This window comes from Thamnophis elegans, chromosome 13 (genome assembly GCF_009769535.1).
Source record: "Thamnophis elegans isolate rThaEle1 chromosome 13, rThaEle1.pri, whole genome shotgun sequence".
Taxonomy (NCBI): Eukaryota; Metazoa; Chordata; class Lepidosauria; order Squamata; family Colubridae; genus Thamnophis; species Thamnophis elegans.
Genome location: NC_045553.1, coordinates 48,554,143 through 48,814,142, shown reverse-complemented (window position 1 = coordinate 48,814,142; position 260,000 = coordinate 48,554,143). Strand labels below are relative to the sequence as shown.

Sequence of the window (260,000 nt, the reverse complement as noted above, 5' to 3'; positions counted from 1 at the left end):
AATGAGGACCCAGATTGTTGGGGGCGATATGCTGACTCTCTGTAAACGCTTAGAGAGGCCTGAAAGCCCTATGAAGCGGTATATAAGTCTAACTGCTATTGCTATTGCTATTGCTATTGCTATTGCTATTGCTATCTATCTATCTATCTATCTATCTATCTATCTATCTATCTATCTATCATCTATCTATCTATCTATCTATCTATCTATCAGATTGTTGGGGGCAATATGCTGACTCTCTGTAAACCGCTTAGAGAGGGCTGAAAGCCCTATGAAGCGGTATATAAGTCTACTGCTATTGCTATTTCTATTAATGGCTTCAAGGACAGAGCTGTGTACCTTGGTAGCCTCATGGAAGTAGGTTGTGTTGTGGCCCGCCAGCGGCGAGCAGAGCTGGCAGCAGATTCAGAGAGTGAGGAGGGTTGGGAAGGAACCTGGGCCAGTCCTGGAGTCTGGGGAAGGCTCTGATGAGGGCTCTGTGTCGGAGGCAGAGAGGGGGCCAGGGCCATATGCCAGTTATCAGCTGCCTTTTGAGTGGAACTGTCTCACCATGTTCTCCTGAAGGAATCATAAATGATTCCTTAAGAAATTCTTCCTTAAGGCTCAAGAGCCAAGGTGGCGCAGTGGTTAAATGCAGCACTGCAGGCTACTTCAGCTGACTGCAGTTCAGCTGTTCAAATCTCACCGGCTCAGGGTTGACTCAGCCTTCCATCCTTCCGAGGTGGGTAAAATGAGGACCCAGATTGTTGGGGGCGATATGCTGACTCTGTAAACCGCTTAGAGAGGGCTGAAAGCCCTATGAAGCGGTATATAAGTCTAACTGCTATTGCTATTGCTATTGCTATTGCTATTGCTATCTATCTATCTATCTATCTATCTATCTATCTATCTATCTATCTATCTATCTATCTATCTATCTATCAGATTGTTGGGGGCAATATGCTGACTCTCTGTAAACCGCTTAGAGAGGGCTGAAAGCCCTATGAAGCGGTATATAAGTCTACTGCTATTGCTATTTCTATTAATGGCTTCAAGGACAGAGCTGTGTACCTTGGTAGCCTCATGGAAGTAGGTTGTGTTGTGGCCCGCCAGCGGCGAGCAGAGCTGGCAGCAGATTCAGAGAGTGAGGAGGGTTGGGAAGGAACCTGGGCCAGTCCTGGAGTCTGGGGAAGGCTTAGATGAGGGCTCTGTGTCGGAGGCAGAGAGGGGGCCAGGGCCATATGCCAGTTATCAGCTGCCTTTTGAGTGGAACTGTCTCACCATGTTCTCCTGAAGGAATCATAAATGATTCCTTAAGAAATTCTTCCTTAAGGCTCAAGAGCCAAGGTGGCGCAGTGGTTAAATGCAGCACTGCAGGCTACTTCAGCTGACTGCAGTTCAGCTGTTCAAATCTCACCGGCTCAGGGTTGACTCAGCCTTCCATCCTTCCGAGGTGGGTAAAATGAGGACCCAGATTGTTGTTGGGGGCGATATGCTGACTCTGTAAACCGCTTAGAGAGGGCTGAAAGCCCTATGAAGCGGTATATAAGTCTAACTATTGCTATTGCTATTGCTATTCTGTAAATACTTAGTCTGGTGGCCAACTCCTTTAATTGATGGGGGAATAGCTTAAGGGTTGAATTGTGTAGTCCAAACAAGATTTGAGAAAGCATTGAAGAGTCATTAAAGTTGTTTTGACCGAACAGCGGCCAGCAGAGCTGGCAGCAGATTCGGACAGTGAGGAGGTTGGGGAGGAACATGGGCCAGTCCTGGAGTCTGGGGAAGGCTCTGAGGATGGCTCTATGTCGGAGACAGAGAGGGGGCCAGGGCCGTCTGGCAGTTATCAGCTGCCTTCAGAGTCAGACATCAGTGGGGCAGAAGAACAGCTGGAGCCTGTTTCCGACATGCTCATGTGCAGAGCTGCCAGGAGAAGGGAATAGTTAAGGAACAAGGGCTGACTCGGGAATAAAGGCACAGGTGGACGATGAATGGCTCCTCCCAGAGGAAACAAAAGAGGAGCGAAGGGGGAGTGGAGTTTGCAGGAGACTATGAGTTTGTTTAATTAGTGTGAAGATTTGTTTGTGACTCCTTGCCAAGTATTTTCTGGTACAGGGTTGCGTTTCAAAGATATTGGGAGCAATATTGGACTGGGGCAACAACTGGTGTGCCTGCAGAGAGGGTTCGCATGCATGCCATACATTCGTCTTCACAAGTTTCTTGAATGAGTGAGGAAGGGGGTTGGACTAGAAGACCTCCAAGCTCCCCCTCCATTTTACTATTGCTATTCCTACAAACCTCACCATATTCTCCACCCATCAAGCCTGACCTGAGAAATCATTGCAATAATTAGAAATAAATAAGTATCACTAGATTGGGGAAGGTACCCTTGTTTGAAGATGGTCGTTTTAAGGAACACCACTTCCAAGGAACACGAGTTGAGTGAAGACAACAGGATCAACACATCTTTGGCCCTCTCTCTGCCTCACAGTTGATTGCCACTTGCAATCTCAAGTTGAAACTGTGATTATTATTATTATTTTTTCTCTCAAAAGAAAGCTGCCGAGAAGTTATTTCTCCTGCCTTTTCTCCTTCTCCGCTCTTATCTCTTTCACCAAAACACCAGGGAATGTGTGCTCATAAGATACAGCCTGTGCTCCCCTTCTCAATGGTTGTTACATCTTTCAGATGTCATAAAAGCCTGGAAACAGGCTTGCTGTGTGCATGAAGATAATAACACATTCACACACACACACACACAAATCAAAGGCTTCTATGAATGCAAACGCAACTGGATGGCAGGAGGGGAATTGCTACAATAAAAACCCAAAGCTTCACCTACTCAGCAGATGTCCCAATTTCCTTTGGTAGAATCATTTTTGTTCGTCGGTGCATGAAATAAGTTGTCTTTAATAGTTTCTAAAACTGTAGGTTTGGGTGGTATTGTTGGCTGCCTTCTCACAAAGGACAGAGAGATTGCGAAGAAATTGAGAAATTTGCGAAGCTTCTTCTCCGGCAACATTGTACTACAAAATAGGGCATACAAAACCTTTGCCAGACCAATTCTCGAATACAGCTCGTCTGCCTGGAATCCACACTGTACATCGGACAATAACACAATCGAGCGGTATTTCACAAGAAGAGTACTAACGAACATATCCCTTTGGCCTCTGCCTCCCAGCAATTTACCTCCTTGCAGCAAACAGGAAAATGGAGCTTGCGGAAGCTGCAATGGGCTATAGCAATCCTTGCAGCCTGAAACAGCTGATCATCGGGCGGCCTTAAATTGAAATTGAAAGTGAAACAGGCTGTTTGCTTTTCGCTGCAAGGAGGCAAATTGCTGGGAGCAGAGGCAGATTTTTTTTGTGCTAATCAGGCTAAACTGAAGCAGGCTGCTTGCTGTTTGCTGCAAGGAGGTAAGTCAATAACAATAAATGCCTATAGAATGTTCAAATTATTAGACTTGTTTTTAAAGATTGCTTTATTATTGTTCTAGACAACTTAACAAAACGAAGTAGCTTTTTAACATAAATGCTTGATCTGAAGAGGCCCAGTGCTATTGTATCTTCTTTTGAATAGCAGAGAATAACATAACTTCCAGAAAGCCACATCAATTTTAACAGCAAGTGTACAAGCATAGCCTGAAATGTAACACCACAAACATTGTATATTGTCTGTGCTATTTGCTGTTTGCTGCAAGGAGGCAAATTTCTGGGAGGCAGAAGCAGAATCCCCCCCCCTTGTTTTTCTCCCCAAAAGCTAGATGCGTCTTATACTTCAGAGCGTCTTATACTCTGAAAAATATGGTATCTTCTTTGCTCTTATTGGGCTCCAGAAAGGCAAACAGATTTTGGGGAAGGGGGGGTGGAATCACCAATGATGGTTTATGGCAGTGGTTCCCAAACTTGGCAACTTTAAGACTTGTGGACTTCAACTCCCAGAATTCTCCAGCCAGAAGAGCTAGCTGGAGAATTCTGGGAGTTGAAGTCCACAAGTCTTAAAGTTGCCAAGTTTGGGAACCACTGGTTTATGGGAAGGAACTGAGGTTTGTCATAGGTACGGCACAAAGTCCTCATCCAAGTGGAAGGCTTGTTACAGTTTTGCATACAAGCGGATATGCCGCCTGCTCCTATTGGTGTGGTTGGTGCTTCGAGACTCATTCAAAGCCAAAGGTGCCTAACATGCAGCTTCTGTATAGATTTGGGGTCCTTGGTGTGGAGACTCACCACTTTGCCCTTGTGGACAGGGAAGCTCCCATTGCTCTTCATAAGGAGCGTGCAGAGCCTGATATCTCCCGGACGAGTGCATTTCTCCTGAAGAAGAAGAAGAAGAGGAAGGAGAAAGAGAGAAGAAGAAGAAGAAAGGAGAAGAAGGATGGTTGGCATAAGACAGCAACTATCCAGAGTAGAACCAAGGACAAAGATCTGGAGATCAGGAGAAGGCCATGAACAAGTCTGTAGAGAAGGATACTGCAAAATCCCCATTCCCTCCCCACTCCAGGGGAAGGATACTGTAAAATCCCCTCCCTCCCCACTCCAGAGGAAGGATACTGCAAAATCCCCATTCCCTCCCCACTCCAGGGAAAATATACTGTAAAATCCCCTTTCCCTCCCCTCTCCAGGGGAAGGATACTGCAAAATCTCCATTCCCACCCCACTCTTGGGTCAGCCAGAGATGGTATTTGCCGGTTCTCCAGACTACTCAAAATTTCTGCTACCGGTTCTCCAGAATCTGTCAGAACCTGCTGAATTTCACCCCTGGTCCAGAGGTATTTCACAAGAAGAGTCCTCCACTCCTCTGCTCACAATAGATTCCTTTATGCCATCAGGCCTGAAATTTTGGGCTTGGATAACCTAGAATTATGACGCCTACAATCTGACCTAAGCACAGTACATGAAATTGTCTACTACAATATCCTACCTGTCAACAATTACTTCAGCTTCAACCTCAATAATACACAGGCAAACAACAGATACAAACTCAAGGTAAACCGTTCCAAATTCAATTGCAGAAAATACGACTTCAGCAACAGAGAGGTCAACGCCTGGAATGCTCTACCTGACTCCTTTGCTACATCCTCAAATCCCCCACAGCTTCAACCTCAAACTGTCTAGTGTGGACCTCACCCCACTCCTAAGAGGTCCGTAAAGGGGGCGTGCATAAGCGCACCAGCGTTCCTACCATCCCTGTCCTACTGTCCCCATCTATCTATGCTCATTTCCTTTGTCCATGTCCATGTTTATACTTATACCTGTGATCTTGTACATGCTTGACAAACAAAATTAAAAAAAAATTGCATGAAAAATCAATGCACGTCCGATAATTCCCATTTGCCCATTGTCATGGCATAAACAAATCGTGTCAGCACACTTCCCACCCATAAAATTGCCTTCGTGTCACCCACAGCCTGTAATTGAGACTCCTACAGTTGCCTTGGTGTTAAATTAGCACAGATAGCCCTTCACATACAACAGTTTGTTGAGTGCCCATTCAAAGTCACAACGGCCCTGAAAAATGGAGGGGTTTTTCACCCTTGTGACTGCTGCAGCATCCCCACGGTCACGTGATTAAAATCTGGAGGACTCACACTTATGACTGCTGCAACCAATGCGACAGAAGTTGCCTTCAGAAGTTGTGGGAGCTCCATCACTGGAAGCTTTCAAGAAGAGACTGGACCCCCATTGGTCAGAAATGGTGTAGGGTCTCCTGCTTGGATGAGGGGTTGGACTAGATCAGTGTTTCTCAACCTTGGCAACTTGAAGATGTCCGGACTTCAACTCCCAGAATTCCCCAGCCAGCGAATGCTGGCTGGGGAATTCTGGGAGTTGAAGTCAGGACATCTTCAAGTTGCCAAGGTTGAGAAACACTGGACTAGATGACCTACAAGGTCCCTTCCAACTCTGTTAAACTATTTAACAAAACCTTCACTTGTCTGCAGGCAGGTTTTTTGAGTTTCCTGCATAACTCCAGAAAGGAAATGGAAGGATTATTCAATGCAGAGGTGGAGATTTATTTGTTGGCATTACTTATTCATAGAAAGCACAGCACTAAAACATCCCTGTGCAGTAAATTTGGGGGTGGGGGGGGACCTAAGCTATTGCAAACTTGGAAAGTAACGTTCTCTCTTTTCTTTTTATGGATAGTGTGAGTAAGGTAATGCTAGCCACGGCATCATTTCTGAACGTCTGCTTCCATTTTTGGAAGGAAAAAGACGTTCTTGACATGCTCACCTGTATTGTACAGGTTCCCATCTAGCAAAGTTTGGCTAAGACCTTGTTGTAAAATGACCACCGGAGTGAAGTTTCAATCTTTACACTATAAAAATTCCACCACTGCCTCTTTCATGTCAATCAAGGATGAAAAGCCAGAGGGGCCAAGAGGAAAACGAGCAACATACCATGGCTCACAGCATGGCCAAGTGACTCTGTCATAATAGAGATGCCAGTCTTGAACCAGGAAAGCAATCAACATAAATTAATTTGACTGACAATCAAAGCTAGGCTGACAGTAATGCTCTTTTTCCCCCCCTGTAGGACCAGTTGGAGAAAGTGTTTGATGGCGTTCCTTAGTCTGGTTTCTCTCCAAGCATCGCATGCTAGTAGGAAAACTGACCACTACATTGTCTGCTTAAGGTGTGGTGGTGTGGGACTGGCTAGCGTAGGTGGATGTTTTGAGTGGTTGACCTACCCTCAAGTCTACCCAACTAACCATTCTTTGGCCATGGTTAGCCAAACATCTTGGAGAAGATATTCTTGGCTGGAGCGACATGTTTTTGTTGTTGAGGGAAAAGGCAACTGGTGCAGATGAAGGGAGTTCATGTCAGGCCTGCCTCCGTTCAAATCCCAAGAAGGAAAACCCACCGACTCCATTGAAGTAGAGAAGAGGTACTTTGACTGAGTTTGAAATGGTAGCAGCGAAAGCAAGGCAAGATCTGAATCAAAAAGCATGAAAGTTACAAATGGAAAGTTTCCCCAAATCCACACCCTCCAGGGTCCCATGCTGAGTGTACAATCAACGTCCAGTGTGATGTTGTGTGAGGCTCATCTTCAGGGATTCAGAGAGTCCTAGGATGGTTGGCCTTGACAGGGTGTAAACAACTCTACTCAATGCGTGCAATACTTCTTGAGAGCATACCTAGCTTTTCAGTTCACATGGGATTTCACCTCACCAGCTCACTTCCTCAACCCAAAGGCCATGCCCCCCCCTCCCCGTTACTATGGCAGCCAATAGCAAGCATGCATCCCAAAAGAATCCCATCCGGGAGATCCAGCTGACAGTTCACCAGAGGCTATGGATTCAATGTGCCCCTTTCCGTTCTTGAGTGACAAAAACAAAACCTTGACACCAGTTTGTGTACATGTTGAACTTTTGAAAGAGTTATTCCAAGCAACCTGGTGTTTATGGAGTCATAGGATGTGGGATCTGAAGGTGTGAGATGTTGATCCACCTCTAATGGCCGTTTCATGTTCCCAGCTGAAGTAGCACTCAAGGCCTCTTCAAACTTCTCACCAGGCAGAATAATGGGGGGTCAGTGAGCAGGAAGGTGATCTTCAGGGTGAGTCATTAGCATCAAGCTCAGTTGAGGTGAGTCCTTGAGATTGAGATCTCAAGAAGCTTCTCAGCAATGGAGAAGCCAAGGGATCTATCCAGCATTGCAAAGAACCTTGGGAAAAACAGTTTACTTGGAGGGAATAAATAACATCTCCACCTTGGTTGAATAGGCACCTGGATAGATACAGTATCTGAGAAAGTTGTAGAAGACAAGCAAAGTAGAACTGTCTCTCCATGTTCTCCTGAAGGAATCATAAATGATTCCTTAAGAAATTCTTCCTTAAGGCTCCTATTCTGTAAATACTTAGTCTGGTGGCCAACTCCTTTAATTGATGGGGGAATAGCTTAAGGGTTGAATTGTGTAGTCCAAACAAGATTTGAGAAAGCATTGAAGAGTCATTAAAGTTGTTGTGACCCAACAGCGGCCAGCGGAGGTGGCAGCAGATTCGGACAGTGAGGCGGTTGGGGAGGAACATGGGCCAGTCCTGGAGTCTGGGGAAGGCTCAGATGAGGGCTCTGTGTCGGAGGCAGAGAGAGATGGCCAAGGCCACCTGGTAGTTATTTGCTGTCTCCGGAGTGTGACATCAGCGAGGCAGAAGAACAGCTGGAGCCTGTTCCCAGTGCATGTGCAGAGCTGCCAGAAGGCAAGAACTATAGAGTCGAGGTGGCGCAGTGGTTAGGGTGCAGTACTGCAGGCCACTTCAGCTGACTGTTATCTGCAGTTCAGTGGTTCTAATCTCACTGGCTCAAGGTTGACTTAGCCTTCCAACCTTCCGAGGTGGGTGAAATGAGGACCCAGACTGTGGGGGTGATATGCTGACTCTGTAAACCGCTTAGAGAGGGCTGAAAGCCCTATGAAGCGGTATATAAGTCTAACTGCTATTGCTATTGCTATAAGAACGATTAAGAAAACAGGGTCAACTTGGGAGGAAGGCTTGGAGATGGTTGGCCCCTCCCATAAGACATAAAAGAGGAGTGAACGGGACATGAGCTTTTGCAGGAAGCAATTAGTTCATCTGGTCGGTTCAAACTTTGAAAAGTCCTGTTTGACTCTGTGCTAAGTTTGGCCTTGCAAAACTAATTTGGCAATTAAGTCTCTGGCAGCATTCCCAGGGAGATAAAGATGGGTGTTTATCAACATTCCCCTGAAAGACTGTGGCAACTCGAGCAGGCATCTGTCGGAACCTTCACGGACTGTCTGTGAAGCTTTGCGGACTGTGGATGACCTTAATTCTCGGCCGTACAAATAAAAGAGGGTTTCTGGGACTAAGATTGTGGTTTATGCTTTCTCAGGTCAGAACAAAAGCAATGCAATCCTTATCTGCTAATGGAAGATTAGTCTTTAGTCTGTCAGATGATAAAAAGTCAAACATGCACTAAACCAGAATTATAGCAGATGAGTGATAAAGCCCGTATCATTCAAGGATGAAAGTCAAACTAGAAGATAACCTCATCCACATCTTCTCCCTTTGAAGCCAAGAGGTCCTTGGTGGTTGGTAGAACTTCTTCAGGAAAGCTTTTATCTGCTAACCAGCGGGACAAAAAACGAATCTTCCATTAACTCACAAGGCCTGAAATACTTTTAAGTAGCAGGAACAGGAAACGCATCCTATTTCTCTCACCATTTGACACTGAGCGAGAGCGTTCTTTCCATTAAAGGTTATTTTTTCAGCTGGGCCCATTTCTCTTTCATCACTCTTCATCACGCTTCAACCTTGCAGGAGGCAGTCTGTTTAGACCAGTGGTTCCCAAACTTGGGAACTTTAAGACTTGTGGACTTCAACTCCCAGAATTCTCCAGCCAGCTGGAGAATTCTGGGAGTTGAAGTCCACAAGTCTTAAAGTTGCCAAGTTTGGGAACCACTGGTTTAGACCCATGTTTCTCAGCTTTAAGATCTGTAGGCAGGGAGTAAAAGAATTCCCTGAATTCTCGAGAAACACCGGTTTTAGACCATTGTGGATTTTCCATTCTCTGGTGGTCATCCTGTCCAAATGTCATCGACCAAAATACGACAGGTCTGTGTGTGGTTTTTTTTTAAAAAAACTTGTGTTGATTTGGAATGAACAGACACCCAACTCAACCAGCGAGTGAATCTTTATGGAATGCAGTTATCTTCAAAAGTAGCTTATTTTTAAAAATGGTCCCTAGAACTTTGTGAAAACACCACCTTTGATGAAATGTGCAAATAATGGGCTTGAAAAGATGACATTGTGGGTAATGCACTGTCTAAATAATAGTGTAGATTGCATTTTTTTCAATGCAACGACTTTGACCCTTTCCTCTGAGGCTGGTGTTGGCTCAGGAATGGCCAGAATGCAAAATGACTGTGGGAATCGGTCCCTGTGTTGGCTACTGAGGATGTAATATGCTGGATTATTATCCCAAAGGTGCTTTTTCAAGAACCAACTGGACTTTCTGGGGTTTTTTTTCCCCCCCATCTTCTTTGAAGATGTTTCGCTTCTCGTCCAAGAAGCTTCTTCAGAATCCACTCTTTCATCCATGTAACACTGCAGCCTGCAATTCCCAGTTTGGTAGCCGAAAACCTCCTCTGCTTCTTATATCTCGCATCATTTTCAGGCCAATTCTTGCTTTTTTCCCTTGCCAAATATATTTGTATATTATTTTATTAAGTTCCTCAAAGAATCCCCCCCCCCCAATTTTATCAAAATTGTTTGGAATAAGTACAATAATCTTGGCAACATGTTCATTTTAATTGTTGCTACTCTTCCTATCAGTGATAATTGTAGGTTCTTCCACTTTTCCAGGTCTATTCGAATTTGTTTCAACCACTTATAATAATCTTCTTTGATTGTTACACATCTTGCCGTCAACTGGATCCCTAGGTACTTAACTTTCTTTACAATTTGAATGTCTATTCTTTTTGTTAACTCTATCTTTTGATTATCTGTAATGTTTTAAATTACAATCTTAGTTTTCTCTTTATTTATTTTCAAACTTGCCACCTCTCCATATTCTTCTATTTTTCTCATTAATTTAGTATTTCTCAGAGTACAAGACGCTCTGGAGCATGACGCACCAAGATTTTGAAGAGGCAAATTAAAAAAAAAATGTTTTTGCACTCTACAGAACTCGCAAAATGAAAATGGACCCATTTTTTGTAAAAAAAGGGGGGGGGCATGTACAGCCTTTAGGACACTTATAGAGTGCTCCTGGGGGTTGGGTGGTGCAAAAATGAGCAAAAAAACCAGCCCATTTTCCACGCATTTTTGCCCTCCCCAGCCACTAGGAGCACTCTGGAAGCCCCCTAAAAGCTATGCACATCCATTTTTGCAAAGAGGATGGGGTTTTGGGAGGCCAAAAATGCTGTATTCGGTGTATAAAATGCACCCAGATTTTCACCCTCTTTTTTGAGGGAAAAAGGTGTGTTTTATACTCCAAAAAATACAGTAGCCCTATTACTAGTGGATCTTCCACAATAAAAGCTAGATCATCTGCAAAGGCCTATAACTTGTACTGTTCCATTTTAAGCTCCATACCTTTTTATCTCTATATCTTGTAATGAAACTCATGGAGATGACCTTAGGCCAGACACTTTCTCTGCCTGTCCTGCTGTATTATGCCTGAGCTGACAAAATGGGAAGAATCCCAGACATTTGCGTTGGTGAAATGTCGAAGGATCCATGGACCTCTGCCCGGAATCTCACCAAACTCCGAAGAACAAAAAGTTGGACCACAACTATTAGATTCAAATTGTCAAAATTGAGATGGCCACTAGATAGCAGCCATGAGCTGGGTGTGTGGGTTTGAGTCTGTGTCCATATATCTCTGCTGCCGTCTGGTGGTTGCCCCCGGTTTTGCAGCCCAGGGTAGTTTTTCTAATGAAGAGCTGCTCCATCCATACCGCAGGGTCTATTTCCAGGCAGGTGGCCTGAAGACCTGTTTTCCAAACGTCGGTGTGGATAAAAATAAAAATCAAGAGAAAAGGAGGACAGATGATGCCTCCCCCAGATTCTCTGCTTAAAAATATTCCGAAGCTCTTTCGTCACCCAATTTCTTCTCCTCTTGCTTTATCGGCAGCCAACACTTTCACCGTGGCCTCGTGGGAATTGGAACGATCGCTCGGAGAAAAGATGGGGAAGCAGGGAGGAAGGGAAAGAAAACACACACTCGCTTTCCATGTCTATTTGCTTCTACCTTATAAGGTTCAAGCCCCTTATATAGAGACCCTCAAAATATTTACCCAGAGAATAGTTGCAAGGGGGGGGGGCTGGGAGCCTCTCATCAGTGCGAATGCCACCTGCGTGGTATTTCAAAGGTGTTTGAAGAGGAGGAGAAAGGGCTTCGGGCTAAGGCAGACGTTCGCTGCGTCTCCTCTTCCCCAATTCAGTTAATTACCTCGTTCTCTGGTTGATGGGATTTGCATTTTTATGGATTTGCATTTTTTTCATTAAAAAACCCCCCATCCTGCCTGTTTAGTGGAAGGAGGCATTTATTTGACCCATGGAAAAGAGGCTCCCTCAATCCTGCTCCGAAGAGAGAAGGGTCTCCCACCATGGTCCCAAGCAAAATTCCCCCTGGGTGCCTGTCCTAATGTACAGAAGCAGCTTCTGATAAGACACATCTCCCTCCCTCCCTCTCTTTCTCCCTCCATCCCCTCTCTCCCTCCATCTCCCTCCATTTCTTTCTCTTTCACTCTTCCTCCCTTTCTCTTTCCCTTCCTCCCTGTTTCCTTCCCTCTCTTTCTCACTCCCTTTCTCTCCCTCCTTTTCCCTCCCACTCCCCTCCCTCCCTTTCTCCTTCTCTCCCTCCCTCGCACTTTCTCTCCCTATTTCTCTCTCCCTCCATTTCTCTCCTTTACCTCCTTCTCTCCACCCTTCTCTTTCTTTCCTGCTCCCTCTTTTACTCCCTCTCCCTTTTTCTCTCCCTCTCCGTCTTTCTTCCTCCCTCCCTCCCTCTCCTGTCCCTCCCTCTCTCTTTCTCTCCCTCCATCCCTCCTTCTCTTTCCTCTCTCTCTCTCCCCCTTTCTCTTGCTCTGGTATTCAGCACCAGGCTGCACACAAGCTGTTTGAGAGTCAATTAGAAGCATTACGCTTTAACCTGGTGAATCCCATCACTTGGAGCCGTTTCCAAAATGAGCCAGGTTTCTGCTGCGTGAAGTGGGCCCTGTCGAATGAATCAATCACCCCCTCCTTGGTCAGGCTCCTTGGGGCAGATTGGGGAGAGGGGAAACCCACAAGTAGGAACAAAAATGCTCCCGTGGGAGAGTGTATTCCCCCCACCCCACCCCCAATGCTGTTTTAAGAGAAGCCACTTTGAATGCTTTATTTGGATTTTTCTTTTCTTTTTACAAAATGAGGTGCTATTCCATATTCCCAGCCTGGGGTCTCTTCCTACTGAAAAAAAGTTTGGGGTTGTGTGTGCTTTTGTGTGTGTGTGTGTGTGTATGTGTAAATGGCCTCTTAATATTCATTCCCTCCTTGCATTCTTCCAGCAGCTGATTTGCCATCTAGTGGTGGCACTTCCAACCTTTTGGGTAAGAGATGCATTTCAGTCAGGGGGGCAGTGGTGGGATTCAAATTTGTTTACGACTGGTTCTGTGGGCATGGCTTAGTGACGGGCAGAGAATTTGGGGATCTCGGAGCTCCTTTAACTCCTCCCCTGAATTATAATCCTCATTAGCTATTCTTCCATCCATCAATCAGAAAAGAACTGGAAGGGACCTTGGAGGTCTTCTAGTCCAACACCCTGCTCAAGCAGGAGAGCCTATAGCCGAGGTGGCGCAGTGGTTAGAGTGCAGTACTGCAGGCTACTTCCCCTGACTGATAGCTGCGGTTCGGCAGTTCAAATCTCACCAGGCTTAGAGTTGACTCAGCCTTCCGTCCTTCCGAGGTGGGTAAAATGAGGACCCCGATTGTTGGGGGGACAAGAGGCTGACTCAGTAAACCCCTTAGAGAGGGCTGTAAAAGCACCGTGAAGCGGTAGATAAAGTGTAATTTCTATACCATTTGAGACTCTTCTTAAAACCCTCCAGTGATGGAGCATCCACAACTTCTGGAGGCAATCTGTTCCACTGACCAATTGTCTTCACTGTTAGGAAGTTTCTCCTTAATCTCAGGTTGCTTCTCTCCTTGATTAGTTTCCATCCATTATTTATCGCCTTCTGATGCTTTGGAAAACAAGTTGCCCCCCCCTTCTTTGTGACAGCCCTTCAATTACGGGAATACTACCATCATGTCCCCCGAGTCCTTCTCTTCTCTAGACCAGCCATGCCCAGTTCCTGCAACCGTTCTTCATATGTTTTAGTCTCCAGGCCTTTAATCACCCTAGTTGTTCTTCTCCGCACTCTTTCTAAAGTCTCAGCAATCCTCATTAGCCATTCTTGTCAAATGACACACAGGATTGCGGTAGAGCCTCGCCCGTAGAGGTCAAATCAGTAGCCCTCCACGCAAGAATGCTCTGTTCCCATCGTGCACGTCCCTAATTTTTTAAGACCAGTGCAGTAGCGAAAGACGGCAACTCTGGAACAAACAGGAGGGCAGGAATGGTGATTTTGCTCCTTGCAAACCTCCGTGCACTTCAAGCCCTACTTCCCGTGAAGTGGAGTAGATTAGCCCACTCATCTGCTGCTCCCGGGAAGAGATAATGACATACAATTTCACATCTGCTCATCTTGGCATAACGGCCGTCTCCGAGAGTCAAGGAGGGAGGCAGGGAGAATCTATCCGAAATCAAGTTAAGATTCTCTTTCTCTGGCTCTCCTGCCAAGATGGGTGGGTGGGTGACTGCCTGATTAGGAAGGCAAGGAAGCTCAGCTCATATAACAGAATAAGGGAGTCGAAAGAGACCTTGGGGGGGGTCTTCTTGTCCAACCCCCTGCTCAGGCAGGAAACCCTGCACCATTGCAGGCAGATAATTGTCCAATCTCTTCTTTAAAACATCCAATGTTGGGGCATTCACAATTTCTGGAGGCAAGTCGTTCCACTGATTAATTGTTCTCACTGACAGGAAATTTCTCTTTAGTTCCAGGTTGTTTCACTCCTTGATTAGTTTCCACCCATTGCTTCTTGTTCTGCCCTCGGGTGCCTTGGAAAATAGCTTGACTCCCTCTTCTTTGGGGCAGCCCCTGAGATATTGGAGCACTGCTATCCTGTCTCCCCTAGTCCTTCTTTTCATTAAACTAGACATACCCAGTTCCTGCAACCGTTCTTCCTATGTTTTAGCCTCCAGTCCCCTAATCATCTTTCTTGCTCTTCTCTGCACTCTTTCTAGAGTCTCCACATCTTTTCTACATCGTGGGGACCAAAACTGAATGCAAATATTCCAAGTGTGGCCTTACCAAGGCCTTATAAAGTGGTATTAACCCTTCACCTGATCTTGATTCTATCCCTCTGTTGATGCAGCCTAGGATTGCATTGGCCTTTTTGGCTGCTGCAGCACACGGCTGGCTCCTATTTAAACAATTGTCCCCCAGGACAATTTGAAAGCCTGAAGCCTGCAATCTATCTGTACCCAGGATTCACAGCACGAAACACTCAGAAACAAGGAAAGGGTGAAAACCCAATTACTCAGATCCCAAGGGATCCAGCCAGATTTGGTCTGTGTCCAAACCTCAAGTAATGCCTTCTTCCTATTTTTATTTTTGAAGAAGCTCCTTTTGAAAGTGGCAATTTCCTACCCGGATAAGGAATTGGCTCCTAGAATTGCCTCTGCATTTTTATAAACAGAGGGAAACCACTTTAATCCAGGCAGTGTTCCAAGCGGTTTATTAACCTTGATAACATATTTTTATGACCTTCTCCCTCTCCCGCTGCCCCCACCCTGCTTTTAATCCTCTTTATTGTCAAAAGGAAGCAGAGTTCCAACCCTGGGATGGGGTGCTGGGCACAGAATCCCTCTCTCTGGGCCGTCTCCTGGCATCCTAAGGGTCTGGCATCTTCCTGATGGAAGCAGTCAGGGCCGCCATTCCGTTCAGCTCTCGCAGCCGGCTGGTGTGCCTGGAAAGACCGGAGAGAGACAGCAAAACTGGATCAGAGATGCCGGTGGGACAGAGCTGAAGGAGGCTCTCGGCAGATTTACCAGCAAGCAGAAGAGGGCAGCAGGCATTTTCTACACCTTCTACCCCAGAAGTACCAGGGGGATAACATGGGACACACTTAAGCCTACTTTAAAAAAATGTAAAAAGAAAAGCTTCATCAGCTGTGACAATCAGCTGTGCAACGCGATCGTGGTAATCTCTCTTTTTTTTTTTTTACTTTTTAAAAGCATTTTTTTTAGTACCAGGTCCAGCGAACTTGTCAGAACCGGTAGCATCATTTCACCCCTGCCAGGAGCCCAAAGGGATGGGGGACGATTCCCGGCCTGCCCACTACGAAGAAGACTTGCCTGGCGTCAGAGGCACAGAGTTTCCCTAAGGCTATGGTGGCGTTCTCTTGCCCGTGGGGGTTTTGGGCATCGCGGGTGGTGGCTCTCAGCAGGATCCTGACCACGTCCGTGTCGAGCAAGTTGGTGGCTGTCCCGGGCACCTCCAGGCATTTCCCCAGGCAGAAAGCAGCGTTCCCTGCCACCGCCTCGTTCGGGCAGGACAGAAGCTTCGTCAACAGCCTGCATTCTGGGGGGAAGAGAGCAAAAGAGACCCCCGAATAGGATCTGGGGAAGAGCAAAGGCTACACTGGAAGGTTAATTCCCTCCGTGCCAAAGGGATTTGTGGAAAGGCGAGATGGAAGGAGGAACAGCTCAATTCTCTAGATGGGGAATGGGGGGGGAGGCCATGCCAATTAAACTCTCCATCCCAGAAAAGACCTTTGAACCAGCCATCAACAGCCTCCAAAAGCAGCCAGAGGAATGAGGTTGCAAGGTGATTAGAGGCCCAGGAAGCCAGCCGGCACCGGGGCTACATAGCAATGGAGGTTTTTGGCTGGAGAACAGAGCCACTGCAGCTTTCCAGAAAGAGTCCTCTCGTGGGTTTATTCGTGTCAGAGGCATCACAGTTAAAACAAGGCAGGTGCTACAACATAATGTTTAAAATACAAAAAGACAAGATCGTAATAGGTGCAACTTAAACAATCTTGTCTGGAAACTAGCAACAATAATTGCGTTCTGTTGTGCTCCTATGAGGTCCACTGATCAGGACACAAAGGGTTAGGGCAGAAGATGTGTTGTTGTCTGCAAGTCACCACAATCGCAAAGGGCAGAAGCCGCCGGAGAGCCCTGTTTGTTCAGGGAGTCTCTGGAGGGCCTATGACAACTCACCACGGCCAACTCAACGTGGGGCAACTTGCTGCGGGACAAGAGTTACACTAATATGAAAGAAAGGGTGGGATAGAATCATTAAAGAAAGGATGCAAAAGGAGGGACGGAATGAAATGGGAATGGCAAAAATTAAAATAATTTTTACTTAATGTAAATAATTCAATAGAATTGTTGAATTGTCCTGCAGCAAGTTGGCCACGGAGAGTTGGCCATGGTGAGTTGGCCATGGTGAGTTGGCCATGGAGAGTTGGCCATGGAGAGTGGGCCATGGAGAGTTGGCCATGGAGAGTGGGCCATGGAGAGTTGGACACTGAGTTGGCCATGGAGAGTTGGCCATGGAGAGTTGGCCATGGTGAGTTGGCCATGGAGAGTTGGCCATGGAGAGTTGGCCATGGAGAGTTGGCCATGGTGAGTTGGCCATGGAGAGTTGGCCATGGAGTGTTGGCCATGGAGAGTTGGCTATGGAGTGTTGGCCATGGAGAGTTGGCTATGGAGAGTTGGCCATTGAGTTGGCCATGGAGAGTTGGCCATGGAGAGTTGGCCATGGAGTGCTGGCCATGGAGAGTTGGCTGTGGTGAGTTGTCCCATTCCCATCTCTGGCTCTTGTTGCACCCCTGAGTCCTCTTGCCAGGAGGAGGGGTGGGTGGCTTTCCTTCAAAAGGAGAAGCAAGCAAAATCCTAGAGTTTTCTTCCTTTTCCTCCCTCCATAATCTGAACCTCCAATGAAGAGGAAGCAATCCTGCTCATTTTCCAAGGACACCTGAGAGGGACAGATGCTCTAAAGTAAAACTTACAATAAGTGGGTTTTTTTTCCTCAGGCAGCCACAGAATTTTGCAACGATTTGATCCCAGAGGGAACCCTTGAAACGATTTCCAGCTCTCATGGAACAAGACAGATAAAAACTTAACGACACCATTCATCTCTAACCTACACAGTCCGTGTTTTACAACAGGAGGCGAGTCGGTAGCTGAATTGTGGAGAGTAACAATTCCCAGGACTGAGAGCGCTAGAACTGCGGGGTGTGCAGAGTTCAAAATAAAATGTTGGCGATCATGGCTTCGTGTGGAAGCCCAGCTGAGAAAAACTTCCCTAAAGGAAGGGGATCCTTTTTGGGCAGTCAGTCCTATTTCTCTAAGCAGGCTGGAACTGGGAAGATGCCTCAAAGGGATACAGGGTGGCCCTCAAGCTGGGCAGCTTCTGCCCCACAAAGCTGTGTTGTTGTTTTTTAAGAAAGAGAGGGACATAATCCAGAGGCCGTATCTCATATCTCTTGGCTTCTCTGGCAGCCTGGGGCAGTTGCTCAATCGTACCAACATTCAGAGGGGTTGGACTTCACCTCCCAGAATTCCCCAGCCAGCCATGCTGGCTGGGGAATTCTGGGAGTGGAAGTCCAACCCCTCTGAGAGTCGTACAAGTTTAAAATCAAAAACACTGCCCTAGATTGAGCCAAAGGCAGCCACACTTACTTTTATCCAGTTTCACCATCTGCATCGAAGCCAACCGGCTACCCTTGGCACAAGTGGCAAGGACCTTCATGGCATAATCCGTTGTGGTTTGCCCGCCAGCCTAGATCGAAGACAGAAAAAGACCCTCTCCAGTGGTGGGATTCAAATTTTTTTTTACTACCGGTTCTGTGGTCATGGTTTGGTGGGTGTGAAAAGGATACTGCAAAATCCCCATTCCCTCCCGATCAGCTGGGACTTGAGAGGCAGAGGATAGATGTGGGCGGGGCCAGCCAGAGGTGGTATTTACCAGTTCTCCAAACTACTCAAAATTTCCGCTACCGGTTCTCCAGAACTGGCCAGAACCTGCTGAATGCCACCCCTGGACCCCTCCCATCAAAAGCAGAAACCTGTCTCCAGAAACCCTATATACTGTAAAAACAAGAAACGAGAATTCCCCAGCCATCTTTGGGAGTTGAAGTCAACACATTTTCAAGAAGCCAAGTGTGCAAAAAAACGGTGCTTAATGAGACAGTTATGGAATCCTTCAGGAAAGAGATATCTGTATCTAGCAGCATTTGGACTAGGGGTGAAATCCTCCCGGTTTGGCCCAGTTCAACCTAACCGGTAGAGACAATTCTTGCTGAGCTGCAATCGTCTGAAGCTTTCCCCCCCACTTTTTAAAGCATTATTTTTCCTGCAGGTTTGGCCGAATAGGCAGGAAAGAATGCTTTAAAAAGTGAAAAAAAGTTGGCCACACCCACCCAGTCACATGACCCCCCCATCAGCAAGCCACACCCACAGAAGCGGTAGCAAAAAAAAATAGATTTCATCACTGATTTGGACTCAAACCTCTTCCTTCCTCTCACTGCAAAACCAGCTGTATCACCTCTCTTCTTTCCCCAAAGACCCCAGAAGCATCTATCGTATTTTTCAGAGTATAAGATGCACCAAGATTTTGAAGAGGCAAATTAAAAAAACGTTTTTGCACTCTGAAGATCTCCTCAAAGCAGCCCATTTTTTGTGTGTGGGGGGGAAGGGCATGCATAGGCTTTAGGGGGTTTATAAAGTGCTTCAAGGGGCTGGGGAGGCAAAAATGAGCAAAAACTGGCCCATTTTTTGTCAAAAAAAAAGGGCATGCATAGCCTTTAGGAGACTTATAGAGTGCTCCTGGGGGCTGGGGGAGGAGGTCCATTTTTCACTCATTTTTGCCCACCCCAGCCCCCCAGGAGCACTCTGGAAGCCTCCTAAAAGCTATTCACGGCCATTTTTGCAAAGTGGGCGTTGTTTCATAAGGCCAAAAATGCTGTATTAAGTGTATTCAATGTTGTATTCCTTTTTTGAGGAAAAAGGGTGCGTCTTATACTCCGAAAAATATGGTATTTCACATTTTTCTCTTCCTTTCCACCCCATGTTCTTCCTCCAGCATTCCGCCTCAGGCAGTGTGTGAACCTGGAACCGAGATGGTCTTCTTTCTGCTGCTCCGATACCACCAGGACCCCATTCGCATCTATCGCCTGGGAATTTGCTCGGCCAGCCCCCTCCCCTCCTCACTCTGACAGCCCATCAATCTCGGTTTCTTTGGAGGGAGGGAAAGGGCTGAGGAAGGAAACCCTCCCTCTGTTCAGCAGCTAAGAGTGCATTAAAGAGGCAGGGAACGGAATAGGCCACTCCGTTCTGCACCGCCGGCTCGAGGGAGTTCGTCACCGTCAGCTCAAGGGCTCAAGGGGACAGCTGGGTCTTTGAGGAGAAGGTCACTCCTGCCCCGAGGCAGAGAGGGAAGCGGGGCTCACGGCACTGGCAGAACACCCTCCCCCTGGCTCCTCCAGCTGAAAGACTGCTGGGAGGAGAAGAGGGTAAGGAAACGTGTGGGAAGCTGCTCCTGATCGCAAGGTCCATTACGGGAAACAGTCGTGTCCTTCTGTTTTGACCAGGACGACGAGAAAAACTGTAACAGCTACTGTGTAGGACGTTGGTGGTGAACCTATGGCACGATGCCAGAGGTGCCCTGCAGAGCCCTCACAGCGGGCACACACACCGTTGCCACTGGTCTTTGCAGGTGCCAGAGGGCACCCCGCAGAACAGCCCCAAAACAGTCTGTTTGGGGCCATTTTCTGGGCTCTCTTCAGGCCGTTTTGGGGCTGGTTTTTTCGGTCAAAATGACCCCCCAAATGGCCTCAAAACGGCCCCAAAACACCCTGAAACTGCCCCCAAAAGGCCAAACCTGGCCAAAAACAGCCACGCGAATGCCAGTCAGCTGGTCTTTGGGTTTCCGGCACTCCGGAGCACGTTCATGGACGCATGTTCCGGTTGGGGAACTCGGTGCCCAAATGGTTCGCCCTCACTGGTGTAGGACAGTGGTTCCCAAACTTGGCAACTTTAAGACTTGTGGACTTCAACTCCCAGAATTCTCCAGCCAGCATAATTTACTCTCTTGTAATCCCTTCCTCTGCAATCTCTCCAGTTAGATCAGAGGTCTTCAAAGTTGACAACTTTAAGACTTGTGGACTTCAACTCCCAGAATTCTCCAGCCAGCATAGCTTGCTCTCTTCTGATCCCTTCCTCTGCAATCTCTCCACTTAGATCAGAGGTCTTCAAACTTGGCAACTTGAAGACTTGTGGACTTCAACTCCCAGAATTCCCCAGCCAGCATAACTTTCTCTCTTGTGATCCCTTCCTCTGCAATCTCTCCAGTTAGATCAGAGGTCTTCAAAGTTGACAACTTTAAGACTTGTGGACTTCAACTCCCAGAATTCTCCAGCCAGCATAGCTTGCTCTCTTCTGATCCCTTCCTCTGCAATCTCTCCACTTAGATCAGAGGTCTTCAAAGTTGGCAACTTGAAGACTTGTGGACTTCAACTCCCAGAATTCTCCAGCCAGCTCTGCTGGCTGGAGAATTCTGGGAGTTGAAGTCCACAAGTCTTAAAGTTGCCAAGTTTGGGAACCACTGGTGTAGGAGAAGCAGAAAGGCTCAACCAGATGCTCTCTGCTCTTTGATTCTGCAGAGTTTGGCTGAAAGGATGAACGCTGCAGGGGAGGAGAAGAGCTAAAATCCTCAATGTGCAACCGACCCCAGAGAAGATGGAAAACAAGCCGATTGGGCCTTCACGCTCCATCCTTCTGTCTGCTCACGCATTGGGCAGGAAGCACTTCAAGGCCACCGGGGTGGAAACAATGGCTCCGAAACAGGCAAAAGCCACGGGGAAACGGCAAATCACCTTCAGGAACCGGATCATTCTCCTCACCACGTCTTGCCTCACGGCTTCTTCCAGAGCCACCGGGCTGGCCTTCAGGACGTGGCTCAAAAGCCCCACGGCTCTCTGGAAGGGAAACAAGGGGGAAATGGGGCACCACAGCAGGGAAAGGGGGTCGCGGTGAAACGCTTCTCCAAAATGAGCTGTCCAGTTGGCCCCTCTGGGTTCCTGGGCTAGCTGGTCACGTCAATGGCAAAGAAAGAGCCGAGGTGGCGCAGTGGTTAGGGTGCAGTACTGCAGGCCACTTCAGCTGACTGCTATCTGCAGTTCAGCGGTTCAAATCTCACTGGCTCAAAGGTTGACTCAGCCTTCCATCCTTCCGAGGTGGGTAAAATGAGGACCCAGACTGTGGGGGCGATATGCTGACTCTGTAAACCGCTTAGAGAGGGCTGAAAGCCCTATGAAGCGGTATATAAGTCTAACTGCTATTGCTATTGCTATTGCTATTGCTATCTGTCTGTCTGTCTGTCTGTCTGTCTATCTATCTATCTATCTATCATCTATCTATCTATCATCTATCTATCATCTATCTATCTATCTATCTATCTATCTATCTATCTATCTATCTATCTATCTATCATCTATCTATCATCTATCTATCTATCTGGGTGAAATGAGGACCCAGACTGTGGGGGCGATATGCTGACTCTGTAAACCGCTTAGAGAGGGCTGAAAGCCCTATGAAGTGGTATATAAGTCTAACTGCTATTGCTAACTGCTATAAAGAAGGCCAGCCAGCTCTCCGCCATCTTGCTTGTTCCAGGGAGCAGAGAGCAGAACCGTGGGAGCCTAAGACGGACCCTGTTCCAGTATTTGATGGGCTGCCACGGACAGGGGCGATTTAAGCTATTCCCCAAAGCACCAGAAGGCAGGACAAGAAACGATGGGTGGGAACTAATCAAGGAGTGAAACAACCTGAAATTAAGGAGAAACTTCCTAATAGTGAGGACAATTAATCAGTGGAACTGCTTGCCACCAGAAATCGTGGTCGCTCCATCACTGGAGGTTTTCAAGAAGAGACTGGACAGTCACTTGTCTGAAACAGTATAGGGTCTCCTGCTTGATACTAGAAGACCTCCAAGGTCCCTTCCAATTCCAGGTTATTCTATGGTCTATGGTCTAACACTCACTGTGACGATCCTCCCGTCCGGGCTGTTGAAGAGAGACATGCACGTGTCAGTGATTTCCGTGGCCAGTTCCTGAAACAACCGCCAAGATTAGAGTGCAAAGAGCCGAAGGGCAGTTTCATTAGGACGCTGGAGGGCAAACCCCAAAGCTTCCTCGGACAGAAGGACAGAGGGACGCAGGAAGACCATGTTGGGCTGAGACTTGCTCAGACCCAAAGCTTGTGGGGGCAGAAGCTTCACCCAGCCCCTTGCTATCTCACAGGGATATAGATAAAGGGACAATTGGTAAGCCCACCAAACCCCCAGACCCATCCAGGCCAAGGAGGAACTCTTCCCAGGTCAGAGTTCACCTTCAACCTAACCTTAAAGGATCCTCCCGAAAGATTGGCCGGCATGGAAAGAATTTTCTCCAGAGGAGAATTTCAGATGTTCGGAGACCGCCCCCCCCCCAAGTGATGCAAGTTTATAAATCACCTCAATGACTGAGTTGGGCTCCAGGGAGAGGTTCATCATAAGGCCTAGGATTGCGTGCAAACACTCGGGATATCTGGCGAAGCTGTTTTCATTGAAGCATTGATTCTACGGAAGCAGAAAACAAAACCTTGTTACGAAATCAGCCCTGGATTTGGGCTTCTTTTTCTTAGTGTCAGGCCAGCCCCAGCGCGGCCTCACAGGAAGGAAAGACCCTCGACTCCATTCGGTTGATGTAATAAGTTGGTTGTATTAAAAGTTGTTGCTTGCAGTAGAGTCAGGCGGGAATTAAATCCCCTGTGCTCAAAAGATACAGGAGGTTTCCCTCTATCCCAGCCCTCCCCTCATGACCAGTCCATCTTCAGCCAGTAAGAGTCGTTGTTTTGAGAACACTGAGTTGTTTCAGGTAATTCACATTCTTCCTCAGAGTGCACGGCAGGGGTGGGTTCCAGCTTCGTCTACTGCTGGTCTGACGGGCTTTGCACGCGTGTGCACTTGATATGCGCTACATGTGTATGCACAGAAGCAAAAAAACAAGATGGCGGCGCCTATGTCGCTGCTGATAGAACTGGTTCAGGGGCGTGGACGGCCGAGTTACTACCTACTCAGCCGAACCAGTCCGAACCGGTAGGAGCCCACCTCTGGTGCGCGGCCTCGGGTGCTGGCACAAACCGGTTCTGAGCTCTCCTGCTCTTCATCAAGCTATCACTTCTCCCTCCCATCAGGTTTCCATGCATGTTGACTGCCCGTTTCTCCCCACCCCACGCCCCCTCCTCTCTCTTAGCCTTTAATGGCAGTACGCCAAGCGAGGCGCCAAGGCGAAGTTGGCAGACCTGACTGTCAGAAACGCTGGAGACCGACGGCCAGGGGATTGCTGAGGAACAGACTAACTTGTTGGCCCAGCAGCCTGACTGAGATCAAAGGGGGGCCCTTCAATTCGTAACAGCAAAGCAAAAACACCACCGAGAGCATTGACGTGGTTAGAGAAGGGCCAGGTGGCCACAAACAGCCTCTTCTGCTTCGTGGCAGAAAGGAAGGAGTTATGACTCAGGAGGCCTGATCTGTCAGCTGAGCTTCCCATTTCCAACGGGGCTAATGGAGCAGAAAGGAGACGGGGGGAGGGGGGGCGTGAAAGGAAGGAGCAGCCGAACGGACAATAAACTGGCAGGAGCAAACAGCCAAACTTACCACGAAGCTCAAGCAAGCTTGCCAGCATTCCGGGTTCTCAGTCATCTGCATCCGGATGACCACGTCTGAGCAGAGATCCCCCATGAGGGCGATGCAGCGGCTAAGGACCGTCTCGTTCAAGGGCTTGGAAGAGCTCTGGAGATAAAAGAGAGAACAGCTCCGTTAGGTTCACCCCGGTAAGAACTCCAGTCGAGGTTGAAAGCCACAGGCAGCCTGGAATATTCCAAAAAGAAATAAAATTCCACCTCATGGATCTCTACTTTTCTAGAGTGTTCAGAAATTGTTCACGCTTAGAGAGAAGAGTCGGTGTTGAGATATCAACAGGAAAAACAAAACCAGTAAAAAGGCATTAAGAGTTGTCAAAGCTAATCTTGCGAAGATCCTTCTCCGGTAACATTGTACTACAAAATAGGGCATACAAAACCTTTGCCAGACCAATCCTCGAATACAGCTCATCTGTCTGGAATCCCCACTGTACATCGGACAATAACACAACCGAGCGGTATTTCACAAAAAGAGTACTCCATTCCCCTGCTCCAGGGGTGGGTTTCTCGCCCCGTTCCAACCGAACCGGTTGGAACGGGGCCGGCGGCGTCCTCGTGCACGCGCGCAGTGCACGCATGTGTACTAGCACCTGTGCGATGCTCCAACTGCTCCTGGAGGATTGCGCAGGCGCTGTATGCGTTCTGCGCAGGCACTGTATGCGTTCTGCGCATGCGTGGAAGCGCAGAACTCGTCAAAACCGGGTAAGAAACGCGGGCAGGCGGGTGGATCCTTCGGCGTTCCCGGAAGTTACTTACTTCCGGGTTCGCCGACCAACCAGTTCGCGGGGACCACCGCGAACCACCTGAAACCCACCCCTGCCCTGCTCACAATAGAATCCCTTACATAACCAGGCTGAAAATTTTGGGCTTGGACAACCTAGAACTATGCCACCTATGGTATGATCTAAGCGTAGTACACAAAATTATCTGCTACAACGTCCTAACTGTCAATGACTCCTTCAGCTTCAACCTCAATAATACTCGGGCAAACAATAGATACAAACTCAAGGTAAACCGCTCCAAACTCGATTGCAGGAAATACGACTTCAGCCACAGAGGGGTCAACGCCTGGAATGCTCTACCTGACTCCGTTGCTACATCCTCAATCAGCTTCAATCTTAAACTGTCGAGCGTGGACCTCACCCCATTCCTAAGAGGTCCATAAAGGGGGCGTGCAAAAGTGCACCAGCGTGCCTTCTGTCCGTGTCCTACTGTCCTCATTTACTTGTACTCATTTCCTGTGTTCTTATTCATGTTTACTCTTATTCCTGTTATTTTGTACAGGAGTGACAAACTAACTAACTCACTAAATAAAAATAAATTAATAAAACAAAATGAAAGATAAATAGAGGGAAAGAAAGAAGGATGGGGAAACCCTTCAGGAGCTCAAAGCAAACTTTGAAGTGGATTCTGAGACATTTCTCAGAGAAAGAAACCCGAAGGCATGAAAACAATCTCGAGCAGTGCATCCAGGCCCGTAAAATTAGACCCAGGGCTAAAATCATGCTTCTGAAAGACTCCAACAGAGTGAAAGAGTCCTATTTACAACCTCAACTCCTGCAGAAGGAGGTGGAATGAGAAGACGGCAGCTGCAGACGATTTGAGATGGGGAGAGGGATGGATGACCACCATTGCTAATGTCCTCTCAACCCATCACCGCAATTCTGGGATGGAAGAATGGTCCAGCAAACACCTAAACTCCCCGTTATCCTTTCTCATAAAACCTCCATCTTGTCAGGGTTCCAAAGAGCACCCAAAAGAAAATAAGAATCCGAGGCAAGAGGTTCCTCAAAGTTCCAATTCAATGAAGAGAGCCGTGTTGGCACATCTGGGAAAACCCGAATCTGAAAGCTTCCCGGTTTTCCCCACCCAGTTGAAAGTTCAAGATCTTGCCCCCACACCCAGAAATCCATCCCATGGTCCAATCTTCCACGGCCACAAATACAGATTCCTCCCATCCAGTTCCGGTCAGGTGCCAAGGCAAAGGATGACCTTGACTTTCTAAGAAGAATGTTATTATGGCTACATATCACTCAACTCTGTATAATCCCATTTTCCCACAAGAGAAAGCAGACGGTAGAAAGTGTGGCAGGCCTGAAGTCCAAAAGCAAAGATGGCTTGCAGTGTGAATCAATGCCATGAAACAGTAGCCGGGTGAACAAATTTCAGGAATTTAAAAATAAATAAATACTTTGCTTACCAGCAACTGAATAAAAATTGGCAAGGCCTCCGTGGACAGTTTGATACGGCACTGGATTTTGAAGCTGTAAGCAAAGGAAGACGGAGAGTTAAGACTTTTGAGCTCCGGACTTCACGACACAGATGTGGCCATCCAAGATTTAAATCTTGCCTTGTAGACATTTTTATACCCAAATCAGAATGCCATTCAGCCTCGAACCTGGACCCAGAGGAGCTGGAGAATGCCACTCACTTTTCTTCCTGGATTAAATGGGTCAGCAAATTCATCGCGCTGTCAGCTCTGCCATCAGCAACTTTAACTAAGGATATCAATGTCTGTAGCCACCTGGAAAAGAGAAAGCATGTTCTCTGGAGGTCTTACAAGAGAGCTGCAATTCCAATAAACCAGTCAGAGTAAAGTTTAAGGAGAGTTATCAGTTGGTTTCTGCCAACCTAGCAGTTCAAAAGCAGGTAAAAAAAATGCAAGTAGAAAAATAGGGACCGCTTTTGGTGGGAAGGTAACAGCGTTCCGTGCGCCTTCGGCATTGAGTCATGCCAGCTACATGACCACGGAGAGGTCTTTGGAGAGAGCTGGCTCTTTGGCTTTGAAACAGAGATGAGCACTCCCCCAAGAGCAGTGTTTCCCAACCTTGGCAACTTGAAGATGTCCGGACTTCAACTCCCAAAATTCCCCAGCCAGCGAATGCTGGCTGGGGAATTTTGGGAGTTGAAGTCCGGACATCTTCAAGTTGCCAAGGTTGAGAAACACTGCCCTAGAGTCAGGAACAACTAGCACATATGTTTGAGGGGAACCTTTACCTTTATCAATTGGCACCTAGAAAATCTTGCACCAGGGAGCGAAAGCTCTACAGCCTCCCATGAATTCTGTGGAATACAATTTGGGTGGCTTGACAGAAAGAGGGAGACCCTTCTTCAGTGAGCCCTAACTCTGGGCAGAAACTGTAGAAAACAACTCATGCGTTTTTGGGGCCCCCCAGGAGAAAAAAGCAGAATAGCTCTGATGCCTGCCGAGTGATGCCAACCGGCCTTTAAGGATGCCGCTTGGGGAATTGGGGAGGGGTGTATTAAGAGACTTAGCAATTGACTGGGCTCCACAGATAAATGATATCAGCTGCAGGTTTTTCCACAGAAGTGGGCAAAAGGAGACTGACTCATGGAAATACTTGCTGGCAGCATTAGAAATAACTCCCCCCCCCTCTCTTTTTTTTAAAAAAAAACCAACCTTGATGATATAACCTAACCATTGCGTAACATCCTCTTCATCAGAAAATATGTGTTCAACGGTTTTTCAAAGGAGAACATTTCACTGGGTAGAAGAGGAGGAGGAGGAGGAGGAGGAGGCTAACCCCAGGGCCCTCAAGAATTATCCTCATGTCCATGATGTGGATAGATTCTTGCTAACTCAGAAAGGTATTGAAAAAAAAAACATGATAGAAGCTGTAAATCAGGATTGTCCAACCTTGGAAAGTTTAAGACCTGTGGACTTCAACTCCCAGAATTCCCCAGAGAGCCATGCTCGGACCTTTCCATTGAGGTCTCCTAAGTCTCTGTCAGCACTATTAATTCTCTACAGCAGGGATGTCCAACTTTGGCAAGTTTAAGACCAATGGACTTCAACCCCCAGAATTCCCCCCAGCCAGGTATGTGGCATCTAACAACTTCCCATTTAGAGCAGGGGTGGCCCAACCGTGGCAATCTAGAACTAAGGAGAGAAATTTCCTAACAGTGTGAACAATTAATCAGTGGAACAACTTGCCTACAGCAATAGCAATAGCAGTTAGACTTATATACCGCTTCATAGGGCTTCCAGCCCTCTCTAAGCGGTTTACAGAGTCAGCATATCGCCCCCACAGTCTGGGTCCTCATTTCACCCACCTCGGAAGGATGGAAGGCTGAGTCAACCTTGAGCCTGGTGAGATTTGAACCCCCGAACTGCAGTCAGCTGAAGTAGCCTGCAGTGCTGCACTCTACCCACTGCGCCACCTCGGCTCTTGAAGCCGTGAAGGCCCCAACACTGGAAGTCTTTAAGAAGATGTTGGGTAACCATTTGTCTGAAGTGGTGGAGGGTTTCCTGCCTAAGCAGGGGGGTTGGACTAGAAGACCTCTAAGGTCCCTTCTGATTCTATCCTATCCTATCCTATCCTATCCTATCCTACTCTACTCTACTCTACTCTACTCTACTCTACTCTACTCTACTCTACTCTACTCTACTCTACTCTACTCTACTCTACTCTACTCTACTCTATGTTATTTCTATTGCTTCCTTCCCTTCCCTTTCCTTTCCTTTCCTTTTCTTCCTTTCCTTTTCTTAACATTAAGACTTGCTGGGGCTCTGCTCACTAGGCCAGCCAGCCAGTCAGCAGCAGCCTCAGTAAGTTTGTGAGGTGTCCAAGGGCTTCTTAACAGTTCGCAACCTCACAGCAACAGAGTTGGAATCTCTGCTTCAGCAGGAAGTCCCAGCCGGGGTGCAGGGTGTGGGGTGGGGGGTGGGGGGCTCGGCCGCGTGGTAGCCCCGTGCCATTTACTTGGTGGTGTTGAGATGCCTGATTAAGAGGGTCCTCCCGTGCTCCGTCTGGGCGTAGAGGGAGAGCAGAGCCATGCACTGTTCCTGGACGTCGGGCGCCTCCGAGCACAGCAAAGCGGGAAGCTGAGCGTTGACACTGGGGTGAGTCAGAAGCAGCCGCTGGTTCTCCTCTGGAGGGAGAAGGAAGCCAAGCCAGAAGGAAGGTTCAGGCAACAGCTCCGCCAGTCCTCCTCCTAGCCCCCCTCTGCTTTCCCCAAATCGTGCGACCACCGGAAGGTTCTTTCGTGCCCCAGTGATGAGATCCGTCTGTCTCCTGGAGCGACGGTGGAAGGAGGAACATTCCGTCTCCAAAACCTCTGACTTTCTCACCCCTCCGAAGGGCAAATTATGTCTCACGTGCCGACGGGAAAAGCAATCCATGTCCCACCTTGTAATTATAAACACACACACACACACACACACACACAAACACACAGACCAGGGGTGGCTTCTGGCTTCTGTTACTGCCAGTTTGCTCAGGGGTGCGCTGTGGGTGTGTGTGCTTAATGCATGCATGCTTAATGTGTGCTAGGCGTGCATGCGAAGTAGCAAAAAATTTGCTTCTGCGCATGTGCAGAAGCAAAAAAGAAGATAGCAATAGGAATAGTAGTTAGACTTATATTTATTTATTTATTTATTTATTATTTATTAATTAGACTTATATACCGCTTCATAGGGCTTTCAGCCCTCTCTAAATGATTTACAGAGTCAGCATATCGCCCCCACAGTCTGGGTCCTCATTTCACCCACCTCGGAAGGATGGAAGGCTGAGTCAACCCTGAGCCGGTGAGATTTGAACCGCTGAACTGCAGATAGCAGTCAGCTGAAGTGGCTGCAGTACAGCACTCTAACCACTGTGCCACCTCGGCTCTCATGGGCCTGCCTATGGTGCCACCGATAGTACCAGTGTGGAGATGTGTCCGGCTAAGTGACTACCTACTCGGCCGAACCAGTCCAAACCACCTCCCTCTCTCTCTCACACACACAGAGGCCGAGTTGCGAAGCCTCCAGGAGCTATCGGAGCTAATGGGAGGCTAAGGAGAGCGGCTTGCCGTCCATATAAGAAGGCGGTGTGTGGAGCAATCCACAGGTTTGCTACCAGTGCTGCCTGAGCCCCCAGGATCTTTGACCTGTCACTCTTTCGATCAGATGTCTCAGTATGACTTGTGCCCCGAAGGGCTGCCCTCCTCCCTCGAAAGAAATTAGCCCACAGACCCCCACCCTCCCACCCCTGGGGGAGGAGGGACGGGTGCAGATTACCGTTCCCTTTGCAGGCGGCTTGCCAGAGGAGAAGCAGGGCGCACACCAGCTCCAGTTCGGCAGGCGAGGTGATCTTGGCGCTGAGAACCCTGCAGAAGGAAGGTGGAGGGTTAAGGGAGAATAGGATGGGCCGGCTCCTTGCTGTCGAACTGCTCGTCTTCCCAGGGTAACCAAATACAGGCTGTGTGGATCTGGCCTCTATTTGGGGGGCTTTGAAAGAACCTTTCAGCTCCTCAGGAGTCGGAGTGTTCGGCAGAGAAAAATAAAAAGCTGCCAAGCCTGGTGCCCGAGATTCACCCTTCATGGCAAAACCTTCCCTCTGTTGTGGCCCGCCAATGGCCAGCAGAGCTGGCAGCAGACTCGGACAATGAGGAGGTTGGGGAGGATCAGGAACCAGTCCTGGAGGCTGGGGAAGGCTTTGATGAGGGCTCTGCGTCGGAGGCAGAGACGGGGCCCAGACCGTCTGGCAGTTCCCAGCTGCCTCCAGAGCTAGACAGCAGTGAAGCAGAGGAACAGCTGGAGCCTGTTCCCAGTGTGCGCATTTGCAGAGCTGCCAGACGAAGGGAACGGCTAAAGAACAGGGGTCGACTTGGGAGTAAGGCCACAGGTGGACGATGAATGGCCCCTCCCAGAGGAAATAAAAGAGGAGCGAAAGGGAAGGGGGCTTTTGCAGGAAACAATTCATTTGGTCATTGGATTCGTTTCAGGAGTGTGAAGATCTGTCTGTGAATCCCAGGGACTCATCCCTAGCAGTTAGACTTATATACCGCTTCATAGGGCTTTCTGCCCTCTCTAAGCGGTTTACAGAGCATATCGCCCCCACAGTCTGGGTCCTCATTTCACCCACCTCGGAAGGATGGAAGGCTGAGTCAACCTTGAGCCGGTGAGATTTGAACCGCTGAACTGCAGATAACAGTCAGCTGAAGTGGCCTGCAGCACTGCACCCTAACCACTGCGCCACCTCGGCTCTGGAAGGAAAAGGTTTCTCCGGCAGAGCCCTTCTCCCGCTATCTACCTCTTCACAGTGCTTTTACAGCCCTCTCTAAGCGGTTTACAGAGTCAGCATTTACCGACCTCGGAAGGACGGAAGGCTGAGTCAATCTTGAGCCTGGTGAGATTTAAACTGCCAAACTGCAGCTAGCAGTCAGCTGAAGGAGCCTGCAGCGCTGCGCTCCAACCACTGCGCCTCTCAACTCGGCTCATTAATCTGTAATCTTAATCTGTAATCTGAAAACAATATACAAGCCCCCGGCCGGACATTGGCAGGTAACCAGGGGAGAGGAGAGGGAATTTTCCTTTCCTTTGTTTGCACGGGAAAATTTCAGATCCGGCTTAGGCTACTCCTGTAGCCATTGTTGCTGCTCCGGCCCTATGGAACGAGCTACCCCCCAAGATCCGGGCCCTACCCACTCTCAGGGCCTTCCGTAAAGCTATTAAAACCTGGCTTTTCCGGCAGGCCTGGGGTTGTTGACCTCTGGATTGAGGTCCAGCCCCCCTTTGATTGGGTGTATGTCGTGCTTCTTCTTAATTTTGTTGTGTCTTATTGTTTTAATTCTTTTTAATATTTTCCATTTCTGTAAGCCGCCCGGAGTCCTTCGGGATTGGGAGGCCTAGAAATTCAATAAATGAAATGAAATTTAAGCTTCAGCAAAGTATACTCTTGGGCAAAACTAATGGTCAAGGGCCTTTCTTTGCCGGAGGGCTGATTGGAGGCTGATCAGTCCTGCTGGTCACAGAACTGACTCTGCTTCCTGTCCATCGCCTGCGGCTGTGCCACGAGAATCCTTTTCCTATCTTCTCCTAGCGAGAACACCTACCGTTCTATGACCTTGTTGTCGCTGATGATGCCAAAACCACCGTTCGTCCTAAACAAAGTTTGCTCGGTGCCTGCAAGCGATTCAGACAGAGGGAAGACATTCAAAGGGAAGCACACGGGATGAAGAGTTGAGGGTGGAGCATTTCCTGGCTGTATGGGCATGGCTTTGTGGGCCTGGCAGGGGAAGGATACTGCAAACTCCCCCTTCCCTCCCCACCCCACTAACCTGCTTCCCAGCTCCCTTCTCCTGTGCAGGGCAACAGAAGAAGACCCAGCTGATCAGATGGGACTCAGGAGGCAGTGAATAGATGGGGGCGGGGCCAGCCAGAGGTGGTATTTGCTGGTTCTCCGAACTACTCAAAATTTCTGCTACCGGTTTGCAGAACCGGTCAGAACTGGCTGAATCCCACCTCTGGGTGAAATGAACTGAGGTAAGATCCTTGGTTTTGGGCCCTTAGTAAAAGGGCCCTCTGGTAACCCCTCGGAAAATGGAGGGGTTCAGTCTGAGGCTGCCTCTTCTACACGGCTGTTGTGGCTCGCCAGCAGCCAGGATTCGGACAGTGAGGAGGTTGGGGAGGAGCGTAGGCCAGTCCTGGAGGCTGGGGAAGGCTCAGACGAGGGGGCAGAGATGGGGCCAAGGCCGCCTGGCAGTTCTCAGCTGCCTTCGGAGCAAGACAGCAGTGAGGCAGAGGAACAGGTGGAGCCTGTTCCCAGTGTGCGCATGCGCAGAGAAAAGAACAGCTAAGAAATCAGGGTAGACTTGGGAGTCAAGCCACAGGTGGACGGTGAATGGCCCCTCCCATAGGGAATAAAAGAGGAGCGAAAGGGGCTTTTGCAGGAAACAATTCGTTTGTTTGTTCATTTATTCATTTCAGGAGTGTGAAGATCTGTCCGTGAATCTCAAAGACTCTGTGCCAAGTTTTTCCTTGCACAGCGCCTCCTTTGGAAAATATTTACATGGCAGCTTTCCAAGATAGATAAGGTCTGTGGTTATAAATACTCCTTTGAAAGACTGTTGGCCAGGCCTTTGATGAAGGTGAAGGAGAGGAATTCACATTGGTTTAACAAAAGGGGTTTTATCGGGACCAGGACTCTGCCTCCTGCTTTTGGGGGGGAAGCCGAGGTCAGAACACTCACAGGCTTGAACCAGGTCCGTCAGAAGCCGAATGCCTCCTGTGTAATAGAGAGGGTCCTGGTCCGGCTTGCTGAGTTTCTGAAGCATCTCATTCACGGCAACGGCGGTGAGTTTCCCAGACTTGAGATCCTCCGATGCTCTCTCCTCCTGGTGGAGTTTTTTCTCCTCCAGGTCTATTTCATTGATGCAATCTGGCAGCGGGAGAAGGTAGAATCGGCAGGTAGGAAGAGGAAAAACGTGGGACGAAATCAGTGGTGGGATTCAATTTTTTTTACTACTGGTCCTGTGGGCGTGGCATGGCTGGATGGGCGTGGCTTTGTGGGCTTGGCAGGGGAAGGATACTGCAAAATCCCCCTTCGCTCCCCACCCCACTAACCTGCTTCCCAGCTCCGTTCTCCTGTGCAGGGCAACAGAAGAAGACCCAGCCAATCAGATGGGACTCGGGAGGCAGTGGATAGATGGGGGCGTGGCCAGCCAGAGGTGGCATTTGCCGGTTCTCCAAACTACTCAAAATTTCTGCTACCGGTTTGCCAGAACCGGTCAGAACCGGCTGAATCCCACCTCTGGGTGAAATGAACTGAGGTTAATGACATGATCCTGACTCGAAGCAACTCAGGGGGGACAATTGCCACTCCCGTTATTCAGGAAGTGCGTTTGGTCTTTCGGTGATTAGCCGGACAAGGGCCAGCGGGGAGAGGTGGGAAGTCTTACCTTTGCACAGCTTCTCCTTCTGGGGGTCAATTTCTAAAATCTTCAGGTAGCATTCTCTGGCCTGGAAGCAGGAGGAAGAAACAGATGCAGGAAGAGAGAATGAAGAAAAGGCTGACATGGCAAAACTGACTACTCCGATTACCGTAAGTAAGAGAAGAGAAGTACTTTCAGTCTCCACACGGAGTTTCGTGCTTGATGTGGAAAAAGAGTGTAACTCTGGCTTTCGGTTTTACAGATTAGATGGCTAGAGCTTTATAGAAATGACTTGTTTATATTATTTATCATTATTTATATAATGAGCCGAGGTGGCGCAGAGGTTAGGGTGCAGTACTGCAGGCCACTTCAGCTGACTGTTATCTGCAGTTCAGCGGTTTTAATCTCACCAGGCTCAGGGTTGACTCAGCCTTCCATCCTTCCGAGGTGGGTGAAATGAGGACCCGGATTGTTGTTGGGGGCGATATGCTGACTCTGTAAACCGCTTAGAGAGGGCTGAAAGCCCTATGAAGCGGTATATAAGTCTAACTGCTATTGCTATCTATCTATCTATCTATCTATCTATCTATCTATCTATCTATCTATCATCTATCTATCTATCTATCTATCTATCTATCTATCTATCGGATTGTTGGGGGCGATATGCTGACTTTGTAAACCACAGAGAGGGCTGAAAGCCCTATGAAGCGGTATATAAGTCTAACTGCTATTGCTATTGCTATGTTATCATGGAAAAAGTTGTGACAAAGTTTTATTTTACTGCCACAGAGCGAGTCGGGGGTCAATGCTTCTTTTCCTTCTTCTTTCTCCTACCCTTCCCCACTTCCCTTTCCCCTCCTTCCTTCGCCTTTATACTTTGTATTTTATAATGCTTAATAATTTAATTTTAAAAAAGTCTTTGAAAAATGCAAGAAAAGGCTTGGCCCCATGAAAGACAGGCGCATCTCTCCTCTTGCTGAAATCCAAACTCCGGGTCTCACAATTTACCTCTGAGGACAATCCTACAAACGCGGATTTTTCTTAAGGAAAAAGGGACAGAGAGACAAAAGGAAGGAGAGAGACAGAGAGAGAGACAGAGAGAAAGAAGGAAAGAAAGAAAGAAAGAAGGAAAGAAAGAAAGAAAGAAAGAAAGAAAGAAAGAAAGAAAGAAAGAAAGAAAGAAAGAAAGACTAGCCACCACTGCACTAGGGGCGAACACGTCTGACCCACCAATTCTGAGCCTGGTTTCTTGAGGACTACCTCCTCGGCGCACCTATTTAATCTTCTTGTCGTTCTTTCTCAACAACAACGCAGACTTGCGAGCAGAATTCTGCGGCTCTAAGACCGACGGAGCCCCACCTGCCCACAGTTAATAAACTCATATTCACACAGTAGAGGCAGTCCTTGACTTACGACCGTTTCTGTAGCCACTGTTCAAAGCGACGACGGCGCTGAAAAGGGTTACTTATTTACCGGTCCTCACACTTACGGCCATCGCAGCATGGCCATGTGATCAAAGGCCCTGGGGTCATGGGATTGCCGCCTGTGACCAGAGGAGAGGCCAGGTTCCCTTTAATGACCAGGTTCCACTTAATAACTCCAGAGATTCCTTTAACACTGGGCCAGAAAAAAAAAGATCAGATGGTTCACTTAACAATCTCCTTGCTTAGCAATGGAAATTCTGGTCGTAAGTCGAGGACTACCTGCCACAGCTCGGTGCAGCGCAGACTCTGAGCCCGGCGAGGTCTCACCTGCTGGAAGTGCTTCTTGGCCAGGTACGCCTTCCCCATGTGGAAGAGAGCCTTGGTGCATTTCTCGTCGCACTGCGTTAAAAGAGAATCGCTTAGCAAAATCCACAGAGTCCCATTTACCTGATTAAGGGCTACGGAAAGGGCTCCAGGCTGTTGTGGGCTGGTGCGTGGGGGGGGGGGGGCGTTGAACATATCAAGGCAGGGGCTGCAGTTGCGTGGCTGAAGCGGGCAACGCAGGTGTGTAAACAGGGGGTCCTGGCTGAGCGCTTCTGACTGCCATTTTCCCCTTTCTGACCGCCTCTGCGGCCAACCCGCGGCAGGACATCTCGCCACGGGACAAGAGTTAAACGAATAGCAAAGAAAGAGTGGGGAAGAATAGTTAAGGAAAGGATGCGAAAAGAGGGACAGAATAAAAAAGGGAATGGCAACAATTAAAATGATTTTTAATTTTTTTAAAAAATAAATAAATAGAATTATTAAATTGTCCCGTCGTGAGTTCTCACGTGGTGAGTTGGCTGTGGTGACAGCTAGTTGGCCATGACAAGTTGGCTCTGGCAAGTTGACCATGGGGAGTTGGCCATGACAAGTTGGCCATGGCAAGTTGACCATGGGGAGTTGGCCATAGCTAGTTGGCCATGACAAGTTGGCTCTGGCAAGTTGACCATGGGGAGTTGGCCATAGCTAGTTGGCGATGACAAGTTGGCCATGGCAAGTTGAGCATGGGGAGTTGGCCATAGCTACTTGGCGATGACAAGTTGGCCATGGTGAGTTGGCTGCAGCAAGTTCTCCCATTCTGGCCTCTGACACCTCCTGCAGATAACCTTCAATGGTAGCAACTTGTTACTGAAAACCGAAAATGTTTCAGTCCTTTTAGAAAATCCCCATTTACTTTATATTGTCTAGCAGGGAACCATACAGGCTGAAGCCAATTTAGGTCGTTGCCAAATGCCGTTTTGTCTGGAGGCCCCCTTGCCCCTCAGAGCCCAGACCCTTCCCTGGGCCAGTTCTGCCCCTCTCACGGAGGCCAGGGGACGAAGGCAGGTGAGACTTACCCTCAAAGCCCAGCTGCAGTCGTGAATGGCTTTCCCGTACTTCTGCAACTTGATGTAGGCCTAATGCAGAAATAAAAGAAGCAGGTTAAGTGGACGTGGGGATGCTGGGCCCTTCAAAATGCCGGCCGTTCCGCCTGGGCTTTCCTGGCAGAGGAACTGAGTCATTCGCCAGCCAAACTGGCCTGAGGAAACCTGAATGGGCTTGTTTCAGTTAGCAGCCACGGCGGTCGCACTGCTGGCTCAAAATGTCATATTTTCTGCTGTATTCTCAGCAAAAAAAACAACAACAACAAACACCCTATATTTAGGAGAAAATAAGAGGGAAGGTTGTGGCTAGACTTCTGCAAGTCCAGGGTGTCAGAAAAACTCATTCTGCTCCACTGAGCTTCCACAGAGAAGGCCAAGCCATGAAATTAGCCTTTTTCCCAGTGGTGAGATTCAGCCAGTTCGCACCGGTTCAGGCCAACTGGTAGTAGGGAGGACCCATTGGTCCACCCACCCTGCCCCAGGAGTCCATTTTCGGATGCCAGGTAAGTGCAGGGGCCTCGCGGAGGGCCTGGGAGGGAAAAAATTGGGCCTTCCACAAGTCCAAAAACGTTCCCAGCTTCCAGAGAATCGTTAGCCGAAATTTTGAGTAGTTTGGAAAACTGGCAAATACCACCTCTGGCTGGCCTCGCCCCATCTATTCTCTGCCTCCCGAGTCCCAGCTGGTCTGGAGGGAATGGAGATTTTGCAGTAACCTTCCCCTGCCACGCCCACCAAGCCACACCCACCAAGCCACACGTTCACAGAACCGGTAGTAAAAAAATTTGAATTTCACCGCTGGCCGTCTCCTTGAAACGGGCGCACGCAGGCACACTGACCTGGGCTCGGTTGGTGTACAAGGCGGGCATGTCCTTCTGCTTCTTCAGGCCTTCCGTGTAGTTTTGCACAGCCGAAGCGTAGTCCCCTCGGCTGAAAGCGTCGTTCCCCTTCTCTCTCAGGGCTGCGGGGAAGGCGGAATAACCAAATAAAAATAAAAATAAGCCAAGTCGTTGTAGTTGAGAATGGCCTCGAAAGACACAGGGAAGAGCTGCCACTGAGACCGCCATCCGAGAAACGAGACTTGAGAAAGCATCTTGGGGAGCCCCCACCCCTCTTAATCCCCATAAATAAGATAAAAAAGGGAGGCAGGGAAGCTCTTTCAGGCGTGCAGGGTCGTGTCCTGTATCGGTTCTAATAAAAATAGCTTTAGCTTCTGCGCCTCACCTGGGAGAACTTGCTGCAGGACAATTCAAGAATTCAATTTCATGATTTAAAATAATTAAAACGTTATTTTTTTTTAATCCCTCATGCTTCATTTTGTCCCTCCTTGGGCATCCTTTCCTTAATCATTCTATGGCGTTATTTTTTTGGGGGGGATTAGTGGAACTTTGGTCCTGCGGCGATTTGGCTGTTGTGAGTTGGCTGCAAGTTCTTGTAGGCCCTCTTGGGATTCAAGAAGCGCCAATTTCTGCTGGTGTTGTTGTCGAACTGTTGCTGCTGTCTGTTGAGCTGCAACGATGCTTTGAGATCAAGCAAGCAAGACTGGACGCTTCACAAAACTGCGGGAGGATTGAACTGCCCCACGAAAGCTTTGCCAAGATCATAGGGGGGTCAAGGCCAGTGGTGGGGCTCAATTTTTTAAACTACCTGGTTCTGTGGGCATGGCTTGGTGGGCTTGCCTTGGTGGGCGTGGCAGGGGAAGGCTACTGCAAAATCCCCCTTCGCTCCCCAGCCCACCAACCTGCTTTCCAGCTCCTGTGCAGGGCAACTGAAGAAGACCCAGCCGATCAGCTGGGACTCAGGAGGCAGAGAATAGATGGGGGTGGGGCAGGGGTGAAATTCAGCAGGTTCAGACGGGTTCTGGAGAACCGGTAGCGGAAATTTTGAGTAGTTCAGAGAACTGGCAAATGCCACCTCTGGCTGGCCCCGCCCTATCTATTCTCTGCCTCCTGAGTCCCAGCTGATCGGGAGGAAATGTGGATTTTGCAGTATCCTTCCCCTGCCACGCCCACCAAGCCACGCCCACAGAACAGGTAGTAAAAAAAAATAATTTCACCATTGGGGCAGGGCCAGCCAGTGATGGTTTTTGCCGGTTCTCTAAACTACTCAAATTTTCCGCTACCGGTTCTCCGGGGCCACTCAGAACCAGCTGAATCTCACCTCTGGTCGAGGCCTAGGACTTGGTTTCTAGCCAGGAGCTCCAGCTGCTTCTGCTGAAGCCCCGTCCGACCCTCACCGTTTGCCGAGGCTTCGTTTTCTTTCCTCCTCCTGGCTCGCTCCTGGGCATCCTTCTCTAAAGCCACCAGGAAGCTCTCTGGAAGTCAGCAAAGCAGAGACGGAGAGATTCAGCCCAAAGGGAAGAGGACGTGGGAGTTTGAAAAGGAAAGTCAAATTACGGAGCAAAGCCATTTCGGAGAAATGCGAAGCGGAAAGCTACAAAAGGCCGCTTCATTAAAGCGGCAGCCAATTTAGGACGGGAATCCGAAGTTTCCATTTGCAGAGAGAGGTAGAATGCAGAGATAGATAGTTGAGCCACTGCTCTGGAAAAGGAACAGGAAAGAAAAAGCAACATTTCTAAGAGAGAGAGAGAGAGAGAGAGAGAGGGAGGGAGGGAGAGAGGGAGAGAGAGGGAGGGAGAGAGGGATGGGGAGAGAGGGAGAGGGGGGAGAGGGAGGGGGAGAGAGAGAGAGAGAAGCCCTCTAAGTTCTGGCTAATGGGGTGATTAATATACCTGGCTGAATTATAAGGACGTAAGATAATGAATGCTTTTAGGAGCTAACCAGTTCTGATTTTAGAGACGAAAAGAAACCTTTCTGAGTAGGGCTGCAAGAGGCCAAGCCAGGTCCATGGAGGGAGGGAAGGAAGGCATTTCTCCCACCCCCTGTGCCACGAGGAGGGTCCCGGGCTTTGGAAGAAGCTCAGGGAGTCCACCACAGGCAGGAAGCTCCCTCAACGCAGAGTGGCTGGCAGGGACCCCAGGAGCTTCCCAAGACCATGCGCTGGTTCATGCCCAAGGCCCCCCTTGAGCAATGGCAGACCCCCCCATGCCGCCTCCCAGCGGAGAAGGAGAAGGACCGAAGCTTTTCTGGAGCTCTTCTGGTCTTCCTACAAGGTCTGGGAAGAGAGGGCGTGCAGAACAGGCCAGCACCCCTGGCACTCCAGGTCCAGACACACCTTCCTTGCCATGATCGGTCTTACCTGGGTTCATGGTTTCCTCTTGACTTGCCAATCCCTAGGAGAATGGGAAGAAAAGCCGAAAGTCAGCTGGCGGCTGTGGGAAGGGAGGGAGGAGGGAAAGGAGGAAGAAAGGAGGGAGGTAAGGGAGGGAGGGAGGGAGAAAGGAAGGAAGGAGAGGAAGAGGGAGGGATGAAGGAGACATGGGAGGAAGGAGAGGGAGGGAAGAGGGAGGAAGTAAGGAAGGAGATGTGGGAGGGAGGGGACGTGGAAGGAAGGAGGGGGAGGAAGGAAGGAGATGTAGAAGGAAGAAAGGAAGGAAGGAGTGGAAGAGGGTGGGCGGGGAGGGAGGAAGGAAGGAGAGGGAGGGAGGAGATGTGGAAGGGAGAAAGGAGAGGGAGGAAGGAAGGAGATGTAGAAGGAAGAAAGGAAGGAAGGAGTGGAGGAGGGAGGGAGGGAGGAAGGAAGGAAGGAGAGGTAGAGGGAGGAAGAAAGGAGCTATGGTAGGTAGGTAGGGAGTAAGGAAGGAGAGGGCGGGAGGAAATTTGGAAGGGAGGAAGAAAGGAGATGTGGGAGGGAAGGGATGTGGAAGGAAGGAGGGAAGGAGGGGGAGGAAGGAAGGAGATGTAGAAGGAAGAAAGGAAGGAAGGAGTGGAGGAGGGTGGGAGGGAGGGAAGAAGGAAGGAGAGGGAGGGTGGAGATGTGGAAGGGAGGAAGGAGTGGAGGAGGCAGGGAGGAAGGGAGGAAAGAAAGAAAGAAAGAAAGAAAGAAAGAAAGAAAGAAAGAAAAAAAGAAAAAAAGAAAAAAGAAAAGAAAAGAAACTGGGAAAACACCTTTTGGAGGAAGGCAGAGACAGATCAATTCTGCATTGCTGACAAGAAACTCAGGCGGTGACATTACTAGCGATCATATTAGATAAGTCTTTACTTCCTCACAGTAGCAGCTTACTTAATCTGGTCAACTACCGTAAGTAGGGTCAGGTTTAATTATTCCACTAATTAGGCCTATTAATTATTATCTTTCTAGGTAGTGACCACCAAAGAATGCCCAGACTAGACCAGAAGCCCCAGTCCAAACACCTGCGGCGGGAAGAAGAGGAGGAGGGGAGGCCTCTGGGAGCTCAGAACAAATTCAGGGACGTCTCCACGAAGCCCCCCCAAGTTGAGCCGAGCTTGAAGGAGACTTTGCCTTTTTTTGCATGACCAAAACTGAGAAGTGAGAAAAATGAATCAGGCTCGTTTTCCAGAGCCACTTAAAAAGGCCACCGCTCAATAACAGACACCTCAAAAAGTGTTTCCAAAGCTGTCAAAGTTAATTTCAGGCAATAACCTTAGAAATCCACAAAGGTGGAATCAAAACACACCAAAGGCCCCGAACATGCCGGGCGCAGGACAGGAAAATCAATGTGGCCCAGGGCTTTGCACACACATTTCAATTGGGCAAATGGCAGCTGCGGGCAGACGCTGTCAGAGGCATTGATAGCCCACCAATTTAGGCTTCGGAGGGGAACCTTAAAAACAACAACAAACAATTCTCTTTGTGGGGCCAGAAATTTTATAGGGTCGATTCTGAACAGATGTGCAGAGTAGCACAAGAAGTTGAACAGATGGACTAGAGTTATCTTCGGATTAATTGAAATGAAATGAAAAGAAGGATCAGGGGAGACAGGATAGCAGCCTTCCAATATCTTTAATGGTATTTAATGGTATTTAATCTCAGGGGCTGCCCCAAAGAAGAGGGAGTCAAGCTATTCTCCAAGGCACCTGAGGGCAGGACAAGAAGCAATGGGTGGAAACTAATCACGGAGAGAAGTAACTTAGAATAAAGGAGAGAAATTTCCTGACAGTGAGAACAATTAATCAGTGGAACAACTTGCGTCCAGAGGTTGTGAATGCACCAACACTGGAAGTCTTTAAGAAGACGTTGGATAATCATTTGTCTGAAGTGGTGTAGGGTTTCCTGCCTAAGTAGGAGGTTGGACTAGAAGACCTCCAAGGTCCCTTCCGACTTTGTTATTCTATTCTATTCTATTCTATTCTATTCTATTCTATTCCATTCCATTCCATCCAATTCTGTATTCTATTCCTATTCCTAATCCTCTTCTTATTCCTATTCCATTCCATTCCATTCTATTTCATTTAAAGAACTGAATATTTTGCCTTTTCTCTTTTCCAAGGTTACGTTTTATAATTAATATTTTAACCTAACCTAATACCGTAACAAAAAGAGGATAAAAATCTTTTTAAAAACAACTAAGCTTACAAATGAAACGTCTCTGGATGAATCGGACTAATTGTGTGTGACACCGATTAGATACAATCCAGCCAGACAATTGAGCCCCTTCGAGGGGTCAAGATTGTGTCTGCATCCATCCCATTTTTTTTCAGAATTAAGAGACCATCCAGATGCCCTCCCTTCCCAGCTCTGATTCTTCTGAGCCTTGCAAGGTGGATGGGAAAAGATTTCCACTGGATCCCAGGTAAAGTTATTTTTTTCAAATCCAGCTTTGAGTTAGGGAGTGGGGATCTGTATTTACTTCAGCTGGGACTTTTTCTCAGCTACTCTACACATTTAGATTAACAGAGTTGGAAGGGATCTTGTAGGTCATCTAGTCCAACCCCCCGCCCAAGCACTCCTGTTTTTTTTTTTTTTTAGCAGTATCTGGCCTAAAATGGGAGTTTTTGGATTCTTGGTCTAAAATCTGCTTTGCTCCAGGGGTGCTTGCATTTCTTTAAGCCTTTTGGGGGAACATTTTTGGGGTGCTCCCAGAAGGGACGGCCAGAAGTCCTTAATAAGAAGAGCCGAGGTGGCGCAGTGGTTAGGGTGCAGTACTGCAGGCCACTTCAGCTGCAGTTCGGCGGTTCAAATCTCACCGGCTCAGGGTTGACTCAGCCTTCCATCCTTCTGAGGTGGGTGAAATGAGGACCCGGATTGTTGTTGGGGACAATATGCCGACTCTGTAAACTGCTTAGAGAGGGCTGAAAGCCCTATGAAGCGGTATATAAGTCTAACTGCTATTGCTATTGCTAATAAAGAATAGGGGGGAAAATGTAATTATTATTTGCGGCTCAGAGAGTCTCGGATGAACTCCAAGCATGGAGCAAGTAAGAAATTCTCCTTGAAATGTTCGGAGAAATTCAGAGGTTCAAAGCAGAGGTCTTCAAACTTGGCAATTTGCAAGACTTGAGGACTTCAACTCCACAAGTTTTCAAGTTGCCCAAGTTTGGGGACCCCCTGGTTTAAAGAGATGTTTAGTCCCCATTTAATTTATGAGTATATTGCAGTATTGAGAGATGCAGCCTGAATTAAAACGTGGCCACTTTAAAACACGACAACGTTTCGGTTGCTAAGCAAGGCGTTTGTTGTTAAATGGGTTTTGCCTCGCTTTACGACCTCTCCTGCCCTAGTGAAGCCAGAAAAGTGAATCACCGCAGTCGCCAAGTTAGTGACCCGGTTGTTCAGCGAATCCGGCTTCCCATTGGACTTCGCTTGCCAGAAGGTCGCAAAAGGGGATCATGGGAGCCTGGGGCGCTGTGAACCGTCATAAGTATGAGTCAGTTGCCAAGCGCCTCAGTTTTTGACCCCATGGCCGTGGGGATGCTGCAGCACAACAGTTGTAAGTGTGGGAAACGGTCATAAGTCCCTGTTTTCAGTGGTGTGACTTTAAATGGTCACTAAACAAACCGTCGTATGTCGGGGACTGGATGTATTTCTTCTTACAGCCGCAAGCGTCCTCAAGAGATGCTTTTGGACGCCGAATTGTGTGTGAAACCATCCTATCAGCCTAAACGGGGTCAGCCGTTCCCTGAAGCTGCTAAAAGTGCTAAGGATTTCTCTGCTTAAGTCAGTGTTTCTCAACCTTGGCAACTTGAAGATGTCCGGACTTCAACTCCCAGAATTCCCCAGCCAGCATTCGCTGGCTGGGGGATTCTGGGAGTTGAAGTCCGGACATCTTCAAGTTGCCAAGGTTGAGAAACACTGGCTTAAGTGATTTGCTCTGGAAGGGTCAAGGGTTACCGGTGAGGGCTGCGTGTTGATCACCGTCCTATCCACTTTCGGCTTCGGCTTCTTCCCGTCCTTGCCCGAAACAGACCGGAGTCTCTTCTCCGTCGCTGCCATGGCTTTTTCCTGGACGGCGGGATCTTCGGATTTCAGGCCTTCAATCAAGGCGGCTAAGAAAGGTGGGTATTTTGAAAGGCAAAGTGGAAAAACAATAGCTCTAAGCCCCGGGAATGTTTGCCAGAGGAGGTCAAAAAAGTCAAGATGGCAGCTGCCACCGGAGCCCCAGCGCTCTTGATCATTGTGGACTCGGTGCTTGGGGTGGGGGAACCTCAGCTCCCAATATTGCCCCCCCCAAAATACCCCCTCAACTGAGGTCATGCCAGGGGAGGAGGGAATGGAAGGGAAAGTGGACCACTGGGTGATCTCCCTGAAAGCAAGGGGGCGGATTTCTGAAAGCCAAGATGAAATCTGAAGGTCCCAAAGGGATCAGAAAAGAGCCAAAGGTGAGCAGTGATCCAACCAGAGACCGCTCCCCTCTAATCCTGGCACCCACCAACGAGGGGCTTCTCCTCTATCCTAGCAAAGAAGGACCCCGGCTGACCCCCACCCACCCACCCCTCCAGCCCCCTGCAATGCCTCCAAGGGCTTCCCTGTCTTTAGCCTCTTGGGGAGACCCCCATCTGGAGCGGGGGGGGCTGCATAAATGCTTCCACCCTTTACACACTTGGGGGTTCGTAGGGGGGGGGCTGCATAAATGCTACCAACCAGGTCAGATTTTGGGGGGGGGGGTCTCGTCCAAGAGCCCCCTCCTCAAGCAGAGAGAGCCGAGTGGGGGGTCCTGACTGCCCTGGGGGGACCCCCGTATCTTCCCCCCACCAGGGCTCACCGACTTCATCCACGTCCCGCAGGAAGCCCTGCAGCTCCCGCTCCTCCCGCTGCCCCGACATCCTGGCTCCGCTGGCGCTGAGCTGCACCGGTTGGACAGCCAGGAACCGACTGGGAAAGTCCGCGGGAGCGTCCCCCGTCGCCCCGGCAACCGTGGGCGTGGCTATGCAAATGTAGGCGGGAGGCAGACGCTTGCCGCAGCATCCCCTCCTCTCGGGGCGTGGCAGCCAGCGGGAGGGCGGGGCTATGCAAAATTGTGGGCGGGAGGGAGAGACTTTCCGCAGCATCCCCTCCTCTCGGGGCGTGGCAACCAGCGGGAGGGCGGGGCTATGCAAAACTCCGAACGCGGTGGGCGAGCCGGATAAGAGGCGGCGCTCTGGCCGTTGGTGGAAGGGCGCGCCTGCCATTCCCACCAGCTCTGCGCAGGCGCTGCTGGGAGCTGACGTCTGGAACACGCGGGGCAGCCCGGTTGACTACAACTCCCAGAGTTCCCAGCACACCAAAGGCTTGCGGGACTTTCTGGCTTGGGATTCTGGGAGTTGAAGTCCAGGTATCTTAAAGTGGCCGCGTCTCAATTCAATATAAGTGGCTAGAAAACAGAAGCCAAAAAGAGAAAATAGAGATTGTAAAATATACGGTGAATATAAATAATCAATATTGCTATAAGTGTTAGCACTACTGTTGTTATATTATAGGACAAGGTAAAAGCAATAGGAAGGCAATGCAGAATGGAGAATTATAAAGCCCATACATGATGGCTGTATAATTACTTTATATTGTTATGTATGTTTTTGTGTTTTGTTTTTTCTTGTTGTGTTTTTCTTTCTGTTTTTAAAGATTAAAACGTTCAATAAAAATTATTTTGAAAAAAAAAGATAGAGGAGAAACTGAATATTATTTGATTTGGAATATATGGCACAACTGGTTAGTTAGATAATAGATGTAAAGATTAGGAAATTAACAAGGAAAGATGATTAAGGAACTAGAAAATAGGAATAAGTATACATATAAGGATAGATGAAAAACATGTAATATTATAGTGGGATAAGATGTTGATAAAATGTAATATATATTATAGAATGTAAAATGTAAAAAAGAGTAATAACTACCCATTGTACACATATTAGCATAATAGCATATATAAAGGGACATTTGCACCAATGAATGGATAGATTTTGGGCAGAATAACGTTTTTGCCCAGGCAGGACAGGAGGACACAATTTGCTGCTTTTACCTGGGAAGAACTCACCTTTCTGGCCCAGATATTAATATAAAAGGTAAAAAGGTTTCCCTGTCCAGTCGGGTCCTCAAACCTTACAAAATTGACTACTTCGTCCCATCATACCTGTACCGTAGCATTATGTGCTCTTTCTATATAACTTGATTACTGTTATCCATGTATGGTCTTTTCTATGCTATACGCCAAATCAAAAATAAATAAATTTGAACAAAGCAGTTAAAAGACGAACAGCTGAAGATGCAATGGACAGTGTTTCTCAACCTTGGCCACTTGAAGATGTCCGGACTTCAACTCCCAGAATCCCCCAGCCAGCGAATGCTGGCTGGGGGATTCTGGGAGTTGAAGTCCGGACATCTTCAAGTGGCCAAGGTTGAGAAACACTGCAATGGAGAATGGGTAACAATGCAGAATGGATGCTGGATCCCCTCACCTGCCACTAGATGGCGGGAGCGGCTCATTTAACCATCAGCTTTATTTAACTTCATTCCTGTGGCTGTTTTCTAGAGAGCTGCGGAGGGGGGGGGACCTTTTTCTCCTTCCCTTTCCTCCCCCCAACTTTGGATTCATAAGCAAATGCCAGTTAACCTAGCAAGGAACGGGCAGCCAAATGCTTCAAAGCTGACAGAAAAATTACGGCCAGCAAAATCCGCAGCAGAAACTTAAGTGTGGAGTGGAAAACAAAACGAGATTATAAAACTGTCCACCAGATGGCGTGCGTGGCTAATACAGTGTTTTTCAACCTTATAACTTGAGGATTTCTGAATTCTGGGAGTTGAAGTCCATAAGACATAAAGTTGCCAAGACTAGAAACAATGGGCTAACAACATCTGCAAAGACTAGAATAGAATAGAATGGAAGGGAAGGGAAAGGAATGGGGAATAGAATAGAATGATAAAATACAGAATAGAATAGAACGTAGAATAGAATAATAAAATACACAACAGAATAGAATAGAATGATAAAATACAGAATAGATAAAATACAGAATAGAATAGAATGTAGAATAGAATAATAAAATACACAACAGAATAGAATAGAATGATAAAATACAGAATAGAATAGATAAAATACAGAATAGAATAGAATGTAGAATAGAATAATAAAATACAGAATAGAATAGAATAGAATAGAATGTAGAATAGAATAATAAAATACACAACAGAATAGAATAGAATGATAAAATACAGAATAGAATAGAATGTAGAATAGAATAGAATAATAAATGTAGAACAGAATAGAATGATAAAATACAGAATAGAATACAATGTAGAATAGAATAATAAAATACACAACAGAATAGAATAGAATGATAAAATACAGAATAGAATAGATAAAATACAGAATAGAATAGAATGTAGAATAGAATAGAATAATAAAATACAGAATAGAATAGAATATAGAATAGAATTGAATAATAAAATACAGAGAATAGAATAGAATGATAAAAAACAGAATAGAATAGAATGTAGAATAGACTATAATAATAAAATACACAACAGAATAGAATAGAATGATAAAATACAGAATAGAATGTAGAATAGAATAAAATAGAATGGGGAATAGAATAGAAGCTGGAAGGGGCCTTGGAGGTCTTCTAGTCCAGCCCCCTGCTCAAGCAGGAGAACCTATACTATTTCAGATAAAGTGGCTGTCTAATTTCTTCTTAAAAACCTCCAGCCCACAATTTCTGGAGGCAACTTCCGTTCCACTGGTTAATTGTCCTCGCTGTTAGGGACTGAATTGAGAGAAGCATCGAGCTCCTTTTCCGTTTGCAAAATCACTTTCAAACCAACCCTTTGTATTTCTCCTCCCCAACTTGCAGGTCTGGCTCTCGTGTTTGGGGAAGCAGCCTCATTGCAGCTAACATTTGAGCCCAGAGAAGGCCAAGGAACCAGTAGCACAAATAAATAAATTGAAAACCAGAAGCATCCGCTCTGATCGTATGACTTAATCGGAAATGTTTGCTGGAGTCACGTTTTCTCTTATGGTTCACCAGCTGCAGCAACGTCATGGGAGGGTTGGGGAAGACGCAGGGGTGGGCTTCAAAATTTTTAGCAAGGGGTTCTTTGTCTGGTTGCTGGGTGGGCGTGGCTATGGAGGGCGTGGCCTAGTTGGCCTCCTGCACCATGGTGGGGTATTTTTGCCCTCTCCAGGCTCCAGAGGCTTTTCTCAAGCCTCCGGGAGGGTGAAAACAGCCTCCCCAGGATCAGAAGGCCCTCTGGAGGCTGGAAACAAGCCCATTTCCGGCCTTCCCAAATTTCTGGTAGGGTCGTTTTTTGCCTTCCGTGAGCCTCAGCACGCACCCTGCACTTACCTGTATCGAAAATGGGCCGCATGGGAACTCCTGGGTGGGGAGGAGTGGGCGAGGCCAGCCAGGAATGAGGGTTCTCTGAACTGCAGGGAATCTTAGCTCGAGGTTCTCCCGAATCCCTGCGAACCCCCAGAGGCCCCACCCCTGGGGAAGCAGCTTGGTCACACAATTCCTTTTGCAGCACAGCAGGAAAGTGGAGAATAGCAATAGCAGTTAGACTTATATACCGCTTCATAGGGCTTTCAGCCCTCTCTAAGCGGTTTACAGAGTCAGCATATCGCCCCCAACAACAATCCGGGTCCTCATTTCACCCACCTCGGAAGGATGGAAGGCTGAGTCAACCCTGAGCCGGTGAGATTTGAACAGCCGAACTGCAGAACTAGCAGTCAGCTGAAGTAGCCTGCAGTACTGCACTCTAACCACTGTGCCACCTCGGCTGCTTTGCAGAGCTGGCTTTGGGTAAGGCACTGGTGGATCAAGAGAGCCCCAGGAAGAGAAGGAGGGGAATAAAGCAAGATACAGGTAGCCGTTGACTTACAAAACTTTCGTTTGGTGGCTGTGTCAAAGTTACGATGGCGTTGGCAAAAAAGTGACTTCTTTCACACTTCCGACCGTTGGGGGCATCCCCAGGGCCACCTGATCAAAATTTGGATGCTTGGCGACTATCTTAGGACGGTCCCAGCATCCCAGGGGTCACCTGATTTTCCCTTTTGTGACCTCCGGAGAACCGAAGTCCATGGGCCAGCTGAACTCACTTGACAACTGTGTGATGAACAACTGCAGCGATTCACTTGACAACTGTGGCAAGAAAGGTTGTAAAATGGGGGCAAAGCTCACTCAACAAATGTCTCGCTTTGCTGGCTGGGGAATGCTGGGAGTTGAAGTCCGCCAGGCTTAAAGGGGCCAAGGTTGGCGACCCGTGCCCTGGGCAACCTCTTTTCAACCTCGCCAGTTCAGTTCCTCCTTCTCCATTTCTGGAAGGTCAAAACTAACCCATAAGCTGAGATGGCCCCCGATTTAGCCGCATGGGAGGTTCTGGCAGGCTCATTCCCTATCCTGACCTACTGGTTGGCTGGTGCAACCGGAACTGTGCAGCGCGGGGTTGACCCCCAAAGCTCTTCCTAAGAATCAAAATTGCCTTTAGCTTTCTGACGGGCCTTCATCTCCCCAAAGGAGCATTCATGCGCCGGAAGGACGATGCTTTTGAAAAGGGCTTCCTTGTTGAAGTTGTCAGAAAGAGCTGTGACAAATGGGCTCAACCCAACCAACCGAGGCACCAGGTATGTCGACGGACTGCAACTTCGCAAGATAGCGGCTGAACCCAAACGCATCTCGGAGCACGAGAGGGTGGAAGGCTGATCTAAATTGCTAGCAACTGTTTGACTACTGGGGCTGGCAGGACCACCCTGGGGGTCTCATGGAGAGTTGCCAGAAGAGGGAAGACAGACTTCAGGCAAATAAGCTGATCGCAAACCAATGAAGGAAGCACCAAGACAACTCCCACCAGAACCGAGAAGGCAGATCACTAACAGGAAAAACAGAGAGAAAATCCCACTTTCTCCTAGCACGGATGAGGCTTCCTAGTTGGGTTATGAAACGCCTGAGACAAAACAACCAAACTCAACGAGAGCACCAGATCTAATCTACTTGACAAAATGGGCTTTGTCAGTAGAGTTGAAGATAGTTTGCAAGCTGTCGGTCCCGGCACAACTAGAGGTGCCAGCTGACTTTCTTGTCGTTTTCTTATAACCCAACTAGGTAACCTCATCAGTGCTAGAAGAGAGTGAGGTTTGCTCCAGGGATGAAATCCAGCAGGTTCTGATAGAGAACTGGTAGCAGAAATTTTGAGTAGTTTGGAGAACCGGCAGCTGAAAATTTGAGTAGTTCGAAGAAACAGTACTGGACATTTTGAGTAGTTCAGAGAACCAGTAGCGAACATTTTGAGTAGTTTGGAGAACCGGCAGGGGAAATTTTGAGTAGCTTGGAGAACCGGTAGCAGAAATTTTGAGTAGTTTAGAGAACTGGTAGTGGAAATTTTGAGTAGTTTGGAGAACCGGCAGCAGAAATTTTGAGTAGTTGGAGAACCGGTAGCAGAAATTTTGAGTAGTTCGGAGAACCAGTACTGGACATTTTGAGTAGTTCAGAGAACCAGTAGCGAACATTTTGAGTAGTTTGGAGAACCGGTAGCGGAAATTTTGAGTAGTTTAGAGAACCGGTAGTGGAAATTTTGAGTAGTTTGGAGAACCGGCAGCGGAAATTTTGAGTAGTTGGAGAACCGGTAGCAGAAATTTTGAGTAGTTCGGAGAACCAGTACTGGACATTTTGAGTAGTTCAGAGAACCAGTAGCGAACATTTTGAGTAGTTTGGAGAACCGGTAGCGGAAATTTTGAGTAGTTTAGAGAACCGGTAGTGGAAATTTTGAGTAGTTTGGAGAACCGGCAGCAGAAATTTTGAGTAGTTGGAGAACCGGTAGCAGAAATTTTGAGTAGTTCGGAGAACCAGTACTGGACATTTTGAGTAGTTCAGAGAACCAGTAGCGAACATTTTGAGTAGTTTGGAGAACCGGTAGCGGAAATTTTGAGTAGCTTGGAGAACTGGTAGCAGAATTTTTGAGTAGTTTAGAGAACTGGTAGCAGAAATTTTGAGTAGCTTGGAGAACCGGCAGTGGAAATTTTGAGCAGTTTAGAGAACTGGTAGCAGAAATTTTGAGTAGTTTGGTAGAAGTGGTAGTGGAAATTTGGAGTAGTTCAGGAGAACCGGCTGGCTCTGACTGGCCCCAGAGTGGGCTGGGAATGGAGAGATTTTGCAATATCCTTCCCCTGCCACACCCACCAAGTCCTGCCCACCAAGCCACGCCCACAGAACCAGTAGTAAAAAAAAAATTGCATTTCACCACCGGTTTGCTCTCAGTTTACCCGTCCTGTCAGTGCTGATGGGAGTCGTCTTGGTGCTTCCTTGACCATGCAACCCATAATATGCCTAGCAAAAGAATATCCCTTTCCTGGAAGTGCCAGGCAAGACCAACGCAACAGAGGCTTACGCAAAATCCTTTTTTTTTTTTTGGTAATTTTTATTTGAACACAAGTATTGTGACAGAATGCAAAGTCAAAATTCTCCGTTAGTATCCAGTATTTACATTGGTGAGAATGGCAAAAGAGGTGGTAACCCATGTTTCACTCGGTAAAAAGTTTTTTGTCTTTTGCGTCGTTTTTTTATAACAAGAGAGAAGGCCCCTGAAAGAGGAATGCTGGAGGAGGGGAGTGGGCAGAGTGTGTGTGTGGGGGGGAGAGAGCCACCGTCCCCCCACTGCCAAAGTGAACCAGGGCTCTGGAGACCGCCCCCCACAGACGGAGGGGGCTGGGAGGTGGTGGGGGGGAAAGGGGGTGCAGAAGAAAATGCACAGTTGGAAACAAACAAAACCCTTTTGGGTAGAAACGAAGCAAAGGATGTGCTATTGTCTTCTCTTTTTTTTAAACCCCCGCCCCCTCTAATATATTGCATGATTAAAACACGTTTACTGTACTACAAGAAGTATGGATGCCAGATAGGTAAGGTAGGTTATGTATGACGCATACATATCTTAGATGTACACATTGTAAACAGCGGGGGAGGTTGGTCCCTCTTCAAAGTTTCTTATCTCCTTAGAAAATAATAATAATAATAAAAAAAATAACACCGGTATAAACATAACATGGAGCGGAAAGATCCGGCTTTTAAAAAAATAAGAGGAGGAAAAGGAGGAGGCCCCATAAGGACCCCCCCCCCCAGCCCTTTCCCTGCGGAGAAGGAAGAGGAGGGGGGGTCGCCATTCACTGGTCAAGAGATGGTGTCCTCTCCTTAAGGCAGACGTCTTCAAACTTGGCAACTTGAAGACTTGTGGACTCCCAACATAGCTGGGAGTTGAAGTCCACAAGTCTTCAAGTTGCCAAGTTTGAAGATCTCTACCTTTGAGGGATCTCCAGCTGATGTTCTCCAGAACGTTCTCCAGAACAAATTTTCCTGCTCAGGAAGCTGGCTGGGTTTCCCAAGCCTTCAGGAGCCCCACAACTTTTCCCCACAGCACCAGCTTTGGGTGTACCCCCCCCCCCCAATAGGAAAGCAAGTTTTCCATCCAGGTGAGAGGAGCAGGAGGTGTCCCTCTTAAATGGACGGGGAGAGGAAGGGCTGTGTGGAAAAAGAGGACATTTCCACCATCCTCATCTCTCTCGGCCTTCTTGGGAGCTGCTGGGGGCTTAAGGACATGGGGAGGGGTGGGGGGGGGAAGAGCAGGACTGACCAAAGGGGCTTTGCCTGATGGGAAACCTTTCAGGACCCTCCCTCACTCCTTGGAAAGCCCCCCCTGCCCCCTGTACATTCCTGCCCTTGTGAACCTTCTTGCCACCATCTTCCAGGGCTCCAAATCTCCCTGCTTGGCCATCCGGGGCTTCCTCCGAAGGAGTGGGAGCGTCGGAAGGGTGGGAAGGCTAAAAAGGACCCTCCGTTTCCCCCACCCCACTTTCCTGCAGGAGCTGAAGACAACCACAGTTGAAGAGAACCACCCTACGATGAGCAAAAGGACAAGACTGCTTTCTCCTCCTCTTGGAAAGCCTAACCGTGAGACGCACCTGGAGATGCCGGTTGCAGGGAAGGTGCGTCTCCGTGTCTCCCCCCCCCCCCGGGGGGGCCCCCACCCCACCCTCCCTTTCTCCCCCTCCCTCCGTGTCTGCAACCCAAGGAATGTTACGTATCACATTCAGTTTCACAGGCTGTACATTTATTGAAAGGCGAACTACTCTGTGGTGAGAGAACAGCGGTTGGCCCTTCTCCTTACATCTCCTGAACCCAAAGAGGTCCTCTTTCGGAAATCTTTTTGTGTGTGTGTGTGTGTGTGTGTGTGTGTGTGTGTGTGTGTGTGTTTTTCCTCGATCACCCAAACTATCCCTTCTACACTTTCCACATCCGAACTATGTTGAGGGGTTTTTTTTTTCTCAATTAAAAAAAAAATCGGTTACTATGACAAAAAACACATTTCACATTAAGATATTCACGCACCGACAGCGCACAAGCTTGCAGATCTAAGGATTAAAAAAAAAAAAATTATGAAAACGATATATATTTTTGTTTTTCGATTTTTTTTTACAAAAGGGCTGCTGTCCTTTTCCACTTCTCTACCTATGCCCCCTTTTTTTCCACCCCCAACTTCCCATTTGCAGAAGAAAAACTTCTTAAAACTACAGTTTCCAGGCACAAGAGCCCTGGCGGAAACGTGGGAATGCTGGGTTTGTTTGTACCAACCAGCCTCTTACGACGACCCAGGAGTAATCCTTGTGTTCAAACAGCGCTACTCTCTCTGGCAAACAACAACCAGACCACTGAAAAATCTTTATTCGGCCCACTTGACATCCTGACACGAAGCAGCATCCAAACCCCAATTATGGTAGGGTTGTTTTTTTTTTTGAACCCCTGGTGATTTCCTAAGGGTGTTCTAGGTCAGTAGATGCAATCTAGAACTCCCACTCCTTTTGCAAACCCCCTTAATGGCCAGATGTTTGCATTAGGCAAGGGAATTGCTGTTCCTTCAAGATATATATATATATTTAAAGTCACAACCCCTGGTATGCCCAAATATGGGAGGAAGATCACACTTCCATTCTTTAAATATATACCTTTCACCCTGGCCTGGCTGATAAGGAGTCGAGCTCTGTAGCTCAATGGTTAACACATCTGCCTAAGAGGCAATAGAGCACAGGTTCGATTCCCAGTTAAGGGTATGGCTAGCTGATGAGAGCTAAATAGCTTGAAATAGATCTATACTAGTCTCCCTTTATTTATTTATCAGCACAAATATAACAAATATTATATTTGTTATATATATATCTTTGAGCCTGACTGCAGATTCCCTTTTGGCTTCCCCAGAGCATTACGAAAGAGTCCTGGATAGGGAAGCCAAAATACTCGAGCTCAAAGGAACCACGTCCTCTACCACCAGAGACCAGGGATTTCAGCCTAAGCCGACTGCTTCTTTCCCCAAGGCGGTCAAAGGGCCGAAAGACCCCTTGCCGTGCCAAAGTCCGTCTTCGGTGCACTAATGGCCATTTAAGGAAGATCTCGGCTCTAACTACATGGATTTGGGAAAGTCAAACTTTGTTCTCCAGAAAGATCTTTCTGGACTGAATGGGAATCAACTATGCTGGGGGCTCCCAAGCCTGAACCTCTTGCTGAACAACTTCTCACTCCCCCAGGATGGACGCCCACCAGATCAGCCGCCAAAACTCAGATGCCCTTTGGGGAGGTGGGCTGTGTCTTTGCCAGCCCTGCCCAGCCCAAGACGCGCCACCTCAGTCTATACATTCTTTTAAGACAGATTTACAGTTCTTACATCTCAGCCTTAGGGCATATTTATATACATACATTTGGACTTCACTCCAAGGAACCTCCAGGGAAATGACGCTTCCCAGGGCCATAAAATTACCCTCAAGCTTCAACTTGGCCAACAGCATTCATGGCATTTGCATTTACAGTACGGTTATTCTTCCGAAACCGGGCCACGGTTAACTGGCTCCTGAAATTCAACACAATATATAATTCACCAAATATATTAAGTTAGGAAGGAACCGTTTTCAAGAGCAGGAGGGGCCAACTCCCCGCGGCCCCGAAACTGGACGTGAGTGACCGACCAATGTTCCCAATCTCTCTATTTTTCAGCAGAGAGCAGGTGAGGGGGGGGGAGTCTGAGGAATGTCCTCACCACTCCTCTGGGGCCAACCTATCCCAGATGCTCTCTTGAGGGTTACAGGAAAATCTGTGGAAGGTGTTGAGAAGGACCCATCTGAACATCCCCCCCGCCCCAGGCCAACTTAACCTTTGTGGATTCTAGGACACGGGGGCAGGCTTAGCACCACATGGGGATCTTCTCCCTTCAACTCAAGAACTTCGTAAAATCATCTTCTCGGGGGTGTGTATGTGTGTGTCTCCTCCTGTCCACCCAAACTTCCTTCCTTCAACGGGGTGCTTAGAGTTTCTCAAGGAACTAGCTTGGACCGAGACAACCAGCTGGCCCTTCATTAGCTCATCTCTATCCAAAGAAGGACCAAGGAAAAGTGGGGGGGCTACTTGATTTTCTTACTTTAGTAAGAATTAAAAATAACAATAATAATAATAATTAAAAGAAAGATAAAAGGGAAAACATCTACTGTAAACATCCATATTTTAAAATGTTCTCCCTCTGCAAAGCAAACATGCTGGACCACCTATTATCTATATAGCATTTTAGTTTCTCTGACAATCTCTCTCTCTCTCTCTCCTCTCTCTCACTCTTTCTTTCTCTCTCTCTCTCTCTAAAAAGGCAGCTATTTTACATAGACTTTTAAACACAACAGTTTTTTTTAAAAAAAAACATTTCGTTTGACTGTAAACACTGGAAGAAAAAAATGTTGGCAAAACAAATGAACGGGGGAAAAAAAAAAAACCTTTCCTCCCCCCCACAAAAACCCCACGAAAACAGAAGAAACAAACGGAGAATACTGCGGTTTGAAACTCATCCTCCCAAAAGCTGCCCAGCGCATTCTTCCCCGATGCAAGGATAGGAAATTGACATTAAAGGTTCGAAGGGCTCAGGCAGCTGCAAACATCTTCCAGGAAACCCACGGAAATGAACCGAGGGGCTCATTGCCAAGAGTTCCGCCCCAGAGATGGACAATGGCTGTGGGCCCCCCAAGGGTTCAAGACACGAGAACAGGAGTCAGTTAAGGGGAGGGGGGACACACGACAAACACACCTTTTGGAACAGAAGGAATCTGAAATCGACCAGGGGTGGGGGGAAAGAGGGGAGGAAACGGCAATTTACTGACAAGACTGTACAGGTTTTTTTTCAACTTAGCTGGAATATATAAAAATAAAAGATTGCTCATTCTGTTTCTGATTCTCCCTAAATTTGCAGTTGCTAGTTTGGGTTCATTGAGACGGGTGTTTTGCACGGACTGTCTGCTGTTCTACGAGAGACCCCGGAGGTCCATCCTCAAAGATGTGGTAGGAGAAGGGGGTGGGGGGAAAGGGAGGGGGGGGATTTCCTTTCCTCTTAAAAGCAAGTGCACAAGAAGTAAGATCCTTTCTACAAACCTACCCAAACGATAAACAAACAAACAAAAACCCAGGAAAATAAAAAACCGAGCCCTAATAAAAACAATCCCCCCGTAATAACCAAACACATTTTCCCCATTGTATGCATTTTTTTTTGTCTGTTTTCATTTAAAAAAGGCAAAGACACTAGAGGAATGAGATGTGTATTTTTTGTGTTTTAAATGCTCAGGTGAAGCTGTTCTGTCAATTTTTTTTTCGTTTTGTTTAAATTTCCGTCTGCTCTGCTTTTGGCCCCCAATGCCCATCATGCTTTGCTCTCAGTTTCATTTGTTTGTGTGGCTTCGTTGGGGACCGTCTTCACTTCTGCAGGGGGTGCGTTGTTGGCGTCCGTGGCGGGAACGGCCGGCTTTTCTTCTACGGCGTTTTTCCTGGGTGGGAAACCAGAGAAACACGGCGGGTTAAGAGGGAAGTTGGCGACACTCGTTTCAAGAAAAAAGGGTGGGGGGACGACGACCAGGGGCAGGGACCCCAAATTTGGACGCTAAGGAAGGAACTCAATATGATGGATGATGCTTTGGTCATCAATAGTGGCCCTTTTTGGAAGAATAATCTGGAGGTCACCAGAAAAACTGTTTTAAGAATTGGCTTGGCGGGAGATTTTCCTTCCTTCCTTCCTTCCTTCCTTCCTTCCTTCCTTCCTTCCTTCCTTCCTTCCTTCCTTCCCTTCCTTCCTTCCTTCCTTCCTTCCTTCCTTCCTTCCTGTGGCTTTTTTGGCTGGTTTAAGTGCATCCCACAATGCAAGCACTTAATGGACTTGGGGAGGGGGATCCCAACAGGGAAAATAAGAAGAAATTGGTGAGAAACAACATTGGCCAAGCTTGATTGTAAAAAGCTCTGAGTCCAGGCCATCCAGCCATGATGCCAACAGAAGGCCCTTGGTCACCTGAGCCCAGGCCCATTGTCTCTCCTGCTTCTCCTAACTTGGGTTCAGGATGGGAGGAGGACAAGTTTTAGAAAGCTCAGGAGATGCCACCTGGAACTGTCGGAGAATGCCGGGCTTTGCAAAACATAAATTCCCTTTTGGTTTCCTATTTGTGGGGAGGACGACCAGGGGTTTGGGAAGTGGATTTTTGTCCAACAGCACAAACGCGGGATGGGGATAATTACCATAATTATCTCATCACCGAGATATCTTTTTCTACAAAAGCTCCATCACCAGAAGCACATTTGGGGAGGCTAGTCGGTCCTGTGGGATCTGTGCAGAATCCTCTTTTTCCAAACTCCACATTTTCTCCAGGATTCTTAAGGCTCTTCCATTTTTTTGGCCCTTCTTAGCATGCCTGTCTCTTCTGCTCTCCTCCCTCTTTTCCTTTCCTCTCCTTTCTTTCTCCTCTTTCTTCTTTCTTCTTTCCTTTCTCCTCTCCTCTGTTTTTCCCCCTTCCCCAACCTCCCTTCTAAATGTTTGCTGGTCTAGCCAAAACTCCCCCTCGCCCTTTCGGACCCCTGATGCTTCTCTGAACCCAGGAGGGCGAGGTGGGCACGAGGATGTCTACTCACCACCTGGTGTGACTTTGTGCCCAGAACGGAACTCTTTTAACCATTCAAGGACCAAACCCAACCTGATCCTCCAGGTGCCCTTGAGTGAGCCAACCACCTTCCTCAGTTAGGCACTAACAACCCCCCACCCCCCGAGTGGCACCTTGGCTTCCCTTTCAGGTGGGAAGCCTCTGAGCGAGATGGAGAGAAGTCAATATCGCCAGTCCGCCTAGAGCAGGGGTCTCCAACCTTGGCAACTTCAAGCCTTGGCGGACTTCAACTCCCAGAATTCCCCAGCTAGCAAAGCTGGCTGGGGAATTCTGGGAATTGAAGTCCACCTGTCAGGCCTGCAGCCATCTTTTCCTTTGGATCTTTGGCCTGCCGCACTTTCTATTATTCTACTATGCCTTTTTCTATTGTGGGAAAATGGGAGGGAGGATTGTACGGAGCTAGATGCGATGTAGCCATAACAACGTTCTTTCTAGAAAGCCAAGGTCATCCTTTGTCTCTGCACCTCTGCACCTGACCGGAACTGGATGGGTGGAACAGCCGGCATGGCAGTGGGAGATTGGACCATGGGATGGGCTTGTGAGGGCAAGATCTAGAACCTTCAACTAGGTGGGAAAACCGGGAAGTTTTCAGATTCAGGTTTTCCCAGATGTGCCAACATGTCTCTCTTCATTAAATTGGAACGTTGAGCAATACTTTGCCTCGGACTCTGATTTACTTTTGGATGCTATTTGGAACCCTGACATCGCCAGGCTTAAAGTTGCCAAGGTTGGAGACCCCTGGCCTAGAGGGCGGGGATGACTCCCCCCCCCACAGACACACACTTCATTTGTCATGGTGAAGGAGCCACGGCGGAGGTTAGCTCGCTTAGAGAAAAAGCCAGGTTAACACAGAGAAAAAAGGGGGCAAAGCAGTGGGCCGGTGACCATCCCCCCCAGTGCAGGAAAGAGAAGGGGCGCGTCACAATGGGGCACAAGCGGGAGGCCTACTCTGTCTTGGCAGGCGCTGGCGATGCCGAGGTCTCCAGGGTGGCTGCAGGAGCTGCGGCTGGGGCTTCGGCAGCGGAGGCCGCTGTGCCCAGTGCGGCAAAAACATCCTTGGCAAGGTCAAGATTAGGTGTCTGGAAGGTCCCCTCGTCCATTTTAAAGTCCTCATTCTGAGGAGGGTTTCTGGTCCCCGCTGGGGCCGCCTCGCCTTTCGGGGCCCCCGCGGTCTTCGGTGCCTCCGTCGGGCTCTTGGCTGCGCTGCTCCGCGCGGCTTCCTTCTCCGGGCTCCTGGCACTGGAGGCTGCCTCCTGCCTGGGCTCGGATGAGGCCGGAAGGCTGGCTGGATTTGAGGGTGGGGAGGCAACAGCGGGGCCCTTGGGAGCCTCGGGCCCCTTGGCGGTGGAGCTGGGGCTCAACACCGCCCCCTGGTGGTTGAGGACATTGGAGGATAAATTGCCGGCGGCCTGAGGGGACGTGGGGGTGTCGCTGAGGTCGACCAGGGGGGCCACTTTGGGGGCGGAGGCCGGTGGGGGCGAAGGGGCAGCGGCCGTTTTGGAAGGCGTGCCCTGGTTGGGGGCCCCAGCGGTGGCATTGGGCACGGGGGTGTCTGGCAGTGTGATGCTGGAGGTTAGCGTGGTGGTCTCACTGGTGGGGCTATTCTGGGCAGTGGCAAAGGTCTCGGTGATGGTGTCAGAGTTTGTGGTGACTGTGGTCACGGACGGCATCATGTCCTCTGTGGCTGCCACGGTGTCGGCAGGGTGCCTGTGAGGAGGGTGGGAAGGAAGAGGGGAGAAAGAGAGAGAGAGAGGGAGGGAGGGAGGGAAGAGAGAGGAAGAAAGAGAGGCGGTGACAGCCGTCAACATCGCAAGCAGTTGGAGGAGTCAATGCAACAGCCGGACTGGCATGCGGTTATTTAGGCACAAATAAGGGACAGGAAGGAGAGAAACAGAGGCAGGAGGGTCGAGGCCAAGGACAGACATCCAGCCAGGACAGGGCCACCGGTGTCGGGTGCGCAGCACGGCGACCTCCCGTGTGTCAAGGCGCCCCTGTGTCAACGGTGCAATTGGTGCACATAAACCATTTATCTCACTTGTACCACGACAGTACAAGGACCGTGGCGTTGTCCCAAGGGCACCCACAGGAGGGGTCTCTACAAACAGGGTGGGATCCTGAGCTCGTAATTAAACAGGGTGATAGGAAAAAATACTCTCTATTGGTGTTGCTCGTCCTGGGTGACATTCCTCCTCTCTTGCCCTGCTCAAGGTCTCCAAGGGCGAATTGAGGCAACGGATAGAATGGACTCCAGCCACAATGGCCCACACAGAGAAGGAAATGCACGGCTGTCTCTCGAGGCCCATAAGCCATTTGTCCCTTGGGGGTCACCAGAGGTCCAGATGCTGGGCCTGTGTCCGCAGCGCTCCCTCCGTGCCCTTCTCAACCGCACTCGCTTTTGGCACCCAGGGCCTGGCAAGAGGCCCGCAGAGGCCAGGAGAACAACGGGCACCCTGGTGTTCTCCTCCTCCAGGGAACGCGGCCCCCTTCCCAACCTACTCTGGCTCAGTGAGCGGGGTGGTCTCGTTCGGTTCTGTGTGTTTGCCTCCGTCGTGATTCGGAGTCCGTTCCTCTTCCGTCCGCACCTCCACGATGGGCTCTTTTGATTCGTCCTTCCTGTAAGGGAGGGAAGGATTCGGAGTTTGTGTCCTGAAGGCATCTCTTAACTTGCAACGGATGGAGAGAAGCAACCTAGAACTATGGAGAAATTTCCTAAGAGTGAGAACAATTGATCAGTGGAATGGTTTTCCTTCAGAAGTTGTGGGAAGCTTTTAGACTAGAAGACCTCCGATCTGAAATGGCAGAGGGCCTGCTGCTTGAGCAAGGAAAGACCTCCAAGGTCCCTTCCAACTCTCTTGTCCTGTTCTTCTGCCCCTTCCCTACTCATTGGGGACCCAGATTGTTGGAGGCAAGAGGCTGACTGTGTAAACGGCTCAGAGAGGGGTGTAAAGGAGAGGTGGGACAGGGGGCTGCCTTCGTAATCCCCAACGAGTAGGAAAGGGGCAGAATAACAGAGTTGGAAGAGACCTTGGAGGTCTTCTAGCCCAATCCCTTGCTCAAGCAGGAGACTGCAGTTCGTAAGACCAAATCTCACCGGCTCAAGGCTGACTCAGCCTTCCATCCTTCTGAGGTCAGTAAAATGAGGCAGCGCCCTGGCCCACCTCTCCGTTTCCTTCTAGCTTGCAGAACATTAAGCGGAAGAAGGTGGACGTGAGAAAGAGGCAGGGTTATGCTAAAACCTGCCCTATTTAGCAAAAGCCCTTAGACTTATATACCGCTTTGCAGTGCTTTTACAGCCCTCTCTAAGCCGTTTACAGAGTCAGCCTCTTGCCCCCAACAATCTGGCTCCTCATTTTACCAACCTCGGAAGCACAGAAGGCTGAGTCAGCTGAAGTAGCCTGCAGTGCTGCACTCTAACCACTGCGCCACCTCGGCTCAGTGGCTTTAGATTCAGCTCAACCCAATCAGAACCCAGCAGAAAGGAAAAGAAATCTTCTCGCTTTTTATACTGGACAAGAGACAACTTGATCCCCAAACTTGACCAGCCTGGAACCTCATAGTTGTCCCCTGTCTTTACCAACTGACCCCTTGGCTTCTGCACTGCCACGTTTCCATCTCCAGGAGAGGAACTGTTGCGGGTCACTGGAAGGGGAGCCAGGCTGCCCCCTCCTCTCTCGGCTGGGTGAAATTATTCAAAATTCAAGGGCAGCGTTTTGTAGGGTCGGTTTGGGCAACCTCTCATTCTGCACTTTCTGAGAGGGTTTGGAGAGGATTTAGGGAGCTGCAATTCCAGGGTTAAGGGAGAGGATTCCAACATTTGGGAACATGCAGTGTTTGGAACCGAGGAAGCATCCAACTGGCAGCGGCAAAAGAGCCGCATGTTTAGCAGAAAAAACAGCTGAGCAAAGATGCTCCCTGCTGCCCTCACTCTTCACCTGGGCAGGAGGAAATGGGTTCCAGGAACAGCTGCAGGTCGTAATGTCAGAGTATGGATATTCATAGACTGGAATAGATCAGCCGATGAATAGGCCTAGCAATTGCGTCAGCCAATGAGGGCTGTTTTGGAAACAGAAATTTAAGCTTAGAGTCTGGGTGTGGCTTAGCTGAGAATTGAAACTGAAACTAGTCTGTAAGCTCCGAGTCTGCTGCTCTGAGAAGTAAACTAGTCTAAAATTGGACTTGTCTGCTCTGAACTCTGAAAGGAAACTAACTGTTCCCTCCTGCTTGTGTTCTGCTTGTAACTCCTACCACGTTGAAAGAATCGACTGTTGGTATCGTACATTTATTCATCTGTTATTACGTATATAAAGAAGTTAATGAATCCAGCTGAACCAGTTATCTGTGGGGGCTTTCTGGATTTGATTTTTCCGCCACAAACTCTGACATGCAAGCCCTACATTGTTTACCTTCTAAACCAGGCTCCCCAAACTCGGTTACTTTAAGACTTGTAGATTTCAACTCCCAGAATTTACCAGCCAGTCATGCTATTCTATGATGGCTGGGGAATTCTGGGAGTTGAAGTCCATAGGTCTTAAAGTGGTCCAAGGTTGGAGATCCTTGTTCAAAACATTCCTAAGGAGCTCACAGGAGGCTTACAGGCCCACTTAGGAATACTGTATATATGATAGGGATGACTAGTTTTGGTAGCTATCAGCTCCCACCTGATTTACATAATGGCGGAGGTGCCACCTTCTGCTATCGGCAGAGGCCTTCAAAGTTGGCAACTTTACGACTTGTGGACTTCAACTCCCAGAATTCTCCAGCCAGCATAGCTGGCTGGAGAATTCTGGGAGTTGAAGTCCACAAGTCTTAAAGTTGCCAAGTTTGAAGACCTCTGATCTAAGTGGGGAGATTGCAGAGGAAGGGATTACAGGAGAGCAAGTTATGCTGGTTGGGGAATTCTGGGAGTTGAAGTCCACAAGTCTTAAAGTTGCCAAGTTTGAAGACCTCTGATCTAAGTGGGGAGATTGCAGAGGAAGGGATCACAAGAGAGTAAATTATGCTGGCTGGGGAATTCTGGGAGTTGAAGTCCACATGTCTTAAAGTTGTCAACTTTGAAGACCTCTGATCTAAGTGGAGAGATTGCAGAGGAAGGGATTACAAGAGAGTAAATTATGCTGGCTGGGGAATTCTGGGAGTTGAAGTCCACAAGTCTTAAAGTTGCCAAGTTTGGGGACCCCCTGTGCCATGGGTCAAATGCAGGGAAGAGGAGATGGAGCAGGAGAGCAGGCGTCCAGTTACTCACGAGAAGGCCGCTTTGCCCTCTTCCATGTCCTTCCCCTTCGCCCCGGGTCCCGACTTGCCACACAGGTTGACGGCGATGCACATGAAAAGGCCGCACTTGTTCAGGAAGTAGCAGGTGACGTCCACGGCCACCAGCAGAAGGACGAAGATGACGATGAGGATGCCCACGATGGCGGCTGTTCCCAGTCCCGACGTCGTTGTTGTGCTGGCTTTGGAGCACAAAAGGAAGTGGAGAAGACAGGATGAGCAAGAAGGCAAGACCAGGTTCTGCTGGGCTCAGGGTCTCCCCTCCGCCCACCAGGGAGACCCCTTCTCTCCCTGTCTGTGGAGATTCTCCATCATCATCCAGGGGCACGGCTGTCCCGAAGGCTGGGCTCCCTTCGGTTTTTTTTCCCCCTTGAAAACATTTTGCTTCTCATCCGAGAAGCATCTTTAGGACGGAAGATGCTCTGAAGAAGCGAAAGGTTTCCAGAGGAGAAGGAGAACCCCAAGGAAGTCCAGTTTGCTTTTGGAAAGTACTGAAGGAAGTTAAAAACCCACCCCTCTCCTAGAAATATCCTGGGAAATATTGGAAAAAGGAAGAATATTATGTTTCCCTGGATCAGAAATGGAAAAAACATGTTTTTAGGCAGGAAGCAGGCTCAATCTTAATAGCCCCCACCTTTGTCAATGGGCCACTGAAACCAATTCCGTTGTATTTAAGTACGACAATAAAGATTATACTATACTATACTATTCAAAGGCCTGAGCCGGTCTACTCTACATAACAAAGACCTCCCCCCCTTCAGCTCCAGGGTGATGGGGTTAAGAATGGGGCTAATCTTTGTCAATGGGCCATTGGCAACCAATTGCGTTGTATTTAAGTATGACTATTATAGTATAGATTATATAGTATAGATTATACTATACTATACTATAAAAAGGCCTGAGCCAGTCTACTCTACATAACAAAGACCTCCCCCCTTCAGCTCCAGGGTGATGGGGTTAAGAATGAGGTTAATCTTTGTCAATGGGCCATTGACAACCAATTGTGTTGTATTTAAGTATGACAATTATAGTGTAGATTATATAGTATAGGTTATACTATACTATACTATAAAAAGGCCTGAGCCAGTCTATTCTACACAACGAAGACCTCCCCCCTTCAGCTCCAGGGTGATGGGATTAAGGCCTGATAGGATGAGCCCTTGACCCATCTCACCACAGGGCACCTGGGAAGAAGCGAGGCTCAACCAAACTTGGACTCAAAGGTACAGCCTAGAGTTGTCTCTGGGACTCTGACAACCAATCAGAATACAAGATCAAGATCAAAGGCCAGAGAGGGCATAAGACCAGGGACTTTCAGCATCTCACTCTCTTTTTCTTCTTCACCCAACATCTGGAAGCCTCTGATCCCCAGTTTCTGTTCAGGAGCTCAAGCCATGGGACCCTGTCCACCATTAAAACCATCTTTCCAAGCAGCCTCCATGTTTCCAGTATCTTTCTCCCACTTGGAGCTGAACCCAGAAGGACGTTTCTTCCAACAGTACTTTTGGGACATTCCTCCTCTCCCCAAAAGCAAAGGAAGCGAAGACAATGCAGCTCTTGCTTGGGCCTGGATGGGCGTTTGGGGGGAGAAGGACCTCCCCGAATCGTTCTCAAGAGATTGCCAGATGGAAAGAGCAGCAGACCCCCCCCTCCCGCTGTGTTCCATGTCTCTCTCTCTCTCTCTACTTTGGGACATTTTCAGGAGCATTTGCCCAATTTCTCCAAAAACTCTCTTTGAGCTCTACTGCAATTATACCTATGCAATTACTGCAATTATACCTATACCTACCTTCTCCAGCCAGCCTTTTTCGGCTGCCAACTCTGACATGGTTTGGGAAAATGAATCCTTCCAGTCATGTGCCCAGACTTTTGCTCCATCTCTTAGGAGCTGGTAAGATATCACGAAGAAGAGCCTCCGTTTGCCACGAGACAATGAAATATTTTTCTTTTCATGGATGTAGAGCGAGATAAAGTCCTTTGATCTGCGCCCCCCCACCCCTACTCCAAAGCTAGAAAAAAGCCACAGCTATTTTTGGCCCAGGGGAAAATGGTTTTGATACAGCTATGCAATTAAAAAAAAAAAAAATCAGGTGTTTTATATAACCTCCCCCTCCCTCTTTTTAATGCAAATGTGCAAATATCATGAAAGACTTAAAGAGAATCGCTGTGGCTAAGCACAACTGTCCTATTAATAGCGTTTAGGGCCGGGGTGTCCAAACTTTGGAACTTTTAAGACTTGTGGACTTCAACTCCCAGAATTCCCCAGGCTCCCCAAGTCTTAAAGTTCCCAAGTTTGGACACCTCTGTGTTAGGGAGATAGTCCAGAGTGATCCAGGGGAGGGCAGGTGGAAGCGTGTGGATTTTACCCAGGTTGGGAACCGCAGGCCAGGGATGATGTGCAGTGGCCCTTGACCATAAGTGAGCCCCACAATTATGTTGCTAAGCGAGATGGTTGTTAAGTGAGTTTTGCCCCACTTGATGTCCTTTTCTCGCCACATACGTTAAGTGGATCTCTGCTTAATTGTTAAGTGAATCTGGCTTCCCCACCGTCTTGTCTTGTCAGAAACATGAGTCTAGGACTGTAGGGTGTGTGTGTGTGTGTGTGTGTGATGGCTAGACATAGTTTGGGTATTAACAGGTCAATGGGCGTGAAAGAAGAAAAGGGACAGATGTAATAGCCTACTACCTCAGCCCTAACACCCTTCAAATCTGTTGGGTGTGATAGTCCACTGAAAATCTGATGTGGGAGGAATAAACACACACACACACACACACACACACACACAAACACACACACACTGTTCATGGCAGTGTTTCTCAACCTTGTCAACTTGAAGATGTCTGGACTTCAACTACCAGAATTCCCCAGCCAGCGAATGCTGGCTGGGGAATTCTGGGAGTTGAAGTCCAGACATCTTCAAGTTGACAAGGTTGAGAAACACTGGTTCATGGGCAGAACCTAAAGTGCTCCATGCTTATCAGAGCTTGTTCAAACAGATCCTGGAAAATGGTCCGAAAGAAATATCAATCTGTCTTAAAAAAATGAGACAGCTTAAAAAAACGAGACACCTCTTCGTGCTGACCCCTAAAGCGGAGGGTTTCCTAAACTTGGCCACTTTTAAGACGGGTGGACTTCAACTCCAAGAATTCTCCAAGCCAGCAGGGGTTTCCTAAATTTGGCAACTTGGCTGGCTGGGATATTCTGGGAGTTGAGGTCCACCCGTCTTAAAAGTTGCTAAGTTTGGAGACCCCCCCCACCCACCCACCCCCGCCTGCCCTGAAGGATGCAATGCTAAATGCACATGGAAGCCAACAGATTTTCCCACCGGTCGAAGTAGTGGCCTTTTTCATGCAGCAGCAGGAGAGAGAACCACCCGGAAGTGGTGGCAGCAAAGTGGACGCGGGCCTTGATCTCCAGGAAGGAGGACCTCTTCACGAGCAACTTCATCGGCTACCTGAGGGACCGCCTCCTGCCATTTACTCCCAATGACCAATAAGATCACACAGATTGGGCCTCCTCCGGGTACCGTCGGCCGGTCAATGTCGGTTGGCGGGTCCCCGGGGGAGGGCCTTCTCTGTAGCTGCTCCGGCCCTATGGAACGACCTCCCCGTAGAGATCCGGACCCTTACTACTCTTCCGGCCTTCCGTAAAGCCACGAAGACGTGGCTGTTCCGGCAGGTCTGGGGCTGTTGATTAGTATCCAGCCCCACTCCAACTGTATGCATGTTGTTGATATTTTTAACACTTGTATTTTATTTTAAATTTTTTAATATATGTTTGTCTTGCCTGTAAGCCGCCCAGAGTCCCAAGGGAGTGGGTGGCATACAAATGCTAATAAATTGAAATTGAAATTGGCGGGGGGGCGAGGAGAATCAAATCAGCGTCTTTTCACCCCATGGAAGCCTTCTAATGGAAGGGCCCTTTTAGTTCAAACCCCCAAGTCTGGAAACCCCATTTCGGTCTTGGGGGGATAGACGTACAATAGCTGCCTTTCCCAGCAGCGCTTGGGACACAATATGAAGATACGGGCTCCCATCAGCTTCATCCAGCAGCGGGATGATGGCAGTGAAAACTCAACGAAAGTGGCGGGCATCATGTTGAGGGATGGTGTGTGAGAACACAATGGACTTTGCTGCTTGGCGCGGTGGGCAAGGAGATGGTTGAAGCTCTATGGGAAGAGCACGCTGCTGTCCAGGAGACACAGGGGGAGGGCAGGGGGGGGGGCTCCCCCATGGACACAAATACAGATGGTCCTTGACTTACCACTGCAACTGAACCAGAGGTGGGATTCAGCCAGTTCTGACCGGTTCTAGCGAACCGGTAGGAGAAACTTTGGGTAGTTCGGAGAACTGGCAAATACCACCTCTGGCTGGCCACGCCCCCATCTATTATCTGCCTCTTGAGTCCCAGCTGATCGGCTGGGTCTTCTTCTGTGGCCCTGCACAGGAGAACCAAGCTGGAAAGCAGCTGGGTGGGGAGGGAAGGGGGATTTTGCAGTATCCTTCCCCTGCCACCCCCCCACCAAGCCGGTAGTTAAAATATTTTGAATCCCACCACTGAACTGAACCGAACATTTCAACAATTGTGAGTTTTGATGGCAAAAGTTTCTTGCCAAAGTTGTTAAGCAAATCACTGCATGTTGTTAAGTGGATCTGGCTTCCCTGTGGATTTTGCTCGTCAGGAGGTCGCAAAAGGGGATCGCGTGACATATACTGCCACCCCCACCCCGGGACGCTGCAACCGTCATAAATAGGAACCAGTCACCAGGCGTCCGAATTTTGATCGGGGATGTCGCTACGGTCATAAGTGTGAAAAATGGCCACCGCTCCCTTTTCCCCCCCAGTGCTGCTGTAACTTTGAAACGGTCACTAAACAGACCGCTGTAAGTCAAGGACTACCTCTGCGGTTAATCCGCAAGATGACCTTTCGCCTCTGCGTTGACCTCCCAGTTGCCTTTGCCGTATTTCTGCTACCTACGACGGGCAAAAGGACGAGCAGCGAGTGGGGACGGTGACCAAACCTCCCCACTCCAGAGAAACCAACTTTCCCCCAACACAATTTGAAAAGTGTAAGCGATCCTTTTTATTTTTTCACAGCCAGGGGCTAAAAAGGGGGGGGGGGTCAAGAAGAGCCGTTGGATTTCAGGGCAGACATGCAGAGAATCTTAAAACATGCCCGGTTTAGAACATCCTCCTCCTTCCTCACGACAAAACCGCCAAATCCTTCCTCGTGCTTCTGCCTCCCTTCCTGCATCCCCATCCCCAAACAGACGCCATCCTTGGAAAAACAAAGAGATCCTCTCTTGGGGTGTCCGGCCTCAAGGACACAACGGGGAGGGGGGGGGGTCTTCGAAAAGCAGCGGCTGCACCCCTAGCACAGCAGAAGCAGAGCTGCTGGGATCAGGAGCAGGGAGACCCAAGGAGTCGAAGCAGCTGGGCTCCCCAAGGTGGCTGCAGTAACAACCAGGGAAGGTTCCCAGGAGGAGGGAAGGAGGACCGTTGGGGGTTTTTTTTTGGGGGGGGGGGGAAAGGAAAACGGTGGCGCGGGCAGGAAAAGTGGACGTTTCCATTGGGATCCGGAGTAGGCACGTAGGAGAACAGAAACACCAAAGGAACCACAAAGGGGTAGAAGGGAAGGGATCGGGAATGAAAAAAAGAGAGAGAGAGAGAGAAAGAGAGAGAGAAAATAGATAAAAGAAAAAAAAATAGGTCATAAATACAGAAAGAAAAACCGATAAGAATTTTTAAAAAGTCTTTGCTTAACTCAGTATAAATTAAAGAAAAAAAAAATGTTCAAAAAGTTAGAAGAACAGAGCAGTGGCAACAGCAGCGGCAGCAGCGATGATGGTAATAAGAGAAGCGTAACTGGGAAGCCAGCAGTAAGGCAGGCTGGGGAGGGGAGAAAGGGTGGGGATGGGGGGAGGATAGTTGGGAGCAGCGGACACCAAAGGGGGCGAGGGGGCGGAGGATCCTCTCTGAGGGGCTGGGGGAAGGAGCGAGTGGGACTCAGCACAGGGGTTGTGTCATGGTTGAAGTGCCCCAGGCTGCCTTGGTCCTCTCTCCCCAGTGGTGGGATTCAATTTATTTTTACTACCGGTTCTGTGGGCGTGGCTTGGTGGGCGTGGCAGGGGAAGGATACTGCAAAATCCCAATTTCTTCCCGATTAGCTGGGACTCGAGAGGCAGAGAATAGATGGGGGGGGGCGTGGCCAGCCAGAGGTGGTATTTGCCGGTTCTCCAAATTACTTAAAATTTTCGCTACCGGTTCTCCAGAACTGGTCAGAACCGGCTGAATCCAACCTCTGCTCTCCCTGCCACCCATTGCATGGAGCCAAAGACAGCCCCTGGAAGCTGTGAGAATTCCCAGAATCACAGAGTTGGAAGGGACCTTGGAGGTCTTCTAGTCCAACCAGGCAGGAAACCCCATGCCGTTTCAGACAAATCCTTGTCCAAACTCTTCTTAAAAGCTCCCAGGTTGGAGCATTCACAACGTCCGTAGCCAGTTTGAAGTGAAACAGCCCAGAATTATCTTAACCGCCTACAGAGACTCGACTAGAGTTCCCAAACTATGTGAATATCGCCCGTTTGACTTGGTGTGTTTGCTTTCCCTATCTAAATTCACTACCCAGCATTAGGTAGGACATCCAGTCAAGTCCTAGAGAGGTTCCCCAAATTAATGTTTCTCCTATGTTCCATCAAGTAGGAATCTCTGCTGTTGTTCTTCAACAACACCTCATTCTCTGCCGTCCCCTTCTTCTTCTTTTGCCCTCCGTCTTTCCCAGCATGAGGCTCTTCTCCAGGGAGTCCTTCCTTCTCATTAGGTGGCCAAAGTATTTGAGTGTCATCAAATATGGCAGCAAGTATGGAAGGATACTACCTAGTTTATTCCAGGCCTCTGTCAGTGTTCAGGAACAATGATCTGCTGTCAGTCCTGCTCATCCAGACAAGCAAATGCATTTACTTTCCCTGTCCAGCGTGAAAAGCAACGCAACATCTCTGTGTTACACGCAAACAAGACTCAAGTTCCTCACACTGAGGTTGACTCACAACTAGTTTTCCATGCCTCAAGTAGGACTAGAACTCCCTAGCCACCTGGGGTCTTGCCTGGATCCATCCTCACTGGCTTACTAAATAAGCTACAATGGGATGGTTTCACATTTGACGGATGAAACTGAAAGCCAAGAAAACTTATTATGGGATGCCACGAAGTGTTCTGAGGTCACTGGGTCCCTTTCTTCTGCTTGCTTTCCATCAACCAAGGATGTCATTCAACCTAATCCTAAAATAGCAACTAGAGCAGTGTTTCTCAACCTTGGCAACTTGAAGATGCCTGGACTTCAACTCCCAGAATTCCCCAGCCAGCATTCGCTGGCTGGGGAATTCTGGGAGTTGAAGTCCAGGCATCTTCAAGTTGCCAAGGTTGAGAAACACTGAACTAGAGGTTGTAGGCCTCCTGCCTTCCTCACCACTTGACATTTTTGGCCATGTTCACTGAGTTGGGGGAGGTCTTGCTAAGCAAATGCAGAAGGTCAACATTTCAGAAGGACCTTCCAACCAGAAGGTCAACGTTCAGAGTTAGCCTACTTCGGAATTTGCCACGTACATTTCTCTCTCAGCACCTAGAAAATGAAACGTCAGGCCTTCGTGGCCAAATTTCAACCCACCAGGACGAATCTCATAGAAACCGGAGATTTTTCAGGGGGCTGAAGGGGAAAACAAGATGAAGACCAGAGGACAGGACAAGATAAGATGTTGTAGATTCATTTTTTTTTGCCAACGGAACCGTGTTAAAAATATACCTGGAGCCAATCTTCCTTTCCACTCCCCAATGAGATTTATTTCGAATGGAGCTGCACAATTTGTCTTTCGGAGAAACCAAGGTGAGGGTTGGGGGGGAAGGCATTAGAATTGCTGATGTGGCTGTATGAAGTGTCAGTTGTTTTAGAATGTTACTGGACGCGGCTATAATGAAATTCTCCCTTCAAGCGAAATATAAATCTCTGGCTGACAAATTATATCAAAGACCCATTGCGGCCTATATTGTATGGAAAGACAGAGAGGGAGAGAAGGAAAGAGAGGAAGGAAAAGAGAAGGAGAGGAAGGGAAGGGAAGGAAAAGAATGGAAAGAAGGAAAGGAGAAGGAAGGAGAGAAAGGAAAGAATGAAGAGAAGGAGGAAAGGAAAGGAGGAGAAAGGAAAGGGAAAGGGGGGAAAGGAGAGCAAAGGAAAAGAAAGGAAGGAAGGAAAGGAGAAGGAGGGAGGGAAAGGAAAGGGGAGGAAAGGAAAGGAGGGAAAAGGAAAAGAAAGAAGGAAGGGAGAAGGAAGGAAAGGAGAGGAAAAGAAAGGAAAGAATGAAGAGAAGGAGGAAAGGAAAGGAGGAGAAAGGAAAGGGAAAGGGGGGAAAGGAGAGCAAAGGAAAAGAAAGGAAGGAAGGAAAGAAAAAGGAGGGAAGGAAAGGAAAGGAGGGGAAAGGAAAGAAAAGAAGGAAAGGAGAAGGAGGGAGGGAAAGGAAAGGGGAGGAAAGGAAAGGAGGGAAAAGGGAAAAAAGAAGGAAGGGAGAAGGAGGGAAGGAAAGGAAAGAATGAAGAGAAGGAGGAAAGGAAAGGAGGAGAAAGAAAAGGGGAAAGGGGAGGAAAGGAGAACAAAGGAAAAGAAAGGAAAGGAAAGAAAGAAAGAAAGAAAGAAAGAAAGAAAGAAAGAAAGAAAGAAAGAAAGAAAGGAGAAGGAGGGAAAAGAAAGGAAAGCAAAGGGGGAAAAAGGAGGAAGGAAGCTTTAGAGATCACCATCTGTTCTATAAGATCTTCCTCCACCCCCTTCAATTATTTCAGAATTAGGGCTGGGGGGGGGGACTCCAGAGGGGGGGGGGGACAGAGAAGGGTAAAACCTGCAGCATTTTTAGTGGTTGCCCACCCCAAGCGAAACCAATGATACAGAGGAACTAAATATCAGTGCATGCTTAATTTGCATCCTGGTGTTCAGCTCTTTGTAGGCCAAGCAGTTGGAAGTCTTAGCTGAGAACGCCAAGGTGTTCTTGGAAGCAAAACCTGACGGGGTTTCGTCATGGGCCCTGGAAGCGACAAGTGGAGAAAAACCAGTGACCTAAACTGGTGGGTTTCCCCACTTGCTTCTGTGCCTCCTTGCTTGGAAGAACCTCACTCAAAAGCCATGCGCAACAAACCCAACTGTCTCAAGAGTTGCCAGGGGGAAACCGACCATCGATGGAGCATACATACCGCAGACGGGGCCCTTGGGGTATGTACGAGGCCGAAGAGCTACGTTCTAAGATGGATTACCAGTTATGAGGATGACGGAAAGCAAGCGTGCGGCCGGGGAGTTTCCGTTGCTTTTGTCTTGGTGGTTTTTAAACGGAAGCGCATTAAAGGATGTGATGCCAGTGCATTAAAAGTTCAAGCGGAAAAGGAGGGGGGCAGAAAATGAGGGGCTACCTGGGATGATGGTGGGCTGGGCTGAGGTCCTGAAAGCGTAGCGTGCCGGCTTGGATTTCCCTTGTTGGTTCTCCGCGATGACGGTGACTTCGTACTCGGCGTTCCAGTCCAGCGACTTGAGCATGACGTGGTCGCTGCCTGACGGGAGACGAATCTCCGGCTTCCACTCGGGGGATTGTTTCTGCAGAAAAGGGGAAGGGAGGAAGAGGACAGAGGCATGAAGCACCGTGGAGCTGGGAAATGCCGTATTTTTCAGAGTATAAGATGCACCGGAGTATAAGACTCAGCAAGGTTTTGAAGAGGAAAATTTTAAAAAAAAAGTTTTTGCACTCTGCAAACTTCCCAAAAACGGCCCATTTTTTGTGAAAACAGGCCCATTTATTTTCAAAAAAAGGGCACGAATAGCCCTTAGGAAGCTTGTAGAGTATTCAGGGGGGACGAGCAAAACATGATCCGTTTTTCGTTTTTTGTCAAAAAAAAAAGGGCACGGATAGCCTTTAGGAAGCTTATAGAGTGCTGCTGGGGGCTGGGAGGGGCAAAAAAGGGCCATTTTCACTCATTTCTGCCCTCCCCAGCCTCCAGGAGCTCTCTGGAAGCCTTCTAAAGGCTGTACATGGCCATTTGTTGAAGGGGCGGGGTTTCGGGAGGCAAAAAATGCTGTATTCGGTGTATAAGACGCACCCAGATTTTCAGCCTCTTTTTTGAGGGAAAAAGGTGCGTCTTATACTCTGAAAAATACGGTACCTCAGTTTCAGAAGCTTGACATGAAAAAGCAACCCGCCCCTTGCGTCCTTCTGCTCTTGGATTTTGCATCAAAGCAGATGTGAATAACGCTCTTCTCCTGTCAGGCCATCGAGGTTCAGTTAGCACGACATCACTCAAGGATGAACCTTGCCCTGCCTGCCTGGGGAGGGCCTTCTGCTCTGCCCCTGAGCCACAGGTGTCCTCTGACGTCATGGCAGGTTGAATCTGCAGGCAGATTATCCCCATGATAAGCACCTGGCCATTAACAGCACAGCTTCCCAACAGCAACTGGGAAGGTCCTCTGTAGGAATTAGGGCAGAGGTGGGTTCGTACCAGTTCAGACCGGTTCGGCCGAGTAGGTAGTAACTCGCCCTGCCACGCCCCTGAACCGGTTCTATCGTCGGGGTGCGACGGTCAGCTACGCCGTGCGAGTTCTAATTAGAAATCGTGCAGAACAACTGATTGTCGCAAGTTGATTGTCGGAACTACCGGTTCGCCCAAACTGATAGCATAGTTTTTACTACTGGTTTGCGCGAACAGCGCGCATGCGAAGCAAACCAGTAGCAGACTTCAGAGCATTTCACCCCTGACTCAAACCTATTGTAATATTTTCTCACTAAACACAATCATTCCTTCTGCTATTTCCAACATCCCAATGCACACAAATTTATCTGAGAAATTTGTCACGTTTGTCAAATCTGACTTACTGTATTGTTTGGTGTATAAGACGCACCGGAGTATAAGACACGCCAAGGTTTTGAAGAGGTAAATTTAAAAGAAAAAACTTTTTGCATTCTGCAGATCTCCCAAACCTTCTGCACGCCTCATTTTTTGTGAAAAACGGGACACGCAGAGACTTTGAGAGGCCTCCAAAGTGTTCCTGGGGGATGGAAGGAGGCAAAAACGAGCAAAAAATAGCCAATTTTTCGCTCGTTTTTGCCCTCTCCGACTTCCAGGAGTACTTTGCAGGCCTCCCAAACCCTCTGCACATCCATTTTTGCAAAGAGGGCGGGGTTTCAGGAGGCCAAAAATGCTGTATTCAGTGTATAAGACGCACCCAGATTTTTACCCTCTTTTTTTGGGGGGGGGGAAGGTGCGTCTTATACTCCGAAAGATACAGTAATTAAGAGTTGTTTCTTTCCAATATCAGCCGAGGGTTAAAAACCAGCCCCAGAAGCTAACCCAGGTTCATCAGCCAGACTTACGACTTTGTATTTAATGAGATAGTGGCGGATGGGGGATCCCCCGTCGTCTTGCTTGATGAGGTTCACTTTGATGGAGTTCCCGTTGTCTCCCATGTGGCCTTCCAGCTTTGGCGCACTGGGCTCCCCTGCCAAAATGGGTGTAAATGCACATTGAATGGGGGGCAAGCGATTGATTCAACGAATACACAGCGACATCCCACCATCGACCCAGTTCAAATATGCTCCTGTGGCCACCTTCAAACCACAAACTCCGTACCGCCTCCACCTTTTCATGGAAGCCTAAAAGTTTGTCATGAAGGAAAAAAGATTTGATGACGATTCCGTAGGAGATGACCAGGTTGAGCCCGAGGGAGGTGGGGGTCAAGCATGTCATCAGTTCACGCCCAGAAGAGCTGTAAGTCCAGCCCACTTTGAATTTCGTTGACTTCTTGTCTACCACCAATTGGCTTGGACTGTTAGTAGTTCAGATTCCCGTTTAGAGGTAACATGGACTTGTACTTTGTGGAATAATCCTAGTTTCTTGCACCTGACAGATTTATGACCCATCTGGAAACCAGGAGGCCTGGGTGGATCTCCTCAGCCTGTGGCCAAGGGAGCAGGGAGAGCTTTAATTTTTGCAGAGTTTGAATATTTCAAAAGGGTCAATAAATATTTTATTTATTGCTTGTATTTATATCCCATTTTCCTTGAGGGGGCTAAAAATAGTACATACAATGATCCCTTTGTCTAACTTTTTCTGGACAGCCAACACACGGGCATTTTCTCCTCCCCCCCCCACCAGCTTTGTGGGGGATTGTCAACAGCTTTGTGTTGAACATCACACAGCCCCTTCTTCGGTTTCTTGTCAGATTTCAACATTCTGGAATCTGCAAGAGACTCGTGCATTGAATGCCGCCCTCTGCAGGAAAGGAATCTGTAGGTTTGCCTTTCTTCCTGTCTAAACAGCTTTCCTGTTTCACTTCATCTACACAGGTGCACACAGGTATGTGCACACAGACACTCCCCCCCCCCTGCTTTTGTTACTGGAGTCTAAACTACAACAACTAGCGTGTTTCCCTGAAAATAAGACATGAGAACCATGAGAGAACCAGAGAACCATGCCAAAAAAAACCGGACCCTTCCCCCTCCTGAAGGAGCGGTGAACTGAGAATGCCAACCCACTGCAGGTGAAAGGATCTCTCTGATCTCACTTCTTGCTTCTTGCAATTGAAAAATGGTCACCTTTCAAAGATTGATCCCTTCGCTTGCTAGTTAATAGGCAACCGAAAGGGAATTGCCCATCCCCTCTTCCCCAATTGCCCAACCAATTAAGGAGGAGGAGGGGGAGGAGAGAGAGGGAGGAGGAGGAGGAAAGGGAGGAGGAGAAAGACGAGGAGGAGGAGGAAGAAGAGGAGGAAGAGGAGGGAGAGGGAGAGGAGGAAGAAGAGGAGGAGGAGGCATCAGGCTAGTTATTTCTAGGGATGCACAAGAGAGAGAGACAATTCAGGGCTCAGAGGTTGTGTGTGTGTGTGTATGTGTGTGAGAGAGAGAGATTGGGGATGGGAGGAGAGATTTGCACCAGGACAACAGTGAAACTGAAGGGAATCCAGGAACTGCTTTTCAAGAGACAGAAGTCACCCAGCAGATTCCTAAGAACTTCTGGAAAACTATTGCCTGTAAAAAAAATAATCAGGATAGTACCATAAACTCATTAGGAAGGGGGGGGGAAAAACCCAGAATGTGCCCCCATTGCTGACATTAGAATATTCGGGAGGTGCGAGGGAGAGGGGGAGGCTGGGGAAAGTCAAGCAAAGCAGCTCTTAAGTGTATAAATTTAATAAACAAACACACAGCTGAATAAACAAACAAACTGCGTATTACTACCTGATGATGATGAACGTTTAGAAACTTTTATTCTATGAAGGAGACGGAGGTGGGTTTCTGTTTGTTTTGTTTAAGCAGACAAAACTGCGTCCATTAAAACAGTAATTATGGGGAGGGGGAAGACATTAGAAAAGAGTGAAAAAGGCACACAAAAAAACAAACCCCAGAAATGTCAGAGACAAATGGACCATTTCTATGACACGAGTGATTTGTTGTCTTTGCCTAAAATGTATTTTGACAAATCTTAATTTTTAGCTGTCAAAAGGAAATGTAACCATTGAGATTATCCTGGGTCCTTTTTATTTTTCCAGTGTCTTCTTGATTAATTACTGACAATGAATATGGATAGTTTACCACCCGTTTAGGTTTTTCCCCCTGTAATATTTAATCTAGTCCTTTCCTTTTCTTAAAATTGGGCAATTTGATTTTTTATTCCTGCAGGCCTGGTTAAGCAACTCTCTCCAGCCACCTGCCGGAAGGATGACATAATAATTCCCTGAGGAAGATATATGTTAAAATTAAATATGTATATTGAAAAGGAATTATAAATACCATCAACATAAAATGGAGCTTGCTCAGAAGCTGAAATACAACAAGTAAATGAGAGGAAGAGTGGGAAGCAGAGGAGAGGGGTAAGGGAAGAAGAGAGGGAAAGGAGAGAGGGTGGAGGGGGGAAGAGGAGGAGAGAAAGGAGGAGTGGAGAGGGGAGAGAGGAGAAGGAGAGAGGAAGGGGAAGTAGAAAAGGATGACAGAGGGAAGAAAGGAGGTAGGGAGGGGGAGGAGAGAGAGGGAGAAGAAAGTGATGGATAAGGTATATATGGGCAGGTGAAGGAGGTAGCTAAGTGTACTTTGCTCTTCTTGTCACTTTATCTCAACCGCCTGGGAAATTTTGGGAAGCCGAAAAGGGAAAATGACGCATTGTCACCCTAAAAAAGTTGGGGTGCCATTACAGAGGTTGGATGCACAGCCTAGCTTCCTAAGTGTTAGCAATAGCAATAGCAATAGCAGTAGACTTATATACCGCTTCATAGGGCTTTCAGCCCTCTCTAAGCGGTTTACAGAGAGTCAGCATATTTGCCCCCAACAACAATCTGGGTCCACATTTTACCCACCTCGGAAGGATGGAAGGCTGAGTCAACCCTGAGCCGGTGAGATTTGAACCGCTGACCTGCTGATCTAGCAGTAGCCTGCAGTGCTGCATTTAACCACTGCGCCACCTTGGCTCTTTGTGTGCCACAAAGGCCACAGGGAAGAACATTTCGTGGCTTGAACATGCTTCTTTCCCGTTAGAAGTGGAAGACGCAAAGTTGTTTATGTGAAACCCTTCCTTCCTTCCTTCCTTCTTTCCCTCCTTCCTTCCCTCCCTCCCTCCCTCCCTCCTTCCTTCCTTCCTTCCTTCCTTCCTTCTTTCCCTCCTTCCTTCCTTCCTTCCCTCCCTCCCTCCCTCCCTCCTTCCTTCCTTCCTTCCCTCCCTCCCTCCCTCCTTCCTTCCTTCCACTACAGTGCCATTTTTGCAACTGACAACATGAATAAATGCAGCTCTGCCATGGAAGCGCCTCTTAATCCACCCACCCCCCCTCCACCAGCCCCATCGGATCATTGATGTCCTTTGGCATTCATGCATTTAGGCCAATCCGCTAAAGGGGCCTTTGGAAGAGTACAATTGCAATCCAAAGCACAATTCCCCCCCCTGAACTTCCTGAAGCTTGTTCTGGAGTAAACAGCCCTGCAAAGTACTTTGTACTTTCAGCTTTTCCTAATTCTGATCTCACTCTAAATCCAGATTTGCCAGCAGCTTTCGACACTTCCTCCTCGGAATTCAAAGGCTTATGGAGGAATCGCATCAACAGAGGGAAGCTGGATTTTCAGAGTCAGGATAGACACGAGGATGGACCCAGATTCCCCCCAAAATGTGTAAACATCTTTCCTCTCCGCTTCCCCCCTCCACTCTTTTATCCCTTCTGCTGACATATTTTCTTTTGGAAAATCTTTGGCCTGCCACACTTTCTATTTTTCTATGGTGGGAAAATGGGAGGGGGGAATTGTACAGAGTTAGATGATATGTAGCCATAACAACATTCTTTCTGGAAAGTCAAGGTCATCCTTTGTCTCTGCACCTCTGCACTTGACCGGAACTGGATGGGTGAAACTGCCAGCATGGCAGTGGGAGATTGAACCATGTGGGTGTTGGGGGCAAGATCTTGAACTTTCAACTGGGAGGGGGAAACCAGGAAGCTTTCAGATTCGGGTTTTCCCAGATGTGCCAACATGTCTCTCTTAATAAATTGGGACTTTGAGGAATCCTTTGCCTTGGGCTCTGATTTACTTTTGGGTGCTATTTGGAACCCTGGCATCTGCATGGGGAGGGGCTTCGAAAGTCTGGACCAAACTGAGAATGGACTTTGTGGTGTCCCAAATGACCAACGCTGAAGGAAAAAAGAAGTTATGGTTATTATAAAGTCATCAAACAGCCCCCACCCGAGAAAGAGAGATGAGAAGGAGGCGACCACACTTGTCCATGCAGCCTAGAGGAAAAGGAACACAACACCTCCTTTTACACAGTAGCTTGTTTCTCTCGAATTGATGGCAGGGACAGGTGACTGCGGACCTTGGCACACACCACCCATAAGCCTTGACTGGGCTAAGGGGGCATTTATGAGGCTCAGGAGGGCCCCGTCCGGCCTCTTGCTTCAGCATTCATGCGCTCTTTTGTACATCAAGAGAAGGAGCCGGTGAGGGAAAGGAGCACTCCTGCCCCTCAGGTATCTCAGGAGCAAGGAGGGACATTAAGGAGCCATGAAGGAAATGGTTCTTCTTTGCAAACAGCATCGTTTCTCCTTCACTTTAGCAGGAGGGAGAAAAACCATCCTCTGGAGTAGACCCAACTCAGAAATGTTGAGTAGGAGGCTATTAAAAATGTTTGGCCCCACGCCCCTCCTTGGAACACAATTAAAGACCTCCCCACCTTCCCATGTCATTAAGCACCTCCCCCTTTTTTGGGTCACTGTGTAAAAAGGGTTGAAAACTTGTGACGAAAAGCACCCGCCACAGTTTCAAACCACGAAGGGCGCTCATCCCAAGTTTGGCCAACAGTTGAGGTAGAAAAAGACAAAGGAGAGGAAGAGGTTAAAGTAGCACACGGAGAAATGAGATGGGTTGGGTGAAAAGACAACAGGCTGCACAACACCAAGGAGGCCGAGGGTTAGTTCCAGGGGGGGGGGATGTCGCCCAAACATCTGTGGAAGGAGAGAGAGAGAGAGAAAAAAACAGGACAGTGGCTTCTTCACTCCACACGCTGTTGAGTTACTTGGGTTAGTTTCCCTGGCAAACCCCTGCTTGAACGCAAAGGGAAGCTGAGATGGAGGGTGAAATGAGGATGGCCTGGGGTGCTTTTCCAAGCAAACTATTGATCTTCTGGGAAGCAAAAAGCCAAGGGGTGATGTTGGCCTTCTCAAATGGCAGGCGGGGCGGGGTGTGTGTGTTAAATCAAGTGAAATTCTAGGCCAGGGGTGTCCAACCTTGGGAACTTTTGAGACCTGCAGACTTCAACTTCCAAAATTCCCCCATCCACCAATTCTGGGAGTTGAAGTCCAGATGTCTTAAAAAAGTTGCCAAGATTGGACACCCCTGTTCTAGGTAGTCTTCTGTTCTAGGAAATCCTTCCTTCCTCGTGGCCAACAACTCCAACGGGAAGGTAAGGACTCTTCCTTGTAGGACAAAGGCCAAATTGTTTGCTTCCGTGTTCTTGAATCACAACAAACAGACCCCGGAGGTGATGATGGATACTTCCAGCAGGATTTTTCAAAGGCTTCTTGGCTCAAAAGAGGCACGAATGGAAGCCCTACAAGAATATGGCCTCTGTGCCAGTTTTATTCCCATTGGGTGAACCATCTGTGCCAAACCCTTTTGTCATGCAAACATACGTAAACTCTCTCTTGACTGATCTATAGTTTATAGAAGTGACTGACTTCCCAGCTGTCTTCTGCTGTTTAGGGAAGAGGACTCTAAGGAAATAGCAGTTGGATAAAAAAACAGGAGGACAATTGTAGTCCAAGGGAAGTGATACTCAGCACTTCCAACCTTCTCATAACATAGAAACCTAAAAAATTGACGCCAGAAAAAGTCCCAGTGTTCCATGAAGTCTTCCCTTTGAATTATTTGTTCTATGGGGTTTTATTTAAATTTAATTATGTATTCTTTTTAATTATTAATTTTATTTTTGTTGGCGGATGGACATGTGTTTATCCCAAGCATGTTTAAGCTTGGTTATTGATGACTGACCCCCCACTCATTAACTCCTCTGGAAGTTGGTTCCAAGCTCCCACTGCTCCTTCTGTGAAATAATTCTCCCTTATCAGTTATTTTAACTTAATAGCCAAAAAATAATAAAAAAAAATGGCTGGAATTTGTCTGGAAACAAATTCTTGGACTTTCATTCCAGGAATCGCACGATAACCGAGATCTGCTGATGGACTGCAGTATGAACTGCAGAATGAGCAGACAAACTCAATAAATATTTTTTTTTAAACATCTGAGCATCTCTGAGCCCCGGCTCCTTATCCTCACCGATGGCTGTTAGCATGGAAGTTTATATGGAGCCGAGATGGCGCAGTGGTTAGGGTGCAGCACTGCAGGCCACTTCAGCTGACTGTTATCTGCAGTTCAGCGGTTCTAATCTCACCGGCTCAAGGTTGACTCAGCCTTCCATCCTTCCGAGGTGGGTGAAATGAGGACCCAGACTGTGGGGGCGATATGCTGACTCTGTAAACCGCTTAGAGAGGGCTGAAAGCCCTATGAAGTGGTATATAAGTCTAACTGCTATTGCTATTGCTAGAGTGCTGTACTGCAGCCACTTCAGCTGACTGTTATCTGCAGTTCGGCTGTTCAAATCTCACCAGCTCAGGGTTGACTCAGCCTTCCATCCTTGCAAGGTGGGTGAAATGAGGACCCAGACTGTGGGGGCGATATGCTGACTCTTGTAAACCGCTTAGAGAGGGCTGAAAGCCCTATGAAGCGGTATATAAGTCTAACTGCTATTGCTATTGCTAAGTGGAGAACTGGTCTTCAGCCGTGGGTTACGACTAGGTAGACCTGGTCCAAGAACACCAGGCCCAGATGCGTCTTTCAGAGGTCGCTCAAGACCTTGTGCTGGGAATCTCTCTCTTCTGTGCAACGTCAAACCTCCTTGATCGGACTGTTGACTTCACCCCATTCCTAAGAGGTCTGTAAGGGGCGTGCATAAGTGCATCAATGCTCTACCCTCCCTGTCCTACTGTCTCCACTTATTCGTATCCATTTCTTGTATTCATACTCGTGCTAATACTTATATCTGCTTGACAAAATAAATGAAATAAATAAAGTATCAATGCAGACATGGCAGCGTTCCAGGAATCGTTGGATAACCTGAATCAGCTGATGGACCAGTAACTGCAGGATGAGCAGATAAACTCAACGGAGAAGCTTCCATATATTTTTTTAAAAATTCTGCGCTAACCCTTGGGCCTACAGCTTATCCCGTTCTCCACATGGGTGTAGAAGGTGTTTTTGTTTGCAATATGCTCTGGAAGAAAAAACACACCTAACGAATTAAATCAAACCCCTGAACAATGGAAACAAACAATTTAGCCTGGCACCCCTAAGACCATCCCTAGGGTGCCCTCATCACAGAAGAGCAAGAGAAGGATGGACTTTAGTTGAGTTGCATGCAGACACAATGTGTTGGACAAAGCTTTTTAAAAATAATAATAATAATGAGAGGTTATAGAAGGAAAATTTTAAGTGATGAAACTTCAGAGGTTCTGAATGGGAGGGGGGGGAAAAAAAAGGTATCGTGTTTCTAATTCGTTTTTGTTTTCGTTTTGTCCTGTGCAGAATCTGTTAACTAAATCAGAACAAAGCCTTTCTTTTTCGTTGCTGTCATTTAAATGTTTTACCTTCTGTTCACCAGCGTGGACGACACCGTCAGCACCATGCAAGCCACATGACAAAGTCACATGATACGCACGCACATGATTTGGTTGAAAGGAAAGTGGAGGAAGTCACATGAAAAATACAAAAAAAAAAAAAATAATAAATTAAAAAAACGGATGTAAACAATGGGCAAAAAAGAATCAACAACATTTACAGATTAAAAAGTCTAAACAAAATCAAATTAGCCATTCTATCGAAACGCCAGAGCAGACAGTTAAAAACAAAACAGAACAGAACGAAAAACCCATCGATCTAAAATAAAACCACAGGATTATTATTGAACAAGCACAAGCACTGAGTCCCTTGCAGGGGGGGGGGGGGCTGGGGGGGGTTGGTTAGGAAGAGCGATGGGGCTGCAGACTCATTAAATACCAAGTCAGGGAGGGAGGCACAAAACATCACTAAGACTAGAGAAGGCTTCCTCTTCGCCAACCAATTCCTGGCAACTGCCATAACACGGGAAAGGAAGGGAGGGGAGGAAAGGGAAGGGAAGGGAAAGAGGAGGGAGGAAAGGAAAGGGAGAAGGAAAGGAAAGGAGGAGGGAGGAAAGGAAAGGGAGAAGGAAAGGAAAAGAGGAGGGTGGAAAGGAAAGGGGGAAAGGAAAGGATGAGGAAAGGAAAGGAAATGGAGAAGGAAAGGAAAGGAGGAGGGAGGAAAGAAAAGGGAGAAGGAAAGGAAAGGAGGAGGGAGGAAAGAAAAGGGAGAAGGGGGAAAGGAAAGGATGAGGAAAGGAAAGGAAATGGAGAAGGAAAGGGAGAAGGGAGGAAAGGAAATGGAGAAGGAAAGGAAGGGAGAAGGAAGAGAGGAAAGGATGAGGAAAGGAAATGGAGAAGGAAAGGAAGGGAGAAGGAAGAGAGGAAAGGAAAGGAGGAGGGAGGAAAGGAAAGGGAGAAGGAAAGGAAAGGAGGAGGGAGGAAAGGAAAGGGAGAAGGAAAGGAAAGGAGGAGGGAGGAAAGGAAATGGAGAAGGAAAGGAAGGGAGAAGGAAGAGAGGAAAGGAAAGGAGGAGGGAGGAAAGGAAAAGGAGAAGGAAAGGGAAGGAAAAGTGATTTAATATAGCAACAGGTCATTCATTCAAAAAGACACTGCAAAGAAGTCAGCCAGTTTCTAAAATTTAAGACAAATGGAGAGGGATTGCCTTCCTCCTCTCTGTATGAATAGAAAAACAAAGGGAAACCCCCAGAATCCCCCCCCCCATCTTCCCACTCTGATAGCTGTGCAGGAAGACGAACGAAGGGGGTCCGGATATGGGCCCCAGGATGGCAAATCTTATACGTTTACAAACAAGCGAAGATCCCTTTGCAACAGCATCTCAAAATCCACACAGTCGAAGCAGCCCCGGTCAACCCTCTTGTCTTTAAAGTAGACTTGGAGGCGTCAGGAGACCGAAGGGCCCTTTGTCAAACAACTCCGGGCCTGAGAGTAATAAAGTAAAGACAGTTGGGTGCTCAAGAGGTTTACATCCAAGTCTTCAGCATTTCCCCTGTTCCTCCGCAGTGTAAAGGCTGCGGAGCCAGGCCCCTTCCCCATCAATACCTGCTCATCGTCATGAAAGCTTTTGTCCGCGTTCAAATTCACAGCTTGCGGGGCCCCGGAAGAAATGGGGATGTAGGAGGAAGAAAGAGGGGGCCATTTTGAAACGAAACTCCTGTCACTCAAAGCCAGTCCTTTGAGCAGCTTGGTATCCCCCTCCCTACATTAACCTTCACTGTTTTCTTCCTCTCTATGAAATAGTGTGCGTGTGTGTGTGTGTGTGTGTAAAAGAGAGAGAAGAAGGAAAGAAAGAAAGAAGAAAAGAAGGAAGAAAAGGAAGGGAGGGGAAGGAAAGAAAGCAGGAAAGGAAAGGAAGAAAGGAAAGGAAAAGAAAGAGGAAAGGAAGAAAGGAAAGAAAAGGGGGAAGGAAAGGGAAAAATGAAAAGAAAGGAGAAAAGGAAAAAAGGAAAGGAAAAAAGGAAAGGAAAGGAAGAAAGGAAAGGAAGAAAGGAAAGGAAAAGAAAGAGGAAAGGAAGAAAGGAGAAAAGGAAAGAAAAGGCCACTTCAAAGGGGTCCAGTTTTCATTGAAGGTCCCCTTCGTTCTCCACCCACAGACCTTCCCAGGTTCTCCTGCATATCCAAAGCACGGTTTAAGCTTGAGGACCGGAAGCTTTGGAGGTACTTGCAAAACAACTTTCCAAGGACTTAGTAGGGTCCTTCCGTGTTTCCTTTGAGCCCCTTCAGATTCATCCTGCTCAATGTTGAAACGAGGACTAATATAATTGAATTCATCTCTGCCGTTCGCAAAGATCAATGAGCTACTCGGAAAGCCCGCACGGAGGGGAGTGTGAGGAGAAGGAAGGCTCCCGGGAACATGGCTGAAGCTCCCAATCGCATCCATGCCAACGCCTCTCTTCAAAACAAATCCCCCCATGGGGAACCTGGGGGGGTGGGGAAGAGAAAGGCTCCTCCTTCCTTAATTCACACACATCTGGTCCACATCTGCTGAGGAGGCAGAGTCCCTAATGGGACCCTTGAAATTGGGGCGGAGGGAGAAGCAAAGGGGCCAGAGAAGGAGGGAGGGGGGGGGAGAAAAGGGGAGGAAGCCATCCTGCTCGTCTCAATCCGGTTCGGCATTTTCAGTTTTGATGGGATGCTGGGTTGCTATGGCAACATGAAGGATAGATAAAGACACATAAAGGTGAAGCCTGCTGTGAAGATAAATTATGAGGCGAAATAAAAGGCAGAGAGAGGAGAAAGAGAGGCAAGACCTAATGAGGAGGAAGAACATAAAGCAGGAGAGATTTTGCCCTCTGGGTTTTAACGTGTAAAGACCGACTATCAGCGTCAAGGTTACAACAGCTTTTCTCAAGCTGGCGTCCCCCAGTGGTGCTGCGTGAGGCGCCCCCCCCCCCACCTGCCCCTCAGCAGCTGGGGATAATGGGAATCTTACCTCAGTCCCTGTGAAGGACACCAAGCTGGGAGAAAGCCCAGCTCATGTGGCTATTTGTCAAGGTCGCCCACTTGCCAAGAAGATGGGGAAAGTATAAGGACTAGGCAGAAGGAGGGAGGGAGAGAGAGAGAAGGAAGGAAAGAGAGAAGGAGTGGGAGAGAGAAATAAAGAAGAGGGAGGAAATAGAAAGAAAAGGGAGGGAGAGAAAGAGAAGGAAGGAAAAAGAGAAGGAGGGGGAGAGAGAAATAAAGAAGAGGGAGGAAAAATAGAAAGGGAAGGGAGGAAAGGAGGGAGGGAGGGAGAGAACGAGAAGGAAGGAAAAAGAGAAGGAGGGGGAGAGGGAAATAAAGAAGAGGGAGGAAACAGAAAGAAAAGGGAGGGAGAGAAAGAGAAGGAAGGAAAAAGAGAAGGAGGGGGAGAGAGAAATAAAGAAGAGGGAGGAAAAATAGAAAGAGAAGGTAGGGAAGGCGAGAAAGAGAAGGAAGGAAAAAGAGAAAGAGGGGGAGAGGGAAATAAAGAAGAGGGAGAAAAATAGAAAGAAAAGGAAGGGAGGGAGAGGACAAGAGGTAGGTAGGTAGGTCACCTAACCTGAATTCACCTGAATTCACCTCACCTGACCCTAATCCTGAATTCACCTGAACTCACCTGAACCCACCTGAACTCAGATACTTATTGCTGTCTCAGCTTTACTGTCCACCTGTCCACAAAATGACAGAACGATGCAAATCTATCTCCCAGGTTTCCGTTTCTCTCTTGAACCAGATTTCCTTCCAAAATCTTGGCAACAAACATCAAGGAAGCATGATTTCATTTGTAAGGTTCCACCTCTCAAAAGTTTCTGGAAGTTTTCTTTTTTTTAAAAAAAAAATTCAAGATGGAATTTAGGAGCCATTCAGGGTTGTTCTGTGTCTTCCTTTCTCAATCTTTTATTTAATCCCGAAGAGGCAGAATAGCTCATCATGACATTAAAAAAAAACACCAGGATTTCTATTTCAGGCATCTTCCATTGATGGAATTCATCTCTCATTACTTCTCTCTCTCCCGTTTAATTCCCCTGAAAAAATTTAGGTAATAACATCCTGGCAATTACATTCCAAAGGTTAACAGCTCAATCACAAGGAAGCAGAGGAATCTTTCACGGCAACTTCATTTCTTTGCTAACGGCTTCCTCTCGCTCTCAAACTGCAATCAGTAACCTAATGAAATATATTGCTTCATGGATTCCATCTGGCCCTGATTATTTGACAGCATTTTTAAATTTGTTTTTAAGGAAAGTGGAAGGGAACTTTATCCTGAAGCTGAAGAGTTGCAGTTCTGAGGGAGATGGGCGATTTTGAAATGCGATCAATAAATCAATACATAAACTGCCGATTGTGCATTGTGAGATCTACCCAGGTGATGGAGATCCTTCTCTCCAAAGGGTGGATCTCAGGGTATGTTCTGACGGAGGCTTCCCGAGAGCATGAAGCAAACTCCTTGTCTGGACAAAAAAAAAACCCTTTTATGAATTGACTGTGAATTCTGCTCATTCACATCCAGCGAAGTCTTTCAAGGGAGGATTTACAGTCACAGACCTTCTCTGGCTTGGAGAGCTGCCAGGCCGAGATCTGCAGAACTTGGCAAGGAGTCTCGGAGAGTCACGAACCAATGAAGCGAACTAATTGTCTCTTGCAAACTCCACTCCCTTTTCGCTCTTCTTTTATTTCCTCTGGGAGGGGCCGTTCATTGTCCCCCTGTGGCTTTACTCCCAAGTCGACCCCTGTTCTTTCGCTGTTCCCTTTGTCTGGAAACTATGTGCATGCACACACTGGGAACAGGCTCCAGCTGTTCTTCTGCCTCACTGATGTCCGACTCCGAAGGCAGCTGATAACTGTCAGACGGCCCTGGCCCCCTCTCTGCCTCCGACACAGAGCCCTCATCTGAGCCTTCCCCAGACTCCAGGACTGGCCCATCTCCCTCCCCAACCTCCTCACTGTCCGAATCTGTTGTCATCTCCGCTGGCCCCTGGCGGGCCAAAACAGGGTAAACCCCTTGCCCCAAAAATGCAAGTTTCTGTTCTGGTGTCCCTTGAAAGCAAGTCTCCATCCAGGCCACAGGATAGCTTGCTAGGGCTAGGTTCCTGTAGGCATGGCTCTGGCAACCATGTTTTCCTTCTAGATGCCCCACTGAAAGAGATCTTCTAGGTGTCCATCTGAGAGTTCTCAGCGGTCTCCATCCTCTTGTATTACCCAAACTGTATAAAGTGGACTTCCACAGGTATAGGCATTGCTCCTATTTACACTAGCTAAATCATGGTCTCGCTGTCCTGTAATAGTTGCTTCTCTCCTTGATGAGTTTCCACCCATTGCTTCTTGTCCTGCCCTCAGGTGCCTTGGAGAATAGCTTGACTCCCTCTTCTTTGGGGCAACCCCTGAGATATCGGAAGGCTGCTATCATGTCTCCCCTGGTCCTTTTCATTTGACTGCAACCGTTCTTCGGAGGTTTTAGCCTCCACCCCACTAATCATCTTTGATGCTCTTCTCTGCACTCAACATGTCACATGTCAGAAACCATCTACAGCAGTGTTTCCCAATCTTGGCAACTTGAAGATGTCTGGACTTCAACTCCCAGAATTCCCCAGCCAGCATTTGCTGGCTGGGGAATTCTGGGAGTTGAAGTCCAGACATCTTCAAGTTGCCAAGGTTGGGAAACACTGATCTACAGTGAAGGGCTGCCTGGAGATCACAGCAACTGGCAATCTCCCACACTTTTGGTCTCATCCGCCAGAACGCTCTTGCACACATATTTTTCACTGAAAGGGAAGCCAGGGAGCCAGGTAATGCTCCAAGCTGGGAGAATCCTCGTCTACAGTTAAGGCAGGGGAAGAGTAAAGGGTTCGTTCCAATGGTCTGGAATCCTAAGAGGCCTCTAGGACTCCTAATCCAAGGATGTCTCCCAAGTTCAAACTAAGCCAGAATAAGAAAACCCACTCCTGCCAGTTACTGTATATCAGGGGTCTCCAACCTTGGCCACTCTAACACTTGTGGACTTCAACTCCCAGAATTCCCCCTCAGCCAAGAATCTAGCAACCTTGTCTGAGAACCTTGTCTGAGACAAGTCAATATTGCATGCCCCTGCGGCCATGGAAGAAGGAGAGGAGAGGAGAGAGGGAAAAGAAAGAGAAGCGAAAGAGAACGAGAAGAAGGATGGAAGGGAAGAGAAGAAAGGAAAGAGGAGGAAGAAGAGGAGGAGGAGAGGAAAGAGAAAAAGAAGGATGGAAGGGAAGAGATGAGAAGAACGGAAAGAGAAGGAGGGAGAGGAGGAGAGGAGGAGGAAAGAGAAAAGAGGAAGGAAGAGAAACAGAAGAGAAAAGAAAAGGAAAAAGAGAAGAAAAGGCACCTCCACTCCGACTGCCTCACATGCAGATACAGGCAACATGCATGCTCTGGAGGGAGGGGGAAACGGAGAGCACCCACCCCTTGACCAGGTGTTAATGGGGGAAACGCGACAGCTCTACTCTAGCATCAGCATTGTTAGGAGAACTGATTTACACGCTGCTTTCTTTCTACGGGCAAAGAGAAAGAGAAGCCAAGCCAAAGAGAGAAATGAAGTTAAGTTAGGAGAAATCACACGTGGATCTGCAGGACACATGTTAGAGCCGGGGCACTCGGGGGTGGGAGGGGGGAAGCAGCACTTACGTGGTGGCGGAGGGCCTGCGGTTCCCCCATAGGCAGAAGACGGGTGTAAAGAAAAGACAGACCCCCAAAAGAGAAAAGAGGCAACAGAGATGAAAAAAAAATAAAATAAAGAGGAGAGGATGGACGAAGGAGCTGATAATAAGGCAACGCTCTGGGCCGCCCGTCTGCTGAGGACTAGCTCCTCAGGAGGCAGGCCAGGTTTTCAGGGGGAACAAGGGCAAGGCGAACAACCGCACCATGGGCCGCCTTTCAACTCGTCGCAAGCAAGAGTTGGGATTCTGGTTACTCATCAGAGGACGGCAACTAAGGAGGGGGAAGGAACCAGGAATCGTAAAGGTGAAGGTTATTCCCGCATGAATGAATTACGCAGGAAGCCCCTTTCGTTTAGTTAGTTTCCTTGAGTTCGTCTTTTTTTCTTCTTCTTTTGACCGGCGGGGGGGGGGGGGGGGGGATCCTTCCAAACTCAGCTCTGTCTGCGAGATCACACGTTTCCATTGGTTTAAGAGACCCGGAGGTGATTCTAACTAAAAAATAAATAAACCCCTGCCGCAGACGGAAATGGAAGATCGGTTACCCCTTGCTTAATGAATTATTACGAGGGTTGAAGAGGGAGGGGAGATGGGGAACGCCAGAGGGGTGGGAGGACAGCAACACACACACACACACACACACGCACACCACCGGGTTTTGCCAGAGGTAGTAGAAGCAGAGAGGATGGAGTGGAGACGATTTCCAGGCGAGGGGAAGGAGGATAGAGGGTCAGCCAGATGTGATCAAAGGGACCCAGCCCTGCGTAGGTGAATCCGCCAATCTCTCCAAATTCGAAGGGCTTAGATTTGAGATGCTCAATCCAATTTGTCTCGAGTTCCCCAGAGCTTACAAATTATACAAGGCAGGGACCGTGTCTAAACGAGACTGCAAACTGTCCATCTTCCTCCAGCGAAGATGAAGATTAGAGCTGGAATGTCTTAGCAACTTTAAGACGTGTGGATTTCCACTCCCAGAATCGGGCTGCAGGAATTTGGGTCCGGCTAGTCCAGTGGTAATTTGATTTTTAATGGGAGCCACTTGAACTTTGTTTAAACCGAGTGAATGGCCTTTTAGGCTTCTGAAGAACTAAAATTTCTAAAGGACTAAAATTCCTAGGTGAGTAGAGTTCACTTTTTGAGTAAAGTAAGAATTATATGTCACAGGATGGGCATCAGGATTTTAAAGATGCTTAGTTGGGCATGGCCAAAAAAAAAAGGTTGAGAACCACTGGGCTCATCTAAAGAAAATAAGAATTAGGGGCGACATGATAGCAGTATTTCGGTATTTGAGAGGCTGCCCCAGAGAAGAGGGGGGTCAAATTATTCTCCAAAGCACCGGAAGCCAGGACAAGAAACAATGACTGGAAACTAATCAAAGAAAATTAAGGAGAAACATCTTCAAAGAAAAAAACCCGGAAGTTCAGTTGCCTCTTGAAAAAACACATTTGGGATAATCAAAACCAAGCAATTCCTAACAGTGAGGACAATTAACCAACGGAACACCTTGCCACCAGAAGTTGTGAGCCCGAGGGACCTGCTGGTATAGAAGTTGAACCTCCATCACTGGAGGCTTTTAAGAAAAGACTACACAGTCATTTATCATTATGAAATGGTATAGGTTCCTCCTGCTTGAGCAGGGGGGCTGGACTAGAAGACCTCCAAGGTCCCTTCCCTCTCATTCTATTCTAATTCCCCAGCCAAGCTGGGGAATTCTGGGAATTGAAGTCCACAGTTCTTAAAGTTGGCATGGTTGGACACCCCCTGGCTTAGAGGCTGGAAAAAATATACCAGCAGGTCCCTCGGGCTCCCCCCCCCCCCAACCTCGCCTGCTGCTCTGCCAGATTTCGACAGTGTGTGTGTATGTGTGTGTGTGCGTGTGCGGGGGGCTTTCTTGCAGCATATAAAATGTGGGAGTGGGAGGCAGCTCATTCATGCATGCTATTTGCAAAGCAGACATTTTTATGTCGTTCTGAACTGAAGTGCACTCGATCTGTCCTCGGACAGCCGGGTGTTTTTTAATGCATGCTTCCATATCGCTTGGTCAGCAGGATGGGGAATTCAGGTTGGATAAAACAATGAAAATGTGGTACTTAAACCTGCCTGAATTTACTGCCCTGAATCTGCGGCGGAAGCTTAGGTGGCTTTAAAAGCCAATTAAGTGAGTCCACAGAAGCTGCTAAATCTACCGAGGGACACCGGATGGGACAGGCAGGGCGAAGCAAACGTAGTTCTTCTCTCCAAGCACCGTCGGAGAAAAGCCGTGGCCTCCCTCGCCCGAAGCTGATCTTCCAAAGCTACAGGACTCCGTTCTGAAGCAGGTTGTATGGACCTCTCAGGGGGGGATCCAGCAGAGCTGGGATCTGGTGCAAGGAAGGAGATGGGTGATCCCAGCTTTGAAAACCACTCCAAACGAGGCCTGAAGTGGAAGCACGTTTTCAAAGCTGCTTTGAAGGTGGTTCTTGACTTACAATCATTCCTGGAGTGACCAAATAAAGTGAAAAATGGTGAGCTGTTGTGACCCGGCAGGAGCTGCCGCCAGACTCCGACAGCGAGGGGTCTTATGAGTCGGCCCTGGAGGAGGTGGAGGACCCTGGACAGGGTGCCGACTCCGAGCAGGGCGAGAAGAGACTGGTCGGCCACCAGGTGGCAACGGAGTCTTGGATCAGAGGGAGTGTTCAGGAAAACATTTGGGAGTTGTATCAGGATGCACGCAGGCGAAGGGCTATTCGAAGGAAGGAACAACTGCGTAATTGTAGGAGATGATTGCGCTTAGCTGATGCTGATTAAGATCCTCTCCTGATTATAAAAGAGACTATTGGTGCCACGCCCTGTTTGCAGGAGTCAACGTTCATGTCCGCAAATTAAGAGAAACCAACTTGGATAAGTGGTTTGCTGTGAGAAGCCTGTTTGCAGTGCTGTGTGGGTTTATATGACTTTTGGCCAGAGTGATTATCTCTTTGTTTATTTTGGGCTTGTAGCCAACAAGAGTCTGGACTGATTAAAACATCCTTTTGTATGTCTGTTTTGGCTTTCGTTCCTGGACGGAGAAAGGGGGGGGGGGTCAGAACATGAGCAATGAACATTTCCCACACAGGGTCCCCGTGATCATGTGATCAAAATGCGGACATTTGGCAACCGACTCATATTTATGATGGTTGCAGTGTCCCGGGGTCAAGTGATCTCGTTTTTCGACCTTTTTTTAAAAAAGAGTTTTATTATTTTTTAGTTACAAAAATAAACTTTCCATCTTTCCTTCTGCCGTGTGTCATCTGGGTACAAAGATCTCTGTGCAACATCATTCCTCTTTTGCCACATCTGTCGCATTCATATTAACATTATTTCCCTAAGTTTAGTGTTATAATATATTGAGGCATTTAAACATTATGGAACTCTCCATTTTTCTCCTTAATATCATCTAGTAATAATATCATTTTGACATTAAACATCATTATTCTCATCACACACATACTAACAGTTTTCATCTTATTTATATCTCTTTTGCGACCTTCTGACTGGCAAACTCAATGTAGAAGGCAGATTCACTTAACACAGTGTTTCTCAACCTTGGCAACTTGAAGATGTCCGGACTTCAACTCCCAGAATTCCCCAGCCAGCGAATGCTGGCTGGGGAATTCTGGGAGTTGAAGTCCAGGCATCTTCAAGTTGCCAAGGTTGAGAAACACTGACTTAACAGCTGTGTTACTAGCTTAACAACTGGAGTGATTCACTTAACAACTGTGGCAAAATGGGTTGCAAAAAGGCTCAAAACTCACTTAGCAACTGTGTCGCTTAGCAATAGAAGTTTTGGGTTCAGTTATGGTCGTAAGTCAAGAACTATCTGTAGCCTTGGAGCCCATCTTAGAATAGAATAGAGTAATAGAGTTGGAAGGGACCTTGGAGGTCTTCTAGTCCAACCCCCTGACTAGGCAGGAAACCTTACACCACTTCAGACAAATGATTATCCAACATCTTCTTAAAAACTTCCAGTGTTGGGCCATTCACAACCTCTGGAGGCAAGTTGTTCCATTGATTAATTGTTCTAACTGTCAGGAAATCTCTCCTTAGTTCTAAGTTGCTTCTCTCCTTGATTAGTTTCCACCCACTGCTTCTTGTCCTGCCCTCAGGGGCTTTGGAGAACAGCTTGTCTTCCTCTTCTTTCAAGAGAGTAAAAAGCTTGATGGCTAAATTGGTGGGTTTTTAACATTTCTAATCTCTTATACCAGCCACTTCTGCCCAGAAGTGGTGTTTTGTCTTCTCCAATCCATCTCCCATCTCCACCTGACCTAATTAACCAGAAGATATTAGGACCAGCATTAAACAACAACAACAACAGAACTAACGGTAGTAGTGTATAGTAACACATTCCTAGATGTTGATAGTGCACTCTCCACAATCCTCACAGCTCAACAAAAGGATTTGAACAACAACAACAACAACAAAAGATTCTTGGAAGAGGAAAACAGAAAAGACGGCTCCATCTCAGGGGCATGGAGGGGATCTGGGCAGAGTCCGGAGGAGGACCAGGTGAGAGGTGAAGGAGGGGCAGTTGGCCTGAGACAAGGGCTGAGGTTGCCAAGCAGGGGAGAGGGGAGGAGTAGGGCTTTACTTACGAACTGGCTGGGTCTTGAAGTCGGAGGCTGAGCTGATCTCGCCGGTGCCTTTGCCGTTGATGGCTGTCAGTCGGATGGCGTAGGTGGTCTCTGGCTTCAAGCCGATGACCGTGAAGATGCCTTCGGTGTTGGCTGTGCCGGGAGAGATGGCAGACAAGGAGAGAGGATCAGAAATAGCTCTGGGTATACGTTTGTAGACACCAACATCATGTACTGCAGCTGACTGTTATCTGCAGTTCAGCTGTTCAAATCTCACCGGCTCAGGGTTGACTCAGCCTTCCATCCTTCCGAGGTGGGTGAAATGAGGACCCAGACTGTGGGGGCGATATGCTGACTCTGTAAACCGCTTAGAGAGGGCTATAAAAGCCCTATGAAGCGGTATATAAGTCTAACTGCTATTGCTATCTTTTATTAGGGGGAAAAAAGATATTTTTTCTTGAAGGAAGTCAGTTTTTATCTGTAAAAACTGGGCAGGGAAGACTGGGCTGTGTCCACTTAAAAGAGCTGGTCTCCGGCAAGATGCATCACAGGTTCTCCAAAGGATGCTCAGGGATATCTCAAAAGTTTAAACCAGGAGTGTCAAACTCAAGGACCGGGAGCCGGATCCAGCCTGTGAGGTGCTTAGATCTGGAACCACCCTGGAAACAGGGAAGGACCGGTCCGCGGTGACTTTACCAGCGAAAAAGGAGCTAGGAAGGACCGCCCACAGCCCTCCCAAGCTCCATTTTCACTGGCAGAGGATTGCAGGAGGACATCCCAGCCTAAAACGGAGCTTGGGAAAACTGGCCTGTTTCTGGCCTCCAGAGGGCCTTCGGAGTCCGGGGAAGGCTGCTTTTTTTTTAAAAAAATTTTATTTTATTTTATCAATTTCATATATACATTCACAATTATATGATCTCATAACTGTTATTAATAATATGTATTTATAACAATTTTTTCCCTACAGTTGACAATATACTTGAAGATTGCTTTTTTAACATCCCATAGATCCATCTTATCTTACAACGGTCCTACTTCTTCTTCCCTCCCTCCCTCTTTCCTTCCCTCGTTTCTTCTCTCCTACTCCCCTTCCTTCCCTCCTTCCTTCCCTCCCTCCCTCCTTCCTTCCCACCTTTCTTTTCTCCTTCTCTCCTTCCTTTCCCCCTTCCTTTCCCCCTTCCTTCTTTCCTACATTCCCTCCTTCCTTCCCTCCTTTCTTCTCTCCTTCTCTCCTTCCTTCCCTCCTTCCTTCCCTCCTTTCTTCTCTCCTTCCTTCCCTCCTTCCTTCCCTCCCTCCTTCCTACCCCCCTTTCTTCTCTTTCTTCTCTCCTTCCTTCCTTCCTCCTCTCCTTTCCCTTCTCTCCTTCCCCTTCCTCCCTTTACCCTTCCCCTCTTCTTCCCATTCCTCCCCTCTTTCCTACTCTTACATTCCCTCCCATTCTTCCTCTGCCTTTCCCTTTCTCCTATTCCTCTCCTTTCTCCTCTCCTTTTGGCTGCTTTTGTCCTCCCAGAGCCCAAGGAGAGTGAAAATCCCCCCCCTCTGGTGCAGGAGGCCAACTAGGCCACACCCACCATGGCCACGCCCACCCAGCAACCAGGCAGAGAGCCGTTTGCTAAAATCTTTGAAGCCCACCCCTGCCCCAGAGTTATCTTGAGATCAGACGGACGGCTTACAAACAAACAAACAAATAAACGAATAAATAATGTAGGACAGGTTTTGGCCCCTCACCTTCCTTGGCATCGTAGATTCTGGTGTGCCAGTCTTCCTCCCCAGTGGCTCGCCACTCGGCCTTGTACCAGAGGATGGGGACACCCCCAGTGGCCTCCGGTTCATCAAATCTGATCTGGGCTGTGCTGGAGTAAGGCTCCACTTTCTCAATGGAAGGCGCAGAAGGGGTGTCTGTGGAGGAAGGGAAGCGGAAGAGGAGATTAGGCTGAGATTTTTATCCCAGCAGTAGCCAGTCTCTGAGGTCGAACAAAATAGGTTGGCACGCAGGCTAGGGAATTCTGGGCGTTGAAGTCCACAACTCTTAAAGTTGCCAAGTGTCAACCCTGAAGCAAGCCTGGCCGAGGCCATCTTTGCAGCTCCAGGGTTGACACAAGACAGGGAGGGAGTGGGGGAATAGCTAGCTGGGGGTCTGGAATCAAAACAAAAAGTGCTCCTGTGGGAACAAAGGACATTTCAACAGGTGGCTGGGAAGAGGAGGAGTAGAGTAACCAAGCAACCAGCCAGCACCTCTATTGGACAATGTGACTGATGACTTGGGGGGGGAAATGGGAACTTTCACTTTTCAATCAGGTGAGAACCGCGGGAAGAACCTTCAGAGTCAGTTTTCACCAGTTGTGCCAATATGATGTATCCAATAAATTGTTCTTTGAGGAATCTGCCTGTCTCAAGAGTTCTGCTTTCTTAGGGGTGCATTATTTGGAATGTTGACACCAAGTTTGGAAACCCCCTGATTTATTCCAAAGAAAGGGAAAAACCAGTCGAAACAAACCTGCTTGCACAAGAATGAACTCAGAGGACTCCTGCCCAATCCGGTTGGCTGCTGTGCAGTTGTAATTCCCGAAATCGTTTTCTGAATATGGCGTCACCTGAAAAAAAAAAGGAGATTGACCAGGTAAGTTGGAGAAAAATGTTTCTTAGACAGAAAAACTAAGGAAGCATTTTGGATTTGGTCAATTCGAAAAAAAGACAGTTTAAAGACAAAGTCCACACAGAAAATAGATAGGTGTTGTGGCCCAGTAGGAGCCGTTGGAGCTGCAAACAGACTCCGATAGCGAGGGGCCCCTATGAGTCGGCTCTGGAAGTTGTGGAGGACCCTGGACAAGGTTCTGACTCCGAGCAGGGACCAGAGAGGCTGGTTGGCCACCAGGAGGCGCCTGAAGCATGGAGCAGCAGCGGTGAAAGCCAAAGGGAGTGTGCCCATGACGTCAGGCCTTGGAGCAGTGGGGAGGAGCTAAGGGAGTTGGTCCCGGACACCAGGCAAAGGCGGGCAGATAAACGCCGAGAGCAACTACATAGATACAGAAGATAATTGGACCCAGGTGGTTGTAATTAGGCTCCTCCCAAGAGAGTATATAAGGAGAGACTTTGGGAGGAGGCTGTTTGCAGGATTCAAATACTATACCAATGCCGGAGAAGCTCTCGGGTGTATTTGTTATCTTGGAAGTCTGGATTGCTGCCCAGGCCTTGTCAGTGTGTTAATTTACTATGAATAAATTGTCTAGCAGTAATATTGTCTTGGAGTGCCTCGGCGTACGGAGGGAGGTGGGGTGTCAGAACAGATAGGCAATGGGCAGCCTGGCCATTCTCAAGCTACCAGAACTGGTCAGTGAAGATGATTAGGAACAGAGTCAGAAGAGAAGGAAGGAAGATACGTTTTCACACACAACAAATGTATAGAATTTTTGGAAAGAGAAGGGGAGGCACCTATTAACTTAAATAACTAATCAAAACCAATGTCTATGGTGATTCTCCGTCCTCCAGGTCATGGTTGTCCCAAGGGTGCTTTTTCAAGAGGCAACTGGACTTTCTGGGTTTTCTTTGAAGACTTTTCTCTTCTCATCCAAGAAGCTGAAGCGAAATGTCTTCAAAGAAAAACCAGAAAGTCCAGCTGCCTCTTGAAAAAGCACCCTTGGGATAATCAAAACCAAGCAGTTCCTAACAGTGAGGACAATTAACCCGTGGAACATCTGGCCTCCAGAGGTTGTGGGTGCTCCATCACTGGAGGCTTTTAAGAAGAGACTGGACAGTTGTCACTTGTCTGAAATGGTATAGGATCTCCTGCTTAAGCAGGGGGCTGGACTAGAAGACCTCCAAGGTCCCTTCCAGCTCTATTCTGATTCAATTAATGGAGGAGGATGAACAAGAGTGAACCAGCTGTCAGCCTGGAAGGAGGGAGATAAAACACAACGTGGGGAAAGGCTGCACAACACAAAACTGTGATGCTGGGAAGGGCGACTTTCATTGCCCTCGCATGCCTCTCTTCTAACACACAGTGAGTGTCCAAAGCAAATTAAACATGTGTTAAGTGGGAGTTGGGACAGATGTCCTAAACTGATGGGGTTGCAATGTCATCTTTGGCTTGTTCCTCTGTCCTTCGCGGCCCCACCCTTTGCACATCTTCCTGTGCACACACAGATGCAGCCCCGGCTCTTCCCAGCTCTCACCTCCAGGTAACTGGCGGCTGGTGTGTTGTAGATCCGGATGTTGCTGTAGTTGGAGCTGGGCAGCAGCTGCCCATCCCGGAACCACGAGATGACAGCGCTGGGATAAGCGAAGACTTCGCAGGTGATGTTTGCTGGGTTACCTTCCCAGGTGTAAACTGCAACAGGGCCCTGCAACTTTGGGGCATCTGGAACCAAAGAGGACCAACGTGGAAGTCATCTCCAGGAGAAGGCATCAAGAAGAACATCTCCCCGACCCCCAAATCTTCTTATCTCTTCTTTCCACCCAACTTGTTTGCATAATTCTCCCATGTCAACCAATGGTTCTCTAAATCAGGGGTGTTCAACCTTGGCCACTTTAAGACATGTGGACTTCAACTCCCAGAGTTCCTCAGCCAGCTGGGAGTTGGAAGTCCACAAGTCTTAAAGTTGCCAAGGTTGGAGACCCCCTGCTCTGAATGATGCTCCGGGCAGCTCCAGCCTTGAAGGCCAAAGCAAAGGATCTTGGGAATGCTACCCACAAATACACCATGCTGTATTTCTTGCAAGATCTTCGGCAGTTGATTTATTAGAGACCGCCTCCTGCCGATTACCTCCCTCAGACCGATAAGATCTCACAGGTTAGGTCTCCTCCGGATTCCATCTGCCAGCCAATGTCGGCTGGCGACTCCCCGGGGGAGGTCCTTCTCTGTTGCAGCTCCAGCCCTCTGGAATGACCTCCCTGTGGAGATTCGGACCCTTACTACCCTCCCGGCCTTCCGCAAAGCCACCAAGTCTTGGCTGCTCCAGCAGGCCGGGGGGCTTGTGAAATACCCAGCCCCACGGAAATTGTGAATGCTGCGCCTTTTTAAATAAATGTTGTCTTGTCTATTTATCCCCTTTCCCTTGTCTGTTGTGAGCCGCCCGGAGTCCTCCGGGAGTGGGCGGCATACAAGACAAATAAAATGAAATGAAATGAAAGAAAATATTTGGGGCAAGGGGCGTCGAACTGCAGGTCATTGAAAACTCTTGACTATGTCTATATGCAAATGCGGTCAATTCTTTGCCCAGGTTCAGACATCTCCTCAAGTGGACTGTTGAGAAATCAAGGGATGCCATGGTAATGTCCAAGAAGAACAAAGCTTCAACGGGACAAAAATACACAGTGACAAATCCCTTTACTCAACATCCTGTTCCTAACAGCAGCTGTCTAGAAGCAAACATTCTCCAGCCCATCAGCTGACTTCACAATCAAATACCCCCTGTCTATTTTTGCTCCGATATTGTAATCTGAAGTAGACTGTAATAGTACCTCTGTTAGTGTCTTGTAGAACAGAGGTCTTCAAACCTGGCAACTTTAAGACTTATGGACTTCAACTCTCAGAATTCTCCAGCCAGCATAGCTGGCTGGAGAATTCTGGGAGTTGAAGTCCACAAGTCTTAAAGTTGCCACGTTTGGGGACCCCCGCTGTAGAAATACACCGCAGAGGTACATTGTCTATGCTTGTCAAAGCTCCATGGGCATCAACCCAATGGATAAATAGAAAGTTCATCAGTGTAAAGACTTGAGTTTATCAAGTTTGGCTTGTTGCCTTTGACTCTTGCACTTGGCCATAAGTGGCCACAAGAGCTGAGGTGGCGCAGTGGTTAGAGTGCAGTACTGCAGGCCACTTCAGCTGACTTGCTAGCTACAGTTCAGCAGATCAAATCTCACCAGGTTCCATGTTGACTCAGCCTTCCGTCCTTCTGAGGTGGGTAAAATGAGGACCCAGATTGTTGGGAGGACAAGAGGCTGACTCTGTAAACCGCTTAGAGAGGGCTGTAAAAGCACCGTGAAGCGGGATATAAGTCTATATTCTATTGCTAAGTGGGGAGGGAGGGAGGGAAGAAGGAAGGTGATGGCACAGTGGTTAGAATGTAGTATTACAGGCTAACCCTGCAGACTGCTAGCAGTTCGATCCTGACCGGCTCAAGGTTGACTCAGCCTTCCATCCTTCTGAGGTGGGTAAAATGAGGACCCAGATTGTTGGGGGGAGACGGACAAGAGGCTGACTCTGTAAACCGCTTAGAGAGGGCTGTAAAAGCACCGTGAAGCGGGATATAAGTCTATGTTCTATTGCTAAGTGGGGAGGGAGGATGGAAGGAAGGAAGGTGATGGCACAGTGGTTAGAATGCAGTATTACAGGCTAACCCTGCAGAGTGCTAGCAGTTCGATCCTGACCGGCTCAAGGTTGACTCAGCCTTCCATCCTTCTGAGGTGGGTAAAATGAGGACACAGATTGTTGGGAGGACAACAGGCTGACTCTGTAAACCGCTTAGAGAGGGCTGTAAAAGCACTGTGAAGCAGTAGATAAGTCTAAGGGCTAAGTGCTAAGGCCAGTCGATATCAGTGGATTATATGCTCCAATTTCCAGTTCCTCTCGTTCTCCCTCCCCAAGTCCATCCGCTGAAAGACCATCTCCAGCTCAGAATGACCCTTTCCTGTTCTGATTCTTGCTCTCCATTCTGCCCATCGCCACCGCTACCGCCCATGAGTTGCAAGAGAAGGGAGAAAGGCGGGAGCTAGGAGGTAGGATGACGCAACTTACATTGAACTTCTAGGTACATGACCTGGGAATCTTGCCCAATGGTGTTGCTGGCTATGCAGGTATACTCCCCGGCGTCGGTGTACTGAATGTCCTTCAGGGTCAGGGAGGAGACGCGCGCGTGGCTGCGGACTTCGATGCGCCCATCCAGGGTCTAGCAGGAAAGAGAGGCAGAGTGTCAGAAGGGGGCGCTGGCGTGAATCCTGGAATAGAGGCAATGCTGGTTATGCAAAAATACAAAAGAAAACCCAACTCCTTCGGCAGGTCAATTCTGCCCTGCAGACTACGCTGCTTGCTGTGGTGGCTCAGTGGTAAGAGTGCAGTACTGCAGGCTATCTCTGCTGACTGCCGGCTGACTGCAATTTGGCAGTTCGAATCTCACCAGGCTCCAGGTTGACTCAGCCTTCCCTCCTTCCGAGGTCGGTCAAATGAGGAGCCAGATTGTTGGGGGCAACAGGCTGATGCTGTAAACTGCTTAGAGCAGTGTTTCTCAACCTTGGCGACTTGAAGTTCTGTGAACTTCAACTCCCAGAATCCCCCAGCCAGCATAGCTCTGCTGGCTGGAGAATTCTGGGAGTTGAAGTCCACAAGTCTTAAAGTTGCTAAGTTTGGGAACCACTGGACGAAGGGAAGTTTTGCAATATTCTGGGCAGGAATGGAGAAGGAATCTGGCACGAACCGCAAGGAGATGTCAGGACTGAACGGAACACGAACTTCTAGTGGTGCGGGTGGGTCCCTGATACCACTGGATCAACGACACCTGTGCCAGGCGAGGTTTTAGATGGCTTGCCTCGACTTCAGCGCCCTTCCTTCTCAATCTGCCAGTTTCATGAGCTGTCAGCCTCTGCTTTGCTGCTGCTTCGGCTGCCATTGAAACGGGGAGGGGGGAGGCATGGTATTTGGGAGGGGAATCATGATGTGCTGGAGGAAGATTCTAGACGCTGATCTGACCATCTTACTGCGCATGTGGAAGAAGGGAGTTTCCCGCCAAGGCCAACTGTCCAGCATTCCATCCTGGTGATGACTTTTGAAGTTATCTCCCACCTGACAGTTGGGTGCATTATAATTGGACTATGGACTGGGGTGCCAAGGGGAGGGGATTGAACTATACATGATATTATTTGCTTCTGCGCCCAATTAACCAGATTCAGCTTTGCTTCGCTACTATTCGTTTGTAATTAGTAAAAGTACACTTGATTTCAAGCAAATGGAGTTGAGTGGTTTCTTTCCTGATTCTTAAATGAAGTTGCAGCTGACATGAGCATTTCCCCCCCCCCCAATCTTTTGGTGGAATTATAGGCTGGCTAAAAAAAGGACAAACCTCCTCTTTCTCCCTTCACAGATAATGTAAAGATCCAGGATGCGCCCGAAAAAAAAACCTGCACAATTATTGATCCTTCCCAAATCCACCGGAGAATAAAGATGATCAGCCCCAGAGAGGTGTGGCCTCCCTGAATCAGCATTTCAAAAGGGAACCGTCACCCCCCCTCCCTCCTCTTTCTTGTGCGTGAAGAGGCTTGTTGCAACCCCAAAGGGAACACAAACGCACACACACGCACACAGAGTTGAAAGGCCCGGTTTGATCCGGTGTTGCCATGGCAACAGATGCAGGCAGATGAGGACGGCCGCTGCAGAGATGCCGAAAGAGGCAGCCGTTCCCAACCTCAACCTCATGCAAATCAGTCAAGGGAGAGGTGGGGGGGGGGTCCCATTGCAAACTCCTGTGGATGCAGCCGATGACCTTGGGAGGGGCAATTGAAGGACTGCGTCCTTGGAATGGCCTTCGCTGTTTTACCCAACTCTGCTCAGTTTTCTCAACTGGCAATTTTACATCCTCAAAATTAGGGACCGGCCCATCCTGGAAACCTTAAGATTTTCAATCCCATCCGGACAGAAATGGCCCCAAGGGAGCAGCACCACCCCCTTGTTATCAGCCGCACACCGAACAGACAGGATCCCTTCTGTGGGCAGAGGAAGAATCTCTGGGATCAGCCCACTTCCATCCGCCACGTAAAGGCGACCATCTCACTCACGGCTGTCTTCGTGCAATTCAGGATTTGTCCATTCTCTGCCCAAACCCTGATTTAGAGCGCCTGATGACAAAAGCTCCTTCCGCTTTCGAGTCTCGTCCCTCTGCCTGGAGTGGAAATCTGGAGCCCCTCAAACGCCATGGCTGCTCTCCCCAAATCCAAATTTGATAAGCAACTGGCGCACATGATTCGTTCTTTTGGGTTACATTAAGGAACATGCGGTGGCCCATGAAATATGCACAAGAAATCCTTGCTAGGAGCCAGTAACTCTGCTCTAGAGCGGGAGTCTCCGAACTTGGCAAATTTAAGGACTTCAATCTCCAGAATTTCCTTTGCCAGCCAACTTCCAGGCTATATATTATTCCAACAACCCAAAATTGAAATAAAATCCATCCAAAGGGCTATGAACTCCCAGTCCTGTCTGATGCTTTTCCCAAATACAATAGAGGGGTGTGGGGGGAAAAAAAACCATGGAAAAGGGGGCATTTTCTTCCTGAAAATAAGGAGCTGCTTAAAGCACCAGCTGTCAACCATGCCTGCTGGGAATTCTGGGAGTTGAAGTCCACAAGTCTTAAAATTCGGCAAGTTTGCAGACTCCTTTTTTATATTAAAAAAAAAAACGGGGGGCAATTGGGAGAGCGGCCCATGGCTTCCCTTCTGTGCAGGAATGTGACCCAGACATGAAAAGAGAAGAGAGTGTGTCTAATTGGAAAGAAATGAGCAAACACATGAAAATGGTGGCTCGAGAGGAATCCCTTCGGTCCCAGGGGGAATGCAAGCGCTTTAGCTCTTTTAAGAAGTCTGCTTTGGACGTTTGTGCCTCAGCAGCTGCAAACTTTGTGAATTAGATGTTGCACGTTGTCCTGGAAAAGGGACCCTTTTTTAAATCCACCAAAATGTCCCCAAAGAGCAAGTGAGAACTAGCCATTTTAAGAGAGGATGCTTGCTCACTCCAACATCCACTAAGATAGAACGCAGCTTTGAGTTACCCGGTTGAGATATATATATATACATATACATACATCTATATATATATTTTTCCCAGCTGAATTTATATCTTCAGCATCGGTGAAGTTACGTTGTTAACACTAGCCTTAGAGTTTGCTTTTTGTTACTTCTACAATCAATTGGTTATTTTGCAAGAGCTAAATATTTACAAACAATAGATATGTAAAGCTAGATAAAATGAACTATTGGTCCCGTAAGCTAATACCTCTTGTTTCTCGGCCCTGGTCCATGAAGCCTGGAAAGAGTAGATAAATAAAACACGCACGCACGCACACACAGAAACACACGCACACACACACACACACACACACACACACAAAGAATAATAAATTTCTTTACATAGGTTATGCTGTCCTTCCCCCCCGCTCCGGCCCACCCCTTCGCCCCCGTTTCAGTTGATACCGTTTTTACATGTCCCCCTTCATTTCGTGCACATGCACAGCCTAAATAGGTGGGGCAGGAAGTGCAAGGAAGGTGACCCACAAATGGAAGAAGAGCAGCCTCCATTCCTGGAATATCGATCGGTTCTTTTCAGAGACCCGACTCATCCAATGCCGCGAAGCTATTGGAGGGAAACGGATGCTGGGAGATTCGTATTTTCGCAAGCATTCAGGTTGCGGGTCAGTCAACCTGTTGCTTTCCCCAACTTGATCTGCTGCGGTGAAAGGGGTCCACGGTCAGCAAGCATGACACAAAACCAGACGCCCAAAAGACAAATGAGATGCTGGAAAGGAGAGGGGGGACCAAGACAGCACGGTTACCCCAAGGCTTCCCCAGTGAACAATGACGGCTGCCTCGCATGCCACATCCACAACACCAGCTCCTCTAGCAAACAAAAAAAACTGTGTCGTAACTTTGATTTAGAACAGGGGTGTCCAACCTTGGCGGTTGTTTTAAGACTGGTGGACTTCAACTCCCAGAGTTCCCCAGCCAGCTGGCTGAGGAATTCTGGGTGTTGAAGTCCAGCAGTCTTAACATGGCTAAGCTTGGACACCCCCAGATTTAGAGGCTGCCGAGAGGGGTGGGAAACCCACTCTCTTCGCCAGAGACGAATCCAGTCCATACCTCAAGTAACAACTACTCCAGATATTCACATAGAAATTTAAATTCAGCTAGATGCGGAAAGACATCTCATTGTTACAGTTCAATGCCATCATCTGAGGAAAAGGCCTCCAGGCTGCATTATTTTAACAACACAAAATTCAAATAAAATCCATCGAGGGGGCAATTAGCACTCAGTCCTGTCTGATGCTTTCCCCAAATATAATATTGGGAGAGGGACCACAGAAAAGGACCGTTTTCTTCCTGAAAATAAGTGTCAGCTACGAACCAAAGAGTTCTAGGTTTCAGAAACACCTTATACCAGTGTTTCCCAACCTTGGCAACTTGAAGATGTCCGGACTTCAACTCCCAGAATTCTGGGTGTTGAAGTCCGGACATCTTCAAGTTGCCAAGGTTGAGAAACACTGCCTTATACAGCTTTAGAAGAACCATTTCTCTACTTTCGTAATATCGAGCCTAATTTTCATAAGAAACAGGAATAGGAAGCACTTTCCAACATAGAAAAACATAGTTTACAAGCCCTCTATTTATTTTTAAATTATATTTATGTGGATAACTCTCACAGAAGAATCCGGGCACTTCTAAGGGAGAAGAAGTGAGCTGGATGTTTGAAGATCGTGTTTGAAAAGATATGTAATTATTATTATTTTTTCAAATGGAGGCAACCGCCAATCAGATGAAAGTTCAAAATAAAAACTGCCGTAAATTTATGTACCACTTTACAAACAACCATGGCAAATTTGAGTGTTAAAATGCAAGTAAATGATGCAGTGAGGTAGCAGAATCTTCCCCAAAGGTTTTCTGGGAAGGAGAATCATGCTTAAATATCAGTAATATGATATTTTCCCCAGATTTATAGGCCTTTTTTATAACATGACACCTGACTGACAGTGATAACATTTTTGCTAGTTTTATTTAAAAATGAAGAATCATACAACTTCTACCAATTTTTACCTACATTGGCGGGCACAAAATTCAGCAAAGACTTGCTACCCCAAGCAGTTACAATCTAGATCAGGGACTTGAAGACTTGTGAACTTCAACTCCCATAATTCCCTAGCCAGCCAACTATGCTATTGTATGCTGCCTGGGGAATTCTGGGAGTTGAAGTCCACAGGCCTTCGAGTTGCCAAGGTTGGATATCCTTGATCTGGAAGTTGTGATCGCCCACCACTGCTCAATTCCTCAACCGTTAATTTTTAGATTCTCAAAATTGGAAACGGCCATTCCAGGAGCCTAACATTTTCAATTCCATCTGGACAGAATTGCTAGAAGGATGGTTTGACTTGATTTTCTGCTGAAATGTGATATTTACCTTCAACTGATGCAGCGGTCTGATGCAGTGGTGAAATTTTAAAAAAATTGCCACCAGTTCTCTGGGCGTGGCTTGGGTATAGCTTGGTGGTGGTGGGGTGTCATGTGACTGGATGGGCGTGGCCAACTTTTTAAAATGTTTAAAGCATTTTTACTACCTATTCGCCCGAACCGGTAGCAAAAAATGCTTTGACATGAAAAAAACAAGTTTAGCTGTGCGATCGCGGGATCCTTTTTTTTCATCTTTTAAAGCATTTTTTCCTGCCAGTTTGGGTGAGTAGGTAGTAAAAAAAATGCTTTAAAAAATAATAATAAAAAGCTTCTGACAATCATGTGGCTCACAGCTGATCCACGCAATCGTTGGAAGCTTTTTTCCCCACTTTTTAAAGCATTTTTTCTCCTGCCTATTCGCCTAAACCAGCAGGGGGAAAAAATGCTTTTAAAAGTGGGGGGGAGAAGCTTCCGCCAATCACACAGATCAGCTGTGAGCCACACAATCCTTGGAAGCTTTTTTTTTTTTTTACTACTGGTTCATGGAACCAACGACAATCATCGCTACCGGCTTGCATGAACCGATGTGAACCGGTAGTATTTCACCCCTGGTCTGATGGTTAGAAGGAATGAAAGAATTATGGCTGAAGGTTTCATGAAAACAATCTACGAGCTGCTATCAGATGAAGAATTCTTCTAAACCAGTGTTTCTCAACCTTGGCAACTTGAAGATGTCCGGAGTTCAACTCTCAGAATTCCCCAGCCAGCGAATGCTGGCTGGGGAATTCTGGGAGTTGAAGTCCGGACATCTTCAAGTTGCCAAGGTTGAGAAACACTGTTCTAAACCCAAGTCTTGTGCTAAGCCCAGAGAGTTCACAGAAGAAAGTTAACCTCAAGCAAAGATGGGAAAAACCTGTTGCTGGCATTAAACATCATCAACTGGGGATTCCATCTGCAGGGCACTGTAGTTGGCTAAGAAAGACGCGGGTTCAAGTCCCTGTTTAAGCACTAAATTCACTGGGTGACTCTGGGCCAGGCATGTATTTTTTTCTACCCTGCCTATTTTACGGGATTACCACTGTAAGGATAAATTAAGGGAGATTCCCTCCCTTCCCATGAATGTGTCTCAAGAGAAAAGATGGCAACGTTAACAATAAAACAACACAAAACCATTGGAAAACAAAGGCAATTATTTTGCGTAGTGTGATAAACCTAACTTCCGCCTCTTCTGTCACCCAGATTGGCCCAAAACATCTGGAAGATGCTAAATTGAGAAAGGCTGTAATAAACGGATCCCTTCTTCCTTCCTTTCTTTCTGAACAGCCATTGACAACAATGGCTGTTGTTTGTTTTAAGCCAGTGTTTCTCAACCTTGGCAACTTGAAGATGTCCGGACTTCAACTCCCAGAATTCCCCAGCCAGCATTCGCTGGCTGGGGAATTCTGGGAGTTGAAGTCCGGACATCTTCAAGTTGCCAAGGTTGAGAAACACTGTTTTAAGCATTGGTGACCCCCAAAGGATCCTTCACTATCACTCCGCTGCATTAACTGCAGGGTCGCATTAACAAGAATGCCACAGCGCAGGCAACTGAAGAAATGCACAAACCAGGATAAAATGCAGAGGCCACACCGCTGAAAATGAAATAACAGCTGCAGCTCTGAGCAGCATGCATCAAACAAGACTTCCAGCCCATGGGCTCCACGTAAGAAATTAATCCTTAAAGAAAAAAGAACTTTCACAGTTCTTTAGTATCCATTGTCCAACCATAGAAGTGAATGTTTCAAAAATAGTTAGCAGTTTGACAGCCATTCCTTCAAGAGTCCTCTACAAAAAGGTGGCGTTTTCAAGGGAACAAATGTCACAGTGAACTGACTTGCTCCTATTCTGCGTGTGAAACACATCATCCTTTCCCAATGTCGTTAGTGCTGAAAGACTAGGGTACTGCCTCCCCTTAAGCCAGGCCTAGCTAGCCTTCCTTGAACTGAGGTTGGATTATTTTATCTGAACACCTGTCCGGCAAGATGGCCAGGTAAGGCCGAAACTCTGCACTCTGGCAATGGGATTGCCCGGATGATCAAATCTGATCATCCTTTCCTATCCTAGCTGGAGTCAAAAGGATTTCTGCAACTGAGTCCCATGTAGAAGAGGCGGGGTGGCGCAGTGGTTAGAGTGCTGTACTGCAGCCACTTCAGCTGACTGTTAGCTGCAGTTCGGCGGTTCAAATCTCACCGGCTCAAGGTTGACTCAGCCTTCCATCCTTCCGAGGTGGGTGAAATGAGGACCCAGATTGTGGGGGGCGATATGCTGACTCTGTAAACCGCTTAGAGAGGGCTGAAAGCCCTATGAAGCGGTATATAAGTCTAACTGCTATTGCTGCTACTCCTCCTAGTCTAAAGACTAGACACCCAGAATTAGCCTTGCCAAAAATGATCTCCATTTTGTACGACTCGTCCATTAACATTTGTACGACTCTTCCATTACCAAGTTATACTGTCCTCGGAAATCTTTCATCTCGTGTGCCATGATTAACCCTGCACGGCAGTGGTCCCCAAACGTTTTGGCAACCAGAGACCTGTTTCCTGGAAGACAATTTTCCCAAGGACCGGGAAGTGGGATGGCAAGAGATGGTTTTGCGCACAATCTAGATTCCTCGCAGGCACAGCTCACAATAGGGGCCCAGTTCCTAACAGACCCCAGCCCAGTGGTCGGGTTGGGGGTTGGAGACCCTTGGTGTACGCTACAAAAGGGTAAGATGCCTTTGATGTACCAAAAGCGCACCTATGTGCTCTATGAAGGCAATATCCTGACCTGTAGGAAGCCCTCAAGAAGAGGGAGTCCTTTCTTACTATGATGCTGCGACGCTATTAGCCTTTGAGTTCAGATCTCAATCCCTTCCCCTTTTTGGTAGGAGCATCAGTACAGCACTGTTTGATCTGGTAGCCACGGGACATCCGCTCTCAGGTTCTGCAAACACCAGCCTTTCCAACCGGATCCCAAAAGCAGGAGACCAAGTCCAAACCCCATTTCGTGGCCTTATTTTTCTTCTTTCCAAACTGCTAATTATTTTTGCCAGCAAGGACAGAAACAACTTCCAGAAGTGAGCGATGACAGGTCACAAGCAAACACAGAGGCAGCCATGGCTTTGCGCCTGAAATTATGTGCAGCGCGAATACAAATGCAGGCGATCAAGAGAAAAGAACCATCCACGAGCTAATGGTGTTCCAGAAGGGCTTTTTCTGGTTCTCCTTTGCCCTCCTCACCCGCTCTCCTCCTCAAGGCAACTTATCAATTTGGAGCAGCAGTGCAGGCTGAAACCAAAGCATCCAAAACAGGAATCAAGTTGATTCCAGTCATCCCTTTGCCTGTCGCAAAGGCTCTTCTTTGCTCGTGGCTGGATGGCTCAACTTCAAACACCTCTTCAAAGACATTGAGGGTAGATTCATTGGGTTAGGAGACCGACGTTAGTCCCTTTTGGAATAGTTTCGAGATCAGGAGGACTACAGAAAAATAAGTAGGTTGCATAACGAGTTGGTCAACTTCATCTTCTGGGATGAAAAACCATCAGGACCTCAGAGGTCTTCTTTCCATGATGACACCATGTGGCATCAACTGGCTGGTTTCTTGAGAATAGATTTGCACCCTGTCATCGTGATGCTTACAGGGCCTTTCTCAGCCTTCTAAGTCTCTCTGAGCCCAAAGACTCTCTACAGCAGGTGTCCAATGTTAGCAACTTTTAACACCTATGGACTTCAACTCCCAGAATGGCTGTGGAATTCTGGGACTTCACGGGTCTTAAAGTTGCCAAGGTTGGAGACCCCTGCTCTACATTATGCTAGAGCCAAGGTGGCAGGGGTGCAGTACTGCAGGCCACTTCAGCTGACTGTTATCTGCAGTTCAGCGGTTCTAATCCCACCGGCTCAAGGTTGACTCAGCCTTCCATCCTTCCGAGGTGGGTAAAATGAGAACCCGGATTGTTGTTGGGGGCGATATGCTGACTCTGTAAACCGCTTAGAGAGGGCTGAAAGCCCTATGAAGCGGTATATAAGTCTAACTGCTATTGCTATTGCTATTGCTATTGCTATTACACTACTACTCCAGACAGTCTCCCAGAAGAAGTCCTCTCTGTGCTTGGACTTCACAGACAGGAGAGAGATGATCTTCACTTTTCCTGTGACTTTCCTGATTTCCTGCATAAAGCTCCTCTTTAACAAATGTTGGCCTTCCCGAAACTAACGCCTCCTCCAAGCTGATGAAGGTTTCATGGCTCTGAGTGATTTGATTTGGCCAGGACGTCTGGCCAGATTTCCACACTGAGGAGTGGGCTTTCTCTGCTGGTCCAATTCCACTGCAACGGCAAGCTTCCTTCAGCAGTGGAGAACTTTCCAGATGTTCGGGGGCTATTTTTAATATTGCCTGAATGCAAATCACAATTATCTACACCTGACCTACAAAACTTTGGTTTCAGCGTGCACAGCTGCAGAGATGGGAGAATCCAAAGGCCTGGATTATCTCCCCCTCCGTCTTTGGTTTCTATTACCTGGGGGGGGGGGCTGTAAACAGGTGGGTCTCCAGGAGGAAGCCATACCTTCTCTTCACTGCTGATGTTCCGGGAAGAGGTCCTCCAAGTGATGGAGGGGATGGGATCGCCAGAGGCCTCACAGGTCAGAATGATCTGGTCTTCCAGCTCCATGGCAGTTTTGTTCTCCACAAAGGTGATCTGGGGTTTTGCTAAAGGAAGGGTTAAACAGAGAAGGAACAAGACCCCAATTGGAGATCACAGACCCTTTTCTCCTGGTAGCTCATTGTGAAGAAGGAGGTCACTGGTTTGCTAAGGCAGTGTTTCTCAACCTTGGCTACTTGAAGATGTCTGGACTTCAACTCCCAGAATTCCCCAGCCAGCATTCGCTGGCTGGGGAATTCTGGGAGTTGAAGTCCAGACATCTTCAAGTTGCCAAGGTTGAGAAACACTGTGCTAAGGAACTTGCTACTATAAGAATTGCCACGTGATCTAAAAATACACGAGGCAATTTGCGTATGTGGACACATTCTGAATATTCGAATGGGTCTAAATTAATTGTGGGATAAAAACCAACCAACCAAAGTTTTTGTCATCTCCCCCCCACCTCCACCCCCCCAGAAAACGGCAATAAAAGCTATGCAGCCTGGGGAAATCCACTAGGCATACTCCTTAGCCTTTCAGGACTTGCCTTATAATACTAAGGACTAGAAACTTTAAAAAGAAAAACCAAAGTGGACATGCGTAATGGAACCTACTTGAAATACCCCGTTTCCCTGAAAATAAGACCTCCCTGGATAATAAGCCCAATCGGGCTTTCGAGCACATGTGCTTATTTTGGGGGGTCAAAAGAAAAGGTAGGGGAAGAAGAAAGAGGTAAGGAGAGGTGGGAGGGAGGGAGGGAGAGAAAGAGAAGGAGAGGAGGGAGGAAGAGAGAAGACAGAGGATAGGAGTAGGGGAGAAGGAAGGGAAGGAAGAAGGGGAAGGAGAGGAGGAAGGAAGGAAGTAGAGAAGGAAGGGAGGGAGAAAAGAAAAGAAAGAGAAAATAAGGTGGTGTCATAGCAGGTGCGAAGGATGGTAAACAAAGCATTCCAAATTATACCTTATATCCTTTTAAATGGAATAATAATAATATAAGAATGGCAAAGAAAAAGAATAACTATGTGAATGTATACCTATAACTGTATGTAAGAGAATAAATGACAGTAAAAATATAAAGCACAATGCAGGTAAATAATACTTGGTCATAAGTAGCTAAGTATAAATAATTAAAGAAATGTACATAAAAATGGATAACGAATAAGGAGATTATGAATGAAAGATAGAAATGTATAGAAGGGAAAACACTAACTGCAAAGAAACCGATTCAGAACTGCGGTATGATATACGATGGAACTTATGTTGTTTTTAAGTTATGTGGTTATTTTTGTTAATGTGTTTATGCGTTCTGTTGATGTGCTTATGTGTATAAAATAAAATAAAATAATAAAAAAGAAAATAAGACCCTGTCTTATTTTCAGGGAAACAGGGTATTCAGATATTGATCCTATCCTTGACTTGCTAGTAGATAATCCAAGTCCAGTTCCTATGATTTTGAAGGAAACGAAAAGAGAGACCGAAGAGGGAAGCTTACCGAAGACTTTGAGGTGGACGGTGGCATCGTGCTCTCCCGCTTTGTTCTCGGCGATGCAGATGTACTCGGCCTCGTCGTTCTTCTCCACCCTGTGGATGGTCAGCTCGGAGCCATCGTAACTGAAGCCGTATTTTTCCTCATCCTCCCCTCGTTCTATCGGTTCTCCGTCCCTGCGGGAGAGAAAGCCCACCGGCAGGAATGGACGTTACCGGAGACACCGATTGGTTGCGGTATGTGATTTGGAGCCCGCCCAACTCATGGTGACTCTGGAAGGCTTACGGTTATGACGAAACTTCTGTAAGCAAAACAGTCATGTCCCTCATGGTTTTTTTTTCATGCAAATTGATTATGGCCAAGGCGTTAATTAGCTGGGCGGCTTTGCTCTCCTGTTGTAAACTGACGGCAGTCACTCCATAGTGAGATGGGTGTCGTATAAATTTAATTAATTGATATGCTCTGAGATGACTGGTCCTCTGTAGTGCTAAGACCCACTAGGGCTATGGAAAGAGGGAGCCAGTTTGGTCCAGCGGTAAAGGCAACAGGAGACAGTAAGTTCTAGGCATGACTACTGCTGGGTTTGGGCCAATCGCCAGGAGACAAGTGAGTTCTAGTCCTGCCTTAGGCATGAAAGCCAGCTGGATGACTTTGGGCCAATCACTTGGAGACAGTGAGTTCTAGTCCTGCCTTATCCACAAAAGCTTTGCTGGGTGACTTTGGCCCAATCACCAGGAGACGGTGAATTCTAGTCCTACCTTAGGCATGAAAGCCAACTGGATGACTTTGGGCCAATCACCAGGAGACGGTGAGTTCTAGTCCTACCTTAGGCATGAAAGCCAACTGGATGACTTTGGGCCAATCACCAGGAGACGGTGAGTTATAGTCCTACCTTAGGCATGAAAGCCAACTGGATGACTTTGGGCCAATCCCTCTCTCTCTCTTAGCCCAACTCACCTCACAGGGTTATTATGGTGGGGAAAATTGGAGGAGGAAGAAGATATCTCAGATGTGTTTGCCTTCTTGAGTTATTTGTAAAAATAATAATGATGGGATACCAATAAATACATGAGCAGCCCCTCCCTTCCTCCCACCTCCCAGACCCCCCTCTTACTTGGTCCAGCTGATGATGGGCTCTGGGAAGCCGTCAGCGTCGCACACCAGCTTGACCGACTGGCTCAGATTGGCAGTGGCGTTGACCGTCCCCTGCCGAGAGCGAACGGTGGGAGGCACTGGAAGGAAAGCGGGAAGGGGAGTCAGGCCTGCAGGCCCCTTCAGTGGCAAAGAGCCGAGGTGGCGCAGTGGGTAGGGTGCAGCACTGCAGGCCACTTCAGCTGACTGCTATCTGCAGTTCGGCTGTTCAAATCTCACCGGCTCAAGGTTGACTCAGCCTTCCATCCTTCCGAGGTGGGTGAAATGAGGACCCAGACTGTGGGGGCGATATGCTGACTCTGTAAACCGCTTAGAGAGGGCTGAAAGCCCTATGAAGCGGTATATAAGTCTAACTGCTATTGCTATTGCTAAAAGAGGAACAAGTGACACCCCTGTGAAGTGGCCCTCCCTCCTACGCTTCTACGCACAATCACTAGACGGAAACCCGATTCCAACAGGTGGATTAGACTTTGGGGGCAATTGGTTCTCGTTCCTCTAAGCTCCTTCTTTTTTTTAAAATGTCGAATTTTTATTCATTTGCCAAAATATAAAACACAAGGAAAAATAGAAATAATGGGAAAATAAGATAGGGAAAAAGGGAAGAGGAAAAGGTATAGTTTTTTTTTTTAAAAAAGCATTGATGTCTGACTTGTTTTAGCACAGTAGTCTAGACCAGTGGTTCCCAAAGTTGGACACTTTAAGACTTGTGGACTTCAACTCCCAGAATTCTCCAGCCAGCAGTGGTTCCCAAACTTGGCAACTTTAAGACTTGTGGACTTCAACACCCAGAATTCTCCAGCCAGCAGTGGTTCCCAAACTTGGCAACTTTAAGACTTGTGGACTTCAACTCCCAGAATTCTCCAGCCAGCTCTGCAGAGCTGGCTGGAGAATTCTGGGAGTTGAAGTCCACAAGTCTTAAAGTTGCCAAGTTTGGGAACCACTGGTCTAGAACAAGAGAATAACATACAGCCTCAACTTTTAAAGAGTAACTAGCTCGTTCTAAAACAAAAAAAACCTACCTAACCAGCAAAACCCAACATTTTATTCACCCCCACCCCCACCCCACCTCAAGCACAAAGTCCAGAAGTGGTTTCCAGATGGAAACGAAGCTAGTTGCATTCTTGTCTTTGATGAAAGCTAAAAGTGAGCTCTATCTTCTGGATAGGCCGCCTTTCACCAGCGCTTGTCAGGAAAAAAACACCACGTGCGCGAATCCGAAAACATATCCAAAGAGCCATCTGTTCCTTGAAGGTTTGCTAGCGTCCTACTGGTTACACTGCTGTATTTGACTGCTTAAAGACATAATTGATGCATTGCCGACAGGAGGAAATGAAGGTTTAGAGTTCAGCTTTCCCTGAAAAGGACGCCCACTTTAATGCTCGGGTTTATGTGACGGGCTGTCGGAAGTCCTGAAACGACCCATTCACACGTTTATGACTTCACTGGTGACTGGAGAGCATCAATCCATGCGTGCGTTTGGCGGAGGTAGCAGCGAAGAGGTTGAGTAACCGAGATGTCTAAACGTTCAGGATGGTATTTATCAACTCAAGAGAAGCAGAAGGTACCAACACAACATTTGTGCTTTTCTGTCGGGGTGCCCAGGGAACATGACCTGTTGGAGATCCAAGCAGTGCCAAGGAGGATGATCTCTTCTAGCTGCCCTGGAAATCATTATCGTGGGATGACAGCTGCCGCGTTATCTTCTAGCTGGCCCATAATTCAGAAGGGTTAAAATAAATATAAATGGCCTCTCTGTCTACCCTTTCATTTTAAGGCCTCCAAATAAACTCTGCATCCAAATTCTAATCAGAGAACAGAAAGAAACCACTTGTCAGCTAGGAATCCTCCTTCCTTCCCAAATGGATGTTCTCCAGATGTTTCATCACAGGTGACCAGAGATAGACTGGGCAGGAACTGTGGAAGTGGTGGCCTTGTCCTTCTGGAGGACACTAGACACCTCTGGAGACCTGAAAGGGATGGACAATACCAGGCGCAGCGGCCAAAGCTCACGTGCCTTCTAAACACAAGATGCTCACCATTCACGATGATCCGGATATCCCTGAAGTCCACTTCTCCCCGGGCCAAGATCCTTCCCTCACAGCGATACATGCCCTCGTCACTTTTCTTTATCCCTCTGATCTGGAGGTAGTTGTTGCTCAACACCACAAACCTCACTGGAAAGAATGGAAGAGAGAAGTTGGTAGATCTAAGTTTGGCCCTCAGGAGCTCCTAGCTCTCCATCCTGGGTGAGCTTCATGATGTGTCATGCGTCCTCCTTTCATTACACATGGAAGGAGCTTCTCGGAAAGAGCCAAGTCCGATCAAACCCCACCACAGTTACTGGACTCAGCGTACACTCTGCATCCCAGATGTTTAAGATGGACTTATCAGTAGCTACATCTGGTGCTTCAGGATTTACTCATTCTGATAGTTTGCTCTCCAGAAGTAAGTTGGAACATTAAAGTCATGTGGAGGGCTTCCTGCACACCTCAAAACAAGCACATGCACACAAACACCACACACACACACACACAAACACACACATAAAGATGCACACACACTTACCATCTTTCTTCAGGACCACATCTCTGCCCATGTGCTTCCACATAATTGTGGGAGGCAGCGAGGAGACAATATCACAGGTAATAACTGCATCTTCTCCTTCTTTGAACTCCTGTGGGCTGGGGGCATGTTGGAAGGTCATCTTCTCTGGAAAGTAGATGTAAGGAAAGGGAAGAAGATTAAATCCCGAGTCAGTCAGAGTTCATGCAGCAGACATGCTAAGTGGATGAGGAGGAGGTCTCCTCTTTTCTTGTATGTCCCATCACACTTGGCCAATAAAGAATTCTATTCTATTCCATTCCACTCCACTCCTCTCTACACTCTACTCTACACCCTATTCTACGCTATTCCACTTTCTATTCTACACTGAACACTCTGATCTACACTCTACTCTATTCTACTCTATATTCTACTCTATTCCATTTTCTATTCTACTCTACACTCTACACTCTACTCTCTACACTCTAATCTATTCTATTCTATTCTATTCTACTCTACCCTACTCTACCCTACTCTGAAACTGTACTTATTCCATTTTCTATTCTACTCTACTCTACACTCTACACTCTACACTCTACACTCTATTCTATTCTATTCTACTCTACTCTACCCTACTCTCAAACTGTACTCTATTCCATTTCTATTCTACTCTACACTCTACACTCTACTCTCTACACTCTATTCTATTCTATTCTATTCTACTCTACTCTACCCTACTCTACCCTACTCTGAAACTGTACTTATTCCATTTTCTATTCTACTCTACTCTACACCTACACTCTACACTCTACACTCTATTCTATTCTATTCTACTCTACTCTACCCTACTCTCAAACTGTACTCTATTCCATTTTCTATTCTACTCTACACTCTACACTCTACTCTCTACACTCTATTCTATTCTATTCTATTCTACTCTACTCTACCCTACTCTACCCTACTCTGAAACTGTACTTATTCCATTTTCTATTCTACTCTACTCTACACTCTACACTCTACACTCTACACTCTATTCTATTCTATTCTACTCTACTCTACCCTACTCTGAAACTGTACTCTATTCCATTTTCTATTCTACTCTACTCTACACTCTGCTGTACACTCTACTCTACTCTACACTCAACTCCATTCCATTTTCTATTCTATTCTACTCTACACTTTATTTTTTTATTCTGTTCTGTTCTCTTCTTTTTTTTAGCTAAAGCAGAGGTCAGGAGCCTTGCAAATCAGCTCCTGGAGCAAGTAGCTAACCACTAGACTGCTAATGGATGCCTGAGAGCTTTTCACATCACCCTATCCTGGAAGTTCTGCCCTGTCAAACACTGACATGAAGCTACAAGAAGTACACAAAACACATTCACCTTAACAAAAGCATGGTCAATTGAAAATGCACATCTCCAGGAGTGAAAGTTGGGCTTTCTTATCTCAACCAGGTACCTATTCGGAAGGGGCTTCACTGGAAGGGAGCAGAACTGACAGGCCCATCATGAAAGTTGCATCTCTTCTTAGGTCATTCTACGGGAGACACCTCCACCTTGGTCACTTTAAGACTTGTGGAGTTCAACTCCCAGAATCTGCTTAAGTCATTCTATGGAATGCACGGCTGGCTGGGGATTCTGGGAATTGAGGTCCACAAGTCTTAAAGTGACCAAGGTTGAAGACCTCTGTTCTATGGGGCAGCAGGATTCCTTACTGAGGGGAAAGTAGGATTTAGGGTTAGGGTTAGTCTCATCCCCCACCCAACCCTTCCTTCTCCAGCCCAACCACTTACGAAAGATCTTCACGTTGAGTGTGGCCTCTTCCTCCCCTTCCTCACTGGAGACCACACATTTATAGATGCCGGCGTCATCGATGTTAGCGTTGTAGATGGTGAGAGTGGAAGAATCATCTGACCGGACCACGGAAATGTGCTGCTGGTTTGTCGTCAGCTTATCGCCATTGGGGGCAAACCAGAAGATTTCTTTGGATTTGGCATCACCAGTGACTGAAACGAAGGAAGGAATCCGAGGAGGAGCTGGGTTAGGGTATACGTGGCACTGGCATATTTTCAACACAGCGAGACCGAACCAAAGTCACATAGGCCAATACTAATTTTGTTGCAAAGATCTAGAAAGGGATTCTTGCAAGTCTGCGGGCACAATTATTTATTCGGTATTCAAATGTATTGGCCAACCCAACTCCAGTAGACTTTGGTCTTCCTTCCACTTCTCTTTATCTTCATGAGAGCCAGGAAGGATCTTCCCTGAGATGTTTTCTCAGGTTTCGTTAATTTAATCCAGTGAATTTATTGGCCGCCCATCTCATAGTGCCATGATGACGAATCTATGGCATGCGTGCCAGAGGTGGCACGTAGAGCCCTCTCTGTTGGCATGCATGCCATCACCAACTGATCTTCTGGTTTATGGTGTGTGCCAGCTAGCTGGTCTTCATGGGTTCCGGAGAACCAGAAAACAGCCCCAGAAAAGTTTTTAAAAAGGCCATTTTTGGGCCTTTTGCAGGGAGTTTTTGGCCTGAAAATGCTCCCCAAACGGCCTGAAAATGCCAAAAAGACGCCCCCCAAAAGCTCAAAAAACAGACAGATGTGTGCCAGCTAGCTGGTGTTCAGGTTTTTAACACTCCAGTGTAGGCACACTCATGCACTCGGTGCCGAAAAGGTTTGCCATCCCTGCCCTAGTGCATGACTCTCATCAGCTACAGGTTACATGGTGTAGGATTTCCCGCCGGAGCAGGGGATTGGAGTAGAAGACCTCCAAGGTCCCTCCCATCTCTGTTACTCTGCTATTATTTCTGCCCGGGACTCAACCCCCTTTTATCTGTCAGTTAACTCAGCTACTGCAGGAGGAGAAGAGATAGCTCCATTCAGTGGGTTTGCTCCCAAGTAAAGACTGGTTGATTACGCAGCTACTCACCTTGACATAAGAAAAATTTGGATTCTCCAACGGGCACCTCCACCTTATTTGGGACGATGTTCACCTGAAGAGAGACTGGAAGATAGAAAGAAGCAACATGAGGTTATGATGTTCTTGCTCACCAAAGAAAGAATATAATATAAATTGCAGGACTGAATGTCCGCAGAATACTGTTAGGTCTATGACTCTGGCCTGGGTTAAGGCTGCGGTCAGCAGGTTTACCACCAGCTTATGCGGTACTTAGAAGGTGAGTTCTTGGCAGCAGAAGGAAACAACAACCAACGATTTAACAACAACTGGGGCCATCAACACGCCGATCAATCAATAAGCCACACCTAACCAGGCACCAGATCAATACTATGCACAGAATAGCCTAAAGCAGTGGTCTCCAACCTTGGCAACTTTAAGACCTATCTGGGAGTTGAAGTCCACAGGTCTTAAAGTTGCCAAGGTTGGAGACCACTGGCCTAAAGCACTTCTTCTCAATGTTTGAGAACCCCTTTAGATACCTTTGGGGGCCACAGACCCCAAGACTTAACTCAAGATTTAAATCATAATATTTCTTTTTTTTTTAATTGAAAAGTTTTTTGTTTTTTAATTCTCTTACATACAATTATAGGTAATACATTCACATTGTTATTCTTCTTCTTTACATTTGTCATTCCTATACATTTGTCATTGCATTTAAAAGGTTATAATATACAGTTTGGGATGCTTTATTTACCATCCCTTCTGCCTGTTTTAACACCACTTTATTTTCCCTTTCTTTTCTCCCCCTTGTATCTCACACCCCCTTTTCCCCGCTCCCTTTCCTTCCTTTCATTTTCCTTTTTCTTCTTCTTCTCTTCTTTGTGTTTTATACAATAAAATAAAACCTTCATAATACTGTAAAAAAAAAGACTGTTAGTGTAGTGAAGACGCTGTAGGGCAGGAGTGTTCAAACTTGAGAGCTTTAAGACTTGTGGACTTCAACTCCCAGAATTCCCCAGCCAGCCTTAAGTCTTAAAAGTTCCCAAGTTTGGACACCTCTGCTGTATGGGTTTCTAACAAGATTATTGGCCTAAATCTGACCACCCTTGCAACTTAAAATTGGAATACATCTTGCTGCAAAAATTAAGAAAAGAAAATGTTCTTAAAAAAAGGATAAAGTTTACCCCTCAGTTATTTTTGTTAAGTATAATTACTGATTGTACAGTTGTCGAGATTAACCTGATTTCGCTTTTAATAACCGCAGCTAGATTGTTGGTGGCGCAATACTGGAAGAAGGAAGGCTTGCCTACTGTTCAAGAATGGACATTGAAAGTAACAAACGTAGCAGAGATGGCCAAAATATCTGCATATCTCAAGGACCATTCCAATGAGAGATATAAACTGGAGTGGAGAAGATGGATTGACTATACTCAAAATAAATATGGGACTAAGAAATTTCAGATAGCTTATGACTAAAGAAACAAGGAAAGATATAATTTGTTTAGAGCTAGCCCAACAAGGAGGAGTTAAAGCTCAAATGAAAGATTATATTAACTTTTTTTAAAGTTTATCTTAGAATGTTTTTGTTAAAGATCTATACCCTGTATTGGTTCTGGGAAGTCAGGGGGAGGAAGGTTTGGGAGGGGCTGGGGGGGGAGGGAGGGAGGGGCTGGGGGGAGGGGAGAGGGAAGTAAATATTTGTAAAAGTTTTCTTCTCCTCAAAATTTTCATTAAAAAAAATTAAGAAAACAAAATTTGGATGATTTCTCTATCAGAACGAAGAGTGTCCTTTTCTTCCTAATTCTTTCCGCCAACTCGGCTTCACTGGAAGAGGGAGACTTCCCCCTCCCCCCGCTCCCAATTATGGGCTGGCTACTCTTTTATTCTGTTTTATTTCTGGGTAATCCAATTTTGCCCATCCATTCTCCTTTAGCATAATTCACTCCCAGGAAGAATGACAGGACTGGACATCATCATCATCCCACTGAAAGGTTGATTAGATTTAGCGCAGCAAAGACCTAGATAGCCAGGGATGAGCAACTCTGGGGCCATTCGCCTCCCCCCTGCCTCTCTCAGGCAGGCTGTGCTGTTGCAGAAAATGACAGGCGTTAGACTTCTCAGGATACAGGAAAAGTTTATTTGGCAGCCAGGTTCAGAAAGCCAGCCCATGGGTTAGCATTGCAAGTTCTGAACAACCTTCATTATCGAAGCACGCGTTCTTATACATTCTCAAAAGCATTGCAACACGGAAATACTTAACTCATTTCTTAGTGGTTACCTTGAGGAGAAAGCCTGATAAGGAGAGGAGGGTCTTACTTCTCCTTTTGTTTATGGAGTACGTGTCATTAACGAACTTTAATTGAATCTTGGACTTTTGACATAGATTTTGACATAGAGACATCTTGTGGTTTAGGCACAGGCTCCCTGTTTCTATTGCAAGCTCCAACTCTGTCTACGTGGCTTTTAATATAGAAGTAAAGGGCTCTAAGAGGCTGTCCAGCCTGACCCAGTAGGTTTCACTCTTCATGTCCAAATCTCACTTTACGTCTGCTTTAGTGCAAGCCCAGCTCCTTTGGGCTACACGGAGCAAGATCCTTTTGCATTGCAGCCCAAAGGTGTCAGTTGCCCACTCTGGTCTTAGCTATGGATCTCCGCAAAGAGCAGTTTCTAGGCCCATGATGGTGACACCTGCCAGGGGCGGCATACAGTGTGATGTTGCCAGCTGCTCTTCTGGTTTAAGAAACAGACCAAACTGCCTGAAAAATGCCCCCCCCCCCCCAAATGGCCTTAAAACAGCGCTGAAAATAGTGCGAAAAACAGCCTGCAAATGACCCCAAAACAGCCTGAAAAAGGCTTGAAAGTGGCCAAAAAACAGGCATGCACCCCCAGGCCAGCTGGTCAATGGGTTACCAGCACTCAGGTGCATGCACATGGACACATGGTTGGGCACTCAGTGTTGAAAAGGTTCACCATGACTGTTCTAGGCAGTGACTTCTTGCTGGATAAATAACCTTAAGGCAGTGTTTCTCAACCTTGGGAGACTTGAAGTCCTGTGGACCTCAACTCCCAGAATCCCCCAGCCAGCGCGCTGGCTGGGGGATTCTGGGAGTTGAAGTCCACAGGACTTCAAGTCTCCCAAGGTTGAGAAACACTGCGCTAAGGCATCTATTTGGACCATATCAGGCCAAAGATTCACCGGAGGAAGCAAATGATGCTTGGAAGAGTTAGCGGTAGAAGGAAACGAGGCTGCCAAAGAACGCGGCGGGTGGACACCATCCAAGCTGACAAGCAGACAGAACATCGGACAACTCAGAGAAGTACTCCAAGATCGGGAGATGTGGGGAGACCCGACCCATCGAGTCGCCAAGAATCGGACACAACTGAATGGCTGCTATCATCACCATCATGGCGTTGATACGAATTTGCGCCGAGGTGGCGCAGTGGGTAGAGTGCAGTACTGCAGGCTACTTCAGCTGACTGTTATCTGCAGTTCGGCGGTTCAAATCTCACCGGCTCAAGGTTGACTCAGCCTTCCATCCTTCCGAGGTGGGTGAAATGAGGACCCAGACTGTTGGGGGCGATACGCTGACTCTGTAAACCGCTTAGAGAGGGCTGAAAGCCCTATGAAGCGGTATATAAGCCTAACTGCTATGGCTATTGCTATTGAGCGCAAGGGTTACCATGAAAAACGCGAGGAAGGCGTGGCTCAGCTTCGTCCCGTGTTCAGGTGGCACGCTTGCAATGCGCTCCCTCCGTGGAACATGCCCGCCTCTCTGTGCAGCCGGGCGCGATCCTTCCTAATGGCCTCTGCACCTGCAAAGGGCATTCACGCTCTCTCTCTCTCTCAAGCCTTGGCATCGTGAGAGCCTTGTTGGTCGTTTCGTGAAAAGTAATGAGCCATTAGAGGAGACGTAATTGGATCCTGGCTCCCGTCGGTGGATACATTTGCTGGAGCTTCCTGCCCTAACAAGTCCAGATCAGAGGGAGATTTCAAGGAAGCCTGACCTTAATGCCAGCAATTTCTAAATTGCACTCGTTAGCTGGATGGAAAACAATCGCCTTAATAAAAGAAGCGCTTGGCCCAGCAGAGTCAAAAGCATTCCCCCACCCCCCTCTCGTCTCTCTCCTTGCAAATGCTCCCAGTCCCACAGGACCGGCTGCTGGATTTTTGAGATGATTGGACCACAGAGCCAGTGGCGAAATCTAAATTTTCTTTGTTCTGTGGGTGTGGCTTGTTGGGGAGGAGGTCATGTGACTGTCTGGGCGTGGCTATGTAGTCATGTAACTGGGGGATCAAAAGACCGAAACTCACTTTAACACTCACTTTAAATGTCCTGCTGGAGCAGGGTTGGACTAGATGACCTCCAGGTCCCTCCCAGCCCTGGATTATCCTCTGAAGCTGCGTCTAGTGCCAGGTTTGTAGTCCTTCCTTCCTCTCCTTTTTCCCTTCCGCCCTCCTTCCCTCTCTCTTTCTTTTTTTCTTTTCCTTCCTTCCTTCCTTCCTTCCTTCCTTCCTTCCCTCCCTCCTTCCTTCCTTCCTTCCTTCCTTCCTTCCTTCCTTCCTTCCTTCCTCAGCACCTCCACCCCCTGTTTTCAGCCAAGCAGGCTTCAGGGAAGCCTGCTAGGAGCGAAAACTCCCCCGTTTCTCCAGAGAACCTGTAGTAAAAAAAATTCTTAAAAAGTAAAAAAAATGTAATTACAAAGATCAGCTGTGCGACGTGCCATTGTCAGAACTTTGGGGTTTTTTTTTTAGCGTTTTTTACTACGGGTTCTGAGAACCGGTAGCATTTTTACTACCGGTTTGGGCGAACCGGCCCAAACCGTTAGCATTTCACCCCTGCCACAGAGCCTCTGCGCAGGACCTTAAAAGACGGAGAGGGTCACTTCCCAGCGTCTTGTTTACTTGGCTCCTGCACTGACTGGGTACCACAGAAAAGGGATAGCAAACACCTCCTCCAAGGGGGAGGCTTTTAAAAATCTTTTCTCTGTGAGTCGGAGGATGTACCTCTGAAAATAGACAGGAAGCGTCGAAGTTCAAAACTTTTAGCGTTTCCTGGTTTACTGTCTTCCGAGGTAGTCTTCGTGATTGTCCATCTTCCACGATGATCTACAAGAGGCATCCCTACCGACAGCAGCGCTGGCCTGCTGCGAAGAAGCATCCCTGCCGGGTTTGACATGTGCTCCTCACCAGCGAAAGGCCAAAGGCATCCTTCGATCAGATCACAACAGAGGTGGGTTCCTACCAGTTCGCACCTATTCGGTAGAACCGGTTCGTCAAATCTACCGAACTGGTTAGAAGAGGTTCCACCAGTGGACCCAGAAAGCAGGCCACACTTACAGAAGAGGCTCCAAAAATTTTTGAAACCCAGCACTGCCCCACACACAGACACACACAGACACACACTGACAGAGAGAGAGAGAGAAAGGAAGGAAGGAAGGAAGGAAGGAAGGAAGGAAAGAAGGAAGAAAGAAAGAAAGAAAGAAAGAAAGAAAAGAAAGAAAGAAAGAAAGAAAGAAAGAAAGAAAAAGAGTGAGAGAGAGATGAAAGAAAAAAGGGACAGAGAGACAAAAGGAAGGAGAGAGAGAGAGAGAGAGAGAGAGAGGGAGAACACATGACCAGCAAGCCACTCCCACAAAGGAGGCCACACCCACAGAGTAGGTTCCCAAAAATTTGAAACCCACCACTGGATCACACCCACAGTTAGCACCCAAGGGAGGGCTCTGTGGTCCTACAGGACTGCAACGCGCAAGACAGCGCAATGGCTCCTAGCTGGAGAGCAACCAGTCATCATCCTCTTCTTTTAATAACCCCACGATCCCTTGCAGGGTGAAGTCTGGGCAACTTAATGGAGCTAGCAGAGTGTTGAGTGGCCGGATGCGCTTCCCTGTCGCCAATGCGGAGTTTTGTTCGGCAGATATATTCTCATTGTGCCCAGAGAGAGAGAGAAATACCCGCCTCTACCTAGGATCGAACTCACAGCCTCCTGCTTGTGAGGCGAGGGCTCCACCTCTAGGCCACTGCACCATGACGGAGGGCAATCAGTGCAACAAGGAGATTAGATTCGTATCCACAAGCATTTCATCATGAAGAGAAACCAGGATCAATGAACAGTTCCTGACACTCAATTTGGAAAACAACCCGGGTTCCACCGCCATCACGGCCCGCTTTTCCCCTGCGACAACTGATCCTACTGCAAAAGGAAAATGCGACAACAGATAGTTGAAAAACTCTTTCCGGTGACTCTACATACCGCTCCCACAGAAGACCTTGTGCAAACACTCTCTCTTGCCCTGAGCTGCTTAGGGGCAGATTCCCACATGCTCCGTGTCTAAAGTAATCCCACGATTCGAGGGACATGACTAAAGTAGGCCTAAAACCACTAATCCCACGGCTCAAGGGATTACATGGCCCTTTTCATCGCACTGATATCCTTCCAGTTCAACACGGTTTAAATTTAGAAACAACTGTGATCTTGCAGGAGGAGGATGCTGTTGAAGCCAAGGCCATGCTGGAAGATAAATAAGGTGACCTCCACTAGTATTGTTCCTTGTTGGCTGCTCACAGGCCTCCTTTTAATATTCCCATGGCTCTTTTGCATGGGGTGTCCCAGTCAGGACAAAGGGAGGGTGTGTGATTAAGGCAGGACAACAGGAGCTCAAGGCTGGTGACATTCACTGGAGGACATCAGGAGGGGTTGCTAGATGGCAACTTGACCCTCCTCCCCTGACCCAAAGGTGCTTTTCCAGAGGCCACCTGGACTTCCTTGGAGTTTTTTTTCCCCACTTCTCATCCATGAAGCTTCTTCAGTCCTTCAGAAGTAGCCATGGTTTACAAGGGGAAAAAAATATATCCAGATGTCTTTTGGCAAAGCACCTGGACGATTCGGAGTCTCTACAGACATTTCTCCTCCCCTAACTTTGGGTACATTTAAACCTCTGAATCTGAGGGGGCATCTCTTTTCCTTTTCCTTCACCTCTTATCTCAAGGCCCTCTCCCCCCCCCCCCCGTCTGCTGAACAGCCCCTCAGGTGTCTCCCCAGGAGAGAAAGATGGCAGAGGGTACAACCAGACCGAACATCGCAAGGAGGCTTGTTCTAAAACAAACCCTTTCCAGCTGAGCCATTCAGCATTCATATGTCATGTCTGGCACGTGTGTGTGTGTGTGTGTGTGAGAGAGAGAGAGAGAGAGAGAAAGGCAGAGAGAGGTACACAGAGAGAGAGAGAGAGAGAGAGAGAGAGAGAGAGAGAGAGAAAGGCAGAGAGAGGCACACAGAGAGACACACAGAGAGAGAGATACACAGAGAGAGAGAGAGGGTGGGAGGGAGGGAGGGAGAGAGAGAGAGAGAGAGAGAGAGAGAGAGAAAGGCAGAGAGAGGTACACAGAGAGACAGAGAGAGAGATACAGAGAGAGAGAGAGAGAGAGAGAGAGAGAGAGAGAGAAAGGCAGAGAGAGGTACACAGAGAGAGAGAGAGAGAGAGAGAGAGAGAGGCACACAGAGAGACACACAGAGAGAGAGATACACAGAGAGAGAGAGAGGGTGGGAGGGAGGGAGAGAGAGAGAGAGAGATAGACACACACAGAGAGATACACACAGAGAGAGAGAGAGAGAGAGAGAGACAGAAAGGCAGAGAGAGAGAGAGAGAGGGAAGAGAAGAGATGAGAAGAGATGAGAAGAGAAGAGAGCTCTAGACATCTTTACTCCAATGCCAAAATTTGGAATCAGCAAATCGGCTCATACTTCTTAAGCCTCCATGGCCACAAAGCCCTCAGATTTTCTTGCACAGGACAGATGATACAAAGTGTGGCTTTATTATCCAGATATGTTCCAGTTCCCGATTTTAGCAGCCCCTGCTAGAGCAAGATCAAAGGGCACTCTACCCAATTAAGAGCTCTCGCTGTGGGGGGATGGAAGGATGGGTCCACACCCTCCCTAAAAGGGCATCAAGTAATGAAATGCACCCCCTGCATTTATTTTCATGTACCTGGATCAATGCTCTGGAGGGAGCATTCCTCACAAAATTGGAGAGCTCAGATTTTCCATTCATAGTTCTTAAATTAAGCCCCCTGACAGGTGAGGACTAAACGGGAAGGCATCCGGTAGAATTAAGTATTTTGTCTATTCTGCAAAGAAAGTGCTGGGCCTATGTTGCATTTAATCATGAGATCCATCATCTGTGACAAAAAAGACTAAACAGACAGACAGACAGACACACACACACACCACTAATCGAATCCAACAGAAAGCGAGGAATGCATGAAAGAATACGCAAACAAGAAAGAAAGAAAGCAAATAATATATTGCAGAAATGTCAGTTCCATTTCCAGTTGCAGGATTAAACCTGGCTTTAGTAGGGAATTCCCTCGTTTTCAGTACCACGACGGATGGACAGTCTTGGGAGAGATCTAAAGATCTTGCCTCGTGTGGCCATCCTCCGATATTTTGTCAGGCGTCATGGGATGGCAGAATGATACCCAGGGCCAAGAAAAACTGGCTGGCCCCCCTTGCATGCCTCCATCATGCCTTAGTGGTGGTTTCGAATTATGGAACTAAAGCGAAATGACAGCAAAATGCCGAATCTGCACAGTGGAAATCTGAATTTCCAACACGGCATTCAGAGATTCCTTGTGGGAGGGGGGGCAGGAAAGTGTATTTTTGGGAATTCTGTACCTCTTTGGAGGGACACAGCAACCAGAATCACTTCCAGAACTTGAGAGACCGCCTGCTGCCAATTACCTCCCACAGACCCATTAGATCTCACAGGGTTGGCCTCCTCCGGGTGCCATCTACTAGCCAATGCCATCTGGCTATTACCCGGGGGAGGGCCTTCTCTGTGGCAGCTCCGGCCCTCTGGAACGAACACCCCGCAGAGATTCGGACCCTCACCTCTCTCCAGGCCTTCCGAAAAGCCGTCAAAACCTGGCTTTGCCGGCAGGCCTGGGGGTGAGGAGTTCCCTCCCCTCTCGACATGTATGGTTGTGCGACTGTTGCCTATTTTTATTATTTGTATTTCGTTTTTTATGTTCCCCGTTTCCCCCTTTTGAATTGTTCGCCGCCCTGAGTCCTCCCGGAGAAGGGCGGCATACAAATAATAAAATTCTATTCTATTCTATTCTCTGCATTCAGCTGCGCCCACTGAATTGTCACTCCATGTTTAGTTCCTCAGCTGGGAAGCTTCCACCCCTATTCCTTGGATCTGAGCAGATGTTCTCCCACGTTTTGAGGGTACAACAGATCTTCTCCTGGTTTGAACACGCTCTTGCTGTGTGTGTGTGTATGTGTGTGTGTGTGTGTGTGTGTGTCTGTGAGATGGCAGTGGGGGAAATCAACCTATGAAATCAAGGTCTATGGAGATTCTCAGTCATCCGAGTCATGGTTGTCCCAAAGGTGCTTTTTCAGAAGGCAAGGGATATTCTTTGTTTTTCCTTGAAGATTCGTTGCTTCTCATCCAAGAAGCTTCTTCAGTTTTCTGAAGAAGAACTGAAGAAGCTTCTTGGATGAGAAATGAAACATCTTCAAGGAAAAAAAAACAAACACCAAGAAGGTTAGGTGGCCTTTTGAAAAACCACCTGTGGGATAGGAAATTAGTATTTTCCTCGGACTGCTACTTCCCCCACCCCACACCCAATGATTAGCAGGGTAGAGTTGGGTCCCAATTTAGTTGCAATCAAGGCCCCTGGAAATTATTGGTTTATATTAATTCCTATTAATGAGAACTACAGAATCTATGGATGTCTGATAGAAATGCATCTGATTGCTGACTCTACGTAAATGCAAGTTGAAAGCTCACTTGGAAGGGAGCCATTAAGTACTTAGCACGTCTGGGTAAATGCCCAGGACGGCCCTGTTAATAACGGTTTGATCATCATTTGGCAAGGCTAAAATTGAGGGCGGAGCTTTCACTGGAGTTCTGATGCAGTTATGGGTGCACCCAATTCATCCTTTCTCTGCTTTCCACCAAATAACCAAAACTTAAGAAGCTCCCTCCAAATCGGGCTTCATACGTTCCAGGAGTTCTTGAGAGAACTGAGACTGAATAATCTCAAGTCAAGAAAGTCCTTTCTCCAATCAAGCAGCTGCACTGTTTCATAGAAGGAAGGAAGGAAAGAAGGAAGGAAGGAAGGAAGGAAGGAAGGAAGGAAGGAAGGAAGGAAGGAAGGAAGGAAGAGCCGAGGTGGCGCAGTGGTTAGGGTGCAGGACTGCAGGCCACTTCAGCTGACTGCTATCTGCAGTTCAGCGGTTCTAATCTCACCAGCTCAAGGTTGACTCAGCCTTCCATCCTTCCGAGGTGGGTGAAATGAGGACCCAGACTGTGGGGGCGATATGCTGACTCTGTAAACCGCTTAGAGAGGGCTGAAAGCCCTATGAAGCGGTATATAAGTCTAACTGCTATTGCTAACTGCTATAAAAAGAAAGAAGAAAAGAAGTAAAGAGGAAGGAAGAAGGAAGGAAGGAAGAAAGAAAGAGAGAGAAAGGAAGGAAGAGAGAAAGAAAGAAGGAGAGAGGGAGGGAAGGAAGAAGGAAGGAAGGGAGAGAGAAAGAAAGAGGGAAGGAGGGAGGGAAGGAAGGAAGATAAGGATGAAAATCTAGAGTATTGAATTTCCTTAATATTAATCATACAATTATTCCATAATTAACAATTAACGGTAGAACTTCAGAAAACAACATGCTAGTCCTCGTGTATGCATGAATCTAGATGAAAGGGGAGCTGGTTTGTAATCTTTGATTACTTCCAGACAATGATTAGACCAGGCATTTGCCATCTGCTCGCCTCTCCTGTCTCACCAATATGGCCACTGGAATGCTGTTTTCCGGGGCTGGAGGATGGAGCTGGGAGAGGACCCGAGCCAGCCAGCCGACCTTCTCTGTGCTCAGGAATGCAGTGGGCCAGCTGAGACAGAGGCTATTTTCCACTGTCCCTTGTCATTGCTTGGGGGGGACAAACAATTGCCTTTGTCAATCCAGATGGCTTCTCCAGGCAGCAGCTACCTTAGCTGACCCTCCTTGCTGTACCAGCTGAACGTCTAGACAAATCGGGGGGGGGGGGGGGGGGGAGAATGCTGGAGTTGTCCTTGTTTTGCCAGTATAGATAATAAAGCATAGTTCAAATCTTCCTCCCTTATCCTGGCCCTACGGAGTGAGCCCAGGAAGACAGAAAGGGAGAAACATCTGGATTTACAGACGCACAGCCTCACATCCTACTCCCACCTGCAGAAGGAGTTTTACATATTTAATGGTCTACTCTGCCCTCGTTCCAGCTAATCCAGCTAATCGTCTCCCCTCCTTGGGAGGAAAAAAGGAGGGGAGGAATGTTTAATCGTTTTCTGCCCGAAAAACCCCCACAACCGTCTTCCCAAAGATGATACAGACGCAAGACCATTGCACGAACAACTGCACAAGCTCTAGATCAGTGTTTCTCAACCTTGGCAACTTGAAGATGTCCGGACTTCAACTCCCAGAATTCCCCAGCCAGCATTCCCCAACCAGGCTGGGGAATTCTGGGAGTTGAAGTCCGGACATCTTCAAGTTGCCAAGGTTGAGAAACACTGCTCTAGATAAAGGCTGTGCCTCCAGGGGGAAGGTGGCAAACGTTGGCCAGTGAGGTAGCTGAAGGCGGCCATGGAAACCCCGGTTCCAAGCAACCTTAGGGCCCAGCTCTGCCCCAGTTAGGCTTGCAGATTAGGAGCTCGTATGAGTTGAACGTTCTCCCACATTCCCCAATGAAAATAAACAAATGCATTAAGGTAAACAGGGGGAGTTCTAGCCCTCTCTTCTTCTCTGCCAATTTCCCATTGCCTATTCTGGGAGATGGAGCAGATCAGATAGAGGCTCCACTCTGAGGCTCCGTTGTTGACATACCTTTTTTTTTATATCTTAGGCAATTTGCAAGACCAAAGAGCTCCCTGAAAAGGGCTGGTGGGGGGGGGGGAATCATGCAGAACCATTTGTGCGTATGCGTGTGTGTGTGTGTATGTGTGGATAGATAGATGGATGGATGGATGGATGGATGGATGGATGGATGGATGGATGGATGGATAGACAGACAGACAGACAGACAGACAGACAGACAGACAGACAGACAGATAGAGACAGAGACATACATAGATAGATGATAGACAGACAGACAGACATAGAGAGAGAGAGAGACCGACAGACAGACGGACAGACAGAGACTGAGAGACATAGATAGATGATAGATAGATAGACAGACAGACAGACACAAATAGGTAGATAGATAGATAGATAGATAGATAGATAGATAGATAGATAGATAGATAGATAGATGATAGATAGATGATAGATAGATGATAGATAGAGACATAGATAGATGATAGATAGACAGACAGACACAGAGATAGATAGATAGATAGATAGATAGATAGATAGATAGATAGATAGATAGATAGATAGATAGACAGACAGACAGACAGACACATAGATGATAGATAGACAGACAGACAGACAGAGACATAGATAGATGATAGATAGATAGACAGGCAGGCAGACACAGATAGATAGATAGATAGATAGATAGATAGATAGATAGATAGATAGATAGATAGATAGATAGATAGATAGATAGATATAAATGATAGATATACAGATAAAGTTATTATAGCAATAGCAACAGCAATTAGACTTATATACCTCTTCTCTAAACAGTTTACAGAGTCAGTCTAATTGCCCCCAACAATCTGGGTCCTAAATTTCACCCACCTCAGAAGGATGGAAGGCTGAGCCAACCTTGAGCCTAGTGAGATTCATTCATCTATCATCTATCTATCTATCTATCTATCTATCTATCTATCTATCTATCTATCTATCTATCTATCTATCTATCTATCTATCTATCTATCATCTATCATCTATCATCTATACATACATACATACATACACATTTCAACAGTCAGACGATTTTCTTGCTAACTGATCAAAGCCAAACCATGGGTTTAAAATCTTGCACAACATTTGGAGAAAACCGGCCACGCGTTAGAAAACCGTCCCTCAATCTGTCTCTTGGGAGAAGGCCGTGAGCCACCTTGGATTGTTTTACTTATGACTGAAAAATTGGGGGAGAGCTTGTCATGCCCCGGATGGAAATACGCTGTTCAAACACCGTTCCATTCTGAAGGAAGCCACGTTGTGTTTGCCAACCCGTATTCGCTTCAGACCAACCCAAAGATTCTAGAAGAGTTGAGATGGTTTCAAGCATAAACTTCCATCAGTCCTGCAGTTAGTTTTCAGGGAATCTAGCAACTTAGGTAGTCTTGGAATTAAACCCAACGGTTTAATTTCCTAAATGAAGTGCACATTCTTCCTTTCCTTTCAAAATGAAATATAACCAAAGGATGGGCATATATATCTCAGACACCAATCAACCATGCATTCTACGCCAGGGGTCTCCAACCTTGGCAACTTTAAGCCTGGCGGACGTCAACTCCCAGAATTCCCAGCTGGCTAGGGAATTCTGGGAGTTGACGTCTGCCAGGCTTAAAGTTGCCAAGGTTGGAGACCCCCCTATTCTATGCTATATTGGGGTTGGGTTGGGTAGATTTTGACATGGGCGATGCATGAAATTGGTGATGGTTAAGCTAAAAGCCAGTGAATTGCGTGTCTAAGCAAAACTGTTGCTAGAAGGGATGTGTGAATATTTAACTGTTCTTGCTGAATTTACCCAAATCCCCTCATTTCTCACTGCATGTAAGAGGAGAAGAAAGGACAGTTAATCGGTGACGGCTTCGCTTGTGAGTCTTCTGCAAAGAAGGGAGGAAGGAGGGGACAGAAGCCATCAGACAGAAGGCCACTGAGACACAGGAACCGTGAAGGGGGGCTGCTCCCAATGGATAAATGGCCATTTATAGGCTGGCACACGGCACAGGTATGTAGCAGAGGTGTTATTTTCACGTTCTGCCAAAGACATGCTGGCTGAGAATTATGGGAGCTGTTGTCTCCGCAAGGAAAGCGGTGGCTCAGTGGCTAAGATGCTGAGCTTGTTGATCAGAAGATCGACAGTTCGGCGGTTCGAATCCCTAGTGCCATGTAACAGAGTGAGCTCCCGTTACTTATCCCAGCTTCTGCCCACCTAGTAGTTCGAAAGCACGTAAAAAATGCAAGTAGGAAAACAGGGACCACCTTTGGTGGGAAGGAAACAGCGTTCTGTGCATCTTCGGCGTTGAGTCGTGCTGGCCACATGGCCACAGAGACGTCTTCGGACAGCGCTGGGTCTTCAGCTTTGAAATGAAGATGAGCACCGCCCCCTAGAGTGAGGAACGACTAGCACCTATGTGCGAGGGGAACCTTTACCTTTACCTTAGTCTCTCCAACTCATTTATTTGAGTTTGAGCTTAATCACTGGAGACTTTCAAGAGGAGACTGGGCTGCCATCTGCCAAAAATGGTGTAGAGTCTCCTGCTTGAGTTTAGGCTTGGACTAGATGACCTAAGAGGTCCCAATTCTGTTAATCTGTTAAATTTATTATCTTTTATTTTATTTATATAGATCTCGCTATTATTATTATTATTATTATTCGCAACAACAGAATTGTATCACAGCGGCCAGTTGTTTCACCAGATTATTATTATTATTAACAACAACAACAACAACAACAATAATAAGCCAAGCTGGTGAACATACCCAATTCTCCTTCTTTCTCCTATTTTCCTCACAGCAACAACCCTGTGAGGTGAGTTGGGCTGAGAGAGTGAGAGAGAGACAGAGAGAGATGACATCACCCAGTTGGCTTTCATGGCCAAGGCGGGGACTTGAACTCACGGTCCTTTCCTTTCCAGCTCATTGCCTTAAGCACTAGACCAGACTGGCTGCCTTGGTCCACCTTTTCGCTTTTCGCAGGTGTCGGGAGTCAGAAGGTTGTATGAAACAAGGCGGGAGGTGACCCAACCGAGTTCTCTGGGCCGCTGCGGTTCCTCTGGGCTGATCCGTTAAAGCACTTCATCGGATCCGCCTCTAAGTCATCGAAGAGCAAATGGCGATTCCGTGTTGTGCTTTCGGAAGTCGTAACTACTGTTTTAAGAGCTGTGGCTAATTTTCAGCCCACTTACTGTTTATTCTTGGTTCCCATTGTTGGGTAATTGATGGATCCGCTAAAAACCAATGATCTGTGAAGACACGCAGTAGCTAATTCATAGCAGTGAATTAAAGAGTAAAAGCCATGAGCCCATAGCCACTTGATACACACACGCACACACACACACACACACACACACACACACACACAAACCCCTACACACCTTTTCCAAAAAGAGGCTATTTTGCTTTGCAATCAGCTACAGTGAAACAAGTGGACTCTTTGCTCAGAAAGCAAAGGGTGAAAAGAAAGAGGTAAGGAGAGGATGATGGAAAGGAGAGAAAGAGGAGGAGAGAGGGTAGGAAGGGGATGAGGAAGAGCAGGAATAGGAGAAAGGTACAGGAAGAAGGAAGGGGAAGGAGAGGAGGAAGGAAGAAAGTAGAGAAGGGAGAGAGAGTGGAAAGAAAGAGGTAAGGAGAGGAGGATGGAAAGAAGAGAAAGAGGAGGAGAGAGGGTAGGGAAGGGGATGAGGAAGAGCAGGAATAGGAGAAAGGTACAGGAAGAAGGAAGGGAAGGGAGAGCAGGAAGGAAGAAGGTGGAGAAGGGAGGAAGGGAGGAAAGAAAGGGAAAATAAGGTGGTGTTATAACAGGAGGAAGGGATGGTAAACAAAGCAACCCAAACTGTATTATTATAACCTATTAAATGAAATAATCAATGTATAAGAATGATAAATGCTAAAACACTTGTAACCAAACGACATGCTGTATGTGATGATGGTTTTTTTTTCCTGTTTTTTCTTCTTCTTTTCATTATTGTGGGTATGTGTTGTCTATGTAATAAAAAAAATAAAAAATAAAAAAAGAAAGCTGCCCCCCCCCCCAATAATTTGCAAGCACAACTAAGAAACCCTGTGGCACTGAACAGTGTCTTTCATCCTTTAGGGCCACGGTAGAAGAGTCGGGGCAGTGGCTGAATGCAGGGGTGGGTTGCTAACGGTTTTACTACCGGTCTGCAACCCGTGCGCGCATCAGACGCATGCTACGCCTGCGTGTGCTCTTCAATGTAAATTGTTCTTTGCACTTGTGCAGAACAATTGACAGAGAACTGCGCACGAGCAGTCACTAAAATCCAAAACGGCGGCGATGTCAGCGGCGGCAAGAGAAGCATTTCCGTGTGTGTGTGTGTGTGTGTGTCAGGCCTGGGTCGCTGCCGGTTCTGTGACCCAGGCCCGAATTCCACTACCGGTTTGGCCGAACTGGCAGCAACCCCCCCCTCTGGCTGAATGATCATCTATGGAGATTCTCAGCCCTCCAGGCCCTGGTTGTCTTTGCGTCGTGGGTGTGGGCACATGCATGTGTGACCCCCCCCCTTCACACTCCCCATGCTTTTGGCACGCCTCGACAAAAAGGTTAGTCATCACTGCTGTCGTTTCTGATTGACGAGCTCAGTGTCTTAGCCATTGAGCCACTGCATCCCTTCAATAGCAATAGCAATAGCAGTTAGGCTTATATACCGCTTCATAGGGCTTTCAGCCCTCTCTAAGCGGTTTACAGAGTCGGCATATCGTCCCCAACAACAATCCGGGTCCTCATTTCACCCACCTCGGAAGGATGGAAGGCTGAGTCAACCCTGAGCCGGTGGGATTTGAACAGCCGAACTGCAGCTAACAGTCAGCTGAAGTGGCCTGCAGTACTGCCCCCTAACCACTGCGCCACCTCGGCTCTTCAATACATACATATAGCATTACATTAAAAAAAAAATAGCTTAACATTCAAGCTACAAGAATAACAAATCCTGTGATCCCAGGGACACTTATCTGGATGGGGCAATGAAAACAGCCATGCCCCGGCTGACCGTCTTAGGAAATCAACCCTCAGCGCACCTAATTACCATTCCTTTTCAAGTATTCATATGATGCATGCAAAACTGTAATCTTCGAGGTGCGGTAAGGCACCCATTTTGCAGCCCCCTCCCCTCCTCTTTTCCAGAAGGTGGGACGCTCAGCTAGAGAGTCAATTCTGTGGAGAGAGAAAAAAGCTGCCTTTGCTTGATGGCAAAGGAAACCACTTTTACCTTAAATTATTAACGCAGCCACAATCTTCCTCCGGGGAAAACTCGGTCTTAATTGTTCTACCAATAAAGGCATGTTGTAACGGTCAAGAAGGACAACGTTGTGGATAAACAGACCTTCCTGCGCCGGTCCAGGAACAGACTTCCCCCAGAGCCTTGGTCCAGCTCAGCATATATCATTCTCCTTAAACCATGCAAGACCCTGGATTTCAATTACAAGCTCGTTAATTTCTCCTTTCAGTTTCCTTGGTTTTCCGACTTCCCCTCTCGCCTCGACGTGAGGCTCCAAATGGGGAGAGTCATAAAATGACTTTTAAAAAAATAATAATAATAATCCCACCCCGAAAAGCGCTCTTCCAAAATCCAATGGGGCAAAAGCATCTCAGCAAAGGGGACACTGCATTCTGTCTGGAACTGAAGAAGCTTCTTGGATGAGAAGGGAAATGTTTTCAAAGGAAGAGCCGAGGTGGCGCAGTGGTTAGGGTGCAGCACTGCAGGCCACTTCAGCTGACTGTTATCTGCACTTCAGCGGTTCAAATCTCACCGGCTCAAGGTCGACTCAGCCTTCCATCCTTCCGAGGTGGGTGAAATGAGGACCCAGACTGTGGGGGCGATATGCTGACTCTGTAAACCGCTTAGAGAGGGCTGAAAGCCCTATGAAGCGGTATATAAGTCTAACTGCTATTGCTATTGCTAATCTCACCGGCTCAGGGTTGACTCAGCCTTCCATCCTTCCGAGGTGGGTGAAATGAGGACCCGGATTGTTGTTGGGGGCAATATGCTGACTCTGTAAACCGCTTAGAGAGGGCTGAAAGCCCTATGAAGCGGTATATAAGTCTAACTGCTATTGCTATTGCTAGAGTGCTGTACTGCAGCCACTTCAGCTTACTGCAGTTCTGCAGTTCGGCTGTTCAAATCTCACCGGCTCAGGGTTGACTCAGCCTTCCGTCCTTCCGAGGTGGGTGAAATGAGGACCCGGATTGTTGTTGGGGGCAATATGCTGACTCTGTAAACCGCTTAGAGAGGGCTGAAAGCCCTATGAAGCGGTATATAAGTCTAACTGCTATTGCTATTGCTAATCTCACCGGCTCAGGGTTGACTCAGCCTTCCATCCTTCCGAGGTGGGTGAAATGAGGACCCGGATTGTTGTTGGGGGCAATATGCTGACTCTGTAAACCGCTTAGAGAGGGCTGAAAGCCCTATGAAGCGGTATATAAGTCTAACTGCTATTGCTATTGCTAGAGTGCTGTACTGCAGCCACTTCAGCTTACTGCAGTTCTGCAGTTCGGCTGTTCAAATCTCACCGGCTCAGGGTTGACTCAGCCTTCCGTCCTTCCGAGGTGGGTGAAATGAGGACCCGGATTGTTGTTGGGGGCAATATGCTGACTCTGTAAACCGCTTAGAGAGGGCTGAAAGCCCTATGAAGCGGTATATAAGTCTAACTGCTATTGCTATTGCTAATCTCACCGGCTCAGGGTTGACTCAGCCTTCCATCCTTCCGAGGTGGGTGAAATGAGGACCCGGATTGTTGTTGGGGGCAATATGCTGACTCTGTAAACCGCTTAGAGAGGGCTGAAAGCCCTATGAAGCGGTATATAAGTCTAACTGCTATTGCTATTGCTAGAGTGCTGTACTGCAGCCACTTCAGCTTACTGCAGTTCTGCAGTTCGGCTGTTCAAATCTCACCGGCTCAAAGTTGACTCAGCCTTCCATCCTTCCGAGGTGGGTGAAATGAGGACCCGGATTGTTGTTGGGGGCAATATGCTGACTCTGTAAACCGCTTAGAGAGGGCTGAAAGCCCTATGAAGCGGTATATAAGTCTAACTGCTATTGCTATAAAAGCAACAACAGGAAAGTCCAATTGCCATTTGGGGGAAAAAAGCAGCTTTGGGACAACCATGACCTGGAGGGTGGAGAACCTCCCTAGACAAGGCATCCTACGTTCTAACTACGGTAAATTGTTTCCACGTTTCTCTATTTCTGCCTACCAGAACTATTTTTGCAGCATTAAGCTTGGGGTAAACTGTTAGGGAGAAGATGATAAAGGGTGTGTGTGTGTGTTTTTAAGAAATAGTGCTAGAAGCCAGTAAGGATCTCCAATGTATCTCACCAGAGATTTAGGACAAACATGAGGAACAGCTTCATACAGAGCATCATTAATTGATTCCTCTCTGATTTGAAGAAGTTTGCTCTTCCCCTCCTGCTAAGTCAGAGGCAGACAGCTGCGGAGTGCTCTGCTAATAATACCCCACAGCATTGGGAAGGGCGAAGGTGCCAGCAACAGGTTTATTTATTTTATTTAGTTAGTTACCTTGTGAAACATGCACAAGATAACAGGTATAGGTTTGGCCATGGACAAAGGAAATAGATGAGGACGGTAGGACAGGGACGGAAGGCACTCTGGTGCGCTTATGCACGCCCCCTTTACGGACCTCTTAGTCCGTGGGGTGAGGTCCACGCTAGACAGTTTGAGATTGAAGGTGAACAATGGAGCCAGGTAGAGCATTCCAGGCGTTGACCACTCTCTTGCTGAAGTCGTATTTTCTGCAATCGAGTTTGGAGCGGTTAAACCTTGAGTTTGTATCTATTGTTTGCCCGTGCATTATTGAAGGAAAAAGGATCCTGCTTTCTTCACGCAGGGCAAAAATGCCAACACAAGGGAGAGAAGAATCTCTTTCGGCTTCATCCCGTCAAAAGAAGATTGCAAGCCCCCTCTGGTTCCAAAAGGAGGACCTCAAGAGAGTCCTGGGGGGGGGAGGGGAGAAAGAACTGCCTCCTCCACCATGCTGATCCATGCCAAGCTAAGGTCAGCCATTAGAGGGCGAGCGAAGACCAAGGCACGGTCAAATCCCCCCCCCCCCCGCGCCCAACGGACTCTGGGAAGAGGGTGAAAACCTTTTGCCGCCACCAAATCACTGCGGCCATTTAGCAGCAAAACCAGCCAGGGGTCCCATTGGGGGGTGTAAACAGAAATGAAAAGCCCTGGCGTATCCCTCCTGTGCTTGAAGGAGCAACTACTGCTTGCAAAGGAGCTGTCCATCATGTCATAGCGCCATGCCCAACAAGTAATTATTACTCATCCAGCCTTGGAAAAACATATTTTTCCCCCCTTTGGCATTGATTTCCAAGTGGTTCATGCAAAAGGAGGCACCTTGGACACTTGGCATTCTCTCTCTGTGTGTGTATGTGTGTGTGTGTGTGTGCTAAGCCTAAGGAGGGGGCAGCATGGAAGGGGAGGAAGATGTTCCGGGCTGTTATTTCTTTGGGCTCATCTCCCGCCCCCATACCCCACACCCCCGGTAGAACAGGCTATATGGAGAACACGGCGTGCGTGCCTGGTTCCCCACTGCCTGATGCCAGGCGTGCTGCAGCTGTTTAATAGGAGGGCTGTGTGAGTTCTGAAGCTCAAGGGTGGCACCTCCGGAAAAGATTCATAACGGCTTTTACAAATAAACAAACCAGAGAGGGATCTGTTCACATTTGAATATGGAAGGCGAGGGGAGACTTGGCTCTCGACGGTTGTTAACGGTTGTTAACGGTTGCAACATTTCCAGGGAAGCAGGACGTGGAGTACAGCAGCCTCCGTAGGAAGAAGTCCAGGACTTCAGCCTTCAGAGAGGGATGTGTGTGTGTGTGTGTGTCTGTGTGTGTGTGCGCGCACCACACTTCTAAGGGGAGGAATATTACAGAGAAGCGAATGTTTATCCAGGACTCTGCTTCCTTGAAAGGCAGTCTTTGTGTAGATATTGCTAAGATGTCCCAAACAATCTTTCTGTCAAGGTAGGTTCATTTATGGGGAAGGGTTTTTTTTGGACCATTAACATCTCAGTAAATTCCTCTTCCAAAAGGTTTCTAGGCCTCTAAGAGGGCCTCCTCTCTGTCTGGTTTTCATGTAGCTCTAGGAAAGGTTTCGTTGTTGTTGTTAGTTGTGAAGTCGTGTCTGACCCATGGCGACCCCCATGGACAATGTTCCTCCAGACCTTCCTGCCCTCTACCATCCTTTGGTGTCCATTGAAGCTCAGACCAACTGCTTCGGTGACTCCATCCAGCCACCTCCTTCTCTGCCATCCCCTTCTTCTTTTGCCCTCCATCGTTCCCAGCATGAGGCTCTTCTCCAGGGAGTCCTTCTTCCTTCTCATTAGGTGGCCAAAGTATTTGAGTTTCCTCTTCAGGATCTGGCCTTCTGAAGAGCGATAGGGTAGGGTAGGATAGGGTAGGGTGGGTTGGGTTGGATGGGGTGGAGTGGAGTGGAATAGGAATAGAATAGGAATAGAATAGGAATAGAATAGGAATAGAATAGGAATAGAATAGGAATAGAATAATGGAATGAAGAATAGGAATAGAATGGACTGGAATATAATAGAATGGAATGGAATAGAATAGAATAGAAAAAATAGAATAGAAATAGAATAGGAATGGAATGGAATAGAATAGGAATGGAATAGAATAGAAAAAATAGAATAGAAATAGAATAGGAATGGAATAGAATAGGAATAGAATGGAATAGGAATGGAATAGAATAGAATAGAAAAAATAGAATAGAATAGAATAGGAATGGAATGGAATAGAATAGGAATGGAATGGAATAGGAATGGAATGGAATAGAATAGAAAAAATAGAATAGAATAGAAATAGAATAGGAATGGAATAGAATAGGAATAGAATGGAATGGAGTAGAATAGAATAGAATAGAATAGAATAGGAATGGAATGGAATAGAATAGGAATGGAATGGAATAGGAATGGAATAGAATAGAATCTTGGAGGTCTTCTAGTCCAGCCTTCTGGTCAAGCAGGAGATTCTCTACCATTTCTGTCCTCCTCTAGGACTGACCGGTTGGATTGCCTTGCCGTCCAAGGGACTTGCAAGGAAAGATTACATCCAACAAAAAGGATGACTCACCTTTTACTCATCCTCTCAGCTGGCCTTTTGCTACCTTTGGGGAACAAATGTTGCTACAGCAGTAATCCAGTCACAGAATGCCCCAGGGGTTGTGGGGCAGGGAGGACCCCAGAGGTCATTTTGGCCTTCTTCCACCTCCAATCCCACCTCCGGGATTGGGCGGCCTATAAATTTAATAAGTAATAAATAATAATAATAATAACCACCCACACCAATAGCTTTGCTGCTGTCCAAAGGATGAGGAACAGTTTTGTGGATTCAGCCTTTGGAACCAGTGAATCCAGGAGCCTCTAAAGTCCAAGAGTTGAACTGCCCAAACTGGAACATTTCAAGATGGAAGATCAGCAGTTCCTGGGCAAGGCTGCCAAATAGGGACATGAATTCAAACAGGCAAATGTACCATGTCACTGCAAGCAACCTTTTCATTTGCACCCAAGGCTCTCTAGCGCTGATGACGTTACCTAGTTTGGGTGATGAAACGCCTGCAAGAAAACAAGCAAGCTCAGAGGGCACCAAGGATCCTCAGTCCTTTCCCTCCTCCTCCCCTTCATCTTCCATCTCTTCCTCCTCCTCCACCTCCTCTTCTTCCCTCTCCTCCCCCCTCTCCTTCTCTCCACAAACCCCACACTCCCTTCTAGCACTGATGACGTTACCTAGTTTGGGTGATGAAACGCCTGCAAGAAAACAAGCAAGCTCGGAGAAAGCACCAAGGACCCCTTCGCATCCTCTTCCCCTAGAAAGACATGCTGCAATCCTGCGCCCCATCCGACCTTTAAAGCACCCGAAGGAAAGAGTAGCAGGGAAGGGAAGGGAAGAGAGGAACTATGGAGATACTCCAAGGACCTGGCTTGGTTAGAAAGGAATCTCTTAATGCCTCTCGGAAGAACAAATCAGTACGATTTACTAAAATGAGCTTCCTCAAAGCAGACACGAGCAACAATAAACACAGTCTGGTGGGATCCATTATTCTCTGCTCCAACAAACCCACCCCTATTTCGCCCCTGAACAGAATTTTCAGAAAAAGAGAATCTGTACAAATCCACAATGTTATTTATCGCAAGCCACTTTTCCCTCCTGGGCCTGGATTTCAGATATTCAGCATCTCTCTCTCTCTCTCTGTCTTTCTCTCTGTCTGTCTGTCTGTCTGTCTGTCTCTCTCTCTCTGTCTCTCTGTCTTTCTCTCTCTCTTTCTCTCTCTCTGTCTTTATCTGTCTGTCTGTCTCTATGTCTTTCTCTCTGTCTGTCTGTCTGTCTCTCTCTCTCTGTCTCTCTGTCTTTCTCTCTCTCTCTCTCTGTCTTTCTCTCTGTCTGTCTGTCTGTCTGTCTCTCTCTCTCTGTCTCTCTGTCTTTCTCTCTCTCTTTCTCTCTCTCTGTCTTTATCTGTCTGTCTGTCTCTATGTCTGTCTGTCTCTCTCTCTCTGTCTCTCTGTCTTTCTCTCTCTCTCTCTCTCTGTCTTTCTCTCTCTCTCTGTCTTTCTCTCTCTCTGTCTTTATCTGTCTGTCTGTCTCTATGTCTTTCTCTCTGTCTGTCTGTCTGTCTCTCTCTCTCTGTCTCTCTGTCTTTCTCTCTCTCTCTCTCTCTCTGTCTTTCTCTCTGTCTGTCTGTCTGTCTCTCTCTCTCTGTCTCTCTGTCTTTCTCTCTCTCTCTGTCTTTATCTGTCTGTCTGTCTCTATGTCTTTCTCTCTGTCTGTCTGTCTGTCTCTCTCTCTCTGTCTCTCTGTCTTTCTCTCTCTCTCTCTCTCTCTGTCTTTCTCTCTGTCTGTCTGTCTGTCTGTCTCTCTCTCTCTGTCTCTCTGTCTTTCTCTCTCTCTTTCTCTCTCTCTGTCTTTATCTGTCTGTCTGTCTCTATGTCTGTCTGTCTGTCTCTCTCTGTCTCTCTGTCTTTCTCTCTCTCTCTCTGTCTGTCTCTCTCTTTCTCTCTCTCTTTCTTTCTGTCTCTCTCTGTCTCTCTCTGTCTCTCTCTGTCTCTCTGTCTCTCTCTGTCTGTCTGTCTCTCTCTCTGTGTCTCTCTCTGTCTGTCTGTCTGTCTCTCTCTCTGTCTTTCTCTGTCTTTCTCTCTGTCTCTGTCTGTCTGTCTGTCTCTCTCTCTGTGTCTCTCTCTCTCTGTCTGTCTGTCTCTCTTTATCTGTCTTTCTCTCTGTCTGTCTGTCTGTCTGTCTCTGTCTGTCTGTCTGTCTCTCTCTCTGTGTCTCTCTCTGTCTGTCTGTCTGTCTGTCTCTCTTTATCTGTCTTTCTCTCTGTCTCTGTCTGTCTGTCTCCCTCTGTCTCTCTCTCTCTCTTCTGGTCCAGAGAAAATGGTTTGCGGCATTGGTCAGGCCACGGAAGGGGTGAAAAATGGGACAATAACCTTGAAGGTTGCGAAGTACCGCAAAGGCGAGTGGGTTGCAATGGTATGACTACCGAGTGTGCGTGTGGTGTGTGGAGAGGGGAGGAGAAGGTATGGATTGTTCTGACACAATGGACGCCTGTGAAAGAATACTAGATTACCCAAGATGAGACCCAGACTAAAATCCCCGCTCAGCCGTGAAGCTCACCAGGTGACCCATGGGCAGCCGTAATCTCCGCAGCTGCCTCCTCGCACAAGGGTCTTACGCAGAGAGGATTACATGGAGGGCCGTGAACTCTTCGCAGGGAAGTGCAAATACACAGGCGGTTAAGAGTGTCCCATTTACCGACAGCTCATACTCGCCGGTGGGCTGCCTAGGATACTAAAAATGGCGGATGGAGCCTTCCTTTCTCGAGCCCACGAATCGCTGAAGCTGGGCAGTGTTTTCCTGACCTGCTGAAGGTTTTTCTTTTAACACAAAGGGTTTTTTCCGTGATTCATGAAAAAACAACTTGACTTCATCGGTCCGTTGGCTCAAGGAAGGAGACGGCCATCCGCCATTTTTAATACTAGGCCATCCTATGATAGAAGTAGCATTACAGACAAATTCAAGAGTGAAACACGGGCTTAGGAATGGACCTCGTTCTTAACTTGAGGATTGTTGTCAGGGAAAAAGAGATGTAGCGTTAAATCGCCGGTTAAAAGGCCCACTGGTGATAGATATTGTAGGAAAGGGGCCTCTAATAAGCCCACGGTAGTCTCAAATCAAGGAGTCTAGTAATCCTGTTTCACACCAACCAATTTTATTAAAAGGCAAATGCTTTTTGTGTGGTTTAATAAGATCTTGTTAGTCAAAAAGGTGCTATCAAACTTCTACCAGTGATAGGAGAGATTCTTCTCTGAAATCTACAGATACCTGCTAAGAATCACCAAAGACGGTATTAATGGAGGATGAGTAAATCGGAGGTCCAAGGGTCAACTTCTTTTTTTGCCCAAACACAAAACCCTGGGACAAATATCAAGGACTAACAAGTCAATCGTTTCATCTCTAGGGCAATCCTACCAACTGGGCAAAGGCATCTGGTCAAGGAGCCATACTCCCTGTTGATCCTGGGTCCAATAGGTTCGAGGTTTGAGGTTCATTTTATTTATATGCCGCCCTATTCCCAACGGGACTCAGGGCGGCGCACAAACCCAAGGAGGGGAAGGGAAACACAAGAACTACAACAAAAAGTACAGGGCATTTAAAAACGACCAACAGCCACACGATTCGAGAGGGGAAGGGAACTCATCGACCCCAGGCCTGCCGACACAGCCAGGTTTTAACGGCTTTCCGGAAGGCCTGGAGAGAGGTGAGGGTCCGAATCTCTGCGGGGAGCTCGTTCCAAAGGGCCGGAGCCGCCACAGAGAAGGCCCTCCCCAGGGTAGTGGCCAGATGACATTGGCTAGTAGACGGAACCCGGAGGAGGCCTAATCTGTGGGATCTGATGGGTCTTTGGGAGGTAATTGGCAGCAGGCGGTCTCTCAAGTACCCTGCCATAGACAACCTTCCGTTTCTTTTCGGTTCTCAAGGAAAAAGGCCCGAGAGCCACTCGCCTTGTGGAAACATAGCTGCTTCTATTTGGGACGGGTAATTTATCCCATAGCGACGTCCTGCTGATGACAACGGCCCAATTACTCCAGGCGCACTGCCCTCTAACAACCGATTCCTTAATAAGAAAGCTAATTTGGTCTCGTCTCAAGAGATTGTGGCATCAACTTTTCTTTCTGAGGTTTGCTGACTGCAGAAATACGTGGGTTGGGGTTTTTTTTTTGAGGTGGGAGGAGCAGGCGGAGAATGAGAGACAGACAGCATCCTGTTGGGTCATTTCAGCCCATTAAAATTCCAGGCAGATCACACAGCAGTGTATCAGCAAAAGGCGTGTAAAATGGTTTGTTCTCTCTTGCACACGGCCTCATAAAAGTGTAAGGCTTAAACTGTGTCACTCCCCCAGATGGATTTTCCCGGGCGACATAAAAGAAGGCACTGGAGAATCTACCAAAATTGCTAAATAGGTCAAAATTAGCCACTGTCATTTCGTTGTCTGCAGTGTTTCTCAACTTTGGCAAACAGATAGACTTCAACTCCCAGAATTCCCCAGTCAGCATGGCTGGCTGAGGAATTCTGGGAGCTGAAGTCCACCAAATTCAGGGATGGGTTGCTATCGGCATTACTGCCGATTCGGCGTGCAAAAAATAAATAAATGCGCACAACATTAGAAAAGGGAAAAATAAATTTTCCCCATGAAGATTGTTCTGCGCATGCACAGAACCCAAAATCAAGATGGCGCCGACCGTGGCACGACAAAACCGCGCTCGACTAAGCCGCGCCCGATTAAACCACGTCGCTTTAGGTTTAGCGTTTACAGCGTGCTTCTGTCTCCGCGCTGTTGTCGCCCTGTTGATGACGTCAGCTACGCGGTTTCGTCGAGCGCGCTTTAGTCGAACGCGGTTTTGTGGTGGAACCGGCGCCGACGATGATAGAACCAGTTTAGGGGCGTGGCAGGCCTAGTTACTACCTCCTCGGCTGAACCAGTCCAAACTGGTAGGAACCCACCTCTGACCCCATTCCTCAGAGGAAGAGTAGGAAAAAAGATTATTATAGACCACTCAAGACTCTACACAAGCATTTAAAACTGAGAAGACAATATGGCTCAACCAATCTTTACTGTTATGCTCTAAATGTTAGATCTAGGCATGACGCATAGCAGTGCCTATGGGTCATGTTAATGATCTTTATTTCATCATAGTAGCGATCAATAGTCAACAAAGTTGGCTGCTTTTGTTCATGGGGCATAAAGTATCAAGTGAAGTTTGGCATCCAGGCAAGTTGGAATTCACTTGACGAAGGGGTCAGAAGGAAGGGACAAAACACAACCAGACCCCCTACCAACTGGCGATCCTGCACTTGGTTCCTTAAGGAAAATTGTGCACAGGTCTATCTATTGCAGTGTTTCTCAACCTTGGCAACTTGAAGATGTCTGGACTTCAAGTCCGAGAATTCCCCAGCCAGCGAATGCTGGCTGGGGAATTCTGGGACTTGAAGTCCAGACATCTTCACGTTGCCAAGTTTGAGAAACACTGATCTATTGCCATATATCAAGTCCAGGGAAACCACCCTCCCTCCCCAGACAATACTGGGGAAGACATCCGGCTAGAAATGAGATGGTGGCACAAAGCTGGGTGACTTTGAGCCAGTCCCAGTCTCTTGGCTCTAGGAATGAGGCAATGGCAAATCGCTTCTGCAGAAAACGGAGTCTAGGCACTCACTGAGAGTTGGGCATGGCAGAATGGGAGTGTTGTGACCGAGGCTTCCCCAGCAGGATGAAGCTGAGTCCTCATCCCAATAAACCCCTTTTATTTAATTGACAGTGAATTCCTCTCTTTCCTCGCCCACAGGCTTTCAAGATAGTTCACAATTATCGACCTTTATCAGGCTTGGAGAGCGGCCAGGCCGATATCTCTCAGACGCCGCAATACTTGCCAAGAATGCAGGAATGAACTAATTGTCTCCTGCAAACTCCACTCCCCTTTCGCTCCTCTTTTACTCCCTATGGGAGGGGCCATTCACTGTCTACCTGTGGCTTTACTACCAAGTCGACCCCTGTTCTTATCTGTTCCCTTTTTCTGGCTGCTCTGCTCACGGGCACACTGGGAACAGGCTCCAGCTGTTCCTCTGCCTCACTGATGTCTGACTCTGAAGGCAGCTGATAACTGGCATACAGTTCTGGCCCCCTCTCTGCCTCCGACACAGAGTCCTCCTCAGAGCCTCCCCCAGACTCCAGGAATGGCCCAGATTCCTCCCCAACCCTCCTCACTCTCTGAATCTGCTGCCAGCTCTGCTGGCTGGCCACAACAGGATGGGGAAAAAACCCCAAAGAAGAGCAAGATAAACTTGGAGAACCGCAACTCTCCAGGGAAGGGAGAGGCAACACATTTTGTAGCAAAAACAGTGCAGCAGTGCAACACCAACGAGAAACAACAGCAGGCAAACAAGCGGTGTGATTTCTTTTATTTTGGGAGTATGAAGAATGGAGCTAGATCAGTTAGTTTAGTTTAGTTTAGTTTTATTGGTCTTGTATGCCGCCCACTCCCGAAGGACTCCGGGCGGCTTACACTAAACAAGGGAAGGGGGATAAATAGACAAAACAACACTTTAAAATACACAACATTCACAGTTACCGTGGGGCTGAGTATTTCAAAAGCCCCCCGGCCTGCTGGAGCAGCCAGGACTTAACAGCTTTGCGGAAGGCTGGGAGGGTAGTAAGGGTCCGGATCTCCACGGGGAGATCGTTCCAGAGGGCTGGAGCTGCAACAGAGAAGGCTCTCCCCCGGGGAGTCGCCAGCCGACATGGCAGATGGAATCCGGAGAAGACCTAACCTGTGAGATCTAATCGGTCTATGGGAGGTAATCGGCGGATGGAATCCAGCAGGTTCTGACAGGTTCTGGAGAACCGGTAGCAGAAACTTTGAGTAGTTCGGAGAACCGGCAAATGGCACCTCTGGCTGGAGAGAATGGAGAGATTTTGCAGTATCCTTCCCCTGCCACACCCACCAAGCCACACCCACAGAACCGGCAGTGAAAACCTCTGCATTTCACCACTAAGTTAGATGTTCTTCTTTATGGGCAGAAACCATTTTTGGTGGGGTTGATTTGTTGGGTGGACTTGCAGCTGCTCCGTTGGGCCTTCAATTTAAGGGGAGGAGAAAGAAATTGTGCAGAAATCACCCTCTATTTTCCACGGCTACAGAGGGAATGCAGCCCAAGCCACCTTCTGTCTCTTTCCCGAAAATGAGAGAAGCGAAAAGGATCCAGAGCAATGCCAGACTTGCTCACTTACGAGTGTCTAAAGAAGGACCACTCTTGCTGCATCACCCTTCCAAGGTGTCATTCAGGTGCCTGCAGCAAAACAGCTTCTTCAGGGGGAAAACAACAGCCAGCAATGGAGGCTGCAGCTCCTTCCTCTTTGCCGTCCTTTCGGGGAAAGACAAAAGGCTGCTCAAAGAGGAAGGCCTGTGAATATTCATGAGCTCTCTTGCGCCTTCCCTTCCAACAGAATCACTGCTTGCCAGGGGATAATTGTTGTATGTAGCCCTTGCATCCAAGCTATAAGCACATTCTGCTAAGCTTAGAGCAGGAAAGGCTGCCTTGGAGGGGGGGGGGGATCTGGAGAGAGAGAGAGATGCATCATTATCTAAAGCAGAGGTGTCCAACACTTAACAACTTTTAAGACTTGTAGATTTCAACTCCCAAATGCCAGGGCTCGAAGTAACACACCCATAGCAAACAAAACCCTGAAGCAGATTGACTCCTCAAAGAATAAGTTGATTGGATATGTCATATTGGCACAGGCTGGTGAAAACCGACTCTGATTATTCCCACGGTTTTCACAAACAGTTACATGGTCCAATCAGGATGCTGTCCAGTTGCTAGGTGACCCCAGTCCCCTCCTTCTGAGCACCTGCACAAATGTTCTCGGTTCCCAAGAGAAAGTATTTTGGTTTTGACTACAACACTCCAACTATCTCTATTCCCTCCTCCTCCTCCCTCTTCTGCAGCACTGAAGTCTCAAAATGGCCTCAGTCAAGCCAACCTCAGGGTTAGCAACAGCAATAGCAGTTAGACTTATATACCGCTTCATAGGGCTTTCAGCCCTCTCTAAGCGGTTTACAGAGTCAGCATATCGCCCCCAACAACAATCCGGGTCCTCATTTTACCCACCTCGGAAGGATGGAAGGCTGAGTCAACCCTGAGCCGGTGAGATTTGAACAGCCGAACTGCAGAACTGCAGTCAGCTGAAGTAGCCTGCGGTGCTGCATTTAACCACTGCGCCACCTCGGCTCCAGATACCAGAATTCCCCAGCCAGCCATTTTTGGACTTTTCAAGTCTGGGGAATTCTGGGAGTCGAAGTCCACAGATCTTAAAATGGCCAAGGTTGGAGACTCCTGCTGTAGAGAGTTGTGGGGGCTGATGAAGAGTTTTTCTGACCTTGATTGAAAGATCAAGGCTGGCTGGGGAATTCTGGTGTCTGGAGCCAAGGTGGCGCAGTGGTTAGAGTGCAGCACTGCAGGCTACTCCAGCTGACTGCAGTTCGGCAGTTCGGCTGTTCTAATCTCACCGGCTCAGGGTTGACTCAGCCTTCCATCCTTCCGAGGTGGGTGAAATGAGGACCCAGACTGTGGGGGCGATATGCTGACTCTGTAAACCGCTTAGAGAGGGCTAACTGCTATTGTTATTGCTAAGTCGCCAGACACCCCCCCAATCTAAAGAATATCCACGTCGAAAGAAGCCATTTTCAGAAATAGCCATTTCCCTTTGTTGAGAACGGATTCCAAAGAAAATGGCGCCTTCCGAGACCTCAACTGAAATTTCCATTACATCTACAGATATTGATTTCGGGGTAGTGAAACCTCTGGCAGTAATTGATTTGTGCTGCTGATGCCATGGAGCGGAATGGCCATAAACATTTCAGCGTTTCAGGGGTCAGGCACAAAATGCCTGCCATCCTGATGGTGAGGAAAGGGGTAATTGTCAGGGAGGCTGAGTTAATGCTTTGCAAGAGTTCTACGGATGGGAGGAAAAAAAATATTATGGGCGGAAGACTAAGGAAGAGATGACTCGTGAATCGTAATTTTGACTTGAATGGAAGATCTAAACCAGTGTTTCTCAACCTTGGCAACTTGAAGATGTCCGGACTTCAACTCCCAGAATTCCCTGGAATTCCCCGGAATTCTGGGAGTTGAAGTCCAGACATCTTCAAGTTGCCAAGGTTGAGAAACACTGATCTAAACGCCCAACTCCAACCAAACCAAACTCAGGTGCAGTCAGTTAAAGTGTCTTTAGCAGTGGTGAAATTCAATTTTTTTTAAACTACCGGTTCTGTGGGCGTGGCTTGGTGGGCGTGGCAGGGAAAGGATACTGCAAAATCCCCATTCCCTCCCCACTCTGGGGCCAGCCAGAGGTGGCATTTGCCTGTTCTCCAAACTACTCAAAATTTCCGCTACCGTTTCTCCAGAACCTGTCAAAACCTGCTGGATTTCACCCCTAGTCTTTAGATTTTGCACACCTTCACAAAGGCCTCTTCAACAGCATCAAGTATCTGGCCAACATTTCAGCTCGGTGTCTCGGAGTGACCCTACCCCACTTTCTTTCGTTCTAATCTCTGTTGCAAGTCAAAATGTTTTCACACACTCAGTCAAAGCTGAACTTGTCAAGTTATATTAGGAAATGACCTCTTAGCCTCGACGGGCTGCTTGTTCCAATGAGATTAGACACCACGTCTTCACTGCCGTTTCTGAAAGTCAACCCTCAGCCTTCAGGAGATTGAAATGAGGGAGACACAGAAGTGATGTTGCAAAGAGGCATTTATCGGGACTGTCCCCACGGGCACACGCACATCGCATTTCATAAGGGCACAATATCCTTAGCAATCCCACACGTACAAAAATACATATCATGCATGCAAACTGCATGAAAATATTCACCCCAAAACCAGTCCACAGCAGAAAAAGACGGTAGTCTTCAATATGTAAACAACCTGGTCTCGATGTCAATTTCATCCCTTCCAAAAGTTCCACAAAAGGCCTCACTTAACCATAAAATAATTGAAGGCTGATAAGAAAGTGGCCTTTCAGTGATGAGACACACCTCAATCAGGTGCACACCAGCCCTCCGTCAACTCTAGAAGATGGGTCTCGTAAATAAGTTGCAGAATCCTCCCCCTATTTTAAAATCACTGGAACAGTGTTTCTCAACCTTGGCGACTTTAAATCCTGTGGACTTCAACTCCCAGAATTCCCCAGCCAGCTATGCTGGCTGGGGGATTCTGGGAGTTGAAGTCCATAGGACTTAAAGTCACCAAGGTTGAGAAACACTGCACTGGAAAACTGGATTACGAGTGATTATCCACTGTCTTCAGGGTGTTAAATCTTCGGCTTAAGGACACGGAGTTTATCACTGTGAAATTCTCTAAAGGGTACACAAGAAAAACATAAAAAGAAACTTGGAACATAATACACAGAAGCAACTGGAAGTGATTTACTCCGTTTTCACTGGATTCTTTGGAATGACGTCATTCGCAGGCACATGTACTGCGTGCATTTGAAATAGGCATTTTTTCCCCCTTTAAAATACCAAGGCATTACCTAAAAAAAGAAAATGCCGGAATTGTTGCTATGCTAAATAGAATGTTCAGTTTAGTTCGGAGTGATATTTATATTAATATTTCTTACAGAAAATACTGCCCCCAAAAGCATTAACTGTTTATATTCTCCTTCCTCCTTTCCTTCTCTTTCTTTCCTTCCTTTTTTTCTTTCTTCCCTTCCCTTCCTCCCTCCTCTTCTCTTTTCCTTCCTGCTCTCTCTTTCTCTACACACACACACACTCAGATGCATTAGGCGGAAAGCTTTAATTGCAACACAATGTATATACTCCTTTAGAAGTGTGCTGTTTTTCACCGTGCACGGAGCAAGTTAATGTGGTAGAATTAGATGGCCATTTTGTCAAGGAAAACGACTCCCTCTCACAGCCCGTGTGAGATTCAAATAGGCCCAACAGGCTGATTACAGCTTTGGATGGCAACTTAAACACTCTTAAAGGAATAAATCCTCCACCCCCAAGGACTCACTCTACATTTAAATGGGTGCAAATCAGGAGAAGCGGGAGTGCAAATCAGGAGAAGCGGGATGCAGCCAGCCTCCTGACCCTCTCTTTTTCCCCCTGTGGCATTTGATGAAAATTGCTGTACCTGGTTAAAGAGGGGGGCTGGATTCCACCACAACCACCCCTCCCACCAAAAGGGAGGGCGGAGGGGCTGGGGAAGGGGAATTGATCTTGCTAGTCTGCAGAGCCAGTTGCCATGGCAACAACCCAGTGGTTGATGGGTTGGAAAGCAAGCCTGTGGTTCCAGGAGGGCTGGGGGAAGACAGCCGAGGGAGGAGGGAGAGAGCAAAGGTACGCGGAGTCTCAGATCTGAAAAAATGTGGTTCAGAAGACGGACGGGGGACAGTGGGAAGGCAGGAAGCCAAAGGAGGGGGACTGCAAGACCCAGACCAGGGCATCAAAGAGACCATGATTTAAAGTCAGGAAGGGAAGCTCAGAGAGCATTCCCCAAGCAGCACCGTCACACGGGTGGGGAAGAAATGGATGCCCACGGGGCACAGGCGATAATGAGGGCATCTGGGAGACGAGCTTCAAATCCGCACTCAAACACAAAGCGGAGTCCAGTTACGTAAGGAGCAAATCGTTGGGATGAGGATGACAAGGGAGGGAGAGTCCTATTCTTCAAGCAAAAGAATGATAACAACGATCCTACCAAGACCTGCAAATAGAAGTGGGATGGCTGTGGCAAAAGACAGCAGCCCCAATAGGGATCCGGTGCCTTGAGTTCAATCCCCAAACATCTGGAGTACCATGGGAACACCGCCGTCATTGACAAAATCACCATCAACCAATGGCAAAAGGCAAGTTGACTTGGAACAGTCGATATCCAGCAATGATATCTCTAACACCGTCAAATAACAACAACAACAACATGAGAACCGAGGTGGCGCAGTGGTTAGGGTGCAGTACTGCAGGCTACTTCTACTGACTGCCAGCTGCTCGCAATTCAGCAGTTCAAATCTCACTAGCTCAAGGTTGATTCAGCCTCCCATCCTTCTAAGGTGGGTAAAATGAGGACCCAGATTGTTGGGGGCAAGAGGCTGGCTCTGTAAAGTGCTTAGCGAGGGATGTAAAAACACTGTGAAGTGGTATATAAGTCTAAGGGCTATTGCTATTCCTTCCTTCCTTCCTTCCCTCCCTCTTCCTTCCTTTGCTTCACAACGCCAGGAGTTCGATCCTGACCAGCTCAAGGTTGACTCAGCCTTCCATCCTTCCCAGGTGGGTAAAATGAGGGCCCAGATTGTTGGGGGCAAGAGGCTGACTCTGTAAACCGCTTAGAGAGGGCTGGAAAGCCACTGTATATAAGTCTAAGTGCTATTGCTATTGCTATCAGTCTATCCCAGGAAGGACTTGATAGATGGATAAAAATGCCAAATCCAGTCTAAACAACATAGCTGGCTGGGGAATTCTGGGAGTTGAAGTCCACAGGACTTAAAGTCGCCAAGGTTGAGAAACACTGGCTTAGAATCTACCCTTCTGCCTATGAAATCACCACATCAAAAAGAGAGCATGCAAACTCCACATCTTCCACCCTACGGAACGATCTGGCCACGCCTAAAAGTGGGAACCCATTGACCCATGGAAAAACCCAAAGGATCTCTCCAGGCAGTCTTTCTCCAATCATCCTTTGGCGCTCTCCTTTAATCCAGGGGTCTCCAAACTGAGCAGACTTTAAGACTTGTGGGCTTTGGCTCCCATAATTCCTCAGCCGGCATGGAATCCTGGGAGTTGACGTCCACCAGTCTTCAAGTTGCCAAGTTTGGAGACCCTTCCTTTTAATTAGAAAACGCTGTGTCCATGAGGCATCTAAACCAAGTCCTATCAGAATCTCCTCCCTGGCAGCTTTGACCACCCCTTCTAGATCCAGGGGAAAAATAGATATTATCCAAAAGTATTTACTCCTGAATTATAGTCAGGCGGTGTGTGTGTGTGTGTGTGTGTGTGTGTGTGTGTGTGTGTGTGATTTCTGTGTCAATAAAGCATTTCACATTTATACTGAGTGCAGTGCAATTTTTTTAGCAGTGTCCAGGACTTGTGAGTAAGTAATTAGTAGATGTCATTGAACGCAAGGAGATGCCAACGAAACGTCTTGATCAGAGGAACCTTCCCTTACAAGAAGCAGCCACTGCAGTTAAATCACCACGGAAGGCTATCAAGAAGTTTTCAAGGGACAGGATTTGATGTTTGTCCTGATGAGAATCATGATAGAAGCTGTTTAATGCTCAGAGGCAGAAAGGGTCATAAAACTAATAGCCTTGCTATTTTCCATAGCCAATGTTTTCCTTCACCTGCAGCGGAATAAGCTGAGAAACTTTACATTTCACGTCTTAATTAAAATCTTGACAAAGAAAGCTGTATTTCCTCCAGAAAGGAGAAGAAACTTGGGTTAAAACTTCTGATTGCTGTTGGAAGCTGGTGGAAAGAGAGCTATTAGAAAAGAAATGTGATTGTGGACAAATGATACCTCATTTTTTTCCCCCTCTGGGCAATTGTCTACCGAGGTTGCTCCAGTGGTGAAATTCTTTTTTTTTTTTTACTACTGCTTCTGTGGGCATGGCTTGGTGGGCGTAGCGTGGCTTGGTGGGCATGGCAAGGGAAGGATACTGAAAAATCGCCAATCCCACCCTACTCTGGGGCCAGCCAGAGATGGCACTTGCTGGTTCTCTGAACTACTCAAAATTTCCGCTACCGATTCTCCAGAACCTGCTGGATTTCACCCTTGTCCTGGTTTCTAAAGGACCAAGGAAGTCTCAACGGGTCACGCGAGTGGCAACTGAGCCTTATTGCCCACTGGGGTGGCCTGAGGCTTATTCCAGACTAACACGGCTGCAAGAACCAAATGGAGGATAATACAGCCATTTGGGAGGTCAAAAGCTGAGTTATGAGCCGTAGTGGCTCAGTGGCTAAGACGCTGAGCTTGTCGATCAGAAGATCGGCAGTTCGGCAGTTCGAATCCCTAGCACTGCGTTAACAGAGTGAGCTCCCGTGACTTGTCCTGGCTTCTGCCAACCTAGCAGTTCGAAAGCAGGTAAAAAATGCAAGTAGGAAAATAGGAACCACCTTTGGTGGGAAGGTAACAGCGTTCCGTGCGCCTTTGGTGTTGAGTCATGCCGGCCACATGACCATGGAGACGTCTTTGGACAGCGCTGGCTCTTCGGCTTTGAAACGGAGATGAGTACCACCCTTTAGAGCACATATATGTGAGGGGAACCTTTACCTTTACTTAAGCTGACTGTGCACATATCATTCCAAAATACAACCCACTAGATCATGTGCAACCTTGGACTTCAACTCCCAGAAGACTTTGAGACTTGTGGGCTTCAACTTTTAAGACTCATGGACTTCAAGTCCCAGAATTCCGCAACCATGGAGTTGGAGTCCACAGGTCTTCAGGTTGACAAGTTTGGCCACCCCTGCACTACCATGTTTTCCCGAAAATAAGACAGGGTCTTATTTTCTTCTGACCCCCAAAATAAACACTTGGCCTTATTTCCGGGGAGGTCTTATTATTTTTGAGGTTCAGGAGTTGGCGAGTGTGGTCACCTCATGGCTGCTGTTGTGCTGCAATATTTTTGCAGAGGGCTTATTTTTGGGGGAGGGCTTATTTCAGCACATGAGCTCAAAAGCCCAATTGGGCTTATTATCCAGGGAGGTCTTATTTTCAGGGAAACAAGGTAGATAAAATAAGCTCCTTCTAGAGGCCAAGGCCACTGGCATGAAAACATATCTTTGGATTGCCAGGAAGAACAATGCCGTTGATTCTAGCCAAGAAATTAGATGCTTTTAACATCACTAGTTCCTAAAAAGCCACCTTCATTATTAACGTAATTATTAACGTACAGTAGGAAAATCCTTACCGAGCCAAGGGAGAGGTGTGAAACTGCCCACCTAAGGGAAGAACCGATCTGCCACCTCCTTGATGCAGGGAAGGGAACCAGTGGTGTTTTTTTTCAGGGACCACATTTGCATCTCTTTATAGCAATAGCAATAGCAGTTAGACTTATATACCGCTTCATAGGGCTTTCAGCCCTCTCTAAGCGGTTTACAGAGTCAGCATATCACCCCCACAGTCTGGGTCCTCATTTCACCCAGATAGATAGATAGATGATAGATAGATAGGTAGGTAGGTAGGTAGGTAGGTAGGTAGGTAGGTAGGTAGGTAGGTAGGTAGGTAGGTAGATAGATAGATAGATAGATAGATAGATAGATAGATAGATAGATAGATAGATAGATAGATAGATAGATAGATAGATAGATAGATAGATATAGAGAGAGGGAGAGATAGATATAGAGAGAGGGAGGGAGGGAGAGATAGATATAGATAGATATAGATAGAATAGAATAGATAGATGATAGATAGATAGATAGATAGATAGATAGATAGATAGATAGATAGATAGATAGATAGCAATAACAGTTAGACTTATATACCGCTTCATAGGGCTTTCAGCCCTCTCTAAGCGGTTTACAGAGTCAGCATATTGCCCCCAACAACAATCCGGGTCCTCATTTTACCCACCTCGGAAGGATGGAAGGCTGAGTCAACCCTGAGCCGGTGAGATTTGAACAGCCGAACTGCAGAACTGCAGTCAGCTGAAGTAGCCTGCAGTGCTGCATTTAACCACTGAGCCACCTCGGCTCTTTAATAGCATTTGGCATTGCTATTTTTCTCCCGAAGCGCTTGGAGCAAAAATTGAACCAGGAGAGTGCTTCTCACACCTCTGGTGTCAGAAAGATTTGAAAATGCTCGGTCCGATGTTTCGGCACTTCCTCCCACATGCCAGAGAGCCGAGGCCCACTTGTTTGGCAAACAGGTTTATGACTTTTAATAGACTCGCATCATAACTTGGCCCGTTTCCTGCCGAGAGCAGGCAGGCCCCAGCAGCAATCAATATTCCATTTAAGTTGCAAATTAATTTTTCATATGTAGTGGCATTCAAGCCTTCAGATCACAGCAACGGCAAGAGGGACCCTCTGCGCATTAACGGGGGGGGGAGGGGAAGAAAACGTAAAATTTCAAAAGGAAATTGATGAGATTTAAAACCTTCCTGGATCCCTCGCTTTGCATTTGGGCTGCTGGAGATGAAGGATGCCCTTGCGTGTCTGCGTGCATGCACACACCCCACGCGAGACTGTATGTGATTTGCGTGTAGTGCTACGCTAAGGAGCCGAGGTGGCGCAGTACTGCAGGCCACTTCAGCTGACTGTTATCTGCAGTTCGGCGGTTCTAATCTCACAGGCTCAAGGTTGACTCAGCCTTCCATCCTTCCGAGGTGGGTGAAATGAGGACCCAGACTGTTGGGGGCGATATGCTGACTCTGTAAACCGCTTAGAGAGGTTGCCTTGGACTCTGATTTAATTTTGGGTGCTATTTGGAATGCTGACAGCTGTCACTTTCTTACCAAAGTGGTACCTGTTAATCTATTCACATTCGCCTCCTTTCCAACTGCTAGGTGGACGGGAGCTGGGCCAAGGACGGGAGCTCACGCCATCATGCAGTGCTCAGGTCTCAAACCCAGGCTGCCAGCTTTCATCTGACAAGCTCAGCATCTTTTAATTGCTGAGCCATTGTGGTTGAAAAAGTTCTTTCTGTCCAAAACATGGAAAGTCAAAGACCATCATAAACTATTGACCTTGGGCTAGAAGATAGACAAACAATAAATGGAGCCAAACTAATCTAGAAAACCACTGAAAATTCAGACAGCCAAATTTCCAGAGCTCTCTTCCAGCCTCCTCTCCCTTAATAATTTATGTTCGCTGGAATAACATTCATTCCCCCAAATGGAATCTATATTATGTAGCAGCAGTAAATCGACTGAAGCTCCAAAGTCTATGTGGCCTTTCGACCAAGACCTATTTTCCCTGAAGTCTATATAAACATTGCCACCAATTTGAAACTAACTTTAACCCACTAAACATAGAGAATAGTCATATTAACTGTATTTAATAATTGAATCAAGTATAATTTTGTTTTGGCCCTGTCTTAGCTTTTGCCTGCTTGTTTGTTTCAACCACATCTCTTTTTTTGGAAACTGGATAATTCTGTATCTTCTCCTCTATCTCCAGGTTTTCAGTCCTATCATTCAACAGATTATGGCTCTTAAGAATACATCCAAGTAGGAGCTTGGGTTATGAAACGAATCTCTCTTATCAGCGGTCTCCAAACTTGGCACTAAGACCTGTGGACTTCAACTCCCGGAATTCCTCCACCAACATATCTTACTTATATCAACCACCTTGAATCTGGTATTATGGTGGACCTCATTTTAGTGATGTCCTGGTGGCAAAGAATTTGTCTCAAAGAATATGTTTTTGGTCTATGTATGCTTATCGAAAAGAAGAGTCAAGAATCTGGTTCTGTCCTGCTGCAATTTATGCAGCTGATATCTATCAAAACAGCTGGAAAATGTCAGATGAAATGTCCCCATTGGAGACCAGCCACTAATCAACAGACCAAGATAATCCTGCAGTGAATAAAAGGTTGAAGGAATTTAACAAGTATTAGAAAGATACAGCAAGCTAGGCTAGTTGGGTTCTGACGAGTGGGATGAGCCCAGAGCCAGACGCAGACAGAAAATAGAAACTGAGCACAGGGAGAAAGTATTTGCGATAATGTCTGACCCACATCCAAACAGAGAGCTATTGTTAACAGCTAGGAAGCCAGGAGGTGCCTGGTTTGCTCTACTAAACACAGAATATCTTACATGTAACTATTTATTCCCTCTCCCCCTTTAAACTCAAGGTCCACGCTTATTCCATGCAACAAAAATACTTGTCAACAGCATCCTCCCAAATCCAGATGAAGGAGCGATTCTACGGCTGAACTATAAAAGTCAACATGGTTGCACAAAGACGGACTGAAGAAAACACGAACAACACAAAAGTGCTCCATTTTTACCATTAGCTTGGTTTGGGGAGTTGGGGGTTTACAATTCTCATTCCATACAACTTATCATACAAAGTGTTCAGACCTAGAGACATTCATAACATACATTCATGCATAGTAGTGGTGGGTTGCAAATATTTTTACTACCGGTTCGGGTGCGATCCTGCACATGTGCAATGCTTCCGCACATGCGCAGAAGTCTCCGGGCAGGTAGGCAGGACCTCCCACCGCCACTACTACCGGTTCAGCTGAACTGGGCTGAACTGGGAGCAACACACCACTGATGCATGCATCAGAGGTGGGATTCAGCAGGTTCTGACCAGTTCTGGAGAATCGGTAGCGGAAATTTTGAGTAGTTTGGAGAACCGGTAAATACCACCTCTGGCTGGCCCCGCCCTCATCTATTCTCTGCCTCCCGAGTCCCAGCTGATCGGGAGGGAATGGGGATTTTGCAGTATCCTTCCACTGGAGTGGGGAGGAATGGAGATTTTAGTATCCTTCCCCTGCCATGCCCACCAAGCCGCGCTCACCAAGCCACACCCACAGAAGAGCTAGTAAAAAATTTTTTAATCCCACCACTGGCATACATGCATAACGGTATCCTGGTTGAGATAACTATATTATCTAATTATTTCATCCTGGTAATTCTTCAGACTTTAGCTCTAAAAGAACAAAACATCCCTCCATATAAAAAGGGGGGGGGTCATTATGGAGAAGCCCTCTCCGTCCTTATTGTCACTCCCCATGCAGTTTTGCAACATCAGGGAAGCAAAAAAAAACTACACAAATTTTAATAAGGTGCCTTAGGGGTAGAGATGGTTTGGTAATTAAAAAAAGCTGTTTATTAAAAAAATAAAAAACCCCAAAGGAGTCTAATAGTTCCTTCCCAGGAAGAATTTGTGACTAATAAAAGCTGGCCAGAATTATGCTAGTGAAGATGGCCTTTATATAAATCTTTTAAGATAAATAGAAGAAAATGTAGAAAGAATTTGTTAGTTTGAAAGGTGTTGCCAGATGATTTCAGTAAATATCTTTCATACTAGAAATTCCCACTCTCAACTAATTAAGGGCCTTGTCTAAAATCATTCCAAAAGTTTCTTCCTGGATTTCTTTTCCACCTACGTTCTGTTTATAAGAGTTAATTGACTTCCTGCTGTCCCTTGATTGTTTATGTCCTCTCTCTCTCTTCCTTTCCTTTTTTCAGCCTCCCCCAAATCTCTCACACTTAATTCGTTGGACAAAGGTCCAAGATCACCGTAAATCTCCATCAGAATCTTCCAGCAAACTGCGTTTCTTAAGCAAGGACTGCACAATTGCTGACCTGCCAGGCCGAATATAAATCATGTATATTAGATGATATGATAAACAGTCAGTTTTTTTACCATCTGCCTGGTATTACAAAACCGTAGAGTTGCCAAGCAGCTGTTTGAACACAATGAAAAACAGGCAGATGATGGGGCTACGCTCAGCCTAATGAGTCACAACTTGAGGATATCTGCCATACAATGTTGAAAATCATGGTCTAGATTTTCTTCCTCCATTTTGATGGATCCACTATTTCAATCGTCCGGTGGATAATGACCAAGGATTTGGGCACAGGAGGGATTCAAGTAATATTTGGACATCTCTAAGTAAGTAAGTAAGTAAGTAAGTAAGTAAGTAAGTAAGTTGGATGGATGGATGGATGGATAGGTTGGATGGATGGATGGATGGGTTGAATGGATGGATAGATGGATGAGTTGGATGGATGGATGCATTGGATGGATAGATGGATGGATGGAGGAGTTGGATGGATGGATTGGATGGATAGATGGATAGATGGATGGATGGATGGATGAGTTGGATGGATGGATGGATGGATGGGTTGGATGGATAGATGGGTGGATGGATGGATGGATGGATGAGTTGGATGGATGGATGGGTTGGATGGAAGGATGAGTTGGATGGATGGATGGATGGGTTGGATGGATAGATGGATGGATGTGTTGGATGGATGGGTTGGATGGATAGATGGATGGATGTGTTGGATGGATGGGTTGGATGGATGGATAGATGGATAAGAAAGTAAGATTCCCTTCAAATCAACATAGCTGGCGGGAGAATTCTGGGAGTTGAAGTCCACAAGTCTTAAGGTTGCTAAGTTTGAAGACCTCTGTCTTAGGAGAAAGGCCTATCTTTAGTTGTACATGACATGCTTTGCAAACAAAGTTCCACAATTCATCCCTGAGATGATGGTGTGCAGATCAGGCAGCCTTCATAGCCTCAGACGTCTATTGGAGACCTCTTCTTACAAAGAGCAAAGCCAACGAGATAAGTTGTCAGACAACCTTCTCACTTCAAGAAGCCACTGTGGAAAGTACAGCTGGAATTGATCTAGGTAGGTCCTCCAGGAATTCTTAGGCATTTCTCACCTGAAATAACCTGTCAGATTCTAAGCATTGCAGGCAAACCGAATTACTCATTCAGATCAGGTCAGTGAAAGGGGGGAGTGGGGAGGAGTGTCAGAAGACAAGTCCTGCAAGGAACAATTAAGGAACAGTACTTGTTTAGCCTTTAGGAGGAAAGACAAAGGGGAGATAGGGTAGCGTTCCTCAAACAGAACTCTGCTCAGAGGCTATAATTAATGGATTTCAATTTTTGAAAGTCCATATTTCAGTCTGACAATGGAACCAATTATTGAGAAGGTTAAACGAACCAGAGATCCTCAAGCAGAACCTGGCCAACTGTCTGTTGGGGATATTCCAGGGTTGAATAACTTGCAACGGGTTCTGTTTTAAAACAGAGCTCTTTAAAAAAGCTAATATGCTGCCTAGTCTTACTAAATTTCAAGGACCTGTCAAGACCATCAATCTCTGGAAGACCAAAATCCCTACAGAAGCCACCCGATCCACGCTGAAGGTGAGATGAATGGGATTAAAGTGCAAAGTTTTGTTGATTTGTTTACAATATTCGCAATCCCCCCCCCCCCCCAAAAAAAAAATCAAAATGACTCAGCTTGCTGTTTGAGCCCATTTGCTTGGCAACAAAGAGCGGAGCAGAATATTATGGACTTCATAGCTGGTTCTCCCTGTCACCATCTTTTCCACCACGGCAGCAGAAACACGGAGAATGTCTTGCTCCACATCAACAAATGATGGGTTCTCATAGCTCATGGTTGCAGGCTGGGAGTTTTCAGCAGGGGGGGTGGGAAGGCTGAAACCCATCTGTTTTGAAGAAACCACTTATTTCAACAGTTCTGGGAAAAGGCGATGAAAGGACAAGTTCTCTTCAATCCATGTGAAGGAGATATTGGTGCAGAGGTAGTCAACCAGGCACTTCTGCTATCATTCCCTCACCACGGTTAAACCATTCACTACCCCTGCATTACTATTAGTCTTCTCATCGTTCCTCTCACCCATCTCCTCCCACTTAGGACTGCAGGACTGTAACTTTTGCTGCTTGTATCCTTACGATTTATATTGATATTGGTGGTTTCCTGATTGCTTATTTTTACCCTATGACTATCATTGAGTGTTGTACCTGATGATTCTTGGTGGATGTATCTTGTCTTTTTATGTACACTGAGAGGCAAATTCCTTGTGGGTCCAATCACACTTAGCCAATAAAGAATTCTGTTCTGTTCCGCTCCGTTCCGTTCCATTCCATTCTTCATTCTATTCTATTCCATTTTTCATTCTTCTATTTTATTCCATTCCATTCCATTCTTCCTTATTCATTGAGCCAAGGTGGCGCAGTGGTTAGGGTGCAGTACTGCAGGCCACTTCAGCTGACTGCTATCTGCAGTTCGGCGGTTCTAATCTCACCGGCTCAAGGTTGACTCAGCCTTCCATCCTTCCGAGGTGGGCGAAATGAGGAGCCAGACTGTGGGGGCGATATGCTGACTCTGTAAACCGCTTAGAGAGGGCTGAAAGCCCTATGAAGCGGTATATAAGTCTAACTGCTACTGCTATTGCTATTATTCTATTCCTATTCTAATTATTCTGTTATATTATATTCTGTTCTATTCTGCTCTGCTCCGCTCCATTCCATTCTATGCCTTCTCCCCCTAGGCCTTCTCTTTGTTAGACTAAAAATACCCAATTCTTGCAACCAATCTTCCTATAATTTAGCCTCCAGCTCCCTAGTCATCTTAGTTGCTCTTCTCTGCACCCTTTCCAGAGTCTTGACATCCTTTTTTTATATCATAATCTGTACATCAATAGGGAGCATTGAGCATGAATGATACCAGCCCTGGGATCAGCAGATAATATGAAACCTAAAGATTTGCCAGCTATGGAATGAGGTGAATGGGAGAGCCAAACGCCCTTCTTCGTCTCTCGATCAATAAACCACTTTCATTTCTCCTCCGCTTAGCCCTCTTCCCTCCTCTCCCACTGCAGCTTATACAGAAGAACTTTCTATTAATATGTGATTCCAATTCCTCCTTTGCCATCTCCTCTCCCTTCATTTGCTGCCTTGATTATTTTGTTGCTTTCCCATGCTTCCGTAATCAAAAGGTTCTCAGCAGGACTATACACCACGTAAACAATAAAAAATGTCCATGGTACACAAAGTAATTAAAAATGCTAAAATAAGTATTGCTAATAAAACCACAGCCACAGCAAAGTCAGTTAATCTACATAACGGTGTCCACCCACTAAACCGTAAGCGTTTCCCGAAGAGCTCAAAGAACCCTTGACAAGAAAATTGTAGGGACTTGTCCAGGAACTCCAAGAAGTGGGCAAAATTAAATAAAAAAAGAAAGAAGGGGGACAAAAATTATATCGTTGCCCCAAAGTCCATATTGCATTCCAGCAAAGGAAAGTTGGCCGAGGGAGGGCTGCATCTTGACAAATGACCTTCATCGAATTATGCTTCTACCTAATGCATGAGATGGAGACCTTAAGTGGCACGAAGCGGGGAAGATGTTATGATGAACCCACCGACATTTTGCCAGCCAGAATGTTTATGGAATGGAAACTTGGCTTGCTGAGGATAAAATAAAGAGTATGCCAGGCTGAATGGGCCTCCCATGACGGATGTACTTCGAATTTATGCGGAATCAAATATTACAGTTCCAGTTTAGATTAATACCGGTATTTGTCCCAATGCAAATGTTTTTCTCTTGGCTTCATTATCTACTTAGGACGCAGCCTAGATCCACCCTTATTCACACATTGTTTGACAGTTTAATCCTGTATATCAAGCGGAGCCAGAAACACAGACACCCAAAATAGATTGGATCCTTTGAAGAGTTTGAAGCTGTAATACAAACTCAACTCAGTTCCCTGGGCTATTAATCACACATTTCCTTAAGATACACACCGTTATATGCATCCCTTTCGTTGAAAAAGCTAAGTAACAAAAATGTGAGGCAGTGTAAACATTGAAGGAAATTAGTATTTCTACAAACAAGTGCAAATTGAGAACGGCTGTGTTAAATGAAATGAAAACCAAATACATTTCTTTCTAGGTGCTATTTTTGAAGGGATCCCTTTAACTACAGTGTATAGCCATGATGGCGAAGCTATGGCACATGTGCCAAAGGTGGCACACACAGCCCTCTCTGTGGGCACATGTGCCATCACCAGCTGCTCTTCGTGGGCACCGGAGCGCCAGAAAATGGCCCCAAAACAGGCCATTTTGCAGGCTGTTTGCAGGCTGTTTTTAGGGCCATTTTCAGTCTGGCTTGGCCTGAAAAATGGTGTGAAAACACCCCCAAAATGGCATGAAAACAGCCCCAAACCAGCCTAAAAATGGACCGAAAAACAGCCTGAAAAATGCCACAGAATAGGCATATGTGCACCGCCCAGCTGGTCTTCGGGTTTCCAGCACTCCGGCATGAGCACATGTAGGCACATTCCGGTTTGGGCACAAGGTTCGCCATCCCTGGTCTATAAGCTCTCGTATCTGCCTTTTCGGAGCAATCTCGCCACCCCCAAGATTCAGAGGACCCCACCCCATTAGCCTCCCGGAGAGCTGACCCACCCCCCCTCCAGTCCTTGGACTAGGACAGATGTGAGCCAGAGGTAAGAGCATTAGGAGGCCATGTGAAGCTGCTCCCCTGGGTTTGGGAGAGGAGGTGCTGCCAGGTTTATTTTATTTATTCTGTTTTTATTTAATATTGTTGTGAGCTGCTTTGAGTTATTTGCACAAGAGAGGCCACCGTACACATTTCCAAAGAAATATTGAAATATCTGTTGATTTTCCCCTGTTACGGGATGCCCACGACAAAGGAAATTCAAAGGAACAGTCCCCCAATCCCTTTGTCCAGATCACGCTGGGACCCCCCACCGACACTTAGAAAGAAACAAATTCTGCTCATAAACATGTAAACAAACAAACCGCTGTATTCCGTTGTATTCTGGGAAGGTTTTCTCTGGGGTTTTTTTTTTTTAATTTAAATATACGAGGCTCAAAATGCAGCAGAATGACAAATGCTACCAGTTCAATCAGAAGCATTACTGGAGCATGAAAGAACAACAATATGAAATTAAGCTGTAAAACACATAGATATTTATGGCCCAGTAATCAATGCATACTATTATTGCTGTATTATTTTACCACCGTGATTGAAAACTGCAGCACATAAGTACTACTAAAAAGCTTTTAGGATTGCCTGCTACTGTTATTAATCGCTCTGTACGATAAACATTCCCCAAGGAACGCCGAGATGCACGCAGGCAATCTTCTCCAATTTCTCTACCACAATGCCCAGCTTTTCATTTCGATAATCAAGGAACCAATATTTGTTCCTTTCGTTTGTTTGTTTTTTTGGCGGAGTAGCTATTACTTCCCTTGCTCTCCAACATCCGAGGCAGCTTGGCTTCACAGCTATGCAAATAACACACCCAACAATTAATCTCAAGATGACAACGGTTGGTCTTAACAAAATCCAATTTTTGTATTCTTTTCGGGGAGGGATGCTAAGGGAGGCTTTCCCGGGCAACAGTGGGAAAGGCTTCACTGCGTCAGCCGAACGATGAGAAGATGGGTGGATGGGAGGCCTGCTTGGCCGGCCAATCTTGCTCGTCAACAAGAAGAAAGGCTGTAGCACCTGCCTTTAGGGCAGGGATGGAGAACGATGGCCCTTTTATGACTGGTGGACTTCAACTCCCAGAATTCCTGAGCCAACCACGCTTGGGAGCATCCTTCCTTTAATCCATTACGTCATTTCTTTTCCACGGGTGGTGGTAATGGTTGGGGGCTACACGTGTGGCTGACTGCAGCTGTTTTTAATAGACGGGTGGTCCGAGAGGGGCAAACGTTTGGCTCCAGGCCAACAGCTGATGGTGGAGACAGATGAAGATGCAAGACGGTGATCAGGAAAGGAAGCAACTATTTAGGCTGCTCCCACTTTGAATGAGAAGGAAGCTTTAGAGCAATGTTTCTCAACCTTGGCGACTTTAAGTCCTGTGGACTTCAATTCCCAGAATCCCCCAGCCAGCTATGCTGGCTGGGGGATTTTGGGAGTTGAAGTCCACAGGACTTAAAGTCGCCAAGGTTGAGAAACACTGCTTTAGAGCAAGGGTCTCTCCATCCTTGGCAACATTAAGACTTGTGGACTTCAACTCTTAGCTTTCTGGCTGGGGAATTCTGGGAGTCGAAGTCCACAAGTCTTACAGTTGCCAAGGATGGAGCCCCCTGCTTTATAGGACACGGTGCCTCCTGACTAATCCTTGGAAACAGAGTAAAACAGGTGGCACCCTACCACACCCCGACACCCACAATTCTGTCTATCTGTCTTGCCACTTCAGGAGCTGAGGAACGGCAGCAACACAACTGCTACAGCCGCAATCACTACAACCGCTTTTTGGAAAGACCGTGATCTCACATTTTTGATTGTCTAAGCCGATGCCCAAGGTGAAATTACCACGGAAGAGTCGAAACTATCCATACATCCATCTATTTAGGCCATGAGCAACAGAAGTGGGGAATTGCGTAGATACTATTGTAAGGGAAGAGCCTAGTATTACAAATAAGCTGATGAGGAGGTTTTACGGGTCTACCAAAACTCCCTTCAGCAACCTTCCCAAAGGCAAATCTAACCCTTCACCTTGGAACTTTTTCTTCTTCTTCGTGTGCCGTGTCCATCATTGGACGTTGGTGATCAGGTTGGCAATCCTATTTTTATCAACAGCTGCACGAAAAAGTGCTGTGGAGTTTTGTCCAAACCAGTCCCTTAGATCAGTGTTTCTCAACCTTGGCGACTTTAAGTCCTATGGACTTCAACTCCCAGAATCCGCCAGCCAGCACAGCTGGCTGGGGAATTCTGGGAATTGAAGTCCACAGGACTTAAAGTCGCCAAGGTTGAGAAACACTGCCTTAAATTTTGAAGCCACAAGGTTCTTCTTCTGCCTGCACCTCATTTGCTTTCAATCTTTCCCTGGAGGATGAAGTGAGGGATGCCGTATTTTTCTGGGTTTCGCATCACAGGTCCGAAATATTCTAACTTTAGCTTTTTAATGGTTTTGATTATTTCCCTTGGCTTTCCCAGGTGGCTTATAGCAATAGCAATAGCAGTTAGACTTATATACTGCTTCATAGGGCTTTCAGTCCTCTCTAAGCGGTTTACAGAGTCAGCATATTGCCCCCAACAACAATCTGGGTCCTCATTTTACCCACCTCGGAAGGATGGAAAGCTGAGTCAACCTTGAGCCGGTGAGATTTGAACCGCTGAACTGCAGATAACAGTCAGCTGAAGTACTGCACTCTAACCACTGCGCCACCTCGGCTTATCCCCTCCTCGTTTCTGATTTTGACAACCCAGTGTCAGGCCAGCAGCCATATTCCTTTTTGGATCTTTGGCCTGGCACACTTTCTATTATTCTAATGTGGGAAAATGGGAGGGGGGATTGTATGGAGTCAGATGCTATGTAGCCATAACAAAACTCTTTCTAGAAAGCCAAGGTCATCCTTTGTCTCTGCACCTCTGACCGGAACTGGATGGGTGGAAGCTGCCAGCATGACAGTGGGAGATTGGACCATGGGATGGACGTGTGGATGTGGGGGCAAGATCTTGACCTTTCAACTGGGTGGGAAAAACCGGAAAGCTTTCAGATTCAGGTTTTCCCAACATGTCTCTCTTAATAAATTGGAACTTTGAGCAATACTTTGCCTTGGACTCTGATTTAATTTTGGATGCTATTTGGAACTCTGACACCCAGCTCATATGTAGCAGCCGCCTGTAAATCCACATTTCAAATGCTTCTCGTCTCTTCGAGTGGCTTTCTGTCAGAGACCAACTCTCCACTCTGTAGAGCAGGATAGTCCACCTTGGAACAGAAATCCCTTTTCAAGAAACTGAATCAAAAGATAGGTGGAAGAAGGAAACTTTTGCATTAAGCTAGAAACATCTGGTGGCCTTTTGGATTCTCACACTATCAAAGGTAAGCAACCCAGAGACTTTCAAACGTTTCCGCTTACGGTTTCCAAGTGGCCCCCTCAACATGAAAAAGGGCGAAGACTTATTTGAAATGTTGAAACCTGGCGCCTTGATGCCAGCTTCAAAATATATCTTCTTTTGCCACTGAGACACCATTGCTGTGTCAAAAGAGACAGGCAACACTGATTACCTTTGTTAGTTTTACGTTTTAGAACAGTGTTTCTCAACCTTGGCAACTTGAAGATGTCCGGACTTCAACTCCCAGAATTCCCCAGCCAGCATTCGCTGGCTGGGGAATTCTGGGAGTTGAAGTCCGGACATCTTCAAGTTGCCAAGGTTGAGAAACACTGTTTTAGAAGATGCTGGAAAGGTTCCAAACATTGAAAAACACTCCAGATGTCTGAATTACGCTTGATTTGAGGACCTTGAACCTTACTGTATTCTCATAAGGATGCAAAAAGAAAAGTGACAGGCTTGAAGCGTTAATATTTAGAAAAACAGGAAAATAAAACGAGCCACTTTTATCATCAACAACAGACAACAATAAAATCTTTTTCCTCAGCTACAAAAGAAAGGTTGTTGAGTCAAAATTGAAAGTACACTTCAACGAAAATAAGAAAGTATGCAACAAACTGCTTGGTGTAACCCTGAACTACTTAAATAACTCCGATAATTTCTCGACAGGGATAGGATCTTTGTTCTGTACTGATATTTAACTATCCATCAAGCCAAATCTTTGACGTAAAGAAAAAAGAATCAGAGTATGATTTTCATGGACACCGAAGGCTTGTATTTGAACCAGCTAACAGGAGAAATGGACAAAATAACAGCAGAATAACAGAGTTGGAAGGGACCTTGGAGGTCTTCTAGTCCAACCCCCTGCTCAGGCAGGAAACCCTACACCACTTCAGGCAAATGGTTATCCAACATCTTCTTAAGAACTTCCAGTGTTGGAGCATTCACAACTTCTGGAGGGAAATCATTCCACTGATAATTTGTTAATTTCCTGTCAGGAAATGTCTCCTTAGTTCTAAGTTGTTTCTCTCCTTGATTAGTTTCCACCCATTGCTTCTTGTTCTGCCCTCAGGTGCTTTGGAGAATAGCTTGACTCCCTCTTCTCTATGGCAGCCCCTGAGATATCGGAACACTGCTACCATGTCTCCTCTGGTTCTTCTTTTCATTAAACTAGACCTACCCAGTTCCTGCAACCGTTCTTCATATGTTTTAGCCTCCAGTCCCCTAATCCTCTTTGTTGCTCTTCTCTGCATTCAGGGGGTTGGACTAGAGGACCTCCAGGGTCCCGTCCAACTCTGTTATTCTGCCTCCCTCCTAGGAATGCAACTTCTTTCTCAACCTTTATTTTTGAATGGATGAAAACGCCTTTCCAACGCGAACTCCAGTTCTTAACCAAGTTACAATCAGTGCGTAGAGTAGCACAGGATTAATTTCCCCATCTGTTTAGCAGCATGAGAAGCGGCATCAGGGGCAAAGCTTAAACAGGATCCAAAGGCAACTTTGGGTGAGTCGTTGTTCTCAGCAGAAAGCCAAGGCATGACAAGCAAGGTTTCTACTGCCTCTTTCTCTTCCCACCTTGCACCATCTCTTCCCTCCAGCGCATCTCATTATCGCACTAACGAAGGCCATCGCTCTGGATCAGATCATTAGCTCGGCTAGGTCACACTCCCCCCCCCTCACTCCCAAAGCAGTTAACTGGATGCCAGCAGGAGGCCCTCAAACAGAAGAAGATCAACACAACAGGTGCCCAGGCCCCACTGCCTTTGATACTGGAAGCAAGATTAGTCATTGTGACCAGGAGCTCTTCAAACCATTTTCCTCCACAAATTGGTCTAATTTGCCTTTAGAGCTGCCTACGTTGGCAGCCATCAGCCTTCTCCATAATTTAATTGCATGCTGGATGAAGAAGTGGCTATTTTTGGTCCCCCTCTTGCCACTCAGCTCACAGGGGAATGACCTCGGGTTCTAGAAATTACGAGCAGGAGGGAGGGCAAAAAGTACCTTTTACTATCTTCACACCATCCGGGCTTTTATATTCCTGCCATATCAACTCCTAAACGGAGCCAGATTCTTGCAACCCTCTGTTCATCACCCAGATTACAGGTGGTCCTTGCTTAATGACTATCCGTTGAGTGACTTACAAAGGAGGTTCACGAGGGATATGCAGTTATAGTCAAAAGGTCAACTTTTGTGACAATCCCTCCAGAAAATGAATGCAAAGAAGGGTACCAAATACAGAACAATAAGCTTCATGCCCTAAAATATTCCTGAGAATAATTCACACAAGAATATACAAAAAAAATTGAGGAGTGTCTAAATAACACACAATTTGGTATCAGAAACAATCTTGGTACATGAGATGCCCTATTCAGCATTCAAGTTCTTGTACAGCACTGCAGAGATGCCAATCACAGTGTTTACATGTCCTTAATCGATTTTGAAAAAGCATTTGATAAAATAAGACACAGCAAACTATTCCAAATGCTGAAACAAGTGGGAGATGACAAAGACATCTGAATCACAAAGAATCTATATGGGCATCAGGTAGCAAAATATTCAGATGATGCAGAAATACGAAGGGGTGTCAGACAGGGCTGTATTTTGTCTCTGCTGTTGTTTATTATCTACTCTGAGTCAATTTTCAATGAACCACTGGAAAACATTGATACTGGTAAATGGGGTTCAGATCAACAATTCAAGATATGCTGATGGTATAGTTCTGCTTGCCAGTAAGCATGAAGACCTTCAGCTCCTTATCAACAGAATATTAGAAATAGCTGAAGAATATGTCTTGAAGTTTAACACTTCAAAAACCAAGATCATGCTCATCAATAAACAACCCATTTACTTACCACTGATGAATTCGGAACCCACTAGAAAAAGTTGAAAGGATCACGTACCTCGGTTTTAATTTACATGAAAACTGGGATAGGATCAGTGAAGTAAAGACAAGGATATGAGAAAGCTCGAACAGCGTTCTTCAGAATGAAAAAGGTCTTCTGCAGTCACGACATAAGCCAAAGACTGAAAACCAGGCTTGTCAGATATTACATCTTTTCTATCCTGCTCTACGGAGCCAAGAGTTGTTCTCTGACAGAAAACCACTTGAAGAAACTAGAAGCATTTGAAACGTGGGTTTACAGAGAGCTGCTACGTATAAGCTGGGTTGACAAAATCAGAAATGAGGAGGTGATAAGCCGCCTGGGAAAGCCAGGGGAAATCATCAAAGCCATTAAAAAGCTAAAGTTGGAATATTTTGGACATGTGTTGCGACATCCAGAAAGATACAGCATCCTTCACTTAATCCTCCAGGGAAAAATTGAAGGCAAACGAGATCCAGGCAGAAGAAGAACATCATGGCTTCAAAACCTAAGGGATTGGTTTGGACAAAACTCAACAGCACTTTTTCGTGCGGCTGTTGACAAAAATAGGATTGCCAACATGATCACCAACGTCTGATGACAGATGTGGAAGAAGAAAGAGGAGGAGGAGAAGAAGGAGGAGAAGGAGAAAAAGGGGAGGAGGAGGGGGGAGGAGGAGAAGGAGAAGGAGAAGAAGAAGAAGAAGAAGAAGAAGAAGAAGAGGAGGAGGAGGAGGAGGAGGAGGAGGAGAAGCAGCAGTAGTAGTAGTAGTAGTAGTTACAATCTAGTCTTTGAAGTTCCAGCCATGGCATTGCCGTACAATCACACAATCATGATCTGGGCACTCAGCAACCAGAATTGAGAGGACTAGAATCCTCAATAGAAATGAATGAAGGAACAGATGAAATCAGTATATCAATAAATAAATGGATGATCCACCAGATAATTCAAAAGTTGCCTCCAGAAGTTGTGGGCGCTCCACCACTGGAGGTCTTTACCAAGAGATTGGACAATTATCTGCCTGAAATGGTGTAGGGTTTCCTGCCTGAGCAGGGGGTTGGACTAGAAGATCTCCAAGGCCCCTTCCAACTCTGTTATTCTATTATTCTCCTTCCCCCCTTCCTTTCCATTAAGAATCTTCTGGGTGGCTAGTTCCCTTCCAATGCTCGGCTGAGCGAATGGACGGAGGGGAAGCGGAGGGAAGGGAAGCCATCCAAAGCCCTTGAGGCAACTAGTCATGTATTCAGACAAAGATCTGAAAGAGCTCCTACATACAAGGGAAAGTCAGCAGAGAAATATTATTGAAAGGAAATTGGGCAACATTCTCAAAATTTCACAACCCTTTATGAAGTCTCATAGATGCTCGGAATGTAACCAAAAACGAAAGAAAACCATGTCAAATGCATGTAGCAATTTGTCATAATTAAATATCTTTTTGTTTTTTTTTTTGTTTCTGCAATGAGTAAAAAAAAAAAAAAGGTCAGACAATATCTTTCTCCCCAACGATTAAATGAAACCTTTAAGTGTCCTACACCTCGTCGTACACCTCCGTGGCTCTCCGGCCAACAAGCACCGTTCAATAAAACAAGTGAAGAACCAAAATGTCACATAGTTCTAAGAAGTTCCCCTTGTCATCCAGAGAAGCAGAAGTCACAATGGAAACAACACAGAACACCACAAAAAAGTGGGCATTCTGACGGAGAAGGATATGCCTCGTGTCTTGTAGAGTGATTACAACAACCACCAAATTTTGGGAAACCAAAATCCTGAACCGGTTAGTTACAGGTGGACTGTAGATGATCAAATCCTGAGCTAAGGATGGGCAAACTTACTTGTAACCAGGGTTCCTTACATTGGTGTATCACATATCTGGATGATACATCTGTGCAGGGCAAGGGTGTCAAACTCACAGGCCCCGGGTTGGATACGTCACGGGCTGGCCACGCTCACCTCCGGTTTAGCAAAGGGGGTGAAAGTTGTGATACATCACATGACGACGTGTCATCATGAGTTGGACACCCCTGGAGCCAGGGTTTACAAACCTGGCAACTTTAAGACCTATGGACTTCAACACCCAGAATTCCTCAGCCTGCATATTTCAGAAGCGAGCAATGATGACTTCATCCTCAGCCATGTTGGCTGGGGAATTCTGGGAGCTGAAGTCTACAAGTTTTACAGTTGCCAGATTTGGAGACCCGATCTATTCTAGAGCACCAGAGTGCTTGGGAGAAAGAAAGAAGGGGCTACGAGAGTGTGTGTGCATGTCTCCCCCACCCCCTGTATCAAATAGCCGCGCAGCTGGGTGCTTTGTGAATAGCACAGCTCCAGACTCCATGAGTTCAAAAGCTTTGACAAGTTGAGCTCACATAAAATTGTGCACCCAAGGCCATTTTTCAAGTCTATGAATGTTAGCTTGAGCCTCCTAGCTATACATTAACTTTTGGGCCATTCTTTCAGACCGAGGATTACATCATGATGCCAGAATAAAAAACAGTTTCAAAATCAGCCCATGGAGAGTAATGTCAGGTAGATCTCTAATTAATGGATTGATTAGCACAATCGAGAAAAGACGGCACCATTTTGCTTAAAAACTTCAATTTTGGCGTATTGTATTTACAGGAAGTCTTACCTTTTTAAGGTGAAGACCAAAGGCATCCAGGGGTGAGGCCAGAGGGAGATCATTCCAAGCAGCCACATTTGAAAAATTGAGCAGCCGGATGAAATCGAGCAAGAAGCCGGAGGAAAAAAGAAGAGAAAAATACAGTTTTCATTAGTCCCTAATGACTCAAGGATGCTGACTGATACAGCATCATTAGCACTAAATGGACTATTGTGAATTAAACAGAGCAAATTGGCAGAATTTGAGCAAAACCACAGAGTTTTAACCCTGGAGAAAGTTCCGTGAACTTTTCACTTCGTAGATGTTCTGCTGCAGATTTTGGCTCTGGTCTTTTATCAAATCACCATAATCTAAGGAAGGTGGTTTCTTCAAATAATTTACCATAATGTCTTGAGTTTGCTGAGGACACCATAAAGGAAGAAGATTAATTCCTCTCCTCTCCCCAACCGCTCTCCTGTGCAGAGAAAGCTGAGCTAGTTTTCTTTCAGAGAAATTGACATGTCTTCACCATGGACTTCCTCACCACCATCAGAAGGAGAAGGTCCTTCCTCTTCTGTTAGAACTGTGCTAAGGTAAAGATTCACCTCGCACATATGTGCTAGTTGTTCCCGATTCTAGGGGGCAATGCTCATCTCCGTTTCAAAGCCGAAGAGCCAGCGCTGTCCCAAGATGTCTCTGTGGTCATGTGGCCGGCATGACTACATGCCAAAGGCGCCTGGAACGCTGTTCCCTTCCCACCAAAGGTGGCTCCTATTTTTCTACTTGCATTTTTTACCTGCTTTCGAACTGCTAGGTTGGCAGAAGCTGGGACAAGGAACGGGAGCTCACTCCGTACCGAACTACTGACCTTTCTGATCGACAGGCTCAGGGTCTTAGCCACTGAGCCCTGATAACCATCCCTGATAACCATGGATTGTTAACCACGGAGCAGGACTGTTCTGCTCCGTGGTTATCACTCCTTCTGCTTCTCACGATGGAAAAACGGCTACTTGTCCTCCCAAGCGCTGCTGTGTGAATTACGGTTTGAAAACATTTGGTACCCAGGCTCAGAGCTCGGCAGCAAACCAGGTGCAATTAGCAATAGCAATAGCAATAGCAGTTAGACTTATATACCGCTTCATAGGGCTTTCAGCCCTCTCTAAGCGGTTTACAGAGTCAGCATATTGCCCCCAACAACAATCCGGGTCCTCATTTTACCCACCTCGGAAGGATGGAAGGCTGAGTCAACCCTGAGCCGGTGAGATTTGAACAGCCGAACTGCAGAACTGCAGTCAGCTGAAGTAGCCTGCAATGCTGCATTTAACCACTGCACCACCTCGACTCCAATTCCAAAGAGGAGCTTTGGGACATGCAGGGATGCCAATGGAGCATCCCCAATGCAACTTTTTTGCAGCAACTAAGACAAGGGTGGACACCTGTGGTGACTTTATGACCTGACTGTGGACTTCAACTCCCAGAATTCTTGTCCCAGCCACGCTTCTTTCAAGCACCGTGCAGATAGAGGGTGTGCCATGCTGGCTGATGATTCTCTGGTAGTCCCTGTGGAGGATCAGTTGACGGAATGTATGCACAGATGAGGCCCTGAGGAAGGGTGTCAGCCTCCGCTTTGCTGCTGCTTCGGCTGCCATGAAACGGGGAGGGGGGGCATGGTATTTGGGAGGGGAATCATTGTTGTGCTGGAGGAAGATTCTAGATTTTGAACTGGCCATCTTACTGCGCATGTGGAGGAGGAGTGTTTCCCGCCAAGGCCAGCTTTCGACGTTTATCTCACACCTGACATTTGGGAGAATTATGATTGGACTGTATACGGGGATGCCAAGGGGAGGGGAATGAATTATACAATATATTATTCATTTTCGCGCCTAAATAACCAGACTTAGCTTAACTTCGCTTCTATTCATTTATAATTAGTAAAAGTACACTTGATTTCTACCACTGGAGTCCTGTGGTTTTCTTTCCTGATTTTTGAATGAAGAAGGGCTGACAAAGGGTCATATGTGGTGATAGGACCCAGGTGTGGATGGAATGGACATGAGAGTGAGGAATATGAATTCTGATTAAAAAAAATTTCTCTGTCTTCATTTCTTTGCCTTGACAATTAAGACCTTTGCTCCTTTCCTGTCTCTCTCACTGAAGAGGGAGGGGAGGGGGGTCGCAGGGAAGATGCCTCAGTTAAAACTGTTCTTTTATTCTGCTCTGCAAGAGGAAGGAAGGGGGGGGGCTGCACATTAACAGCGAGACAAAAGTTAGCACCTTAAAACCACTAGCCAGGATGTTAGGAACAAGAATAGCTCGCTTACAAGAAAACCCCCAAAACCCACATAGAGGTGTGGCACACTTTGCAAGATGCCCGTGACCTGGGGTGAAAAGCAAGCGATGCGAAATCCTAATAACCAATCAGTATTATCTCTTATGCGTGCATTATTAGGGGAAGGGCAAAGGGTTGAACGCGAGCATCCCTTGACTATAAAAGCTGCTGTAAGAGGCTAATCCTGGCCCTTGGTTAGCTTTTCAAACCAGGGCCCTTCTATCTTGGTACCAAAATAAAAGTATAATTCTGTATCACACCTTGTGTCCCGTGACTTATCAGCTTCGACACCAAGCAAGAGTTTTGGGGACAACACCTGCCGGTTGCCAGGTTACAAAAGGTTTCTGTAGCCCTCTGCCATTTCCTCCTTTGTCCTCGTCCTTCCCAGGGGCAGGAAACATCCCAGGGCCCGCGAGGAGGAGGAATCCCGGCAAATATCGCAGCACATCAAAGATGCATGGCTGGGCCTTCGCAACACCTGCGAAGGCGCATGTCTCGTAGCAGCCACCCAGGCGTGACAGTGAGATCTCCGTGTGCCACGCACACTGTGCTACTATTGTTCTGCCACAGCTGTGTTTCGAGGATCATGCTGTGCTTTTCCCGAATAAATGTTAACACAGAAACAACGGCAGCCTCGGCAGCACAATGGCAAGATAACGCAACTGTGTGGCACCACAGCCAAGAGCAACCATATGCCCGGGAATGGATTCTGCTGGCATTGTTTTAAAAGCAAGGAACGGGTATCCCGACAGTTCAGAGTCTGCCTTGTAATTTCTCTCTCTCTCTCTCTCTCTCTTTTATTTTCTCAATTTCATATATACATTCACAATTATATGATCTCATAACTGTTATTAATAATATGTATTTATAACAATTTTTCCCTACAGTTGACAATATACTTGAAGATTGCTTTCTCACCATCCCATAGATCCATCTTATCCTACAACGGTCCTACTTCTTCTTCCCTCCCTCCCTCTTTCCTTCCCTCGTTTCTTCTCTCCTGCTCCCCTTCCTTCCCTCCCTCCTTCCCCTTCCCTCCTTCTCTCCTTCCCTCCTTCCCTTTCTCCTTCTCTCCTTCCTTTCCCCCTTTCCTCCTTCCTTCCCCCCTTACTTCTCTCCTTCCTTCCCTCCTTTCTTCTCTCCTTCTCTCCTTCCTTCCCTCCTTCCTTCCCTTCTTGCTTCCCTCCCTCCTTCCCTCCCTCCTTCCTACCCCCGTTTCTTCTCTTTCTTCTCTCCTTCCTTCCTTCCTCCTCTCCCTTCTCTCCTTCCCCTTCCTCCCCTTTACCCTTCCCCTCTTCTTCCCATTCCTCCCCTCTTTCCTACTCTTACATTCCCTCCCATTCTTCCTCTGCCTTTCCCTTTCTCCTATTCCTCTCCTTTCTCCTCTCCTTCCTATCTTTCCTTCTACTCCTCCCTCCATCCACTCTATCCGTTGTTGTGTTTACATATTCTCTCTCTCTCTTTATTAGCATTCAATTCCTGTGCGACAGAGGCAGGGGACGGCACTTCTACACGCACAAATAAGAGCAGATTTAAGAAAAGTAGCTCCATCCCTCTCTAAATTTAAGGCGCTTCCTCTCTTGCTAAGATTTGTGTTTGACAAATCACACACAAGGCGAAAGGATCTCCAATCCTGTCCCAGAAGCTGTGCAGTCCTTCCCTTGCAGCCTACAGAGAGGGACTCTTCGGTGCCATCATCACCACTTCTGCAAACATCTCTTTGTAAGGACCACTGAATGCTTTCTTCCCACCCGTTCCTGTCCCAGGAGCTCTTTCCTGCCTCGTTCCTCCCAGGACTGGAAAAGGCCATCGCCAGCACCTCTTCCGGCTGACACGGTGGCCTGTTAGCATATGGGAAAGCAACGAGTGAAGACCGAGGGGGGTGGGGAAAGGGGAGATGGTCAGGTCCCCAGCAGTAAATCACAGGTCTCTATTCTCTGAAAGGAGAGGAGACCAAAGGCACACAGGGCTCAAAGCCCTCTTTGTTGTGCCAAGGGGGGCGGGGAGGGGGCAGAGGGAGGGAGGCCGGAGCATAAATAAATCGGAAAGAAACTGTGAAAAGAAGCAGAGCCTTGTAAAAATGCCTGTGTGCGCATTCCAGCCTTATATTCATGCCGTTTGAGTAGCAGGGAAGCTTCAAATGCCAGGGGAGTTGCCAATCGTTGGTGAAGGATTACTGGCCAAAGGAGAACAGCGTTGTAACGTTATCCACGTTACACGTTACACGTTATTTGTTGATTATATCCAGCCCCACTGGACTGGTTGTATGGTGTGTCAATTTTTAAGCATTGTATTTCTTATCTATAATTTTTAAATAAGCTTTTTTATCTTGCTTGTGAGCCGCCCAGAGTCCCAATGGGAGTGGCCGGCATACAAATTTTATTAAACTCAAAAGTCGAATCCAGTGGGGTTCCCCGCCCTAAATGTGTGGGTGAGTTAAGGGAGCAGTTGGGTGAAGTCTTTGGTCAAATCTGTGTGAGAAATCCATCCACAAAGGAAGGTAAAAATATATTGTCCTGGGATAAGGTTGCAGCCCAGCCTATGGGAAACCATAGCCGGTCACAAGCCCGGATAAATGGGGAGTGTTGGTTCCTGTGGCGACGGAACCGTGAAACACGCTGAGAACCCAATGGCAGGACAACACACGGATAAACAACTCTGTAATCCGTGACGTTCTGCCTTTGGCCTTCACAATGCAACGGTCACTGCCTTGTGGACGTTGACATTTACGAAGATTAAGTCCAAGTAAGTCCATAAGGTTGCAGGATCCGATCTGAGCTGGTCACCAGGGCCAAAGATTTAGTCTTCCAAGGTTTTGGGGCTCATTCTAGAGCCCTTCATCAGGGAAACTTCTGGTGAGCCGACTCAGATCAGATCCTGCAAATCCATCCACATTCAAGGCTTCTTGAGTAGCCCCTCCTTGGCCAGAGTTACTCAGCAAGGGATTGTTCTCCAGGTGGCCAAAGAAGATAGAATTCCAGAAAATTACCACCCTGTTGGTCAATTTTATCCACCCAACTAGATCTGTGTATCCCCTTCCGAGTCTATGCACTGTACACATCTACTCTGTTTCCCCCAAAATAAGATGTCCCAGATAATAAGCCCAATTGGGCTTTTGAGGGCATGCGCTAAAATAAGCCCTCCCCGAAAATATTGCAACACAGCAGCAGCCATGAGGTGACCACACTCGCCACCTCCTGCACCTCAAAAATAATAAGACCTCCCCCAAAATAAGGCCAAGTGCTTATTTTGGGGGTCAAAAGAAAATAAGACCCTGTCTTATTTTTGGGGAAACACGATATTTTCTACATCCAAGGGAGAAAACGCTCCTCCTGCCAACCCATATTGGAAATAGAAATATAGAATAACAGAGTTGGAAGCGACCTTGGAGGTCTTCTAGTCCAACCCGCTGCCTAGGCAGGAAACTCTACACCACTTCAGACAAATGGTTATCCAACATCTTCTTAAAAATGTCCAGGGTTAAAGCATTCACAACTTCTGGAGGGAAGCTGTTCCACTGATTAATTGTTCTGACTGTCAGGAAATTTCTCCTCAGTTCTAAGTTGCTTCTCTCCTTGATTTTATTGGCCTTGAATGCACAACTGCTCCGCATAAGATCTACAGCCCCCCCATATCCCATTATTATGGGTCAGTAATAGCATGTAAGTAATCATCTATGCACTGCGAATGTTAACTCAAACTTACTGCCAACAACCAACCTTTAATTTCCAGTCACTGAGATTCATGCCGTAACACTCCATGGGCAATTCATAAAGTGAATGGGTCAGAGGAGGAAACTCAATATTATTCTGATCCAATCATCATGAACTGAAGAGGGAGGGGGGCGAAATGACCATGAACAAGAACCGTCTTATAAGAAATGACGAACAGCACGCTGGGTAAGACACGGGCATTGCGTCTCCGGAACAGCGCTGGTGTTATGCAAAAGGAAACGAAGAATAGAGAGGAAGGGAGAAGGGGGAGTCAAACGTTTGAGTTCCGAGCAATCTGAAGAGCCACATATGGCTTGTTAAAAAAGCGAAGTGATCTTTTAGCAGAGATGTTGAAAATGATAAATATTTCTGGGATGGCAATTGGCACGGAATTTTATTCACGCACTGAGAAGGGCCCGGCATTCGAAAGGTCAGGCTGTAGCAAGGAATGTGAAGAGAGAAAGAACACATTTTTTTTATTTAAAGACCCTCGGTAGATCCAGTTATAAACTGTTTTGCAGCTGTTTCTATCCTTTAATCCAGGAAAGCGGGAGGGGGGGAAGCTTTCATGAAGAAACCAAAGCACCCTGCTGGAGCACACATTTTACGAGTTGACATTTCAAATGTCTGTGGAGTTTCTCAATCAACCCAGGTCAGAGGTGTCCAACCTACACAACTTTTAAGACTTGTGGACTTCAACTCCCCAAATTTCCCCAACCAGCATCCTGGGAGTTGAATTCCACAAGTTTTAAAGTTACCTTGATCCAGGTCATGGTTGTCCCATCCCAAAGCTTTCTCCTCCCCCCCCCCCCAAAAGGCCACTGGACTTTCTTGGTTTTTCCCCTTGAAAATGTTTCACTCCTCATCCAAGAAGCTGGATAAAGAAGACGCAGTAAAACATTTTCAAAGGAAAAAAAAGAAACTAAGTAAATCCAGTTGCCCTTTGGAAAAGGACCTCTGGGCCATTGACATATCAACTTCATTCCTTGTGTCCTCCGAGCAGAAGGGACCCCTGTACAGGTGGAATTCAGCCAGTTCTGACAGGTTCTGGAGAACCGCTAGCGAAAATTTTGAGTAGTTTGGAGAACCAGCAAATACCACCTCTGGCTGGCTCCGCAGTGGTTAGGGTGCAGCACTGCAGGCCACTTCAGCTGACTGATAAGGTGCAGTTCAGCGGTTCTAATCTCACCTGCTCAGGGTTGACTCAGCCTTCCATCCTTCCGAGGTGGGTAAAATGAGGACCCGGATTGTTGTTGGGGGCAATTTGCTGACTCTGTAAACCGCTTAGAGAGGGCTGAAAGCCCTGTGAAGCGGTATATAAGTCTAGCTGCTATTGCTATTGCTAATCTCACCTGCTCAGGGTTGACTCAGCCTTCCATCCTTCCGAGGTGGGTGAAATGAGGACCCGGATTGTTGTTGGGGGCAATATGCTGACTCTGTAAACCGCTTAGAGAGGGCTGAAAGCCCTATGAAGCGGTATATAAGTCTAACTGCTATTGCTATTCCCTGCCTCCCAAGTCCCAGATGATCAGCTGGGTCTTCTTCTGTTGCCCTACACAGAACAGAGCTGGAAAGCAGGTTAGTAGGGTGGGGAGGGAATGGGGATTTTGCAGTATCCTTCCCCTGCCACGCCCACCAAGCCACGCCCACCAAGCCACGCCACGCCCACAGAGCCGGTAGTAAAAAAAAATGTGAATCCCACCACTGGATCCATAGCAATGTTCATCTCTCCCATCCCTCCCCCACAAGTCGTGATTCAGGTAAGGAAAATTAGATCAGGAAAAGGATGTTGGGAGATGCAGTTTGAAACTCTGAGAAGAGTGCATTGTAAGAGCCGAGGTGGCGCAGTGGTTAGGGTGCAGCACTGCAGGCCACTTCATCTGACTGTTATCTGCAGTTCAGCGGTTCTAATCCCACCGGCTCAAGGTTGACTCAGCCTTCCATCCTTCCGAGGTGGGTGAAATGAGGACCCAGATTGTGGGGGGCGATTTGCTGACTCTGTAAACCGCTTAGAGAGGGCTGAAAGCCCTATGAAGCGGTATATAAGTCTAACTGCTATTGCTATTGCTATAGCTCTCCGTCTTTGCACTTTAAGCCTCTACAACTCACACAAGGCTAAGAATCTCCTACTAAAAGAACAGATGATTCATTGATCTGAACGCTTGTTTTTTTTTTTAAAAAGTGTTTCTACAATTTCCCGGCTTCGTCTCCTTGGAAAGCAATGAATTGCAGCTTCCATCTGGTTCAAAACACACGCATGTTGGAAGAGAGGAATTTATTTGTAACCCCAACAGGACAGAAGCTGGAATGCCTATGGCTTGTTAAAACAGTTCAGAAGAAGCATGTCAAATCTTTGGGGCATATCTAGCTTTTCCTTAGTCTAGTACAGTGTTTCTCAACCTTGGCAACTTTAAGTCCTGTGGACTTCAGCTCCCAGAATTCCCCCGCCAGCATGGGGTTTCTGCATTGTTGAATCCCAAGCTAAGGAAGGGTAAATTTACTCATAACTACGGTTCCTTGCATCGGTGTATCACATATCTGGGTGAAACATCTGTGCAGATTACACATTCTAGAGCAGGGCCCCCCAAAACTTCGCAACTTTAAGACGTGAGGACTTCAGCTCCACAACATAGCTGGCTCAGCTGAAGTCCACAAGTCTTAAAGTTGCCACGTTTTGGAGATCCCTGTTCTTTATTGTACCACCATAGGAATTATTATTGCAAATAGTATGAACGACAGGTGCCTCCCAATCCCTTGCCCCTCCATCAGTACATCCCCGTCAGTAAGTGAGGCGTGTAAAGTAAAAGGAGAGGGGAGACTTGATGGCTTCCACCTTCCCTCTCAGACGGGTGTTGCACTTATTGTTCTCTGCGGCTCCAAGCAGGTTGATGAAAACTGAAACTTTAATTAATAGCTGGAGGCTCAACAATGCTAGCATGGATTGCTGAGTGTGCCATATCCATTACCTCCACTCTGGCTCAAGATGGGAAAGGACAGAAGGTGAACTTGTCTGCTGTGAGCAGGAAGCACTGCAAAAGTTCCCCTTGCACATCTGTGCTAGTCGTTCCCGACTCTAGGGGGCGGTGCTCATCTCCGTTTCAAAGCCGAAGAGCCAGCGCTGTCAGAAGACGTCTCCGTGGTCATGTGGCCGGCATGACTCAATGCCGAAGGCGCACCAAACGCTGTTCCCTTCCCACCAAAGGTGCTTCCTATTTTTCTACTCGCATTTTTTAAGTGCTTTCGAACTGCTAAGTTGGCAGAAGCTGGGAGAAGTCACGGGAGCTCACTCCGTTATGCGGCGCTAGGGATTTGAACCGTCAAACTGCCGACCTTTCTGATCAACAAGCTCAGCATCTTAGCCACTGAGCCACCGCGTCCTTTGTAGGACTATTACAATCCCCCATTTCCCATCTTCACATGAAGAACCAAGCATATTTCAAATGCATTAAGAGTCTGCTTGGAGTTTTGCATCCTCATAGGGAGGCAAAAATTTCCACGGTGAATATCCGAAAAACTTTGAACTCCACAAATGCCACGTCAGAACCGCAAAGAGAAGTTACTTTCTCCCTCCACTTTGTGGCTTTGATGGAAGAAATAAGTTTTACTTTTTAGCTTCAGATCGTTTTTCAAAACACAGCTTTATTGTGGCTAACGGATTAAATTGCTTTCTCAGTTCGGTTGAAGAAGGCATAAAATATTAAAAGCTAAAAATAAACGGGGTTTCATTTGGGAGATTTATGAAACTGTCCTGTGTTTTCCACCTTTAGACGCTCTGTCTTCTCGTTCTGTTTCACCAAAAGGTTCCCATGTGGTTAATTGCTCTTTCCTAAAAAAAAAGGAGATTGTCGTGTTGTCCTTTCAAAGAAACATTTGTTCTAAAACCATCATGTTTTGCTAAACACTCTGTTCTAGCATTGAAATGAAATTTCACTCTTCGGCCTGTTTTATTTTTTCAAAAAAACAACCTTGTAAAATATGAAAGCATTTGATGGACAGGGCTGTGAAACGTACAAAGAGATAGTATGTCATGTGCAGTGGTGAAATTCAATTATTTTTTAACTACCGGTTCTGTGGGCGTGGCTTGCTGGGCGTGGCAGGGGAAGGATACTGCAAAATCTCCCTTCCCTCCCCACTCTGAGGCCAGCCAGAGGTGGCATTTGCCAGTTCTCTGAACTACTCAACGTATCTACTACTGGTTCTCCCGAACCTGTCAGAACCTGCTGATTTTCACACCTGGTCACATGTGGAATTTGTCCAAGCCAATTGTCCTTCCGTGATGCCATCAAATCTACAGTTGGTCTCTGCATCCATCCCATCCAGCCCCCCAAAAACACAACCCAAGTGACTCCAAACTTCTCTCCAACTGAACTTTTATGGAAGGAATTTGGAGAGAAACAACTGTCAGGAATGCGTGTTATATGATTAAGAATTTGGACAGACAGAAAGAACCTTTAGCAATAGCAACAGCAATAGACTTATATATATATATACTTCACAGGGCTCTCTAAGCGGTTTACAGAATCAGCCTCTTGTCCCCCAACAATCTGGGTCCTCATTTTATCGACCTCAGAAGAGTAGAAGGCTGAGTCAATCTTGAGCCAGTCAGGATCGAACCTCTGGCTGTGGGCAGAGTCAGCTTGCAATACCGCATTCTAACCAGTGCGCCACCAGGATTCTTGGTTGGATGTTAGATATTAGGATGTTAGATAGCAATAGGGTTTGGACTTATATACCGCTTCGTAGTGCTTTATAGTCCCCTCTAAGCAGTTTACAGAGTCAGCCTATTGCCCCCTAGAATCTGGGTCCTCATTTTCCCCAGCTTGGAAGGATGGAAGGATGAGTCAACCTTGAGCCCTATCAGGATCGAACTGCTGGCAGTCGGCAGAGTTCGCCTGCAATACTGCACTCTCACCACTGCACCACCAGGTCCTACCAAAACACTCATGGTGCTACAAACTCACCTTGACCGAAACATTCCCTTGTTTACCTGAAAGAATTATACTGTGACCTCTACCGCAGTGGTTCCCAAACTTAGCAACTTTAAGACTTGTGGACTTCAACTCCCAGAATTCTCCAGCCAGCTATGCTGGCTGGAGAATTCTGGGAGTTAAAGTCCACAAGTCTTAAAGTTGCCAAGTTTGAAGACCTCTGATCTAAGTGGGGAGATTGCAGAGGAAGGGATTACAAGAGAGTAAGGTATGCTGGCTGGGGAATTCTGGGAGTTGAAGTCCACAAGTCTTAAAGTTGCCAAGTTTGAAGACCTCTGATCTAAGTGGAGAGATTGCAGAGGAAGGGATCACAAGAGAGCAAGTTATGCTGGCTGGAGAATTCTGGGAGTTGAAGTCCACAAGTCTTAAAGTTGCCAAGTTTGAGAACCACTGCTCTACCGCATTGCTCTCAGCTTCTTCTGAGCATCTACGATGCAAAGGAACATGTCCTAAAACAAAATTCATATAATATATGACAAATATAAGAGCGATCCTCTTGGAGCAGCTGAAGACCATTTTCTGCAGAGATCAGATGCCTCCAAGAAGCCCACAGGCCAGGCTCCTCCAGATATTTGTCCCCTGTAAAGCAGAGGTGGGGAACCAAGGTCCCTTTACGACCTGTTGTTCTGACCGAGGCTTCCCAGGAGCCTGCAGCAAAATCCGGACAAAAACCCCTTTTATTAATTCACTCTGAATTCTGCTCCTTCACCTCCAGCAAAGTCTTTCAAGAGAGGATTTACGGTCACAGACCTTATCTGGCTTGGAGAGCTGACAGGCTGAGATCTGCAAAACTTGGCCAGGAGTCTCAGAGAGTCACGAACCAATTAAGCGATTCACCGTCCACCTGTGGCTTTACTCCCAAGTTGACCCCTGTTCTTTAGCCATTCCCTCGTCTGGCAATTCTGCGCATGCGCACACTGGGAACTGGCTCCAGCTGTTCCTCTGCCTCACTGATGTCTGACTCCGAAGGCAGCTGACAACTGTCAGACGGCCCTGGCCCCCTCTCTGCCTCCGACACAGAGCCCTCATCGGAGCCTTCCCCAGACTCCAGGACTGGCCCAGGTTCCTCCCCAACCCTCCTCACTGCTGCCAGCTCTGCTGGCCAGCCACAACACTTGTGGACCTCAACTCCCAGAATGCCTGAGCCAGCATGGATTTCTGGGAGTTGAAGTCCACAAGTAAAAAGTGGGGCTATGGTTCACCACCCCTGCCCTAAAGGGAGACGAGGTTAAAAAAAATAATGTTTTCTTCCTTCTCGATAAGCCCAGCGCCCCTGTGAGTCAAACAGGTCCCAAAAGAGCATGGCAATTTTCATCAGTCAAACGCTGGTCCTTGGCAGAGGCAAACCTGCTTGATGAGATGAGGAACGCAAAGTTGCAACCAAAGGTTACACCCCCTCGGCTTGTTCAAGCACAAAAGGACTGGCGTAGAGCAATGAATCAGAATGAGTATGCTAATTCTATTAGCACGATGGAACAGGCCTGATAAATTAATTAATTACAGCCTCTTCCAATCTGTCTCGAGCCTCCCATTTCCTCATAAAAACCAGGAACTTAAAGCAAGATAGACCAATTTGCCCCAACCATCACAATAAAAATTGCACTGTCCTCAGCGTTCTTATCTGCATAATGAGACGGTTGTCCTCTGCTTCAGGAAAAAAAGGACACCCTGAGCCAACCCCCCCCCCCCCCCATCTTTCTTAATTTATCTTTGTTGTGAAGAAACATACCAGCTCAATCATTTCCTATCTTTTTTGCTGCCCCAATTTCGGACGCGTTGAGTGAATTTCGGCCCGATGAGAGCTCAGGGTCTACTGTGATGTCCCCTTTCATCATCTGAGTAATGATCGACATTTCATTTCTCGGCTCTCTTATGATAAGCTAAGTACCAAATTAATCAAAGCAAGGGAATATGAAGTGCAATAAATGGTATGGATCAGGAAGCTGGTGCAGAATTAATAAGAGGTCATTGGATGAGCCGTGCAGAATGGAACGGAGAAGTCATCGCGATAGGTGGATATCAACCCAATGTTGCATCTCCACTCGGAAGTTCTCTGCTGTTTGGCAAGCAGGTGCTTCACATTGGGGGAATTGGGACAACTTGCTACAGCCAACTCATCATGGCCAACTTACTATGGCCAACTCAACACAGGCAACTTGCTGTGTTGGGACAATTTAACCATTCTATTTAATTATTTAAAAGAAATAAAAATTATTTTAATTTTTGCCATTCACATTTCATTTTGTTTCTCCTTAATTTTTAATTATTATTACTTATTATTAATATTATTATTAATTCCCATGTACCTATCTGTTGTGACTCAGCAGAAGCTTGCTGTGAGTTGCGTCAGGATGCAGGAATAATGAGCAGCTGTTGCTCGTTAGGGTCGTCTTCTGCAGACAAAAGACAGATTGGTGCCACGCCTTAGTTGCAGAAGTCAACGTTCATCGTGTGTAGTTCATCATTTCGAGATTCAAAGAGGCACTTGGATAAGTGATTTGCTTTCTGTAAACCTGGTTTGCTGAAAGAGCGTTTTGTTTTTGCTTTTGCTATGTAACTTTTTGCTAGAGACTTTATCTATGTTTATTTTTGGGCTCGCAGCCAGCTTGAGCCAGGACTGATAAAGATATTTCCTTTGAAGTTCTGTCTGACTGTCGTTTGTGAACGAGCGAAGAAGTGGGATCAGAACACCTATCCATATAATTATTGCATATAGCATGGATAACCAGCAGAAAGGCACCGAATCACATAAAACCAGACACATTACTAGAAACCAAAATCACAAGACTACGCCTGATTTACTTTGGCCATGTCGTGCGTGCAAATTCACTGGAGAAGTAAATGATGCTAGGAATGGTTAGTGGACCAAGAAGAAGGGGCATGCAAAGAACTCACTGGCTTGACACCATCAAAACTGATACCAAGATGAACATTCAACAACCGAAAGAAGCTGTGCTTGACAGCCTGGAGACTATAAAGTCTCAGCGAGTCGGACACAACTGAATGGTTGAAAATACTGCTACTTACAGATAAGTAGCACCATCAAAACTGATACCCACCAGAGCATAGAAAAACTCAAAGTAGTGCAAGAACAGAAGATAGCAATAGCAATAGCAGTTAGACTTATATATCGCTTCATAGGGCTTTCAGCCCTCTCTAAGCGGTTTACAGAGTCAGCATATCGCCCCCAACAACAATCTGGGTCCTCATTTTACCCACCTCGGAAGGATGGAAGGCTGAGTCAACCTTGAGCCGGTGAGATTTGAACCGCCGAACTGCAGAACTGCAGTCAGCTGAAGTAGCCTGCAGTGCTGCATTTAACCACTGCGCCACCTCGGCTCTAGGCCATCCAGCCTGCTTCATTGAAGCTCTGCTTATAAAACAGGTAAGGTAAGGCCCACAACACATCAGAATAATAGAATAACAGAATAGCGGACTTGGAAGGGAACTTGGAGGTCTTCTAGTCCAACCCACACACCCCTGCCCAAACAGGGGACCTTGTACCATTTCAGACAAACGGTTGTCCAATCTCTTCTTAAAAATCTCCCAGTGTTGGGCCTCCCACAATTTCTGGAGGCAAGTCGTTCCACTGACTAATGGCTCCCACTGTTAGGAAGTTTCTCCTTAGTTCTAGGTTCAAATTCAAGTTTTCAATACTGAAAACTAAGTTCAACTGGACCCAGTTCAGTTGAAAAGGTTGAACTGGGTCCTTGAAACTCAGTTTACAGTAGAACCAATACCTGACCCAAAACAGGCCTTCAGCATTTCAACAATTCCAAGTACGGGCATATCTCATTTTATTATGCTCCAGTTTATTTTTCTTCCCAGATATTTCAGGATTGGTTTTTTTCCCCACAAGACCCTCCACCAGCAAGAGAATAGGACTCGCTCAGATGAGGAACAGTGCTTTTTAAACAATAAAGTGTTTTGTAATTAAGGTATGTGCCTTGTTGTTTAGACATAATGCTGTCGCGCACTTAATAGACTGCAGTACCTGGTGAACATCACTTTTATTTGCGTTGGGAAAGCCAAAATATTTGCTTTATTTTGTGATAATTCGCTTTATGGCAGTGGTCTGGAACCGAAGCCACCAGATCTCCGAGGGATGCTTGTAATTCTTTCCAGGCAATAAACGAAGTTCTTACGTAACTTCTCCCTCCACAAACCCTCTGCGGTTGTGGGCCAGGAGAAATGGGGAGGGATAAGAGCCAGGCTGATCTTTCAAGGAAGATTCTCTCTCTCTCATTAGGGATCCAGAAATGGAAGGACTGGCTTTCAAAGTTCAAATAACAACCGTTCGTTCAGTGAATGTTCACAGTTACAACCGCACTGAGTTACGACCGTTTTTCACACTTACGACAGTTGTAGCATCCTATTCTGACCCAGGTCCCCAAATGCAACCAACCCTCTGTATTTAATCACCAATTCCTTTATTAGGAGAGCCAACTACCTTGGCAAAAAGTTTCTCTCTCAAGGCAAGTTAAGGTTAGTCCAGCTGGCCGTAGGATGAATAGTTGTCTACCACATCTATTCATCTCCTCCACATGCCTTTTATACCCAGAGCTAGGAGGGGCTTCGCTAGCAGCTGTGGCTCTTCCGTCCCAAGGACTGGCCCATGGATCTCCACTGCTCTCCTCTCCTCTGCCTTCTGTGCATCTGTGCATCGGGCACTGGACTCAAGTGTTCCTCCTCTTCCTCATCAGCCATCTCCAGATTTGGGGGCTGTTGACTCTCCATCTGAGGGTTGACGGATGGCCCAGGCTTCATATCTCTCTCTCTCTCTCTCTCTCTCTCTCTCTCTCTCTCTCTCGACAGCTCCATTCTCTCTCCCACGCCTCCTCCTCCTCCTCCTCCTCTGATTCAGCTTCTGGCGGGGCCAACAGCCAACAGGTCACAACACATCCCCACTAATCATGTGATCAAAATGCATCCCCATCGGACGCTTGGCAACTGACTCATATTTATGACGCTTGCAGTGTCCCTGGAGTCACTGGAAGGTCCCCCTTTTGGGACCTTCTGACCAGCAAACTCAACGGGGAAGCTGGATTCACCTCACAACCATGCTTTCTATTTAACAACTGCAGTGGTTCACTCAACAGCGATGGCAAGAAGCTTCGTAAAACAGGGCAAAACCCACTTAACAGCTGTCTCGCTTCGCGACATAACTTTTGGGCTCAATTGGGGTCCTGAGTTGAGGATTACCTAGTACCAAGGATTCAAAACCATCAAAAGTTCAGGTTGCTGTTCGAACCGTGTTCAGAACTTCAACTGAGTTGTAGAAATGTTGACAATCAAGAAGACTTCCTTGACGTTTGAGGCCCCCACATCTGTTCTCCACAAATCACATCAAAGACACACTTCTCTCTCTGTTTCCCCAGCCTTAAAAGATAAGTGATACGGACAATATTTCTGGACAGATGGCCTGCTTCAGCCCACACTCTCAATAAATGAACAACAAGAGGATTGCCTCTGCAGGCAGTGTGAAACCCAAACCAGACAACCGGCTGGCTCCATGCAGTTGAGCGACTCGGCTCTTAAAATAACCCCGGAACTAGTCAAAACCTGGGCGAACGCGGCTTTTCAGGCACCGGGATCATCTTGCTGGAGTCCTGCCAGATAAAGCTATGTCAGGAAGTTAGCCTTAAGACTGCTGCTTGAACCTGGGAGAGGTGAATATGGTCATTTCTCGGACTATAAGATGCACCGGTGTATAAGATGCACCAAGATCTCGAAGAGGTAAGTAAGAAAATATAGTTTTTGTCCTCCCCGGCCCTCAGGAGTACTCTGCAGGCTTCAGCAGGGATGGGGGGGAGGAAAAACACCTCCATTTTTGCAAAAAAAAAAAAAAAAAAAGTCCGTTTTTGCCCATTTTTGCAAAAAATGGGGGCATTTTTGCCTTCCCCCAGCCCTGCTGAAGCCTGCAGAGTGCTGCTACAGGCTGAGGAAAGGCAAAAATATCTCAATTTTTGCAAAAAAACAGCCCTTTTTCGCCCATTTTCCGCAAAAATGGGGTGCGGGGGTGGGGCTCCGGGAGGCCAAAAATGGCTGCATTTGGTGTATAAGATGCACCAACATTTCCACGCTCTTTTAAGGGGGAAAGGTGCGTCTTATACTCCAAAAAACTATGGTAACTTCTCTGCGAATAAAAACCGAGGAGACAGCCTGTTCTTCAAATCTGTCTAACGGCTTTCTTCCACAGAGGATGGAAATGCAATCATCTTTGCATTTTCTCATTATTGCAGTGACCTTCTTCAGTCTGAGGTTGCGGCACCTCCACTGTTATTAAGCAGATGCCGTAATCCTCTTTTTCCTTCAAGGAATCCTACGCTGTGCATCCTCTTCTTGCATGCTATTCTTAGGAAGTGATTCAGGATGAGGCAGAAGGAATCGGGGCCAACTTAGCCAGAGAGGCCTTCCAGGAAATACTGGGTCAAGGGCTTATAACCTGATTTTTTTCACTCCTTCTGGCCCAACGCTCAACTTTTCCCATCAGTATCCATGGTGTCCCATAAACGGAAAAATGTCCACACATCGAAGAAGGCAATCGGGGCCCTCCATAGACATAGTTGGAGTATGTAGGCTGGGGGGAAACATCTGATGCCCACTGTAGTTTCAGTTCAAGGATATGAACCATTTTTGTAAAAGTTGCGAGTCTTTTCAGAATTTGCATGAGTCCTGGATAGCGTTGCACCTCTCGGTTTTATCCCTTATTCTAATTCCCATCAATGCCAGGAAGATCAGGCACCATGTTGTAGGAAGTTAAAAACCCACCCCTCTCCTAGAGGAATGAAATATCCTAGGAAATATTGAAAAGGCGGAATATTATGTTTCCCTGGATCCGAAATGGAGAAACATGATTTTAGGCAGGAAGCAGGCTCAATTTTCATAGCCCCCACCTTTCTCAATGGACCATTAAAAGGCCTGGGCCAGTCTATTCTACTTAACAAAGACCTCCCCCCTTCAGCTCCAGGGTGATGGGATTAAGGTCTGATAGTATGAGCCCTTGACCCATCTCACCACAGGGCACCAGGGAAGAAGCGAGGCTCAACCAAATTTGGACTCAAAGGCACAGCCTAGAGAGTTGTCTCTGGGACTCTGACAACCAATCAGAATGCAAGATCAAGACCAAAGGCCAGAGAGGGCATAAGACCAGGGACTTTCAGCATCTCGCTCTCTTTCCTTCTTCACCCAACATCTGGAAGCCTCTGATCCCCAGTTTCTGTTCAGGAGCTCAAGCCATGGGACCCTGTCCACCATTAAAACCATCTTTCCAAGCAGCCTCCATGTTTCCAGTCTCCTTTTCCCCACTTGGAGCTGAACCCAGAAGGACGTCTCTTCCAACAGCCATTATCAGCTTAGCATCCGGAATCAGGGAACGATCCAAGGGTTGCAGAAACCCTGGGAAAGATCCGGTTTGCTAGACAGAGAGACAGACAGACAGACGACCTCAACAATTGTTTGGAATGCCGTTCGCTTGGAATAAGGACTTCTTATCAAATGGGAAATGCACAGCCCGCATTTCAGTGTAAACAACTTCCTTTCCAAACACACGGAGAACTGCGTTGTGTTTGACAACCTGCAAAACTTCGCAAAGCCGTTCATTTGCTGAGTGCTGATTCTTTACGTCGTAGTGAGCGAGCCACCTTCCAAACAAAGAAAAACAAGGCCACGAAAGGAACCAGGCGCGGGGATTTGTTAACCGAAAGAAGTGTCAATGTGCTTGGGGAACTTTTCAACCACGTCCAGGCTTGTTTTTCTTCCTAATTAATCATTAGTCAGTTTCCAAGGCAACCAGGGGTCAAAAATAATCTATGGAAGCCACTCCGAAGGGCCGGAGACAAAGATGACATCACCACAGCATAAAATAGAGAAGAATATCTCCTTTTGTGCGTTTTAGCTGGAAGGAAAAGCTTCCTCCCCATTCCGACCCAGGTTATTTGCAACTAAATTAAATAACAGCAATGCAAGGGCACAGCCTCATTGGCCACCTTTTGGGGTGGGGGGACGAGAAGCAGACAGGTTTAGGGAAGGGGAAGCATGAATATCTCTGGCTTAGAGACTGGAGATACAGAGAAGAGAACCCAACTTCTGGAGAGAAAGAACTGGGCGTGACTGATTGTTTGTAGTGGTACACCTTGGTGGAAGAAGCTATAGAGAGCAGGAGGAAAAGCAGCTATTTTAGCCCAGTGGTTGACAAGAGTTTTTGTCATCTGGTTTTGGTTTAAGACAGGGGTTGTCCAAACTTGGGAACGTTAAGACTTGTGGACTTCAACTCCCAGAATTCCCCAGCCAGCTTAAGTCTTAACGTTCCCACGTTTGGACACCCCTAGTTTCAGAGGACAAGAATACTCTTTGGGTCAATGATGGTGAAGAAAAAAGCAAGTGACCTCCAAAACCACAGACCCTGCCCGGGGGCGGGGGGTTTTCTGTTGCATTTGGCACCCAGCCTGCTTCCCTGAAGCCCCCAGGACTGGCCTGTCTTTTGCCTCAAGCCTGTCAATGCAAAACACATTTGCTGGCACGAAAATCAGTAGGTAGAAAATCGGCAGGTAGGACCAGATGCTTACTTAAAAGATAACATTTGATTAACCAGAAAAACCACAGGAAGAGGAAGAGGTCTTGCCATACAAGACCTGTGGATAATGATGTAATGTACAAAGTGGGGCTCGCCCATGAAAAGTGGTGGGGTGTTGAGACTGGGGAGGGATAGTGATACCATCTTAAGTAGCTTAATGCATTAATGCATCTCATTAATCCGAAGCAGTAACTTCATGGTATCAGAAAGAAAAGGAAAGACTACAGGCATAACTCCTGAAGTATCAAGGGATGATTGCTCTCTTGCTGCTGAAGCATTCTTAAGACCACCCTGTGAAAGTGCCTTATACTAAGCCCCTCCTAAATCTGGGAAATGGGACAATTTACCAAAGGCAACTTGCTGTGGCCAACTCAACATGGCCAACTCAACATGGCCAACTCAACATGGCCAACTCAACATGGCCAGCTCAACATGGCCAACTCAACATGGCCAACTCAACATGGCCAACTCAACATGGCCAACTCAACATGGCCAACTCACCAGGGCAAGTCACCACAGGACAACTCACTACCGGACAATTTAACAATTCTATTTCATTATTTAAAATAAATAAAAACTATTTTAATATTTGCCCTTCCCATTTCATTCCGTTTCTCCTTTTGCATCCTTTCTTTAATGATTCTATTCCACCATTTCTTTCATATTAGTGTAACTCTTGTCCTGCAGCAAGTTGCCCCACATTGAGTTGGCCGTGCCGAGTTGTAACAGAGCCTATATCTGCACTGCCTATTCCAGCTCTTTCCAATCCCATCAGCATTCCCAAATTCACCAACACCCAAAAGCGAGCAACAGGAAAACTTGTGTAAACACATCTCTACACAATCTAGTGGCAATGAAAGAGCCTCGGGACCAAACCGTCAGGATCCAGCACTGGATTTACCGAAGGATTTCCAAAGCCTTCCTGGATTCCCCTGATCCACAGTGTCCTTTGGAGCTAGGCTTGTTTATTTCCATTTCGGAGAAGCAACGTTAGGAGCCCTTCAACACCACTAGGTGGTAGTTTTCCTTAAAAAGATAAAAACTCTCTTTACTGGGAGAAAAGCCAATCTTCTAACTTTAGGAGAGGACGTTGACCGCAATCTTTCGATGGCAGATAAAAGCTCCCCGAGTGATTGAGGTAGGGAAGCTGTCATGTTGCTGCCCTGCTTTTCGTTTCCCTCATCAAAGTCACGGGCAGCTTTTATTTTTAGATCCTGTTTGCCTGGATTAAAAACGCAGCAGTCCATAATCGATGCTTAATGGTAAAGCAGCGTTTGAAATATTTACGCGCTGGGATTCTACACTGCCAAGACGGACCGTTGGGTGGGAGAACAGAAGGGAGGAGGGGACAGAAGTTTCCACTGTTCTGACTTTGGTCAAAAAATTCACATCGACGACAAGGGAGCACCCAGAAGAGCTAAGGCCACAGGAGCTCCAATAGGATGCACAAGGAAATGGAAGCCAGATGTTGCCCACCGTACAGGAATGCTTAGAAACACCTGGACTCCACTTTCTCCTTCTCACACTAGGGAAAGGAGCATTTCCCCCCAAAATTTTACTTGGATGCTTTCTTGCCGTATGAACCCTCTGAGATGAACAGATCTTTATTCTTGCTGACGGGTTTAGGGCAGGATACCTCAACCTACACCAACCAGACATGTTTGACTTCAAGTCCCCTTCTTTGATCTGGTGCAACCTTTCTTCTCACCTTCTCTGACTCATGAAGAACAATCTCAACATATCACAAAAAAACCAAGTTCAGTCCTTGGTCCGACAAAGAGGACCGCTCTGATTTCACCGACTGGTTGTTGAGCTAGGGGAAGGGTCTCCAAACATGGCAACTTTAAGACTTGTGGACTTCAACTCCAGGAATTAAAGGCTGGCTCAGTGGCTGAAACGCCGAGCTTGTCAATCAGAAAGGTCAGCAGTTCGGCGGTTCGAATCCCTAGTGCCGCATAACGGAGGGAGCTCCCATGACTTGTCCCAGCTTCTGCCAACCTAGCAGTTCGAAAGCACCTAAAAAATGCAAGTAGAAAAATAGGAACCACCTTTGGTGGGAAGGGAACAGCGCTCCATGTGCCTTCGGCGTTGAGTCATGCCGGCCACATGACCATGGAGACATCTTCGGACATCGCTGGCTCTTGGGCTTTGAAACGGAGAAGAGTCGGGAATGACTAGCACATATGTGTGACGGGAACCTTTACATTTACCTAAGGAACTTGGGGAGCAAATGTCTATGGAGATTCTCGGTCATCCAAGCCATGGTTGTGTCCCAAAGGTGCTTTTTGGAAGAGGCTGAAGAAGCTTCTTGACTGAGAAGCGAAAGATCTTCAAAGAACAAGAAAGTCCAGTTGCCTCTTGAAAAAAGCACCTTTGGGACTTGAAGTCCTAGGGGGCTGGAAACCTGAAAATTGTAGGCCGATGTGCCTAACCAGCGTGAGGAAAGGCAAGGAAAGGATATGGTGCGACATGGAACTCATGCTTTCTTTCAACATAGACCTGCTCTGTGTTTGCTTGCGTGACACTGCGGGGCCTCCTGGTTCAAGGGTTAAGGCCAGATCAAAGTAAATGTGGCACGGTGGGAGTTCAAACACTCCTGCTTTTATCGTATTCATAACAATAAATGTCTGGAACGAATAACCTTTCAACTGCTGACTTATCCTGCAAAGAGATTAAGGAATTCAATGTCCTGCCTTACCACCTACATAACACAAAGAAATCAATAGTATATCAAATTCAGGTCAAAATAAGACTTGATTTTTCCATTAGTCTGACAAGTGCAGCTGCAGAGCATGGAAAAAAGACACCACGCTGACAACATCACTTCATGCCATCACGCAAAACCAGCTCAGATTTCAATGATACAAGAAACATTTTTGAGGAATGAGGAGTACCGAAAGTAGCAGCAGAAAAGGTACTTAACAGGATGACCGCTTGGTGCAAAAATCTCACCAAGAAAGCTTTCCATTTTGTTCCCCAAACATTTTCTGAGGTTAAACGAGAACAATTTCCCACAGATATTTTTCACAAAGGGTGGGAAGATGAATGAGCCAGTTACTTGAGCTTATGGGTAAATAATTAACTCTGCCAGAAAGGCTTTGAAATTAACTTCCGGAAAAAAGATTTCAAAATGTAAGAGATTGCAGATTCGAGACCAGATGACATCTCATTGAAGCAGCCATGAAAAGCTTGGAAAGACACGCGGCTGCTTTCATGAGCTATCAACATTCATTCTCCCTACTCCAAACCACCTTTCAAAACTGAAGCACTGCATATTCTTTTGATGTACCGAAACCATGTTCTGAATTACATGAGAAAGGAAACAAAGACTTATTTTCCCTTTTTCTGCACTAATCAGCCAGAGAAAACTCAGCAAGTGTCAGTGAGTCACTACCAAAACGCCAAATTAAGGCATTGGCGTTTGCTAGCCAACTTATTATATTTTTATTGCTAAGAGACCCGTTTGAGCAAAACTAGGTAGCCCAAATATTGTTTCTCACCCAGCAGGTGGAGACAAATAGTAAACCCAAAGAATTCATCCTTTGGAGAGAGAATCGGGGTCTGGAAAACACAAGCTAAATGTGCAATGTTTTTGCTCATGAAAGCCAATTACAAATTCCTCAGGGAAGTCAAAATCCAGTTGTTGGCTTAGAATTTCTTGCTATAAACAACCGTTTCTGGATGTTGGTAAAACTCAGAAGGATGATATTTATGGGCCAATTCCACATGCTTGCTGCTACAACAACCACAACGTGATTGCTTTTCTAACTCCTAGTGCAGTGTTTCTCAACCTTGGCAACTTGAAGATGTCTGGACTTCAACTACCAGAATTCCCCAGCCAGCGAATGGGGAATTCTGGGAGTTGAAGTCCAGACATCTTCAAGTTGCCAAGGTTGAGAAACACTGGTGTATTTAACCTTCAGGAGGGATGCATAAAAGCAAATACCCAATCTCTCTCTCTCTATATATATATATAAAGGCAAAATGCCACTCACACAACATCACAAAATCTCCAGAACAGTAAAGCCTATACACTTGAAATTTGGCACATGTGTTCCTCTTGACTTCTGGGTGTTCGCTAAAAAAAGGATTTTTCGAAATGACCATCAGATCATTAGTATTTCTTATATTATTATGAACACGCTTTGATGCTAAGGAGTTAAGACGTTCTACTCCCCCCACCCCCATCTGAAAAGATCTCTGTTCCAACTGCCACTTGGGCGTGGCCAGCATGTGACTCATCCAACCTGCGGGAGAAGAAGATTGGAGAAGGAAGAAGTTTGGAGAGGATTAACGGGGCCACCCTGAGAGAGAAAAGGGGATAGGAAAGGAGAGGCTTCTGTGGGGCAAGCCTGGGGAGAGAAGGGGAGAGGAGAGGCTGACTGTAACTACTTATTAATTTTCAAGCTGTAAGTGTCGATTTATCAAGCCCGATCGCATAGTTTCTTAGCGGAGCATGGGTATTCAGCTACTCCATCTATATCAGGGATCTCCAATCTTGGCAACTTCAAGACACGTGTACTTCAACTCCCAGAATTCCCCAGCCTGCCCTGTTCTGGGAATTGCAGTCCACAAGTCTTAAAGTATTTGTGTACAGGAAAATTCATGCATTTTAAAATTACTGTAAAATCCATTTCTTCAAGTACATGAAATTTTTCTGAGCCAACATCTTCCAGAAAACCCACACCTCAACGCCAGCTATCTCTCCGTTACCAGATGGGGACAGAAGTCAAATGGATATTCAAACATGCAGTCACAGCGTTTTCAAGCACCAGCGAATTCTTCTTCTCCTTTTTTTCTTTTTTACGGTCCTTTGAAAGCATTTTTAGAGGCTGATTAATAGAGGAGCTATAGCAGAGATGAATGGGAAGAAACCTCTGCCACAGAGCGCAGTGGGGGAAGGGATGGCTTTTATCCAGAAGAAGGAATGAGATGGGGGAAGAAGGAAAGATGGAGGAATTGCACAGGGAAAAATACGCCGGGCACAAAAGGAGGCAACACGTTTCAAAACAGTTCAACCACAACACAATAAGCTCAACCACAAATGGGCATTGATAGCGTTTCAAATGTCATTTTGCTTTCATCTTGCCTCTTTGGCCAAGCAGTCTCTGTGCATTTATAGTCCATTTTATGACACACCATTAATGACACTTTTTTTTTTCTCCCCGCAAGAGCACAAAAGCCTGAAGTTTGTGAGGTGTAAACATTGGCGGCAAGATTAATAACCCACTAGCAAGACTTCGTGGGAGAAATGACAGCATTCACTTGAGAAAACTGCTCTAAAACTGAACCCCAAAATATACTCCAGTCCATGGTATGGCTAGTTCTGGAGAACAGAAGGACAAGGAGTGACACAATGGCAGCATTCCAGTATTTGAGGGGCTGCCATAAAGAAGAAGAGGGGGGGTCAAATTATTCTCCAAAACATTAGAAAGCAGGACAAGAAACAATGGATGGAAACCAATCAAGGAGAGAAGCAACCTGGAACAATTAACCAGTGGAACAGAAGTTGCCTTCAGAAGTTGTGGATGCTTCAACAATGAAGGTTTTTAAGAAGGGGCTGGAAAGACGCTTGTCTGAAATGATATAGGGTCTCCTACTTGAGCAGGGGGCTGGACTAGAAGACCTCCAAGGTCCCTTCCAGTTCTATTCTGATTGCTTGAATTGGGTCTCCATTCTAAATCAAGTGGATGTCCACACTACTCTAATTCAATTTGTTATGACTCTTCCCATCTTCTCCTTTGTTTATTGTTCTATCGTTTTTAACATTTAAGCATCCAGAAAAGTTGGGAGTAGGGCGGTATATAAATTGAGTTACATACTGAAGAATAACAATAATAATAGCAGTAGCAGTTAGACTTATATACCGCTTCATAGGGCTTTCAGCCCTCTCTAAGCGGTTTACAGAGTCAGCATATCGCCCCCACAGTCTGGGTCCTCATTTCACCCACCGCGGAAGGACGGAAGGCTGAGTCAACCTTGAGCCAGTGAGATTAGAACCGCTGAACTGCAGATAACAGTCAGCTGAAGTGGCCTGCAGTACTGCACCCTAACCACTGCGCCACCTCGGCTCTCTCTAATAATGTGAGAACCTGTTTGGTGCAGTGGTTAAAGCATCAACCTAGAAACCAGGAGAACGGGAGTTTCAAATTTCCCAGGAAATACACAAGGGACCACACCTGTTGCCCCCCCCCCTCCCAGCACTGAAGCCCCAGAGAAATCATGAACACAACTCTAAGAATATCTTCAAGAGCAGCAACATTACTGCTTCAGGAAAGAGCCGGGCGGCCCCTACAGCTTCCCTATAAAGGCATCTGCAAAGTGAAATTTCAGTTGTGCTTTAAATTCACAAATTGTAGTTTACTGAGTGAAGTTACTTGATGCTAAGTCAGTGTTTCTCAACCTTAGCAACTTGAAGATGTCCGGATTTCAACTCCCAGAATTCCCCAGCCAGCGAATGCTGGCTGGGGAATGCTGGGAGTTGAAGTCCGGATATCTTCAAGTTGCCAAGGTTGAGAAACACTGTGCTATCTGCAAAATCATCAGTATCTACCATGGTGGGTTTTCCAACAGTCCTAGATGTCTTCCCAGGAAGAAGATTATAGAGTTTCATATGATCATGCTCTCTGTATTTAATAATTTTCTCGCTGTCACACACGGAAATAGTACTTCGGTGGCTACTTTGAAAGCTGTTGCGGGCCATTCTCCTTTTACAAGGCAGAGACAGCCTCGGGTTATTCGCTTAGCAAACGCTGCCCAAGGTTGCCTTCCGTAGCAACTTCATAGCGAGGTCTTTAAATCATCTCAAGTGCCAGCCCACCTCACCCTTTCGTTCTGCGTAAAAATTTCCCTACAGAGTTCTAAAAATCTGACGACCTTTTTCAAAACCAGCCCAAGGAACAGCTAAAAGTACGTTGAACGAAGCACTCGCAATCTTGGAACCTAACATTTCTGACCATTAAGAGACATCATGGCAGAACCTCAAATTGCTTATTTCTTAATTTCCTTGTCCACTATGGCCCACTAGGGCTGCACTGGGGCTAATTTGGAAATGAGGTTCCTCTGGTATGCGCAGAAGCATTAATGGGGAAATTGTTTCCCCGCAGCCCCATCTTTTCCCAGGTTTTTGCACCTGTGCTCTGAAATTCTGAAAAGGTTCCAGGGAAAGAGATCTATTGGCCATAAGAATCCCTTCAACTCCTTCGTTTTCCCTTTTAAAAAATCCCCAAATTCTTCAAAACGATGGCGTTATTATCACATGAGTCAAGTTCACCCCAAAAAAGCCCTTGTCCTGCCTTAGTCATAACAGCCAGTTAGGTGACTTTTAGAATCGCCAGGAGACAGTGAATTCTAGTTCTGCCTTAGGCGCAAAAACCAGTGGGGAACATTGGGACAACAGTGTTGTGTGGGGGGTGGGAGGTGTGAGAAGCATTAGTGTGACTGTCTCAAGGATGTTTTTCAAGAGACAACTGGACCTTCTGGGATTTTCTTTGAAGATGTTTTGCTTCTCATCCAAGAAGCTTCTTCAGCTCTGGATGAAGAATTGAAATGTCTTGGAAGAAAAACCAGAAAGTCTAGTTGCTTCTTGAAAAAGCACCTTTGGGACAACCATGACCTGGATGATGACATTTTTTTTTTGACATTTTATTAGGATTTATAGGCCGCCCTTTTCCCTGAGGGGACTCAGGGCGGCTTACAATCACAGGGAAGGAGGGTGCAATACCAAAAGACAAACAATATGTGAACAGGATAAAATAATAAAACACAACTTGCATTCAACAGTCAGCACTCGGGCGGGTAAATTGGGAACCTATCCCCAGGCCTGATGGGAGAGCCAGGTCTTAAGGGCTGTGCGGAAGGTCTGGATGGTGGTGAGGGTGCGAATCTCGACGTGGAGGTCGTTCCACAGGGCCGGAGCTGCAACAGAAAAGGCTCTCCTCCGTGTAGTCGCCAGTCGACATTGACTGGCGGATGGGATTCGGAGGAGGCCCAATCTGTGCGATCTAATCAGCCGGAGGGAGGTGATCGGCAGAAGGCGGTCTCTCAAGTACCCAGATCCACTACCATGGAGTGCTTTAAAGGTGGTCATCAATACCCTGAAGTGCACCCGGAGATCGACAGGTAGCCAGTGCAGCTCGCGGAGGATGGGTGTAACGTGGGCGAACCGCGGTGCACCCACTATCACTCGCGCGGCCGCATTCTGGACTAACTGCAGTCGCCGGATGCACTTCAAGGGCAACCCCATGTAGAGCCCATTGCAGTATGGAGAAGCTCCATAGATATTAGGTGTGTTTACTGCCCTTGAGCAACTGTTACAGAAAAGGAAACCAGCATAGTGTAGCCAACAGCAAATAGCTGATCTGCGTTCAACTCTCTACACCCTCTTAAAAAAATTGAAGTTCAAAAGATGGGTGCTTATTCAGAGATGCAGCATAAATGTTTCAGGCCAAATGGCCTAATCGTTCATCAGTCCATGGTCCCATCCATTCCTGGCTGTAATATTCTTTCCAATCCAATACTAACCTACTTCACTAGGAGAAGAAAAGATTCAACCTGGAAATAAGGAGGAATTTCCCGACAGTGAGAGCCATCAACCAAAGGAACAGAAGTTGCCTTCAGAAGTTGTGGGAGCTTCATCCCTGGAGGCTTTCAAGAAGAGACTGGATTGACATCTGTCAGAAATGGTGTAAGGTCTGTTTGGGGTGTGTGTGTGGACCAGATGACCTACAAGGTCCCTTCCAACTCTCTTAATCTGTATCTGCTTCTGTCTGTACTAATTTCTATAAGACGATAAGTATTCCAAATCCTGTGGCCCTCACACTTTTCCTTCTGCTCTTTTTTAGGTCAGAAACAAAATCCTATTATGTTCATTTCTCTCAAAGTTGCCTTTCCTTTCTAAATATATTCTTCTTCCCTTCAAAAGACTGCCATTCAATTCTTAAATTAAATAACATTTCTAAATATATCTCCGTTGTTTTGTTTTAGTTGAGAGCTGTTGCAACGTATGAACAACTGCACATCCCATGGACAGCACCGCTCCTCTTATTCATTCATTTTTAAGGGCTGCAGAAAAAAGCCAATTAATTCTGTCCTGAAACTTAAGCATCCCAGCCATATCTGCTCCTGCCTTCACCCCAATATCCAAGGGATCACCAGTGTTCACCTGAAGCAAACTTCCAATGATGCTTTTTCTTCAGAATTATTTCAAATAATAGCATAAAGTGGACAATTGTCTTAAAAGAGGTTTATGGACATTCAATAGTTGGGTAGACAAAGGATAAAGCTGAACCCCACCACTCTTACATCACAAGTCATCCTAAAACGTTGGTGCTGGTGATTAATTCCTCTAGGGTAAATCTCTGTCCAACCTGGATTTAAAATTCTTTATTATCACCTGAACTTCCGTCATTCTGAACTCAACATATCAACCAGCTGCTGCTTGTCATACTTTTGCTTTGAACCTCTGGTTTGCAGGCAAGTCTCGGCATGAGCCGAGGTGGCGCAGTGGTTAGAGTGCAGCACTGCAGGATACTTCAGCTGACTGTTATCTGCAGTTCGGCTGTTCAAATCTCACCGGCTCAGGGTTGACTCAGCCTTCCATCCTTCCGAGGTGGGTAAAATGAAGACCCAGATTGTTGGGGGTGATATGCTGACTCTGTAAACCGCTTAGAGAGGGCTGAAAGCCCTATGAAGCGGTATATAAGTCTAACTGCTATCGCTATTGCTATTGCTATTGTTGGGATGAAGTAAAAAAACAACCATTTTTCTACAGCTAGTACTTCCCTCACAAAAGGAGTTCAAAACTTGGCATGGATCAGTTTGGTGAAACCAAAGCAAGATATGGAATTCTATCTGAATGCTCTCCTAAAGTCCTCAAAAGGCAACTTCCAATCTTCCACCACCAAGTAGAGAGTTATAAACACCACAAAATTGCTTTAGTTTTTCTTCCTCCTTAAGGTAATTTCATAATAAACAGACGGGCAATTGTGAAGCCAAAGCTTTCTCAGATGGGTGATTCTCACTACTATCTGCCCATCACTGTTCTCTGCACCTCTGTTGGATGACCAAGGCCTATTTTTATCGGTTAATTTTAGCACCAAACTCCAGCAGATGTCCAAGGGTTTGCTATCCATCAGGCAGCCCTTACTATGCAGCTCTCATACGCTAAATATAAAACAAACTGACCACAGAAACCCAGGATGAGCTCAACCACGCCAGACAAAAGTCTTATTTCCCCAGAAGTACAAGTGCTGTCAAGTAATAATAATGTTTCCTCTTCCTCTTCCTCCTCCTCCTCCTCCTCCTCCTCCTCCTCCTCCTCCTCCTCTTCTTCTTCTTCTTCTTCTTCTTCTTCTTCTTCCTTCTCCTCCTCCTCCTGTCCTCCAGGTTGGAGAAGGATAGAGCTGATTTGCTAGAATTTCTTTCATAATAATAATTTCTTCTTCTTCTTCTTCTTCTTCTTCTTCCTCCTCCTCCTCCTCCTCCTCCTCCTCCTCCTCCTCCTCCTCCTCCTCCTCCTCCTCCTCCTCCTCCTCCTGTCCTCCAGGTTGGAGAAGGATAGAGCTGATTTGCTAGAATTTCTTTCATAATAATAATTTTCTTCTTCTTCTTCTTCTTCCTTCTCCTCCTCCTCCTCCTCCTCCTCCTTCTTCTTCCTTCTCCTCCTCCTCCTCCTCCTCTGGTCTTCCAGGTTGGAGAAGGATAGAGCTGATTTGCTAGAATTTCTTTCATAATAATAATTTCTCCTTCTCCTTCTCCTTCTCCTCCTCCTCCTCCTCCTCCTCCTCCTCCTCCTTCTTCTTCTTCTTCTTGTTCTTCTTCTTCTTCTTCTTCCTTCTCCTCCTCCTCCTTCTCCTCCTGTCCTCCAGGTTGGAGAAGGATAGAGCTGATTTGCTAGAATTTCTTTCATAATCCTCCTCCTCCTCCTCCTTCTCCCTCCTCCTCCTCCTGCTGTTCTTCTTCTTCTTCTTCTTCTTCTTCTTCTTCTTCTTCTTCTTCTTCTTCTTCTCCCTTCTCCATCATCATCATCATCATCATCATCATCATCATCATCTCATCCTTTCATGGAGAATCCTGTTAGTTTCTTGGGCACTACAACATCCTCTCTGCTGATGGCAGTCCCTGCTGCTGGCCTTTTTCAATTATTCTTAATACTGAATCTGCAAATATTTCTTCCCTGAACTGGTCTGAGCACCCAGTGTTATCAAGCAATGCACCATCATCATCTCCTCCTCCTCCTTCTTCTTCTTCATCTTCATCATCTTCTCATCCTTTCATGGAGATCCCCATTAGCTTTTGGGCATATTTTCACCTAAGGCCACGGAAACCCCCACTCTTCCTGCCACCACGGTGCAATTCCTGATTTTACATTGTGTAATTTACCTTGCATTGCTGCCCCCTCCCCCCTCACAGGAAATGGCCTAGAAAAGGGTGGCTGGCTTTAGACATTCCCCAAAACAAAGAAAAAAGCAAACAGGCCCTGCCATATTTCAAAGCCGCCCGCAACGCCCCGGTGCCTTTTCCCTCCATATTTTCCTTCCGCAGTTAACGCCGGGGTGGAAAGAATGGCTTTCTTGTTCATTCAGCACATCGTGAAGGCCAAACACTGAGCCAAGTCCTCCACGAAGCTAAGGAAACGCGTATTGAGGAGGCAAACAATTGGCACACAACAAGCTCTGCCTTTGTGCCCAGCCGCTCTTCTTAACTGCGAGTTTATGAACTCCATCTAAAAAGAAATCAAGGCTTCCTTCTGCTGGGTAGATATGCAGAAGGCAGGGTTCAGGGGAGGAAAATGTCAGGAGGAGTAAGAGGTAAGGAGGAAGGAGGAGGAGGATGAGAAGGAGAAGGAGGAGAAAGAGAAGGAGGAGAAGGAGGAGAAAGAGAAGGAGGAGAAGGAGGAGAAGGAGGAGAAGGAGAAGGTGGAGAAAGAGAAGGAGGAGAAGGAGAAAGGGGAGGAGGAGGAGGAGAAGCAGGAGGAGGAGAAGGAGGAGCAGAAGGAGGAGAAGGAGAAAGGGAAGGAGAAGGAAGAGGAGAAGGGAAGAGCAGGAAGAGAAGGAGGAGGAGAAGGAGAAGGAGAAAGAGAATGAGGAGAAGAAGGAGAAGGAAGAGAAGGAGAAGGTGGAGAAGGAGAAGGAGGGGAAGGAGAAAGGGAAGGAGAAGGAGGAGGAGAAGCAGGAGGAGGAGGAGGAGGAGGAGGAGAAGGAGGAGAAGGAGCTGGAGAAGGATGGGGGGGGTGAAGTTTCCTGTCTTGTTCTTGGAAGTTCTTCTACTTGCCATTGTCTCAAGGCCAACAGGGCTTTCTATGTCTACTCCCCATGAATCCGCTGCATCAGGCATATCAGATGTGGAATGGCAACTTTTTGATTTTTTCTTTCTTTCTACCTGTCTAGCAAAAAATGTCAGCTTGGATTTTGGCTACTGGCACATAGAGAAGAGAAATGCTCAGAAATGTTTAGAAAAAAATAAGAATTGTTTCTCCTTTGACACCTGGCCTTACATTTTTGCCCTTTTATGGGAGAACTAAGAGCCGCCCATATGGGGATCAGGACCTTCTCCCACCAGCCGTGAGGAAGCCCTTAGGGGTTAGTTATAATAACGTCCTAGCGTTCCAAGATATTTTGCTCAGCCTAAGTCAGAGGAACAAGCAGCATGCAAAGTGGTGGTGCAGGATTCACACAAAAAAGGAGCAGCAAACATAAAAGGAATCGCATTGGATTAAATGAAGGAGTTATTGAAATCCATAGCTCCCTAAATCCCCAATGAGGCCTTACTGGCAGCAAGTAACAAAGAAGAGGGCTACTCCATTTATCCAATAATATGAATTACTTCCAGAGGAAGAATGATGGACAACCGCCATGAAGAACAAAAAGCGGGAGAGTAGATCAGCCCTCCAAATCTCTATGGACAAAGGAGAGAACCAGAGATTGCCCACAAGTGCTCTGGACATTTCTCACCGTAAGACCACAAAACAAGGGATTTTGAGCATTGGAAGACAAAGGAAGTGATTTGGCTCAAACCTCAGTCCGCACCTTTGAAAAGGCACTAAGTTTGCACACTTCTTTTTCCAAATACATAACAGAAATTGTACTTTTCAGTTATTAGAAACCTTTGGATTGACAAGTCTGAAAACGCTGGGTAAGTCTTCCTTCAATCCTTAATCAAAGGAAAAAAATAATAACTAGAAGCTTAAAAACTTATTTTTAAAAAAATAAATATCAAAAGCTTGGTTAAAACTTTAAGAAAGCTACAAATGAGATCCTGATAAATATGAAATAAGATTTTGGAATTAATTATATAAAAAAACACTTTTCTATGCCTTTGTTTTGATTTTTTTTTTAAAAAAATAAGATTTTAAAAATTGGACACTAGAGGGTACTCAAGATTTTATTTAAAAGAAAAGAATATATAAACTTGACTGGTAGTTATAGACTGACACAAATATTCTAAAAATGGAAATGTTGAAGGATACTTTTGAAAAATGGGAGTCAGAACTTAACAAGTCAATCATGATATTTGCCTCTATGGACAGACTGCGTTGTTGTGAAAAAGAGACAGATTTTACCTGACAAGGCAGAGATTGAGTTGAAAGTGGATTTAAATGTGGCCAGCCACAAAATGACCCCGGAAAACGATATTACAATGGACACACACAAAACGCTGGCTGATGTTAACAGTTATAGAGACTAATTTGATTCTGAACTTAATAATGGCAGCAAGACTGTTGGTGGCGCAGTACTGGAAGAAGGAAGAATTGCCTATTATTCAAGAATGGACGTTAAAAGTAGTAAATTTAGAGCAGAGATGGCCAAAATCTCAGCATATTTGAAGGACCATTCAGATGAGAAATACAAGTTGGAATGGAGAAGACGGATTGATTACATTCAAAATAAATATTGGACTAAGAAATTTCAATTAGCTTATGAATGAACAAGGAATGTTATAATTTATCTAAATTTAGTTTAATAAAAGGGGAGTTAACGTACAAGAGGGAGGTAGGATGCTATAGTGAGTTAGCTTATGTTAGTGTATGATTGTTAAATGTTTATACCCTGTATTTTGCTCTGGGAAGTTGGGGGGAGGGAGGGTTGGAGGGGGGGAGGGAAGGGGAAATATTTGTAAAATTTATTAAAACTTTTCAATTAAAAAAAAAAAACGCTGGCTGATGTTTTAACAATGGAAAGGGACAAACCTTTTTCCCAGTGGTGCCTTTTACTATTTCTTTCCATTTTTCCAACTTTCTTTTAGTTTGTACTCATTTTTTACTACTGTGATTATAATTTAAATAAAACTATTTGGGGGAAAAAACATGTGTTACCAACACAGATGCTGTTTACCCATATATGTACCTAATCCACTCTTTTTGTATTTCAAGTTTTTTACTTTATATTTATACATATCAATGCATGAATGGTTTGATACCTGGGTATCATACATTTCAATACAAATAAGCATAATATTATTAATCATAGTTATTACATTTCATTTTCATTGTTTTATGTTTACACATACCTTTTACTATCTAAACCCCCTTTTTTCATATATCTTAATACACACACACATACATACACACACTATTATTTCCCTCTTATTCCTATCTCTATTTTATCTCCCCCCCACACATCACTGTAATATTCAAATACGTTTTTTCTTCCTATTTTCCATCTTTCACATGTTTTGTTATTCATATTTCCCCCCTTTTTAGCTCTTTGCATCTATTTATGTTGAAGTTTCGTCCTTCATTTCTTTCAATTTTTCCAACTTTCCTTTAGTTTGCATTAATTTCTTACTACTGTAATTATAATTTTAATAAAACTATTTGGAAAAAAAAGCATGTGTTACCAACACAGATAAATACTGTTTATCCATATACGGTACGTACCTAATCCACCCTTACAGCTATCAACCCCAGTGATCTTCATCCCTCCCCAAAGGCAGTGAATTAATTATGTAAAAAAAGTATTATGGAAAGAGCACCAGGTGCCAATCCCCTCCCCCCCACCCCCAAAAACAATCTTGATGTCTCACTAGAGACTAATTTTAACAAAGCCAAGGACCCTGAAAGGGGGGGGGGGTCTTTTCTAGTCTGACATGCGGTAACCATGAGGTGAATTGCCTTCAATATTGGTTAATATTGGGCTTTCGCCAACAGAAGTTGAATTAAGTTTCTGTTTAGCCAAAGCACAGAAGAGATGTTTGATCAAGACTCAGCCTTGTTTCGAGATGTTATTTATTTTACATATTTGATCCATATCCAGGGGTGAAATCCAGCAGGCTCTGGAGAACCGGTAGTGGAAATTTTGAGTAGTTCGGAGAACCGGCAAATGCCACCTCTGGCTGGCCCCAGAGTGGGGTCAGAATGGAGATTTTGCAGTATCCTTCCCCTGCCACGTCCACCAAGCCATGCCCACCAAGCCACACCATGCCCACCAAGCCACGCCCACAGAACTGGTAGTAAAAAAAAAAATGAATTTCACCACTATCCATATCCATAAGCCAAAGTAACCAGAATTAAACCAAGAAAAAAGAATGTCAATGTCAACTGTGATATGTTTTATTAGACCATAAACACCTATTAGATTATTGTTCAAAGTTTAATTTTAATTTGCTTTGTATCTATTGGTCTCCGGGCGCGATTCAAGGTGCTGGTCATTACCTTTAAAGCCCTACAGGGCCTAGGACCCGGATATCTGTGAGACCGCCTTCTGCCGCATACCTCCCAGCGGCCGATAAGATCGCACAGGGTGGGCCTTCTCCAGGTGCCATCAGCCGGACAATGTCGGCTGGCGGCTCCCTGGGGGAGGGCCTTCCTTGTAGCCGCTCCGACTCTATGGAATGAACTACCCCCAGAGATCCGGACCCTGCCCACTCTCATGGCCTTCCGAAAGGCTATCAAAACCTGGCTATTCCGGCAGGCCTGGGGCTGTTGACCTCATGACCGAGGTCCAGCCCCGTTTAGATGGAGTGTATGATATGGTTTATTTTTTAATCTGTTTCCTCCGTTTTTTAACTCCGCACTTTTTAAAATTTATTTTCTGTAAGCCGCCCGGAGTCCTTCGGGATTGGGCGGCCTATAAATGTATTAAATCAAATCAATTAAATCAATTTACTTAAATTCCTACTCTGGTGTTTTACTATTTACCTGGGTAATCTACCTGTACCATATTACCTGCTGACACGAGTCCTACGGGACTCAGCAATGGTCAAGGTCAACCAGCAGACAAATAAATAAACAGAGTACTTTGGTTTTCGTCTATTTTTCTCTACCCTAATTGAAAATCCTAGGTGGGAATACTGGGAGCAGCAATCCATCAAACTGGAGGAAGTTGGTTTTGAGAGTTATCTGAAAGAGCTCACTTTCATATCGGCATAAATGCTTGAGACAGGAATTGGTGTCACTTCGTTAAAAGAAATGCACTCCTTTCATCTCGCCCCAACACTTATCTGTACATCTGTGAGCCTCTGTATCATAAAATGCTTTAATGGAAAGACGCAAAAACCGAGAAATGAGTGGGTAATTCATACAGGGGAGGAGAGCTATCTGCCCGTGAACACGTTCAGAGAGACATTATGCGTGGGGGAACAAGAATCGATTTGCAAGCAAAATTGGGAGGAATTTATATGCCACTGAGGTTGTTCCAAAACACGAGCGCAGAATTTTCTGGTGCAACCAAAAATACCAACACGCTATAGAAATTTCAAGTACGGTATTCCTAGACTTGCCAACACAAAGAAGTCCAGCATTTCTGTTGCTAAGTGAGACTTGGCTAAGTGGATTTTCCTCTATTTTATAACCTGTCTTGCCACAGTTATTAAGTGAATTATTGTAATTGTTAAGTTAGTAACACAGTTGTTAAGTGAATGTAGCTTTCCGCATTGACTCTGCTTGTCACAAAGTCCCATGGCCCTGGGACACTGCAACCGTCATAAAAATGAGTCAGTTACCAAAGGTCTGAATTTTGAGAGGAGAGGGGAGGGGAGGGGAGGAGAGGGGAAGGGAAGGGAAGGGAAGGGAAGAGAAGAGAAGAAGAATAGAATAGAATTAGAATTCTTTCTTGGCCAAGTGTGATTGGAAACACAAGGAATTTGTCTTTGCTGCGGATGTTCTCAGTGTACATAAAAAGACAAGATACATTCGTCAAGAATCATAAAAGTACAACACTTAATGATAGTCATAGAGTACAAATAATCAATCAGGAAATAATCAATATAAATATAAATCATAAGGATAGAAGCAGCAAAGTTACAGTCCTGCAGTCATAAATGGGAGGAGAGGGGAGATATGAATGATGAGAAGACTAATAGTAACAGTATTGCAGCCTTAGTGAATAGTTTGACAGTGGGGAGGGAATTATTTGTTTAGCAGAGGGATGGCATTTGGGAAAAAACTCTCCTTGTGTCTAGTTGTGTTGGTGTGCAATGCTCTATAGTGCAATGCTCTATAATGTTGTTTTGAGGGTAGGAATAGAAACAATTTATGTCCAGGATGCGAGGGCTCTGTAGATATTTTCTCAGCCCTCTTTTTGACTCATGCAATGTTACAGACCCTCAATGGAAGGCAGGTTGGTAGCAAATGTTTTTTCTGCGAATCACGTGGCCATGGGGGTGGTGCAATGGTCGTAAATGTGAAAAACGGTCATAAGTCACTTTTTTCAGTGCAGTTGTTGCATCTTCAAAAGGGTCACTAAATCTTCCGTTGTATGTCGTGGATTACCTGTAATGCAGGCTGCAAAACAGGACTGGATTACACACCATAATGTCCTGGGAGACAGAAATCTTTTTAAACATCTCACGGAATACTTCCAAACCGCAGCAGCATTATAATATTATTATTATTAGGAAGAGAACTGGGAACAAGTGGAAAACTGTAGCCACAAGAGGAAGCCATCCAGGCCGAGGTAAGTGGGAAATTATGATGAAGCATACTTTCCTTACATATCATGCTCATTCTCATTCCATCTTGGTGTGCAGTTTATTACAGCTTGCCGCAATGAGCAAAGAGGGGCGCTCAATTTTGTGCAAATCAGGGATTTGCGTGGCCACAAAACCCGAAGTGCTAGAACACGTCATGGTTTTGCTCTGCAGAGGGATCCGATTTTGGCTAGTTAGATTCTGGTGATAAATTGCATAATTCAGAAATTCAGGGAAGGCAGTAAGGAGCAGTAAAGAGGAAAGGTTTTGAAGATCTGAAGCTTCAGGCCAGTAGTTATATCACAATTTATGCATGAAATGTTATGGGCCTATTTACTTATGCATCAAATCATTTTCCTATTGGAGCGTGTGGAATTCCTGCGTTTAATCTTTGTAACAATGGAAACGCCATTATTTCTGAATAAAACAGAAGTGAGAAAGCTTCTTGGGTGAGAAGCCAAATATTTTCAAAGAAGAAACCAAGAGAATCCAGTTGCCTTTTGGAAAAGCACCTTCGAGACAATGGAAGCTGAAGTTTGACTATTAAAAAGATGTTAAGACTTTCGGAAAAAGTGCAGAGAAGAGCAACCAGGATGATTAGGGGACTGGAGGCTAAAACATACGATGAACGGTTGCAGGAACTGGGCATGGCCAGTCTAGTGAAGAGAAGGACCAGGGGAGACAGGATAGCAGTTTTCCAATACTTGAGGGGCTGCCCCAGAGAGGAGGGGGTCAAGCTATTTTCCAAAGCTCCTGAAGGTCAGACAAGGAATAATGGATGGAAACTGACCAAGGAGAGATTCAACTTAGAAATAAGGAGGAATTTTCTGACAGTGAGAGCAATCAACCCATGGAACTGAAGTTGCCTCCCAGAAGTTGTAGGAGCTTCACCATAGGAGGCTTTCAAGAAGAGACTGATGTTTGTCAGAAATGGTGTAGGGTCTCCTGCTTGGGTGGGGGGTTGGACTAGATGACCTACAAGTGTCTTCCAACTCTGTTCATCTGAATCAAAAGAAGCCATCTCCTCTGAATGTCAGTTTTCCACGCTGAATGATTAAATTTGGCAAACTGAAATGCATGAGAGAGAGAGAAAATAAATACGACAGTACCTCCAACCTTCTAAGTCTGGTCAGAAACATGGCCTCTCTGGCTCAGAGACAAATCCTTAGCAGTTTAGAAGATTTGTTGATGACCATAGGAACAAAGAATTTGCCACTGAAAAAGGCAAGATGAGTTGACTGATAGGCAATCCCTGTATCTGTAACAAAGCATTTTCTGGAGCTTTTTGCCGAGATGAGAGTAAATCACATTTTCAAAATCAATACAGAGGCTAAAAAAGTAAATCGGGGAGTGATCCAAAATTAAACCAACGTCTTTCATTTTTTTTTAGATGTCATCTTTCCAGCAGCTGAAGGATTCTGAAGGGTAAATCACCTGCTTGTATTAATATTCCTTTCAGTGACTTCTCAAATTTATTATCCGCTTTTCAGGGGTCGCTCTCAGCCTTCCTTGTCCAAACCTTGACAGCATATAGCAGGGGTCCCCAAACTTGGCATTTGAAGACTTGTGGACTTCAACTTCCAGAATTCTGGGAGTTGAAGTCCACAAGTCTTCAAGTTGCCAAGTTTGAAGACCTCTGATCTAAGTGGCGAAATTGCAGAGGAAGGGATCACAAGAGAGTAAGGTATGCTGGCTGGGGAATTCAGGGAGTTGAAGAAGTTGCCAAGTTTGAAGACCTCTCTGACATACAGGCTCCATCCTTTTTAAGCCTTCCCCACTAGAGGATAAACACATTGCCAGATCCCAATCTAGCCCATGGGACTTCTCCATGGTACTATTTGGTGACTCCAATACTACCACCCCCTTTTTTGTGGCTCCTGGACCTTCCTCTATCCACACTTGCTAAAAAAAAATAATCAGGAATAATTTCCCGCTCTTTTGAGATAACCGATGCCCTTTCTATTAAGGCTCAGAGACCAGCAGAGAGCAAGGAAGATAACCCTGAGATTGGGTGGAGCCGTAACCAAAGCAACAAGGAGGCCAACATAGCTTAAGCTCCAAAACAAGCAGATATGCACAAGAAACAAGCCAGACACCTCCCTAATTCACATGAGCATAAAATAGGGAGGAGGCACAGCAGCATCAGACTTGCAATGTTTTCTTATTATAGCCACTCTCGATAAAGGTCCTCTTGGCCTTCTGGAAAGTGATTCTGTGTTTGGCCTGGAAATCAGGAGTCCAGGCAGTTTAGGTGTATGTATAGATTTATTGTACGCTAAATAGCAATAGCACTTAGATTTATATACCGCTTCACAGTGGCTTTACAGCCCTCTCTTAGCAGTCTACAGAGTCAGCCTCTTGCCCCCCCAACAATCCGGGTCCTCATTTTACACACCTCGGAAGGATGGAAGGCTGAGTCAACCTTCAGCCTGGTGAGATTCGAACTGCCGAATTGCAGGCAGGGAGCAGTCAGTAGAAGTAGCCTGCAGTACTGCACTCTGACCACTGTGCCACCATGGCTCAAAGCACTCTAGAAGAATCGGAACTACTAACGGTCAAAGCAAATTGGCGGTAGATAAGAATTCAATGGAATTCAAGGATGGCTGGTCTTAGATTTCATCTGAGCCTGGAGGGACTTGAGGCTGATGAGGCGTTTGATTCCTCCTCCCCCAGGCTCAGCCTGGTCATCTCCGACAGTCCACCAGATAGGGCTGGCAGATGCCATGGGGAGCCGAGGTGGCGCAGTGGTTACTGCAGGCCACTTCAGCTGGCTGTTATCTGCAGTTCGGCGGTTCTAATCTCACCGGTTCAAGGTTGACTCAGCCTTCCATCCTTCCGAGGTGGGTGAAATGAGGACCCGGACTGTGGGGGCGATATGCTGACTCTGTAAACCGCTTAGAGAGGGCTGAAAGCCCTATGAAGCGGTATATAAGTCTAACTGCTATTGCTATCATGCCACAGCCAAGCCTCTTAATAAGAATTAGGGCTACCGGACAGCTGAGTGCATCTCTCCATCTCCGAAACGCAGCTCACAGACAAGTTCCAAATCAATGGCTTAATTCTACGCCAGATAGATCAGCAGTCTGACAGCTGTGTGCCGGAAGCATAAACTCTGAAAGCGAGGCAAGAAATAGCAAGCAAATTAAGAGGCTAGAGCACAGGAAAAGACATGGGTGGCGAGAGATGCCCGCTTGTATGGACAGAATAATAATTATACTTTCTAGCAGCTTCGCAGCTACAAAACATACTGGACTTTATCCAACAGTAGATATTGGTTCAAGCAGAAGGTGGGTGGCTCTCAGTTCTGCCCGGGTAGTGGAATTCAGGCCTGGGTCACAGAACTGGCAGAGACCCAGGCCAGCCACGCCCCTGAACTGGTGTCCTCGCCACTACTGGGACGCCACCATTTTGGTTTTTAGTGACTGCGCGTGTGCAGTTCACTGTAAATTGTTCTGAGCATGCGCAAATAACAATTTAGAATAGGATAAAATAACAGAGTTGGAAGGGCCCTTGGAGGTCTTCTAGTCCAACCCCCTGCTTAGGCAGGAAATCCTACACCACTTCAAACAAATGGTTACCCAACATCGTCTTAAAAACGTCCAGTGTTGGTGCATTCACAACCTCTGGACGCAAGTTGTTCCACTGATTAATTGTTCTCACTGTCAGGAAATTTCTCCTTCGTTCTAAGTTGCTTCTCTCCTTGATTAGTTTCCACCCACTGCTTCTTGTTCTGCCCTCAGGTGCTTTGGAGAATAGCTTGACTCCCGCTTCTTTGGGGCAACCCCTGAGATATTGGAAGACTGCTATCATGTCTCCCCTGGTCCTTCTTTTCATTAAACTAGACCAGTGTTTCTCAACCTTGGCAACTTGAAGATGTCTGGACTTCAACTCCCAAAATTCCCCAGCCAGCATTCGCTGGCTGGGGAATTTTGGGAGTTGAAGTCCAGACATCTTCAAGTTGCCAAGGTTGAGAAACACTGAACTAGACATACCCAGTTCCTGCAACCATTCTTCATCTGTTTTTACATTGAACAGCATGTACAGGGGTTGCAAACCGGTAGTAAAACTGGCAGCCACCCACCCCTGAGCAGAATCCACTTGTTCTGGCAAGGTACCACAAACCACATCTCAAAAATGTTGATATCCATTTGATCGGATTGGCCCAAGCAGAATAAGCTTTGATTTTTTTTCCTCCCTCTCATCTGATGGCTAGGAGGGAGAACCGAGTGGCAAACAGTCAGATTGTGGGACTTCCCAATGCGTATAAATCTTGAGACTGTGTCAGGGGGGGAAAAAAACCCTGAAATTACCAGTTGCAAAAGACGAATGGAAAATTTCTGCTGCATACCTCCCCAGGTTTCATCCTGACTTATCTTTCTATCACAAGCTGAGCTAGTTCTAACGCAAGCCGGATGATTGATTTCGGTGGCTCCTCTTATCTCCAAGCAATGTTTCCTCCTCCTTCAAAAAGCCAATCGGCAAAGGCAGACATATACAAACACGCTAATTCTGAAAGATTTCCAGTCTAACCCAAGAATTTCAGGCCTCAAGAGCTTCGGTGTCCTGGATTCACCTTCCCCCCTGTGTTCCTACCCTTGTTATTCTTCTCACAGCTCTACAATCCCTGGGCCCAGTTCTCTTTGCCCTCAATAGAGGACAAGAGCAGCCAAGGAGGACAATCCCTAAACATGGACAAAAGGCCAGAGGAACCACAAATTCCAGGAACAAGATATACAGGGTTAAATCCTGCCATATAAACTACCCTGTGCTGGCATTTTCTAAAGCAAGCTTGGCTCGTTTGGCCATTATTTTGAAAACGAGCACCGCAGAACAAAAATACCGTATTTTCACCCATATAACCCGCGGGTTATATGCGGTTTTTACATGCACAGCGCCCCCCTGCGGGTTATATGCGTGGGCGGGGTATACAGAAAATATTTTACACGATCGGAGGCTTACACGATCGGAGGCTTGCTTCTTTCTCCGTTTCTTCCCCCACCCCGATCTCAGCTGTTTCCTTCTCCTCCGTTCCTTTCCTCTTCCCCAGCGTGCGCAGGGTTCTTTCTCCGTTTCTTCCCCCACCCCGATCTCAGCTGTTTCCTTCTCCTTCGTTCCTTTCCTCTTCCCCAGCGTGCGCAGGCTTCTTTCTCCGTTTCTTCCCCCACCCCGATCTCAGCTGTTTCCTTCTCCTTCGTTCCTTTCCTCTTCCCCAGCGTGCGCAGGCTTCTTTCTTTCTCCGTTTCTTCCCCCCCCATCTCAGCTGTTTCCCTTCTCTTTTACTCGCCGCGGGTTATATGCGTGTGCGGGTTATCTGCGTGTGCGGGTTATCTGCGTGGGCGGGTTATATGCGTGGGCGGGGTATACGGGAAACATTTTACACGATCCAGAAAACCCGCGGGTTATATGCGTGTGCGGGTTATCTGCGTGGGCGGGTTATATGGGTGAAAATACGGTAGTTCCCCCACACCTTTATTCACAAACACATCACAGAGGCACAAGGAGAGCATCTTGATCACGTTAGGGGACCGTCCTTCCCTGAACATAAAATTCTACCTCACCTCTCACCTGATCAGGTATAGCTTTTCTTACGGAGCTGCACAGCGATTAAGCAACAGTTCCACGGGTTGTAGCAATAGCAATAGCAGTTAGACTTATATACCGCTTCATAGGGCTTCCAGCCCTCTCTAAGTGGTTTATAGAGTCAGCGTATCGCCCCCACAGTTTGGGTCCTCATTTTACCCACCTCGGAAGGATGGAAGGCTGAGTCAACCCTGAGCCGGTGAGATTTGAACAGCTGAACTGCAGATAACAGTCAGCTGAAGTGGCCTGCAGTACTGCACCCTAACCACTGCGCCATCTCGGCTCTAGATAGATAGATTAGATAGATTAGATAGATTAGATAGATAGATAGATAGATAGATAGATAGATAGATAGATAGATAGACAGACAGACAGACAGACAGCAATAGCAATAGCAGTTAGACTTATATACCGCTTCATAGGGCTTTCAGCCCTCTCTAAGCGGTTTACAGAGTCAGCATTTTGCCCCCAACAACAATCCGGGTCCTCATTTTACCCACCTCGGAAGGATGGAAGGCTGAGTCAACCCTGAGCCGGTGAGATTTGAACAGCCGAACTGCCGAACTAGCAGTCAGCTGAAGTAGCCTGCAGTGCTGCACTCTAACCACTGCGCCACCTCGGTTGTGACAGAGATGGCGAAACTGTGACCCTCTGGATGTTCTTGTGCGCAGAAGAGCCACACCAATAATAGTGGAGAAATACTGGACATTTGTCATTCAGTAAAAATCCAAACATTCACACATTCCGCTCCTGCGCTTACAGAATCAAGCGCATAATGCATAGCTCAACACAGCTGCCAGTTGACCACAACTGTAATCTCATGTAATCTCACCACCTTTAGCCTTGCCTAAGAAAAACTCAACTCCTCCTCTTCCTTTTAGGGGATCAGCAGAGTTAGCTGAAAAGTCCTTCTTCAATTAGAAGGTCAACTGTTTCTTTTATTTGATCTTTTTTTATTATTTAGTGCTGTTTCATATGTACTGAGGTTTTAGGGTTATTATTTTACTTTAGGTCAGGGGTGTCCAAACTTGGGAATTTTAAGACTTGTGGACTTCAACTCCCAGAATTCCCCAGATGGATGGATGGGGAATTCTGGGAATTGAAGTCCACAAGTATTAAAGTTCCCAAATTTTGACACCCCTGCTTTAGGTTAACCCCTCTTAGGCAGGAGTGGATAACTATGGCAATGGGAGTTGAAGTCCAGAGGTCATAAAGTTGTTATAGATGCCCACCCCTGCTGTTAGGTATCCAGAGCATCTGATCAATCAATCAATCAATCAATGCATCTGACTAAAGCTGCATAGTCATGTGGCATCTTCATCTCTGTATGATAAGGGCAGCAGTGAGAGTTTACATTTCAGCCATCAACAGGGTGGATAAAAATTGATGATTTTTTTTTTAAATCATTTTTTTTATCAGATTTATTTTAATAAAATGTTTTGGGAGTAAAAATCTATCTAAAGATAGTTTTCTATTTAAGATACATTAATAATTTAGTTTATTCAGCATGAAATGGAGCTTAGTGATGTAGCATGAGGAGGCTGTATAATCTGCAATATTGGGACTGTCGGTGAGTCAACAGCGGGTCAGAGGAGGAGCAGCTGCTGGACAGAGATGGCAGCGGCTCTTTAAAAATTATGATTTAAATTGGGTTGATTTAAATCAAGCCTTTTTACTAGTGATTTAAATCATGATTTAACTTCAAATCAAATCCACCCTAGTCGTAAACGTTCGATCCACTCACAGAATTGGCAGAGGAGCAGTTATTTAAACCAAACTCCAGATCCCAACAGAAGATAGTTTGAGGTGTCACCATCAGCCCTGGATTTTGGGGGCTTCATCTTTTTAGTCTAACACGACAAATAAACAGAGCAATTACAGTGAACAAATACCAAGAGTTCCAGTAGCTTAGGATGCCCTCCTTGTAGAAGCACGGGTAAACATAAAATATGTGTTGACTTTTATAGATTAAATCAGAATGGTAGGTAGGCATAAAAGAAAAATCAAAGCCATTAGAAAGGGGAAAAAAAAGGCAATTTCTCTCTTCGTAATTTAAAGGGTTGGCGGAGTATTGAACACATCCAACATTTGGTTTTGTTTATGGGGTCTTCGGGTTGCCCTGATGACAGTTTCATTAATCTGGAGTGTGTCGAGATGAAATAATTGAAGAAACGGGATGACAGTTTGGTCAATAAAAGGTCCTCAAACTGAAAATCGAGGCTATTGGCTATTCTTCCCTCCCCCTTTTTTTACAGAAAATAAATTAGATGCTTCTCCAAATGTTTCTAAAATCATTTTCAGATCTTTTACTTCACAAACAATGGGTGGTTGAAGCTGCTTGTTATTTATGATGTGAAGTCCTTGAGAGCTTTATAGACATCAACAGATGCACAAGTTTGAAAAAAACAGCAGAACGAGCAGATAATGAATCTCATTTTTGCAGAAACAGGAAAGACAGAAACACCAAAGAATATAAAGCAAATTTAGGGCTAAGGGGGTTTATTTATTTAAAGCACCCAGTGATCCCTTCAGAAAGGATCTACCGTAGAAGCACCAGGGATCTGCACTGGATCTATTATCACTCATCTCTGGTCTGTCATAGTCCCGCTTGGCTAATTCCAAGATGGGACACCATCCAGATTACTTTCACCCACTTTTTCTCAACCTTGGCAACTTTAAGACAAGTGGACTTAAGAGCCGAGGTGGCGCAGTGGTTAGGGTGCAGCACTGCAGGCCACTTCAGCTGACTGTTATCTGCAGTTCGGCGGTTCTAATCTCACCGGCTCAAGGTTGACTCAGCCCTCCATCCTTCCAAGGTGGGTGAAATGAGGACCCAGACTGTGGGGGCGATATGCTGACTCTGTAAACCGCTTAGAGAGGGCTGAAAGCCCTACGAAGCGGTATATAAGTCTAACTGCTATTGCTAGAGTGCTGTACTGCAGGCCACTTCAGCTGACTGCTATCTGCAGTTCGGCGGTTCTAATCTCACCGGCTCAAGGTTGACTCAGCCCTCCATCCTTCCAAGGTGGGTGAAATGAGGACCCAGACTGTGGGGGCGATATGCTGACTCTGTAAACCGCTTAGAGAGGGCTGAAAGCCCTATGAAGCGGTATATAAGTCTAACTGCTATTGCTATTGCTATTGGACTTCAACTCCAAGGCTGGGAAACACTGCTTCAACCAGCTCTGAAAGAAACAACTGGCTAGTGATGGCCAATCATCTATATTTTGACAGATTTTGCCACCTAAATCCATTTCCTCCAGTTTTCTATTTGCTTTTCAAATGATCCTCAGACGCCAGAGTGTGGTGCACCTCTGAGGATCAGTAATGATGATGTTGCAGTACAAAAAGGAAATCTGATGCAATCATGCGATCCCATTGAGCTGCCTTTCAGCACTCTGATGTCCTTAGTGCAGAGGTGTGCCGGGGCGCATCCTTATTTAGATGTCAAATCTGGATCTCCGGGAAAAAAAATCACCCTCTCAAGATTACAGAAATTTTGTTCCCACGTGTACAACCAAAATGAAGGGCAAGCTAAATCAGGAAAATACATCATCTCATTAAATCCATCCATCGTTAGATAATACATTTCTTAGGAAAATCAAAATAGCAATAGCAGTTAGACTTATATACCGCTTCATAGGGCTTTCAGCCCTCTCTAAGCGGTTTACAGAGTCAGCATATTGCCCCCACAGTCTGGGTCCTCATTTCACCCACCTTGGAAGGATGGAAGGCTGTGTCAACCTTGAGCCGGTGAGATTTGAACCGCTGAACTGCAGATAACAGTCAGCTGAAGTGGCCTGCAGTACTGCACCCTAACCACTGCGCCACCTCCGCTTTTTCTATGGAACAGGGGTCTCCAACTTTGACAACTCTTAAGACTTGTGCGCTTGAATGGCCAGAATTCCTCAGTCAGCCACAAATCCACGAGTCTTAAAGTTCCAAAGATGGAGACCCCCCCCAACCCCCTGATATAGAAAGTAGCCAAGAGTTTTGAGTTTAGTTGTCCCCCACTCTTCCGCAAGCAAAATGTGGGAACGACAAAGCGAGAAAGTTAAGTAGTACAGCTGCTTCCGTTAAACTATGGTTTAGCACAACCTGGGAATGGGAATTTCTGACTGCGTGCTTAGCTAATAAATATCGTTATCTTACAAAACGCAAAATATTTCAAACTTGGGCAAGCAGAGGTCTATATATAGAAATATAACAATGGTCCCACTCCGTTATTACAATAAATCTGATCTTCTATGTCCATATTTTGCCAGCCGATTTGTCAGTGGAGCACGCGCAAGCGAAGGAACAGATGCCATCAGGCAGGGCTGCCGTGGTTTGAAGCTCTTGTTCCCCAAAGACACGTAGGAAGCATGAAGCAATTCTCATAGCAGTCGATTTTCTTCTCTCGCGCCTGAATGGCTCCGAGCCTCGCCAATCAACGCTCTCCCCAGTGACTCACCACTCCAGACACATACAAACCAGGAGCGGCTCCATCTCTATCGGAGGCTGTGGGGAAAGGCGACAAGGGAGCCTCTGTGGAGACCCATCTCTTCCTGTCGGGCAGAGATGGAGACCATCTAAGGCAAGGACACTCTCGGTGGAGCTACCATGGAAGGCTCCTTCTGGAAGCTCCAGCTTCATGAAAAGAAGGACCAGGGATCCAATATCTGATGGGTTGGCACAAAGACTAGTGGGTCAACCTGTTCTCCAAAGTGCCTGAGGGCAGAAAAAGGAGCAATGGATGGAAAACCTATCAAAGAGGGACCCAACCCAGAACTAAAGAGAAATTTCCTGATAGTGAGAACAAATGATCAGTGGAATAACTTGCTTCCAGAAGTTATGGGTGCTCCAACATTGGAGAATGTGAAGAAGAGGTTGGGCAGCCACTTGTCTGTAATGGTTTAAGGCAGTGTTTCTCAACCTTGGCAACTTGAAGATATCCGGACTTCAACTCGCAGAATTCCCCAGCCAGCGAATGCGAATGCTGGCTGGGGAATTCTGGGAGTTGAAGTCCGGACATCTTCAAGTTGGCAAGGTTGAGAAACACTGGTTTAGGGTTTCCTGACTGAGCAGAGATTGGACTAGAAGACCTCCAAGGTCCCCTCCCACTCTGTTATTCTGTTAACTTCCACTATGTGAGAGAGGCAAGGCATTTATTACAAAAAAATCAAACAATAATGGGACCCCACTCCAGGGGAAGGATACTGCAAAATCCCCATTCCCTCCTCACTCCAGGGGAAGGATACTGCAAAATCCCTATTTCCTCCCCACTCCAGGGGAAGGCTACTGCAAAATCCCCATTCCCTCCCCACTCCAGGGGAAGGCTACTGCAAAATCCCCATTCCCTCCCCACTCCAGGGGAAGGCTACTGCAAAATCCCCATTCCCTCCCCACTCCAGGGGAAGGATACTGCAAAATCTCCATTCCCTCCTGATCAGCTGGGACTCAGGAGGCAGAGAATAGATGGAGGCGGGGCCAGTCAGAGGTGGTATCTGCTGGTTCTCCAAACTACTCAAAATTTCCGCTACCGGTTCTCCAGAACTTGTCAGAACCAGCTGAATCCCACCTCTGCTCCAGTCTCAGGGCAGCCTCTCTTAAACTTGCCCCACTTGGTGCTTTCCCACCTCTTCATTTTCTCATGTTTACCTGACGTGCACAATTTAAGCTTTCCCGCGACTCAAAAAAAAAAGTAATTCCTCTTTGTGACACTAGATTGATTTAGAATTCCAAGGAGAGTCTTGGATTTCAAAGAAGAAGATGCCAATCCTGACATTGGTTAATGGGTGGCACAGTTAGGGGTGGCACAGCTGAGCACATTCACTCTGCAAAACAACCTACAAGCCCAAAAGGGGCAAGGCCAATCTCATCTGGCACACCTGAACCTTAAAAAGTCACACGGCATAAAGAGGGGGAGCGGGACAAAACACCACACTGTGATTTTTGCATTCTGAGGAAGGCAGTTCCAGAATTGCCAGGCTCACGGGTTTTCCAGCTGAAGTGCCTCCGATCTTTCTCTTTACCCAGGGCACTCTTATCAAGATTTAAACAAGAGCATTTCAATAAGAGTCATTTCTACTTGCTTCCTACTTCTTGAGCAACGGGGGAGGGGGGGTTAGTTTGCCATTCAGTCTGCCTTTGAAGAGTCCTGTTTTTGTAGTGCTCTAAGTTCAGGGCACACAAAGGGGAGGGGGTCTCTGGGTCTTAGGCGGTAAATAGAGGGCACACGTCATTGTGCTTTCCATCTTTGTTCCTGAGAAGGCATCCTTAAATTTTGAATAATTTAGCATGCAATTTAAAGCACTTTCCCCAGGATAGTGGGAGGGGGAAACATCCAATCCAAATGAAAAGATAGAGAAGGACAGTTCGAAATCTTTCCTAGTAAACAGTGGGCGGGGGGGGGGGTCGCCCACCCAAGAAGCTACCTCCTAGTGACGCAGCTTTAAGGCTAAATGTTTGCGTTACGTAGTAATATGGTAATACATATCAGAAAAGAATGACTTGTTTTATACTCACCTACATACATGATCTATAAAACTTATTAAGGTTAAAGGTTCCCCCCTTGCACATATGTGCTAGTCGTTCACGACTCTAGGGGGCGGTGCTCATCTCCATTTCAAAGCCGAAGAGCCAGAGCTGTCTGTAGACGTCTCCGTAGTCATGTGGCTGGCATGACTCAACGCCAAAGGCTCACGGAGCGCTGTTCCCTTCCCACCAAATGTGGTTCCTATTTTTCTACTTGCATTTTTAATGTCCTTTCGAACTGCTAGGTGGGCAGAAGCTGGGACAAGTCACGGGAGCTCCCTCCGTTACACGGTGCTAGGGGTTCGAACCGCCGAACTGCTGACCTTTGTGATTGACAAGCTCAGCATCTTAGCCACTGAGCCACCACGTCTCTGACTCATTAAATAAGACGGATAAAATAACATAGGATGATTTTTTTTTTAATATAATCAGTTTCTGTCCAATGGGACAATCATAAATTCTCATCTTGGAACTGAATGCAATTCTATATGTGAGAGAAAAATAAAACAGAAGATCTCACTCCAGCTTCCTCTAACCTGGGCCTTCAAATGATTTCTGCTTCCATAATTCTAGCTAGTGCGTTGATCCTTGTCAGTGGGTCCCAGCATTTTTTTTTAATTTCCATTCCTCTCAAATGAAAACAACAACACAGAGACAATGTCTGTATTGATACTGTCAAGAGAAAGGAGCAAAACAGTGGCTGAGGCCTACAATCCCTGCTTGGCTCATCCATCACTGCCTTAGAATAATATTAAGGAGTCACCCTTGAGATTGATATTGGCGAGAGTCAATTGCTCAGATGCCAAGCAAGGATCCGCGGCCCTTTTTCTTCATTAGTTTCGGTGTCACCCAAATATCTCAGAATAGGTGCCTCAAGATGGGAAAAGTCTGTTAGAATAGAGTTGGAAGGGACCTTGGAGGTCTTCTAGTCCAACCCCCTTCGGCAGGAAACCCTACACCACTTCAGGCAAATGGATATCCAACATCTTCTTAAAGACTTCCAGTGTTGGGGCATTCACAACTTCTGGAGGCAACGTCTGTTCCACTGATTAATTGTTCTAACTGTCAGGAAATTGCTCCTTAGTTGCTTCTCTCCTTGATTAGTTTCCACCCAATGCTTCTTGTCCTGCCCTCAGGTGCCCTGGAGAATAGCTTGACTCCCTCTTCTCTGGGGCAACCCCTGAGAGATTGGAAGACTGCTATCATGTCTCCCCTAGTCCTTCTTTTCAATAAACTAGACATACCCAATTCCTGCAACTGTTCTTCATATGTTTTAGCCTCCAGTCCCTTAACCCTCTTTGTTGCTCTTCTCTGCACTCTTTCTGGAGTTTCCACATCTTTTCTACATCTCTTTTCTTTGTTCCCTCACTTGCCTTGGCCACCTCGCTGGAAGAAAACAGTGTGCCCAGGGTATATCACCTGCCAAGACAGAAGAGGATGTGGCATAGCTCTGCCCTGTTTTCTTGGCAGCATCTCCTAAAACACTTGACTGCAACAGAGAAAGAGAGACGTGGAGAGTTAATGGCCACCCCTCACCTCCTGGATCTTCAAGAGTTCTTCTCAATAAGAACTCCAGGCTGGTGCCTCCTTCATTCTGTTCTAAACGTAATTAAACCTGAAAAAGGAGCATACTCAGCCTTGAAAACAGATTGAAGTCCCTACTATAGAAAGAGTGGGGTTTTTTTTTGTCAGGTTAGCCTGGTCTACACAATTATGGGATGGGGGATACTCCTCCCGTTTTCACCTTTCAGCCCCAATCCAGGAGCCTTCACAGGCAGTCGCTTTTGTGACAAACTATTTTTTTCTTTAATTTATGTTTAACTGACAAAGAAATAGAGGGAGACTAGTATGGATCTATTTCAAGCTATTTAGCTCTCATCAGCTAGCCATGCCCTTCTGGGATTCAAACCCGGGCTACTTGCATATTAGGTAGATGTATTAACCTCTAAGCCACGGGCTATCCTCCCTTTGTCGGCTACACCAGGGGAAAGATTAAGTGTTTTTCGTCCGGGCAACCTGGTCTACCCAATTATGGGACGGATTCATAAATTGAACACAAAAATAGTTTGTCGCAAAAACGATTGCCTGTGAAAGCTCCTGGATTGGGGCTGAAAGGTGAAAATGGAAGCAGTATGCTTCATCCCATAATTGGGTAGACCTGGCTGCCCTGACAAAAAAGCACTTAATCTTGCGCCTGGCATAGCCGACAAAAGCAGGAGGGCCTGTGGCTTAGAGGTTAATACATTCTAGCTAATATGTAAGCAGCCTGGGTTCGAATCCCAGAATCCTAGCTGATGAGAGCTAAATAGCTTGAACTAGATCCATGCTAGTCTCCCTTTATTTTTTATTTTTTTTAATTGTTAAAAAAGAAAACGTTGAACATGGTGAAACCGTCTTGGCGGTCTCTCTTCCATACAGCAAATAACACAAATCTTTTCAATACTACCTTTATTTCTTTGTCAGTAAAACATAAATTCAGTGCTCTAGAAAGGTTTCCAAATCAGTCACTCTGTCTTTAGAAACAGAGATACACGCCCTGTTTAAGGTCCATCCTTGAGACCCAGGTCATTTCTACAGTATGCCAGAGAATTAAGGTTCCAGAGAGCTGGTCTAAAACACAGAGAACCCAAGACTGTTATTACATCAACCGAAACAGCTTGAATTCTGCAGGGAAAATTCAGCATTATTAGTATTATTATTATTATTCAAGCGGATTGCCATCTTCCCTCCGCCAAGCTTCAACCTGCCATTTTGTTTCCCCCCTCTTGCATCATTTTTATAGCTTGAGTCAGAAATCCCTCGGAGGCATATTTCGAAATCATGAGATCTGCAAAGGTCCACGTTTCCAGGGAACAAATGCAGTATAGTATTTTCAGAGACAAAGCCCCTTTTGTAACCCGTGTTTCCTGTATCTGGAATTGTGAATAATCTGGGTAAGATAAGTTCCCTCTGATCTTTTAGAGTTAATAAATCAACGCCACATGAGAACTCACTGGACTGGCCATCCCTGAAAATACACTGCCGGCTCCTTTCTCTAATCCCACCCCACTCCAATGACGAAAGGGGGACACTCCAGCACTTGGCCTATGTAGCACAAATAACAGAGTTGGAAGGGGCCTTGGGGGTCTTCTAGTCCAACCCCCTGCTCAGGAGGAAACCCCTATGCCATTTCAGGCAAAAGGTTGTCCAAGTCTCTTCATAAAAATCTCCAGTGTTGGAGCATCCACAACTTCTGGAGGCAAGCTGTTCCACTGGCTGTTTGCCTTCTTCATACCAGCAGAACTGAAGAAGCTTCTTAGATGGGAAGTGAAACATCTTCAAGGAAAAACACGCTCCCGCTGCCTTTTGAAAAAGCACCTTTGACCCGGATGACTGAGAATCTCCATAGACTGACAGGTCCCATCACTTCTATTCACAGAGGCTAATTTTTTTCTTTTCCTAGGGGTTTTAAGGAAGAAAGGCCAGGACGGACGTAGATCCTAATTCCTTAAGGTCTTGGTTTTTATCTCTTTTTGTCAAGCGGCAAAAAAGGAGCCCTTCCTCCCACTGACAAGCCTCCTGCAGCAACAACTCTTCGGCCAAAGTAGACCCTTCTTCCTTCTCTACAGCTTTTAAGAATCCTTTTCTTTTTGAGTGACAACCTAGCTGTCCTTCCTTATGACTTCCCTCTGCTTATTCCAGGCTGTCCCCCTCCTGTGGAAAATTAAGTCTGGGGGCTGGAGAAAAAGTTTCATCAGATTGCATGGCTACCTGCCCGTCACCACGTGGGCTCTGATTGCCACTCAGGACCCAGCTGTTGACGAAGGGCAGCCCTCCTAGGAATCCCACGGCTCTTTTGGCCTGGATTTGGTGATCTCAGAATGACATTGTGATTTATAACAGAGTTTGCTAATACTAAAGCAGTGATCTATAATGAATTAGACAAGGCTCATCAGGTGACCTGCTAAGCTTTGAACAAGGAGGAGCTGCATTACCTACATTTTTGCCTTACTCTTCCAATTTTCATTGAAAACCCACACAAACACAGAGAGGGACGGAGAGACAGAGAGGGACAGAGAGAGAGAGAAACTGAGACAGAGAGAAAGACGGAGAGAGACAGAGAGACAGAGAGAAAGACGGAGAGAGAGATAGAGAGATAGAGAGAGGCAGAGAGGCAGACAGAGACAGAGAGAGAGAGACAGAGAGACGGAGACAGAGACAGAGAGGGACAGAGAGAGAGAAAGTGAGACAGAGAGAGAGAGAGACAGAGAGAAAGACAGAGACAGAGACAGAGAGGGACAGAGAGAGAGAAACTGAGACAGAGAGAGAAACAAAGACAGAGAGACAGAGACAGTGAAAGAAAGACACGGAGAGAGAGACAGAGAGAGACAGAGAGACAGACAGACAGAGAGACAGAGAGAAAGACAGAGAGAGACAGAGCAATGGTGGGGGGGAGCACCAACCTCTTATCCCTCCACAGCAAAATGAGAAAAGCATCTCCTTACTGTGGGAATTAAACATTAATAGCCATCAGACCAAAAATATCCAATAAAGGACGGAGAATAAGTGACTTAGCTGAGCCTCTGAACCATACAGACTTACTGTGAACAAGGAAACACAGGAATTGTGGCCATCCCTGCATTGCGAACATCCGTGCTCTGCACATCTCAAGCACATCTCAAACAGTACCCAAAGCGGTGATGTTAAAACTGAAGGCTACCATCTACATACCATTGAGTTTCCTTCCATTGAGTTTAGAGGGATGGAGAGAGAGGAGTAGCTGCCGGATAAATCCTGAGCCTCATGTTGCCCCAGATTCGTTAGTCCGACTTGATTCAGTCCCTTGCTGCCTCCTCTTCCTCTTCCTCCTCCATTTTGCTTCCCTAAGAACTCAACATCCAAACGAGAGTTTTGGAAAGAGACATTTGCGGCCATGGTGTTCCAATGGCCAACATACCTTGTTGACTTCCTAACCGAAGACAGTGGAAAATCTTCAGGGGAATAAAAAGCAAAATAAGCTTTAAGGCAGAGGTCCCCAAACTTGGCAACATGAAGACTTGTGGACTTCAACTTCTATGCTGGCTGGAGAACTCTGGACGTTGAAGTCCAGAAGTCTTCAAGTTGCCAAGTTTGGGTCCCTCTGCTTTAAGAGATCGTTTTTATGGCAGCCTTCCTCCATTCTCACACCAATGATATGTATCATGGATATATCGTTTCCAGAATATGTAAGTCCACATTCAAAGTAGACTCAAAATCCTGGGCAATGTAATCTTATAGCACGCGGGGAAGAGGAGAATAAGAACGCTCTCATGTCAACACATCCAAATAAGCTCCAGGAACTATAACTTCCCTCTCATTACGCCACGATTCCTGGTTAGCTGAGCAGTCACGAGAAAGGCAACAGCTATTATTCTCATCTTACTGAAATGGTAGATTACATGAAATATATAAACAAGGTATTACCACAACAGAACGAGCTGGGTTTTGTTTTGTTTTTTTAAAGCTGAATAAGGCACCAGGGGAGATGAAAGCACAATAGAAACCTCTGCAAATAACTGTTTTATTTCTTATCTACCCATTAAAAAAAAGTCACACTCACCCCCTAAAAGAAATAACGTGTCATATGGGAGCGCTGCATGCAACTAGCTCTTTATTACTAACGGTGGCATGTATTAAAACCATCATGGAGGCTGCCGAGTGAGTCAGGCGCCATTAACTCAAATGCTGGCAATCCAGGGAAATGTTTAACCCTTGCAAATTATAATACTCGTGTTTTTTTTCTTTTTAATTTCCTCCCTTCCATCTCCCTGCTTTGGGACCAAATCCCAGGCATGCAATTATCCGAGACTTCAAGTGAAACATTTTTTTTTTTGTAAAGAATTTATTTATTTTTTTTAAAGCCAGGCTTAAAAGAAACAAATGTTACGGAAAGAAAGATAAGATAAGATGTAAGTTAGGGGGCCATCGCGCCGTTTTCAAAAGAGAATGTGTTTTCCATCTGTTTCGTCCACCCCCACCCGGCATCAATGCCAGATAATAAATTGGCATTCCAACCTTCTGTTCAAGAAAACAACCCTTCCATTTGTCCCCAGCATCCTCCAACCCCCCCCAGCCCCCAGCCCCAGCCCCCACTCCGCTGTTGCTGCCGCCGCCTTTGTGTCTGATTGATGAGCTAGGGACAACAAAGCCAAAGAGACCCAGATAGGCCCTGCTACGTTGCTCCTCTGGAGACCCATTTACATTCGGGCTGGCCTTGTGCGCCAAGATTTCACGGCAGACAGTTGGTCTCCAAAAGGCCCCCCGAGAACTGAGTTGTGTTCCCCGAGGACTAGAGGCTGCACAGGACGATCTTCGAAAAGCCCTGGTTTTGAATCCAGAGGATTTTTCCAGCCACCGTGGATCGGGATCTGGGCTCCCGACAGATTTAGAGAGCACCCAACTGGCTGGCGTAGAAAAGAAACACGGGATCTTATGATCAAGCAAAATAAACTCCTTCCCTTCGAGAGCTCAGGAGCCAAGAATGAAGCCCTTGGAAATGATATTCAGAGTTGGAAGTAGAATAGTATGGAAGCAGAAATACACCAATGAGAAGAAGAGTGGAAAGCAGAAAGGAGAAGAAAGGTGGAAAGAGAGGGATAGGAGAGAGGGTAAGGGGGGAAGATGAGGAGGATGAGGAGAAGGAGGAGTGGAATGTAGAGAGAGGAGAAGGAGAAAGGAAGGGGAAGTGGACTAGGAAAGGAAGATGGAAGGAAGATAGGAAGTGAGAGAGAGGTAGAAGAAAAAGGTGTATGGAGAGTAGAAGAGCTAATAAGGGGGGTTAATCTTTTTGGGGCGTTGAGGACAAGAGGAACTGATGTAATCAAGAGGAATTGATGTGAACATTTAATAATACAATATGATGTTGGCTATGTAAAAGTATACATGTGATTATGTGACATGAAAATGAAAAAAATAAAAAATTTCAATCATGGAAATGATATTCAGAGTTGAAGTCCACACCTCTTAAAGTGACCAAGGTTGAGAAACAGTGTACTTATAGTACAGGGGTCTCCAACTTTGGCAACGTTAAGCCTGGTGGACTTTAACTCCCAGAATTCCCCAGCCATCTAGGGACACCCCAGTCACACTTCCAACTGTAGACATCAACAAACATTGCTGGTCCCAAGTACATCACCCTGACCAAGTACATCAACCTTCAACATCGTTGTCATTTTAAATAGCAATAGCAGTTAGACTTATATACCGCTTCATAGGGCTTTCAGCCCTCTCTAAGCGGTTTACAGAGTCAGCATATTGCCCCCAACAACAAACCTGGGTCCTCATTTTACCCACCTCGGAAGGATGGAAGGCTGAGTCAACCTTGAGTCTAGTGGGATTTGAACAGCCGAACTGCAGAACTGCAGTCAGCTGAAGTGGCCTGCAGTGCTGCATTTAACCACTGCGCCACCTCGGCTCTCAAATCACTCTTCCTCTAAACCCCAACTCACTCTTCTTCATTTTAATAATCTGCTCTTGGCTCCTGGAAACAGCTGCCACCCATCTCCAAAAGTTGCCATGGATCTCATTAATCATGATGTGGGGCTTTTGTGGACCGCCAGCACCCAGCAGAGCTGGCAGCTGATTCGGACAGTGAGGAGGTTGGAGAGGAACCTGGGCCAGTCCTGGAGTCTGGGGGAGGCTCTGATGAGGGCTCTGTGTCGGAGGTAGAGAGGGGGCCAGAACCATATGTCAGTTATCAGCTGCCTTCAGAGTCAGACATCAGTGAGGCAGAGGAACAGCTGGAGCCTGTTCCCAGTACGCGCAAAGTTTCCAGACAAAGGGAACAGCTGAAGAACAGGGGTTGATATGGGAGTAAGATGGATGGTGAATGGCCCCTCCCAGAGGAAATAAAAGAGGAGCGAAAGGGGAATGGAGTTTGCAGGAGACAATTAGTTCACTTAATGGATTCGTGACTCTCCAAGACTCCTTGCCAAGTTCTGCAGCGATCGGCCTGGCAGCTCTCCAAGCCAGATGAGGTCTGTGACCGTAAATCCTCCCTCGAAAGACTTTGCTGGATGTGAAGGAGCAGAATTCACAGTCAATTAATAAAAGGTTTTTTTGTCGGGACAAGGAATCTGCTTCATGCTCTTGGGAAGCCTCGGTCAGAAGAGGGCTGAGGAAATTACGGCTTTGTGATCCATCAGCACCCATGGCCATTGGGATGAACTTTCTTTTAAGGGTGCATGCATGCTTCAAAAATAACTCAGGCCTTGTTGAAAGGCGACACTTTCCTGCTATTCCTGAAAACGATTCCTTGACTTTTTTTCCCCCCCAAGCTTCTGTGTGAGCCTGAACAAACAGTGCAGCTGTTTTCGGGGAGCCAACTCATAAAAATTAATGAAACGGTTCCAGCAGCAGGCCTGTATCAGATGCATCCAGAAAATTCACTTTCATATATTTCATTGCTTTGAATTTTTAATGCATGTTCTTAAAGAGGAATTGTCATTCTGTAGGAATGACGCAGTGGCTCAGTGGCTAAGACGCCGAGCTTCTCGATCAGAAAGGTCGGCAGTTCAGCTGTTCGAATCCCCAGTGCCACTTAACGGAGTGAGCTCCCGTGACTTGTCCCAGCTTTTGCCAACCTAGCAGTTCGAAAGCACATAAAAAATGCCAGTAGAAAAAATAGGGACCACCTTTGGTGGGAATGGAACAGTGTTCCGAGCACCTTCGGCATTGAGTCATGCCGGCCACGTGACCATGGAGAATTCTTTGGACAGCGCTGGCTCTTCAGCTTTGGAACGGAGATGAGCACCACCCCCTAGAGTCTGGAATGACCAGCACATATGTCCAAGGGTAACCTTTACCTTAAAGTTTGCAAGAAAACCGTCAAGCTCAGAAAGCACCAAAGATTCCTCATTTCAACCCTGAGCTACAAGTATTCTCCTTCATTAATATGGAATATAGAAGCATTTCAGGGGGAGGAGAAACGGTGCAAGGATTTCTCAAGTTTTTCCTGCACTTAAAAACCAACCTTCTTTATTAGAGTTGTAGACCAGCTGAAAATCAAAGTTTCTCACCAGACATGGAACCAGAGCAGGCTAGGAAGTTCAGCCACAGAGTGGTCAACACCTGGAATGCTCTACCTGACTCCGTTGTGACATCCTCAAAGCCCCACAGCTTCAACCTGAAACTGTCCAGCATGGACCTCACCCCGTTCCTAAGAGGTCCGTAAAGGGGGCATGCATAAGCGCACCAGCGTGCCTACCATCCCTGTCCTACTCTCCCCATTGATTTGTATTCATTTCTTACGTTCATAGCAATAGCAATAGCAGTTAGACTTATATACGGCTTCATAGGGCTTCCAGCCCTCTCTAAGTGGTTTATAGAGTCAGCGTATCGCCCCCACAGTCTGGGTCCTCATTTCACCCACTTCGGAAGGATGGAAGGCTGAGTCAACCCTGAGCCGGTGAGATTTGAACAGCCGAACTGCAGATAACAGTCAGCTGAAGTGGCTGCAGTACAGCCATGTCCATGTTCATATTTATGCCTGCTATCTTGTACATGTTTGGCAAACTAATAAATACAAAATCCAAATATAAGTTGAATTGTACCAGGTGAACAGCCATAGCACAACTAAGAGTAATTGGACGCCTTTTTTACCACCACTCTCTCAGAGGCAAAGGAAGGGAATCCACAGCTTTCTGCTTCGTTGTACATAAACCATTGTTTCCTGTTCTTCAACCGAAGCAAACTTCTTTTTGTGGGCATTTGAGGAAACGCCACATTCTCGTTTTCTGCTAACCGAAAGAGGAAACTGGCAATCTTTCAGCCTACTCTGAAAAAAGTAGAACGCCATTACATCCTGGATCCCGAAGGGTAGATCTAATCCACAAGCATTTTCCCTCTTGAATTTCTCCAATCAGCATTATCTCCTTCCTCCGCAATAACTTTCCCCGTGGCTCGCATGGCTGTTGAAACCCACTCCTCTCTACCCTTCTTGGTTTCAGCTTTATACGATACTCCGAAACGGCTGGAGTTGGCCTTAGGGTTCAAAAGAGAGAGAGAGGAAATGCAGAGGTTTGAGGACGGAGCAAACATTTTAGTGCTGGAGATATTGAGCACTAAAAATATTGAGAAATGGCTCTTGTCAAAAGAGGAATCAAGGGTCCTGCTCAGGGAATTCTGGAGAGGGAAATGGCACACAGATGTTAGTAGACCGTTTCCCACATACGGTTCTTTTTTTTCCCATCGTTCTCTTATTATTTACCTCTCTGAGAGTTAAGGCTCTGATTTCAGGAGTTCTCAGACTTAGCTCGGAGCTCTCCAGGACTCTGTAGGCAGCTGGCAGGAGTCCCGTTTCTTTCTTCTTCTTCTTTTTTTAAAAAAAGAAATCTGACTTTCAATGGGCAAAAATGGGAGCTCTGTCAAAACTCACTCTGCATTTTGCTCCTCTCTCTGGAAGCCCAACGCGAGAGCCCTCGTCTCTTAGCACAAATATCGAGGCTCCCCTGTGATAGGGATTTATTTAAAGTATAACTTTAGGTGTCGCTCGCCCAAACCTGCTATAAATGAGATCACGGACCGGTTGTCATGGAGAGGGAACATAAAACATGGATCATTTGGGGAGGGGGGGGAATTGTCCTGCATCAAGGGGTTGCAAGCACCCCATCCTGCTCTCCTCTTGACCTGCCATTTCTGCATTCCAGGCGACTTAGTAAAACGCAGCAACCAACTGGCTACTCTTGCACCCACAAAACATTGCAGTAATTCTCTGCCTTTCAGCTCTCTTTTTTTTAAAAAAAGAGAACCTCCAATGAAATAAAACCCCTTTGAGAAAAAGAATCACCCTCCCCTCCTGCCCTGTTTCCCCCCCCTCCCTCCGTACATTGTGGGTCTTCTCCGTGGATGGGAGGAAAAAAGCGCTTTTCAAACCACAATTAATATGCAGAGGGAAGCTGCTTTTCTCCAAAGCACATGAAAACCACGGAGCATTTCTTTTTAGGGTGTTGTTGTTTTTAATTCACATTTTCTTCAATTATTCACACCCTTCCTTTTCGCGGGCAAGATCATTCAGTCTCAGCAAACCAAGAGATGCCAATTTGTCAATATTTTGTAAACACACGGTCAACTCGCTTATTTTGTTTAAACATTTTTTTTACCTCCAACAAAGCAAATCCAGCTACAGCTAATTCCCCCAAACAAATATGTAATTTCATATTTGAATTACTGCAAGAAAGTGCATTTAAATATCAATATGCTAATGAGGATTGTTTGTGAATGTTTGATGATTTCTTCAAAGTGTTTGTGGTGACAAAACAAAGGACAATGGTGGTGATTTTAATACTAGGCATCATACAAGGAGTGGTTGGTTAGAATGACAGCCTAGGATTTCTACAACAGATGTGAAAACTGAGGAAACCCATTCAGTACCGGAGGAGTTTAAAAAAAAAAATTGTGAATAAATTTCCATATCTTGGAATTATTCTTCCATGCCATATTTTCAACATCACCTTCCCTGTGAGAAGCAGAGGTAGGCTCTCCTTTTTTGGCTTGGGGCCAGAGTTTTGAAAGGGGCGGAGTTTATTTATTTATCTCACCGGCTCAAGGTTGACTCAGCCTTCCATCCTTCCGAGGTGGGTAAAATGAGAACCCGGATTGTTTTTGGGGGCGATATGCTGACTCTGTAAACCGCTTAGAGAGGGCTGAAAGCCCTATGAAGCGGTATATAAGTCTAACTGCTATTGCTATTGCTATTGCTATTTAATTTATTTACAGTGGTATCTTGGTTCCCAACTGCTTTGAAGCTCATTGAATTCGGTACTCGACGCATTTTGAGGCAAAGATTTTTGTCCCACTACTCGTCGTTTGTTTGGTATTCAACAAACAAGCTACAACTTGTCGCTGTCGGCTGCCTTATGACTCACTATGTTATTCCTTATAGGAAAAAAATTGTTTGGTACTCGTCGTTTTTGATACTTATTACACCAGCCGGAACCAATTAAGGAAGAGTACCGAGGTACCACTGTATTTGTTAAATTTATTTGCCGCCTGCATGCAACAATGATGGAAAGGAGACCAGATGGGCAGGTCTAATACTTTGGTGGAAGCTTCTCCTTGGAGATTGGGGGGAAATTTAGCCATTTTTCCATACCTTACAGGTTTCATATATTCCATCCATCAAAGTCATCTCAAAGGTGCTTTTTACAAGAGGCAACTGGACTTTCTGGTTTTTCTTTGAAGATGCTTCGCTTCTCATCCAAGAAGCTTCTTCAGCTCTGACTGGATGGTGGGGAATGGAAGGATATAAAAGGATGCAAATGACCAGCTGTCTGCAAGGAATATCAATCCATCCCTTCAGTCAGAGCTGAAGAAGCTTCTTGGATGAGAAGAGAAATGTCTTCAAAGAAAAACCAGTTGCCTCCTGAAAAAGCACCTTCGGGACAACCAGGACTTGGAGGACGGAGAATCTCCATAGTCATTCATCAAAATGTCCCTAAATTCTGCTACTGATCTTCAGCAACTGTGGCTGGAAGGGTTTTGAGTGGCTTTCGGCTGCCGACAGCTGCTTCTCATCAAACACACAACATATTTCACCTAAGACAGGGGTGTGCAGCCTAGGCAACTTGAAGACCTGTGGACTTCAACTCCTGCACTTTCTCTTTCTCTTTTTATTCTTTTCTTTTCTTTTTTTAAAGTTTGCGTAGGAACTAAAGAGAAGCTGCAAGAAACTCTAGAAATACATACACCGTGCTTACCTAGATTAGCAGTGATGAAATCTATTATTTATTTATTTGCTATTTATTATTAAAATTTATATGCCGCCCAATCCCGAAGGACTCCGGGCGGCTTACAAAAAGAAAGAAGAGAAAGAAAAGGAAATAAGAAACGGGTAGTTTAAAATTCACAGGACACGCATACATTTCTAATCGGGGCTGGACCTCAACAGTGAGGTCAACAGCCCCAGGCCTGCCAGAACAGCCAGGTTTTAACAGCTTTCCTGAAGGCCATGAGAGTGGGCGAGGTCCGGATCTTTGGGGGTAGCTGTTTCCAAAGAGTCGGAGCAGCCACAGAGAAGGCTCTCCTCCGGGGGCCCGCCAGCCGACACTGTCTGGCTGATGGCATCTGAAGGAGGCCCAATCTGTGGGATCTTACCGGCCGTTGGGAGATATGTGGCAGTAGGCGGTCTCGCAATCCCAATGTTGCTATTCTTAGCTCATTCTCTCACTATGAATTAAAAACCCCAATTGCCAGATACAATTCCTCTCTATTCTTTTTTTTTTTTTTAAAAGAGGAGTGTAAAACATTCTTATTTCATTCTTTTCAACAGAATGCCATTGTGAAAAACCACCACTCGGTAACACAATCACAGCTTGCCAGTTGTGAGGATTCGGTTCCCATTGTGGAGGCTCCTGTGTCAGCAATCTGGCTCCGATCCCAGGAGCCCCATGGAACAGTTGGTGAAGAAGCCCTTGGTCTTTCAAACGTTCCTTCCCTGAGCTACGAAAAAAGAAGCCCGCAACTTCCTGGCTGCAAGATTTCTGCACCTTCTGATGCTCCTTGTAGTGCTCGTGCAGTTTCACTGCCTCCGTGCTAAGGCCTTAATGGGATAGTAGAAAAGTAAGAAAATAACAGGGCTGGAAGAGACCTTGGGGGGCTTCTAGTCCAGTGGTCACCAACCAGGGGTTCGTGAGAAAATTTTGATGGTCCACAGAAAAATTATTTCCATTTTTTTTATATTGCACTAAATATTCGCTGGCTGGGGAATTCTGGGAGTTGAAGTCCAGACATCTTCAAGTTACCAAGGTTGAGAAACACTGCTCTAGTGTATAAAGTCTTTTAAGCTAAATCTAATATTGTATTGGTGTCATGATTTTTTTAATTTAAGACAATCTTTATTGTCACTTTTTTTCTCTGAACACACTGGCACACTTTAAGAAATGAAATTCTGATGCCTGTTCTCAAAAGAATATATTCAAATCCATACATATGCTATCTCTCTCTCTCTCTCTCTCTCTCCCTCTCTCTCACTCCTCTCTCTCTCTCTCTCTCTCTCTCTCTCTCTCTCTATCTATCTATCTATCTATCTATCTATCTACACACAGAGATATATACTTGTATACTGTATGTGTTAGAGATTCTATGTTTTAGCCAATTTTTGTAACATCTAGGCTACATTATGAGATGGCTGTAATGCTGTTTTCCAAAGCTTTGTCTTTCTGATTGAAGACTGAAATAAACAAACTTGCCTTGAGCTGGCCTGGCCACCTTTTCTCTGGTTTAAACTACACTGACATTGTTTGCTAATAAAATAAAGTAAAGCCAAGGTTATTTTGGCTCCTCCTGCCATTTTCATTCCTATCAGAAATATAACTGCTCCAGATAGCATAAAAGCAGAATTCATTTATTTATCTAATCAATTTTATTTATTTATTAATTTGTCAGTCAAGAGGCTGGTGTGCTACTTCGCATGTGCCAGGATGAAAGCAGAGCTGTCTGGTTACAACTATAAAGTGGGAAACAACCTTTGAACTTGGGCTTAATTAATGAAGTAACTAATTAGTTAATTTATTTTATTTCTATAGCCACCCACCTCAACCATTGATTCTGGGCAGCGTACATCATAAAGCATAAAAACAACCTAATGTTAGTTATGGAAACCATGTGAGCAACAATTATTATTTTTTATTTTAGATTGATGGTAGCACTTACAACGTAGAGTAGAGTAGAGGAATGTAGAGTAGAGTAGAGAAGTAGAGTAGAGTAGAGTAGAGTAGAGTAGAGTAGAGTAGAGTAGAGTAGAGTAGAATTGAATTGAATTGAATTGAATTCTTTATTGGCCAAGTGTGATTGTACACACAAGGAATTTGTCTTAGTGTATCCAATCACACTTGACCAACAAAGAATTCTATTCTATTCTATCTTTGAATTCTCTCCTCCCCAACTATTGTTTTTGGTCTCATGCCCCCCAACTCACACAAACCCACATCAGGAAAATGTCTGGCTATAACCATGAAGTGGGAAACAACCTTTGAACTCAGGCTTAATTAACGAAGTAACTAATTAGTTAATTCATTTTATTTCTATAGCCACCTACCTCAACCATTGATTCTGGGTGGCGTACATCATAAAGCATAAAAATACAGCTCAAACAATGGTCACTGAGTAAAACTATGGCCATGGGTGTTAATCTTCCCCATCTAAGTGCAACTGTCGGTTATGGAAACCATGTGAGCCACGATTATTATGTTTTTAATTTTTATTTTGTCCCATTGTCCCTGGCCATTTTGGCAGCCTGATTCTGACCCCTGCACTGCCAACCGAAAGGCAGATAGAGGCAGATACTTAAAAGTTCCAACACTTTGCGGACACTTTGGGGTACAGTTATAAAGGCAGCGTATGAAAAGCATTTGAAAGCCGGCCATTTGGCCCTCGTGGCAACATCAAAGGCAAAATCCCTAATGAACAGCTGCAAGAAAGAAGCAACGTTTCAACACGGGGGGGGGGGGGGGAAGGCTTTAATACCACCACCAACAAACTCCAATTCATTTGCATCCCTTTATATGAGCAAAGATTCAGCCCCGTGCGGTATTTTCTCAGGCAGAAGGATAGGAGCCACCACAAATCTCACCCTCCCATTTTATGCCAGTGCTTTGAATATTTAACAAAACGAAGACAGCTATCAGGACAATCTAATCAGGATTTCTGCCCAACAAAAAAAAACCTCACCCTAATGATGGGGGAAGGATGATATTTCCAAACTGGAAATATTTGCAAACATGCCCAAAAATGTAATGGAGATGGACCAGAAGCCTAGAAGCCTGACCAGAAGTAATTCCCATAGGAAACACCAGGAGATTCGAGGAAGAGGAGAGGAAGGGGAAGGGGGACGGGGGGGGGGAGGAGGAGGAGGAGGAGGAGGAGGAGGCGGAAAATAGAGCTGGAAGGGACCTTGGAGGTCTTCTAGTCCAGCCCCATGATCAAGCAGGAGAACCTATACTATGCTATGTATTATTGATTATTACATCTGCACTCATCTGGTCTTCATAAAACATCTCTGCTTATTTATCCTGACACTTGAGTGACACTTCCTATCCAGAAAATGACTTTGTAAATGTCTCACCACCTTGTAAATGAACTTATCAAACTTTCTTGTGGTCTGAATGAACTAGCTTTGGTAAATTAGCCTGAAATTCTGTATCCCCCTAAGAGAGTATCTCAGAGACTACATAAATCTAATGTTTATTTATGGTACAATAAAGTTAAAATCACTACGGATTGAGAATATGGAATATGTATAAATCCAGGTTGTGCCCCAAAACACCTTTGTGGATGTCAACTCAAGAAGTTACAATCACTCCAATAAAACAGAGAGAATCCTGCATACTTTTCAAATAACTTTGGTGGTCAATAAACCAAGGGATGGCATGGTACTCTTTAAATCACTGCAATTTGATTTTGTCTTATGGAACGGTTGTTTGCTCCTTCTTTAGATCAGGGGTCTCCAAACTTGACAACTTTGAAGACTTGTGGACTTCAACTCCCAAAATTCCCCAATCAGCCATGCTGGCTGGGGAATTCTGGAGTTGAATTTCACAAACTTTAAAGTTTGGAGACCCCTGCTTTAGATTGATGGTAGCACTTACAATGTAGGATAGGATAGGATAGGATAGGATAGGATAGGATAGGATAGGATAGGATAGGGAAGGGAAGGGAAGGGAAGGGAAGAGGAGGGAAGGGGAGGGAAGGGGAGAGGAGAGGAGGGGAGAGGGAATGGAATAGAATGGAATGGAATAGCATAGCATAGGAATAGAATAAGACATTAGAATAAAATAGAATTCTTTATTGGCCAAGTCTGATAGGACACACAAGGAATTTGTCTTTTAAAGCCCTGAATGCTTTAAAACAGAGGTCTCTAACCTTGGCAACTTTAAGACTTGTGGACTTCAACTCCCAGAATTCAGCTCTGCTGGCTGGAGAATTCTGGGAATTGAAGTCCACAAATCTTGAAAGTTGCCAAGGTTGGAGACCCCTGCTTTAAAATACTCAGATTCATCCAGTCAGCGTTAAGTGAAGTGTCCTTTTCAAAAGTCACCTGGACAAAACCGAGATTTCCAAATCTGCATGTCAATATATCCAAATATCTCTGTTAGTTAAGAACATATAGAGCAGTGTTTCTCAACCTTGACAACTTGAAGATGTCCGGACTTCAACTCCCAGAATTCCCCAGCCAGCATTCGCTGGCTGGGGAATTCTGGGAGTTGAAGTCCGGACATCTTCAAGTTGCCAAGGTTGAGAAACACTGATAGAGAGAGTGCTCAACGGGAAGATGGAAAGGGAAGAGCCATCTGCTTCATCCATAAATTAAAGGCTGGCATTTGTTGTGTGTTCAGAATACTACCTTGGGCTGTCCGTATCCCTGAACACAGAACACATCAACCAAAGGGAAATGGTTTCAAAAGCCTGTTGGGCCAAGAAGAGGGGGCATCCAGCAAAGATCATAGTCCTACTGAAGGCTTCCCTACCACACCACCTTCTATCTCCTACTTAAGAACAGGGCTGCTACATAAGCACTGCCCTACTGGACCCGATCCCTGGCCCTCCTAGTCCAGAAGAGTTTTCACAATGGGCAACCAACGGGGTACGAGAAGGCCAACCAATCACCCAACAGATGGCCTTCAAAGGCAGACACGCTAATAACCACCGAGATTTCGGCTTTCTTTTCCCTACTGCAAATAAGCCAGACCCCCCTCATGACCTTGAGGGGGCTGCTCCTTTGCTCCTCTGCCTCCCTTCCCCTCTTCAAAGAGAAGCCCTCTGCTCCCTTCCCCAAGACAGATGGCTTAGCACCCTTCAAACCAGGATCCTGTCCTCCAAATACTTTTATTACTATGCATATAATTCCTTCCCTTCTCTCCCCCCCCCCCATCCATTTCAAGTGATTCCGGTCTTTTTTTAAAAGCCTTCGGCTCAGGAAGTGTGTGGCTCCACAACTGCACAATCATTAGTACACTTAGGGTGTCTACCACATGCGTTTTTGGGTCTCCCACAGTAAGAAGGAGACGGTGACTTCTCACAATGTGTATTGTTAAGAATACAATTGGATTTTTTTTGGGGGGGGGGTGGGCAACATCAGAAGAACAAGGCCAGAGAAGGAAGAATGGATGGAAACTGACCGAGGAGAGATTCAACCTGGAAGTAAGGAGGGATTTTCTGACAGTGAGAACCATCAACCAAGTGGCCTTCAGAGATTGTGGGAGCTTCATCGCTGGAGGCTTTCAAGAAGAGACTGGACTGCCATCTGTCAGATGGCAGAAATGGTGGAAGGTCTCCTGGTTGGACTAGATGACCTACAAGGTCCCTTCCAACTCATTTAATCTGTTAAACTGGAAGCCCTGCCTTGCACAACCACACATAACAAAAGAGTGTGCTTCATTCCCAGCATAAGGAAAATGGTGAAACTAGACTGAGAAAGATGGGAGAAATGGTGCCATCCAACCAGGCCCCAATTTCTCTCACACACCCCATGGCAATCTGAGGGCCGCTTGGTTGCTTTCTTGCAAACGTTTCATGACCCAACTAAGTAACATCATCAGTGCACTGTTGGGTCATGAAACATCTGGAACAAAACCATCAAGCTCAGAGAGCACCCAAGACCCCACATTCATCCCTGAGATACAGGTATTCCCCTTTATTGGCCCATGGCTAATTTTTAGGAGAACACAGAACTGTATCTTGTGTCTACATAGATGTTCCACCATTATGACAAAACACAATCTACCCAAATCCTATGCCAAGCTATCTTTTTTCTCACTTGACCCAAAACCTATGACAAAAAAACCAGAGAGAAGCATGCTAACAGCTTGGGGAGGGCAGCAAAAGTCACCTATCCTCCGCGAGCTGCACTGGCTGCCTATTGGTCTCCGGATACGCTTCAAGGCGCTAGTCGTCACTTATAAAGCCCTTCGTGGTATTGGACCTGGGTACTTGAGAGACCACCTGCTGCCGATCACCTCCACTAGGCCGATTAGATCCCACAGATTAGGCCTCCTCCGAATTCCATCCGCCGGCCAATGCCGACTGGCGACTACCCGGAGGAGAGCCTTCTCTGTGGCTGCCCCGACCCTCTGGAACGAGCTCCCCGTGGAAATTCGAACCCTCACCACCCTCCAGGCCTTCCACAAAGCCCTCAAAACCTGGCTGTTCCGACAGGCCTGGGGCTAAAGAGCTGTTGCCCCCGTCTCGAATGGTATGACTGTTGCGTGTTTTTAAATTATGCATTGTTATGTTTCATTTTTATTTTTTGTCTGTATCCCCCTTCCCTGATTTGAATTGTGAGCCGCCCTGAGTCCCCTTCGGGGGGAAAGGGCGGCATATAAATACAATCAAATCAAATCAAATCAAATCATGCTTCGCTTTGCCTAGACTCCCTGCACAATTGCCAACCCTGGGGAAAAAAAACATTCCTTAAATTGAATCATCATAGCGTGCATATTTTCTTCACATCGGCTAAACCTCCTGTCCTGCAAAGATTCTTCCGTTATCAGCTAGATTCCAAGTTCTCAAAATTATCTACAAGCTGACGCATTTAGAAGCCAACACCTCTCTAGAGGGAATGCAATCTGCGTTTAGCTTTTATTTCAAGAAGAAAAATAAGTTGACAATTCTTGGTGCCAATCTAGGACTTTGTTTCCCCCTTCCCCCAACACTTCTATGCAAAGATGTCATGTTGAGGCCAATCTTGGGTATCACATTCACCATCCTGCCAATGATGGGGTCTTAGTCCCAGAGTCCAAAACAACCTGAAATTTATAGTACGTGCCATTCATTCCCATCCCTTGAAAACATAAGACCTCTGTGGCTTATTCACTGATCAAACCTCTTCTGCTTCTCTTAATGGGTTGGCTTTTTTTAAAACCTTATCCTATGGAAACCCTGTCTGGATTTAGAATTTAGAATAACAGAGTTGGAAGGGACCTGGGAGGTCTTCTAGTCCAACCCCCTGCTTAGGCAGGAAACCCTACACCACTTCAGACAAATGGTTCTCCAACATCTTCTTAAGAACTTCCAGTGTTGGAGCATCCACAACTTCTGGAGGCAACTTCTGTTCCACTGATTAATTGTTCTAACTGTCAGGAAATTTCCTCCTTAGTTCTAAGTTGCTTCTCTCCTTGATTAGTTTCCACCCATTGCTTCTTGTTCTACCCTCAGGTGCCTTGGAGAATAGCTTGACTCCCTCTTCTTTGGGGCAGCCCCTGAGATATTGGAAGACTGCTATCATGTCTCCCCTAGTCCTTCTTTCCATTAAATTAGACATACCCAGTTCCTGCAACCGTTCTTCATAGGTTTTAGCCTCCAGTCCCCTAATCCTCTTTGTTGCTCTTCTCTGCACTCTTTCCAGAGTCCCCACATCTTTTCTACATTGTGGCAACCAAAACTGAATGCAGTATTCAAAGTGTGACCTTACCAAGGCATTGTAAAGTGGTATTAACACAGAATAGAATAGAATAGAATAGAATAGAATAGCAGAGTTGGAAGGGACCTTGGAGGTCTTCTAGTCCAACCCCCAGCCTAGGCAGGAAACCCTATACCATTTCAGACAAATGGCTATCCAACATCTTCTTAAAGACTTCCAGTGTTGGAGCATTCACAACTTCTGGAGGCAACTTCTGTTCTACTGATGAATTGTTCTCACTGTCAGGAAGTTTCTCCTCGGTTCTAAGTTGCTTCTCTCCTTGATTAGTTTCCACCCATTGCTTCTTGTTCTACCCTCAGGTGCCTTGGAGAATAGTTTGACTCCCTCTTCTTTGTGGCAGCCCCTGAGATATTGGAAGGAAGGATGGAGAGGAGGGAAAGAAGGAAGGACAGAAGGATCATAGAGAGAAGGATGGGCGAGTGCAAGGAAGGAAGGAGAGAAAGAAGGATTTCTCCTTGATCAGTTGATCTCCTTGATCAGAAGAGCCGAGGTGGCGCAGTGGTTAAATGCAGCACTGCAGGCTACTGCTAGATCAGCAGTTCAGCGGTTCAAATCTCACCGGCTCAGGGTTGACTCAGCCTTCCATCCTTCCGAGGTGGGTAAAATGAGGACCCAGATTGTTGGGGGCAATATGCTGACTCTCTGTAAACCGCTTAGAGAGGGCTGAAAGCCCTATGAAGCGGTATATAAGTCTACTGCTATTGCTATTCCACCCATTGCTTCTTGTCCTGCCCTCAGGTGCCTTGGAGAATAGCTTGACTGCCTCTTCTTTGTGGCAGCCCCTGAGATATCGGAACACTGCTGTCATGTCACCCCTGGTCCTTCTTTTCATAAGACTAGACATACCCAGTTATGATAGCATACACAAAATGTACAACTTTTATTTGACAACAAATAAAAAGAGCAACCGTATCACTTGGAGAATACAAGGGGAGCGGAGGTAGATGGAAGCATTTCCTATCGACTCACCAGCGCCTACATTACAATAACAATCTTACAATGACAATATCAATTCGGAACGAACGAAGACCCGCGTGAACAATGCAATCCATCTGCTCCTTCATCGGGGCCCCAGGGGATGTGTAAGTGCAGATCGCAACAAGGTTAGATATTGTTAACAAAGGCCAAGGGGAGGAAAATCCGTGATCTTTCAGTAACATATTTCGTGTTTTGAGTAGAGGATCCAGGAATGCATGTTTCACCTTTCAAGGAGTTGTTTGTGGTTTCTTTTATATTATAGCAAAAATAAAAGCCGTTTTTATTAGTTTTGTTGATTTTTGTTGCACGGTGTCTTTCTGATACAGCAGCATCTTATTCCAATTACCTTATTGATTTGTCCCTATTGTGGAAAGTAATTGATTAGCTACAGTGTTTCTCAACCTTGGCAACTTGAAGATGTCCGGACTTCAATTCCCAGAATTCCCCAGCCAGCATTCGCTGGCTGGGGAATTCTAGGAGTTGAAGTCCGGACATCTTCAAGTTGCCAAGGTTGAGAAACACTGGATTAGCATGAAAGAGCTAGCTAGATTAATGTATTTTCTTGGTATACACAATGCTTGACTTATGATCACAATTGAGCCAAAAAAATTCCGTCGTTAAGCAAGACAGTTGTTAAGTGAACTTTCCCCCATTTTACAACCTTTCTTGCCACAGTCGTTAAATGAATCACGGAAGTTGTTAAGTCAACAATGTGCTGACTCTGTAAACCACTTGGAGAGGGCTGTAAAACACTGTGAAGTGGTATATATAAGTCTAAGTGCTATTGCTAGTAACCCGGTCGTTAAGTGAATCTGGCTTCACCCTTTGACTTTGCCTATCAGAAGTTCACAAAAGATGACCACATGACCCTTCAAGCATCATAAATACATGCCTGTTATCAAGCCACCAAATTTTGATCATGTATCCCTGGGAATAAGTGTGAGAAATGATCATAAGTCATTTTTTTTTTCGTTGTAACTTCAAACAGTCACTAAACAAATGCTTGTAAACTGAGGACTACCTGTAGCATCAACCATAAACGCCTGTAGAGATTCTCAGTCATCCAAGTCATGGTTGCATCAAAGGTGCTTTTTCCAGGAATCTCTACAGACTTTTAGCTATGCAATTTGGGGTGAAGACCCTTGGAATGGGGTGGGAGAAAGAATGGATTTCCAGAGGGGGAAAAATTGCAGACGACAGGAACCGTTTGCACCACTCAGGTGACCCTGAGGACACAGACAAACCTCCAAGTGGCCTCAAGGACCCTCTAAAAGGATGCAAATGACCAGCTGTCTGCAAGGAATATAAATCCTTCCATTCCTCACCAGCCAGTCAGAGCTGAAGAAGCTTCTTGGGTGAGAAGAGAAACATCTTCAAATGAAAACAAAACAAAACAAGAAAATCCAGTTGCCTCTTTAAAAAAGCCCCTTTGGGACAACCGTGACCTGAATGATGGAGAATCTCTACAGACCTTTAGGTATATAATTTGGGATGGAGACCCTTTGAAGGGTGTGGGAGGAGGGATGGATTTCCAGAGGGGAAAAAATTGCAGACTGCAGGAACCATTTGCAGCACTCAGGTGACCCTGAGGACACATATAAAACCTCCAAGTGGCCTCAAGGACCCTCTGAAAGGATGCAAATGACCAGCTGTCTGCAAGGAGTATCAATCCTTCCATTCCCCACCATCCAGTCAGAGCTGAAGAAGCTGCTTGGATGAGGAGCGAAACGTCTTCAAAAGAAAAAACCAGAAAGCCCAGTTGCCTCCTGAAAAAGCACCTTTGGGACGTCAACTGTAAACAAACAAAATACTATGCTGCAAAGAGATATTGCCACCAGAGGCTAGAGCTAACTGACGTACAAATTTTTTTTACGTAACCTGCGAGTGCGCAGCCAGCTCTGCTACAACAGGTGGGCCACGGGTGGCCTATCAAACACCTTGTGCCTACTAGCAGATAACGTCAAAGAACTCCGGTAGACTTGATAAGAAGGAATGGAATCAACTTCCAGTGGAAAAAAAAAATAAAACCAAATAAACAATCAGCTGTGTGAGATAATCCCTCCAAGGGTTTCCCAACTGATATATATGCCTTGATATATATATGGATAGAGTCAATAACGTATGCCACTCTGTTAAATTTCAACGTCCTCAAATAATGTAAGGGGATGCAACAATGCCCACGTAAACAATTATCAAACCAGTAAATCAAGATCAGGTGAGGTGTTAATACCACTTTATAAGGCCTTGGGAAGGCCACACTTGGAATACGGCGTCCAGTTTTGGTCTCCACAATATAGAAAAGATCTGGAAAGAGTGCAGAGAAGAGCAAGAAAGAGGATTAGGGGACTGGAGACTAAAACATGTGAAGAACGGTTGCAGGAACTGGGTATGTCTAATGTAATGAAAAGAAGGACCAGGGGAGACATGATAGCAGCCTTCCAACATCTCAGGGGTTGCCACAAAGAAGAGGGAGTCAAGCTATTCTCCAGGGCACTTGAGGGCAGGACAAGAAGCAATGGGTGGAAACTAATCAAGGAGAGAAGCAACTTAGAACTGAGGAGAAATTTCCCGACAGTTAGAACAATTAATCAGTGGAACAGAAGTTGCCTCCAGAAGTTGTGAATGCCCCAACATTGGAAGCCTTTAAGATGTTGGATAGCCATTTGTCTGAAACGGTATAGGGTTTCCTCCCTAGGCAGAGGGTTGGACTAGAAGACCTCCAAGGTCCCTTCCAACTCTACTATTGTATCTAAGCTGTAGAACAGGGGTGCCCATCTTGGCAGCTTGAAGTCTTGGGGATGGCTAGGAGGCCTAGATGGCTACTAACTCAGTCCTCAAGATCTCCTCTTGTTCTAGTGTTAAAACTTAGGGATCTCGGACTTTGCTCCAGAGGCATTTTTGAATGGGTGCAAACGTATCCAGGCTGGCTTAACCCTAACCTTACCCAACCCTTGGAGCTGGATTTCCAGAAGAGGATGTAGGTGGAGAGGCCAATGCTACTTTTTCATTTGGCAAGAATTGCAGGAAATCTCATGCCATGATCCAGGGGTCTCCACGCGTGGCAACTTGTGGATTTCAACTCCCAGAACCTCCCAGCCATGCCACGCTGGCTGGGGAATTCTGGGAGTTGAAGTCCACAAGTCTTCAAGTTGCCAAGGTTGAATGCTACTGCTGTAGAAACTAGGACTAAAACTAAGCATATGTTAAGGCTCAATGAAATATGGAGCTTCTCCATCATCCAGGTCACGATCGTCCCAAAGGCGCTTTATTCAAGAGATAACTGACTTTACGGTTTTTCTTTGAAGATGTTTTGCTTCTCATCCAAAGCTTCCTCTGCTCTGACAGGACAGTAGGGGAATGGAAGGACTTATATTCCTTGTGGACAGCTGGTCCTTTGGAGATCACTTCAAAGCCACTTGGAGGTTGATCTGTGCCTCCAGGGTCACCTGAGGGATGCAAATGGTTCCTGTAGTCTGCAATTTTTCCTCTGGAAATCCATTCCTTCTCCCACGCCGCTCAGAGGATGTTCATCCCAAATTGTATGGCTAAAAGGTCTGTAGCAGACTTCAGGAACCATTTGCACCCCTCAGGTGACCCTGAGGACACAGGTAAGCCTCCAAGTGGCCTCAAAGACCCTCTAAAAGGATGCAAATGACCAGCTGTCTGCAAGGAGTATCAATCCTTCCATTTTTCCACCATCCACTCAGAGCAGAAAGCTTCCTGGATGAGAAGGGAAACGCCTTCAAAGAAAAAAACAGAAAGTCCATTTTCCTCTTGAAAAAAGCACCTTTGGGACAAGACACAATTCCAACACAGGCCAGTGGCTGCAACACACAGTTGCACAATGCCCTTACCTCGAGGTGGCGCAGTGGTTAAATGCAGCACTGCAGGCCACTTCAGCTGACTTCTATCTGCAGTTCGGCGGTTCAAATCTCACCGGCTCAGGGTTGACTCAGCCTTCCGTCCTTCCGAGGTGGGTAAATGAGGACCCGGATTGTTGTTGGGGCAATATGCTGACTCTGTAAACCGCTTAGAGAGGGCTGAAAGCCCTATGAAGCGGTATATAAGTCTAACTGCTATTGCTATTGCTATTACCTGTATCAGGTGGGATGTGCGCATCGCTCTCCGGCAACGAGAAGGCTTGGGAGTTACCACCACATTGCAAGTTGACCATGGCACTGAATGGAAGATTGGCACTGGGATATCAGGCCCACCTGGCAGGTGGGAAGCCCAGTGGGAGTAGACCAACTGGGGCTGTGGGTGCGCCAGGGAGGGAAAGGGCGTGGCTGAGAGGCCACCTGTCCAAGAAGGGCAATTTGCAGACTTTCTCTCTGGCCGGGTCCAGCAAAAGTTGGGTGGAGGGCCACCTCGCCAGCTAGGACTGCCAAAGGGGCACTTGGGGGGCGGGGGTCTATGCCCATGGAAAGATGACTGGGAGTCACCTCTCCAGCTCTTCCCATTGAAGGGGGCAATCTGAGGAAACCTCACTGGCCCTGCTGGTGAGTCACATGGGGGGGGGGGTTTCCACCACTCCAGTCAAACCCCTCCAAGTATGACAATCCAGGGGAGACCCAATTCGGGGTTGGGGGCATCTTGGAGACGGGGAGGGGGTGGCAATTGGCCATGTCTTCGCTTGCCCAGCTGTTGGGATGCCAAGGGGCTCTGAATGATGCCCAGAAGACCCCCCCCCTTGAGGAAGGGGAAGAGCAACCCTTGACAGGTCCTTTTGTTTGTGTCTGTGCCCCCCCCTCAAATGAGCATGCCTCCCCCTCCCACACAGAGGCTCAGCTGCTCGCAGGAGCCGAGCGGGGAGCCTTTGCTCAGGTGGGCGCCCGCTTGGAGAAGCTCGGGCAGACCCTGGGCGCGGCGGCGCGAGCGAAGCAGCTGCGGAGCCCAACGGCGTTTCCCGCCCGGCCGCCGCGGCGCTCTGATTGGCCCAGACGGCCGTCAAAAACGCCCAGCTCTCCCGCCCCTAACCCCACCCCCTCCTCCTCTTCTTCTTCCCCGGGCCCGGGGCTCGCTCGCTCTTCCCGCGGCGGAGGCGCGCGCCTGGCTCGGCTCGCAAGACCCAGGAGGGGCGGCCTCGGGGGCGCGCATCTTTTCCGACAAGCCCTTTTTGTTGTTGTTGTTGCTCTCTCTCTCCCCCCACCCCTCTCCGCCCCCCCCCCGCATGGATTTGGGGAGGGGGTCTTTTCCTCTCGCCTTAGTCCCGCTTGCACGGAGGGTTTTTTTTTCCTCCCCGCGCCCCCTCCGGCTGAACCCTCCACCCCTCGCCTTGGCCTCCGCCGGCGCCGACCCCGGAGACCCCCACCCACCCACACACACATCCAATCCACCCCACCCCATTCCTCGCCCAGCGCTTTGCAAACTCCAACCCGCCCTCCGCTTCTCTTCCCACCCGGGAATCGCCCGCCGCCGCCCCCTCCCCAAAACCAAGGTGAGCGCTTCTGCCAGCAAGCCCCGCTAATGAATTAAATTACAGATAATTGGACGCTGGGAAATGACAACGGCTGTGGGGAGGGGGGGGAGGCAGAAGGGATCATCCGCCAGTCACCCGAGGGGCGGGGAGGGGGGGGTGGAAAGGCAGCCCTTTGCCCTCTTCCACGGCGGCACCGCGGACCCCTCCACGCAAACGCCGCCGCCGCCGCCGCCTCCCTCCATTGTCTGCAGTTGGCACGCGAGCCAGACTCGGCATCAGCCGCGCGCGCGGAGGGGCTGATCCCCTGCCCCACATCTGCACCTGCCCCCTGCAGACGCGCAGCTGATTTACACACAGAGACGCAAAGACACACAGACACCCCCCACCCAAAAAAAAGGCGCCTGGGCCGCCTCCACACACACACACCCCCGCCCCGCGCGCGCCCTTGTCGCACGCCCTTCCCAGCCCCCTCCCCCCGCCCTCGCCTGTCAAACGGCGCCCCCCCCCGCCGCCAGCATCCCCCGCCCCACCCCCCGGTCCCAACCAATCCCTCAATTTGGCATGCTGGTTTGAATGAGGGCGACGTTGCTAGGAGCGGGGCATCACCCCAGCAGCCCAACGGGGGTTGGGTGGGGGTAGGGTAGGGTGGGGTAGATGGGGTGCGCCGGGGTTTCCCATCACCCCCACGCCCCCGTCCCGCGGGCCTTCCTTGCTTCCCTACCGGCTGCGCCCGCACCCACTTTTGGGGGGGTCGCCTTGCAAGATGCGCGCAATTCTGCAGCCCGTTTAGCGGGGCACGGCGGGTGCCCCCCAACCCTTCCACACACCCCAGGTGCCAAGCCTATTGTTTCCGCTCAAGATGCCCGGACGGCTTTCTCCCCACGATCAGGCGAGGAAAGGAGAGGGGGTCAGTCCCAGATTTTGCCCTCCGAAGCCCGCTAGTGCCCTGGCATGGCACCGAGCCTGCAAGCCGGGAGGGCAGCGGGAAGGCAAGCTGGGGGGGGGGAGGGAAGGGCGGGGCAAGCCAAGGGGGTCTCCTTCCCCCTCCCCGCCCCAAAAGAGGCAGCGTCTTGCCGGAGGTCTCCCAGGTGAGACGTCCTGCAAAGCGCCCGCGGTGCCCACCGGGCAGCGAAGCCAACATCCCCCGGGGCTGGGCACGGGGGGGGGAAGGGGGTCCCGTCGTCACCCCTCTTGGCCAATACTCCTCCCCTACACACCACAGACGCGCGCATCCATAAAGCGAGAGAGGTACCTGCGGTGCCCAGGAGAAGCCAAGTCCAGACGAGGTCCGTGCATCGGAGCATGGTCAACGGCCGGCCGCCGCGGGAGTTGCGCTGCATAGATGCAATTTTTTTTTTCCTGGACAGCTACAGCTGTGGCTCTCGCCCGCCTTGGTCTCTTTTCCCCCTTCTTCAATAGGGACCTGGGTGGGTCAACCCGGGAGAGATGCCAGGCGAGGAGGAAAGAGGGGAGGGGGAGGAAAAAAAGGGGGAACGCAAAAACCCCCGCAAGGATCCAACCGACCTCGCTCTGCAGACCTGCCCCGTTTCTTCGCTACCGGGAGGGAGAAATGAGTTTGGTTTTTTTCTTCTTCTTCTTCTCCCCCCCCTTTTTTTATTATTTTATCCAGCGGCTTCCGAGCTGCTTTCGCGAGCTGATCAGAGAATGAGTGACAGTCCCAGCCTCAGCACGCGGGCAGGAGCGAGCAGATCCCTGCGCTGTCCCGGCTTTGGGGAGGGAGGGGAGGGAGGCGGGCGCGGCACTGTGCTGTGTTCTTCCACCCAGACTGGCCAGCGAAATAGTTCAGTGCAAGAGACAGCATCCAGGAGGATGCTTGGGGAGGGGGGCGTAGAGAGAGAGAGGTGGGGGGAGGAAAAGCAGGCGGAAACTGCCTAGAAAAGGTGGATGGCTGAGCTGTGGAGGATCTGGATTCTTTCCCACTTCAAATGAAATAAAATAAGGCTGTTTCTCTCCCCCCCACCACACACTTTCCTTCCTCTATCCCCCTCCTCCTCCTCCTTTTTTAATTTTCCCCTTTGCAGAGAAATGTGCACATTTCCACGAGGGTTCGAATGGTAGGACTGTTGTGTGTTTTTAAATTATGCATTGTTTTGTGTCGTTTTAAATTTTGTTTGTATCCCCCTTCCCTGGTTTGAGTTGTGAGCTGCCCTGAGTCCCCTTGGGGGGGGGAAGGGCGGCATATAAATAAAATAAACATTCAACATTCAAACATTCTTTTTACTGTGGTGGGTGGGGGGAGAAAATACCAATGCATTTTTTTAAAAAAAAATGTGGAAACGTGTGTGTGTGTGTGTGTGTGTGTGTGTGTAAGATTAGGCATGCTTGAGGGTGGGGTGTTTTTCCTCCCTCTCATTTATTCCCCAACATGTAAACGAGTAAACACTGTTTTTACTTTGCCGTCTGGGAAACATACAGAACTCCGAAGACATGAAAACAGGGGAAGCCAACGCGCTTGGCCAAAGGCCAAAGCCACGGACCTCAAAAGTTTGGGGTTGAAATTGAAACCAAACTCAAAATAACATTTGGACCAGTGGGAGGGAGGGGCGTGTCCCCAACAGACACTGAAGTTGCTGACGTTGGACAGAATGTAAGATCTCAAGACCCTTTGGAGGAAAATCATGCCCACCAGCTGAACCCCTCAACGTAGATTTCAAAGCACTTCTTCTACGAAAGAGGTCCACTCCAGGCTAACCTGGGCATCTTCAAAGGGATTGGGACCAGGGCGGGCGGGGGGAATCCAGCAGGTTCTGACAGGTTCTGGAGAACCGGTAGCGGAAATTTTAAGTAGTTCAGAGAACCAGCAAATGTCACCTCTGGCTGGCCCCAGAGTGGGGAGGGAATGGAGATTTTGCACTATCCTTCCCTGCCAACGCCACACCAAGCCACGCTCACAGAACCGGTAATAAAAAATTTACATTTCACCACTGATTGGCACCACTAAGCTCCCAGAATTCCTGAACGGGTTGATGGACCACTTTGTACATGAAATCCTGATCCATCTGGAGCTATCAAGTTGGGGGATTTCCTTAGAAAATCTCATGAATTTGTGCTTAGACGGAGCAATCTAGGTAGAAGGGAGGTAAATGCTAGGGAAAAAAACCATCCCTGGATAAACAAGGGTTCTAGATTTCTTCTGGGACCTTCATTCAGGAGCCAGAAGGATTCAGAAGAACTCAGCCAAGTATGATGAAAACCAAATATGAATGACAGCCTAACAGAATCGGGAGGGCCCTTGAGGCCCTCTAGTCCAACCCTCTGCTCAATCGGGATACCTATATGCCATTCCGGACAAATGGTTGTCCAATCCCTTCTTAAAACCTCCAGTGTTGGAGCACCCACAACTTCTGGAGGCAACTTCTGTTCCACTGATTCATTGTTCTAACTGTCGGGAGCTTTCTCCTTCTTCGAGCCACGCAGCTCTTATGGGTGGTTGAGTTGAGTTTCCTACACACAACAGTAAGTAAGAAGACTAGATGATCCTTGAAGTCCCTTCCACCTCCGTCCCAAGAGCAGCAGTGAAAGGCAGAGAACTTCCAAAGACAAGACCTCATAGGGACTGTAAGCTAATTGGAAGAAGAACACACCATATTTATTTGCTCAGTGGCATATTTGGAAAGCACCTTAGAACAATTTTATCTTCAAAACCCAAGATTTTCACTCTGAAGTCTTGACGGCTTCTCATCAGGATGTTTTTGGGAAACCTTAGATTTCAAGGAACTCTTCTCCCATTGGCTTTCCTTGCCAGGAGCTGCCTGAGAAGTTTGCAAATGGCAACTCTGGAATGCTGCAACCATCGTAAATACAGGCTGGCTGCCAAGTGCCCAAATGTTTCCCCCCATTTCCATGTTTAGCAGTGTGTTCTCTAGGTGTCCACGGCCTTAACATGTAAGATTGAGATTGTCTTGGCAACGTTTCGGCGAGGTCCCACTCGCCATCTCCAAGCTGGTGTTTTTGGCTTCGTGCTTGTGCTAGTAAAGCGTGGTCGGAGCTGCCGTCTTTCTATAATCTTGGTGTGTGTGGTGTGGTGTGTGTGTGTGTGTGTGTGTGTGGTGTAGTGCTGGCCTGTTGCTGTAAGTGGGTTGATTGGCGTGCAGTTACATCCTGATTGGTAGATGGAGTGATATTTGTAGATTGGTCGGCTGTTCGTATCATCCTGTGTGGCTGAGTGCTGGCTGTGTGTCTGTTGTTCTTTTGTGTTGTAACGACCTGGGTGGTGGGTGGAGCTTGTGGGACCCGAATACAACAAGATCAGCATACCTACATCCGTGAAAATCTACACACACACACAATGTATGTATGTATGTATGTATATGTATGTATATAGTCTCCCTTTATTTATTTATCAGCACAATAAACACTATAATATATATATATATATATATATTATATATATATATATAATATATATATTTATATATATTATATATATATATATAATAAATACTGTATGTGGTAATGTATAAACAAATATGGAATATTTGATGAGAGCTAAATAGCTTGAAATAGATCTATACTAGTCTCCCTTTATTTTTATCAGCACAAATGCAACACAAATATGGAATAATATCAATCATTTTTACAATATATAGTAACTTTCATTTTGTTATTAGTTGCGAAGTCGTGTCTGACCCATTGCAACCCATGGGCCATGTTCCTCCAGGCCTTCCTGTCTTCTACCATCTCCTGGAGTCCATTTAAGCTCACGCCGACTGCTTCAGTGACTCCATCCAGCCACCTCATTCTGTGTGTCATTCCCTTCTTCTTTTGCCCTCCATCGTTCCAGCAAGAGGCTCTTCTCGAGGGAAGTTCAGTATCGACTGTATAGCCATCAGAATATTTACTTATTGGTTTTTCTTTCACATGTAGACCTATTTCACCTAATTCCACACCCCGAACCTCAATATCAGTCATTTAACCATTTGTAGAATAGTTCCATGTTATAAAATAATCCAAATCTTCTTTTCCTTTCATTCTTAGGGTTAATCTACCCATCTCTGCACATTCCAGAAATTTTTATGATTATAATATCATCTGCAGGGGTTTCTGGGTTTTTTCCAACATTATGCACATGCAAATTGGATCACATGACCCCAGGGATGTTGGAATGGCCATAACTACAAAGACCGGTTGTAAATCCCTTTTTTCAGCACCATACTAACTTCGAGCAGTTGCTAAACCTGTGTTTCTCAACCTTGGCCACTTGAAGATGTCCGGACTTCAACCCCAGAATTCCCCAGCCAGCATTCGCTGGCTGGGGAATTCTGGGAGTTGAAGTCCGGACATCTTCAAGTGACCAAGGTTGAGAAACACTGTGCTAAACAAATGGATTGTAAGTCCAGGATTGACCATGTGCTGAGCTTTGAGTTAGAAAATAATTCCCACGAACTGCCAGGAAGTCTGCACTAACTACCTTTGCAAAATCAGCCCGATCTTACTTGCTCATGTTGTTAAAACCATGGATAGAAATGCAATCCTCAGAAATTTCGCTTAGCCCGTGCAAATGTTTCCCCCCCCCCTTCTATATTTAATTATTCACAGAGCCACCCAGGAGAGGATCTTTGTGAAGATTTGGTTGCGATAGTCAACACTGGGAAAGGGAGAGGAAGACACAAAAAGAGACTCAATGAAAGGTGCCTGAGGTTCAGCTAATTGGAGGGAGGGGGAAACCCAATTATTTTCCACTAGTAACATTCATTTTGCCTAAAATACTAGAAAATGCTTCAGTTGAAGACGCCCCTTTGTCATAACACGCAACATAATTGAGATGATTAACTGTTCTTCTGCTTAAAAAGAGGCTTGGAAAATGCAGGTAATTGTTTGCTTTTTGATTGCCAAGGGAATAATCAGAACTGCAAGATGGCATGTCAAAGAGAGCAGACCGACAAGTGTAAACTAATTTACCCGTCTTATTAAACATAATTTGTTGTTTCTTTTTTTAAAAAAAGAAAAGGGGGGAAGAAAAGCAGAGAGGAAAACTACCAGTAAGCAAAGCGCAGAGGCCAGCTCTCTGAACTTTTATCGGCTGCTGAAGTACTTAAGAGCGCCTGAATGGGAAATCCAAGTGACACAACCTTGTTCAGATTTACACACTGCACTAAGCTCTAAGGCTGCTTTTGCGGTTTTAGCATGCTGTGAAAGCCAGCCAATTGTGGCTCATAAATCATGATATGGCTTAGGAGATTGTTTCCCAGCCTGGGCACGTACTCTCAATATGTGGACCAACTCCCCAAATTCTCATTCCTTCAGTTGAGGGATGTGAAATCTATAACGGATGCGTGGTTGGCTTATCACAATGTATAAACCAAGGTAGTGTTATGGTTTGTCCAAGAGTCATGACTAAAATAAGCTATGATATAAGATAAGATGTGGTTTGTCCCCACCTCTGCTCTCTTAACAAGTTGTAATTCATAAACTCATCTTTGTTTGATTTTATTCATCACGAGTCATTGGAGCTGAACTGGTATCGTTCATGGAGCAGATATATTCCATGAGCATATCCTGGAACACCCCCAAATGCCTTCACTGTTGTACTGTGGACAGTTGTAGCTTCCCAATGCTCTTCAAGACAGACCCATGCATGGCGCATCACAGTTATCCAACTGGGAGGACAAGCATGAATTACTGTAAGTAACTCATGTTTTAGATCAGGGCTGTCCACCCTTGGCAACTTTGAGACTTGTAGATCTTAATTCTTAGAATTCCAAAAGTTGAAGTCCACAAGTCTTAAAGTTGCCAAGGTTGGACATCTGTTGTGACTCAGCAGAAGTCTGCTGTGAGTTGAGTCGGGATGCAAGAATAACAATGCAGCTGGAGCTCGTTAGTGTCATCTTCTGGAGATAAAAGGACTGATGGTGCCATGCCCTGGTTGCAGAAGTCAATGTTCATTCATTCGTTCGTGGTTCGTCGTTCATCGGTCGTGGTTTGTTTGTGAGAGGCACTTGGATAAGTGATTTTCTTTCTGTAACCCTGATTCGAAGAGACACTTGGATAAGTGATTTGCTTTCTCTCTGTAAACCTGGTGTTGCTGTAATTAGCTCTTTGTTTTTGCATTCTGCTGCGTAACTTTTTTGCCAGAGACTTTATTTATGTTTATTTTGGGCTCGCAGCCAGCGTGAGCTAGGACTGATAAAGTTATTTCCTTTTAAGTCTGTCTGACTGTCGTCTGTGAACGAGTGAAGAAGGTGGGTCAGAACAGACATCTATGCTTAGATCCTTTGAACGTAAATAAATATGTCTATGGAGGTTCTCAGTCAACCAGGTCATAATTGTCCCAAAGGAGCTTTTCAGAGCTGAAGAAACTTCCTGGAAGAGAAGCGAACTGTCTTCAAAGAAAAATCAGAAAGTCCAATTGCCTCTTGGAGAAGCACATTTGGGTAAATAAATACAGGAGTCTCACAAGTACCTTCCGTCATAAAATTGGACATAGAGATTTATTCAGCACACGGGGGTTAAATGAACCATGTTTTAATTAACATGGGAATCCAACCTTACTTTCTGAACTTGATTGTCTGACACTGGACCTTGGATAGTGAAAGCATAACCTGTGTCACTGATCCTGGCTCACTCCTCACCCCTTTCATCATTAATAGCAGTAATAGCAATAGTAGCAATAGCAGTAGACTTATATACCGCTTCATAGGCCTTTCAGGCCTCTCTAAGCGGTTTACAGAGAGTCAGCATATTGCCCCCAACAATCTGGGTCCTCATTTTACCCACCTCGGAAGGATGGAAGGCTGAGTCAACCCTGAGCCGGTGAGATTTGAACCGCTGAACTGCTGATCTAGCAGTAGCCTGCAGTGCTGCATTTAACCACTGCGCCACCTTGGCTCTTATTAAAATTTGGTAATAATTAGAAAGATCACTGGTTATTCCAATAGGTAAAGGTAAAGGTTCCCCTTGCACATATGTGCTAGTCATTCCCAACTCTAGGGGGCGGTCTCTCCATTTCAAAGCCGAAGAGCCAGCGCTGTCCGAAGACGTCTCCGTGGTCATGTGGCCAACACAAGAAATGCTGTTCCTTAACCACCAAAGCTGGTTCCTATTTTTCTATTTGCATTTTTTTAACATGCTTTCGAACTGTTCGGTTGGCAGAAGCTGGGACAAGTAACGGGAGCTCACTCCGTTAAGTGGTGCTAGGGATTCGAACTGCCGAACTGCCAACCTTTCGATCAACAAGCTCAACCTCTTAGCCACTGAGCCACCGTGTCCCTTTTCGTTATTCAGATAGGCGAAGAACCAATCAAGATTCCTCAAGGGGGGTATGCATTACCTATCCGTTCCCCAAAACCTTCCGACGGATTTTGGGCAGCCTCCAACTGAAAAACCTGCGTGTCAAAGCCAGTGAGCACAGACAGGATTTAGGCAGATGGGAGTGGGATCCCACCTCGTCTGTGGCAATTTCCTGCCGTTTGGGGAGACAGAGCAAATACAAGCCACTTTCTGAATCACACATTTCAAGGATCGGTTGGTGTTTTGCAATTACCACTCCGTTTTCCTTTGCAGGGGCGACATTAGTGTCAGAGGAGGGCACCAGGAACATCAGTTGTCAAACCCCACCAGGAGATGAAAGAATATCAGGGCATTACCTCCCTCTGTCGGCTGGGAAAATTGCTTCATATTTGTATCAAACCGACACAAAAGTTAACAGATACCATCACAACAAATACGATACAACAGCTCAGAGATGAGGCTGGTGGCTTGACAGGCGAAAAGATCCTTCTTTGAAAAAGAGAACAATGCATCTGCTTTGTCCAACCACTTTCTACTTTTCAGATACAGCTTTACGTAAAGCTGGGACGAGGTTCAGTTTTACATGTAATGCTAAGCCACGTTTAAACAGAGTTCAGAGCTGTGTGAAAGGGTTCCAAACAGCATCCGAAATTAAATCAGAGTCCGAGGCAAAGGATTCCTCAAAGTTCCAATTTAATGAAGAGAGCCATGTTGGCACATCTGGGAAAACCCGAATCTGAAAGCTTCCCGGTCTTCCCCACTCAGTTGAAAGTTCAAGATCTTGCCCCCCACACCCACAAGCCCATCCCACGGTCCAATCGTCCACTGCCACGCTGGCAGCTTCCACCTATCCAATTCCGGCCAGGTGCAGAGACCAAAGATGACCTTGGCTTTCTAGAAAGAATGTTGTTATGGCTACATATCATCTAACTCTGTACAATCCCCCCTCCTATATTCCCACAATAGAAAATGCATAGTAGGATAATAAAGAGTGTGGCAGGCCAAAGATCCAAAAGAAAAGATGGCTGCAGGCCTGACACTCTGTAGATTTCTAACCCCCACGTTATTTCAATGAAAGTCAGAAGCTGGGTCATCTTCTGTTGATGGTCCTCAGATTTGATTTGATTTGATTTAAAGTTTATTTATATGCCGCCCTTTTCCCTGGGGGGACTCAGGGCGGCTTACAACTTAAAAAGGGGGGGGGGAGACAAACTTTTAACATATAAGACAAATACATAATTAAGAACACAACATTCATACTATTCGGGCGGGTTGTAGTCTTAACCCCAGGCCTGACGGGATAGCCAAGTTCTGAGGGCTGTGCGGAAGGTCTGGAGGGTGGTGAGGGTACGAATTTCCACGGGGAGATCGTTCCACAGGGTCGGAGCTGCCACCGAGAAGGCTCTCCTCCGCGTAGTTGCCAGTCGACATTGACCGGCAGATGGGACTCGGAGGAGGCCTAACCGGTGAGATCTGATAGGTCGTGTGGAGGTAATTGGCAGTAGGCGGTCTCCTGTCCGTAGATGTCCTCCTGTCCATGTTATCCATCTAGATAGGAGGCTAAACTTTAGCCAAACCAGATTTCCTGAAAGGTTCCTAAACTCAGTTTGCTTAGATGTGCTCCCCATTGTAAACTGTCTCATTTATACTTTCAGTCTTGCTCAGTCTACTGAAGGACACCCCAATATAAAATGATCAACGTCTAGGTCGAGATCAAAAAACCACTTAGGCGGGCCCTGCAATGAGTCTTTCTAAGGTTCTTTCCCCAACCAAATTTATGCGTTTGGCATCAACTCAGTTGCAACAGGTGGCAAGCTTGTGTGGGACTCAGCTTACGAGCAGCTTTGCTAGACTTCACCCACACTCGGAAGATCGGCAATCGCTTGTCTGTTTGCAAAGCAACATGAGAAAAAATGTGGCCCATTATCTACTTTCAAAAGGAAAGTCTTTCGCGATGTTCAGATCGGTTC

General features: G+C 46.6%; 3 protein-coding genes across 6 annotated transcripts; all 3 read right to left on the bottom strand.

The window, feature by feature from the left end:
• Nucleotides 1–15,406: 15,406 nt before the first annotated feature.
• On the bottom strand, nucleotides 15,407–44,871 carry TTC12 (tetratricopeptide repeat domain 12). Its single transcript, XM_032228783.1, has 21 exons — nucleotides 44,811–44,871; nucleotides 43,940–44,094; nucleotides 39,947–39,980; nucleotides 38,985–39,062; nucleotides 37,588–37,709; nucleotides 36,725–36,784; nucleotides 35,673–35,744; nucleotides 33,949–34,009; nucleotides 33,240–33,428; nucleotides 32,104–32,173; nucleotides 30,287–30,375; nucleotides 28,989–29,157; nucleotides 26,696–26,788; nucleotides 26,465–26,528; nucleotides 24,221–24,355; nucleotides 23,036–23,140; nucleotides 22,565–22,633; nucleotides 21,399–21,500; nucleotides 18,205–18,304; nucleotides 15,871–16,096; nucleotides 15,407–15,482 (listed from the first exon to the last, which is right to left on the bottom strand). The coding sequence occupies exons 1-21, from the start codon at nucleotides 44,869–44,871 to the stop codon at nucleotides 15,407–15,409; spliced, it is 2,130 nt and encodes a 709-aa protein (XP_032084674.1).
• A 9,280-nt stretch (nucleotides 44,872–54,151) lies between these two features.
• Nucleotides 54,152–251,502, bottom strand: NCAM1 (neural cell adhesion molecule 1). Of its 4 annotated transcripts, XM_032229547.1 has the most exons (19): nucleotides 251,033–251,500; nucleotides 118,624–118,698; nucleotides 117,486–117,698; nucleotides 115,718–115,861; nucleotides 115,189–115,326; nucleotides 113,115–113,232; nucleotides 112,007–112,176; nucleotides 110,443–110,585; nucleotides 100,456–100,606; nucleotides 97,892–98,076; nucleotides 96,217–96,313; nucleotides 95,448–95,618; nucleotides 93,740–93,871; nucleotides 92,635–92,637; nucleotides 74,666–74,790; nucleotides 72,717–72,897; nucleotides 63,247–63,454; nucleotides 60,501–60,617; nucleotides 54,152–56,846 (listed from the first exon to the last, which is right to left on the bottom strand). In XM_032229547.1, exons 1-19 carry the CDS (start codon nucleotides 251,118–251,120, stop codon nucleotides 56,723–56,725), a joined length of 2,583 nt encoding a protein of 860 aa, XP_032085438.1. In that variant the 5' UTR covers nucleotides 251,121–251,500; the 3' UTR covers nucleotides 54,152–56,722. The 4 variants fall into 4 exon arrangements, with proteins under 4 accessions (XP_032085438.1, XP_032085439.1, XP_032085440.1 ...); XM_032229548.1 differs by lacking the exon at nucleotides 92,635–92,637 and having other exon boundaries at nucleotides 251,033–251,501; XM_032229549.1 differs by lacking the exons at nucleotides 54,152–56,846; nucleotides 60,501–60,617; nucleotides 63,247–63,454 and adding an exon at nucleotides 68,352–68,723 and having other exon boundaries at nucleotides 251,033–251,501.
• LOC116516887 (neural cell adhesion molecule 1-like) lies at nucleotides 58,795–60,041 on the bottom strand. Its single transcript, XM_032229551.1, has one exon. It carries the CDS (start codon nucleotides 59,810–59,812, stop codon nucleotides 58,949–58,951), a length of 864 nt encoding a protein of 287 aa, XP_032085442.1. The 5' UTR covers nucleotides 59,813–60,041; the 3' UTR covers nucleotides 58,795–58,948.
• Nucleotides 251,503–260,000: the final 8,498 nt, after the last annotated feature.

What these genes read in the sequence shown, in the direction of transcription:
- TTC12 (XM_032228783.1), bottom strand. Translation starts at nt 44,871, where the DNA reads ATGTCGGGGCAGCGGGAGGAGCGGGAGCTGCAGGGCTTCCTGCGGGAC. An exon ending in GACAACAAGGTCATAGAACG is followed by an intron (nt 30,376 to 32,103) that starts GTAGGTGTTCTC and finishes TTCCTTCTGCAG; the next exon opens with GGTTCTCAGCGCCAAGATCA. An exon ending in GAATGATCCGGTTCCTGAAG is followed by an intron (nt 18,305 to 21,398) that starts GTGATTTGCCGT and finishes TCTTCGATCTAG; the next exon opens with GCTGGCGGGCAAACCACAAC.
- LOC116516887 (XM_032229551.1), bottom strand. Translation starts at nt 59,812, where the DNA reads ATGTTGACGGCTGTCACCGCCTCTCTTTCTTCCTCTCTCTTCCCTCCC.
- NCAM1 (XM_032229547.1), bottom strand. Translation starts at nt 251,120, where the DNA reads ATGCAGCGCAACTCCCGCGGCGGCCGGCCGTTGACCATGCTCCGATGC. An exon ending in GTTCATTCTTGTGCAAGCAG is followed by an intron (nt 95,619 to 96,216) that starts GTTTGTTTCGAC and finishes CTTCCTCCACAG; the next exon opens with ACACCCCTTCTGCGCCTTCC. An exon ending in ATCTCATTAAATACAAAGTC is followed by an intron (nt 72,898 to 74,665) that starts GTAAGTCTGGCT and finishes CCTTTTCTGCAG; the next exon opens with AAACAATCCCCCGAGTGGAA.